This window comes from Pongo abelii, chromosome X (assembly GCF_028885655.2).
Source record: "Pongo abelii isolate AG06213 chromosome X, NHGRI_mPonAbe1-v2.0_pri, whole genome shotgun sequence".
Taxonomy (NCBI): Eukaryota; Metazoa; Chordata; class Mammalia; order Primates; family Hominidae; genus Pongo; species Pongo abelii.
In genome coordinates, this window is record NC_072008.2 from 78760072 (window position 1) to 79048429 (window position 288358).

The 288358-nt window shown below is 40.3% G+C and overlaps 2 protein-coding genes and 4 pseudogenes across 2 annotated transcripts; all 6 read left to right on the forward strand.

Annotated features, from left to right (window-relative positions):
- The first annotated feature begins 1854 nt into the window (after positions 1 to 1854).
- Positions 1855 to 2440, forward strand: LOC112130990 (putative FXYD domain-containing ion transport regulator 8). The gene is made up of 2 exons (XM_024241034.2): positions 1855 to 2007; positions 2292 to 2440. The coding sequence occupies exons 1-2, from the start codon at positions 1855 to 1857 to the stop codon at positions 2424 to 2426; spliced, it is 288 nt and encodes a 95-aa protein (XP_024096802.1). The 3' UTR covers positions 2427 to 2440.
- A 69879-nt stretch (positions 2441 to 72319) lies between these two features.
- On the forward strand, positions 72320 to 211912 carry LOC100442523 (alanyl-tRNA editing protein Aarsd1-like; annotated as a pseudogene).
- Positions 159923 to 161235, forward strand: LOC100442162 (small ribosomal subunit protein uS2B-like). Its single transcript, XM_024240430.3, has one exon. The coding sequence runs from the start codon at positions 160592 to 160594 to the stop codon at positions 161126 to 161128; it is 537 nt and encodes a 178-aa protein (XP_024096198.1). The 5' UTR covers positions 159923 to 160591; the 3' UTR covers positions 161129 to 161235.
- Positions 196013 to 197125, forward strand: LOC100448665 (uncharacterized; annotated as a pseudogene).
- A 32265-nt stretch (positions 211913 to 244177) lies between the features above and the next one.
- Positions 244178 to 246667, forward strand: LOC100442898 (E3 ubiquitin-protein ligase UHRF2-like; annotated as a pseudogene).
- Positions 246668 to 259708: 13041 nt separating this feature from the next.
- Positions 259709 to 270612, forward strand: LOC129047246 (ATP-dependent RNA helicase DDX3Y-like; annotated as a pseudogene).
- The last annotated feature ends 17746 nt before the right edge of the window (positions 270613 to 288358 follow it).

The following is a 288358-nucleotide window of genomic DNA, read 5'->3' on the forward strand; positions in this document are numbered from 1 at the left end:
CCAAGATTCATAAATCAAATATTGGCTGGGCATGGTGGCTCACGCCTGTAATCCCAGCACTTTGGGAGGCCGAGGTGGGTGGATCACCTGAGGTCGGGAGTTCACGACCAGCCTGACATGGAGAAACCCCGTCTCTACTAAAAAATACAAAATTAGCCAGGGTGGTGACGCATGCCTGTAATCCCAGCTACTCGGGAGGCTGAGGCAGGAGAATCGCTTGAACCTGGAAGGCAGAGGTTGTGGTGAGCCGAGATCGCGCCACTGCACTCCAGCCTGGGTGACAAGAGTGAAACTCCGTCTCAAAATAAATAAATAAATAAAATATTACTAGATATAAAGAGACTGTAATACAATAATAGTGGGGAAATTAAACAATCCATTCTCAACATTAGACAGATTATCTAAACAGAATATCAACAAAGAAGCATTGGATTTCAACTGCACTCTATACCAAATTGACCTAACAGATGTTTACAAAACATTCTATCTAGCAACTGCAGAATATATATTATTTTCATCAGCACATAAAACATCCTCTAGGACAGACCATATGGTAGGCCACAAAGCAAGACTCAACAAATTTTTTAAAAATCAAAATCATATTGGGTATCTTCTTAGACCACAATGGAATAAAACTAGAAATCAATACCAGGAGGAACTTTGGAAACTATACAAATACATGTAAATCAAACAAAATGCTCCTGAATAACCATTGCATCAACAAAGAAATTAAGATGAAAATCAGGTTCTGGTTCAAGATGGCTGACTAGAAGCAGCTAGTGGGTACCTCTCTCATGGAGAGGAGTTAGTGAGTAAATACTAACATTTCAAGTGGATCATGTAAGAGAGCATGCTGAAATTCACCAGAGAAACAATAGGAACCATGGAGAACACAGGAGAATGAAGCTAGGCACTGTGCTTAGCCAGGATGGGTGTGGAACCAGGAGAGGCTTCCTAACATGGGAGACAGGTGAGTGAGTGGGAGATTCAAGGGGTTCCACATCTCCAACATGGACCATTACAATCCAAGTCATGGAAGAGCCCCCTTGACTCCCCTCAGGTCTCCAGACTAACACAGGGAGCCACCTGGAGACTGAGCAGAGGTACCACTCAAGCCCATGTGGAACTCAATAGACTTTTGATCCCCAAGCAGCCTTGAGCCAGGTGCTGCTGCCCTGCCAAGGAGGGAGGTCAGGCATTTTCACATGCTCCTAGGACAGATACCATGGCCATGGTAAGAAGGAATGGGTACATGACAAACCATATGGCTCCCACCTCTGCTGCGCCCTGCCAAACAGGGCTTGCCTGCTTTTGGGGCAGAACACCAACAAACTAACCCTGCCCCCACCTTAACCTTGCAGGCACAGTTCAACTCCCAAAGGCCCCCAGCTCCCAGAAGCCATCGAAAGGCCCTCTGTAGCCTCTGCTACTGCTTCCTTAACCCCTGCCACCCACAGGCCAGGGAAGAAATGAGGAGGGAGGAAACTTTGTGCACCCCAGTCATGATGCAGAGGAGTGGTCAGGCTGCACATTGCATGATCCCTCACCTCCATGGCTCCCCACCAGACATGACATGCCTGCTTCAGTGAAAGTCCCCCAGCACAGCACAACTGCCCTGCTCTTGCCTGAACACTGTGGCTATATCTTGGCATTCCTCTGAGGGCCCAAATCCCAGAGGTCACTGTTAGGCCCTTCCAAGTTGCTGCCACTGCTGCCTCTGCTCCTGCTGCCTGCAGGCCAGGGAGGGAATGGGGAGGTGGGACAATATTGAACACCCCTAAGACAGAACCAAGGCTCCTCAGGACAGCATGTCCTCCTAGGATTGTCTTGGAGGGGACCAGCTGTGCAGATACCATGGAGGTGGTACTGATCTTTGTATGCAGCCTGCTCGTCCCTGTGGTCCTGGCCAGTGCAGCTAAGAAGGAGAAGGAAATAGATCCTTTTCATTATAACTACCAGACCCTGAGGATTGGAGGATTGGTGTTTGATGTGGTCCTCTTCCTGGTTGTGAGCCTTTATAGAGTCTTGTTCTGTTGCCCAGGCTGGAGTGCAGTGGCAGGATCTCACACTGCAACCACTGCCTTCTGGGTTCAAGTGATTCTCGTGCCTCAGCCTCCCGAGTAGCTGGGATTACAGGTATGCACCACCATGCCCCGCTAATTTTTGTATTTTTAGAAAAGACAGGGTTTCACCATGTTGGCCAGGCTGGTCTTGAACTCCTGACCTCAAGTGATCTGCCCGCCTCGGCCTCCCAAAGTGCTGGGATTACAGGTGTGAGCCATCGTGCCCAGCTGAGCCGCCATCTTCTAAGTCACAGGTGCAAGTGCAGTTTCAATCAGAAGCCCCAGGATCCAGGAGATGAGGAAGCTCAGGTGGAAAACTTCATCATTGCAAATGCAAAAGAGCCCCAGAAAACAAAAAACTGAAGTGCAGCCCACAGGTAGGCAGCCTCTGGAACTGGAAGGTAGCTGCTTGAACGTTTATATGCAAATGTTGATGCTTAAGAAAACTGGCCACTTTAGCAACAGATATTTTCCCAGGAGAAGGCAAGAACTTGTGCATCTCCTTGTGCCCATCCCTATCCCTTCTAACAACATTCTTCAACCTAATGATGCAACTAACAGTTGCCTCCCTCATGCAGCCTGTGGTCTTGCCCAACTCCTGTTACGTGTCTGTGTATGTGCGTGTTTGTCGACTGTGGTCTTCGTGGCTACTTGTTCATGGATGATATTGTGTTAGTGAACTGTGGAGACTCACTTTTCCAGGCAGGAGCGGAGCCATGTCAGCATTGATCCCTCTCTGCCACCATGAGCCTCCATCATCTCCTGCTTCTAGGAGTCCACTTACTCCCTGAGAGACCAACCCCTTTTGTTGATTTAGGGATGGGTTTGGGTAGGAGCATGGGCAGGAATCTCCAATTATCCTAGGACCTGGGGAGGTTTGCATCACCGTCATTATAATTCCTCATGGACCCTGTTCACTATCTACAAGAAACTCGCTTCCTTATTTCACTCTCACATGAGTCTATCCTGAAGGTCTCTTAGTATTAATAATTGGAGATTCAAAGCAAGGAGCTGGTGAGCCCAGCCATTGCCTTCAGGCAAGCTACTCCCTTTCATGATCATTTTTTTTCCAGGAGGCTTCCACTGAGAAGTCCGCATCAACCCTGCCCTTCTGCAGAGTTCCCAGTGATTTTAGGCTAAGGGCTTCTACTCTATCCCTGGGGAATGTGCCCCTTGCGTATCTTCTCAGCAATAACCCCATGTGCTCTGGGACTGTACCACTCTTCAACCTTCCCTGCTTCTGAGATTTCAATCTACAAGCCAGCTCATCAGGATGCAGACTCCTATCCCTAAAGTTGGGTATCTGGCAGGTGATGGCTGAGGGACCCCTATTCTGTTGGGGCCAACACACTGGGATGGGCAGAGTGAGAGTAGGGGTCCTTTGATTCTCTGCCCATGTTCCCTTGGTCAGACAACAAAGACAAATCCTGCATCCTTTGCTCTGCCTGTCAGTATTCAGAGTTATGAGTGAGGAAGGTTAGAGATCTGGAAGACTCTGTATAGCCCCACTGCAGAGGGAACAGCAAGAGTTCAGAGGTTACAATAAGAACAGTAACTCAAACCAGTTTCTGCCCCTACTGTCCTCCATGTTCCTGTGGAAACCAAACAAACTTCTGCTATGACCATACTGCTGTTCTCTCTATTGTGATCTATCCTCTCAACAGAAAAAAGACATAAAATATTGCTTCCAAAAGAACGACACAACCTGCAGCCACAATGCAAAGGAGCAGGCAGAATACACACAGGTGAACCCATGCTTCCATGGCTCCACGCAAGGTAAGGCTTGCCCGTTTCAGTAACAGGCCCCACATGCACCTGCCCCACCCTTGCCTGAATGCTGTGGCTTTGGGTGAACTCCCAGAGGCTGCCAACTCCCAGAGGCTGCCGATAGGCCCTCCACACCCTCTGCCACTGCTGCTTCTGCCCCTGCTGCCCACAGACCAGGGCAGCAGGCACCTTCATAGGCCCCAACAGTGAAATCCAGAACTGCTTCTGTGGAGGAAAGTGCAAGCAGGCCACATGCTCCACAGCTGCCAGTCTTTACTGCCTCAGAAGAGGGGGCCTGCCCTCCCCAGTGAACGTCTGACAGCACAGCCACCCTGCTCTTGCCAGACCATTTCAACTGCAGCCCAGCCCCCATAAGCCTGTCGTCTCCCTGCCCCTGCCTGAGAGTTCTGCCAGTGACCCAGGGACCAGACTACCATTCTCTATCACATCAAGCACCTGAAATGTGGGCTGACTGACACAGTCCTGGTCCAGCCCCTTTCAGACTCATACATGCCATTCAATGGGCCATGTAGGGACCTGAGAATAGAGGAGTCATCTAGTCTAGTCCACCACTGCTGGCACCTGACCACCCCCACCCCCAGGGTCGGAGGTTGGACCAGCCCAACCAGCCAACATCACCACAACTGACACCCATATACACAGGCCAAATGGCAGAGCCCCTACTCCTTTCTACATGAAGCAGCAGGGTTGCTCCATCAGAGAACAGGCAAGCCATAAACCTGTCTGTATTGAGCTGAGTGAAGAGGTTCCATCCCCAAACCACTCCAGTGGAGAACTGTGAATCAGGTAATTTCCATAGCTCTCAGCTACACTGTGGCCTGGAGATAGAAAACAGTGCATCTGAAAGGAGAGTCATTAGCACCAGGACAGGGGTGTAAAGGAGAAACAGATCACATTCCTGCATATCTAGGGTGTGAAGTCAGTGCAGCTCCCTTACCCCCTGCAGAGACCTGCGTGCATCTCACTAGGAGCTCCCCCAGCCACCCCAGTCAGGGCTGATGCCTTCACTGGTCATTGGGATATTTATGGGCAAGACAGGGCTGGTGCCTTTGCTTGTCATTGGGGTATTTATGGGCAAGCCAAGAGTGATTACATACACAGCAGCTTGTGTGCCCCAGCTGGGTCTTTGTTAGTGCCACTTACTGGCCTGCAGGTCTGACTACACAGCCCAATGTAAAACCTAATAACAAAAGTGCACAACCAAAGGCAAAGAATTTACCCAACATACACTGCAGTTACACTCTCTAGAGGAAATATATATATACATGTGTGTGTATATATATATACTCACATATATGTGTATACACATATGTGTGTATATATATACTCACATATGTGTATACACATATGTGTGTATATGTGTATAGTATATATATGCGTATACACATATAGATGTGTATAGATATACATATAAATGCATACACATCTATATGTGTATAGATATATATATACATGTATACACATATAGATGTGTATAGATATATTTATAAGTGTATACACATCTACATGTGTATAGATATATTTATAAGTGTATACACATCTACATGTGTATAGATATATATGTGTATACACATCTACATGTGTATAGATATATATGTGTATACACATCTACATGTGTATAGATATATATGTGTATACACATCTACATGTGTATAGATATATATGTGTATACACATCTACATGTGTATAGATATATATGTGTATACACATCTACATGTGTATAGATATATATGTGTATACACATCTACATGTGTATAGATATATATGTGTATACACATCTACATGTGTATAGATATATATGTGTATACACATCTACATGTGTATAGATATATATGTGTATACACATCTACATGTGTATAGATATATATGTGTATACACATCTACATGTGTATAGATATATATGTGTATACACATCTACATGTGTATAGATATATATGTGTATACACATCTACATGTGTATAGATATATATGTGTATACACATCTACATGTGTATAGATATATATGTGTATACACATCTACATGTGTATAGATATATATGTGTATACACATCTACATGTGTATAGATATATATGTGTATACACATCTACATGTGTATAGATATATATGTGTATACACATCTACATGTGTATAGATATATATGTGTATACACATCTACATGTGTATAGATATATATGTGTATACACATCTACATGTGTATAGATATATATGTGTATACACATCTACATGTGTATAGATATATATGTGTATACACATCTACATGTGTATAGATATATATATACATGTATACACATCTATATGTGTATAGATATATATATACGTGTATACACATCTATATGTGTATAGATATATTTATACGTGTATACACATCTATATGTGTATAGATATATATGTGTGTATACACATCTATATGTGTATAGATATATATGTGTGTATACACATCTATATGTGTATAGATATATGTGTGTGTATACACATCTATATGTGTATAGATATATGTGTGTGTATACACATCTATATGTGTATAGATATATGTGTGTATAGATATATAGATGTGTATACACATCTGTATGTGTATAGATATATAGCTGTGTATACACATCTGTATGTGTATAGATATATAGATGTGTATACACATCTGTATGTGTATAGATATATAGATGTGTATACACATCTGTATGTGTATAGATATATAGATGTGTATACACATCTGTATGTGTATAGATATATAGATGTGTATACACATCTGTATGTGTATAGATATATAGATGTGTATACACATCTGTATGTGTATAGATATATAGATGTGTATACACATCTGTATGTGTATACACATACAGGACTGTGTCAGTCAGCCCACATTTCAGGTGCTTGATGTGATAGAGAATGGTAGTCTGGTCCCTGGGTCACTGGCAGAACTCTCAGGCAGGGGCAGGGAGACGACAGGCTTATGGGGGCTGGGCTGCAGTTGAAATGGTCTGGCAAGAGCAGGGTGGCTGTGCTGTCAGACTTTCACTGGGGAGGGCAGGCCCCCTCTTCTGAGGCAGTAAAGACTGTCAGCTGTGTATACACATACAGATGTGTATAGATATATATATGTGTATACACATACAGATGTGTATAGATATATATGTGTATACACATACAGATGTGTATAGATATATATGTGTATACACATACAGATGTGTATAGATATATGTGTGTATACACATACAGATGTGTATAGATATATGTGTGTATACACATACAGATGTGTATAGATATATGTGTGTATACACATACAGATGTGTATAGATATATGTGTGTATACACATACAGATGTGTATAGATATATGTGTGTATACACATACAGATGTGTATAGATATATGTGTGTATACACATACAGATGTGTATAGATATATGTGTGTATACACATACAGATGTGTATAGATATATGTGTGTATACACATACAGATGTGTATAGATATATGTGTGTATACACATACAGATGTGTATAGATATATGTGTGTATACACATACAGATGTGTATAGATATATGTGTGTATACACATACAGATGTGTATAGATATATGTGTGTATACACATACAGATGTGTATAGATATATGTGTGTATACACATACAGATGTGTATAGATATATGTGTGTATACACATACAGATGTGTATAGATATATGTGTGTATACACATACAGATGTGTATAGATATATGTGTGTATACACATACAGATGTGTATAGATATATGTGTGTATACACATACAGATGTGTATAGATATATGTGTGTATACACATACAGATGTGTATAGATATATGTGTGTATACACATATAGATGTGTATAGATATATGTGTGTATACACATATAGATGTGTATAGATATATGTGTGTATACACATATATATATGAAAAAAAATCCCACCTGAATGAAAATAAATTCAAAAAGAAGTGGCAGCCTCTCTAGATGAGAAGGAACCAGCATAAGAATTCTGTCACCATGGAAAATCTGAATGTTGTAATGTCACCAAAGGATCACACTAGCTCTCTAGAAACAGTCACTAAGGAAAGTGGAAACTCAAAAATGACAGATAAAGAGATCAAAGCATGGTTTTGCAAGGAAGTTCAATGAGATCCAAGAGAAGGTTGGAAATCAACACAAAGAAATCATGAAAGCAATCCAGAAAATGAAGGAGGATATTAATATCTTTAAAAAAAACAGAACTTCTAAAAATGAAAAATTCATTTAAGGAATTTCAAAATGCAATTGAAAACTTTAACAATAGACTAGACCAAGCAGAAGATGAAGATAGGTCTTTTTTTTTTTTTTTTTTAAATTTTATAGGGATGGGATTTCACAATGTTGCCCAGGCTAGGCATAAACTCCTGGACCCAAGAGATCCTCCTGCCTCAGCCTCCCAAAGTGGTGGCAGTACAGGCATGATCCACCTCACCTGCCAAAGATAGGTCTTTCAAATTAACCCAGTCAGAGAAAAATAAAGAAAAAGTAATTTTATAAAACAAACAAAGCCTTTGAGAAATATGGAATTATGTATAATTCAAGAAAACTTCCTTCACCTTTCTATGGAAGTAGATAGCCAGATACAGGAAATTCAGAGGACACCTATGAAATACTATACAAGGGGAAACATTGGCAAGGCATATAGTTATCTGACTATCCAAGGCCAACACTAAAGAAAAAAATCTTTTTTGTTTTGTTTTGTTTTTGTTTTTTGAGACAGAGTCTTGCTTTGTCACCCAGGCTAGAGTGCAGTGGCACAATCTTGGCTCATTGCAACCTCTCCTTCCTGGGTTCAAGCAATTCTCCTGCCTCAGCCTCCTGAGTAGCTGGGATTACAGGTGCGCACCACCATGCCCAGTTAATTTTTGTATTTTTAGTAGAGATGGGGTTTTGCCATGTTGGCCAGGCTGGTCTCGATCTCTTGACCTCGTGATCTGCCCATCTCAGCCTCCTAAATTTCTGGGATTACAGGCATGAGCCACCATGCCCAGCCCAAGAAAAAATCTTAAAGGCAGCTAGAGAAGAGTCAAATCACCTTAAAGGAAAACCCATCATACCAACAGCCAACTTTTCAGTTGAACTCCTACAAGCCAGAAAACACTGTGGGCCTATTTTTACCCTCCTTAAGGAATAAGAAACAACCAAGAATTTTATATCCTTCCAAACTAAACATCACAAATGAAGGAGAAATCAAGTCTTTCCCAGAAAAGCAAACACTGAAGGAATTTGTCACCTCTAGATTGGTCCTACAAGAAGTGTTCAAAGGAGTTCTAAACATGGAAATGAAAGGATGATACCATCATAAAAGGACACATAACCACAAAGCTCACAGATCTCATAAAACAATTGAAAAATTAAAACTCCAAAACAACTAGCTAACAACACTATGACAAAAACAAAATGTCACATATCGATACTAACCTTAAATGTAAATTCAACCTTAAAGGGTTGAATGCTCCACTTAAAATACACAGAGTGGGCCAGGCACAGTGGCATATATATATACAAAGTGGCAAATTGGATAATAAAACAAGACCTAACTATCTTCTGCCTACAAGAGACCCACTTACTGGCCAAAGATACCTTCAGTCTCTAAGTAAAAAGATGGAAAAAGTAGAATGATTTATAATCCTTTGGGTATATACCCAGTAATGGGATTGCTGGGTGAAATGGTATTTCTAGTTCTGGATCCTTGAGGAATCGCCACGCTGTCTTCCACAATGGTTGAACTAATTTACAGTCCCACCAGCAGTGTAAAAACATTCCTATTTCTCCACATCCTCTCCAGAATCTGTTGTTTCCTGACTTTTTAATGAGCGCCATTCTAACTGGTGTGAGATGGTATCTCATTGTGTTTGATTTGCATTTCTCTAATAAACAGTGATGATGAGCTTTTTTTCATATGTTTGTTGGCTGCATAATGTCTTCTTTTGAGAAGTGTCTGTTCATTTCCTTCGCCCACTTTTTTATGGGATTGTTTTTTTCTTGTAAATTTGTTTAAGTTCTTTGTAGATTCTGGATATTAGCCCTTTGTCAGATGGATAGATTGCAAAAATTTTCTCCCATTCTGTAGGTTGCCTGTTCACTCAGATGATAGTATGCACACATATGTTTATTGCAGCACTGTTCACAATAGCAAAGATTTGGAACCAACCCAAATGCTCATCAATGATAAACTGGATAAAGAAAATGTGGCACATATACACCATGGAATATTATGCAACCATAAAAAAGGATGAGTTCATGTCCTTTGCAGGGACATGGATGAAGCTGGAAACCATCATTTTCAGCAAACTATCACAAGAACAGAAAACCAAACACCGCATGTTCTCACTCATAAGTGGGAGTTGAACAATGAGAACACATGGACACAGGGAGAGGAACATCACACACCAGGGCCTGTTGTGGGGTGAGGGGCTAGGGGAGGGCTAGCATTAGGAGAAATACCTAATGTAGATGATGGGTTGATGGGTGCACCAAACCACCATGGCACGTGTATACCTATGTAACAAACCTGCACATTCTGCCCATGTACCCCAGAACTTAAAGTATAATAAAAAAAAAATTTAGGCTGAGCGTGGTGGCTCACCCCTGTAATCCTAGCACTTTGGGAGGCCGAGGCTGGCAGATCATCTGAGGTCAGGAGTTCAAGACCAGCCTGGTCAACATGGTGAAACCCTGTCTCTACTAAAAATACAAAAATTAGCCAGGTGTGGTGGCACACGCCTGCAATCCTAGCTACTTGGGAGGCTGAGGCAAGAGAAGTTGCTTGAACCTGGGAGGCGGAGGTTGCAGTGAGCCAAGATCGCGCCACTGCACTCCAGTCTGGGCGACAGTGCAAGACTCTGTCTCAAAAAAAAAAAAAAAATTAAAATAAAGAAACAAAAAAACAAAACAAAACAAATAAACAGATGGAAAAAGATATCACACAAATGGAAAAAAAAAAGAAAGCAGGAAAAACCATTCTCATACCAGGTAAAAGAGACTTTAAAACAAGAACAGTAAAAAATAAAAGACAAAGAGAGGCATTATGTAATACTAAAGGTTTCAGCATGGCAAAGAGATTGGACAATTTTAAATATATATTCATCCAATACTGGAGCACCCAGATTCCCAAAGCAAATACTAATAGTCCTAAGAAAACAGATTTATAGGAATAAAATAATAGTGGGGGACATCAACACCTCACTAACATCACTACACAAATCATCAAGGTAGAAAATCAACAAAGAAGGCCAGGTGTGGTGGCTCATGCCTGTAATTTCAGCACTTTGGCAGGCCGAGGTGTGTGCATCACCTGAGGTCCGGAGTTCGAGACCAGCCTGACCAATATGATGAAACCCCGTCACTACTAAAAATACAAAAATTAGCCGGGCATAGTGGCATGTGCCTGTAATCCCAGCTACACGGGAAGCTGAGGCAGGAGAATCGCTTGAACCCAGGAGGCAGAGGTTGCAGTGAGCCGAGATCGTGCCATTGCACTCCAGCCTGGGCAACAAGAGCAAAACTCTGTCTCAAAAAATAAGAAAAAAAAAAAAAAGAAGAAAATCAACAAAGACACTCTGGACATAAACTATAGACCAAATGGACCTAATAGACATTTACAGAACATTTCAGCCAATGACTTCAGAATATACATTCTTCTCATTTGTGCATGTAACATTGTCTAAGATTGACCACATGCCTCATTATAAAGCAAGTCTCAACAAATTCAAATAAATCAGATTTATATCAAGCATCTTCTCAGACCACAGTGGAATAAAATTAAAAACCAATACCAAGAGGAATGTTCAAAATTATGCAAGTACATGGAAACTAAACAACTTTTTTTAGAGTGACTCCTGGATAAACAATAAAAACAAACAAGAAATAAAAAGAAGTTCTTTGAAATGAATGAAAAAATAGAGATACAACATACCAAAACCTCTGCAATGTAGCAAAAGCAGTAATAGGAGGAAAGTTTATAGTATTAAGCACGTACATCTCATGTTCTTTGCAGGGAGATGAATGGAGCTAGAGGCCATTATCCTTAGCAAACTAACACAGGAACAGAAAACAAAATTCTGCATGTTCTCACTTATAAGTGGGAGCTAAATGATCAGAACACATAAACACATAGAGGGGAGCAACACACACTGGGGCCTATCAGAGGGCGAAGGGTGGGAGGAGGGAAAAGTTCAGGAAAAATAACTAATGGGTACTAAGTTTAATACCTGGGTGATGAAATAATCTGTACAACAAACCCCCATAACACAAGTTCAACTATATAACAAATCTGCACATGTACCCCTGAACTTAAAAGTAAAACAAAAACAAAAACATAAAACAATTAGAAAGATCTTATACTAACAATGTGATATTACACCTCAAGGAACCAGAAAAACAAGAACCAATCAAAATCAAAGCTGGCAGAAAATAAATGAAAAAGATCAGAGCAAAACTAAACGAGATTGAAGCCAAAAAAGAATGAATCACAGAATCAATGAAATGAAAGTTTGATTCCTTGAAAGAATTTTAAAAATTGAGAGACCATTAGCTAGGCTAACCATGGAAAAAGGAGAGAAGATTCAAATTAGCAAATTTAGAAATGATAAAGGTGACATTATAACTGGTAGCACAAAAATACAAAAGATCATCAGAAACTACTATGAACACCCCTATGCATACAAACTAGATAACCTAGAGGAAATGGATAAATTCCTGGAAACATACAGACTCCCAAGATTGAACCTGGAAGAAATAGAAATCCTGAACAGACCAATAACAAGTAATGAAATTGAAACAGTAATTAAAAAAAAAACTTCCAAAAACAACATCAAAAGCCCAAGGCCAGATGGATTCACAGCTGAATTTTACCAGACATACAAAGAACACCTGGTACCAATCTTAATGAAATTATATCAACAACTTGAGAAGAGATTCCTTCCTAATTCATTCTATGAATCCAGGGTCACCCTGACACTAAAGCCAGGCAAGGCCACAGTAAAAAAAGAAACCTACAGGCCAGGCGCGGTGGCTCAAGCCTGTAATCCCAGCACTTTGGGAGGCCGAGGCGGGCGGATCACGAGGTCAGGAGATCGAGACCACGGTGAAACCTCGTCTCTAACAAAAATACAAAAAATTAGCCAGGCGCGGTAGCAGGCGCCTGTAGTCACAGCTACTCGGGAGGCTGAGGCAGGAGAATGGCATGAACCCGGGAGGTGGAGCTTGCAGTGAGCCGAGATCGCGCCACTGCCCTCCAGCCTGGGCGACAGAGCGAGACTCCGTTTCAAAAAAAAAAAAAAAAAAAGAAACCTACAGGCCAATACGCATGATAAAGACAGATGCAAAAATCCTCAGAAAATTCAAGCAAACCAAATCCAACAGCACATCAATAAGATAATTCATCATGATCCCGTGGATTTGTTTCAGGGATGCCAGCACTGTTCAACATATGCAAATCACTAAATATGATTCACCACATAATCAGAACTGAGAACAAACACCATATATGATCATCTCAATAGATGTAAAAGAGGATTTGATTCAATATCCCTTCATGATAAAAGTCCACAACAAACTAAGCATTGAAGGAACATACTTCAAAATAATAAGAGCCGTATATGATAAACCCACAGACAATATTATGTTCAATGGGGAAAATTTGAAAGCAATTCCCCCAAGATCTGAAACAAGATGAAGATCTACACTATCACCACTCTTTTTCAACATGGTTCTGTAGGTCCTAGCCAGAGAAATCAGGAAAGAGGAAGAAATAAATGGCATTCAAATTGGAAAAGAGGAAGTCAAAGTATCTCTTTGTTGATGACATTATTTTATACCTATAAATTGACTCCTCTAAAAGACTTCTAGACTTGATGAACTACTTCAATAAATTTGCAGAATACAAAAGTAATGGGCCGGGTGCAGTGGCTCACGCCTGTAATCCCAACACCTTGGGAGGCCAAGGCAGGCAGATCATGAGGTCAAGAGTTCGAGACCAACATAGTGAAACCCCGTCTCTGCTAAGAAGACAAAAAGTAACTGGGCATGGTGGAGCATGCCTGTAATCCCAGCTACTCAGGAGGCTGAAGCAGGAGAATTGATGGAACCTGGGAGGCAGAGGTTGCAGTGAGCCGAGATCAGGCCACTGTACTCCAGCCTTGGTGACAGAGCAAGACTCCATCTGAAAATAAATAAATAAATAAATAACAAAAAGAAACCACCTTAGGCCAGGTGTGGTGGCTCATGCCTGTAATCGCCGCACTTCGAGAGGCCGAGACGGGTGGATCACTTGAGGTCAGGAGTTCGAGACCAGCCTGGCCAACATGATGAAACTCCGCCTCTACTAAAAATACAAAAATTAGCCGAGGGTAGTGGCAGACACCTGTAGTCCCAGCTACTTGGGAAGCTGAGACAGGAGAATCACTTGAATCCTGAAGGTGGAGGTTGTAGTGAGCTGAGATCATACCACTGCACTCCAGCCTGGGTGACAAAGCAGGACTCCATCTAAAAAAAAAAAAAAAAAAAAAAAGTTATGTACAAAAGTTTGTAGCATTTCTATACACCAATAATCTTCAAGCTAAGAATGAAATCAAGAAATCAATCCCATTTAAAATAGCCACAAAAAATAAAATACTGAGGAATACATTTAACTAAAAAGGTGAAGGCTCTCTAAAAAGATAACTAAAAAATCCTAATTAAGAAATTGTAGGCCAGGCACGGTGGCTCACACCTGTAATCCCAGCACTTGGGAGGCCGAGGTGGCAGATCACAAGGTCAGGGGATCAAAACCAACCTGGTTTCACCTAACACGGTGAAACCCCATCTCTACTAAAAATACAAAAAAAAAAAAAAAATTAGCCAGTTGTGGTGGCAGGTGCCTGTAGTCCCAGCTACTCCAGAGGCTGAGGCAGGAGAATGGCGTAAACCTGGGAGGCAGAGCTTGCAGTGAGTGGAGATCGAGCCACCGCATGCCAGCCTGGGCAACAGTGTGAGACTCCATCTCAAAAAAAAAAAAAAGAAAAGAAATTGTAGGCTGGGTGCAGTGGCTCACGCCTGTAATCTCAACACTTTGGGAGGTTGAGCTGGTGGATCACCTGAGGTCAGGAGTTTGAGACCAGCCTGGCCAATGTGGTGAAACCCTGTCTCTACTAAAAACACAAAAATTAGCCAGGCATGGTGGTGGGCACCTGTAATCCCAGCTACTCGAAAGGCTGAGGAAGGAGAATCGCTTGAACCCAGGAGGCAGAGGTTGCAGTGAGCAAAGATCATGCCACTGCACTCCAGCCTGGTCGACAGAATGAGACTCTGTCTTAAAAAAAAAAAAAAAAAAGAAGGAAACTGTAGATGAGAAACAAATGGATAAATATTCGATGTATTGGAAGAATTAATATGATTAAAATGACCATATCTCCCAAAGCAATCTACAGATTCAATGCTATCACCATCAAATTACTAATGTCATTTTCTTCACTGAATTATAAAAAACAATCCTAAAGTTCATATGGAACCAAAAAAGAGGCCAAATAGCCAAAGCAGTTATAAGCAAAATGAACAAATCCAGAAGCATTACATGGCCTGATTTCAAATTATACTACAAAACTACAGAAACTAAAACAGCATGGTAATGGTACCAAAATAGATACATTGATCAAAGGAACAGAGTAGAGTAAACGGAAATAAAGCCACATACCTTCAACCAACTAATATTTGACAAAACTGTCAAACATAAGCAATGTGGAAATAACACCCCATTTAGGCCAGGTGCGGTGGCTCACGCCTGTAATCCCAGCACTTTGGGAGGCCGAGGCAGGTGGATCACAAGGTCAGGAGATCGAGACCATCCTGGCTAACACAGTGAAACCCCGTCTCCACTAAAAATACAAAAAATTCTCCAGGCGTGGTGGTGGGTGCCTGTAGTCCCAGCTACTCTGAAGACTGAGGCAGGAGAATGGCGTGAACCCGGGAGGCAGAGCTTGCAGTGAGCGGAGATTGCACCACTGCACTCCAGCCTGGGCGACAGAGCAAGACTCCATCCCCAAAAAATAAACACCCCATTCAATAAATAGTGCTGGGGAAATTAGCTAGCCATATGCAGAAAAAGTGGATTCCTACCTATCACCATATACAAAAATTAACTTAAAATGGAGTAAAGACCTAAATGTAAGACCTGAAACTGCAAAAATTCTAGAAGAAAACATAGGAAAAACTCTTTGGGACATTGGCCTAGGCAAAAAATTTATGATGAAGGCCCCAAAAGTAAATGTAATAAAATCAAAAATAAACAACTGGGACTTAACTAAAAACCTTCTGCACAACAAAATAATAAACAGAGTAAACAGACAACCTACAAAATAGGAAAAAGTATTTGCAAATTAGGCCTCTGACAATGGAAACATGTCCAGAATCTATAAGAAACTCAAACAACTGAAGAACAAAGAAACAAAGAACCCCAATAAAAACTGGACAATTCACACAAACATATTTCTCAAAAGTGGAACTATGAGTGTCCAAAAAAACATGAAAAAAATGCTCAACATCACTAATCATCAGAGAAATGCAAATTAAAACCACACTGAGATACCATTTTACACCAGGCAGAATAGCTATAGTAAAAAGACAAAGGCCAGGCATGGTGGCTCATGTCTCTAATCCCAGCACTTTGGGAGGCTGAGGCAGGAAGATCACCTAAGGTCAGGAGTTTGAGACCAGCCTGGCCAAAGTGGTGAAACTCTGCCTCTACTAAAAATGTAAAAAATTAGCCCAGTATGGTGGTGGGTGCCTGTAATCCCAGCTACTCAGGAGGCTGAGGCAGGAGAATCACTTGAACCCAGGAGGTGGAGCTTGCAGTGAGCCGAGATAGCACCACTGCACTCCAGCCTGTGCAACAGAGCAAGACTCCATCTCAAAAACAAAAAAAAAAGACAAAAAAAAAAAAAAAAAAAAACAGATGTTGGTGAATATTCAAAGAAAAGGGAATGCTTATACACTGCTAGTGGGAACGTAGATTTATTCAACTGCTATGAAAAACAGTATAAATATATCTCAAGGAACTAAAAATAGAGCTACCATTAAACCCAGCATCCTTATTACTGTATATCTACCCAAAATAAATCATTATATAACAAACACACTGAGGGGTGGCTGGCAAGATGGCCGGATAGAAACAGCTCCAAGCAAGATCAACGCAGAAGACAGGTGATTTCTGCATTTCCAACTGAGGTACCTGGCTCATCTCACTGGAACTGGTTAGACAGTGGGTTCAGCCCATGGAGTATGAGCCGAAGCATGGTGGGGCTTTTCCTCACCTGGGAAGTGCAAGGGGTCGAGGAACTCCCTCTCCTAGCCAAGAAAAGCCTTCAGGGACTGTGCTGTGAGGAACATTGCATTCTGGCCCAGATACTATGCTTTTCCCACGGTCGTTGCAACCCAGAGACCAGGAGATTCCCTCCGGTGCCTATGCCACCAGGGCCCTGGGTTTCAAGCACAAAACTGGGTGGCCATTTCAGAAGACACTGAGCTAGCTTCAGGAGGTTTTTTTCATACCCCAGTGGCATCTGGAATGCCAGCGAGACAGAACCATTCACACCCCTGGAAAGGGGGCTGAAGCCAGGGAGCCAAGTGGTCTAGCTCAGCGGATCCCACCCCCACAGACCCCAGCAAACTAAGATCCATTGGCTTGAAATTATCGCTATCAGCACAGCAGTCTGAAGTCGCCATGAAATGCTCAAGCTTGGTGGGGGGAGGGGCGTCCGCCATTACTGAGGCTTGATTGAGTAGGTGGTTTTCCCCTCATGGTGTAAACAAAGCCACCAGGAAGTTCAAACTGGGCGGAGCCCACCACAGCTCAGCAAAGCCACTATAGCCAGACTGCCTCTCTAGATGCCTCCTCTCTGGGCAGGGCATCTCTGAAAGAAAGACAGCAGCCTCAGTCAGGGGCTTATAGATAAAACTCCCATCTCCCTGGGACAGAGCACCTGGGGGAAGGAGCAGCTCTGGCAGCAGCTTCAGCAGACTTAAATGTTCCTGCCTGCCAGCTCTGAGGAGAGCAGAAAACCTCCCAGCACAGTGCTCAAGCTCTGCTAAAAGACAAACGGCCTGCACCCATACCTCCTGACTGGGACACACCTCCCAGCAAGGGTTGACAAATGCCTCATACAGGAGAGCTCCAGCTGGCATCTAGCAGGTGCCCCTCTGGGACGAAGCTTCTAGAGGAAGAAACAGGAAGCAATCTTTGCTGTACTGCAGCCTCTGCTGGTGATATCCAGGCAAACAGGCTCTGGAGTGGACCTAAGGCAACCTCCAGCAGACCTGTAGCAGAGGGGCCTGAGTGTTAGAAGGAAAACTAACAAACAGAAAGGAATAGCATCAACATCAACAAAAAGGATGTCCACACAGAAACCCCATGTGAAGGTCACCAACATCAAAGGTCAAAGGTGGATAAATCCACAAAGATGAGGAAAAACCAGTGCAAAAAGGCTGAAAATTCCAAAAACTAGAATGCCTCTTCTCCAAAGGATCACAGCTCCTCGCCAGCAAGGGAACAAAACTGGACGGAGAATGAATTTGACAAATTGACAGAAGTAGGCTTCAGAAGGTGGATAATAACAAACTCCTCCGAGCTAAAGGAGCATGTTCTAACCCAATGCAAGGAAGCTAAGAACCTTGAAAAAAGGTTAGAGGAATTGCTAACTAGAATAATCAGTTTAGAGAAGAACATAAATGACCTGATGGAGCTGAAAAACACAGCAAGAGAATTTCGTGAAGCATACACGAATATCAATTGCCGAGTTGATCAAGTGGAAGAAAGGATACCGGAGATTGAAGATCAACTTAATGAAATAAAGTGAGAAGACAAGATTAGAGAAAAAAGAATGAAAAGGAATCAAGAAAGCCTCCAAGAAATATGTGACTATGTGAAAAGACCAAACCTATGTTTGATTGGTGTACCTGAAAGTGACGGGGAGAATGGAACCAAGTTGGAAAACACTCTTTAGGAGAACTTCCCCAACCTAGCAAGACAGGCCAACATTCAAATTCAGGAAATACAGAGAACACCACAAAGATACTCCTCGAGAAGAGCAACCCCAAGACACATAGTTGTCAGATTCACCAAGGTTGAAATGAAGGAAAAAATGTTAAGGGCAGCCAGAGAGAAAGTTCAGGTTATCCACAAAGGGAAGCCCATCAGACTAACAGTAGATCTCTCTGCAGAAACCCTACAAGCCAGAAGAGAGTGGAAGCCAATATTCGACATTCTTAAAGAAAAGAATTTTCAACCCAGAATTTCATATCCAACCAAACTAAGCTTCATAAGCAAAGGAGAAATAAAATTCTTGACAGACAAGCAAATGCTGAGGGATTTTGTCACCACCAGACCTGCCTTACAAGAGCTCCTGAAAGAAGCACTAAACATGGAAAGGAACAACTGGTACCAGCCACTGCAAAAACATACCAAACTGTAAAGACCATTGACACTATGAAGAAACTGCATCAACAGACAGCCAAAATAACCAGCTAGCATCTTAATGACTGCCAAAATTTGCATATAACAATATTAACCTTAAATGTAAATGGGCTAAATGCCCCAATTATAAAAAACAGACTGGCAAATTGGATAGAGTCAAGAACCATCAGTGTGCTGTATTCAGGAGATCTATCTCATGAGCAAAGACACACATAGGCTCAAAATAAAGGGGTAGAGGAGTATTTATCAAGCAAATGGAAAGTAAAAAAAAAAAAAGCAGGGGTTGCAATCCTAGTCTCTGATAAAACAGATATTAAACCAACAAAGATCAAAAATGACAAAGAAGGGCATTACATAATGGTAAAGGGAACAATGGAATAAGAAGAGCTAACAATTGTAAATATATATGCGCCCAATACAGGAGCACCCAGATTCATAAAGCAAGTTCTTAGAGACCTAAAAGGAGACTTAGACTCCCACACAATAATAGTGGGAAACTAACACCCCATTGTCAATATTAGACAGATCAACGAGACAGAAAATTAACAAGGATATTTAGGACTTGAACTCAGCTCTGGACCAAGTGGACCTAACAGACATCTACAGAACTCTCCACCCCAAATCAACAGAGCATACACTCTTCTCAGCACCACATTGCACTTATTCTAAAATTGACCACATAATTGGAAGTAAAATACTCCTTAGCAAATGCAAAAGAAGGGAAATCATAACAGTCTCTCAGAGCACAGTGCAATCAAATTAGAACTTAGGATTAAGAAACTCACTCAAAACCACACAACTACATGGAAACTGGACAACCTGCTCCTGAGCGACTACAGGATAAATAACGAAATTAAGGCAGAAATAAATAAGTTCTTTGAAACCAATGAGAACAAAGACACTATGAGAACAAAGGATCTCTGGGACACAGCTAAAGCAGTGTTTAGAGGGAAATCTGTAGCACTAAATGCCCACAGGAGAAAGCAAGAAAGATCAAAACACCCTAACATCACAATGTAAAGAACTAGAGAAGCAAGAGCAACCAAATTCGAAAGCTGGAAGAAGACAAGAAATAACTAAGATCAGAGCAGAACTGAAGGAGATTGAGACACAAAAAAACCCTTCAAGATATTAATGAATCGCCAGGCATGGTGGCTCATGCCTGTAATCCCAGCACTTTGGGAGTCCAAGGCGGGCAGTTCACAAGGTCTGGAGTTCGAGACCAGCCTGACCAACATGGTGAAACCTTGTCTCTACTAAAATTACAAAAATTAACTGGGCATGGTGGCACGTGCCTGTAGTACCAGCTACTCGGGAGGCTGAGGCAGAAGAACTGCTTGAACCCAGGAAGCAGAGGTTGCAGCGAGCTGAGATTGTGCCACTTCACTCCAGCCTGGGTGACAGAGTGAGACGTTGTCTCAAAAAAAAAAAAAAAAAAAAAAATCAATGATTCCAGGAGCTGGTTATTTGAAAAGATTAACAAAATAGATAGACTGCTAGGCAGACTAATAAAGAAGAAAAGAAAGAAGACTCAAATAGACACAATAAAAAATGATAAAGGGGATATCATCACTGATCCCACAGAAATACCAACTAACATTAGCGAATACTATAAATACCTCTATGCAAATAAACTAGAAACTCTAGAAGAAATAAATTCCTGGACACATACTCTCCCAAAACTAAACCAGGAAAAAGTTGAATTCCTCAATAGACCAATAACAAGTTCTGAAATTGAGGCAGTAATTAGTAGCCTACCACTCATAAAAAGCCTAGGACCAGATGGATTCCCAGCTGAATTCTACCAGAGGTACAAAAAGGAGCTGGTACCATTCCTTCTAAAACTATTCCAAACAATAGAAAAAGAGGGGCTTCTCCCTAATCATTTTATGAGGACAGCATCATCCTGCTACCAAAGCCTGGCAGAGACACAACAAAAAAAGAAAATTTCAGGCCAATAACCCTGATGAACACCGATGCGAAAATCCTCAATAAAATACTGGCAAATCAAATCCAGCAGCACATCAAAAACTTATCCACCATGATCAAGTCAGCTTCATCCCTGGGATGCAAGGATGGTTCAACATATGCAAATCAATAAATGTAATCCATCACATAAACAGAACCAATGACAAAAACCACATGATTATCTCAATAGATGCAGAAAAGGCCTTCGATAAAATTCAACACCCCTTCATGCTAAAAACTCTCAATAAACTAGGTATTGATGGAACGTATCTCAAAATAATAAGAGCTATTTATGACAAAACCACAGCCAATATCATACTGAATGGGAAAAGGCTGGAAGCATTCCCTTTGAAAACTGACACAAGATAATGATGCCCTCTCTTACCACTCCTATTCAACATAGTATTGGAAGTTCTGGCCAGGGCAATCAGGCAAAAGAAAGCAATAAAGGGTATTCAAATAGGAAGAGAGAAAATAAAATTGTCTCTGTTTGCAGATGACATGATTGTCTATTTAGCAAACCCCATCATCTCAGCCCCAAATCTCCTAAAGCTGATAAGCAACTTCAGCAAAGTCTCAGGATACAAATCAATGTACAAAAATCACAAGCATTCCTATACACCAATAATAGACAAACAGAGACCCAATCATGACTAAACTTCCATTCAGAATTACTACAAAGAGAATAAAATACCTAGGAATGCAACTTACAAAGGATGTGAAAGACCTCTTCAAGGAGAACTTTACAATACTGTCTCCATCAAGCTACCATTGACATTCTTCACAGAATTAGAAAAAACTTCTTTAAATTTCATATGAAACCAAAAAAGAGCCCATATAGCCAAGACGATCCTAAACAAAAAGAACAAAGCTGGAGGCATCACACTGCCTAACTTCAAACTATACTACAAGTCTACAGTAACCAAAACAGCATGGTACTGGTACCAAAACAAATGTATAGACCAATGGAACAGAACAGAGGCCTCAGAAATAACGCCACACATCTACAACCATCTGGTCTTTGACAAACCTGACAAAAACAAGCAATGGGGAAAGGATTCCCTATTTAATAATTGGTGTTGGGAAAACTGGCTAGCAATATGCAGAAAACTGAAACTGGACCCTTTCTTTACACCTTATAAAAAATTAACTCAAGATGGATTAAAAACTTAAACTTAAGTCCTAAATCCATAAAAACCCTAGAAGAAAACCTAGGCAATACCATTCAGGACATAGGCACGGGCAAAGTATTCAAGACTGAAACACCAAAAGCAATGGCAACAAAAGGCAAAATTGACAAATGGGATGTAATTAAACCTAAGAGTTTCTGCACAGCAAAAGAAACTATTATCAGAATGAACAGGCAACCTATAGAATGGGAGAAAGTTTTTGCAATCTATCCATCTGAAAAAGGGCTAATATCTAGAATCTACAAGGAACTTAAACAAATTTACAAGAAAAAAACAAACATCCCCATCAAAAAGTGAGCAAAGTATATTAACAAACACTTTTCAAGAGAAGACATTTATGCAACCAACAAACATACGAAAAAAAGCTCATCATCACTGGTCATTAGAGAAATGCAAATCAAAACCACAATGAGATACCATCTCACACCAGTTAGAATAGTGATCATTAAAAACTCAGGAAACAACAGATGCTGGAGAGGATATGGAGAAATAGGAACACTTTTACACTGTTGGTGGGAGTGTAAATTAGTTCAACCATTGTGGAAGACAGTGTGGTAATTCCTCAAGGATCTAGAACCAGAAATACCATTTGACCCAGCAATCCCATTACTGGGTATATACCCAAAGGATTATAAATCATTCTACTATAAAGACACATGCACACGTATATTTATTCCAGCACTGTTCACAATAGCAAAGACTTGGAATCAACCCAAATGCCCATCAGTGATAGACTGGATATAGAAAATGTGGCACATATATGCCATGGAATACTATGCAGCCTTCAAAAAGATGAGTTCATGTCCTTTGCAGGGACATGGATGAAGCTGGAAACCATCATTCTCGGAAAACTAACACAGGAACAGAAAACCAAACACTGCATGTTCTCACTCATAAGTGGGAGTTGAACAATGAGAACACATGGACACAGGGAGAGGAACATCACACACCAGGCCCTGTCAGGGGGTGGGCAGCTAGGGGAGAGATAGCATTAGGAAAAATACCTAATATAGATGACATGTTGATGGGTGTAGCAAACCAACATGGTACGTGTATACCTATGTAACAAACCTGCACGTTCTGCACATGTATCTCAGAACTTAAAGTTTAATAAACTACAGTAATAATAAAACAAAACAGAATCAGACTGGGCACAGTGGCTCACACCTGTAATCCCAGCACTTTGGGAGGCCGAAGCAGGCGAATCACCTGAGGCAAGGAGTTCGAGACCAGCCTGGCCAACATGGTGAAACCCTGTCTCTACTAAAAATACTAAAATTAGTTGGACATGGTGGCGCACCTGTAATCCTGGCTATTCTGTAGGCTGAGGTGAGAGGATTGCTTGAACCTGGAGGCGGAGGTTGCATTGAGCCGAGATCTTGACATTGCACTCCAGCCTGGGCGAGAGAGTGAGACTCCATCTTGATTAAAACATACTCCTTGTATTATATACTTATATTAAAGTATTCTTTTGTAAGTAAAAAAAAACATAGTAATAAGCAAATAGAATGATGCCGGGCATGGTGGCTCATGCCTGTAATTCCAGCACTTTCGGATGCCGAGGCAGGCAGAGCACGAGGTCAGGAATTCGAGACCAGCTTGGCCAACATAGTGAAACCCGGTCTCTGCTAACAAAATACAAAAATTAGTCAGGTGTGGTAGCACGTGCCTGCAGTCCCAGCTACTCAGGAGGCTGAGGAGGGAGGATTGCTTGAACCTGGGAGGCAGAGGTTGCAGTGAGCCAAGACCACACCATTGCACTCCAACCTGGGTGACAGAGTGAGACTCAGATAGAGATATTATCACAAATACAGCAAAATGTTAGTGTAAAATCTAGGAGCTGAGTTTATGGATATTCGCTATAGAGTTTTTATTGACTTTTCTATATGTTTGACCATTTTCATAATAAATGTTGGAGGAAAATAGAAAACACACACACACACACACACACACACACACACACACACCCCTGCTGGGCATGGTGGCTCACGCCTGTAATCCCAGCACTTTGGGAGCCCAAGGTGGGCGAATCACCTGAGATCAGGAGTTCGACCAGCCTGACCAACATGGAGAAACCCCATCTCTACTAAAAATACAAAAAAAAAAAATTAGCAAGGCGTGGTGGCACATTATTGTAATCCCAACTACTCGAGAGGCTGAGGCAAGAGAATCGCTTGAACCTGGGAGGCGGAGGTTGCAGTAAGTTGAGATCATGACATTGCACTCCAGCCTAGGCAACAAGAGTGAAAACTCCATCAAAAAAATTTTTTTTAATTTAAAAAACCCAAAACACCTACACTCACATGTGTATCACAGAACTATTCACAATAGCAAAGTCATAGAAGCAACCTAAGTGTCCATCAATGGTTGACTAGATAAACAAAATGTGGTACATATATGCCATGGAATATTATGCAGCCATAAAAACAATAAATTCATATCTTTTGCAGCAACCTGGTTATACCTGGAGGTATAACCTAAGTGAACTAACTCTGAAGCAGAAAATCAAATATCACATGTACTCAGTTATAAGCAGGAACTAAATGATGAATACACATGGACATAAAGATGGAAATAATAGACACTGGGGGCTCAAAAAAAGGGGAAGAGTGGGAGGGATAAAGATTGAAAGGTTACCTGTTGGATACAATGTTCAATATTTGGGTAATGTGTACACTAGAAGCCCAATCCCCACAATTATGCAATATACCCATGTAACAAATATTGACAGGTACTTGCTGAATCTAAAATTTTTAAAAAGATGAAAATCAAAAAGTTTATTCAAATGAATGAAAATGGAAACACAGGCCAGGCATGGTGGCTCACGCTTGTAATCCCAGCACTTTGGGAGGCCGAGGCGGGTGGATCACGAGGTCAGGAGTTCAAGACCAGCCTGGCCAAGATGGTGAAATCCCATCTCTACTAAAAATAAAAAAATTAACTGGGTGTGGTGGCGGGCGCCTGTAATCCCAGCTACTCGGGAGGCTGAGGCACAAGAACTGCTTGAACTCCAGAGGCGGAGGTTACAGTGAGCCGAGATAGAGCCACTGCACTCCAGCCTGGGTGACAGAGTGAGACTCAGTCTCAACCAAAAAAAAAAGAAAAGAAAAAGAAAAAGACATGAATAGATATTTCTCAAAAGAAGACACACAATCAATGGGTATATGAAAAAATGTTTGGCCAGGTGTGGTGGCTGACGCCTGTAATCCCACCACTTTGGGAGGCCAAGGGGGCGCGGATCACCAGGTCAGGAGTTCGAGACCAGCCTGACCAACATAGCGAAACCCCAATTCTACTAAAAATACAAAAATTAACTGGGTATGGTGGCGTGCACCTGTAATCCCAGCTACTCAGGAGGCTGAGGCAGGAGAATCGCTTGAACCCGGGAAGCAGAGGTTGCAGTGAGCCTAGATTGTGCCACTGCACTCCAGCCTGGGCTACAGAGGGAGACTCTGAGACTCCATCTCAAGAAAAAAAAAGTTTAACATCACTAATTATCTGAGAAATACAAATCAAAACCACAATGTGATATTATCTTATCTTATTCAGAATGGCTATTATGAAAAGGACAAAAAATTTAAAAATGTTGATGAATATGCGGAGAAAAGAAACACTTATACAGTGTTATTGGGAATGTAAACTAGTACAGCCACTGTGAAAAACAGCATGGGGATTTCTCAAAAAATAAAATTTTCATTTGATTCAGCAATCCCACTACTGGGTATTTAACCAAAGGGAAAGAAATCAGTTTATCAAAGAGATACCTGCACTCACATGTTTATTGCAGCACATTATCACAATATTATTTCTTTCAAACCAGGAGCATGGAATGTCTTTTTATTTGTGTGTGTGTGTGTGTGTGTGTGTGTGTACTCTTCAATTTCTTTCATCAGGGTTTTGTAGTTTTCATTGTAAAGTTCTTTCACCTCCTTGGTTGAATTTATTCCTAGCTATTTAATTTTTTAGAGCTACTGTAATGGTATTGCTTTCTTGATTTGCTTTTCAGCTAGTTTGCTATTGATATATGGAAACACTAGTGATTTTTTTTTTTTTTGAGACGGAGTTTCACTCTCTTTGGCCAGGCTAGAGTGCAATGGTGCAATCTCGGCTCACTGCAACCTCCGCCTCCTGGGTTCAAGCGATTCTCCTGCCTTAGCCTCCAAGTAACTGGGATTACAGGTGCCCACCCCCACACCCAGCTATTTTTTTGTATTTTTTAGTAGAGACGAGTTTCACCATGTTTGTCAGGCTGGTCTCAAACTCCTGACCTCAGGTGATCCACCCGTCTCGGCCTCCCAAAGTGCTGGGATCAGAGGTGAGAGCCACTGCACCCTGCCAACACTAGTGATTTTTGTATGTTAATTTTGTATCCTGTTCCTTTACTAAATTTTTAAAATCACTTCTAAGACATTTTTGGTGGAATCTTTCAGTTATTCTAGATATAAGATCATGTAATCTTCAAAGAGAAACAATTCTCATTGCCAATTTGGATGCCCTTTATTTCTTTCTCTTACCTAGTGGCTCTGGCTAGGATTTCAAGCAGTATATTGAATAAAAGTGGTGAAAGTGGACAACCTTTTCTTCTTCCAGTTCTCAGAGGAATGACTTTCATCTTTTCCCCTTCCAGTGTGGTGTTAGCTGTGGGTTTGTCATATACAGTCATTATTTTGAGGCATGTTCTTTCTTTCTTTCTTTCTTTTTTTTTGAGATGGAGTTTCACTCTTGTCCAGGCTGGAGTGCAATGGCGTGATCTCGGCTCACCGCAAACTCTGCCTCCTGGGTTCAAGCGATTGTCCTGCCTCAGCCTCCCGAGTAGCTGGGATTACAGGCATGTGCCACCACACCCGGCTAATTTTGTATTTTTAGTAGAAACAGTTTTCTCCATGCTGATCAGGCTGGGCTCAAACTCCCGACCTCAGGTGATCCGCCTGCCTCGGCCTCCCAAAGTGCTGGGATTACCGGCGTGAGCCACCTCGCCCAGCTGAGGAATGTTCTTTGTATACCTAGTTTATGAAGAGTTCTTATCATGAAGGAATGTTGAATTTTATTAAATGCTTTTTCTGCATCTATTGAGAAAATCATATAGTTTCTGTCCTTTATTCTGTTGATGTGATGTACCATATTTATTGATTTGCTTATGTTGTACCACACAAGATTATAAATTTTGTTATGTGTATTTATCATAATAAAAACTTTTTTTTTTTTGAGACAGTCTTACTCTGTCTCCTAGGCTGGAGTGCAGTGGTGGGATCTCAGCTCACTGCAACCTCCGTCTCCTGAGTTCAAGTGGTTCTCCTGCCTCAGCCTCCCAAGTACCTGGGATTACAGGCACGCTCTACCACACCTGACTAATTTTTGTATTTTTAGTAGAGAGAGGGTTTCACCATGTTGGCCAGGCTGGTATCGAGCTCCTGACCTCAGGTAATCTGCCTGCCTCAGCCTCCCAAAGTGCTGAGATTACAGGTGTGAGCCACTACACCCAGCCTAAAGACAATTTTTAAACCCCACTATACATAGGTGAAAGAACTTTACAGTGAAAACTACAAAAGCTTGAATGAAAGAAATTGAAGAGGACACACACACATACACACACCAATAAATAAATAAATAAACATCCACACTCAGGGTTTGAAAGAAATTTATATATATATATAAATATATATATAACATATATAATATGTATTCTGCATCAGAATAGCATACATCACAAAGGTAGTCAGTATGGAATTTGACCCTTTTTATAAGTTTTTGTCCTTATTACTGGTGTTCCTGTCTCCCACCTCCTATAACTCCAGAGTTTGTGTTTCTTTATTTTTTTCTTTTTGAGATGGAGTCTTGCTCTGTTGCCCAGGCTGGAGTGCAATGGTGCAATCTTGGCTCACCACAACATCCACCTCCTGGGTTCAAGCGATTCTCCTGCCTCAGCCTCCCAAGCAGCTGGAACTACAGGCGTGTGCCACCATGCCTGAATAATTTTTGTATTTTTAGTAGAGACAGGGTTTCAGTATGTTGGCCAGGCTGGTCTAGAACTCCTGACCTTGTGATCCACCTGCTTCAGCCTCCCAAAGTGCTAGGATTACAGGCGTGAGCCACCGTGCCCAGCCAGAGTTTATATTTCATTCCAGTTACATATAGTGAATTTAAATATACACATCTCTAGGATTGGACTCCTGATCATAGGATATTCCAGGACCCCGAAAGCTAGGTCAGGTCTAGACCTAATAGATGTTAAAGTATGCCTCCAGCTGATAGGCAAAATGATTTCCCATGGCTAATTGAGATGCTCAAAGTTCAAAAAGAACCAGGCAGTTATGGTTTTGTGTGGGAGCAGTCATGCACTCTGTTCTCGAAAAATGTAAAAGTATCACAGGACCTCCCTTTCTATAATCAAGCCAATCCAGTTCCTTTTTTGGTGCCAAGATAAACTGTGGCCAAAGCTCCTCCCCCAACCAGTAATTTGAAAAAAGCATTTGACAGAGACTTCTGGTTTTGGTCTTGGAAACTGTATCAGTTCATTTATGTGTTGCTATAAAGAAATACCTGAAGCTGGCCGGACGCGGTGGCTCACGCCTGTAATCCCAGCACTTTGGAAGACAGAGGCAGGCGGATCACGAGGTCAGGAGGTTGAGACCATCCTGGCTAACATGGTGAAACCCCGTCTCTACTAAAAATACAAAAAATTAGCCGGGTGTGGTGGCGGGTGCCCGTAGTCCCAGTTACTCGGGAGGCTGAGGCCGGAGAATGGTGTGAACCTGGGAGGCGGAGCCTGCAGCCTGCAGTGAGCCGAGATGGTGCCACTGCACTCCAGCCTGGGCGACAGAGAGAGATTCCGTCTCAAAAAAAAAAAAAAAAAAGAAATACCTGAAACTGGGTAATTTATAAAGAAAAGAGGTTTGTTTAGCTGTCAGTTCTGCAGGCTGTACATAAAGCATAGTGTCATCATTTGCTCCTGCTGAGGGCCTCAAGAAGCTTACAATCATAGCAAATAGTGAAAGGGAGCCAGTATCACATGGTGAGAGAGGGAGGGGATGGTGTCAGGCTCCTTTAAACAACCAGCTTTCACATGAATTCAGAGTGAGAACTCATTCATTACCATGAGGAAAACACCAAGCCATAAATGAGGACTCCACCCCCATGACCCCAAACATCTTCCACTAGGCCCACCTCCAACATTGGAGGTGATATGGTTTGGCTGTGTCCCCACGCAAATCTCACCTTGAGTTGTAATAATCCCCACGTGTCCTGGGAGAGACACAATGGGAGGTAATTGAATCATGGGGGCAGGTTTTTCCCATGTTGTTCTTATGATAGTGAATAAGTCTCACAAGATCTGATGGTTTTATAAAGGGGAGTTCCCCTGCACATGCTCTCTTGTCTGCCACCATGTGAGATGTGACTTTGCTCCTCATTTGCCTTCTGCCATGATTGTGAGGCCTCCCCAGTCATGTGGAACTATGAGTCAATTATACCTCTTTCCTTTATAAATTACTCAATCTCAGGTATGTCTTTATTAGCAGCATGAAAATGGACTAATACAGTAAATTGATACCAGTAGAGTGGGGTGCTGCTATAAAGATTCCTGAAAATGTGGAAGAGACTTTGGAACTGGAAAACAAGCAGAGGTTGGAACAGTTTGGAGGGCTCAGAAGAAGACAGGAAAATGCGGGAAAGTTTGCAACTTCCTAGAGACTTGGAGGGCTCAATAAACAGAAAGAAGTGGGAAAGTTTGGAACTTCCTAGAGACTTGTTGGATGGCTTTAACCAAAATAGGGACAGTGATATAGACAATAAAGTCCAGGCTGAGGTGGTCTCAGATGGAGATGAAGAATTCATTTGGAACTGGAGTAAAGGCCACTCTTGCTGTGCAAAGAGACTGGCAGTATTTTGCCCTCGCCCTACAGATCTGTGGAATTTTTAACTTGAGAGAGATGATTTAGATTATCTGGCAGGAGAAATGTATAAGCAGCAAAGCATTCAAGAAGAAGCAGCACATAAAAGTTTGGAAAACTTGCAACCTGACAATGCAATAGAAAAGAAAAACCCATTTTCTGGGGAGAAATTCAAGCCTGCTGCAGAAATTTGCATAAATAACAAGGAGCCGAATGCTAATTATGAAGACAATGGGGAAAATGTCTCCAGAGTATGCCAGATACCTTTGCAGTAGCCCCTCCTATCACAGGCTCAGAGGCCTAGGAGAAAAAAAATGGTTTCATGGGCTGGACTCAGGGGCCCCCTGCTGTGTGCATTCTAGAGACTTGTTGCCCCATCCCAGCTGCTCCAGCCATGGCTAAAGGGGGCCAAGGTACAGCTTGGGCTGTGGCTTTGGAGGCTGCAAGCCCCAGGCCTTGGCAGCTTCCATGTGGTGTTGAGCCTGTGGGTGCACAGAAGTCAAGAATTGAGGTTTGGAAACCTCTGCCTAGATTTCAGAGGATGTGTGGAAATGCCTGGATGTCCAGGCAGAAGTTTGCTGCAAGGGTGGGGACCTCATGGAGAACTTCTGCTAGGGCAGAGCAGAAGGAAAATGTGTGGTTGGAGCCCCTATACAGAGTCTCCACTGGGGAACTGCCTAGTGGAGCTGTGAGAAGAGGGCCATCGTCCTCCAGACCTCAAAATGGTAGATCCACCAACAGCTTGCACCATGCATCCAGAAAAGCCACAGACACTCAACACCAACCTGTGAAAGCAGTCAGGAGTGGGGTTGTACCCTGCAAAGCCGCAGAAACTGAGCTGCCCAAGACCATGGTAACCCACCTCTTACATCAGCATGACCTAGACATGAGACATGGAGTCACAATAGATCATTTGGGAGTTTTAAGATTTGACTGCCCCACTGGATTTCAGACTTGCATGAGGCCTGCAGCGCCTTCATTCTGGCCAATTTCTCCCATTCGGAATGGGTGTATTTATCCAATGCCTGTACCCCCCATTGTATCTAGGAAGTAACTAATTTGCTTTTGATTTTACAGGCTCACAGGTGGAAGGGACTTGCCTTGTCTCAGATGAGACTTTGGACTTTGGACTTTTGAGTTAATGCTGAAATGAGTTAAGATAGGAATTCCACTAAACCTATAAATCAATTTGGGGATAATTGACATCTTTACTATGTTGAATTTTCTAATTCATGAATATTGTAAATGTTTCTAATTATTTAGATCTTTTAAAATTTCTTTCATCAGCATTGTTTAATTTTCAGCATATAGGTGCAGTACATGTTAAGTTTATACGTGAGTGTGATTTCATTTTCTTTGGAATGGTTGTAAATATTGTGTTTTTAATTTCGGTATTTACATATTCATTGTCAATATGTAGAAATTCAGTTGATATTTGTATGTTGATTTTGTAGTCTGTGACATTGCTGAACTCATTAATTCTATGAAATTTTTTGGAGATTCTTTGGAATTTTCTGCATAGAAAAGCATGTTGGCTGGCAGCAGTGACTCACCCCTCTAATCCTAACTTCCAGCTTCACCCATATTGCTGCAAATGACATGGTTTTATTCTTTTATATGGCTGCATAGTATTCCATGTTGTATATGTGCATTTTCTTTATCCAATCTACCATTGATGGGCACCTAGGTTGATTCCATGTCTTTACTATTGTGAATAGTGCTGAGATAAACATATGAGTGCAGGTGTCTTTTAGGTAGATGATTTATTTCCTTTGGGTATATACTCATTAATGGATTGCTGGCTCGAATGGTAGTCCTATTTTTTTCTACTTGGAGAAATCTCCAAAATACTTTCCACAGTGGCTAAACTAATTTACATCCCCACCAACTGTATAAGCACTCACTTTCTATACAACCTTTTTACTTTTTAATAATTAATAGCCATTCTGATTTGTGTGAGCTGGTATTTCATTGTGGTTTTGATTTGTATCTCTCTGATGATTAATGATGTTGAACTTTGTTATTTTTTCTTTTTTAGACGGAGTCTTGCCCTGTCACCAGGCTGGAGTGCAGTGGTGCGATCTTGGCTCACTGCAACCTTTGCCTCCTGGGTTCAAGTGATTCTCCTGCCTCAGTCTCCCGAGTAGCAGAGACTACAGGCGTGAGCCACTACACCCTGTTAATTTTTGTATTTTTAGTAGTGATGGGGTTTCACCATGTTGGCCAGGATGGACTGGATCTCTTGACCTCGTGATTCGCCCACCTTGGCCTCTCAAAGTTCTGGCATTACAGGCATGAGCCACCGCGCCTGGCCTGAACTTTTTTTAGTATGTTTGCTGGCCACTTGAATGTATTCTTTTGAGAAAGGTCTGTTCATGTTTTTTGCCCCCATTTTAATGGAGTTGTCTTTTACTTGTTGATTTAAGTTTCTTATAGATCCTGGATATTAGTCCTTTGCCAGAATCATAGTTTGTAAATATTTTATCCCATTTTTTCTGTTTACTCTGTTGGTAATTTATTTTGCTGTGCAGAAGCTCTTTAGTTTAATTAGATCCCACTTGTCAATTTTTGGTTTTATTGCATTTGTTTTTAAGAACCTAGCGATAATTTTTTTTCTTTTTTTTTTTGCCTAGACCAATATCAAAGAGAGTATTTCCTAGGTTTTCTTCCAGGATTTTTATAATTTTAGATCTTGTACTGAAGTATTTAATCTATCTTGAGCTAATTTTCATATATGCTAATAGATAGGGGTCCAGTTTCAATCTTCTGCATATGGCTAGCCAGTTTTTCCAACACCATTTATTGAATAGGGTGTCCTTTCCCCATTGTTTATACATGTTGAGTTTGTCAAAGATCAGTTGGTTGTAGCTATGTGACTTTATTTCTGGGTTCTCTATTATGTTCTATTGGTCCATGTGTCTATTTTTGTACCAGTACCATTCGTTTTTGGTTACTTGTAGTATTGTTTGAAGTTGGGTAGTGTGATCCCTCCGGCTTTATTCTTTTTTTTTTTTTTTTTTTTTTGTGAGACGGAGCCTTGCTCTGTCGCCCAGGCTGAAGTGCAGTGGCATGATCGCGGCTCACTGCAAGCTCTGCCTCCCTCCGGCTTTATTCTTTTTACATAGAATTGGCTTGGCTATTCCAGCTCTTTTTCCGTTCCATATGAATTTTAGAATAGGTTTTTCCTGATTCTGTAAAAACGACATTGGTTATTTGATAGGAATAGTGTTGAATCTCTATATTGCCTTGGGCAGTATGGACATTTCAATGATACTGATCCCTCCAACCCATGAGCATGGAATACTTTTCCAATTGTCTGTGCTGTCTGTGATTATTTTCAGCAGTGTTTTGTAGTTCTTCTCATGGAGATCTTTCACCGCCTTCGTTAGGTGTATTCCTATGTATTGTTGTATATGTGTGTGTGCCTATTGTAAATGGGATTGCATTCTTGATTTGTTTCTGAGCTTAAACATTATTGGTATATAGAAATGCTATAGATTTTTGTACATTGATTTTGTATCCTGAGACTTTGCAGAAGTCATTTATCAGGCCTAGGAGTCTTTGGGGGGAATCTTTACGGTTTTCTAGGTATAGAATTATATCATCAGCAAAGAGATAATTTGAATTTGACTTCCTCTTTTTTTTATTTGGACAACTTATATTTCTTTTTTTTTTTTTTTGAGACGGAGTCTCACTGTCTCCCAGGCTAGAGTGCAGTGGCACGATCTCTGCTCACTGCAAGCTCCACCTCCCGGGTTTATGCCATTCTCCTGTCTCAGCCTCTCAAGTAGCTGGGACAACAGGCGCCTGCCACCACGCCCAGCTAATTTTATGTATTTTTAGTAGAGGCGGGGTTTCACTGTGTTAGCCAGGATGGTCTCCATCTCCTGACCTCGTGATCCACCCCCCTCGGCCTCCCAAAATGCTGGGAATACAGGAGTGAGCCACCACGCCCGGCTGACACCTTTTATTTCTTTCTCTTGCCTGATTCCTCTGGCTAGGACTTCTAGTACTATGTTGAATGGGTGTGGTGAGAGTGTGCATCCTTGTCTTGTTCCAGTTCTTAGAGGTAATGCTTCCAACTTTTGCCTATTCAGCATGATGTTGGCTGTGGGTTTGTCATAGACGGCTCCTATTATTTTGAGATATGGTCTTTTAATGACTGGTTTGTTGAGGGTTTTTATTATTAAGGAATGTTGGATTTTATCAAATGCTTTTTCTGTGTCTGTTGAAAGGATCATATGGTTTTCGTTTTAAATTTTGTTTATGTGGTGAAGCACATTTATTAATTTGCATATGCTGAACCATTCTTGCATCCAAGGAATAAAGCCCACTTGATCATGGTAAATTAACTTTTTGATTTGGTTTGGTAGTATTTTTTGAGGATTTTTGCATCTGTGTTTATTGGGGATATTGGCCTGTAGTTTTCTTCTTTTGTTATGTCTTTGTCAGATTCACGTCTATGCTTTTACATGCAGTGTGCTCCCTTCCATTTCAATCAAAAGACCAATTCAAGTCTTACTTCCTCCTTTTAGCAGTCTCTGATAACCCCATCATAGGTGATTGTTCCTTTCTCTCAACTCTTCTAGCATTTTGACTACTAGGATTCTTACAGTGCTGTATCTTTGAGAGCAGAGGCTATAGCTTATTCTTACATGAATATATCATTGGCTCCAGTCCCAGTGCTTGGCACAGAGCAGACACTCTTTAATAAAGAAATGAATTTTATTCAGCTTTTTTCCCATCTTATTTCTTACCAGAAATACAAATTGTATGAGTTTCAGAAAAATGGCATTTCGGTCAAAGTGACAGGCTCACTAAAAGACAATAATGTCTTTCATTGAAAAGCAGGATATATTTTTTTATTTAATGACTCTTCCTCTGACATCTACTTGTGACAGAAAATGTTAAAATTTAGTACCCAAACACTACCCTACACAGATGCATGCATATACACACATTTACGGGAATTTAGCTGTTATCATGCTAGAGAATGATATTGGGTGGGTTTTTTTTTTTTCGGTACTTTTCTTTGTTTTTGAGACAGGGTCTTACTCTTTCACTTAGACTGGAGTGCAGTGGCACAATCACGGCTCACTGCAGCCTCAACCTCCTGGGCTCAAGCCATCTTCCCACCTCAGCCTCTCAAGTAGCTGGGACTAAAAGTGCACGCCACCCCGCCTGGCTAATTTTTGTAATTTTTGTAGAGATGGGACTTCACCATGTTGCTCAGGCTGGTCTCAAACTCCTGGGCTCAAGCAATCCACCCACCTTAGCTTCCCAAAGTGCTGGGATTGTAGGCATGAGCCACTGTGCCTGGCTAGAAATATTAACATGGTATCTTTTTTTCTCTCTCTCTTTTTCTTTTTTGAGACAGAGTTTCACTGTTGTTGCCCGTGCTGGAGTGCAATGGCGTGATCTCGGCTCACCGCAACCTCTGCCTCCCAGGTTCAAGCAATTCTCTTGCCTTAGCCTTCTGAGTAGCTGGGATTACAGGCATGTGCCACCACGCCCAGCTAATTTTGTATTTTTAGTAGAGGCGGGGTTTCTCCACATTGGTCAGGCTGTTCTTGAACTCCTGACCTCAGGTGATCTGCCCTCCTCAGCCTCCCAAAATGCTGGGATTACAGGCGTGAGCCACCGTGCTTGGCCTTAACATGCTGTCTTGCGCCTAGCTTTCTTCTTCATTTTATCATGAATAGCCCATAGAGTCAAACTGGGTGATGGAGGAAAGAGGTCAGGCAGAGAAAAATAGCTAAGAAACAGAAGCAAGAAAACATAACAGGAGTTGGGGAAACAGAGACAATGTGAATTCTGAACCATTAGACCGTGACATCGAGTTGTATACCAGTTTTGGAGAGGAGGCCACTGGGAACATCTTGAGGAAAAAAAGGGAAAATCAAACCAAATCTCAGAAGCAATGTCATATCTTGATCTTCACAAATAAATGTATAAGATGGAGAGGAGGAAAGAAAACACCTAAAGACTAAGCCACAAGTGGGGTATTTCCTGACATACTGAGCAGTAGGGGGACCCAATCCCACCTTCTCTAAGCTAAAGGCCAATGTGGTCAGATGGGGAGGCATCAGGTGGTATGAAGGGATGGCTTCTTTCAGAGGGTTTTTGCTTCCATAAGAAGTAACAAGAAAGACCACAAAACTACAAATTTAGAAATAATCAAGAAATTTAGTGACACAGGAAGAGGAGGTTTCTTTTTTTTTTTTTTTTTGAGATGGAGTCTTGCTTTGTGGCCCAAGCTGGAGTGCAGTGGCACAATCTCAGCTCACTGCAGCCTCCACATCCCAGGTTCCAGCGATTCTTCTGCTTCAGCCTCCCAGGCAGCTGGGATTACAGGCACGCACCACCACACCCAGCTAATTTTTTTCTTTTGTATTTTTTAGTAGAGATGGGGTTTCATCATGTTGGCCAGGCTGATCTCGAACTCCTGACCTCAGGTGATCCGCCCACCTCAGCCTCCCAAAGTGCTAGGATTACAGGTGTGAGCCACCACACCCGGCTGGAAGAGGAGGTTTCAAGCAAGAAACATCTTTGGCCAGGTGTGGTGGCTCACACCTGTAATCCCAACACTTTGGGAGGCCAAGGTAGGCAGATAACCTAAGGTCAGGAGTTTGAGACCAGCCTGGTCAACATGGAGAAACCCCATCTCTACTGAAAATATAAAAATTAGCCAGGCGTGGTGACAGATGCCTGTAATCCCAGCTACTCGGGAGGCTGAGGCAGGAAGGATCACTTGAACCCAGGAGGAGGAGGTTACAGTGAGCCAAGATCACGCCATTATACTCCAGTCTGGGCGACAGAGTGAGACTCTGTCTCAAGAAAAAGAAAAAAGAAAAATAAATATCTTTTGCTCCCCATTTAGAACCTCTGGCTTTCATTCTCAGTTCTTAGTTTTAATATTGAGGTATCTGGACATCTATATGTGGCTTTGAACTACCATCACACTTCTTGTAGTTTTAGAACCAGTTGTTCTTCCAGGGGCTGGTTTATTGAATTCCTAGGGAATCCGTGAGAAGAGTTACATAGGGAAGGGCCCCCTTCCAAGGTTGCGACTGAGAAAGCCCTCTCTTTCCTTGTATTAGGCACTTGAGACCTTGACAAGAAAACGAGTTTTTGCTGAAGCCAGTGTGACATATATACAGCTAATCCAAAGAGGAGACTGATAGAAACACCTCTTACATATAAAGCCACAGAGGAGGTATCCTAAACTTGGAGATAGATCTGTTCCTCATCCATGGAAAACCAGAGGGAATATAATACACATGATAGAGAGAACAAAGTTTAAGACTCACTATGTTGTGGTATAGGGGTGTGCAATCTTTTGGCTTCCCTGGGCCACATTGGAAGAAGAATTGTCTCGGGCCACACATAAAATACAGTAACACTACTAATGATAGCTGATGTACCAAAAAAAAAAAAAAATCAGAAAAAAATCTCATGATGTTGTAAGAAAGTTTACAAGTTTGTGTTGGGCTACATTCAAAGCTGTCCTGGGCTGCATGTGGCCTGCAGGCCACAAGTTGGACACCTTGTAGTAGAAACCATGCATCAAGGAATCAGGAGACACGTCCAGTTCTACAACTTGCTGCATAACTTTAGCAAACCCCTTCCATGTTATGAAATTCCATTTTCTGGATGAAAGTTGAGGGAGCTCGACACGCAATTTCTAAGAGTCTTCAGAACTGAAATAGCTGTCTGAGTGGGAAAAGGATCCACAATCCATTAACAGCCAGGAAATGGATAAGGTTTTAATGTCCAGTGAAGAAATTGCTGTGGGGGTAGAGTTGGACAGGGCACCTGAGAGAGATATATCTCTCAGGAAAGGAGGGATACAAGAATTCAGCTTAACCTGATTTTTTTGAAGGCTTACTTCTCTCTTTCTACTGGTGCCACCAATACCGTGCCTTTGGTCTAGTCACAGGGTTGGATACCTGGCTATACTTTTGGGATATAAGGGCTAGCTTGATACTTGCCCAAATAGCCTTTAAATAGTTAGCTTTCCCATGTATCTGTCATAGGAAATTCAGTGGATATTGGTGTTGTGATTGGACCACTGCCAAGGTCCAAGAAAGGAAAACTTCATAAGGGAGAGGATTAGCTGAGCCTGGTTGCTGGGAGTCTACCAATAGACTTTTGCCCCTGAGGCTTCTAGCATAGTACCTCTCTTGTCTTTTGGAAGTGCTAACAAATCTTCTGCCGGCTTGCTAAAGTACCAAACTAGAAAATTTGAGGAAAGGCCAGGTGTGGTGGCTCACATCTATAATTCTAGCACTTTGAGAGGCTGAGGAAGGCAGATTGCTTAAGCCCAGGAGTTCGAGACCAGCCTGGGCGACATGGCAAAACCCCATCTCTACAAAATATACAAAAATTAGGCCGGGCGTGGTAGCTCAGGCTTATAACCCCAGCACTTTGGGAGACCAAGGCAGGTGGATCACGAGGTCAGGTGTTCGAGACCAGCCTGGCCAAGACAGTGAAACCCTGTCTCTACTAAAAATACAAAACTTAGCCAGGCGTGGTGGCGGGCACCTGTAATCCTAGCTACTCAGGAGGCTGAGGCAGGAGAATCGCTTGAACCTGGGAGGCAGAGGTTGCAGTGAACTGAGATTGCGCCACTGCACTCCAGCCTGGGCAACAGAGCTAGACCCCATCTCAAAAAAAAAAAAAAATACAAAAATTAGCCAAGTGTGCTGGCACACACCTGTAGTCCCAGCTACTTGGGAGGCTGAGATGAGAGGATCACCTGAGCCTAGATGTCAAGGCAACGGCGAGCCATGATTGCGCCACTGCACTCCAACCTGGGTGACAGAGTAAGACTCTGTCTCAAACCAAAAATAAAAAGAAAATTTAAGGAAAATAATTCTTGGGGCCTATTTAATCACTTCCTAGAAAAAATTATTGACATCACTCCTAGAGTCCCAGGAGAGCAACACTAAATGCAACTTAGTTAAAAGTTTTTCTGTCATAGCCATACACACTATATTCTAAATACACATACATAAGCACATTAGATACATATTCACACACAGTAGGTAGAAACACATACAGAGGAAAAAAAATATATATATATATATATCTCCTATGTCTTTCCTAAACAGCCCTTTCTGACTGAAAAAGTATACTTTTGTTCCATTCAGAGAAAATTTCAGTCACCTAAAAACCTCATAAATGGAGAAAATCTGTCCATAGTAAAACAGCAGTCTGAAGCTCTGTGGGGTAATTATGGCCTTCAGTGCTCTACCAAGTAAAGAAAGCTGTGGCTGTAGCTTTCATACTAGCAGGGATCAACATTCACTGAATCACATATGTCACTGCCAGTTGTGTCATTTCCCATGTAGGCCTAGCTCTTAGTTGTTAGGAAGTCTTGCTGTTGCACCAGTTGCCTGTGTGATGGTTTGCCTAACCCCATCCTCACTCTATCAGAAGGTTTTTTCCTCTAACCTCACATCATTGGGTGGATTTGCTGGTGGAGAGAGGCTCATGGAGATTTGGAGACATCGCTCCTTCCTTAGAAGGTTCAGGGTTGGATGGCTCACCTCTTTTAATGCTGTGACCCAATCGGAAGGACAGATGCAAAGACTGGAAGAAAAGAACTGGAATAAATTGGAGGTATTCCAGGATGGGAAGTGGGGAAAGGGTAGAGGAAAAGCTTAAAGGAGTTTTTATTTCTCCATGTGGGATCTGTTTCCTCCTTTTTTTTTAGACGACGTCTTGCTCTGTCGCCGGGCTGGAGTGCAGTGGTGCGATCTCAGCTCACTGCAACCTCCGCCTCCCAGGTTCAAGCAATTCCCCTGCCTCAGCCTCCTGAGTAGCTGGGATTACAGGCGCATGCCACCATGCCCAGTTAATTGTTGTATTTTTTAGTAGAGCCGGGGTTTCACCATGTTGGCCAGGATGGTCTCGATCTCTTGACTTCATGATCCGCCTGCCTCGGCCTCCCAAAGTGCTGGGATTACAGGCATGAGCCACCATTTCTGGACCTGTCTCCTGCTTTTCGAGGAGAGTAATGGTGTGAAGAGACTCAGCAGCTGCACTCAGCATTATTGGTCTCATATTCTCCAATGGAGTGGTGGGTCTGACCACCAGACTCCTACAACAAGGCACAGACAACAACTTATGCTATCCTTCCCTCTCTTTGACTTCCTTCTGTGGACCTCTTGGAAAGAGGACAGTTTCTTGGGTTGAAGGATTGTCTTGTTTGATCCTAGGTTAACTTTTTTTCCTTCGCAGGACATGCAAGTCTTGGAAAATGATGGTTTTCATAAAAATTTCTTAGCTAAGGCCCAGGAGAAAGCAGAAGGAGAGGGAGGCAGGTGATGGAAGCAGTAGGGAAAGCCACACATCTCCCCTCCATGGGGAGGGGATTCCAGGTGGGTAGAGAGCATGCTGAGTTGCAGTTTTGTTTTCCCCAGGCACCTGAGCCACCTGTTCAATGAATTTGGGGCAGGGGAGAGAACTGTTATTCCATCTCCCAGAACTACTGCCCCTTGGACGAGGTTCAACCACCTAAGTCCTCCTTTCAACCACAAGCCCCTACCTCTCTGTATTTCCTGCACCAATAGTCTACTCATGGGTTCTGGGACCCCACCAACCCCTTCAACCCAACTGGCAGCATTCTTCTCAATGAAATTATTTCACTTTCTCTCTCACAGCCTCTGCCCAGTCAGACCTTCAGTCATTCACCGTGGCTAATTTAGTACCCATCCACTGAGAGACTTGCCCTTGTGGTGGTGGCAGGTGGCCCAAGAGTCCACTGCCCTCTGTCCATCTCCCCCAAACACATACTCCAAGGCAATGCCTCCCTGTCATTCCTACATGGCTTCACCCAAGCACCACAACTTTGATGCTTCTACTGAGTGGGCTATCCAGGAAGGGATACTCTCTAGTAGGCACCAGAAGAAAGCTGATGGAAAACTAGGACATGTCTGAGGTGGATATGGGCCATATGGCTGCAGAAAAAAAGAAGGATAAGGGTCAAAGATCTCCCAAAGTTGCTGTTACCACCACTGCTTCTTTGTTCAAGTGTCATTTTTCCACTTTCACCTCCTGTGAAATCACAATCCCTCTCCCCTGCTTATAGCTATCAGGGATCCAATGCAGTATTGATCATCTCCTCCTGCAAAGGCAGCCATCTTCTCTGACTGATGACTAAGTTGTGAGAAATGTTTTTTGTTTTTTGTTTGTTTGTTTGTTTGTTTGAGATGGAATTTCACTCTTGTCCCCCAGGGTGGAATGCAATGGCGCGATCTTGGCTCACTGCAACCTCCACCTCCCAGGTTCAAGCAATTCTCCTGCCTCAATCTCCTGAATAGCTGGGATTACAGGCATGCACCACCACCATTATTGTATTTTTAGTAGAGACAGGGTTTCACCATGTTGGCCAGGATGGTCTTGAACTGCTGGCCTCAAGTGATCTGCCTGCCTTGGCCTCCCAAAGTGCTAGGATTACAGGCATGAGCCACCGCGCCCTGTGAGAAAAAAAAAATTTTATCCAGTAAAAGCTGACTACTCTGAATTTGAACCAATCCAAAGTTAAGTCAGGTTGTTCCCAGGCCCAGGAATAGGAGAGAGTTCTGGCATGGATTAAAAAAAAATGTACTATTTATACTCCAACTTTCTACCTAAAGTTTAAATAGAGAATGATTCAGTTGAAGGCATTTAGGGATCAGAATCCAAGTCTTCTATTTTTACAGTTTAAGGAAATTGAGGCTCAAAGACATGCTGTCACCTACAGGGCAGGGTATTCAGGATAGGGCACTAGACATGTGGGAAATCAGGGACAGATCAGGTGGTAAAATCCAGTTTTCTTGTTTTCTTATCCAGTATGGTCCTCGTTTCCCTGCTAGGCTCCACTGTAAGTGAAACTTTGCAAAGAATTGGGGAAGGATTATGCTGGAAGGGGGCCAGATTGCCAAGAAAGAGAAAAAAGAGCAATCAAGTCCCTTTTTAGGGTGACCTTTTGGTAAGCGGACAAGTCTTTTGAAGTTCAGTGTCCAGGCTCACTGTTGCTTTATTTTTTTTAAATAAAAATGTCATCTTATGGAGCATGCATTCTCCATAAGATAGTCTCTACAACTCCCTGTTGTCTTCTGTCTGGTGACAACTCATTTATATTATTTCCCTGGCCCCTGGAAGATATTTGATTTGCCAGTAGTGCTATTTGAGGGGAGGAACTAGGCCAGATTCAATACTTCTTTGTTTCCAAAAGGGAAAGGGTGGGGAGAAGACGTTGGTAATTCCCATTCACACACCTCAGGCTATCTTTTAGTGATTGCCTTTCCCAACTTTTGAAGACTATCCTTGACCTTCAGTAAAAGTTTATTTCACCTGGATTTAAATGCATATGTATGGAGAGAGGCTGCTAGGAAAGAGAATGGGAAAGACAGAGAGTGATTTGGTTATTAAGAACTGTCCTGCCGGGCGTGGTGGCTCACGCCTGTAATCCCAGCACTTTGGGAGGCCAAGGTGGGCGGATCACGAGGTCATGAGATCGAGATCATCCTGGCTAACATGGTGAAACCCGGTCTCTACTAAAAATACAAAAAATTAGCCAGGCGTGGGGGCACACACCTGTCCCAGCTGCTCAGGAGGCTGAGGCAGGAGAATCGCTTGAACCCGGGAGGCAGAGGTTGCAGTGAGCCAAGTTCATGCCTCTGCACTCCAGCCTAGGCGACAGAGTGAGACTCCATCTCAAAAAAAAAAAAAAAAAAAAATCTGTCCTTTCTCCTCCAGGAATTCCTGCCTGGGTTTCTTGTTGTAGTGATGGTGATAGCCAAAGGACACACCTACAAACTGAACCACACTGTCTGGCACAATAACAATATGATATTCTAACCATGTGGTACTTTAATTTGGTATTTTACACTTTTTTTTTTTTTTTTTTTGAGACAGAGTGTCACTCTTGTTGCCCAGGCTGGAGTGCAATGGCGTGATCTTGGCTCACTGCAACCTCCACCTCCCGGGTTCAAGCAATTCTCCTGTCTCAGCCTCCCGAGTAGCTGAGATTACAGGCATGCACCACTACACCTGGCTAATGTTGTATTTTTAGTAGAGACGGGTTTTCTCCATGTTGGTCAGGCTGGTGTCGAACACCTGACCTCAGGTGATCCGCTTGCCTCGGCCTCCCAAATTGCTGTGATTACAGGCATGAGCCACCGAGCCAGGCCAAGTATTTTACACTTTTACATATGAGTAAATTGTCTAATTTATCTGAACTATTAAATAACCCTATGATTCAGGTGAAGCAGGGAGGACAAAACATGTCCAGAGAGGTTGTCGAAGATCACAAGTAAACCAATAGCCGATGGAACCCCTGCACTACTCCTAACTTCTAGTCCAATTCTTTTTTTATGCTAAGCTGATTTTTTTTGGAATTGAGTATGACTTATCTTCCCAATGAGATTATGAACTCATGCAGGGCAGGGATCTTGTATTACTGATCTCTCTATCCCCTAAAGCAGCAACCACATTGTCTTGAATGAGGCAATAATTATGGGTGGTTAACTGATTTCCCAAAACATATATTCTCTTTCTGCTCCTAATACTGGACACCGTTGATCTGTAACATTGAAGTGTCTGTGTTTATTTCAATAAGCCTTTGCTGAGTATGAAGATATGTTTTCAGCACACAGTGCTAGGCCCTGATATGTAAATTAAAGTTATAAGTAAGATAGGGTCTCTGTACTCACAGAGCTTAAGGTTTTGTTAGAGATTTCTAAAAGCAAGAGAAATAGTGGTTAAGGGGAAGGCCCTAGGACCCTGTCCTCTCTCTCTTACTTCAAGCATCAGGTTGGATTCATTTCTGCAAGTTACTATGATAACAGGACAAGTTTTAAATTTCTGTTAAAATCATTTTATTTTTAGGAATGAACTGCTTTAAAGCTAGGCTTTGTCCTTCCTAATGGATGGAGTAGGGGTAAGATCAAGAGAAGATGTGGTCCAAACTCTGCAGTCTAGTTTTATTAGGACAACTTGGTCAAATTTACCATGGAAATAGGTTTATTCTTCTGAGGGAAAAATTCAACCCTGTTGTGGCTTTTCTATCCAAAAGAGCTACCTAGAGTGAATATTTTGTGAGCAATGGATACATTCTTCTCTAAGAGGTCCTCAATGTCCTTTACAAAGCCATTTCTCAGCAGTCTTCACTCTCTTTCTTACTCTGATCAGGGTAATTAACCAAGCCTTAACTGAACACTGAACAAGGCTTTGTTATGGGAAATACAGATATTGAAAAATTTAGTCTCTTAAACCTCTTCAGATGTAAGTGGAGAGAAAAGACTAAAGTGAATAAAAACAGCTCCCACACAAATCAGTTGTATTCCAAGGGCAAAATGAATGGTACTTGTAGTAAATGTTACAGTTCAGAGAAGGGGATGATTTGTATGGTCAAGAGAGGTTTCAAGACTAGGATGGGTAAAATTTAAAGGGGTGAAGAAGAATGGGGTGGTGGTGGGGCAGAGAGACAAAGGCAGCCTAGGCAAAGGTAAAGATATACAGAATGAGTTTAGTAGGACACTGTGGGGTTTTGGGTGAAATAGAGACAAAGTAGTGAGAAATGAAGCTGGAGCAGCTACAGGCACACAGAAATGGCTTGACTTCTAGGGTAAAGAGCTTGGACCTTATCCAAGAAGCAATAGGCTGCTATTTGGCATTTATAGCCTCAGCTGAACTTTTACTTCTATATGTTCCAGCTGTCTACTGGGTTATAAACTTTTTGAGCGCAAAAATGGTATACTATATCTTTATAACTCCAGAGTATCTAGCAGTGTAAATGAAAGTACAAGAAATATGAAGGAGTTTGGCAGTTAGATTATGAATTAAATTCCTGATTTTGCTTGTGGTCATATGTAAAATTCAGTGAAACAAAAATAGGCCCCAACATCTACTTGAAAATCCAGGAGAAGAAAAAAACAACTGAAAGCTTGAGCTGAACTTTGACCAACAGAGACAGATGAACATTCCTTTCCTTTACATAAGATGAAGAAAGCCTCTCCAGGAAATGACAAGTGCCCTTGAGGAATTTAAGCTCTGCTCTCAAGGCCCTAACAAAAGATAAGAGAGGTTTTATGTCTTGTTTCCCTGAGACATTTGTGAACTGTTATGTGAAGTCACTTATAGGGCAAGGAGACTTCCTACAGCCTCTGAAATAATATTTTGGACAATCTCTAACTTACAAATGCTTGATTCAAAAATGATACTTCCATAAAATTAACTGCCATGTCTTGCTTTCCTCTCTCTTACTTTCCTCTCCCTTCTCAAAGGCCCCCCAGTAACACTGGCAGTTGAGCTATTCAGGAAAAAAAAACAAAAAACAAAAAAACAATTTTGTAGAAAATCTGTGGGAGAAAGGGACAAAGCTATGATGACCAGAACAGTTTAGGAGACAGGAAGAGGGTAGGTGTATGTTCCCAAATAGTTCTTGCCTGACTATATGATGGCTTTCTGCCCCAAAATATCTTTTCTCACATAGCTTGAATTATTTTCATAACTTTTTAATTCTGCCTGAAGATATACTATATGGAAACACATTGAGATAAATAAGCACTTTATTTTAATGTATACAAACAACATCTAGGAGGACTAGGGCAGTTACCAGACCCTTGCTTATTGGTGTTGCTTTGCCAAATGAGTGCTCATTGCTTAAAGGCAATTAATCAGCTTACTTTTCCTGATGACACAGTGAATATTAGGATATCTGAGAAACTAAGAGTTTCAGTTGTGATAGAAAGGGTACTCCACTCTGGGGGGCTTAGCAGACTTCAATGGTGTAAGTAGACAGAATTCTAAGATGGCCCCATAAGATTATTGAGTCCCTTTTGCATACACACCTTGTTCTGTAGCAGGACGAGCCGCAGACAAAACTCCTCAGACACCGAGTTAAAGAAGGAAGGGGTTTATTCGGCCGGAGGCATCGGCAAGACTCCTGTCTCAAGAGCCGAGCTCCCTGAGTGAGCAATTCCTGTCCCTTTTAAGGGCTCACAACTCTAAGGGGGTGCGCGTGAGAGGGTCGTAATCGATTGAGCAAGCAGCGGGTACGTGACTGGGGGCTGCATGCACTGGTAATTAGATCGGAACAAAACAGGATAGGGATTTTCACAGTGCTTTTCTATACAATGACTGTAATCTATAGATAACACAACTGATTAGGTCAGGGGTCCATCTTTAACTACCAGGCCCAGGGTGTGGCACCGGGCTGTCTACTTGTGGATTTCATTTCTGCCTTTTAGTTTTTACTTTTTCTTTTTTGGAGGCAGAAATTGGGCATAAGACAATATGAGGGGTGGTCTCCTCCCTTAGTTCCAGTTATTCAATCAAATGGTAGTATACGTACTGCTGTGAATGGATTTTTCCAGATGAAATTAAGATGCTAAATCACTTGACTGTGTAATTGGAAGAGTATCCATTGGGGGGGGGGGTCTGCTCTAATCACACAAACTCTTTAAAAGTAGAAAGTTTTCTCCAACTGGTCACAGATGAAGAAGTCAGACACTTGAAGTACTAGTGGGATTTGATGCTTGAGAAATTCTCTATTGCTGGTTTGAAAATGGAGAGGGATAGGTGGAAAGGAATATGGGTAGCCTCTTGGAGATGAAAATGGCCACTAGTTGACAGCTTGCAAGAAAATGGAAACCTCAGACCTACATATGAAAGGCATTGAATTCTGCCAACAACCCGAATGAGCTTGGAAGAAGACCCTGAGACCCAGATCAGAACTGCAACCCTGGCTGACATCTTCATTTCAGCCTTGTGAGACCTCCACAGAGGATCCAGCTAAGCTATGCCAGATTCCTGATCCATAGCAGCTGTGAGCTAATAAATGGCTGTTATTTTAAGCCATTCAGTTTGTATTCTTTTGTTTATGCAACAATAGGAACTAATACAAATGTGATCTCCTGGGATGAGCCTGAGGGTATTGGCATTCAAGGGTCTGGGGAGAAGGGCTCTATAAAGCAATGGGCTACAAAAAGCAAACTTACCTATTTGAATATTTTGCTGATGAACTGGCTCTACCCAAGAAGGTGGAAGGTAACTCTCTTCCTTTTTTCTTCCTGTGTCTCAGCCCATAAACAACAGGACCTTCTAGCACCCAGCACTTAAATCAGGACTGTGTTTCTATGGCTCAGTTTTACATGAGTTAAATAGATTTTCACAATTTGGCTTGAGAATTTAACTATCATGTTGTAATGATTAATTTCATGTGTCAGCTTAACTGGATCAATAGGTCTCCAGATATTTGGTTAGACACATTACTGGAAGTGTCCATGAGGGTGTTTCCAGATTAGATTAGCATTTCAATCAGTAGACAGAGTGAAGCTGATTGCCCTTCCCCATGTGAATAAGCATCATCCAATTGTTGAGGACATGAACAGAACAAGAAGGTGGAATAAGGATGAATTTGCAATCTATGACTGACTGCTTGAGGAGGGACATCAGTCTTCTGCACTCAGAATTACACCATCAACCACCCTTGCCTTCTCAGGCCTTTGGACTAGGATTGACTATACCACTGGTTTTCCTGGGTCTCCAGCTTGCAGATGGCAGATCATAGGACTTCTCAGCCTCCATAATCACATGAACCAATTTCTCTCTGTCAATCTCTCTTTCTCTCTCTCCAAGTCCCATGGTCAGCCAAGTGCAAGCTGGAGACCCAGGAAAACCAGTTGTCTTGGTTCCATTTCTCTGGAGAACCCTGACTACTAAACATGTATATCATTTTCTTCCATGGGAAAATGCATTCTGAGTTCCCAAAAACTTAAAAGCAAGTTTGGAGAACAAAACCTATTTGTTCTGAAAAGACTATATACCTTTTAATAGAATATAAAGCTTTAAACCAATGGAGATATATGTGTGTGTATATATATATACGTATACATATGTGTATATATATACGTATATATAGATATATGTGTATATATGTAGATATATGTATATATAGAGAGACAGATATATGTAGATATATACACACACCCTTTAAAGCTTTATACTCTATTAAAATGTGTGTATATAAGGCCGGGCATGGTGACTCACACCTGTAATCCCAGCACAGCACTTTGGGAGGCCGAGGTGGGAGGATCACCTGAGGTTGGGAGTTTGAGACCAGCCTGACCAACATGGAGAAATCCTGTCTCTACTAAAAATACAAAATTAGCTGGGCATGGTGGTGCATACCTGTAATTCCAGCTACTCGGGAGGCTGAGGCAGGAGAATCACTTGAACCCAGGAGGCGGAGGTTGCGGTGAGCCAAGATCACGCCATTGCCCTCTGGCCTGGGCAACAAGAGCGAAACTCCATCTCAAAAAAAAAAAAAGAAAAAAAAAAAGTGTGTGTGAATATATATAATTGCAGAGTTCCAGTCACCTGAGAGCTGATATTTGGGCGAATGAAGGGGAGAGAAGGAACCAGTCTTTTAGCAAGATCATATAGCACAGTAGTTAATATCATGGATCTAGATCCTGGTTGCCTGTGTTTAAATTCTAGTTCTGTTACTTTCCAGTTATGTGATTTTGGGTAAATTGCTTAACCTCTCAGTGCCTACTGCTTTCCCATTTGTAAAATGGATTAATAGTACAAGTATCTTAAGATAATACCTAGCACACTATATACACAGCTTCCTTAACCCTACTAGCAAATCTAAATCTGTTCATCTCTAAAGCTTGAGTTATTTTAGCATCCAGGTATTTATAATCTTGGAATATTAGAGCCATCCTTAACCTACTGTACACAAAGATTCTCTCATCTAAGGCCAAGTTAGGATGTTTTTATCTAATATAAATCCTATCTGATTCAATAGAAGCCTGATATCTTTATTTGTGGTCACCAAAGAAGAGCAATTCTGTTTGTTTCTTTAAAGTGGAAGAGTGTGTAAATGTTAGGAGAGTGAACCTGAAGATAAGTTTTAAAATTTCAGTCTCAGGGATATGCTTATAACCTAAGTTCAGAGCGTGAAGATGATCTGATTGGGAAGCTAAATACCCAAGTGAAGTTATGTGACTAAATTTAGAATTTGGTTTTCACTCTTTGGTCAAATTTAAATCCAAACCAAATCCAAATAGCATGGCCTGTTTGTGCAGTACTCTGGCATATCAAAAATGAATGGAAAGTCAGGCATGGTGGTGCATGCCTGTAGTCCCAGCTACTCAGGAGATTGTGGTTGGAGGATCACTTGAGCCCAGGAGTTTGAATCCAGCATGGGCAACATATCAAGACCCCATCTCTTAAGAGAAAAAAAAAAGTGGACATCCTTGACACAGATTGGCTTAGTTTTAAGAATAGAAAATGGGCTGGGTGCAGTGGCTCACGCCTGTAATCCCACCACTTTGTGAGGCCAAGGCAGGTGGATCACTTGAGGTCAGGAGTTCGAGACCAGCTTGGCCAACATGGTGAAACCCCATCTCTACTAAAAATACAAAAATTAGCTGGGCATGGTGGTGGGCACCTGTAGACCCAGCTACTCAGGAGGCTGAGGCAGAAGAATGGTGTGAACCTGGGAGGTGGAGCTTGCAGCGAGCCAAGATAGCGCCACTGCACTCTGGCTTAGGCAAAAGAGCGAGACTCCGGCTCAAAAAGAAAAAAAAAAGAACAGAAAATGATGACTTAAAAGGCTACTGAAGAAAATATGTCAGTTTGTTTTGCATTGCTATAAAGGAGTATCAGAGACTGGGTAATTTATAAAGAAAAGAGGTTTATTTGGGTCATGGCTCTGGGGGATGTATAAGAATCATGCCAGCATCTGCTTGGCTTCTGGTGAGGTCTCAGGAAGCTTATGATTATGGCAGAAGGCAAATGGGGAATCAGTGTATCACATGGTGAGAGGGAGCAAGACAGAGGGGAGGAAGTTCCAGACTCTTTTAAACAACCAAATCTTACCTGAAGTCATACAGGAAGAAATCACTCATTACATGGGGAGAGCACCAACCCATTTGTAAGGGATCAACCCCCATGACCAAGCCACTTCCCACTAGGCCTGCCTCCAACATTGGAGATCACATTTCAACATGAGATTTGAACATCCAAACTATATCAGAAGGCACAAGAGATGTTGGAGCAACACATAGCTCTTTCTAGATGTTTTGATGAGTTAAATGCAAAAAATCAGAAATACATGTCTGGGATTTTCCTGAAATGACACAGAGTTATAAAAATTTACACAAAGGCCAGGCATAGTGGCTCATGCCTGTAATCCCAGCACTTCGGGAGGCTGAGGCGGGTGGATCATCTGAGGTCAGGAGTTCAAGACCAGCCTGGCCAACATGGTGAAACCCCATCTCTACTAAAAATACAAAAATTAGCCGGGCGTGGTGGCAGGTGCCTGTAATCCCAGCTACTCTGGAGGCTGAGACAGGAGAATTGCTTGAACCTGGGAGGCAGTGGTTGCAGTGAGCTGAGATCGTGCCACTGCACTCCAGCCTGGGCGACACAGCGAGAGTCCGTCTCAAAAAAAGAAAAAATTTACACAAAACTGCTTGAGGCAGAATAATTTAACAAGCACCAAATGTTTGGGAAATAGTTTGAGACAAACCTTTTTTCAAACCCATACATGTTTATGCTTGGTGTATGTGTTTTGTAGGGTATGAATGTCTTTCTGTGTGTATGTGTGTATGGTAGTTTGTTGGGGTAAATTCTGTAAAATAAAATCATTGAATAATTGTAGTATAATGATCCTGAAGGCATAGAGCTCTTCAGTTCACATTTGAATAGTCTGAGGTTTTTGTTTAGGAGTGAACAAGAATACCATTTATTATTCTATTTTACTGGCAAAAATCCAGAAGCTGGCAAAAAGGAAAATAACTTGTAAAGAAGAACATTAGCACATCCCAATATAATGTGTGTGAATCATTTGGCAAAGGATCTCTTTACTCATGTCTCCTTCATCTTTTTCAATGTTGGCTGCATTTTGGAAATATCTAGGAAAGCAGATTTTGAGGGGTGTGAGGGAGAATATAAAATGAAATTCATCCAGTCACATCTCTTATAGCTCAAGCACTACAAGCCAAATGAGCGTAGACTGACTGGCTCCTCTGTGTGAGGAGCTGCCGGATGTAGTAAAAAGATCATAAAATCTAGATTCTAGTCATAACTACCATTTATTTGAGCCTCAGTTTTCTCATGTGTAAAATGACAATACCAATTTCTGTGCTGCCAAACTTAGAGTTGTGACAATCCAATGAAATCATGGGTGAAAAGATGCTTTGTAAATTGTATAGTGCTGTGCCAATCCCAATACCCTCCCTTCTTTGTGCACTCTGATTTTTAATGTATTTTTTAATTGACAAGTAAAAATTATATAAATTTATGGTATACAACATGATGTTTTGATGTGTGTGTGTGTGTGTGTGTGTACATACACACACACACATTATGGAATGACTAAATCAAGCTATTTAACATACACATTACCTCACATATATCATTATTTGAGATGCAATCACTTGAAATCGACTTTCTTGGCAATTTTCAAGTAAACAATATATTGTTATTACCCACAGTTACTATGATGTACAATAGATCTCTTAAACTTATTCCTTCTGTATAACTCAGATTTTGTGTTCTCTGACTAACATCTCCCTAATACACACCACCTACCCTCTGGGTAGTTATCACCACCTTGCTATACTATATCTGTTTCTATGAGTTTGACTTTTTAGATTTCACATAAACAATATCATGCACTATTTGTCTTTCTGTGCTTGGCTTATTTCACTTGTCTTCCAGGGTCATCCATGTTATGACAAATGACAGCATTTCCTTCTTTTTAAGGCTGAATAGTATACCATTGTGTATATATGCCACATTTTCTTTATCCATTCATCCACTGATGGACACTTAGGTTGATTTCATATCTTGGCTATTGTAAATAATGCTGCAATAAATATGGGAGTGCAGATGTCTCTTCAATATACTGATTTTATATCCTTTGGATATATACTCAGTAGTGGGATTGCTGGATCATATGGTAGTTAATTTAATTTTTTTTTTTTTTTTTGGAGACAGAGTCTTGCTCAGTCGCCCAGGCTGGAGTGCAGTGGCTCGATCTCCGCTCACTGCAAGCTCCACCTCCTGGGTTCACGCCATTCTCCTGCCTCAGCCTCCCGAGTAGCTGGGACTACAGGCGCCGGCCACCATGCCCAGCTAATTTTTTTGTATTTTTTTTAGTAGAGATAGGGTTTCACCGTGTTAGCCAGGATGGTCTCAATTTCCTGACCTCGTGATCCGCCCGCCTCGGCCTCCCAAAGTGCTGGGATTACAGGCATGAGCCACCGTGCCCGGCTGTTAATTTAATTTTTGAGGAACCTCCATACTGTTTTCCATAATGGCTGCACCAGTTTACATTTCCGCCAATAGTGTACAAGGGTCCCCTTTTCTCTGCATCCTTGACAACACTTGTTCTCTTTCATCTGTTTGATAATAGCCATTCTAACAGCTATGAGGTAATATCTCATTGTGGTTTTAATTTGCAGTTCCATGATCATTAGTGTTTTTGAGCTTTTTTTTTTGAGACGGAGTCTCACTCTTTCACCTAGGCTGGAGTGCAGTGGTGTGATCTTGGCTTACAGCAACCTCTGCCTCCCAGGTTCAAGCAATTCTCCTGCCTCCCGAGTAGCTGAGATTACAGGCATGCACCACCATGCCAGGCTAATTTTTTTTTTTTTTTAGTAGAAATGGCATTTCACCATATTGACCAGGCTGGTCTCGAACTCCTGACCTCAAGTGATCTGCCTGCCTCAGCCTCCCAATGTGCTAGTATTACAGGCATTAGCCATTGCACCTGGCCTTGAGCTTTTTTTTATATATCTGCTGACTATTTGTATGTCTTCTTTTGGGAAAGGCCTATTCATGTCCCTTGCCAATTTTTTAATCAGGTTATTTGTTTTCTTATTACTGAATTGAGTTCCTTATATATTTTGAAAATAAATCCCTTATCAGATGTATGGTCAGCAAATATTTTCTCTCATTCCATAGGATGCCTCTTCATTCTGTTGGTTTGTTCCTTTGCTGTGCAAAAGCACTTGTGTAGTTTTGCTTTTGTTGCCTGTGCTTTTGGGTTCATACTCAAAAAAGAATTGCTCAGATCAATTTCATGGAAATTTTCTGCTATTTTTTCTTCTGGTAGTTTTACAGTTTCAGGTCTTATGTTTAAGTCAATCCCATTTTGAGTTTGTTTCTGTATATAACGTGAGATGAAAGTCTAATTGCACTCTTCTGCATGTGGATAACCAGTTTTCAAAGGATCATTTGTTGAAGACGCTGTCCTTTCCCATTGTGTGTTCTTGTTATATTTGCTGAAAATTAAAAACTGTAGGCCAGGCATGGTGGCTCATGCCTGTAATCCCAGCACTTTGGGAGGCCTAGGTGGGCGGATCACCTGAGGTCGGGAGTTAGAGTCCAGCCTGACCAACATGGAGAAACCTTGTCTCTACTAAAAATACAAAATTAGCTGGGCGTGGTGGGGCATGCCTGTAATCCCAGCTACTCGGGAGGCTGAGGCAGGAGAATCGCTTGAACCCCGGAGGCGGAGGTTGCTGTGAGCCAAGATTGCGCCATTGCACTCCAGCCTGAGCAACAAGAGCGAAACTCTGTCTCAGAAAAAAAAAAAAAAAAAATTAAAAACTGTAAATGCGTGAATTTATTCCTGGACTCTTTCTTCTATTCCATTGGTTAATGTGTCTGTTTTTATGTCAGTACTATGTTCTTTTGGTTACTATAGCTTTGCAGTCAATTTTGAGGAAAGGTAGTGTGATGTCTTCAGCTTTGTTCTCTTTTTTTTTTTTTTTTTTTTTTTTAAGACGGAGTTTTGCTCTTGTTGCCCAGGCTGGAGTACAATGGTGTGATCTCGGCTCACTGCAACCTCCACCTCCTGGGTTCAAGCGATTCTCCCTGCCTCAGCCTCCCGAGTAGCTGGGATTAAAGGCATGTGCCACCACGACTGGCTAATTTTGTATTTTTAGTAGAGACGGCGTTTCTCCATGTTGGTCAGGCTGGACTTGAACTCTCGACCTCAGGTGATCCGTCCACCTCGGCCTCCCAAAGTGTTGGGATTACAGGTGTGAGCCACTGTGCCTGGCCCAGCTTTGTTCTTTTAGTTCAAGATTACTTTGTCTATCTATGATCTTTTATGGTTCTATACACATTTGAGGATTTTTTTTTCTATTTTTGTGAAAAATGTCATTGGAATTTTGATAGCAGTTGCATTGAATCTTGAGATTGTTTTAGGTAGTATGGACACATTAAGAATATTAACCCATCCAATTCAGAAACACAAGATTTATTTCCATTTAATTGTGCCTTCAATTTATCTCATCAATTTTTTTTTTTTTTTTTTGAGACAGTCTTGCTCTGTCACCCAGGCTGGAGTGCAGTGGCACGATCTCGACTCACTGCAACCTCCGCCTCTATGGTTCAAGCGGTTCTCTTGCCTTGGCCTCCCGAGTAGCTAGGGTTACAAGCGTGCACCACCACGCCCAGCAAATTTTCTATTTTTAGTAAAGATGAGGTTTCACCATGTTGGCCAGGTTGGTCTTGAACTCCTGACCTCAGGTGATCCACCCGCCTCAGCCTCCCAAAGTGCTGGGATTACAGGCGTGAGCCACCGCGCCTGGCCTCATCAATGTTTTATACTTTTTAGTATAAAAAGTTTTACTTCCTTGGTTAAACTTACTATTATTTATTTTTTGTAACTATTTAAATAGCATTGTTTTCTTGATTTCTTTTATGGGTAGTTCATTGTTAGTGTACAGAAATGCTACCAATGTTTGTTATTTTAATTTTGTATCCTGTAACTTTACTGAATTTGTTTATTAGCTCTAACAGGTCTTTGGTAGATCTTTAAGGTTTTTCATATGTAGGATCATGTCCTCTGCTAACAGAGACAAATTAACTTTCCAATTTGGATGCCTTTTATTGCTTTCTCTTGCCTAATTGCTCTAGCAGAGTTTTACTACTATGTTAAATATAAGCAACAAGAGTGGTAATCCTTGCCTGTTTCTGATCTTAGAGGAAAAGCTTTCGACTTTTCACCATTGATTATTATGTTAGCTGTGGGCTTGCTGAATATGGCCTTTATTGTGTTGAGGTGCATTTTTCCTATACCTAATTTTTTGAGAGTTTTTTTGATAAAAGGAAGTTGAATTTTGGCAAATGCTTTTTCTATATTAATATCTGTTGAGATGATTACCTGGGTTTTGTCTTTTATTCTGGTAGCTTAGTGTGTCACATCTTATAGTTATAACAAGCTATTTAAAATTGGTAAAAATGGCTGGGCGCAGTGGCTCATGCCTGTAATCTCATCACTTTGGGAGGCCAAGGCGGGTGGATCATCTGAGGTTGGGAGTTCAAGACCAGCCTGACAAACATGGAGAAACCCCGTCTCTACTAAAAATACAAAAAATTACCCAGGCGTGGTGGCAGGTGACTGTAATCCCAGCTACTCGGGAGGCTGAGGCGGGAGAATCGCTTGAACCCGGGAGGCGGAGGTTGCAGTGACCCAAGATCACGCCATTGCACTTCAGCCTGGGCGACAAGAGCAAAACTCCGTCTCAAAAATAAATAAATAAATAAATAAAATTGATAAAAACTTAAGTTTGATTACATTAAAAAAACTCAACACTTCTAGTGCTCTCCTAACATTTTATGATTTGATGTTATCATTTACACATTTTTCTATTGTGTATACATTAATAAATTTTTGTAGCTATTATTGTTTTTAATAGATTTGTCTTATAACCTTCATACTAAAGATATAAGTGATTTAAACACAACATTAAAGTATCGAAGTATTCTGAATTTAACTATGCAATTGCTTTCAAAATTTAGTTTTATGTCTTCATGGGTTTTTTTTTGGTTTTTTTGGTTTGTTTTTTGTTTTTTTGAGATGGAGTCTTGCTCTGTTGCCAGAGCTGGAGTGAAGTGGCATGATCTTGGCTCACTACAACATCCGCCTCCCAGGTTCCAGGGATTCTCCTGTCTCAGCCTTCTGAATACCTCTGATTACAGGTGCGCCCCACCATGCCTGGCTAATTTTTGTACTTTTAGTAAAGACAGGGTTTCACCATGTTGACTAGGCTGGTCTCGAACTCCCGACCTCAGGCGATCTGTCCACCTTGGCCTCCCAAAATGCTGGGATTACAGGCGTGAGCCACCTTGCCTGGCCCAGGTGTTTTTACGTTACTAATTAGCATCCTTTTCTTTCGGCTTCAAGAATGGTGTTTTTTTTTTAGACAGAGTCTAGCTCTGTCATTCATGCTAGGGTGCACTGGCATGATCCAGGCTCACTGAAACCTCCGCCTCCCAGGTTCAAGTGATTCTCCTGCCACAGCCTCTCGAGTAGCTGGGATTACAGGCACACACCACCATGCCTGGCTAATTTTTATATTTTTAGTGCAGATGGGGTTTCACCATGCTGGCCAGGCTGGTCTCAAACTCATGAACTCAAGTGATCCACCCGCCTCAGCCTCCCAAAGTGCTGGGATTACAGGTGTGAGCCACCGTGCCCAGCCAAAGAACTTCTTTTAGCATTTCTTCTAAGACAGGTCTGGTGCTGATGAACTTCCTCAGCTTTTGTATGGTAAAGTCTTTACCTCTCCTAGTTTTTTTTAAAGGACAGCTTTACTGAGTAAAGTATTCTTGATTGGCAATATTTCTTTTTCAGTACTTTGAATATATCATCCTCCTCTCTCCTGGCCTCTAAGGTTTCTGCTGAAAAGTCTGTTGCAGCACTGGGCACGGTGGCTCCTGCCTGTAATCACAGCACTTTGGGAGGCCAAGGCGGGCGGATCACCTGAGGTTGGGAGTTCGAGACCAGCCTGACCAACATGGAGAAACCCTGTCTCTACTAAAAATACAAAATTAGTCCGGTGTGGTGGTGCATGCCTGTAATCCCAGCTACTTGGGAGGCTCAGGCAGGAGAATCGCTTGAACCTGGGAGGTCGAGGTTGCAGTGAGCCGAGATAGTGCCATCACACTCATCCTGGGAAACAAGAACGAAACTCCTCAAAAAAAAAAAAAAAGAAAAGTCTGTTGCTAGCTTATGTTTTGTTTTGTTGGTCGGTTTGTTTTGAGACGGAGTTTTGCTCTTGTTGCCCAGGCTGGAGTTCAATGGCACAATCTCAGCTCACCGCAATCTCTGCCTCCCAGGTTCAAGTGATTCTCCTGCCTCAGCCTCCCAAGTAGCTGGGATTACAGGCATGTGCCACCACTCCTGGCTAGTTTTGTATTTTTAGTAGAGACGGGGTTTCTCCATGTGGTCAGGCTGGTCTCAAACTCCCGACTTCAGGTGATCCGCCCACCTTAGCCTCCCAAATTGCTTGGATTATAGGCGTGAGCCACCGGGCCAGGCCATATCCCTTATGTTTTATATGCTTCTTTTCTCTTGTTGCTTTCAGGATCCTCTTTTGTCCTACATTCTTGACAATTTAATTACAATGTGTCTTGGTATAGTCTTGTTTGGATTGAATCTAACTGGGGACTTTTGACCTGCTTGTACTTGGATATTTATATCTTTCCCAAGTTTTCTGTTATTGTTTCTTTTTGTTTTTTAGATGGAATCTCGCTCTGTCGCCCAGGCTGGAGTGCAGTGGCATGATCTCGGCTCGCTGCAACCTCCGCCTCCCGGGTTCAAGCGATTCTCTTGCCTCAACCTCCCGAGTAGCTGGGATTACAGGTGCCCACCACCACGCCTGGTTAATTTTTGTATTTTTAGTAGAGACGGGGTTTCACCATGTTGGCCAGGCTGGTCTGGATCTCCTGACCTCAGGTGATCCATCTGCCTTGGCCTCCCAAAGTGCTGGGATTACAGGTGTGAGCCACCGAGACTGGCCTGCTATTGTTTCTTTAAATAATATTTTGGCCTCTTTGTCTTTCCTTCTCCTTCTTAATTCCTATAATTTGAATATTTGCTCTTTTGATTGTCTCATAAATCCTGTAAGCTTTTTTTCATTCTTTTTCATGGGGATAGCTGGCTGTCTTTGTTTTCTTTGTGTGTATAAGGGGATGAAAGCTACTATCTCCTGCTCTGTCATCGTGGTGATGTCATCTCACATTGTGCACTTTGCATTTACACTTGTGAAGTTTTCTGTCATCCATCTGGATCAAAATGTGAGTAATCCCAGGAAAGCTCATGCTGGGTGGTACCTTGGGTATTCCATTACCCTGCACTTCAAGACTGGGTTGGTTGTTTTTTGTTATTATTTGTAGGGTTTGTGGGAAAAGCAGGTTTAGTCCTGCCTGGGGCTGTTTTTCAATCTACATTGTCATAGCTCGCTCACACCTGTAATCCCAGCAATTCGGGAGGCCGAGGCTGGCAGATCACCTGAGGTCAGGAGCTCGAGACCAGCCTGGCCAAAATGGTGAAACCCTCTCTCTACTAAAAATACAAAAATTAGCCAGGTGTGGTAGCGTGTGCCTGTAATCCCAGCTACTCGGGAGGCTGAGGCAGGAGAACCGCTTGAACCCAGGAGGCGGAGGTTGCAGTGAGCTGAGATTGCACCACTGCACTCCAGCCTGGGAGACAGAGAGAGACTCCATCTCAAAAAAAGAAAAAAAATTGTCACAGTCATCTTCTGACAGAGATACTTAATGATAGTTTTGATGGAAATTTCTAAACAGTAAAATACCTTCCCAAAATAGTGACTGTGGGCCAGGTGCAGTGGCTCACTCCTATAATCCCAGCAATTTGGGAGGCCAAGGCAGGCGGATCACCTGAGGTCAGGAGTTCAAGACCAGCCTGGCCAACATGGCAAAACCCCATCTCTACTAAAAAATAGAAAAATTAGCCAGGTATGGTAGTGGACACCTGTAATCCCAGCTACTCGGGAGGCTGAGGCAGGGAGAATTGCTTGAACCCAGGAGGCGGAGGTTGCAGTGAGCCGAGATCATGCCACTGCACTCCAGCCTGGGTGACAGAGTGAGACTCTGCCTCAAAAAAAAAAAAAAAAAAAGTGACTGTACTTTTAAAAAATGCCTTTATCTCATGTCCTTTATCACAATACTTACACTATACAAAATCAGGTCGTTACTAGTTTATCTCGCCTGACAGACTGTGAATTCATTAGAACCAGGAAATATGCCTGTCCTTTTTATTTGTATTTTTATGTTTTTGAGATGGAGTCTCACTCTGTTGCCCAGGCTGGAGTGCAGTGGTGTAATCTCGGCCCACTGCAACCTCCACCTCCCAGGTTCAAGTGATTCTCCTGCCTCAGCCTCCCAAGTAGCTGGGATGACAGGCACATACCACCACACCTGGCTAATTTTTGTATTTTCAGTAGAGATAGAGTTTCGCCATGTTGGCCAGGCTGGTCTTGAACTCCTGACCTCAGGTGATCCACCCGCCTTGGCCTCCCAAAGTGCTGGGATTACAGGTGTGAGCCACTGCACCAGGGGCCTGTTCTTTTTATTGCTACATCCCTCTATATACCCTAGAGCCAGACACAGAGTAAGCATTCAGTAAATGTTAGATATATCGATCATAAGAAATTCATATTTAGGCTGAGCACGATGGTACACGCCTATAATCCCAGCACTTTGGGAGGCTGAGGCGGGCAGATCGCTTGAGCTCACGAGTTTGAGACCAGCCTGGGCAACATGGCAAAACCCTATCTCTACAAAAAATTACAAAAATTAGCTGAGTGTGGTGGTGTGTACCTGTAGTCCCAGCTACTCAGGAGGCTGAGGTGGGAGGATAGTTTGAGTGTGGGAGGTAGAGGTTGCAGTGAGCCAAGATCATGCCTGGGCAATAGTATAGCCAGACCTTGTCACAAAAAAAAAAAAAAAAAGAAAAAGAAAAGTAAAATCATATTTAAAAGGCAGCATTGAGGCTGGGCGCAGTGGTTCACGCCTGTAATCCCAGCACTTTGGAGGCCAAGGTGAGCAGATCACGTGAGGTCAGGAGTTCGAGACCAGCCTGGCCAATATGGTGAAACCCCGTCTCTATTAAAAATACAAAAATTAGCTGGGTATGGTGGCACACACCTGTAATTCCAGCTAATTGGGAGGCTTAGGCACAAGAATCACTTGAACCTGGGAAACAGAGGCTGCGGTGAGCTGAGATCACACTACTGCACTCCAGCCTGGGCAATAGAGTGAGAGTCTGTCTCCAAAAAAATTAAATAAATAAATAATATAAAATAATATTCCATTGTGTGGATATACTACATTTTGTTTATCCATTCATCAGCTGATGGACATTAGAGTTGTTTCTACTTTTTGGCTATTATAAATAATGCTGTTATGAACAAGTTTCTGTGTGGACCTATGTTTTAATTTCTCTTGGGCATATTCCTATAACTAAAACTGCTGAGTCATATGATAACTCTATGTCTAACTTTTCGAGAAACTGCCAAACTGTTCCTTATTTATGTTCCCACCAGCAGTGTATGAGGGTCTTAAATTCCCCACATTTTGCCAACACTTATTTGTCTGCCTTTTTTATTATAGACCTTCTAATGGACATGAAGTGATAAATGCAATATTTTTAAAAATTTAAAATCAATTCAAAAAGTCCATGAACAAAATATCAAAATTTTAAATAAATACAGGATCTAGCAGTGCTGTGCTTAGCCACATTGGGGCCTGAAGCAAAAAGAAAAATGTGTGTCCGTATGTACATTTCTATTTATTCTGAATGGTAATGAAGGAGACTAACTTTGAAAGTATGTTTTTAATATAAAACTTGATCAAGACATGTTACTATTCCTCCTGAATATGAACAGAAATAAAAAAGGAAATTAAAAATTAGAAATGTACAAATCACCAGATGAGAGCATTAATTATTAAGGAAAAAGCAGATATCAAATAGAAAGTAAGAATAGTAGGCCGGGCATGGTGGCTTACACCTGTAATCTCAGCACTTTGGAAGGCCAAAGTGGGTGGGTCACTTGGGCCCAGGAATTCGAAACCAGCCTGGACAACATGGCAAAACACTATCTCCACAAAAAATACAATAAATTAGCCGAGCATGGTGTCATGCACCTGTAGTCCCAGTTACTCGGGAAGTTGAGGTGGGAGGATCACCTGGGCCTGGAAGGTCGAGGCTGCAGTGAGCCAGATCATGCTATTGTACTTCACCCTGGGAGACAGAGTGAGACACTGTCTCAAAAAAGCAAAAATAAAAACAACAGAAAGTTAGAAGATTATACAAGTCCCAATTTCATGTTTGAAGTGGAACTATGACAAATAAAATACCATTAGAAATTTCATTTTTAGCCAGTAAAAAGTTATTTTCTCTAAATACTTCTGATTTCCAAAGAGTAGCCAATCAATAGCAAATACATGGAAACAACCTAGGTGCCCATCAATAGTGGATTAAATAAAGAAAATGTGGTACATATAGGCCGGGCTCGGTGGCTCACGCCTGGAATCCCAGCACTTTGGGAGGCTGAGGCAGGTGGATCACGAGGTCAGGAGATGGAGACCATCCTGGCCAACATGGTGAAACCCCATCTCTACTAAAAATACAAAAATTAGCCAGGCATGGTGGCGTGCGCCTGTAGTCCCAGCTACTCGGGAGGCTGAGGCAGGAGAATTGTTTGAACCCAGGAGGTGGAGGTTGCAGTGAGCCAAGATTGTGCCACTGCACTCCATCCTGGGCTATGGAGCAAGACTCCGTCTCGGTGAAAAAAAAAAAAAAAAAGAGAATGTGGTAAATATATACCATGGAATACTATGCAACCATAAAAATGAATGAAATCCTGTTCTTTGCAGCAACATAGATGCAGCTGGAGGCCATTATCCTAAGCAAATTAATGCCGAAAGAGAAAATCAAATACTGCATGTTCTCACTTATAGGTGGGAGCTAAACCCTAGATACATACAGACATAAAGATGGGAACAATATACACTGAGGACTCCAAACGGTAGGGAAGAGAGAAGAGGCAAGAGCTGAAAAACTTTCTATTAGGTACTGTGTTCACTATCTGGTGATGGGGTCAATAGAAGCCCACATCTCAGCATCATGCAATATACACACTTGTAACAAACTCACACATGTACCCTCTGAATCTAAAATTAAAATTAAAAAAGGAACCAATGGGGTTGTATGGCACAGCAGAAGAGAGTGATGAAAAGTAGAATGATGAAAGGATAAGCATATTTGCCTGTAGACTTGCTCATTTAACTTAGGTGTGTTTATCTGTACCTGGGACCTTGGGAAGGAGATATAGAAATGCAGTAGAGGCTGTCTTGAGTGTTAAGGACATAGCATGATGAATGTAACACGTGTGTCATGGTCAGTTTTATGTCAACTTGGCTAGGCTACATTCTACAGTTATTCAATGAAACTCTAATCTAGGTCTGGTTGTGAAGGTGGTTTGTTGATGTGATTAAAGGTTATAATCAATCAGTTGACTTTAAGGTAGATTATTCTAGATAATCTAGGTAGGCTGATTCAATAAACTGGAGGCCTTAAGAGCAGAGCTGAGGCTTACTTGAAGAAGAATACATTTTCGCTGAGGATAGAACTTTAGCTCATGCCCAACAGTTCCAGCCTGCCCTATGGATTTTGGACTTGCCTAGCCATTTCCTTGCAATAAATCATGTAAGCCAATTCCTTGTGATAAATCTGTTAATACTTAAAAACAGCAACAAACAACAACAACAACAAAATAACAAAAAGCAGTCAACGACTTGGCTCAAAAAGATTCTGATGACTAAAATCCTGTAAAAATTTCATCCAAAATAGTTTTTTCTTTTTCTTTTTTTTTTTTTTTTTTTGAGATGGAGTTTCGCTCTTGTTGCCCAGGCTGGAGTGCAATGGCGCGATCTCGGCTCACCGCAACCTCCACCTCCCAAATTCAAGCAATTCTCCTGCCTCAGCCTCCCGAGTAGCTGGGATTACATGCATGCACCACCACGCCGGGCTAATTTTGTATTTTTAGTAGAGACGGGGTTTCTCCATGTTGGTCAGGCTGGTCTTGACCTCCCGACCTCAGGTGATCTGCCTGCCTCGGCCTCCCAAAGTGCTGGGATTACAGGTGTGAGCCACTGCACCTGGCCCAAAATAGGTTTTTTTTGAGATGGAGTCTTGTTCTGTCTCACCCAGGCTGGAGTGCAGTGGCTCAATAATCTCAGCTCACTGCAACCTCCGCCTCCTAGGTTCAAGTGATTCTCCTGCCTCAGCCTCCCAAGCAGCTGGGATTATAGGCACCTGCCAACATGCCTGGCTAATTTTTGTATTTATAGTAGAGATGGGCTTTCACCATGTTGGCCAGGCTGGTCTCAAACTCCTGAGCTCAAGTCATCCGCCCACCTCAGCCTTTGAAAGTGTTGAGATTACAGGCATGAGCCACTGCACCTGGCCCCAGAATTTCATCCAAAATAATTTTAAGTATCCTGCAAAATCAGTAATGTGTAATATAAAATCAGCATTGAGTTTGAGTATTCTAAAGCTGGTGCATAAAGTTGCTTTAGTGTAATCTTATTCAAATTTGGAAGTAGTCTTAATATATTTTTAAAACGATATCCTGTGAAAGCAGTTTCCATATGCTAAAAGTAATTAAAAATTAATTTAAGATTGTTCAGTTGGTCAAGAGAAATTGCCAAACATCGATTTCTCTTACTTGAAAACAAGATAAGGAAAGACATAACTTTTGAAATTATTATCGATGAATTTGCTTCCATTAAAAATCAGGAAAGCAGCAAGAGGGAGGTTATTTATGTCTAAGGTATCTTCTGCAAGACAAAAGTGATTTCTCATCATGAAGGTCACAAGGAGGTCATGGAGGCTAGAAAAGTGGAGGATGACACCATTCATAGTGCTCAAAAAAAAAAAAAAAGCTGGCCAGCTGCAGTGACTCACGCTTGTAATACCAGCACTTTGGGAGGCCGAGGTGGGCGGATCACCTGAGGTCAGGAGTTCAAGACCAGCCTGACCAACATGGTGAAACCCTGTCTCTACTAAAAACACAAACAATCAGCCGGGCGTGGTGGTGGGTGCCTGTAACCCCAGCTACGCGGGAGGCTGAAGAAGGAGAATCACTTGAACTTGGGAGGCAGAAGTTGCAGTGAGTGAAGATCGTGCCATTGCACTCCAGCCTGGGCAACAAGAGTGAAACTCTGTCTCAAAAAAAAAAAAAAAAAAAAGGCAAGAATGTTTTGCTCTGATCATTTCTATTCACGTTTGTGCTAGGGGCTCTGTCCAGGGCAATTAGGCAAGAAAAAGAAATAAAAGACATTCAGAATTTTAGGGAAGAAGTAAAACTATATCTACTTTTGTTAAGGAAGAAGTAAAACTATATCTACTTTTACAAGATATAACCTTGCATATAGAAAATCCTAAGGAATCCACAAAAAACTACAGTAGACCCCCCCATATCTATGGGTTTCACATCCACAAATTCAACCAATTGCAGATCAAAAATAAAGCAATATTTAAAAAACCAACAATAAAAATAATATAAATAAAACAAATACCGTATAACAACTATTTACATAGCATTTACATTGTATCAAGTATTGTAAGTAATTTAGAGATGGTTTGAAGCATTCAGAAGGATGTATGTAGATTATATAACCCCATTTTATGTAAGAAAATTAAGCATCTGAGAATTTTGATATCTGTGTGGGGTCCTGGAATCAATTCCCCTTGGATATTGAGGGACAACTATACTAGAACTAGAACTAGAACTAACAAGACACTTAACCAACATTGTACAATACAAAACCAATATACAACAAGCGGTTGTATTTTATAGACTTGCAATAAACAAATCTGAATAAAATTAAGCAAAAAATTCCATTTAAAATAGCATAAAAAATACTTGTACTTAGGAATAAATTAACAAAAGAAGTTCAAAACTTGTACACAGAACATTATTGAAATTTGTACACAAAACGTTATTGAAAAAAGTTTAAGAATATCTACGTATATTGGAAGACCTCCATCGCATGTTCATGAATTTAAGGACTTAATATTGTTATAATGTCAAAGGTCTCCAAATTTATCTATAGACTCAACACAATCCCTACCAAAATCCCAACTTGATTACTACAGACATCGAGAAGCTGATGCTAAAACTCATATGAGACTGCAAGGGTCCAGAGTAGTGAAAATCATCCAGAATAAAGTTGGAGGTTGAAGCATTCATGTTTCTTCTTCTTTTTTTTTTTTTTCGTTTCCAGTGGGGTCAGATACTCATGGTTTTTTATCTTAAAATTTACTTCAAAGCTACAGTAATCAAGACTGTGGGATTGGTATAAAGTTACATTTATAAATATATATAAATCAAAGGAATAGAATTGAGAGTTTAGAAATAAACCCTTACATTTATGGTCAATTATAAACAAAGAAGCAACAGTCTTTTAAACACATGGTGCTGGGAAAACTGGGTATCTATATGCAAAAGAAAGAAGTTAGATTACTATTGCTCATCAGAAACAAAAATTAACTCCCAGGTGCGGTGGCCCATGCCTATAATCCCAGCACTTTGGGAGGCTGAGGTGGGCAGATCGCTTGAGTCCAGGAGTTGAGACCAGCCTGGGTAACATGGTGAAACCCCATCTCTACAAAAAAATACAAAAAAAAACAAAAAAAAAATTAGCCAGACGTAGTGGCGCTGCGCCTGTAATTCCAGATACTTGGGAGGCGAAGGTCGGAGAATTGCGTAACTCTGGGAGGCAGAGATTGCAGTGAGTCAATATTGCGCCATTGCACCCTAGAGGTGATGAGGGTGAAACCCTGTCTCTAAAAAAAAAAGAAAAAAGAAAGAAAGAAAGAAAAAAGGCCGGGCGCAGTGGCTCATGCCTGTAATCCCAGCATTTTGGGAGACCGAGGCGGGCAGATCACCTGAGGTCAGGAGTTTGAGATCAGCCTGGCCAACGTGGTGAAACCCCGCCTCTACTAAAAATACAAAAATTAGAAGGGCGTGGTGGCACGCACCTGTAGTCCCAGGTACTCGGGAGGCTGAGGCAGGAGAATCACTTGAACCCGGGAGGCGGGGGCTGCAGTGAGCCAAGATCTTGCCACTGCACTTCAGCCTGGGTGACACAGCGAGACCCTGTCTCAAAATAAATAAATAAATAAAAATACAAATAAAACAAATAAATAAATAACAAAAACCAAACAAAAACAACCAAAAAAAAAAAAAACAACCTCAAAATGTATCAAAGACCTAAATGTAAATGCTTAAACTATAAATCTCATGTAAGAAAATCTTCATGCCCTTAGGTTAGACAATGTGGCTTTTTTTTTTTTAGTTGTGACATTAAAAACACAAGGTACAAAAGAAAAAGTAAGTTGTACTTAGTGAAAATAAAAAACTTTTGTGCTTTAAGAACGCATCAAGAAACTGAAAAAAACTTACAAAATAGGAGAAAATATTTGCAAATCATATATCTGATAATGTAAAACTCCTACAACTCAATAAATGACCAATAACCTGATTGAAAAATAGGCCAAGTATTTGAATAGACATTTATCCAAAGAGGATATGTAAAAGGCCAATATGCACATAAAAAGATGCTCTACATCATTAGCTATTGGGAAAATGCTCATCAAAAGCATTTGAGATACTACTTCACACCCATTAGGCTGGCCATAGTTAAAATGACAAGTATGGCAACAATGTGGAGAAATCGTAACACTCATATATTGCTGGTAGAAATGTAAAATGATGCAGTGCCTTGGAAGACCCTTTGACAATTCCTCAAGGAGTTCATCATAGAGTTACCATGTTGCCCAGCAGTTGCCTGCCTAGGTATATACCCAAGATATCTGCAAACGTGGGTTGACACAAAAACTTGTGCATAAATGTTCATAGTAGCATTGTTCATTATAGCCAAAAGATGGAAACAATCCAAACATATATCATTTGATGAATGGATAAGCAATATGTTGTATATTTATACAATGGAATATTATTTAGTCATAAAAAGAAATGAAGCACTGGTATATGCTACGACATGCATGAACCTTGAAAATATTGTGCTAAGAAGTCAGGCACAAAAGGTCACCTGTTGATTTCATTTAAATGAAATGTTCAGAAGAAGCAAATCCACAGAGACAAAAAAATGGTGTTTGCTATGGGCTGATTGGGTGAAGAGGTAATGAGTAGTGACTGCTAATGGGTATGGGGTTTCTTTTTCTTTTTTTTTTTGAAATGGAGTCTTGCTCTGTTGCTCAGGTTGGAGTGCAGTGGCAAAATCTCGGCTCACTACAACCTCTGCCTTCTGGGTTCAAGCGATTCTCCTGCCTCAACCTCCCAAGTAGCTGGGACAGGCACCCACCACCACGCCCAGCTAATTTTTGTATTTTTACTAGAGACGGGATTTCACCATATTGGTCAGGCTGGTCTCGAACCCCTGACCTCAGGTGATCCACCCGCCTCAGCCTCCCAAAGTGCTGGGATTACAGGCGTGAACCAACACACTCGGCCGGGTATGGGGTTTCTTATTGTAATGGAAATGTTCTGAAATTAGATAGTAGTGACAGTTACACAAGTCTGTGAATATATCAACAACCACTGACTTGTACTCTTAGAAAGGATGAATTTTATGGTATGTGAATTATAGCTCAGCTTAAAAAGGAGCTTTAGGATTGGTCAACTTTATATATAGTTTAAGTGGTGTGATTTTACATCTCATGATACATCCTTCATTCTAATATACTGCCTTCATTGGCTCACATTACATTTATAAATTCCCTTCTTGTTGTTTTTCCCATCCCCTACATCACTTGGTACAGTGCTTTGCAAAATGTATAACTTTATAAATTATTTTGGGTGTTGAAATGTATATATTAAATACTTTTTCATCCCCTTGAGCCCCTAATAAAAAAAAAATTACCCAACCTTCACATTTTATTTCTCCCTACTAGAAAATAAATTCCCTAATGCTAAGATTCATGGTAGATTCATCTCCATACCCAACTCTACCTTATTTATTTATTTATTTATTATTTATTTATTTATTTTGGCACAGAGTCTCGCTTTGTCACCCAGACTGGAGTGCAATGGCACAATCTTGGCTCACTGCAACCTCTGTCTCCTGGGTTCGAGCAATTCTCTTGCCTCAGCCTTCCGAGTAGCTGGAATTACAGGCGCACACCACCACGCCCGGCTAATTTTTGTATTTTTAGTAGAGACGGGTTTTCACCATGTTGGCCAGGCTGGTCTCGAACTCTTAACCTCAAGTGATCTGCCCCCCTCAGCCTCCCAAAGTGCTGGGATTATGGGCGCGAGCCAGCGTGCCCGGCCCCAACTCTCACTTCTATTTCTACCTTGTACCTAGCACAGTGCCTTGGATAAAGACACGTCTTACGATTCTTTTTCTTTTTTCCCTCTCCGATTTGAATGTAATCTTGAAGATTAACACCGGATTGCATTCATCACCCACTTGTGTAGTCTTATTCTTTACATGTAAGTTCTTAATGAATGAATAAATTCTGTTATATCTGTTCTCCCACATGCCACCACAAATTGTACTTTTTTATTTTCTTTTATTTTATTTTTGAGACGGTTTCGCTCTTGTTCCAACTCATGTTTCAAATGAGTTTGTTCTAGTGTAACTCAGCATCTATCATTTTAGCTGTTAAGACTGTTACTCATTTATTTGTCTTAAATTGTGAATGCAAAGATAACATGAACTATTGTCCCAGGGGTCATTGCCTTTTTAAATTTCTTTGTAAAATTTCCAAATAAGAGCCCTTTCTAAGCAAGTGCCTGCCAAATATGGCTGGATGATGGTAAAATCCCAACTCTTCTTTCACCTATTTGGATTTTATATTCTTTCAGGAGACAGCTTTCTTACCTTTGGAACAATTACTTATGTAAGAGGAAAAGTGGGTTTCCACAGAGAATGAAATAGGTACTGGCTAGTTCAGTAGTCCAGGAAGCTACAAAGATCAGTCTTCAAGAGGAAATATTGTAACCTGGCAACCAAACTCTGTCTCTGGTGTTTTCTGGAGGCATTTTTCTTAAGTTGGAATTGAGGCAGGTAGACTAGGGGAAATGTGAGTGAGTGGAGGCAGGGGCATGAAGCTTGCACCGTGGCTATGAATTAATATAGCTTTTCTGTCCCTGGGTCTCTGGGTCTAGCACTTTTCAGTTAGAAACTTTACCAAATAAAACCAGTGCATCAATTTGTTAAAAAAAAAATTGACTGGCAGCTTTACAAGCCTATTTCTCTGATAATGCTTCCTGCTGATTATTTCTTTATATGTGTATTTAAAAAATTCAGCCAGGCACGGTGGCTCATGCCTGTAATCCCAGCACTTTGGGAGGCTGGGTCGGGTGGATCACCTGAGGTCAGGAGTTCGAGACCATCCTGACCAATACGGTGAAACCTCGTCTCTACTAAAAATACAAAAATTAGCCGGGTGTGGGGGCCTTCGCCTGTAGTCCCAGCTACACGGGAGGCTGAGACAGGAGAATCGCTTGAACCCGAGAAAGGAGAGGCAGAGGTTGCAGTGAGCCGAGATTGCGCCACTGCGCTCCAGGCTGGGTGACAGAGTCAGACTCCGTCTCAAAATAAATAAATAAATAAATAAATAAAGAGTCATTTCCTCCCAAACAGACAAAGTCCCAAGAGTCATCAGAACAAAACTGCAATAGATTTCACTTTTTTTTTTTTTTTTTGAGACAGAGTCTTGCTCTGTCGCCCAGGCCGGAGTGCAGCGGCGCTATCTTGGCTCACTGCAACCTCCGCCTCCTGGATTCAAGCGATTATCTCGCCTCAGCCTCTCGAGTAGCTGGGATTGCAGGTGCCCACCGCCACATCCAGCTAATTTTTGTATTTTCAGTAGAGACGGGGTTTCACCATGTTGGCCAGTCTGGTCTCAAACTCCTGATCTCAGGTGATCTGCCCACCTCGGCCTCCCAAAGTGCTGGGATTACAGGCATGAGCCACCGCGCCCGGCAGGTTTCACTCATTTTTATCCCCCTTTCTACTTACCATTAAATTACTGCAGAGGGATGTTTTGTACCTGCCCCAAAATAAATGCATGGTGTGCTACTGCCAAAAGAAAATATGACAGAATTTACAGTCATATTTGCCTCCTCTGCAACATTCAGACTTGATCCTTCTTTTACCCTACATTGTCTATCTGATTCCCTACTCTTTTAGTATTAGTTCTTTCTTTTTTTTTTTTTTACAACATACAACATGACCTTTATTCTTGCAAAAATGTTCAACTTGAGTCTAATCAAGCCCTTGATTCAAAATTTCAGGTTACTAGTTCTTTCTTAGGAGCTCAACAGTTCCTTTTGCAATTGGTTTTTGGTGCCTGTCCTACAAATTTCCAAGATGTGCTCAAATATGCGTAAACCCTAGGGGATGACACAGTTTAAGCTTAGAGACCTCTCCACCTCTATTACTGACCATTGAACACGTAACTGGTTTTATGTGGTGTTTTACTCCAAAATGTCCATATGTCAATGCCCAGATGTTTTATACAACTGTGTATCATTACCTTCCTTTTGAGGGTGACGATATCAAAATAAAGACAGAAAAAGTAATGATGCAAATGAATAGAATAAGAGGTGTTCTATGTGGGGGTCTCGTAGAAAACCAGAGACAACATTAGTTCATAGAGAGAAACTATAGCTTTGCAAAGAGATTAGGACCTCTAAAGTGTCTTTTCCTTACCGGTGAAGCACAAGCCTTCCCCCAGAAACCTACATCACTCACACATAATGCTTCACAAACAAGTTTTGGCCTTGGTTTTTTCATACTTTTGGGGCTGGTATCCAGCTAGTGTATTTTCCCTCATGGAGCGGGAACAACAGAGATAAAGGTTTTGATAAATATAGAGGCCTCTTAGAAGTGTCAGGACTGAATCTAAAAGAAGAGGGAGGCTGGGTGCGGTGGCTCACGCCTGTAATACCAGCACTTTGGGAGGCTGAGGCGGGTGGATCACTTGAGGTCAGGAGTGCAAGACCAGCCTGGCCATGATGGTGAGACCCCCGTCTCTAGTAAAAATTAGCTGGACATGGTGGCAGATGCCTGTAATCCCAGCTACTTAGGAGGCTGAGGCTGGAGAATCGCTCGAATCCAGGAGGCAGAGGTTGCAGTGAGCCGAGATCACGCCACTGCACTCCAGCCTGGGCGACAGAGCAAGACTCCGTCTCAAAAAATAAAATAAAAATAAATAAAACAAGAGGGAAGATGGAAGGACTTTAAGGCTCAAGAGCAGCATCCCAATTCTTTTTTTTTTGAGACGGAGTCTGGCACGGTCGCCCAGGCTGGAATGCAGTGGCACGATCTCGGCTCACTGCAACCTCCGCCTCCTGGGTTCAAGCGATTCTCCCACCTCAGCCTCCCAAGTAGCTGGGATTACACTGAGATTACAGGCAAGCGCCACCACACCTGGTTACCAACTCTTTTATGAAGACTCTTTTGTTTACAGAATTAAAGGAAGCACCTTGTTCTGAATCCAGTTTTGCCATTGACGGACTCACTGTATGACTAGGCCAAAACCCTCTGGCTTCAGTTTTCCCATTAGTTGGTTGAAGTACATATACCCTCATCTATCGGAACACGGGGCTTAGTAAAGTGAAAAGAAGTAGGTTCTAGCTCATTCTAGCACTTTTGGAAAATTGGGTCACCTCTTTGGGCCTTAATTTCGTCATCTATAAAACTGGAAAAAATCAGTCCTCAGCTTACCTGATGTTGCAATGACTTAGTGAGATAACAGAAGTGAATGACAGCTTTGTCTATCATACTTGTGAGGTAAAGTTAATGAGAGTGAGAGATCTGGAAATAGGGAAGAAAGAAAGGAGTCGAGGCAAAGCTGAAAGAAATTTGGGTTGGGAAAGGAAAAAAGAAATGAAGAGAAAGAAAAAGGAAAAGGGAATTTCAAAAGAGATGAAGGCTGTGAGAGGAAGTGCAACAGGTCAGGAAACTGGGGGAGGGTCCACGGCAACGGCTGGGGCACGTTGCCGGCGGAGGCATTTAGGTAGTGCACGGCGGCTGGGCGCCGGACCTGTTTGGCTGTGACGCCCACCCCCGGCTTTTATCCGCCTATGCCCTAGAGCTAGTGGAAGACCTAAGATGGCGGCGTTTGCGCGGGGTGTAACCACTGCGTCCTTACGGGGGTTGCAAGGCGTCCGAAGTATGAGTCCACTAACAAAAGTCCAGAAACTCGCCAGTTAATAGTATTGTGGTGAGTGATGAGCCTCACGTTGGCTAGAGAAGTGGCCGTTAGCGAGGCTACACACTTTGGGATCGCGTGGCCTGAGTCGGGGGAGTAACCGGCCTGTATTCCATTTTTCTCTCTCCAGTCTCTTCAAAATATCGGAAAATAATTTCTTTCTCGCTGATCGCCTAACTTCTACTGACGAGGCTAGGAAGTTGCAGAAGCTAGCTCCTAGGAGAGATATATGGGTCGTTCTTTCCTTTTTCCTTATTTAAATGGGTTTTTATTGACACCATGTCGCGCCAAAATGGATTCCATCTCCTCAGAGCTTTCCTAGGAACAGCCTAACCTCTTGGGCCTAACTTTATTTTTTTTTGTTCTGCCTTTCATGTCCAAACTTTTTAGTTTTAATTAATTTGTTTGTAACGTATTCATTATGCACTAGATTAAACAATTTTTTTCTGTGCCCACTATACCCCAAATGTGGAGTTTTGGGCAAAAACTTAACATTTGTTCTTGAAGCATCTCGGGGGGGGGGGGGGGGTGGGGTGTGTGTGTGTGTGTGTGTGTGTGTGTGTGTGTGTGTGTGTGTATATATACAGATAATCTTTGGGGGGCTTACATCTCAGAGGTAGGTGTGTGTGTGTGTGTGTGTGTGTACAGGTAATCTTTGGGGGACTTACATTGCCAGGTTGATTACTCACTAAGAAAAGAGCTAGATTTCCTGTTTTCAAATCTGTTGGCGAAATTAAATTTATGTTAAGCATAGCATGTTTACTATATATATGGGGAAGACAGTTAAGAGTGACATCTAATATGTTGTTAAATGCTTATGTGGTTAAAGTAAATTTCATGCATTACCGCGGAGTATGAATTGCTGCAACCTTTTAGAAAAGAATCTGGCAATATTTAGGGAAATAAAAAATACAGATATCACTTGAACAAAAACTGGAATTCAAAAGTCTGTCTTTTAAGAATCTATCCTACAGAAATAAAAGTACCAGTATATAATGACGCATGAACAAGGATACTTTTGTACTATTTTGTTCTTGTGACAACTGGAAACAAGCTGTGTATCCATCAATAGGAGAATGAGTAAATTTTGGTACATAAATATTATGGAATATTTTGACTTTTGACCTAGAGGATCTTATGATGGATGGTTATGTGAGAAAAGTAAGTTGCGGAATAGTCTAGTATGAGTCCATTTTTTTTTTTTTTTGATGGAGGGGGTGATGAAGGAATGCAAGATTAACTTCTTTATCTTTTGGAGGGGACTTTAAATATATTATGAAATACTTAAGACATATACGAATATATAAGGAATAATACAGTGAACCTCTCTTCTCACCACCCAACATAAAAAAAATCAAACATTAACGTGACAGTTGAAGTTCTCTGTGTACCCATCCCTGATTGCATCTCTCTTTTCTCTCATCCCCAGAGGTAACCGTTATTAAACTTAGTGATTTTTACCATGCATTTCTTAAACTTCTGTGACATAGCAACTTCTAGCATGGATTATTTTTTGTAAATATTGAAGATGAATTTTTTTAAAAAGTCAGTGAAAGAAAGCAAGTGTCTGACTTTTTTTTTTTGAGATGAAGTCTTGCTCTGTTGCCCAGGCTAGAGTGTAGTGGCGCAATCTTGGCTCACTGCAACCTCCACCACCCGAGTTCAAGCGATTCTCCTGCCTCAGCCTCCGGAGTAGCTGGGATTGCAGGCGCCTGCCACTGTGCCTGGCTAATTTTAACTTAATTTTAATTTATTTTATATATATATAGAGAGAGAGCGGGAGAGAGACAGACAGACATGGAGTCTCGCTCTGTCACCCAGGCAGGAGTGTAGTGGCTCGATCTCGGTTCACTGTAACTTCTGCCTCCTGGGTTCAAGTGATTCTCATGCCTCAGCATCCAGAGTAGCCGAGATTACAGGCACTCCTTGCCACGCCCGGCTAATTTTTGTATTTTTAGTAGAGCCTAAAAATTTATATTGGCCAGGCTGGTCTCAAACCCCTGACCTCAGGTAATCTGCCTGCCTTGGCCTCCAAAGTGTTGGGATTACAGGCATGAGCCACTGTGCCCGGCCTTATCTGACTATTACTGTAACAGTGGCCAATAAAAATTCCTTCTTTTCTTTTTTTTTTTTTCCCTTGAGCCTAGAAATTTCTTAATTGAGGGGAGAATCTAGCAAGCAGTTGAGTCAAAGGGTGTAGATTATACCGTAGTGGTAAAGAAAGTAAGCAGCTGGCAGTGAAAGCAATCTCAAGCAAATAATGAATGTTCCATGAACAAGATGCCTGAATTGAAAAACAGAACAAAACCAACTAACCAAACAAAAAACAATCCGTGGATCCTAACTCAAATCCAAGGTGATTTGAACCTGCACTTGTAATTAGACAAAATCTATGAACTTCAGTTGCCTTGGAGGCATCTGAGGGAAATGAGGTTGCATGTAGATGAATCGGTTGTTTCTGACATCATGTTAGTGTGATTACATTTAGCTGCTGTGTGCAAAACATTTTAGCAATCATTTAGGTCCAGGACGTGGAATTTATTAGTGGAACAACCCTGTAAACAGCGGTTAGAACATTAATAATTTTATTTTATTTATGTTTTATTTATTTTTTGAGACGGAGTTTCACTCTTGTTGCCCAGGTTGGAGTGCAATGGTGTGATCTTGGCTCACTGCAACCTCCGCCTCCTGGATTCAAGCTGTTCCCCTGCCTCAGCCTGCTGAGTAGCTGGGATTACAGGCATGTGCCACCGCACCCAGCTAATTTTGTATTTTTTAGTAGAGATGGGGTTTCTCCATGTTGGTCAGGCTGGTCTTGAACTCCTGACCTCAGGTGATCCGCCCACCTCGGCCTCCCAGAGTGCTGGGATTGCAGGCATGAGCCACCGCGCCCAGCCAGAACATTAGTTTTAAACTTCCTAACCCTTGGGAGAAGGCAAAACACTTGATGAAATCTACATAAAGACTAAAACATTTTACCAATTTTGCGTTGTTTGTTTGAAATTGCATTGACGACTGGTATGTTAATTTTGTATATATTTTTATGAGAACAATGTTGGACATCATTTAATTTTTGTTAGGTTTTTTTAAATTGATTAGTGATTGGTTCATTTGCAGGAACTGACTTAGTATTCAAGGATACAAATTGTTAAGAGAATATGTTACAGAGAAAAACTTGACAAGCTAGACTTAGATTTTTGTCATTAAAGATAATTTGTGGGATGTGATTTTTATAAGGAGTTACATTAAATAGAATGTCTTACACAGATTTAAGAGGTTAATATAAAATTAAGAGGAAGAGTTCTTATAAAATATTCTTGAGGTATGATAAAATTATACTTGTGGAGTATATCTTTGAATAACATTTAAAAGCAAACTGATACTTTCCAGGTAAAATAATTATCAACATAACTTTTTAAAAATAATTCATAGTACCTCAGGTTATTTCTATGTTTGACACATTAACTTAAAAGAAAAAAGGAAAATGGTGATTAGTTAATGCCATACACACTGGACAGAAAAGAAACTTAGCTCTTATGGATTCCTCTCCTTATTTTGCAGCAGGGTAAATGTAACTTTTCTTATGTAGCTAGATACTGTCTTCCAGTGCTGTTGATGTTGTACTGTTTTAGCAATGAAGAGATTGATACGGGCTGATTGGGGGCTAGGGAAAGTGAAGCAGCAGAACCAGAACAGAGTGGACATTTAAAGGGTACTAATAAGTAAATAATTATGTGAAGTAGCATACTAGCCGAAATGCATAACTCAAAGATAATCGGGAAGCGTATTATCTTTTCTTTTTTTTTTTTTGAGACGAAGTCTCGCTCTGTGGCCCAGGCTGGAGTGCAGTGGCGCGATCTTGGCTCACTGCAAGCTCCGCCTCCCGGGTTCACGCCATTCTCCTGCCTCAGCCTCCCGAGTAGCTGGGACTACAGGCGCCCGCCACCACGCCCAGCTAATTTTTTTGTATTTTCAGTAGAGACGGGGTTTCAGCGTGTTAGCCAGGATGGTCTCAATCTCCTGACCTCGTGATCCGCCCGCCTCGGTCTCCCAAAGTGCTGGGATTACAGGCTTGAGCCACCGCGCCCGGCCGGGAAGTGTATTTTCTGAAACATAACCTAAGAAAGTATAAATGCTGCCTTGTGCCTATAATCCTGGTGACAAGAGCAAGACTTCGTCTCAAAAAAAAAAAAGTATAAAAGCTCCTTAAAGGATGTTTCAAAATAATGAATAATATTAATTTCTATTTTGTATATTCACAAGTGTTCTTTCTAGAATAATTATTTGCTTAATAGAGTGGATGTTTAGTTGGTGAGAAATGAATTAATAGGTTAGTGATTTATTTGTATTATCTGTTATGAAAAATTTTAGACATTCACATGAAAGTAGAGAGAATAACATAAATGAATTTCCGTAGATGGATCACTTAGATTTAGCAACCGTTATGATTTTGCCTTACTTGCCTTTTCCCCGAAAATACTGTAAAGTAAATTACAGTCATCATGACATTTTCTTCTAAATAAGTCAGTATAAACATATAATAAACAAGGACCTTTTTCTATATAGTCACAATGCCATCACTATACATAGTAGGATTAACAGTAATTCCATAATTTTTTTTTTTTTTTTTTTTGAGACGAAGTCTTGCTCTTGTCACCCAGGCTGGAGTGCAATGGTGCGATCTCGGCTCACTGCAACCTTGACCTCCCGGGTTCAAGTGATTCTCCTGCTTCAGCCTCCCGAGTAGCTGGGATTACAGGGGCCTGCCACCATGCCTGGCTAATTTTTGTGTTTTTGGTAGAGACGGGGTTTCACCATGTTAGCCAGGCTGGTCTCGAACTCCTAATCTCAGGTGATCCATCTGCCTCGGCCTCCCAAAGTGCTGGGATTACAGGCGTGAGCCACCACGCCCGGCCGTTCCTTAATGTTTAACACCCAGTGCATATTCAGATTTTCCCAGTTGTCCGCAGGATGTCTTTTATAGCTGCTTTCTTCAAACCAGGATCTGTTCAGAGACCACACATTGCATTTGATTTTTATGTCTTTTGAGCCTTTTAAAATTTAGAGCAGTTCCCTATAACCCCTTCTTTTGTTTGTTTTATGAAATTGGCTTGTTGAACTTCACAAAACACGAGTTGGGGTCATGCCAACTGTACTGTTAGTGATTAGTTTACATATAGGGAAAATAATTTGTGAATGTTGGTCCATTCACTCTGCCAGCTCTACCATGGCAGCATTTCCAGTACCAGGAAAGCAAACCAGGGGATCTAGAACTGAGCATTAAGAACTCTCCCCTATCCAGTGAAAGAGATAAGAATGCCAGTTGTGAGAAAATTGAAGGGGAAACGGAGAATGTCAGTGTATTGAACTTTTTTTTTTTTATCCATTTGAAAGGTATTTTTTTTTGGGTGAACTATTTGTTAATATTCTTGGTCCTGTAAAAAAAAAAAAATGGTGTTTGGACTTTTTCTTATTGTAGATACTCTTTATAAATTAAGGAAATTCACCTTTTTTTGTTATAATGTTGCAGAGTTTTTTTTTTTGAGATGGAGTCTTGCTCTGTCACCAGGCTGGAGTGCAGTGGCACGATCTCGGCTCACTGCAAACCTCCGCCTCCCAGGTTCAAGCGATTCTCCTGCCTCAGCCTCCCGTGTAGCTGGGACTACAGGCGTGTGGTACCATGCCCAGCTAATTTTTGTATTTTTAGTAGAGACGGGGTTTTACCATGTTGGCCAGGATGGTCTCGATCTCTTGACCTTTTGATCCGCCCGCCTTGGCCTCCGAAAGTGGTGAGATTACAGGCGTGAGCCACTGCACCCGGCCTGCAGATATTTTTTTCAGTTAGCTACTTTTCTTTTCACTTTATAGTATTTTTTTACTTAATTGCGGCACAATACACATTAGTGTTTTAGCCATTTTAAAGTATACAATTTAGTGGCATTTCATACATTCACAGTGTTGTGCATCCATCACTGCTATCTAGTTCCAACAGATTTTAATCACTTCTAAAAGAAACCCTGTACTCATTCCCTTTGCCCGCTATCCCATGGCTACTAATTTGCTTTCTGTTTATGGATTTGCCTGTTCTGAATATTGTATACAAGTGGGATCATATACAGTAGACCCTTGAGGAATGGGGGGGGCGGTTAGGGGCACCAACCCCTTATACAGTCAAATCTGCATAAAATTTTTAATTCCACCAAAACTTAACTAATAGCCTACTGTTGACTGGAAGCCTTACCAATAACATAGTCAATTAACACATACTTTCTATGGTAATTTATTATCTACTATATTCTTGCAATTAGAGAAGAAAATGTTATTAAAAATCAGAAGGAAGAGAGAGTATATTTACGATTCATTAAGTGGAAGTGGATCATCATGAAGGTCTTCATCCTTGTTGTCTTCATGTTGAGTAGGCTGAGGAAGAGGAGGGGTTGGTCTTGCTGTCTAGGGAGTGGTAGAGGTGGAAAAGATGGAGGAGGCAGGAGAGGCAGGCACACCTGGTGTAACTTCTACTGAAAAAAAATACATAAAAGTGGACCCACGCAGTTCAAACCCATGTTCAGGGGTCAGCTGTAATACGTGATCTCTTGTGTCTGGCGTCTTTCATTTAGCATAACATCTTCAACATTCATCCATACTGTAGCATATAATTTGTACTTAATTCCTTTTTATAATTGAATAATCTATATATGAATGTACCACCTTTTGTTCATCAGTTGATGAATGTATTTACATGCATTTAAATAACATTTTTTTTTTGGTTTTTTTTTTTTTTTTTGAGACGGATTCTCGCCCAGGCTGGAGTGCAGTGGCGCGATCTCGGCTCACTGCGACCTCCGCCTCCTGAGTTCAAGCGATTCTTCTGCCTCAGCCTCCCGAGTAGCTGGGATTACAGGCACACACCACCATGCCCGGCTAATTTTTTTTGTATTTTTAGTAGAGACGGGGTTTCACCATGTTGGTCAGGCTGGTCTGGAACTCCTGACCTCGTGATCCGCCCTCCTCGGCCTCGCAAAGTGCTGGGATTATAGTCGTTAGCCACCGCACCCAGCCAAGAAAATGTATTTAAAGAAAATATGGGGCTGGGCATGGTGGCTAACACCTATACTTCCAGCAGTGTAGGAGGCCGAGGCCGGCAGAATGGTTAAGCCCAGGAGTTTGAGACCAACCTAGGCAGCATGATGAAACCCCATCTCTCCAAAAAATACAAAAATTAACTGGGTATAATGGCGTGCACCTGTAGTCCCAGCTACTTGGGAGGCTGAAGTGGGAGGATCGCTTGAGCCTGAGAGGTAGAGGTTGCAGTGAACTGAAATCATGCCACTGCACTCCAGCCTGGGCAACCGGGTGAGGGTCTATCTCAAAAAAAGAAAAAAGTAAGACAATGTGGTATAAATTGGGGATGGTGAAGGGACATAAAGAAAAGTTAGTTTCTACACTGGACTTGAATTAATAAAATGTTGACAGCCGTAAAATGTAATAAGTAATGTATATATATAATGTGAAGCAACCACTAAAAATGCCATGCATATATGCAAAAACTCTAGAGAGGAATCAATTTTCTAAAATGTTCAGCTAACTCACAGAAAGGCAGATAAAAACAGACAAACGGAAAACAGAACAAAGGAAAAATAAACGCAGACTTAAACCCTAACATATGAACAATTACATTAGATTTAAATCATTTAAATGTACCATTTAAAAGATAAGAGATTGTCAGAGTGGCAATGACGTAACTGTGTTAATATGAGACTTACTTCAAATATGACTATATAGGCTGGGTGTGGTGGCTCACACCTGTAATCCTGGCACTTTGGGAGGCCGAGGTGGGTGGATCACCTGAGGTCAGGAGTTCAAGACCAGCATGGCCAACATGGCAAAACCCCATTTCTACTAAAAATACAAAAAATTAGCGGCGTGGTGGCACACACCTGTAGTCCCAGCTACTCAAGAGGCTGAGGCAGGAGAATCACTTGAACCTGGGAGGCGGAGGTTGCAGTGAGCCGAGATCGTGCCACTGCACTCCAGCCTGGGAGAGAGAGTGAGACTCCATCTCAAAAAGCAAACAAAAAAAACCCCCAAATATGACTGTATAGGCAGATTGAAAGTAAAAGGATGGGCAAAGATATACCATGCAAACTTTAATCAAATGAAAGCAGTACTGGCTATGTTAGATAAAGTAGGCTTCAGACAAATTACTATAGACGAAAGAGGGATGTTTTATAATGAAATTCACCAAGAAGACATGGCAGTTCTAAAGCACCTGTATCAAACAATAGAGCTACAAAATATGTGAAGCAAAAACTGCTAGAACTGAAAGTAGAAATAAACAGGTCCATAATTATAGTTGGAGAGTTCAGCAGCTTTCTCACAACAACTGGCAGAACAATTAGAAAATCAGCAAGTACACAGTTCAGCAGTGTAATAAACCAACAAGATCTAATTGCCATTTATAGAATGCTCAACAACTGTAGAATTATTACATTTTGAATATATATATTGTGTGTGTGTGTGTGTGTATATATATATATATATATATATACACTTTGAGACAGTCTTGCTCTTGTCACCCAGGCTAGAGTGCAGTGGCGTGATCTCGGCTCACTGCAACCTCCGCCTCCTGGGTTCAAGCGATTCTCCTGCCTCAGCCTCCCAAGGAACTGGGATTACAGGCGCCCGCTACCACGCCCGGCTAATTTTTGTATTTTCAGTAGAGACGGGGTTTCACCATGTTGGCCAGGCTGGTCTCGAACTCCTGACCTTGGGGGATCCGCCCGCCTCAGCCTCCCAAAGTGCTGGGATTACAGATGTGAGCCACCGTGCCTGGCTGACCCCAAATACTTTTACAAAGTATTAACACATTGATTCCAGCAATATATGAAAAAAATTGATAGACCATGACCAAGTTGGAATTTTTAGAGTTATATAAGATTGGTTCAGCAATTGAAAATCAATCTTACGGATATGTAAGATGGGTTCAGCATTTGAAAATCAGTCAATATAATGTATTATATCAACAGTCTGAAAAACAATCATAATTGATTATATTGATGCAGAAAAAAACATATGACAGAGTCAAATACCTATTCTTGATAATGATTTTCAGAAAATGAGGAATAGGTATCTATAAAAAACCTGTAGCTGATATTATACATAATGGTGAAAAACTGACTCTTACCCCTAAGATCAGGAAAAAGCAAAGGATGTCCATTCTTACCTTGCTTATTCAACATAGTAATAGAAATTAAAGCCACTGTAGTGAGGTAAGAACAAGAAATAAAAGACATCCCAATTGGAAAGAAACACATTTGTCCGTATATGCAGATGGCATGATTGTCTATGTAGAAAATCTCAAGGAATCTAAAAAACAACCCCCAAATTTCTAGAACTAACGAGTTAGTAACACCACAGGCTAAAAGATCTACACACAAAAATGAATGAATCATGTTTCTTTTTTTTTTTTTGAGATGGAGTCTCGTTCTGTGGCCAGGCTGGAGTGCAGTGGCATGATCTCGGCTCACTGCAATCTCTGCCTCCTGGGTTCAAGTGATTCCCCTGCCTCAGCTTCCTGAGTAGCTGGGAATACAGGCATGCACCACCATGCCCGGCTAATTTTTTGTGTTTTAGTAAAGACGGGGTTTCACCATGTTGGCCAGGCAGGTCTTGATCTCCTGACCTCATGATCTGCCTGCCTTGGCCTCCCAAAGTGCTGGGATTACAGGTATGAGCCACTGTGCCCGGCATGAATCACATTTCTATATACTAGCAATTTAATATGTGGAAACGGAAATTATATACAAAGTACCATTTACAAGCACTGCAAAGAAACACAACATTTAGACATAAGTAAACATGTACAGGACTTGTATTTTGTAAATTACAAAATGCTGGTGAAAGAAACTCAGGAAGTCTTATATAATTGAAAAGACTTATCATGTTCATGACTTGGGAAACTCAACATAGTAATGATGTCAGTTCTCCACAAATTGATAGGTTTAATGGAATTTCTATTTAAATCCTAGTATGTTTTTGTAGATATAGAAAAGCTTATTTTAAAATGTATGTGGAAAGGCACAGGCCTTAAAATAGCTAAAACCATCTTGAAAAAGAGTACATTGGTAGAATCATTAACTTGACATTAATGCCTAGTATATTCCTATATTAAGACAGTGTTGTATTGGTGGAGGGATGGACACATAAATCAGTGTAACATAATTGAGAACTGAGAAATGGACATATACAATTAGGCCCAACTGAATTTTGACAAACGTGGAATAGCAGTTCAGTAGTGAAAGAAAGCCTTTTTAACAATGGTTCTTGACCAATTGTCCATCTATAGGCAAAAAGATGAACCTGAGTCTCATATCTAATACAAAAATGTACTCAAAATGAATTAGAGACTTAAATGTAAAACTTAAAACTATAAAACTTTTAGAAGAAAACATAGGAAATCTTCAGTTTGTGCTAGGCAAGGAGTTCTTACACTTAATGTGCTTAAAAGGATGATCTGTAAAAGGAAAAATTGATGAATTAAATTTTATTGAAGTTAGAAACTCTTGTTCTGCTAAAGACTCTGTTAAGAGAATGAAGAGAAGCTACAGAGTAGGATAATTTATTTGTAAACCACATATCTTGCAAATTAATTGTATTTAGAATACATAAACTCTGGAAACTCAGTAAAAAAGCAACCATTCCAATTAGAACATGAGCAAAAGAAGAGATTATTTCATGGAAGAAGTTACACAGATGGCAAATAAAAGGATGTTTAACATTATTAGCCATTTTGGAAATGCACATTAAAATCACAACAGAAATCACTGTACACTTATCAAATAGTCATAACACCAAGTATTGGTTAGGATGAAGAGAATCTGGATTACTTATCCACTGCTGATTGGAATGTAAAATGGCATAGCCACTCTGGGAAACTGTTTGGTAGTTTCTTATTAAAATAAACCTGCAGGCCAGGTGAGGTGGCTCACTCCTGTAATCCCAGCACTTTGGGAGGCAGAGGCGGGCTGATCACCTGGAGGTCAGGAGTTTGAGACCAGCCTGACCAACATGAAGAAACCCCATCTCTACTGAGAATACAAAAATTGGCCGGGCGCAGTGGCTCACGCCTGTAATCCCAGCACTTTGGGAGGCCGAGGTGGGCGGATCACGAGGTCAGGAGATCAAGACCAACCTGGCTAGGATGATGAAACCCCGTCTCTACTAAAAATACAAAAAATAAGCCGGGCATGGTGGTGGGTGCCTGTAGTCCCAGCTACTCAGGAGGCTGAGGCAGGAGAATGGCGTGAACCCGGGAGGCGGAATTTGCGGTGAGCAGAGATCGCGCCACTGCACTCCAGCCTGGGCGACAGAGCAAGACTCCGTCTCAAAAAAAACAAAACAAAAATTAGCTGGGCGTGGTGGCGCATGCCTGTAATCTCAGCTACTCGGGAGGCTGAGGCAGGAGAATTGCTTGAACCTGGGAAGCGGATGTTGCGGTGAGCCGAGATTGTGCCATTGCACTCCAGCCAGGGCAACGAGCGAAACTCTGTCTCAAAAAAACAAAAACCAAAACAACCACAAACCTGCAACTACCATATGACCCAGCATTTTCATTCTTGAGTGTTTATCCCAGAGAAGTGAAAACTTATGTTTATGCAAAAATTTGTATATGAATGTTCATGGCATCTTTGTTCATGATAGTAACAACACAGAAGTGCCCAGATGTCCTTTAATGGGTGAATGGCTAAACAAGTGGTGGTGCTTTCATAACATAATACCACATAGGAATGAAAAAGCTGATGCACAAAACAACCTGGATGAATTCCCAGAGAATTATGCTGATTGAAAAAAGCCAATCTCTGACATATAGTTACATACTGTATTATACTATTTACATAATATTCTTTTTGTTTCTTTTTTTTTTGAGGTGGAGTCTCACTCTGTCGCCAAGGCTGGAGTGCAGTGGCACGATCTCGGCTCACTGCATCCTCCACCTCCTGGGTACAAGCGATTCTCTGCCTCAGCCTCCCGAGTAGCTGGGTTTACAGGCGCCAGCCACCATGCCCGGCTAATTTTTGTTTTAGCGATTCTCCTGCCTCAGCCTCCCGAGTAGCTGGGACTACAGGTGTGCGCCACCATGCCCGTTTAATTTTTGTATTTTTAGTAGAGACGGGGTTTTACTATGTTGGCCAGGCTGGTCTTGAACTCCTGACCTCCTGATCTGCCCACCTTGGCCTCCCAAAGTGCTGGGATTACAGGCGTGAGCCACCGTGCCCGGCCTGATACCTTGTTTTCTACAAGAATGTTAGGTTAACTGATAGGGAAGTTGTCATTGAGTAGACATCAGATAATGTTTTTGGGATAGGGCAATAAGCCATAAGGTGGGGGCAGATCTAGGGGAACATCTAGCTGAGGTGGTGGCCAATAGTTTTCTTTTTTTTTGAGAAGAAGTCTCACTCTGTTGCCCAAGCTGGAGTGCAGTGGCATGATCTCGGCTCACTGCAACCTCCACCTCCCGGGTTCAAGCGACTCTCCTGCCTGAGGTTCCCGAGTAGCTGGGATTACAGGTGCCCGCCACCATGCCCGGCTAATTTGTGTATTGTTAGTAGAGATGAGGTTTCACTATGTTGGCGAGGCTGGTCTTGAACTCCTGACCTTGTGATCCACCCGCCTTGGCCTCCCAAAGTGCTGGGACAAGCGTGAGCCACCGCCCCCGGCCAACAGTTTTCAATATGTGGACCTTTCAAGGGATCTGCAAAGTGAAAGCTGTTCTTCTTAATACTAAGTTGTTTTTACTGTATTGACATCTTTACTGATGGTGTTGAAGCAGTGGAAAATAAACATTTTACCTGAATACAAATGAAGGTAGTGGCACCAAATTGTATCAGTAGTCATTGTATTCTTCACCCCACACCTGTAGTTTTTCTAAAAAAAAAGTCAGTTTCTTTTAAGAATGTCGTTGATGAGGGTGGGGCACTGTGGCTTATGCCTGTAGTCCTCCCTACTTCGTAGGCTGAGGTGGGAGTCTGAGGCGGGAGGATTCCTTGAGTCCAGGAGTTCGAGGCTAAGAGTGACCTGTGGTCGTGCCACTGCACTCCAGCCTAGGTGACAGAGTAAGACTGTCTCAAAAAATGTCTTTGATGAGCAGTAAAGTTACTAGTTTTATTAAATATGGACCCTTGAGTACGTGTCTTCTTAATGTGGTGTGATGAAAAGGGAAGTATGCGTGAAGCAGTTCTGCAAACTGAATTTTAAATTATCTTGAGGAAAATCACCTGTAACCTTGTCAGCAAGCTGTACTGCTCACTTTTTAAAATTTACAACATTACACTTAGAAGAATAACTAATAGACAAGCTACAGTTTTTTACACTTGGGTATTGACCAGATATGTTTTTCTAAATAAATGGGCTTATCCTTTCAAGGAAAACAACTGATAGTACTTGTTGCCTATTTTAAATTAGCTTTCAAACAAAATTTAGAATTTTTGTATACTTGTATCTACCTCTGTGAACTCGATAGCTTCCCAATACTTAAAGACTTTTCTGTTAACATGAGATTTTAAAGAAAGTGGTTTTTAAATATTGCTTAATGAAATATGTCAACATTTGAAACATCTGCATTGCTCAGTGAAACAATATTTTGTAAATGATCCATGTAGGATGTTAAAAATCATGCAGGGCTGGGCGTGGTGGCTCACGCCTGTAATCCCAGCACTTTGGGAGGCCGAGGCAGGTGAATCACCTGAGGTCAGGAGTTTGAGACCAGCCTGGCCAACATGGTGAAACCCTGGCTCTACTAAAAATACGAACAATTAGCCAGGCATGGTGGCAGGCACCTATAATCCCAGCTACTCGGGAGGCTGAGGCAGGAGAATTGCTTGAACCCGGGAGGTGGAGGTTGCAGTGAGCCGAGATCACGCCACTGCACTCCAGCCTGGGTGACAGAGCGAGACTCCATCTCAAAAAGAAAAAAAAACACAAAACAAAACAAAACAGAAAACCAAGGAGTATGACTGCTGGTTCGTATGGTAAGAGTATATTTAGTTTTGTGAGAAACCACAAAACTGTCTTCCAAAATTGCTGTACTGTTGATGCATTCCCACCAGCCATGAATGAGAGTTCCTGTTGCTCCACACTCTCAACAGCATTTGGTGTTACCAGTGTTTTGGATTTTCACCATTCTAATAGGTGTGCAATGGCACTGTTTAATTTGCAACTCCCTAATGACATACGAAGTTGAGCATGTTTTCATGTTCTTATTTACCATCTGTATATGTTCTCTGGCGAGATTTCTGTTGAGATCTTTTGTCCATTTTAAAAATTGGGTTATTTATTGAGTTTTAAGTGCTGTCCATATGTTTTAGGTAACAGTCCTTTATCAGTTATGTGTTTTGCATATTTTTTTTTGACTTATCGTTTCATATTTTAACGGTGTCTTTTGTGGAGTAATTTTTTTTTAATTTTAATAACATTTAGCTTGTCAATGATTTCTTTTATGGATTATGCTTTTGGTATTGTATCTAGAAAGTAATTGCCATACCCAGTGATGTCTAGATTTTCTCAAATGTTGGAGTTCTATTTACAGTTTTGCGTTTTACATTTAGGTCTGGCATCCATTTTGAATTAATATTTGTGAAGGGTGTAAAGTTTGTATTAGATTCATTTTTTGGCATTTGGATATTCAGCTATTCCAACACTATTTGTTGCTCCATTGTATTGCCTTTACTTCTTAACGATTAGTTGAGTATATTTATGTCCCTATCTGGGCTCTTTATTCTGTTCCATTGATCCATTGATCCATTCCTTCACCAATTTCACACTGTCTGGATTACCATAGCTTTTTATTAAGTCTTGAAGTCAAGCAGTGACTATTCTTTTTTTTTTTTTTTGAGACTGAGTCTCGCTCTGTTGCCCAGGCTGAAGTGCAGTGGCACAATCCTGGCTCACCGCAACTTCCGCCTCCCTGGTTCAGGCGATTCTCCTGCCTCAGCCTCCCAAGTAGCTGGGATTACAGGCACATACCACCACGCCCAACTAATTTTTGTATTTTTAGTAGAGACGGGCTTTTACCATGTTGGCCAGGCTAGCCTCGAACTCCTGACCTCAAGTGATCTGCCCGTCTTGGCCTCCCAAAGTGCTGGGATTACAGGCGTGAGCCACTGTGCCTGGTGCAGTGACTTTATTATTTCCCCTTCAATATTGTGATGGGTATTTGAGTCTTTTGGCTCTCTATATAAAATTCATAATCAGTTTGCTGATATCCACAAATATGCTGGGAGTTTGGAATTGCATGAAATCTATAGATGAAGTTGGGAAGAAGTGACATCTTGACAGTATTGTCTTTGTATCCACAAACATAGAATATCTCTCCATTTGTGTAATTTTTTTTTCTTTCATTAGACTTTTGTAGTTTTTTTTTTCATATAGATCTTGTATATATTTTGGTAGATTTATACCTAAATATTTCATTTTTGGGGCCGCTAGTGTATATGCTATTTTGTTTTTAATTCCAAATTCCACCTGTTCATCGCTGGTATATTGGGAAGCAATTCGCTACTCTGTGTGTGTGTGTGTGTGTGTGTGTGTGTGTGTGTGTAATTCCAAATTCCACCTGTTCATCGCTGGTATATTGGGAAGCAATTCGCTACTCTGTGTGTGTGTGTGTGTGTGTGTTGTGTGTGTGTGTGTATTTTTATATATATATTTTTTGAGACGGAGTTTCACTCTTGTTGCCCAGGCTGGAGTGCAATGGCGCGATCTCGGCTCCCCACAACCTCCGCCTCCCAGGTCAAGCGATTCTTCTGCCTCAGCCTCCCTAGTAGCTGGGGTTACAGGCATGTGCCACCATGCCTGGCTAATTTTGTATTTTTAGTAGAGACAGGGTTTTTCCATGTTGGTCAGGCTGGTCCCGAACTCCCGACCTCAGGTGATCCGCCCGCCTCGGCCTCCCAAAGTGCTGGGATTACAGGCATGAGCCACCCTGCCTGGCCTTGCTACAGTATATGAACCTTGGTTTTTTTTGGTTGTTTTGGAATGTCTACATAGATGATCATGTTATCTGTGAACAAAGACAGTGTGAGTTCTTCCTTCCCAATGTGTGTACCTTTTATTTCCTTTTTTTTTGTCCTATTTCATTAGGTAGGACTTCCAGTACAATATTGGAAAGGAGTGGTGAGAGGAGACATGCTTGCCTTGTTCTTGATCTTAATGGAAAGGTGTTCAGTTTCTTACTTTTTTTTTTGAGATGGAGTCTCACTCTTGTTATCCAGGCTGGAGTGCAATGGCACGGTCTTGGCTCACTGCAACCTCTGCCTCCCGGGTTCAAGCGATTCTCTTGCCTTAGCCTCCCTAGTAGCTGGGATTACAGGTGCCTGCCACCACACCCAGCTCATTTTTAAATTTTTAATAGAGACGGGGTTTCACTATGTTGGCCAGACTTGTCTCGAACTCCTGACCTCAGGTGATCTGCCCGCCTCTGCCTCTCAAAGTGCTGGGATTACAGGCGTGAGCCACCGCGCCCAGCCAGTTTCTTACCTTTAAGTATGATGTTAGTTGTTAAGTTCTTTATAAAGTTGAGGAAGTTCCCCTCTATTCCAAGTTTTCTGAGTTGTTTTTACTATGAATGGGAGTTGGGTTTTTTGAAATGCTTTTTCTCCATCCATTTAAATGATCATGTGATTTTTCTTCTTTAGCCTGCTGATATTATGGATTACATTAGTAGATTTTCAAATGTTGAACCAGTCTTGTATACCTGATATAAACCCCACTCGTTCATAGTGTATATTATTTTCTCCTTCTCTGTGAGTTTTGGCACCTTGTTTCTTTCAAGGTATTGGTCTATTTGGTCTATTTTACCTTTTTTAGTGGTTGCCCTAGAGCTTGAAATATGTATTTACAAGTCCATTTTGAAGTAACACTGCATTACTTCATTGATAGTGCAAGTACTTTTTAATAACAAAATAGTTCTAATTCCTCTTTTTTCTCCCTTGTGTCTTTGCTATCATTCATTTCATATATACATAAACTATAATCATTGAATATATTGTTAGTATTCTTATTTTGAACAAACAACTGATTAATTAAGAATAAAATAATAAAAGTTTTTATAATATCTTCACTTATTCCTTTTCTGATCAAGAAGAAATTCTTCTTCCTTTCTTTATGTAGATCCCAGTTTCTGAGCTATATAGTTTTCCTTTTCCCTGAAGAACTTTTTTTGAAAAACATTTCTGATAAGCTAGATCTACTTACAACAAAGTCCTTCATTTTTTTTTGTCTGAGAAAGAGTATTTCTCCTTTAGTTTTGAAGGATGATTTTGCAGGTACAGAATTCTAGGGTTTTTTTTCTTCCTCTCTCTCTAAAAACTCTTAAGTAGTTCAGTCTTCTTGCTTGCATGTTTTCTGAGAAGTCAGATATAATTATCTTTACTCCTCTATGGTAAGGTGTTTTTTTCTCCACTAGGTGGTTTCTTTGAAGATTTTTTTCTATATCTTTGATTTTCTGCAGGCTGAGTAGGATATGCCTAGGTGTAGTTTTGTTTGTTTGTTTTGGCATTTATATTGTTTGGTGTTCTCTTAGCTTCCTGAATTTGTAGTTTGGTGTCTGACATTAATTTGGGGAAAATTCTCCATCATTATTGCTTCAAATACTACTTCTTTTCCATTTTTTCTCCTCTTTCTGTTATTCCAGTTACATGCATGTTACACCTTTTATGGTTGTTGCACAGTTCTTCAATATTCTGTTCTTTTTTTTTTTTTTTTTTTGGGACGGGGTCTCACTCTGTTGCCCAGGCTGGAGTGCAGTGGCACGATCTCAGCTCACTGCAACCTCTGCCTACCAGGTTCAAGCAGTTCTCTGCCTCAGCCTCCTGAGTAGCTGGGATTACAGGCGCCTGCCACCACTGCCAGCTAATTTGTGTATTTTTAGTAGAGACGTGGTTTTACCATCTTGGCCAGGCTGGTCTTGAACTCCTGACCTTGTGATCTACCTGCCACGACCTCCCAAAGTGGTGGGATTACAGGCGTGAGCCACCGCGCCTGGCCTGTTGTTGTTGTTGTTCTTTTTTTTTTTAGTCTTATTTCTCTTTGATTTTTAGTTTTGAGAGTTTTTATTGACATATCCTCAAGTTCAGAGATTCTTTTCCTCAGCCGCGTCCAATGTACAGAGTCTATCAAAGTCATTCTTCATTGCTGTTGTAGTGTTTTAGATCTTTAGCATTTGTTTTTTATTTTTTCTGCATCTCTGCTTATATTACACATGTATTTTTGCATATTGTCTACTTTTTTCCTTAGAGCCCTTAGTATGTTTATCAAATCGGAGTTATTTTAAATTTCCAGTATGATAATTTCAACACCCATGACATATCTGTCTGGTACTGATGCTTGCTATTTCTCTTCAAGCAATGTTTTTTACTTTTTAAAATGCCTTGTAATTTTTTTTTTTTTTTGAAAGCCAGACATGATGTATTGAGTGAAAGGAACTCTGGTACACAGGCCTTTAGTGATGTGGTGGTAAGATGTATGGTAAGTGGAAATGTTCTGTATACCTATGATTAATTCTTAGTCTTTTAGTGAGCCTGTGCTCCTGGGCTGCGAACTTTGCAACTGCTTCTCAGTCTTTTCTATCCCCCACTTATACGGGATATGATGGCTAGAGGGGGCTGAGTTGGGTAGTTCCTTTACCCCAAGAGAAAGGCTAGAGGGGCAGGTAATGGGTATTTCCCTTTCTCCAGGTCAGTTAGGCTCTAATTAAGTAGTTTATCTTGAGTGGAGGCCTTGATATGAACAGAATGCTGTCATGTATTTCAAAATGGTTGTATGTTCTTCCCCTGCTGGAAGTGAGACAGGAAAAGTTCCCTTGTTCCCCTCGCAGGGCACACGATGAGGGTGAGGATTGCTTCTTCAGTGCCTGCTGGCTCAAACCTCTAGGTGGAGCATGCAGCCAGGCAGGCTGCGGGGCTCTGACCCCACGGCAGTGTCTAGGGTTGAATTTTATTTTTGTTTTTTGAGATGGAGACTCCTTCTGTTGCCCAGGCTGGAGTGTAGTGGTGCGATCTCGGCTCATTGCAACCCCCGCCTCCCGGGTTCAGGCAATTCTCCTGCTCAGCCTCCCAAGTAGCTGGGATTACAGGCGTGTGCCACCACGTCTGGCTAATTTTTGTATTTTTAGTAGAGACAGGCTATCACCATGTTGGTCAGGCTGGCCTTGAACTCCTGACCTCGTGATCCGCCTGCCCCAGCCTCCCAAAGTGCTGGGATTACAGGCATGAGCCACTGCACCCGGCCCTCTAGGAGTGAATGTTTACAGCTGAAGCCCCAGTGGGCATTTGTTACAGAGTGCTCTTTTAGTTTAGCCGTCCATAGGTGGCTTGTGTTAGTCAGCTCAGTTAAACCCCCTGCCTTATGGCAAGGACAGAGAACTTTCTGTATCCTGGGGTTCTTGCCTTGTTGTACCGGAAGAATCGGATTACACGTGGGCTTGAGTGCAAGGTTTTATTGAGTGGAAGTAGCTCCAGCAGATGGGGTTGCCAGAAGAGATATGGTTTTCCCCTGGCGTCAGGCTGCTTGGTTGCCCAGGCTCTCCTCCGACTGCCTAGGCCAAACTCCACGTCATTCAGCCGGTCATTTGATGGCCTGCCAGCGTCTGTTGGTGTGTTCTTCCACTGGCATCCTCCCCTCGACGTCCTCTTGACGTCCAGCCGCTTGTGTCTTCTTCTGCTGCTGTGTTCCTTTCAACGTCCAGCTGCTTGTGTCTCTGCCTGCTAGGGTCTTGGGGTTTTTTTGTTTGTTTGTTTGTTTGAGATGGAGCCTTGCTCTGTCATCCAGGCTGGAGTGCAGTGGTGCGATCTCGGCTTACCACAACCTCCACCTCCCGGGTTCAAGTGATTCTCCTGCCTCAGCCTCTTGAGTAGCTGGAATTACAGGCACCTGCCACTAGGCCTGGCTAATTTTTTTTTTTTTTTGTATTTTTAGTAGAGTCAGGGTTTCACCATGTTGGCCAGGCTGGTCTTGAACTCCTGACCTCAGGTGTTCACCCGCCTCGGCCTCCCAAAGTACTGGGATTACAGGCGTGAGCCATTGCGCCTGGCACATTACTTCTTTAAGTGTGGTTTTCTTTAGTTCTCTGAACATGTTTGTATTAGCTTCCTTGATGTCGTTGTCTGCTGTGTTTGAGATCTGTGCTTTTGCGTTGGCGAGCCCCAGCGCAAGGGTAGTTTCAGTGATTTGCAAGGACCCACAGGACTGGCGTATAATTGTACTCATGGATATGAGTTATTGCTGTGAAAGGATACAAAGCAAAATCAGCGAAGGGAAAAGATGCCTGGGGCTAAAGTTTGTTAGAGCCAGGTGCAAGCCTCCAAGTGTTCTCTTCCAAGTGTGGTCACACAGGACATACCTCATTTCTCCAGGAATACATTCTGAGAACACATATGAAGTGTTGTCTACTAGGGAAGCTCATTAGAGGCTCAGTGACCATAGCTTTTATTGGGGGCTGGTCATGCAGGGACCCTTTGCCTAGCACATAGCAAAATTCCAGACTTGCGGAAGGAAAGCAGGTGTTCAGCACAAACCCCATTGTTTATACAGTTTAGCCACAGTGAGCCATTCTTATCAGGGAATAGTGGCAACTCTCTTGAAATCCAGGTTCTCAGATGCCAGCCAAGGGCCATCCTTGAAGGCAGGCGTTTTTAAGTATACCAGTCTTGGGCCTCAGCTGTAAACTCTACACCGCCTTCTCAAGGCATTTTTCTGTTACTTGCTTTTTGGTTTCTTATATGAATCTCACTTTGTTTTTTAATATCTCATACTTTTTGCTGAAACCTACAAATTTTAGATAATATATTGCAGTGATTTCTGGATACTGCCACCCCCTCCTCTACTCTGGGGCTCGTTGGTATTGTTTACTTCTTTGTTTAGTTATTTGCCAGAATTTATAGTGTTTTTTTGTTGTTGTTGTTGTTTTTTTTTTTTGAGATGGAGTTTTTGCTTTGTTGCCCAGGCTGGAGTGCAATGGCACGATCTCGGCTCACTGCAACCTCTGCCTCCTGGGTTCAAGCGATTCTCCTGCCTCAGCCTCCCGAGCAGCTGGGATTAGAGGCGCCCGCCACCATGCCTGGCTAATTTTTGTATTTTTAGTAGAGAGGAGGTTTCACCGTGTTGGCCAGGTTGGATTCGAACTCTTGACCTCAGGTGATCCACCCGCCTCAGTCTCCCAAAGTGCTAGGATTACAGGTGTGAGCCACCGCGCCCGGCTGTGTTGTGTTTTTTAACCTACAGTGTACATCCTTTGGTGTCCCTCTTTAGTGGGACAGCTTTGGGCATAAGCATAGTCACTGTGGAATGACTGGTTTTAGCAGGGCTGTCTTTCACAGTGTCTTTTTCTAATTTCTCTGTTAATCTGTCAGCCTCTGTTATCTCACCTAATCATTAGTTTGCACTAATTTCAGACTGATTACTCTATTGGTTTTGACCATGTCCAGGGGCACAAATTGCCTAACTATGTGATCCAAATTTGGGCCCTTTTGTAGAGATAGTATTTGAGCCCAACCTTTGAGGTTGGCTCAGAGCCCAGGTAGGCTCTATTTGTCTTTTTCTCTGGTTCTCTCTGGCTGCCTTCTAGCTGGTGTTTCTATAGCTTGTTGCTCTCAAGTAGTTACTAATCTTCTCTTAATAGCTTACCACCCAAATCTCTATTGTTATTGGGAACATCCTTAGGCTTTTTTTTCTCCCCATTGTGTTCCAAATTAAGTCATTTATTTTGGGGATACCTTCAGAACTCTGTTATTACAGCCTGCCTTTCCCCTCGGGCAAAACCTCTGCATTGCTGCTCTGGAGCTGAGGGCAAGGAAACTGTCTCAGTTTTCCCTGTGACGCAAGCAAGGTGTTTGGCAGGGGAAGATGGCCTCTGGTTTTCCTAAATGTCACCCTAAGGTTAAGTCTTCCCTTTGTGCTATGTCTCAGAGAATGTTTCCACATTATTCTTTCTCACTAGTGGTCGTCTTGGTGTTGCTATACGACATTTTTAGCCTGGTCACTGGTTGGCAGGAGTGTGCCCTATCTGTTGTTTTATTAATTAAGGCTTAGTTTTAGGCACCAGTGTCCTTGGGTCTCGTGGTTGTGTTATACTCAGTACTCCTGCCTCTTCCTCCTGCTGTAATTTTGGACCCATTGTGTATTTCTGCTCTTTCTTCATAGCTAATTTTTTTTTTCTCTCTGTTTCATTCTCCCAGGGTCAGAGTTTTTACAACTATCCTAATGGCCACAGTGTGTGTTGCCCTTCCTCCTACTGAGTAAGGACTTTGTTTTGTAGATGGAGTAGGATCTGAACAGATTTCTTTAACCCTCCCAAAACAGATTTTGTTCCCCTCTCCCAGGTGTGTACCTTAAGGGTAATTTCTCAAGACTGTCGTCAATCTTTTGTGTGATCTCTTGAATGGGTTCGTGGAGAAAATATCTGAATAGTCTGCAGACCTCGCAATTCTGTGCTGCCCTGCCCTGGGCTTCATACTCACTTGCCAGTTAACACTTCCCCTTCGCCAATTGACCAACCATTTTAGTTGATCTCTTACTGATGTCTGGTTGCATCTACTTTCACAGGTAAGCCAGGGGGTGTGTCTCATCATTCCTTTGGGGCACCTCAACTTAGATTTTGGCTGGTTGGCCCAGGGTAAGACTCCTGTCTCTGGGGCATTCAAGGAAAGTTGTGAACTTCTTTCCTATTCTCCTACCCTCTTTATTTGTAAGGGTGAAAGTGATGCTCTCTCTAGCTCTCTACCTACCAGAACCAGATGATGTTTTCTAGTCTAGTCTGGCACTGTCTTTCACTTACTGTGAAGCCCCATTATATTTACTGTGATTTTCTTCATATTGTTGGATTTATATCTCTAATTAAAAAAAATGATTTGGTTTGGAATGGTTTTTTCATAATGCAATCCAAAGTATCATAGTCCCCATGGTTTCTTAGTCTTTCCCTGTTTCTCATGACCTTGACAGATTTAAAAAGTGTACTGGTTAGATATTTGGTAGAATATTTCTCAATTTGGATTTGTCTGATATAGTCTCATGATTAAATGATATTATGGATTTTGGGGAAGAATACCACACAGATATACCGTTCTCATAGCTTCATATCAGGATATATACGTATATATGTATACACATATATGTATAGATATATACGTATATATGTATACACATATATGTATACATATATACACATATATACATATACGTATATATGTATACACATATGTATACATATATACACATGTATACACATACACATATGTATACACATACATGTATACACATACACATATATGTATACACATACGTGTATACACATACACATATATGTATACACATACGTGTATACAATACACATATATGTATACACATACGTGTATACAATACACATATATGTATACACATACGTGTATACATATACATATATGTATACATAATATATACATATATACACACATATGTATACATACATATATATACACACACACACACACACACGATTTTAGCATTACTTATTACTGAGGATGTTACTCTTAATCACTTAGTTCAGGTTGCCTGGTTTCTCCACCGTAAAGTTACTGTTCTTCTGTTTCCATCCTCTATGCTTTGGAAGTGAGTTACTAAATTTAGTCCACATTTAAGGGAAGCAGAATTAACCTCCATATCTGGAGGGGTATCTACCTGTATATATGTATTTATTTTGGGGAAATTTTCTCTAAGGAAGATTTTTTTTTCTCTCCCTTATTTATTCGGTCATCTGTTTCTATCATTCTAGATTCGTGAATAATTACTAATTTGTTAATTATACATAATCCCATATCTTTTTTTTGGAGCTATTGCTTACTTTCTGGTACAAGGTAGTATAGGCTTATCTTGTATTCTCCCTGCACCAGCCTTACTTTTAGCCATTTTAATAAGGAGCCCGGGTACTTTTTATAGAAAAATACATTTAGAAACCATGGTCTGAGCACTGAGTGCCCTTTTAGTTACTGAGGTAGCACTGATTCTGTACCTCCTAAACAGAAAGCTAGAAAATGTATGTATACATAGTAATGTTTGTATCTATTTAATTATTTTTACATACACATGTATGTAGCTGTGTCCATTAAAGTAAACATGAATGTACAGTGATATCTGACCTTATCTGAGATTAGCTCTCATACTTGCTTATTTTATTTATATATTTATTTTTTGAGACTGAGTCTCGCTCTGTTGCCCAGGCTGGAGTGCAGTGGCATGATCTCGGCTCACTGCAACCTCTGCCTCCCGGGTTCAAGTGACTCTTCTGCTTCAGCCTCCTGAGTAGCTGGGATTACAGGTGCCCACCACCACACCCAGCTAATTTTTTTTTTTTTTTTTTTTTTTTTTTTTTGAGACAGAATCTTGCTCCGTCGCCCAGGCGGGAAGTGCAGTGGTGCAATCTCAGCTCACTGCAACCTCCGCCTCCTGGGTTCAAGCGATTCTCCTGCTTCAGTGTCCCGAGTAGCTGGGATTACAGGCATGCGCCACGACGCAAGAAAATCACTTGAACACAGGAGGTGGAAGTTGCAGTGAGCCAAGATTGCACCACTGCACTCCAGCCTGGGTGACTGAGCAAGACTCTGTCTCCAAAAAAAAAAAAAAAAAAAAAACAGTCTGGGTGCTGTGGCTCACGCCTGTAATCCCAGCACTTTGGGAGGCCGAGGCGGGCAGATCATGAGGTCAGGAGATCAAGACCAGCCTGGCCAACGTGGTGAAACCTCGTCTCTACTAAAAATACAAAAAATTAGCCAGGCATAGTGGTGCGCGCCTGTAATCCCAGCTACTTGAGAGGCTGAGGCAGGAGAATCGCTTGGTATCCAGGAGGCGGAGGTTGCAGTGAGCAGAGATCGCACCACTGCACTCCAGCCTGGGTGACAGAACAAGACTTAGTCTCAAAAAAAAAAAAAACAAAAAAACTTCTTTCTCTAATAGTAAGAAAACTGAGTCCTGTTATCTATATTTACTTGTTTGTTCTACTTTACTATACATTTAAAGTGGTTTTATAACTGCCTAAGTTCCTGTAAAAAGTTTATCAACTAGCATTAATATTGTACCTTTATTACAGTTTCTAAAAATGCTCAAGTGTTTTCTTACCTAATTCCTTGTGGGTGTCATATAGTTTATCTTTTTACCTTTAGGTCCATGATCCATTTTAATTAATATTTGAATGAGTGAGGTAATATGTTGTCACTTTTTTTGGTATGTGGTCCTCTAGTTGTTTCAGCACCTTTTGTTAAAGAGATCGCAGGCCATGCACGGTAGCTCACGCCTGCAGTCCCAGCACTTTGGGAGGCCGAGGTGGGCGGATCACAAGGTCAGGAGTTCGAGACCAGCTTGGCCAATATGGTGAAATCCCGTCTCTACTAGAAATACAAAAATCAGCCGAGTGTGGTGGCAGGCGCCTGTAGTCCCAGTTACTCGGGAGTTTGAGGCAGGAGAATCACTTGAACTCAGGAGGCGGAGGTTGAAGTTAGTCGAGATGGTGCCACTGCACTCCAGCCTGGGTGACAGAGCGAGACTTGGTCTCAAAAAGAGATTATCTTTTCTATATTGTATGGTTTTTGCATTTGTGTTGAAAATAACTAGATTTGCATGGTATTTTTCTGGACTGCTTATTCTTTTCCATTGATATTTGTATTTATTGTTTCTCCAATACCACATGGTATTACTAAGTATTTATTTTAAGTCTATAAATGAGGTAGTATGAGCTTTCAACCTTTTTTATTTTTCATGATTGTTTTCGCTATTCTAATTTCTTTGCTTTTTAATTTAAATTTTTGAATAAATTTGGCAATAGCTACAAGAAGATGTTGCTAAAATTTTGGTTGGTATGTTATTGAATCTATTAGATGAAATTGGAGAGCATTTGTACCTCACTGAGTCTCCTGATTCATGAACCTAGTATTTCCTATTTATCCAGATCTTTTTTCATTTATTTCATCAATGTTTTGTAGTTTTCAGCATATAAATCCTGACATATTTTGTTAGATTTAACAAATGATGTAAGAACTTCATTTTGGGGGTGCTGTGATTAAAATTGTATTGTTTGTATTTTTTTCATTTCAAATTCCAGTTATTTATAGCTGCTGTATGTGAACATGATTGATTTTTGTTTATTGGCCTTGTGTTCTGCAGTCTTGTTCGACTCACCTTTTTTGTTCTAAGAGGTTTTTTGTTTTTTTGTTTTTGTTTTTTGAGATGGAGTCTCGTGCTGTCACCCAGGCTGGAGTGCAGTGGCACGATCTCTGCTCGCTGCATCCTCCGCCTCCCGAGTTCAAGCGATTCTCTGGCCTCAGCCTCCCAAGTAGCTGAGAGTACAGGCGCCCGCCACCACGCTCAGCTATTTTTTTGTATTTTTAGTAGAGACAGGGTCTCACTATGTTGGCCAGGCTGGTCTTGAACTCCTGACCTTGTGATCCGCCCCCCTCGGTCTCCCAAAGTGTGCTGGATTACAGGCGTGAACCACCATGCCCAGCCTAAAAGGTTTTTTTAAATATAGATTATTTGATATTTTCCAGACACACTGTTGTTTTCTGCAAGTAAGAGTCTTTTTTTATTTCTTCCTTTGCAATATATGTGCCCTATGATTGTTTTTCTGGCTTTATAGGCCTTCTAATACAATGTTGAATAGGGCAGAGTGGGAGGGCATACTTTACTAGTAGTTTTCCACTCTGCATGTTACCTGTAGGTCTTTCATAGATGCCCTTTATTAGGTTAAGCACCTCTATTCTATTTTTAGTTTTCTGAGAGTTTTTATTGTGAAAATATGTTGAATTTGCCAAATGCATTTTCCTGTATTGACATGATTGTGCAGTCTTCATTAAATTATTGATACTGAAATTTATTTATTGATTTTTTTTTTAAATGTTGAACCAACTTTGCACTCCTTGTATGAAACCCAGCTGATTGTGATGTATTATCTTTTTTTTTTTTTTTTGAGACGGAGTCTTGCTCTGTCGCCCAGGCTGGAGTGCAGTGGCACGATCTTGCTCACTGCAAGCTCCGCCTCCTGGGTTCACGCCATTCTCCTGCCTCAGCCTCCCGAGTAGCTGGGACTACAGGCGCCCGCCACCATGCCCGGCTAATTATTTTTTGTATTTTTAGTGAGATGGGGTTTCACCATGTTAGCCAGGATGGTCTCGATCTCCTGACCTCGTGATCCGCCCGCCTTGGCCTCCCAAAGTGCTGGGATTACAGGCATGAGCCACCGCGCCTGGCCTATCATTTTTGTATATTGCTGGATTTGATTTGTAAATATTTTGTTGACAAGTTTTTATTTATGCCCATTAGATTGACTTGTAGTTTCCTATTTAAATTTTTTTTAAACACTGTGTATATTATATATTTGGGGCACAGTGTGATATTTTGATATATGTTTATATTATGGAATGATTGAATCAGCCTAATTAAATCCATTACCTCACATACTTACCAGTTTTTTAATGGTGAAAACAATTAAAATCTAATCTATTAGCAATTATGAAAAATGCAGTACATTATTATTTATTATACTCACCATTGTGTGCAATAGATCAACATCTCCCCTTTCCCTGTCCACCTCACTTTTCTGGTCACTGGTAACCACTATTCTACTCTATGTCTACGAGTTTGACTTTTTTAGATTCTACATATGAGTGAGATCTTGTGGTATTTGTCTTTTGGTGCCTGGCTTTTTTCACTCACATGATGTCCTCCAGGTTTATCCATGTTGTCACAAATAACAGGATTTCCTTCTTTTTTAAGGCTGAATAGTATTCTGTTACATACGTATATCATATTTTCTTTATTCATTTATCTGATGATGGACACGTAAGTTGATTCTATGTCTTAGCTATTGTAAATAATGATGTAATGAACACAAGAGTGCAGATATCTCTTTGACATACTGATTTCAGTTCCTTTGGATATGTACCCAAAAGGGAGATTGCTGAATTATATGTAAATTTATTTTTAGTTTTCTGAGGAACCTGTACTGTTTTCCATAATGGCTATATTAATTGACATTCTTCACCAACTGCACAAGGATTCCCTTTTGTGTACGCACCCTCACCAACACTTAACATCTTTTGTGTTTTTGGTAATAGCCATGCTAGCAGGTATGAGGTGATACTTCATTGTGGTTTTAATTTGCAAGTGATAATGAACAGTTTTTCATATGTCCATTGACCATTTGTATGTTTTCTTTTGAGAAATGTTTGTTTAGGTCCCTTGCCCATTTTTAAATTGGATTCTTGGTTTTCTTGCTATTGAATTGTTGGAGTTCCATATATTTTGAATATTAGCTCATTATTTCATATGTGATTTGCAAATATTTTATCCCAGTTTGTGGGTTGTTGCTTTACTCAATTAATTGTTTCCTTTACTGTGTAGTTAACTTTTTAGTTTGATGCAATCCCATTTTAAATTAAAATTTTTGCTTTAGTTGTCTGTGCTTTTGGAGGTCATATTTATGAAATCTTTGCACAGACCAATGTTGTGGAGCATTTTCCCTATGTTTTTTTCTAGTAGTTTTACAGTTTCTGGTCTAATGTCTTTAATTCATTTTGAGTTCTTTTCTGTATATGGTATGAGACAAAGGTCTGATTTGATTCTTCTATATATGGATATACAACTTTCCCAACACCATTTACTGAAGAGGCTGTCGTTTCTCCTTTGTACGTTCTTGGTACCTTTGTCAAAAGCCACTTTAACGTAAATGTCTGGGTTTATTTGTAATTCTCATTTGTTGTAATGTTTTTCTCTGCTTTTGTGATCAGGGTAATGCTAGCCTCGTAATTGGAATATGTTTTCTCCCCTTCTATTTAATGAACTAATTGTATAGAATTGATATTGTTTCTTCCTTGATTGTTTGGTAGAATCCACCATTGAAACCACGTAGGCCTACAGTTTTCATCTTTAGGAGGTTTGTAACTTTCAATTTAACTTATTTACTAGAAATAGAGCTATTCAGGTTTTCTTGGCAAATTTTGGTAGTCTGTGTCTTTCACATAATCATTCCATTTCATGTAACTTAGCAAATTCATAGGCATAGAATTGTATTCCTTCATTATCCTCTTAATGTCTTTGGCATCATTTTATGGTACTGATGATTTTTATCTTCTCTATTTCTGTGAGCCTGGCTAGAGGTTGTTCAGTTTTGTCAGTGTTGTCAAATAATCAGCTTTTTGTTTTTTTTGAGACAGAGTCTTGCTCTTGTCGCCCAGGCTGGAGTGCAATGGCACGATCTCGGCTCACGGCAACCTCCACTTCCTGGGTTCAAGCGATTCTTCTGCCTCAGCCTCCGGAGTAGCTGGGATTACAGGCACCCGCCACCACGCCCGGCTAATTTTTGTATTTTTAGTAGAGATGGGTTTTCGCCATGTTGGCCAGGCTGGTCTCGAACTCCTGACCTCAGGTGATCCACCTGCCTTGGCCTCCCAAAGTGCTGGGATTACAGTCATGAGCCACCGTGCCCAGCCTCAGCTTTTGGTTTTATTGATTTCTTTCTTTTGTACATTTCTGTTTTTTTCGTTTTTTGTTTTGGATTCCTGCTCTCAATGTTTATTATTCCCTTTCTTCATCTTGCTTTATATTTACTTTGCTCTTCTTTCTCTGGTTCCTTTGACACAAACTTTGGTTACTGACTTTAGATATTTATTATTTTTTAATGTATATATTAAATGCTATAAACTTCCTTGTTAACACTGCTTTGTCTGCATCCTATATGTTTTGATATATTGTATTTATATTATTATTTAGTTCAATCCATGTTTTAATTTCTCATGAGACTTTGTTTGTTACCTATGTGTTATTTGAAAGTTTCTTGTCTCATATTCAATTGTTTGAGGGAATTTTCCAGAGCTTTTTTTTGTTTTGTTTTTCATTTCTAATGTGTTTGGTCTCAGGATACACCTTGTATTTTTTTCTATGTTTAAATAATTAATTGAGTTTTGTTTAATAGGCCAAAACATGATCTGTCTTTGTGAATGCTACGTATAATTGAGAAGAATATGTATTCTGTTGTTGCTTAAAGTGTTCTATCATTATATGAAGTTGTTTGATAGTAATATTAAGGCCTTCCATATCATTTCTGATTTTTTACTTGTTTTATTAATTTCTTAGAGAGCAGTGTTCAAATCTCAAACTAATTTTGGATATGCCTACTTATTTTTTCATATCTCATTTATTGTCTTATTCATTTTGAAAACCTTTGATTAAGTGCATATACCTATAAGATTATTATGTGTTCTTGGGGAAATAACTGTCTTTTCATGAGGTTTCTCTTTATCCTTTGATAATCTTTCCTGTTCTGATGTCTATTTTGTTTCATATTAATAAATATTTTCAACCTATTTCTTTGGTTAGTGTTTTATGCTGTATCTTTCTCCACCCTTGTACTTTTAATCATTGTATGCCTTTATAGTTTGTGTATGTATGTATTTCACAGTAAGTAGGTGGGTGGTTGGGTTTTTAGGTAGGTAAGTAGGCTAAATAGATAGGTGAGTTGGCTTGTGTTTTATTCCATGTGACAGTGTTCATCCTTTTACTGGTGGTGTTTAGACCATTACAATGAAAAAAAAAAACTTTATTTGGGCAAAACTTATATAATTTACTCATTTTCAGGGTACAATTAAATTATTTTTAGTAAATTTAGTGAGTTCTGCAACTAACATCATTATTCCAGTTTTGTAATGTTTTTACCACCCCAGTAACATTTTTCATACCACTTTACAGTTAATCTTTGTTCACATCCTCACCCCCAGGCAAACACTAATCTACTTTCATCTATGTTGATTTGCCCTTTCTGGACCTTCCATACAATTAGAATCATATAACATATAGTATTTTATGTCTCAGTTCTTTTACATGGGTTAATTATTTTGAGGTTTGTCTATGTTATTATATGTATCAGCCTTTCATTTAGTTTATTTGTAAATAATATTCAATTGTATCAATATGTCTCATTTTCTTTCTCCATTAAACACTTGATGGGAATTTAAGTAGTTTCTGTGTTTTGGCAATTATCAATTATGCTTCTATTGACATTCATGTGGAAATATTTAAGCGGACATGCTTTCATTTCTCTTATGTAGAATTTTTTGGATAATATGGTAATTTGACTTTTTAAGAATCTGGCAAACTCTTTTCCAAAGAGTTTGGAATGTACTACATTACATTCCTATCAGCAATATATGAGGGTTAGTGATTTTCTACATATTTGTCTACATTTATTACTGTCTTTCTTTTATTAAAACCATTTTTGTGAAAGTAAAATGATCTCATTGTGGTTTTATTGCATTTCCTTAATGACTAATGGAGTAGGAAATATTTCATGTTCTTATTAGCCATTCTTCTTTGGTGAAATGTGTATTTAAATCTTTTGCATAATTTTTAAATCTGGCAATAGAAGTTGTCCAAATTTGTACTTTTGGCTGTTCAGGGTCTTTTGCATTTTTATGTGAATTTTAGAATAAACTTGTTAATTTCTGAAAAAAGCCTGCTGTTGTTTTGATAGGGAATGTAATGAATCTATATAGATTAGTTTTGGGAGAATTACCATCTTAGCTATAATAATGCATCTTTTTTTTTTTTTTTTTTTTTTCTTCTTCTGAGATGGATTCTTGCTCTGTTACCCAGGCTGGAGTACAGTGGCACGATCTTGGCTCACTGCAAATCCCACCTCCCGGGTTCAAGCAATTTCTCCTGCTTCAGCCTCCCGAGTAGCTGGGATTACAGGGTGCCCATCACTGCGCCCAGCTCATTTTTTTGTATTTTTAGTGGAGACAGAGTTTTACCATGTTGGCCAGGCTGGTCTTGAACTCCTATCCTCATGATCCACCCGCCTCGGCCTCCCAAAGTGCTGGGATTACAGGCGTGAGCCACTGTGCCCAGCCAATAACGCATCTTAAGCATGAAATATCTCTCCATTTATTTTGGTCTTTTAAAATTTTCTTCAACAACATTGTGTAGCTTTCTTTATACAGATCTTGCAGGTGTTTTGTTGAGTTATTCCTAAAGATTTAGTCTTTTTGGTGCTATTTTGTATGGAATTGATTTCTTAATTTCATTTTTGGATCGTTCATTGCTAGTATGAAAACAGAACAATTTGTTATTTTATATAGGTTTTTTTTTTTATTTTTAGATGGAGTTTTTGCTCTTGTTGCCCAGGCTGGAGTGCAGTGGTGGATCTCGGCTCACTGCAACCTCTGTCTTCTGGGTTCAAGCAATTCTCCTGCCTTCTGAGTAGCTAGTATTACAGGCGCCCACCACCACACCTGGCTAATTTTTTTGTATTTTTAGTAGAGATGGGGTTTCATCATTTTGGCCAGGCTGGTCTTGAACTGCTGACCTCAGGTGATCCACCCGCCTCAGCCTTCCAAAGTGCTGGGATTACAGGTGTGAGCCACCGCGCCCAGCCTATAGGTTTGTATTCTACAGCCAACTCTTCTCAGAGGAAGTATAGATAGATATGTATACTAACCCATGTATAGCTACATATTTATACACGTTTTTATATGTAACTATCGATTTTTTTTAAGTTAAATGTGAGTTCATACTGGTATTTCTAACTAATCCATTACCACATGGTTAATTCTAGTCATATCTCCTTGTTTGTCTATCCTCACTCTCTCACCCCAATAGGAAAGAGCCTGGCTCCTAACATTTACCACTCATTTACATAATTGTACTATCCCATTATACAGGTATAACTGTTTCAGAATTGTTGATTTTTACCCATACTGAAAACAACTCTATCAACTGAAATATAATGCTTATGTATAGCTTCTTTTGCATTTAGTCTTACAGACACCACTTGTTAATGGTGAGAGACCGGACATACTGCTCAGATCAGGAACAATGCAAAGATGTCCTCTCTCACCACTCCTAATACAAGAAAAGGAAATATAGACTGGAAGGGAAAAAATAAATCTTTATTTGTAGATTATAAGATTGTCTACGTAGACGTTTTTAGAGCATCTCCAGAAACCTAGAACTAATAAATGGGAGTAAGGACACAAGGTATTACAGTTATTTTTCATTTTCTGTTAGTTTTGGCATCTCATATTTGCGTCTGGTTTTCAAGATTGCATTCTTTTCAGATGGTATTTTTTTCTTTGTTTTTGTATACATTAATAATGTTGAGAGTCAAACATTATATAAAGTAGTAGATACTGAGGTCTATATATGTATTTTTTTTGCGATAAGCACGCCTTTCCTTCATCTAGGCTATTAGCGTGGAGGTTTTTGTGAAATTAGTCAGGAGTTGGTCTGGGATTGAAATTTGTTGTTACCATGGTTACTCTGTGTATCAGAAACTTCAAACCCTATAATGATACCTTGTTTTTGTGTCCTTGTTTGGCTTGGGTTTTCACCTTTTCACTCTTCTCTGGAGAAGGCCTGTGGTTTTCAGCTTTCCCCTGTGCATTACCCTAATTTTACTTGATGTTTTAGTCTGTGGTTGGGGCGAAAAAGAGGCATGTTCTCTAATGTTCTAATTTAAACTCAGTCTTAAGTAGGCACTGTGAATCTGGGTCTTGTGGGTGTGGCTGTCATAAGTCTTTCTTTTCCAGAGTCAATGCCTAGTATTTATTCCCATTCCTCCCCTATGGCTAAAGCTTTATGTGTTCCTTACTTCCTTACCCAGTCCCTGTTGCTTCCACTCCAGGGTGTCCCTGCAAATTGCTCTAAGGTTTTTGCTTCTTAGGCGAGATAGGAGACGGGCCTCTGGGAAATTTTGGTCTGCTTTATATTCCCTTACTCAATGCTTCATGATCTTTTCTGTAAATGAAGAACTTTTTTTGGTGGGGCGTGGTGGTTCGCGCCTGCAATCCCATCAAGGCGGGCGGATCACCTGAGGTCAGGAGTTCGAGACCAGCCTGACCAACATGGAGAAACCCTGTCTCTACTTAAAATACAAAATTAGCTGGGTGTGGTGGTGCATGCCTGTAATCCCAGCTACTCGGAAGGCTGAGGCAGGAGAATCACTTGAACCCGGGAGGTGGAGGTTGCGGTGAGCCAAGATCGCGCCATTGCACTCCAGCCTGGGCAACAAGAGCGAAACTTTTTTTTTTTTTTTTTTTTTTTTTTAAAGAAAGGTAGATTGGGGCAGATTTTCAGCCATAGCTGCTACTCCTTTCCCCCAGATAGTACCAAAGGGGTCTTTCTCTGTGATCTCTGATCTTTCCTGTGGCTACCTATTGATAACAGCTGCAGGTGGCTGCAACCCCACCCCCATATTTGAAACCTGAGGGGATTCCTATTCTCAGGCTAGCCCACACTTGGCCTTTAGCAATTTATTGTAATTTCTAGTTAAATCTTTCTACCTGCTTTTATATTGATTTTCATGGCATTTGTCCCAGTAATCGAATGCTCAGATTCTGTTTTCCCCTGCAGGCACCTACCATTTTTTTAGATTTCTGTATTTTTTTTTTCCTGTAACTTCAGTTCTTTGATAAGGTCAAGAAAATCATAACTTTGCTTTTGTCAAGCCTTTTCTAAGTGAGGTAGTGATGTTTCTAGTGCCCTATATATTTGAGATTTGTTGTCTTTGTTATTTTTGTTTATTTCTGTTTCTTATTTTTTCTTCTGTATCATTTTAATGTTTTTTAGTATTTTATTTTATTTATTATTATTTTTTTGAGATGGAGTTTCGCTCTTGTCGCCCAGGCTGGAATGCAGTGGTGTGATCCCAGCTCACTGCAACCTCCGCCTCCTGGGTTCAAGTGATTCTCCTGCCTCAGACTCCCAAGTAGCTGGGGTTACAGGTGCCCGTCACTATGCCTGGCTCATTATTTTTATTTTCAGTAGAGACGGGGTTTCACCATGTTGGTCAGCTTGTCTTGAACTCCTGACCTCAGATGATCCGCCTGCCTTGGCCTCCCAAAGTGCTGGGATTACAGGCGTGAGCCACTGTGCCCAGTCTTTAGTATTCCATTTTAATTATCTTTATTTATTTATTTATTTTGAGACAGAGTCTCGCTCTGTCGCTCAGGCTGGAGTGCAAATGGCACGATCTCAGCTCACTGCAACCCCCACCTCCTGGGTTCAAGCAGTTCTTCTGCCTCAGGCTCATGAGTAGCTGAGACTAACTACAGGTGCATGCCACCACGCCCAGCTAATTTTTGTTCAGTAGAGGCAGGGTTTTGCTGTGTTGGCCAGGGTAGTCTTGAACTCCTGACCTCAGGTAATCTGCCTGCCTCGGCCTCCCAAAGTGCTGGGATTATAGGCATGAGCCACCGTGCCTGGCCTTAATTATCTTTTATACATTCGAATTGTCTCATAAATACATATCTAACAATCATCTAACAGTTTATGTAGATTCAGAGTTTTACCACTTCAGGTAAAAAACATAGAAGCCTTACATCCATATAAAGCTCTTTATACTCCCTCACTGATTCTTTAAATAGTTGCCATGTGTTTTACATTTGCATTGTGTTTCTGCTTTCAAGAGTCATACATATTTTAAAGAACTTAAGAGGAGAAAAATAGTCTTTTATGTTTACTCAGTAATTTACCACTTCTTTTTTTTTTTTTTTTTAAACCAGTTCTTTGTTCTTCTTTCATTTTTAAAGATCTAAGCTTTCCCTGGGTATCATTTCCCTTCAGACTAAAGAACTCCGTTTATCATTTAATCAGCACTCTGCTTGAGGTGAATTGTCTTAATTTCCCTTCATCTAGGAATGTGTTCATCTCACCTTCATTCCTGAAGGACATTTTCAATCACTGGATATAGAATTGTTAATTGATGGGATTTTTTTCTTGTTGCTCTTTAAAGTTATTTTTCTACTACTGTCCTTCATGGTTTCTGATAAAAAATTTGCCGTCGTTTGAATCATGCTTCCTCATATGTAATGTGCTGTTTTTTTAATAGCTGCTTTCAAATTTTTTCCTTTGTCTTTGATTTTCAGCGGTTTACAGTATTTCTGCGTGTGTCTTTTCAGTTTATATTGTTTGGTTTTGCTGAAGTTGTTAAATATGTAGATTTATCTTTTATCAAATTGGGAAGTTTTTGGCTGTTATTTCTACAAACTTTTCTGCATGATTTTTTTTTCTCATTCTGAGACTATGATTACATGTATATTAGACATTGTGATATTGTTCCAAAGGTCCTGAGGTGCTGTTTGTTCTGTTTCAATCTATTTTTTATTTATTTATTTTATTTTACTTATTTTATTATTTTTTTTGAGACGGAGTCTTGCTCTGTCACCCAGGCTGGAGTGCAGTGGCGTGATCTCGGCTTACTGCAAGCTCTGCCTCTCGGGTTCACGCCATTCTCCTGCCTCAGCCTCCCAAGTAGCTGGGACTACAGGCGCCCACCACCACGCCCGGCTATTTTTTTTTTTGTATTTTTAGTAGAGACGAGGTTTCACCGTGTTAGCCAGGATGGTCTCAATCTCCTGACCTCGTGATCCGCCCTCCTCGGCCTCCCAAAGTGCTGGGATTATAGGCTTGAGCCACCGTGCCCGGCACAATCTATTTTTTAATTCTATTTTTCAGATTAGGTAATTTCTGTTGATCTGTCTTCAAATTCTGTTTCATGTTCCTGCCTGCATTCTGTTATTGAGATCTCCAGTGGGTATTTTTTATTGTGAATGTTGTATGTTTTCATTAAAAAAACTCAATTTGGTTCTTGCTTTAAGTGTTATTAAGGTATAATATCATACCATAAAATTATCTATTGTAAGTGTACAATTCACCTAGTTTTAGTAAACTTATAGCTTGAAGTTGTCATCATAATCCAGTTTTAGAACATTTCATTATTTCCAAAAGTTTCCTCAAGTCACTTCTACTCCCATCCCAGGCTACCGTGATATCCTCTGTCTGTAAGTTTACCCTTTCTAGACATTTCATGTAAATGAAATCGTACGATATTTATTCCGTTGAGTCTGACCTCCATTTATTAAAATGTTTCTGAGATTTATTCATGTGGTAGCATTAATAAGTATTTCATTCCTTTTTAGAGCTGAATGTTGTTCAGTTTTATTAATGTCACATTTCGTTTCTCCATGCAGCACTTGACTGAAAGTTGGATTGTTTCCTTTTTTTTTTTTTTTTTTGGGGGGGGGGCTATTATGATGAATAAACATTGCTGTGAACATTAATGTAAATGTCCTAGTATATTTTCATTTCTATTCTGTAGATTCTTTGGAATAGAATAGCTGGGTTGTACAGCAAGTATTTATTCAGCTTTTAAAGAAACTACCAAACTGATTTCCAATGTGGATATACTATTTTACATTTTCACCAGCAATGTATGAGTTAACATTTCTCCACATCATCACTTGTTATTACCTGATTATAGCCATTCTAACTGGTGTGAAGTAGTATCTCATTATGATTTTGTTTTGCATTTTCTTAAACTGTAATGAGATTGAGCATCTTTTCATTTGCTTATTGGTCATTTGTATGTCTTTGATGAAATATCTATTTAAATCTTTTCTCCATTTAAAGTTATTATTGCATTGTAAGAGTTCTTTATATATATTTTGTACTCAAGTGTTTTATCAGATATATGATTTACATATTTTTTCTCAGTCTGTAGCTTGTCTTTTTATTTTCTTAATGGTGTCATTTGAAGTGCTAAAATTTTTAATTTTCGTGAAGTCCATTACATCAGTTATTTTCTGTGTCTCATCTTTCATAAGTTTTATACTCTGTTTATTAGTTTTAAAGTAAGTTTTAAAGTTGGGAAACTTTAAAAGAGTTTCCCAACTCTTTTAGGTGTGAAAGATCTCCTACTTTGTTGTTTTTCAAAATTATTTCAGGTGATCCACATTCTTTGCATTTAAAATGAGCTTGCAATTTTCTGCCAAAAAAAAGCCTTCTGGGATTTTGATAGGGATTGCATTGAATTTATAGATCAACCTGATGAGTCGTGCCTTCATAATTATATATTGCATTGTCAAATCCATGAACAAGGATTTTCATATGTTTTCATCCATTTATATATCTACTTCAATTTCTCCATGCAATATTTTGCAGTTTTTAATGTATAAATCTTTCTCTTCTTTTGTTAAATTTATTCTTAAGTATTTTACTCTTTTTGATGCTATTCAGAATAGAGTTCTCTTAATTTCAGTTTATTGCTAGTATATAGATATATAGTTGATTTTAATCTTGTATCCGATTACTTCCTTAAACTTTGTTATAGTAGTTTTACTGTGGAATTCTTAGGTTAAGAATAAGGATTCCATAATAGAACTACAAATAGGATCGTTTCATATGCAAATAAGGACAATTTTATTTCTTCTCCAGTCTCATTGTCTTTAATTTTTTTTCCTTATTTACTGCCTAGAACTCCTAGTACAGCGTTGACTAGAAGTGGTGAGAAAGCTGGCACAGTGGCTCATGCAAGTAATCCCAGCGCTTTGGGAGGCCATAGCGGGTGGATCGCTTGAGTCCAGGAGTTCAAGACTACCCTGGGCAACATGGTGAAACCCTGTCTCTACAAAAAAAAAATTATATAGTAGCCAGGCATGGTGGCATGCGCCTGTAGTCCCAGCTGCCAGGGAGGCTGAGGTGGGAGGATTACTTGAGCCTGGGAAGTCAAGGCTGCAGTGAGCCATGATTGTGCCACTGCACTCCAGCCTGGGCAACAAAGACCCCGTCTCAAAGAAAAACAAACAACTCCCCCCGCCCCCACACACACAAAAGGAGTGGTGAGAATGGGAATCTATGTCTTATTCCCATCTTCTGGAGAAAGTAAAGCATTAAGTCTTTCTCCATTAAGTATGACGTTAGTTATGGGTTTTTGTTATTGTTGTCTTATAGGTTTCTTTTGTTAGATTAAGTAAGTTCTTTTTCATTCTTACTTTTAGGAGAGTTTTAAAGCCTTGAATGGGTTTTCAGTTTAGTCAAATGCTATTTTTATGTCCATCGAGGTGATAATATATATATTTTAAATGTAATATATTGAACTGCATTGATTGAATTTTGAGTTATAAAACAGGCCTACGTTTTATGATAAACCCTACTTTCTCATGATATGATTTACCCAATTTGCATATTGTTGGATTAGATTTCCTAATATTTTGTTAAGAATTGTTTCATTTGAGTCAACTTAGATAGGTACCCAAATGGTTGGCTAGATAAAATGTGGTATATTTATATCATGGAATACTATACAGCCATAAAAAATGAAACCATGTCCTTTGCAGCAACATGGATATAGCTGGAGACCTTTATCCTAAGCATATTAATGCAGGAACAGAAAAGCAAATACCCCATGTTATCCCTTATTCATGAGAACTAAACATGAGTACACATGTTCACATAAATGTCTAATGTGAACAATAGACACCAGGGCCTACTCAAGAGAGGGGGTGGTGGAAGGAGGGTGAGGATCAAAAAACTACCTATTGGGTACTATGCTCACTACCTGGGTGATTAAATAATTTGTACACCAAATCCCAGTGACACAGAATTTACCCATGTAACAAAACTGCACATGAATACCTTGAAACCAAAATAAAAGTTTAAAAAAAAAAAAAACCATCCATGGATTGTTGCATTTATCTTCATGAGGAAGATTGGAATGTGATTTCCTTTTCTTATAATGTCTTTGTGAGGTTTTAGTATCAGAGTGTTTGTGGCCACATTAAAATGAGTAGGACAGTAAGTAATACCTCTTTAGTTTTCTGTAATGATTTTTTTAGAATCCATATTTTATTTTATTTTATTTTTTTGAGACGGAGTCTTGCTTTGTTGCCCAAGCTGGTGTGCAGTGGCGTGATCTCGGCTCACTGCAACCTCTGCCTCCTCGTTTCAAGTGATTCTCCCTGCCTCAGTCTCCCAAGTAGCTGGGATTGCTGGTGCACGCCACCACATCCGGCTAATTTTTTTTGTATTTTTAGTAGAGACGGGGTTTCACCATGTTGGCCAGGCTGGTCTCGAACTCCTGACCTCAGATCATCTGCCTGCCTCGACCTCCCAAAGTGCTGGGATTACAGGCATGAGCCACTGCATCCGGCCTGGAATCCATATTTTTTAATCCTTGAATGTTTTGGTAGAATTCACTTGTGAATTTATCAGTGAAACAACTTGGCCTATTGTTTCCCTTATGGAAGTTTTAAAATTACTAATTCTGTGTCATTAATGGATATATGAATATTCAGGTTATATATATATTTGTTGTTGTGTTGTGTTGTTTTGTTTTGTTTTTTGAGATGAAGTCTCGTTCTTGTCCCCCAGGCTGGAGTGCAGTGGCGCCATCTCGGCTCACTGCAACCTCCGCCTCCTGGGTTCAAGCGATTCTCCTGCCTCAGCCTCCCAAGTAGCTGGGATTACAGGTGCCTGCCACCACGCCCGACTGATTTCTTTTTTTTTTTTTTTTTTTTTTGAGACAGTCTCACTCTGTTGCCCAGACTGGAGTGTGCTGTGCAATGGTGTGATCGCGGCTCACTGCAACCTCCGCCTCCGGGGTTCAAGTGATTCTTGAGTCTCAGCCTCCCAAGTACCTGGGACTATAGGTGCACACCACCACACCCGGCTAATTTTTGTATTTTTAGTAGCCACACTGTTTCACCATGTTAGCCAGGCTGGTCTCAAACTCCTAACTTCAGGTGATCAGCCCACCTCAGCTTTCCAAAGTGTTGGGATTATACGCCTGAGCCACTGCACCCGGCCAGGTTATATATTTTTTGAATGAGCTTTGGTAGTTTGTATCTTTTTTTTTTTTGAGACAGGGTCTCACTCTCTGGCTCAGACTGGAGTGCAGTGGCATGATCTCAGCTCACCCGCACCCTCTACCTGGAGCGATCTCGGCTTACCGGCACCCTCCACTTCCCAGGCTCAAATGATTCTCCTACCTCAGCCTCTGGAGTACCTGGGATTACAGGTGCACGCCATTACCACCCAGCTAATTTTTGTATTTTTAGTAGAGACAGAGTTTTGCTAGGTTGACCAGGCTGGTCTTGAACTCCTGACCTCAAGTGATCCACCCGCCTCGGCCTCCCAAAGTGCCGGGATTACAGGTGTGAGCCACCACACCCAGCCTCTATATTCTTTGGTAGTTTGTATCTTTTAAGGAATTAAAAGATAAAAGGAAGATAAGAAAAGATACTAAGGAAGTTATTTCATCGATTTTTGGTTTGGTGTTTATTATTTTCTTATTTTCTGCTTGCTTTTTGTTTAATTTGTTCTTTTTCTAGTTTCTTAACTCCAAGTCACTGAATTGAGGTTTTTCTTTTTCAAATTGGCATTTTGTGCTATTTTTTTCTGCATACATTTTTTGGTGTCACCCTACATATTCTGACATTTTCATTTTGATTCTGTTCAATATACTTTCTGATTTTCCTCTTGATTTCTTTTTGGTCCTGGAATGTGCTATTTAGTTTACATATATTTAGGGATATTTCAGAGATATTTCTGTGATTGTTACCTATTTTAATTCTCATATGGTCAAAGAATATACTTTGTATGAACTGCATTTTTTAAAAATTGGTTCAAGATTGTTTTATGACCCAGAATGTGGTATGTCTTGGTAAATGTTCAGTGTGTTCTTTAAAAAATGTGTGTTCTGCCATTGTTGACTGAAGAGTTATAAAATATCAGCTAGGTCAAGTAAGTCATTTGAGTTTTCAAGTCTTTTATATCCTTAGTGATTTTTCTATCCACTTCTATCATTTATGGAGAAAGATATATTGAAGTCTTTCTAATTGTGAATTAGTCTGTTTTTCCTTGAAATTCTATTAATTCTTGCTTAATTTATTTTGAAGCTCTGCATAGACTTTTAACACTGTTAAGTCTATCTTAACTTCTTTGTCATTATGAAATGGTCTTCATCGGTGGTAGTATTCTTTGGTCAGAAATCTGCTTTGTCTGCCCAAGGGGTCTTTGGTCTGCAGGAAATTAACTCATGAAGGAAAGAAAACTTGGAAAAATAATTTAAAAATGATTGTTTTTTAAACATAAATCATTTTTAAATTATTGATTCCAAGTGATTGTTGATAATAAATTTGTTCAGGCTGTGTTAATACTTGCATCTTTTTTTTTTTTTTTTTTGAGACAGAGTTTCGCTCTTATTGCCCAGGCTGGAGTGCAGTGGCGCATCTCGGCTCACTGCAGCCTCCGCCTCCCGGCCTCAAGTGATTCTCCTGCCTCAGCCTCCTGAGTAGCAGGGATTACAGGCATGTGCCACCACACCTGGCTAATTTTGTGTTTTTAGTAGAGATGGGGTTTCTCCATGTTGGTCAGGCTGGTCTCAAACTTCCGACCTCAGGTGATCCACCCACCTCGGCCTCCCAAAGTGCTGGGATTACAGGTAGGAGCCACCGTGCCCGGCCATTGCATCAATTTTTTAGTAATAGATGATGTAGGTGAGTGCTAAAACTGTGAAGACTTAGAACATTTTAATATTTCTGAAAATTAACTTTTTTCAGTTTTGAAAATTACAGCTTCCAAATAAAATGCTGAATTTTTAAAAACAAAATTAAATATATAAAGTTTAAAGATAAAAAGTTTTATGATAAAATATGCCACAAACAGAATTCGAAAGATACCTAACTTGCTTTGTGTATAAAAGGTAAATAAAGGCTTGGCTGGGCATGGTGGCTCACAGGAGGCTGAGACAATCACTTGAGCTCAGGAGTTTGAGACTAGCCTGGGTAACATGGAGAAACCCAATCTCGACCAAAAATACAAAAATTAGCTGGGCATGGTAGTGTGCGTCTGTAGGCCCAGCTCCTCAGGAGGCTGAGGCAGGAGGATCCCTTGAGTCCAGGAGGTGGAGGTTGCTGTGAGCTGAGATCGCACCATTTCCAGCCTGGGTGACAGAGTAAAACCCTGTTCCAAAAAAAGGTGTAAAGGCTTTCTATTTATGCCATTTCAAGGAATTAGTAAGAAAAATCGTAGATTAATGGGTAAAATAAATGAATAGTTAATTCAATGGCAGTGCTTATCCAATCAATAAAAGACATAAAAATGATACTGAAGTAAAGGCAAATTTGTAGTATTAGTACAAGATCCTTTCTCATCTACTTTATTGGGATAAAATTAACTGGATACAACTACTGTTGGCAGTGATGGGGAAAGGTTACTTTTATATATTGCTTGTGGAACTGTGAATTCTCACTTTCTTTTTTGGAGAGGTAGTGCTTTCGCCTCATTCAGGGAGCTCCTGCTTTAAGCACCTCTTCATGCTTTGAGGCCACATTTGTTACTCTGACTTTACAACAGTGGCTTTGAGTTCTGCCCTGTTTCTGGTACCTGAGGAATTTCTTCTCATCCTTCTGGTATTTCTTATGTATTTTTATTGTTTTGTTTTGTTTTATTCAGCATTTCTACTTTCTGTTGCTTTGGGTGAGGTTTTCTATAGCACTTAAGTTCACCATAATGACTGGAGCACATCACAATTTTTTTTTATAACCAGACAAATTGTCCTGCAGATATTAAGGAGACTGGCAGATGTTATCACATATAAAATAACTATTGGAATTAACATCTATAAGCCCTTCTTGATCAAGGTATTTAACAGTCAATTATAGTTAACTAAGAAGTAAACGAAAATAACACTGGAATAGAAGAAATGTGACAGTGGGCTGGTGCTATTCATTGAATCCATGTAAGTATTGAACTAGAAGAGCAACTGAGGGAGTTAAGATTGCACAATAAAATGTTTTTCTGAAAGATGTAGGAATAATTATTGAGCGCTAATCTTATTCTTCATGGTATGGTGCCAATACTTACTCTAAAGTTACTATGTGGTAAAACATTTTATATATATATTATATGTGTATAATATATATAATTTATGCATATAAATATATTTATATTTTATTCAATTATTTTTATTTTATTTTATATGTAAATATATATTCATTTATATACATAAATACAAAATGTTTTACCCTATTTTTTATTAAAAAGTTTTTTCAATGGTCCTTTTTTAGGTAGTTATATTTCTTGTGAAATAACATTCATCTGAACATTAGTAACTCCTTCACTGTGATTTTGCTCTCATTTTCCTGTCTTTATAGCAAGTAAAATTAAATGGAGTAATTTGAAATAAATTATATAATAAATGGCCTTAAAATAACCCCATTTTAAAATATTGAGGTATAATTTACATACATTAAAATGCATCATAGGTGTTCCATTTGACAAAATAGGTCACATTTTCTTTACTCCTGAAAGTTTCCTTGTGTTCTTTTCCAGTCAGTTCCCCTCTTCCCAGTAGCCACTTTGTGGTATAATCCCAGGTTCCCAGGTTAATGAAATTATTTCCAACTATGTTTTTAATACATTCACATTTTTCTTGCTAAATTATATGCCAAAAAATGTCCAATAAATGTTAAGCTTTTTAGGATGATGGCAGTTTGGGTAGTTCATTGCTTTCTTATTTATACTTTTCTATATTGTGTGGTTTTTTTTTTTTTTTTTTTTTTTTTGAGACAAGGTCTTGCTCTGTCACGCAGGTTGGAGTGCAGTGGCATAATCATAGCCCACTGCAGCCTCAACCTCCCAGGCTCAAGAAATCTTACCACCTCAGCCCCCCAAGTAGCTGAGACCACCGGCACTTGCTACCACATCTGGCTGATTTTGTGTTTTTTTGTAGAGACAGGGTTTTGCCATGTTTCCCAGGCTTGTCTCAGGGACTCCTGGGCTCAAGCAGTCTGCCAGCTTTAGCCTGCCAAAGTGCTGGGATTACAGGTGTGAGCCATCATGCCTGGCCTTTTCTGTATTATTTGATTTTTTATTTTAGGTAGTAAGTCTTAGGTTAAAAAAATCAAAACCTGATTATTAATTAAATAAGAAAAGAATATTTTTTAAAAAGGCAAATGCTTCAAAGCAAAACTGTCTTCCATCCTAGGATAGGTATGAACCAGAAAAGAGCAGTTTCAAAGAGAAAAAGGGTATGAAGTTTTTCTTAGATTAGTGCTTGTCATACTTTTGAGAGCTGATGATACCAATCCCTGAAATAGAGTAAGGAAAATTGAAAAAAATAAAAAAAGAGCTTTGTAGTTATATGGAGTTGGTACCTTTCTGTTTGTTATTATATATGAAATATTGTAAATTTCTGGCACCACCAATCATAACATTTAAGTGTATTCCAGAGCTGAATATAAATTATTCTATTTTTCAAGTTAATATATAGTGTTGTCAGTATATGTTGAATGAAATTGCCCCTTAAGTTTTCATTTACATCTTATATTTATCTGGTTTTACTAATTAATTTATTCTACATTTTTACTGGGTGTAGCCTCAGTAAAAACCCTAATGTGGGTAGGCACTGAAATTGTTATTTGAATAACACATCCCTGTTTGCAGTGCGATATGAAGGTAGGCACTGAAATTGTTATTTGAATAACACATCCCTGTTTGCAGTGCGATATGAAGAAGGGGAATAGAGGTTCAAAAAAAACAGAGAAAGCAAATAGAAAATAAGTAAATGGGAATCTTAAGCAACTATATTGTTAATGGGCTAAACACTTCAATTAAAAGTCAAGAGATTATCAGAATGGATTAAAAAGCAAGACCCGTTTATATGCTATCAACATGAAATTTACTTAAAATGTAAAGGTACAGGCTGGGCACGGTGGCTCACGCCTGTAATCCTAGCACTTTGGGAGGCTGAGGTGGGTGGATCACCTGAGGTCAGGAGTTGGAGACCAGCCTGGCCAACATGGCAAAACCCCATCTCTACTAAAAATACAAAAAATCGCCGGGCATGGTGGCGGGTGCCTGTAATCCTAGCTACTTGGGAGGCTGAAGCAGGAGAATTGCTTGAACCCGAGGGACAGAGGCTGCAGTGAGCCAAGATCACGCCACTTTACTCCAGCCTTGGCGAAAGAGTGAAAATCCGTCTCAAAAAAAAAAAGAAACCCTTGAAGGTACAGATAAGCTGGGGGTGAGGTAGTGCTATTAATACATACAAAATAGACCATAAAGACAGAGTATTATCAGAAATAAAGAGGGATTTTTCATAATGTTAAAAGTATCAATTCATCAGAAAGCGGTAGCAATCATAAATTTATATATGGTTATAAAAAATTTATATTTTTATTAAAAATATATAAAGCGGCTGGGCACAGTGTCTCACGCCTGAAATCCCAGCACTTTGGGAGGCTGAGGTGGGTGGATCACCTGAGGTCAGGAGTTCGAGACCAGCCTGGCCAACATGGTGAAACCCGGTCTCTACTAAAAATACAAAAGTTAGCAGAGTGTGGTGGTGGGCGCCTATAATCCTAGCTACTTGGGAGGCCGAGGCAGGAGAATCGCCTGAACCTGGGGGACGGAGGTTGCAGTGAGCTGAGATTGCCCCACTTCACTTCAGCCTGGGCGAAATGGTGAAACTCTATCTCAAAAAAAAAAAAAAAAAAAAAAAAGAGAAAAAAATGTATATATAGCAATAATTGACAAAATTAAGAGGTAAAAGATACTTTTACAATTAGTGCTGAAGATTTTTACCACCCTACTGTGACCAATTGATAGAATTTCTAGCAAAAAAACAAAATTAGTAAAGACATAGATGATCTGAGGAATACTACAAACCACCTCAATATAATTGATAAGTATTGAACACTACTTCCCCAAATTGTGAAGAAGATATTCTTATCAATTGTACATCATATATTCAACATAGACCAAATGGTGGACCATGAAATATGCCTTGATAAATTTTTTGTGTGTGTCTTGATAAATTTATTTATTTCTTCAGACAGTCTCTCTTGCTCTGTCACCCAGGCTGGAGTGCAATGGCGCCATCTTGGCTTACTGCAACCTCCGCCTCCTGGGTTCAAGCTATTCTCCATGCCTCAGCCTCCTGAGTAGCTGGTATTACAGGTGCATGCTACCATGCCTGGCTAATTTTTGTATTTTTAGTAGAGACAGGGTTTCACCATGTTGGCCAGGCTGGTCTCAAACTCCAGACCTCAGGTGATCCTCCCACTTCAGCCTCCCAAAGTGCTGGGATTACAGATGTGAGCCACCATGCCCAGCTGATAAATTTAAAATGATTGAAATTTATATATGTTCTGTCACCACAACGGAAGTAAAATTAAAATAGAAATTATTAAAATATCTAGGAATGATCCAAATATTTGGAAATTAGACAACACAAATTTAAATGATCATGAGTCAAAGGGAAATCACAATTAGAAGACATTTTTAACCGAATGGTAATAATAATATAACATGTCAAAATTCATGGAATGTAGCTAAAGCAGTGCTTGGAGGGCAAATTATAGTTTAAATGCTTTTATTATAAAGGAAGAAAAGTCTAAATGTCAGTAACCAAAGTTTCTACCTTAGCAAGCTAGAAAAAGAACAGCAAAGTAAACCTAGAGTAGGTACAAGTAAGGAAACAATAGAGTAGGAATCAATGATGTGGAAAACAAACAGATAATAGAGAAACTTTAAAAAGCCAAAATCTGGTTCTTTGGTAAGATCAACAACAGTAATAAACCCTTATCTTCAGTGAACAAGGAATTGACAATGCGACATGTTGCAATAGTAAAGGAATAAAGTACATAGTGTGGAACAGAGAGAAAGGCTCATTTTGAATTTGGTTTTCAAAGGTGATTTCAGAGAGGTGGTCAAATTTGTGTTTGGCTTTCAAGAATTAGTGTAAATTTTTCTTGATACAGATTGGGAAAAAGAATATTCTGAAAGAAAATAAGAGGAAAATAATTTTATTTTTCAGGCTTATGGCATATTTAGAACCGTAGTTTTATTTTTTTGAGACAGAGTCTTGCTGGAGTCCATTGGTGCAATCTCGGCTCACTGTAACCTCTGCCTACTGGTTCAAGCAGTTCTGGTGCCTGAGCCTCCCAAGTAGCTGAGATTACAGGCATGTGCCACCACCAGCCCCAGCTAATTTTTTAATTTTTAGTAGAGATGGATATCTTCATGTTGGCCAGGCTGGTCTCGAACTCCAAGTCTCAAGTGATCCACACGCCTTGACCCCCCAAAGTGCTAGGATTACTGGCGCGACCCACAGCACCCGGCCTAGAATGGTATATTGACTTTATCTGTGACATATGGGTTATGTTAGGTGGAGAGCAGTACGTGATGCAATAGGAAAAGCAGTTTGAGTCTAGAGTGTACAGAACCTAGAGTACCTTCCTTGATAACTTGGACTTTATTCTGTGTAAAATAGCAAGCTTAGCGTCTAAAGTTTTTAAAGGAGTTTTTTAAATGAAATATTTCAAACAGAAAATACATAGAATGACATACTGAACACTTATTACCACTACCCTGCTTTAACAAATCTTATACCTTACTATATTTGTTTCAGATTTTAAGAAATTAATACATCATAGATACAATTGAAGTTTTGTACCTTTCCATCTCATACCACCATGAAGTCCTATTCTGAAGTCATATATCCTTACCATGCATTTTAAAAATACTTTTACTGTATAGCTATATACTAATAAAAAGTGGCATTCTCTATGTTATTAAAGTTTTTTAAAAATGCTATCTATATTTTACTTATTCTGCAACTTGTTTTTCTCACTTATTATTTTTGACTTATGGGATATTCCAGAAGTTTGGACTGGTGTAACCACAGTAGTTATTTACAGCCAGTGTCCTTTCTTCTTTCTTTTTAAAGTTAACCAGGATACCTTTATTAAATATATCCAGGATAAATATTTCCTAAAACAAATATTTGGTAAATATGGCAAACTTATTCTTTGGCAAATTAGCTTTTAGCACGTTGGACTGCTTTCCATCCCTATTAGGAGTATTATAAGGATTAAATGAAGTATTACCAAAAAAAAAGTACTTAGCAAAATTCTCAATAAACATTGGTTATAATCCCTCCAACATTCAGACTTAAGTTCTGCCCATTCTCTTTCCTCAGTATTCTTTATTCCTGTCTATACAACCATTGTCCTTTTGTAGGCCTTCACTACCTTAATGTGGACTATTGCAATAGTCACTTGATTGGTCTCTTGGCTTGTTCCCCTCCAGTCTTATTGTCTACACTACTACAAGGGTGATCTGTTTACCACATAAATTTTGAATTATCATCTACAGTAGTAAAACAGTTTTCATGGCATACAAGCTTCATAATTTAGTCTAGATATTCAGCTTGATCTCTTTTCACCTCTTTTCCATTTATCTTCTAGCACCACTGCAGTGCTTGTAGTTCCTTAAATATGCTATTCTTTTTGAAAAAGCAGCAAATCTCTGTGCAGTTGCCTTTCTAACTGGAATATCTTCCCCCTTCTTGTGTTCTCACAAAATTCTTATTCATCTTTCAAGTTCTAGCTCAAATGCCACTTCCTTGTAAAGGTTTTCCTGATTCCTTAAGCAGATTTGGGTTACGTTTCTAGGGTTCCGCTGCTCTTTGTACATGCTTCTATTATAATGCTTATATAAGTTATTGTAGTTTTTTAATTTTGTCTGTCATTCTAATAGACTGTAATCTCCTTGCAGGAGGAGATCTGTCTTTTCATCATTTATATAATAATGACTATTGTACCTAGAATATAAGTCATTGACATTTGTTGAATTAAAAAAATTCAGAAATCTATTTATAGCCCTCTCTACTGCCTTCCCACGACACCTCCATTTTACAGATCTTTAAGCTGAAGCCCAATGAAATGAAGCTATTTAGTGAGAACTCATGCCTCCTAACTCCAGATCTATTACTTTTATTCCTGTATTGTAGAGAATATTCTGCTTAGCATCTGTATACTAGTTATTTATATTATAAGAAACAGATAGTCTTGTCAGTATTCTTCCTTTCATCTCTAGGGAATAGGTAGAAAGGTATAGTGATTTTATGAGATTCGTGTTTTTTTTCCCTGTTTCATTCATTCAGATGCTTTTATTTGTTTTCTGGCAAATTCAGCAAAATTCAAGGTTTTCTTCATGTCATCCCTTTTCTTTACCCTCACAGAACTCAGGTAGGATCGAATGTATGATGCATTTAGTCCAGTTGTCCTCAACCAGGGGTGGTTTTTGCCCCCTAGAGGGCTTTTGGCAAGATGTTTAGAGACAGTTTTTTAAATTGATACATAATATTTATCCATATTTATGGGACACGTGATATTTTGATACATACATACCATGTGTAATTGGTTTATCTGTCACCTGAAACATTTATCATTTCTTTGTATTGGTAACATTCTACATCTTTTAGCTATTTTGAAATATACTTTCTGTGGGTGCTTCCTAAGCACCCTTACTTATAACCACAGTACATTTGTCAACCTCATAAATTTACACTGATATAATACTTTTGTCTAAAAACTACCTTCCATGTTTTATAAAAATGTTTTCTTAATAGCATTTTTAACCTCTTTAATACTGGATCCAGTCTAGAAGCAGGTATTACATTTGGTTGTCATGTGTTTTTAGCTTTCTGTCATCTATAGTGTTTCCACAGCCTTGTAAAACTGTAGTACACTCTCCCAACCAGACTATTCACACTGTTACAGTCTAGATACAGAATGCTTTCATGATAAGGTAGTGAGACATTTTAAGATCTATTCCCCCTGGATTTGGCATTCATTGATTACCCCTTTCCTTGCTCATTCTTTACCATGGTTACTTTGCAACTCTAGTACCCCTGCTAGATTTACTAGTCAGGCCTTAGCAAAATACTGTAAGCACAAGACCTCCCTTCTCCCTTATTTGTTTAGTACCATGAGGGACTCATATTCCTACCCTTTTTTTTTTGAGATGGAGTTCACTCTTGTTGCCCAGGCTGGAATGCAATGGCATGACCTTGGCTCACTGCAACCTCTGCCTCCCCAGTTCAAGTGGTTCTCCTGCCTCAGCCTCCCGAGTAGCTGGGATTAGAGGCATGCGCCACCACACCTGGCTAATTTTTATTTTTAGTAGAGACGGGGTTTCTCCATGTTGGTCAGGCTGGTCTTGTAGGAGAAATAGACTTCACTAAAATATTACAGCCAATTAGTAAAAATAAGACAGTAAATAGTAACACCTTGTCCTGGAGTGATGGTAGCCAGTATTGCTACCATGTATTACTGACAATGTTTAATTTTCAGCAACAAAAATAATTGAGAGGTAAAGAGAAGTAAGAAAACATGACCTTATGGGGAAGAAGACTAGCAAAACATCTCAACTTTGAAGGCCTAAGATGTATTACTAAGCAGACAAATATTTCAAATTGGACATTATAAATATCTTAAAAGAACTAGAGGACACCATACCTCAGGAGGCAATGATATAATTACAATAATTTTGCAACTAGAGAATATAAATAAATAGGTAAGAATTATAGAAAAGAACCATATGGAAATCTGGAGTTGTAAAGTATAATAACAAAAATTACAATTCATTAGAGAGGTTTAATACTAGATTTTAACTGGTAGAATAAACAATCATTGAATTTGAAGATAGATTGATAGAAATCACCCAGTTTAAAAAATACGGAATAAAGAAGTAAGTAAAATGCAGTTTCAGAGAAATGCCAGAAGCCATTGAGAATACCAACATATGTGCAGTAGTAGTGCCAGAGCATGAGGATAACAAGCTGAGAGAAAAAATATTTAAAGAAATAATACCTGAAAATTTTCTATATTATGAAAAAAATTAAACATCCAAGAAGTGTAAAGAATTTGAAGTATAATAATTGCAAATATATTCCCCCTTAGACACATCAAAGTAAAATTGTGAAAGTAAAAAAAAATCTTGGAAGCATGAAGAGAATAATGGCTGATGTACAAGGAAACTCTAATAATACAGTAATAATTAAGGCCACAGTGGAGGTGTATGACATATTAATAGTGTAGAAGAAGAAGTAAATTTAAAATTTTACCTGAAGTACGACTGACATTCTTAAATCAAGGTAAAGACATTGCTAGATAAACAAAAACTGGGAATGTGTTCTTGGCGGACCCATCTTGTAAGAAAAGCTAATTTTTGAGAATGAAGAATACTGACCCCAAACTGTAATTGAAATTCCTATGAAAAATCAGAGTACCAGTCATAATTATGTAATAATTATAGAGGCTAGTATAAATGCATATTTTTTATGTATTAGCTGGCATATATGCCTATACACTGTATACTTATAAATATTCATATATGTGTATTGTGTGCAGCATTTCCATATTTGTATTTGTGAGCTTATATAGAAATGAGATCTATTTAATATCACAAAGGATGTGGTTGAGAACAAAACTGTTGTAATAAGGAAATTATTCTTTTTTTTTTTTTTTGAGACAGTTTCGTTCTTATTGCCCGGGCTGGAGTGCAATGGCACGATCTGGGCTCACCGCAACTTCCGCCTCTCAGGTTCAAGTGATTCTCCTGCCTCAGCCTCCCAAGTAGCTGGGATTACAGGCATGAGCCACCACACCTGGCTAATTTTTTGTATTTTTAGTAGAGACAGGGTTTCTCCATGTTGGTCAGGCTGGTCTCAAACTCCCGACCTCAGGTGATCTGCCCGCCTGGGCCTCCCAAAATGTTGGGATTACAGGCGTGAGCCACCACACCTGGCCAGGAAATAATTCTTGATGGTAACTCATATCCACAGGGGTAATATAAAAGAACCAGAAATAATAAGGATAATAAAATGCTAACAAAAAATTATCTTACCATTCTTCTCTGACCTGATTATATAAAATTATATAACTAAGTATATAATTTTGAGGATTTTATTGTATTATAATAATGGCTCAAAAGGGAGGAGAAGTTACAGAGATATATAGAGGTATAATGATTTTTCCTTTTTTTTTTTTTTTGAGGTGGAGTCTTGCTCTGTTGCCCAGGCTGGGGTGCAGTGGTGTGATCTCAGCTCACTGCAATCTCCACCTCCCGGGTTCAAGCGATTCTCCTGTCTCAGCCTCCTGAGTAGCTGAAATTACAGGCACGTACCACCAGGCCCAGCTAATTTTTGTATTTTTAGTAGAAATGGGGTTTCACCTTTTGGCCAGGCTGGTCTTGAACTCCTGACCTCAAGTGATCCACCCGCCTTGGCCTCCCAAAGTGCTGGGATTACAGGCATGAGCCACTGCGCCCAGCCCATACAGAGGTAATATTTCTATATTATACTCATATTAGTATAAATATGAAGTAGAGTCCTTTAGGACATGTAAGAAAAGTCCTAGAGAGATGCCAGTGACATAATAGAATTGGAGGTGCCTCATATACACCATGGAATACTATGCAGCCATAAAAAAGGGTGAGTTCATGTCCTTTGTAGGGACATGGATGAAGCTGGAAACCATCATTCTCAGCAAACTATCGCAAGGACAAGAAACCAAACACCGCATGTTCTCACTCATAGGTGGGAATTGAACAATGAGAACACTTGGACACAGGGTGGAGAACATCACACACCAGGGCCTGTCGTGGGGTGGGGGGCTAGGTGAGGGATAGCATTAGGAGATATACCTAATGTAAATGATGAGTTAATGGGTGCACCACACCAACATGGCACATGTATACATATGTAACAAACCTGCACGTTGTGCACATGTATCCTAGAACTTAAAGTATAATTAAAAAAAAAAAAAAAGAATTGGAGGTGCCTGTTTTGTCCCTCCTTTCATGGATACACCAAGTAAGTACATGCATGTGGATCAATTCTATCCAAGAGAAAGCCAAAATGTAGTTGAAGGATGCTCACACACTGGATGATTGAGAAAATATCTGCAACAAAATGGGAAGGATAAACTGAGGTATACTGATGGTTAAACCTCACCTTGAGCACAGGCTGGTACAATTTGGAAAGAATCCTTAACTCCCACCCTCTTCCTGAGGGGTGACGGGTTGATTGATAGCACACATATAGTGTCCCAGTTCTTACATTCTCTACCAGAAGGCTTGGCCCTTAAATCCCATTATATGAGGAGCACAAGGACTTGGCACTAGAGTAGTTCCTTGAAGAACAGTAGAATGGGTGGGGGCTTGAACTGCAGGAGCACTGCCAACAGCTGTATCTCCTGGGATCAGTATACCCTCTAGCTTCTCACTGGAAACAGTTTGGCTGCACATTTCTAGCAGCTTCTTGTGTTTTTGTCTTCTATCATGCCTGCACCTAGGAGCCCATGTAGCAAATGAAGCATAAACCTCCTCAAGCGTTAATGGGAGGGATGGCACTCCCTATGTCTTCCCTAGATTGCTCTAGTGATTAATCCAGGTCTATAGTTTCCCTTGAAAGAGATTTGAGGCCTCAGTGAGCAAAAATGGAAGGGTCAAAACCCACCATGCCTTCTTCCCAGCTTTCTCCAGATATGTATAACCTTGTAATCTCTCCCTGGAAGGAGACTGGGAGACAGACCTCTCTTATCCTATATGCGAAGAACTGTATGTACTTCACCTGCCTTCTTATGTACCAGTCTTGTTCCAGCAACATATTGGCCTGGAGATTCTGTGTGGAGTGAGTTTGTGAGACTTCAAGAAGCCTTAAAGGGAGATGAATGTTCTTTGCAATTTCTTCTTCAGATTGCTCCAGCAATAAGTCCAGGCTTCCAAATCCTTACTGGCAGGAGGTTGTGTGACTTCACTGTGCCTTATTGTGAGATTGGGTACTTCCCATGTTTTCCTACTTGGCTTGCTCTGGTGATGAATTCGTTTCTGCAGACTTTCCCTGGGAGTAATTAGTACACATACTGACTGCCCCATATTTTACATCCCTCATTCAAGGTACTGGCTCCTGTATCACCCAGCTCTGGAGTTGAAAGAGCTCTTCATTCCTGAGTCTCCTGTACCACTGAGAATAGGTAGTTTTCCTCCTCTCCTCTACTCTCCTCTCCTCTACTTTCCTCTCCTCTCCTCTCCTCTCACCTTCCCTCCCCCCTCCCCTCCCCTCCCCTCTTTCTTCTCCTCTCCCCTCCCCTCCCCCTTTTTTCTTTTCTCTTTTCTTTTCTTTTTTTGACGGAGTTTCACTCCTGTTGCCCAGGCTGGAGTGCAGTGGCGCAATCTTGGCTCACTGCAACCTCCACCTCCCGGGTTCAAGCGATTCTCCTGCCTCAGCCTCCTGAATAGCTGAGATTACAAGCATGCACCACCACGCCCGTCTAATTTTGTATTTTCACTAGAGACGGAGTTTCTCCATGTTGGTCAGGCTGGTCTCGAACTCCAGACCTCAGGTGATCCACCCGCCTCAGCCTCCCAAAGTGCTGGGATTACAGGCATAAGCCACCACGTCCAGCGAGAATAGGTGATTTTCAAACTTGGAAACATTCAGAAGTTATCTCCTCAGTTTCAGATTGAGTAGTCTCAAAGAGATTACAGGCATCTACCACAAATTCTCTACTTGGTGTGGTGCAAAATCAGTATGATGTAAACTTTGTCTCTCAGTTTCTTCAAAGGAAAGAAGGAACTGGAACACACATATAACACTAACCCTTCCAGCTGCATTATGAGGGACCAGTACCTGTCTCAAGGCAAAATTATGACTTAGTTCATCCTCACCTCTGGAGGCCAGTAAAAGTGGGTTATAGAAGAACAAAGAGGCATCTAGATCTTTCACTGGGTTATTTGGAGAGAAATCTCTCTTACCCAAGGCCAGTTTAACAAGACTAGTAGAGGAGATTATCTTATCTAATTCACAGAAATCAACACATTGAGTCAAGAAAAATGAAACACGGAAACAGATTCTAAATAAAAGAAGATAAGTCTTCAGAAACCAATCCTAATGAAATGAAGATATGTGATTAACCTGACAGGAAATTAAAAACAGCAACCATAAAGAGGCTCACTGAGGTCATGGGAGCAATGCATGAACAAACTGAGAATTTTCATAAAGAAATAAAAGATAACAAAAAGTATAAAGTTGAAGAACACAATAACTGGACTCAAAAATTTAATGTGTCCAACAGCAGAATTGATGAAGCAGAAGAAAGGACTATCAAACTTGTAGATAGGCCATTGGAAATCATGTAATGTGAGGAGAAAAAAGAAAAAAGATTGAAGATAGTTTGAGACTTTTGGGACATCCTCAAAGGGGAATAATTTATACGTTACCAGATGGAGAAGATAGAGGGAAAAGGACAGAAAACATATTTGAAGAAATGATGTCAGAAAACCTCATAATTCTGGCAAGGAAATAGAAATTTAGATCTAAGAATCTCGAACATCAGGTATGATGAATCCAAGGAGACTCACACCAAAACATATTGTAATTAAATAAAGGTAAAAGACAATCTTCAAAGCAGCAGGGGAATAGTCTCTTCTTACATACAAAATGATCCATGGAAGACTGTCAGCAGACTTCACCAGAAAACTTTCATGCCAGAAGGCAGTCGTGATATGTAGAAAAAGCTGAAAGGAAAACACTGCCATCTAGGAATACTATCTCCAGCTATCCTGTGTTTCAAAAATTAAGGAGAAATATAAAGTTATCAAACAAAAGATGTGGGAGTTTACCACCACTAGACCTGCACAGGAAGAATTGCTAAAGGGAGTCCTTCAAGCTGTAGTAAAAGTGTGCTAATTAGAAACATGAAAACACGTGAGTATAAAACTCACTGATAAAAGTAAGTACATAGTTGGCTGGGTGCGGTGGCTCACGCCTATAATCCTAGCAGTTTGGGAGGCCGAGGCAGTCACATCACCTGTGGTCAGGAGTTCGAGACCAGCCTGGCCAACATGGCACAACATCATCTTTACTAAAAATAGAAAAATTAGCCGGGCGTGGTGGTATGCGCCTGTAATCCCAGCTACTCTGGAGGCTGAGGCAGGAGAATCGCTTGAACCTGGGAGGCGGAGGCTGCAGTGAGCCAAGATGGCACCACTGCACTCCAGCCTGGGTGACAGAGCGAGACTCCATCTCAAAACAAAACAAAAAAAGTACACAGTCAAACTGAGAATATGCTAATACTATAATGGTGGTGTGAAAACAAATTAGGTATTTATCATAAAAGTTAAGACAAAAAATTAACTTGTAGCAACAATAAATTATACAAATTATAAAATGATATAAATTGTGTCATCAGGAACACAATGTGGGGTTGAAAGTAAAAGCATAGCATTTGAGTAATTGATCTAATTTTAGTTGTATTAATTTAAAATAGTCTCATAAGTGTAAGAGACTTTGTGTAAGGTTCATGGTAACCACAACGTTTGCAAAAAACCCTTAGTAGATATGCAAAATATAAAAAGGAAAACATTGAATCACATAAAAAAACAGCAAGAGAGGGAGAGAAAAGCAAAGAATTTGTAATGAACCAGAAAACAAATTGCAAAATGACAGCAGAAATTCTTTACCTGTCAATAAGTGCTTTGAATGTAAATAGATTAAATTCTCTAATCAAAGTACATAAAGTGGGTGAATGGATTTTGAAAAGTCCCATCTATATGTTGCCTACAAGACAGTTCATTTTTAAGGATACATATAAATTGAAAGTGAAAGGATGGACAGATATGCCATGTAAATGGAAACTAACAGAGAGCAGAGGCAGATCTCTTAATATTTACATCAAATGAAATAGAATTAAAGTAAAAATTTTTAAGCAGAGACAGGGTCATTATGTAATGATAAAGTGGTCTGTTCATCCATGGGGTCTAAAAGTCATAAATGTATATGCACTCAACATTACAGCGCCTAAATATATAAAGCCAATATTAAAAGCTTTGAAGGAAAATATAAAATGTAATACAATAATTGAGGGGACTTCAGCACACCTCTTTAAGCAATGGTGAGATCATTCAGACAGAACATCAATAAGGAGACATCAGACTTAAACCACAATTGAAAACCAAAGTTGCCCATATGGACCTAAAAGACATTTATGCAGTCTTCCGTTCAACAGCAGTGGAATACATATTTTTCAAAAGTGCACACAGAATATTCTCCAGAGTAAATCATATGTTAGGTCACAAAAGAAGTCTTAAGAAATTTTAAAAGATTGAAGTAATATTGAATATCTTTTCTGACCATAATGGTATGAAACTAGAAATCAGTTATAGGAGGAATTTTAGAATATTCACAAGCACATGGAAATTAAATAACATATTATCAATCAGTGGTTCAAGGAAGAAATTAAGTTATTTTCAGAAAAACAAAAATGGAAACACAAAATACCAAAACTTATAATATGCAAGAAAAGCAGTTCCTAAAGGGAAGTTTTAGCAATAAATGTCTAGAAGTACAAAGAAGAAATAGCTCAAACAATTTAATGGTATACCTAAGAGAACTAAAAGAACATAACAAAGATTATAGTATAAATAAGTGAGACTAGAAAAATAATAGAAAATACCAACAAAACTGAGGGGATATTTTGATAAACAAAAAAATAAGCAATGAACAATAAAATAAATAAAAAGACAGTCCAATAGTGAGTAAGAAGGCTGAATCAATAATTAAAAGTTTCTCATAAAAGAAAACCAGGAACTTATAGATTCCCTTCTGAATTCTACCAGACATTTAACCCTTTTCCTGTTTGCCCCAAACTCGCTGGTGGCCCTTGTGGCTGCAGCATTTCCCTGAGATAACTTTGCTACGAAATATCTTGCTTTCATTATTTTCGTATTGCTCTAGTATATTGACTTTGGAAGCAAAACACATCTTTCTATTTATAGCATTCTGTCTTTAGTAGTGGTATTTCCATTTACAAAGTATAGTAACTTTCAATCACTGAAAATGTCAAATTCTAGAAAACGTATTCCTGTGTATGATGTTAATATTCTTGAACAGTTATTGTCCAAAGATGCATTGATTTTCTTCAGAAATAGACAATTCAGATGACTGTGATGTTCTGTTTAGAAATAACTCCAAGAACAGTTTTTGCATTTTATTTTCACATTGAAAATCAGTCAGATTTGCGTCAGCCTCAAAGCGCATGTTTATGTAAAATATTTAAGTCCTGGCAGTGAGCCGCCCTTTTTTTTCCCTAAATGGGAAAAGAGTTAAAGAAAAGTTAATATCAATCCTTTTCTTTTTTTTTTTTTTTAATATCAATCCTTTTCATACTCTTTATAAAAAAAGTTGAAGAGGAGGGAATAAGTTCCAATCACACTTTATGAGGCCAACGTTGACCTGATACCAAAGTCAGATGAACGTACTAAAAGAATACAAAATTACAGGCCAATATCCTTGATGAACATAGATGCAGAAACCCCCAACAAAATACCAGCAAACTGAATTCAACAACAAATTTTAAAGATCATTTTCCCATATTCACTTGGGGAGATAATCTTTTGCATTTAAGGATGGTTAAACATACATAAATCAATAAATTTGATAGATCACATTAAAATAAACATCAAAAACTACATGTCTCAATACTTCCAGAAAAAGAATTGACAATATTTAACCTTTTTTTTTTTTTTTTTTTTTTGGAGACAGAGTCTTGCTCTGTCACCCAGGTTGGAGTGCGGTGGCACTATCTTGGCTCACTGCAACCTCTGCCTCCCGGGTTCTTCTGCCTCAGCCTCCCGAGCAGCTGGGATTACAGGCACCTGCCACCATGCCTAGGTAGCTTGTATTTTTAGTTGAGACAGGGTTTCACCATGTTGGCTAGGCTGGTCTTGAACCCCTAACCTCAGGTGATCCACCCTCCTCGACCTCCCAAAGTGCTGGGATTATAGGCGTGAGCCACAGTGCCCGGCCCAATACTTAACATCTTTGCATGATAAAAACCTGAACAAGTTAGGTATAAAAGGAAGATGTCTCAACACATTAAAAGCCTTATATGACCGGCCCAGAGCTGAAATCTTAACACTGAAGAGTTGAAGGCTTTTTCTCTAAGATCGGGAACAAGATATGGATGCCAGTTTTTTTCCTTCTATTCAGTGTTGTACTGGAAGTCATAGCAAGAGCATTTAGGCAAGAGAAATAAAAGACATCTAAGTAGGAAAAGAAGAAAAAACTTGTCTCTCCTGATTATCTTATAGCTAGAAAACCTTAAAGACTCCGTTAAAAAAAAAAAACAAAAAACTATAGAACTAATAAAATGAATTCCATAAAGTGCTACGTACAAAATTGACAATTAAGTCTGTAGCATTTCTATACACTAACAACAATCTATCCAAAAAAGTAATCAAGAAACTAATCACATTTACACTATTTACTAAGTAAACAAACTTATGAATCAATTTAACCAAGTAGGTTAAAGATCTGTAGTGAAAACATTGATGAAACGAATTGAAGATTACAAAAATAGAAATTTTTCTTTGTACATGGATTGGGAAATTTATATTGTTATATTTTCATACTGCCAAAAGAAACATACAGATTCTGTGTAATCAATATTTCAATGTTTATTTTTTATTTTTTTTACAGAAATACAAAAAAATTCTAAAACTTGTATGGAACTACAAAAGACATTAAATAATTAAAGTAATCTTGAGCAACAAGGACACAGCTGGAGGCATCACTCTACCTGATTTTGTAATCCATTATCAAAAAACTGTGGTACCAGCATAAAAACAGATTCACTGACCAGTGGAACAGGATAGCCCAGACATAACTCATGCATTTTCATCCAATTGATTTTTGACAAAAGTGGCACACAGAATGGGGAGAGGATAGATAAATAAATAAATTGTTTTGAGATATCTGTATATCTATATGTGAAATTGGACCATTTTCTCATAGCATATAGAAAAATCAACTCAAAATGGATTAAAGCCTGAAGTGTTGCCTTTGAAACTGTAAAACTACTAGTAGAAAATATAGGGGAAAAACTCTATGATGTTGTTCTGGGCAGTGATTTCTTGGATACATCCTTAAAAGTATGGGCAGCAAAAGCAGCCAGACAACTATCAGGGAACCTGCACCGATAGTCACGTAGGTTCTTTTCTATTTTCCGTAAGTGTCGGCCGGGTTGAGAAATAAAGGGACAGAGTACAAAAGAGAGAAATTTTAAAGCTGGGTATCCGGGGGAGACATCACATGTCGGTAGGTTCCGTGATGCCCCCTGAGCCGTAAAACCAGTAAGTTTTTCTTGGGGATTTTCAAAGGGGATGGAGTATACGAATAGGGTGTGGGTCACAGAGATCATGCGCTTCAGAAGGTAATAGAATACCACAAGGCAAATGGAGGCAGGGTGAGATCACAGGACTGGGGTGAAATTAAAATTGCTAATGAGGTTTTGGGCACCATTGTCATTGATAACATCTTATCAGGAGACAGGGTTTGAGAGCAACCGGTCTGACCAAAATTTATTAGGTGGGAATTTCCTCGTCCTAATAAGCCTGGGAGCGCTATGGGAGACTGGGGCTTATTTCATCCCTACAGTCTTGACCATAGAAGACGGCCACACCCAAGGGGGCCATTTTAGAGGCCCACCCTCAGGGGCACAGTCTCTTTCTCAGGGATGTTCCTTGCTGAGAAAAAAGAATTCAGCGATATTTCTCCCATTTGCTTTTGAAAGAAGAGAAATATGGCTCTGTTCCGCCCAGCTCACTGGCGGTCAGAGTTTAAGGTTATCTCTCTTGTTCCCTGAACATTGCTGTTATCCTGTTCTTTTTTCAAGGTACCCATATTTCATATTGTTTAAACACACATGCTCTACAATTTGTGCAGTTAACACAATTATCACAGGGTCCTGAGGCGACATACATCCTCCTCGGTTTACGAGATGACAGGATTAAGAGATTAAAGACAGACATAGGAAATCACGAGGGTATTGATTGGGGAAGTGATAAGTGTCCATGAAATCTTCACAATTTATGTTTAGAGATTGCAGTAAAGACAGGCATAAAAAATTATAAAAGTATTAATTTGGGGAACTAATAAATGTCCATGAAATCTTCACAATCCACGTTCTTCCACCATGGCTTCAGCCAGTCCCTCCGTTTGGGGTCCCTGACTTCCCGCAACAGACAACTTGAGTTGCATCAAACTAAAAAGCATCTGCACTGCAAAGGGTACAGTTAACAGAGTGAAGACACGGGTTTTGAGAAACCATTTTCAAATCATATATCTGATAGGGGGCTAATATCCAAAATGTATTAAGAAACCCAAGCTCAATAGCAAGAAAACAACTGTCTTTAAAAGGGGGAAAAGGACCTCAACTTACATTTTTCAGAGGAAGACATGAGTGGCCAATTGATACATGAAAAAAATGCTCAACATCTCTAATCATTAGTGAGTTGCAAATCAAAACTGCAAGATATTACCTTACACCTTTTAGAATGGCTATTATTAAAAGGATGAAAGACAGGTGCTGGCAAGGATGTGGATAAAAGGAAGCCCCAACATTCTGTTAGTGGGAATGTAAATTAGTATAACCATTTTAGGAAACTATATGGTGGTTCCTTAAGAAACTAAAAGTACAATTACTATATGATCTAGCAATCTCTACTTAGGTATATATCCAAAGGAATTGAAGCAGTATGTTGAAGAGCTCTTGCACTCCCTTATTTTGAAATTATTTACAAAGCTAATATATGGAAAGGACTTAAGTTTTCATAACAGATGAATGGACATAGAAGATGTGTTGTATATACATATTGGAATATTTTTTATCCTTGGAAAATAAGGAAAATTGTCATTTGTGACAACACGGATGAATCTGTAGTATACTATGCTAAGTGTTATAAGACAGGCACAGAGAGGCAAATACTACATTATATTTGTATGTGGAATCTAAGAAAGGCTAACTCATACAAGTAGAAAGTTGGATGTTATGGTTTCCAGGATGTGGGTGTTGGAGAGATGGGCAAAGGCAAGATGTTGGTCAAAGAGTACCTATTTTCTGTTAGGAGGAATAAGTAAGTTTTAGACATCTATTTCACAGCATGGTGACCATTGTCACTGAATGTATATTTTAAAATTGTTATAAGTAGATATTAAAGTCACAACAAAAGTAGGTGAAGTTATGGATATGTTAATGTGCTTGATTTAGTTATTACACTATGTATACATACAAAAAATCACATTGTTCCCTAGAATTATATACAATTATTACTTGTCAATTATAAAAAAAAAAAGCCCTACTGCAACCACTAAAAAGGATTTTCATATAATAGAGGGAAAAATCATTAAAGATAATACATTACTTAAGAAAATATTAACTTATAAAAAGTAGTATAGGAGGAATTCTGTAAAAGAAGATAGACGTAGAATTTTAAAATGTATAATGGAAAATTTAAATCCAGCTATACTGATGGATCAAGCCATCCAAACCAGTCTGATTGACCAAGTGGATATTTAAAAAACAATCAAACTATAAGGTGTCTGTTGTACGCAGCTTATAAAATACAAAAGTGTTGAAAGAAATAGGATGGAAATAGAAATATCCAAGTAGCAACCACAAAAAAACTGGAATGTCTTCACTAACATCATACAAAACAAACCAAATGAAGGTTAAAAATATTGAAATTATACAAAATATGTTCTATGACTAAAGTTTAATGAAATTAGAAATAACACAGAGATAGGAACTATACATATTTGTGCAAATTTAAAAAGTTATGCTGAGTGTGGTGGCTCACACCTGTAATCCCAGCACTTTGGGAGGCCAAGGAGGGTGGATCACTTGAAGTCAGGAGTTTGAGACCAGCCTGGCCAACATGGTGAAACCCTGTCTTTACTAAAAATACAGAAAATTAGCCAGGCGAGCTGGTGTGCGCCTGTAGTCCCAGCTACTCGGGTGGCTGAGGCACTAGAATCACTTGAGCCTAGGAGGCAGAGGTGACAGTAAGCCGAAATCACACCACTGCACTGCAGCCTGGGTGACAAAGACTGTCAAAAAAAAAAAAAAAAAAAAAAGTTACATAACCAACAAGTCAAAGGAGAATTTATAAGGAAATCAGAAAATACTTTGAGGTGAATGAAAATACAGAAACAACATATCAAATTCTGTGAGATGTGTGAAAGCAATGCTTAACAGTGAAATTAATAGCTATGAACATTGTAATGAAATGAGAAGTACTTCAAATTACTAACCTAACTTTCCAACTTTAGAAAATACAGTAAAAAAAGAACAAATTACAATCAAAGCAGAAAGGACATAAAGTTTAGTGTGGAAATAGAGAATTAAAAATAATTGAGAAACAGCACTTCGTTGACTTATTTATAAAATACAGCTTTACTAAAATGAGAAATGTAAAAAGTGATGTTCCTAATGACCTTATTCCATACAAAGGATTAATATTTTAACAATATCTTTGTGGAAGTAGGCAAATTCCTAGAAAGACACTGACTACCACAACTCATTCAAGAACAAATGAAGACAATAAATTGGTAATTTAAAAACTCTCACCCCTGCCCCTGACACACATGTAAATCCCCAGTTCAAATGGATTCTTTTGTATATTATACCAAACACATGAAAATTACCAATTTGATGAAAATATTTTAAAAACTTGGAAGAGCATGTAATATTTTTTACTGGTTCTATGATGCTGTTGTTATCTAGATACCAAAGTGAAACATCATACACAGGGAAAACTGTGATAATATCGCTTATGAGTGCATCTGCGAAATTTCCTAGTAAATTTTGGCAAACCAAATACAGTAACATATAAATAGGAATGTACACCAGTACCCAGTACAGTCTATCCCTGGAATGCAATGTTATTTCATCAGCTGGAAATGATTAGTGCAACAGACTGAAGGAAGAAAACAACATGGTCATCTCAATAGATTGTGGACAGCTGGGAGTGGAGGCTCATGCCTGTAATCCTAATACTTCTACCAACAGTGTATATGCATTCCTTTTTCTCTGTAACCTCACCAGAATCTGTTTTTTGTTTGTTTGTTTTTGACTTGGTAATAGCCATGGGCTGGGCACAGTGACTCATGCCTGTAATCCTAGCACTTTGGGAGGCTGAGGTGGGCGGATCACTTGAGGTCAGGAGTTTGAGCCCAGCCTGGCCAACATGGTGAAACCCCATCTCTACTAAAAATATAAAAATTACCTGTGCATGGTGGCAGCTGCCTGTAATCCCAGCTACTCGGGAGGCTGAGGCAGTAGAATCACTTGAACCCAGGAGGTGGAGGTTGCAGTGAGCGGAGATTGTGCCACTGCACTCTAGCCTGGCTGACACAGCAAGACTATGTTTAAAAAAACAAGAGAGAAAAAAAAATAGAAGATGGAAAAAGTATTTGGTAAACTAAGAAGTAAACCACGACCTAGTAAAGGGCATATTTTAAGAATTCACAACTAGAACCTGGTACCGTGGCTGTAATCCCAGCACTTGGGGAAGCCAAAGCAGGATTACTTGAGGCCAGAAGTCTGAGATCAGCCTAGGCAATATAAGGATACTCTGTATCTTTAAAAAAAAAAAAAAAAAAAAAAAAAAAAAATCCAGATGTGATGACACATGCCTGTAGGCCTAGCTACTTGGGAAGCTGAGGTTCATGTTTACAATGAGCTATGATCATGCCACTGTACTCCTGACTGAACAACAGAGTGAGACCCTATCTCTAAAAAGCAAAGCAAAACAAAACAAAACCCCAAAACTGTCAAAACTAACGTTACACTTACTATTTAAAGAATGCTTTCTCTGTAAGATGAGGAGCAAGGACAGGATAAAACACTCTTGCCAGTTCTGTTCAACAGTGTACTGGAAGTATCTGTGACATTAATTGCATTGCATATGGAAGGAAATAAAAATTTTTAAATAGGAAGCAGCAAAACCTTTTGCAGATGACATGGTTTTGTACATACACAACCCCAGTGGAGCCAATAAATTTGGATTCCAATAACAAGATCATCTCAGCAAGTTTTTGTGATTTAAGATTACAATCCAAAAATCAGTTGTATTTCTATATATTATTAAAGAAGTCAAAAGTGAAATCATTGAAACATTTTTATTTACAATATTAAGGCAAAATACTGTGGGATAAAGTGAAATTCAGCATGAACTGTGAATAACACAAGTTGTCAGAGGAGTTGAGTAATATCTAAATATGTGGAAAGACATCTCATATTTGTGGATTAGAAGATTTAAGCATCGCCAGGTGCGGTGGCTCACACCTGTAATCCCAGCACTTTGCGAGGCTGAGGTGGGCGGATCACAATGTCGGGAGTTCGAGACCAGCCTGGCCAATATGGTGAAACCCCGTCTCTACTAAAAATACAAAAAAATTAGGCGGGCGTGGTGGCGCACGCCTGTAATCCCAATCCCTGTAGGCTGAGGCAGGAGAATCGCTTGATCCCAGGAGGCGGAGGGTGCAGTGAGCCAAGATCGGGCCACTGCACTCCAGCCTGGGCAACAGAGCTAGGCTCCCTCTCAAAAAAAAAAAAAAAAAAAAAAGCATCAAAAGGGTAGTTCATTAATGGAAATAAATTGAAAAAGGGAAGGACATCAAAGTTTAATGCTTCTACTTTGCATAATAACCATAAATAGTATGAAAATACAAACTATATTCATGGAAAATGTTTTCTTTTTATTTTTTTTGAGACAGAGTTTCGCTCTTGTTTCCCAGGCTGGAGTGCAATGGCATGATCTTGGCTCACCGCAACCTCTGCCTCCCGGGTTCAAGCGATTCTGCTGCCTCAACCTCCCAAGTAGATGGGATTACAGGCTTGCACCACTACACCCGCCTAAGTTTTTTGTTATTTGTAATAGAGATGAGGTTTCTCCATGTTGGTCAGGCTGGTCTCGAATTCCCGACCTCAGGTAATCTGCTCGCCTCGGCCTCCCAAAGTACTGGGATTATAGGTGTAAGCCACTGTGCCTGGCCCTTTGTTTTCAAATCTCATATCCAACATTGGACTTATGGCTAGAATATTTACATAATTCTCAAAAGATAGTATTAAAAATCCAAAGCTTTAAATTAGAAAATGGGCAAAAGTCATGAAAGAACATTCTCCTGAAGACAGGGAAATGTCAATAAGGACATGATGGAAATTAATACTATGATGAGATATTACAGAAGATTTGTTTTTCTTTGAGGCGGAGTCTGCCTCTGTCGCCGAGTCTGGAGTGCAGTGGCACGATCTCAGCTCACTGCAACCTCCACCTCCAGGGTTTCAGCGATTCTCCTGCCTCAGCTTCCCAAGTAGCTGGGATTACAGGCGCCCGCAACCACGCCCGGCTAATTTTTTTTTTCTTTTTGTATTTTTAGTAGAGACAGGGTTTCTCCATGTTGGCCAAGCTGGTCTCGAACTCCTGACCGCAGGTGATCTACCTGCCTCAGCCTCCCAAAGTGCTGGAATTAGAGGTATGAGCCACCACACCCGGCCTACAGCAGATTTATTTCAGTAGCTGAAATAGTTAAAACATAATTATTCCAAAGGCTGAGAAGCATGCAGAAAAAATTGAATCTTTATTGCTGATGGGAATATAAAACTGTACCACATTGGAAAATAATTTGGCGATTTCTTTTAAAGCTAAACACACACATACAGTTAGGCTTAGCAATTGCTGTCATGGGCTATTTCATAGAAATGCAAATTTATGTGTAGACCAAACCTGCACTTGACTGTTCACAGAAATTTTATTTGTAATAGTCAGAACATGGAAACAACTCACATGTTATTCACCAGGTAAAAACAGTTAAATAAGTCTGTTATTTCCGTATTGTGTAATACAACTCAAAAATTAAAAGGAATAAACTACTACTATACAAATAAGCCTTTGATGATTCTCAATTCTGAAGGAAAAACCCATTTCAAGTTGTAACATAATGCTTATCTTTATGTATCTTAATGTGATGAAGTTAAATAGTTTGGAGAACATTGTTTGTATTCATCTGTTAGGGATGGTAGAAGTTAGGGTCATATGTGATTATAAGACTAGTGGAAGGGATACGTTTTTAATGATGGATGAGTTCTGCATTCTGATTCATGCAGTGGTTACAAAAATGTATACATGTGATAAAATGTCATGTAAATGTGCACATTTCACCAATGACAATGTGCTGGTTGTGATACTGTACAATGTTAATGGAAAATATCACCACTGGGGAAAATTGAGTGAGTGGTATGTGTAAACGGTACTGTATTTGCAGCATTTTGTGAGTCTTTATTTTTTTTTATTTATTTTTTTTAGGAAGTTCAAAATTTTTATGTTTGTGTTTTTATTTTTATTTATTTATTTTTTATTTTTTTTAAAGTATTTATTGATCATTCTTGGGTGTTTCTTGGAGGGAGGGGGATGTGGCAGGGTCATAGGATAATAGTGGCGAGAAGGTCAGCAGATAAACACATATGAACAAAGGTCTCTGGTTTTCCTAGGCAGAGGTCCCTGCGGCCTTCTGCAGTGTTTGTGTCCCTGGTTACTTGAGATTAGGGAGTGGTGATGACTCTTAAGGAGCATGCTGCCTTCAAGCATCTGTTTAACAAAGCACATCTTCCACCGCCCTTAATCCATTTAACCCTGAGTTGACACAGCACATGTTTCAGAGAGCACGGGACTGGGGGCAAGGCCATAGATCAACAGCATCCCAAGGCAGAAGAATTTCTCCTAGTACAGAACAAAATGGAGTCTCCTATGCCTACTTCTTTCTACACAGACACAGTAACAATCTGATCTCTCTTTCTTTTCCCCAAATTTCCCCCTTTTCTTCTCAACAAAACAGCCATCGTCATCGTGGCCTGTTCTCGATGGTCGCTGTCTCTTCGGAGCTGTTGGGTACACCTCCCAGATGGGGCGGCCGGGCAGAGGCGCTCCTCACATCCCAGACGATGGGTGCTTCCTCACATCCCAGACGATGGGCGGCCGGGCAGAGGCGCTCCCCACTTCCCAGACGGGGCGGCCAGGTAGAGGCACTCCTCACTTTCCAGACGCGGCAGCCGGGCAGAGGCGCTCCTCACTTCCTCCCAGACGGGGTGGTGGCCGGTCAGAGGCGCTCCTCACCTCCCAGATGGGGTGGCCAGGCAGAGGCGCTCCTCACTTCCCAGACGGGGTGGCTGGGCCTAGGCGCTCCTCACATCCCAGACGGGGCGGCTGGGCAGAGGCGCTCCTCACATCCCAGACGATGGGCGGCCAGGCGGAGACGCTCCTCACTTCCTAGACGGGGTGGCGGCCGGGCAGAGGCTGTAATCTTAGCACTTTGGGAGGCCAAGGCAGGCGGCTGGGAGGTGGAGGTTGTAACGAGCCGAGAGCACGCCACTGCACTCCAGCCTGGGCAGCATTGAGCATTGAGTGAGCGAGCCTCCGTCTGCAATCCCAGCACCTCGGGAGGCCGAGGCGGGCAGATCACTCGAGGCCAGGAGCTGGAGACCAGCCCGGTCAACATGGCGAAACCCCGTTTCCACCAAAAATACAAAAACCAGTCTGGCGCGGCGGTGCGCGCCTGCAATCCCAGGCACTTGGCAGGCCGAGGCAGGAGAATCACAGGAGCCTGAGGCAGGGAGGTTGCAGCAAGCTGAGATCACGGCAGTACAGTCCAGCCTCGGCCACAGAGGGAGACCGAAGAAAGAAATAGAGGGAGACTGAAGAAAGAAGGAGAGGGAGACCGAAGAAAGAAGGGGGGGAGAGGGAGAGGGAGAGCGTGAGTCTTTATGTTAACATAATATGTAAATATGTAAAGCACCTAGAAGAATGGTTTTAATACAGGAGAGTAACAGCTTATAAGCAAGAGAAAGAAAAATGATAAATAACGTGAACACTTACCAAAGGAAGGGTGGAACAGAGAAATAAAGGACAGGGAAAATTATCTGGGATGATTCCTAAATTCCAATATTTGGATGGAACTATACAGAATTTTAATATATCTGGAAAATAAACTGAAAATATTAACGGATCCACAGATACTGAAGACTTAACCTTTTTTCTCATTATTCATTAAAACGAGTGAAATGTTATAGGGAATTCTTCAAATTGATAGAAGCAGCTCATGCATAACAAAAACATGAATGTATAAAACTGACTGGTAAAAGGTAAGTAACTCAAATTCACAGTAATGATATACTGTAATGGTGGTGTACAAATAATGTATATCTTTATTGTTAAGGTTAATACACAAAACTTTTTAAATGAGATGGCTGTTGCTATGTTGCTCAGGCTGGTCTGAAACTTCTGGGCTCAAGCAATTTTCCCTCCTCAGCCTTCTGATTAGATGGTATTATGGGCACCTGCCATGATGTCCATCTACAAAACTATTAATAATTACAACAATTTGTTTAGCCATATGTGATATAAATGTATGTAAGGTGTGACATCAAGAACATAATGGGTCACCAAAATCTCAGAGTAAAAACACTCTGGTTTTACTCACCCCCATAGAACCTCAGTAATATATCCAGCACCAATATTATCACAAGTTATATCCCAGAACTGAAATCTGAGGCTGAGACATTTCCTGAGACTACAGAGAAGTGAAAAACTTGGAGCAGATGATAAAAGGCTTCTTCTGTATTTATGAGACTCCTATGTGCCTGCCATCATGTGTGGAAAATTTTATTGACATTCACCAGTTCAACATGGGATAAATGTGAGATTTTGGCACACAGACAGCTTCTTCACCATCTTGGCTTCTCTTGTTGAAAAGCTATTAATAGCTTAACACATGGGAAATATTGTGTGTGCTTGTAGAAAGAAAATCCCATGATGGCAGTGAAAGACAATTGGGCCAGTTGAGATTCACAACTCCAGCCTGAAAAATAATTTTTTTTACGTCAGACAACATAGATGCCAAGTCAGAGTGGCTGTTCAGCAGCACTATAATATAGTAGGCAGGTTCATAGTTCTTTGCACAAATGCCTATCCCACCTTCCTGCAGAACCAGAGGGTTGACTTTGGGACCCCTATATGGGATGGGCAATGCTCCAAATGTTTGTGAGAGCTGAGTCAAATCTAAAACAGGCAGCACTCACAGATTAAGTAGTCTTGACAAGTAACTACAAATAATATCTAAGAAAATATACTCTAGGAAGACTAAAAGAAGCTAGACAGCTGAGACTGGAATAAATATGTAATTGTTCAATGTGAAGCTATAGGCATACGTCTACAAGAAACAGCAGCAAGCCAGTAACCATGACTACCCTGAACAAAGAAAGCATGGAGCCAGTTGCCAACCCTAATGAGATGGTAATGTTTGAACTCTAGAATCGAGAATTCATAAATGCAATTTTAAGGAAATGTAGCAGAACCCAAGATAATGCAGAAAAGAAATCCAAGAATGTATTAGAAACTTGAAGAGATTGAAATAATACACCAAACAAATATTGCAAATGAGAAATAATTGTTTCAACTGAAATAATTATTAGAGGATGTCATTAGCAGAATGGATCAAGCATAAGAAAAATAGTGATCTTAAAGATGATAGGGTATTGGAGAATCTGTAGAGATTAGAGAAATAGAAAAGGCCTAGAGACTACCTACAGGATATAGAGAATAACATCCAAACAGCAAATTAAATAATCATTACAAATAGTAGTTTTGGAATAGCAAGGGCAGTAAAGCTTATTCAATGAAATAACAGAATACATTCCAAATGTAGAGGAAAGTACAACTATTCAGGTACAACAATGTTAAAGACCAAATAGATTCAGTTTAAATAAGAATACCCCAAAGTGTATATATGTATACAATCTCAAAAACATACTACAAAGAGAAAGGACACTGAAAACAGCAAGAGAAAAGCAAATAACATATACTTCCAATTTGTTTCTTAACAGACTTCTGATCAGAAATTGTACATATCAGGAGGGAGTGAAGTGACATAAAGTGCTAAAGGAAAAAAGTTAACCAACAACACTGTACCCACAAAAGATTTCCTTGAAAGATTGAGAGATAACATCGTTTACAGAAAGAAAAGAAAACATGGTGAGAATTCATCACTAGACTCGTCATTCAAGAAATGCTAAGTTCTTTATCCTGAAGAAAATTATGCTAACGTCCAAAGAGAAAAAGTTTGACGTTACAAAACTCAGTGGCCAATGCAAATACATAGGCAAATTCAGAATAAATTAATAGGCTTGTTTCGTGTAAGCCTCTTATATCCGTAATACGAGGAGTAAGATGCAAGTCTGTGAAAAGTAACTATAGCAGCATCATAAAATATAGCCAATATAAAAATAGACATGAGAAAGTCAAAATGTGGGGGAATTGAATTAAAGCATAAAATTGATTGGCTGTTTATATTCCTTATGATGAAAATTATTATCGGTTTAAAAATACCTTTATCTATGAGATACTACCAAAGACACTTAACCACTAAATGGGAGAAGGAAGAAAGAAAGAATTTGGAAAACGACAAAAAAGTACCAATCAAAATGTCAATAGTGATTTCTTACCTATCAATAATAATATTGATAGGTATTATCTAGGATCCCCCTAAAAAGAACAGAGAGTGGCTCAATGGATATTTTAAAAAATCGGCTGGGCGCGGTGTCTTACGCCTGTAATCCCAGCACTTTGGGAGGCCGAGGCAGGCGGATAACCTGAGGTCAGGAGACTAGCCTGACCAATATGATGAAACCACGTCTCTACTAAAAATACAAAAAAATTAGCTGGGCTTGGTGGCATGTGCATGTAATCTCAGCTACTCGGGAGGCTGAGATAGGAGAACCGCTTGAACCCCGGAGGCAGAGGTTGCAGTGAGCCAAGATCACGCCGTTGCACTTCAGCCTGGGCAACGAGCGAAATTCTGTCTCAAAATAATAATAATCAGTCCCAACTATATGCTGCATGTAAAAAATTAACTTACATAACATATACACATTGACTAAAAGTGAAGGGATGCAAAAAGGTTTCAAATGGAAACCAATAAATAGCAGCTGTATTTGTATCAGATAACAGAAAATTTTCACTAATATTTATTAAGTGAAAAGGTGTGAATAGAGACAAAAAAGTATTATGTAGTAAATACTTATGAAGGGTCAATTCAGGAAGAGGGTATAAAAATCATAAATATGTATGCATCCTGCAGCAGAACACCAAAATATATAAAGCAAACTGTAAGCGACCTAAAGCGAGAGAAACTGCAATACAGTAATAGTAGGGGACTTTAGTAACCCTTCCTCAACTCTTGTCAACTGAGTACACAGAGGCTTATTCCAAGGGGAAAGAAATAGAAGACAGTGGGATAATTTGCCTAGTAACCCAGGCAGTTCTACCCTTGTATTCCCCAAGTCCACCAGTGCTGTATGTGGGAGGCTTTAAGCCTGACTGTGTTCCTGGTCCTAGGGCGCCCTCTAGTGATGAAATGGTTGCAGTGTCCACATTCTTAGATAAAACAACACAATCAAATTTAATTTTTGGGACGCCCTGTGAAGAAGGGCAGCTACGAAGTAGCAGACTACAAAGATTGGAATAAATACCTAACTCTTAAATGCCTGGACACTGGAGAACTTCCACAAGCATAAGACCATCCAGGAGACATGACATCTCCAAAAGGACTATGGGATCTAGTTTTGGAGCGATGTAGTTACGCTGCCTTTCATACAGGAAACTCAAAATAGCTTGCAACTATGATCTCAAATATACAAAGGAAATAGCCACTGACCGACCCTAATGAGATGGTGATGTGTGTGATGTCAGGGTAAGAATTCAGGAGAAACGTTTTGGGAAAATAGCAAACACCATGATAATGCAGGAAAGCAATTAAGTAATTTATTAAAGAAATGTAACAAATACTGAAACAATAGATAACCAAACTGAAATACTGGAACTGAGAAATAATGACTGAATGGACAAATGCACCAGAAGGTCTCAACAGCAGCACTGATCCAGCAGAACAAGAATCAGTATTATTAAAGACAGGCTATATGAAAATGCACAGTGAGTGCAGAAAGAAGCAAAAAGAACAAAAAAGTATAAAGCATGCCTACAAGGTGAAGAAAATAATCTTGAAAGCACAAACCTCAGTTACCATTCTTAAAGAGGGAGAGTTTGGAGTTGAAAGTTTAGAGAAGTAGGCCAGGCATGGTGGCTCACGCCTGTAATCCCAGCACTTTGGGTGGCCGAGGTGGGTGGATCACCTGAGGTTGGGAGTTCCAGACGAGCCTGCCCAACATGGTGAAACCCCATCTCTACTAAAAATACAAAAGTTAGCTGGGCGTGGTGGCTCACGCCTGTAGTCCCAGCTACTTGGGAGGCTGAGGCACGAAAATTGCTTGAACCAGGGAGGCAGAGGTTGCAGTGAGCTATGTATGTGTATATCCAGATGTGATTACCCAGGTAGAAGACAGTAAAAAACAAAAACAAGCAGATTCAACCAAAATAAGGCTTTGTCAAGGAATGTAACAATCAAATGTTCAGAGGTAGAGAAAAATTTAAATGGTCCTAAAAGCTGCAAGAAAACAGAAGCAAATAATGTATAAATGAGCTCTGATACATCCGGTAGTGAAGAGTTTACAGGCTAGGAGGGAGTATGATGACATATTTAGTGCTGAAGGAAATAACCTGCCAAATCAGAATATCAAATTCAGCAAAATATTCTTCAAACCTGAAAAATAAATACTTCACCAGACACACAACAGCTGAGGAATTTTTGTCAACATCAGACCTGTCTTACATGAAATGCTGGAAAGAGTAATTCAGTCTGAAAGGACATTAATGAGCAAAAAGAAAACATCTGAATGCTTAAAACTCATAGAAAAAGGAGGTACACGAATATAGAATAATACTGTGATTGTGGTGTGTAAACACATATTTTTAGTAGGAAGACCAAAAGGTAATTCTATTAAAATTCTAACTACAAAAATATTAGAGATAGATAAACATAACAAAGATAAGATCATAGCATGTAGGGTGGAGATTAAGTGTGGAGTTCTTTGGTTTTCTCTTTGCTTGTCATTTCTTGTGACTACAGATACCTTGTCATTAACTTAAAATTATTGGTTGTATGATGTTTTTTGCAACCCGCATGACAACAACCATGCAAAAACCTCAGAAAATAAAAGCAAGGAATTAAAATATACTATCAGAAAAAAATTACTTAATGGAATACAGGGAGGAAAGAAGAATGGAAGAGAGGACCAACTAAGCAAAATTTGAAAGAATGGAAAAGGAGCAAACACTTTCAGTTTCATTCTACAAGGCCAGTGTTTCCCCGATAACTAAAGGAAAAGGTCTAAAAACCCCCAAACAACAATAAACCCCAGAAGGCAAATATGTCTGATTCACAGAGATGGAACAATCCAGAAGAAAATGCTAGTAAACTGTATTCAAGAACACACTAAAAATATAATTCATACTTATCAAGGTGGATTAATCTTAGGAATGCATGGATTGTTCAAGCTATGCAAATCAATTAGTTTTATGTCATATAACAAAGTCAGCAACCATAATGTTGTAATGGATGTCCAAAAAGTATTTTATAAATTTAATATTTTATTAAAAATTATCTCAAAATTGGGTATAGAGTTAAGATATCTCAACAGACTGGCAGTTGAACTTACACTGTCCTTGTGAGCAAGGAAAACTGACAAGCATACTGCTAGATTTGGAAGACGTTAAAAATGCCCATGTTCAGCACTTTAGTTCACCATGTTACTGGGAGTTCTAGTTAGAGCAAGTATAAAAGAGAAACAAATAAGGGCATTCATATTAGACAGAGAGAATTATAAATATCCCAATAGATACAAATAAAATATATAGGAAGAAACTTAACCAATCAAGTAAAATGTATCTACAAGGAAAACTATGAGTCATTGATAGAAATTGAAGAGGACACTAGTAAATGAAAAGATACTGCATGTTCATTTAGTCGGAGAAGTTATATTGTTAAAAACCCATACTACATATAGCAATCTATAGTTTCAAAATGCCAGTGTTATTTTTTCACAGAAATAGGAAAAGACAGAATAGACACAGTAATCCTGAGCCAAAAGAACAAAGCTGGAGTCATCACATTACCTGACTTAAAATTATATGACAATGTAACACTAACCAAAAGTGAATGTGACTTGCATACATATACATAAACCAATGTAACATCTACAAACCAGAAATCCATGTATTGAAACTAAACTTGGCCTATCAGAGAGCTCCAATAGACCAGGCTCCACAGGTTGAGTGCTGCCAGCACAAATGTATTTATAGGTGTTTGTAATCCCGCTCCTGCTGGGCCATCACTCGTGCAATCGTGTGCATGAACAACGGTAACCTCGCCCCTTGTTTGTTGTTACTAGTGCGAATGGGCACCAGCAACTCCACACCTACCATTCTGCCCCAAGTGCAAATGTGCACATGGGTGGCAGCAACTAGCCTCCTCCAGGGCCTCATATTTGCAGCCAGTGGCATGAGTTCTAGCATGGACGATGTTAAACGCTCCTCTTCCAGTGTCCCTCCCCATCTGACACATGTACACACTTCCATGCTGTTGAGGCCATTGGCACGAGCAAGTGAGCCTGGATCCCACTGCCACCAACCCAATGAAATACTATGGCTGCCACCCCCTATTTGAATACTGTGGGCAGTGTAACAGGAAAACATCAGCCCCTCCAGTTCGGCATGTTTCTAACCTTGAGGGACCAGAGAACACAGCCTCCTTTCTTGACCCTGCTTCCCCAGAGTTAGAGCATGCAGCCCAGGAATCCTGAGGTGAGCCTTGGCCCCCTAAAATCTTCCAGAAATAAAGCCAGTCAACTGAACCCACTTTACACCTCAATCAAAACCCAAGGGCATTGAAGAAGATTAAAGAAAAACGTCATACAAAGCACAGCATCTTCAAAGATTGAAAGAATATTAGTCCACATACATGATAAAGAAGTACTGCAAGAACTCTGGCAGTTGGAAAAGCCATAGTGTCTTCTAACTTCCAAAGGGCCACGCTAGCTTTCTGGGAGACGTTCTTAACCAGGCTGAGATGGGTTAAATGACATAGGGTAAAGCATATGGGTATGAGTGAAGATCATTGAGATTCAGGAGAAAGTTGAAACCTAGTCTAAGGAATTTAAGGAACACAATAAAACAATATAGATGTTGAAAACTGAAATGGCCATTTTAAAATCTGATAGAGCTGAAAAGCACACTACATAATTATATAATGTAATTGGGAGTAGTAACAGAATAGATGAAGCTAAGGAGAATCTCAGAGCTCTAAGACTATTTACTTGAATTAGCTGTCAGACAAATATTTTAAAAAATTTAAAAACTAAACAAAATCTCTATGAAATATGGCATTCAAACCTATGAGTCACTGACATTCCTGAAAGAGGCAAAGAAAGCAAGCAACTTTTTAGTTTATTGTCCATCAGTTTTTCCGCAACCTTGCTAGAGAGGCCAAAATTCAAATTCAGAAAATTCTGAGAATACTGCAAAATACTGTCCCCCAGACAGTTATCAGATTGAAATGAAAGAAAATGTCCAAAACAACTGTAGAGAAGGGCCAGGTAAATTACAAAGGGAAGCCCATCAGGCTAACAGCATACCTTTCAGCAGAATCCCTAGAAGCTAGAAGATATGAATACCTATATTCGGCGTTTTTAATATGAAGTGATTCCAGCCAGTAATTTCATATTCAGCCAAATTAAGCTTTATAGGTGAAGGAGAAATAAGATCCTTCACAGGCAAAGGAGTGCCAAGGCATTTCGTTACCACCAGACCTGCCTTACCAGAGGTCCTTAACTGAGTACTCAATATGGAAAGGAATGACCATTATTGGCCACCAAAAAAACACATTTAAGTACACAGACCACTGACACTATAAACCAAATGCACAATTAACCAGCAACCAGCTAATAGTAATACAGAATCAAATATACACATATCAGTGTTAAGTTTGAAATTAAATAGACTACTGTCCTAATAAATGATAAAAAGAGGCAAGTTGGATAAAAAAGACCAAACTGTATGCTGTCTTCCTGAAACCCATTTCAGAAGTAATGGCACCCATTGACTCAAGGTAAAGGGATGGAGAAAATTCTACCAAGCAAACAGAAAAAAGGAGGAGGGACAGATTGCTATTCTAACTTCACAGAAAATAGACTTTAAAACAGCAATTATCAATAAGGACAGAGAAAGATATCGTAAAGGGTTCAACTCAACAAGAGCTAACTATATATGCACTGAGCACAGGATCATGCACATTCATAAAAGAAGTTCCTACATACCTATGAAGAGACTTAGATAAGCAGACAATAAGAGTGGGAAACTTCACCACCCCATTGACACTATTAGATCACTGAGGCTGAACGCTAACAGATATTTTAGTCCTGTACTTGACACTTGACCAAATGGACCTATCAGACATCCATATTAATGTCCACCCAAAACCACCAAGTACACATTCTTATCTGCACACGGCACATACTCTGTAGTTGACTACACAGTGGGTCATAAAGCAATCCTCACCAAATTCAAATAACAGCAAAATCATACTAAGCAGATCTTTGGGCCAGAGCACAATAAGAATAGAAATCAACACAAAGAAGATTACTCAACACTATACAATTACATGGAAATTAAGCAACTTGATCCTTAATTATGTTGGTATAAATAATGAAGTTAAAGCAGAAATGGACAAGTTCAATATCTCAATTTAACAAGCTAATATAACAAACAGAGGAATTAGAAAACGAGTAAACTAATTCCAAAGCTAGCAGCAGACAAGAAATAACTAACCAGTTTTGAAATTGAATCAGTAATAAAAACCCTACCAACCGTACCTGGACCTGATGGATTTATGGCTGAATACAACCAGATATGTAAGAAAGAGCTGGTGAAATTCCTACTTAAGGTATTCCAAAATATCAAGGAGGAAGGACTCCTGCCTTAATCATTTTATGAAGCCAGCATGATCCTGATACCAAAACTTGGCAGAGACACAACACAAACTTGAGACGAATATCCTTGATGAACTTAAAAGGAAAAATTCTCAAGAAAATACCAGCAAACCTAATCCAGTTGCATATCAGAAAGCAAATTCCCCATGATTAAGGAGGCTATATTTGTGTGATGCAAGGTTGGTACAACATACAGAACTTAGGAAAAAAATGTGATTTATCACATAAGCAGAGCTAAAACCATGATCATCTCTATAGATGCAGAAACTATTTATTTAACATTACTTCATGTTATGAACCCTCATCAAATTAGGCATTGAAGAAACATATCTCAAAATAATGACCCATCTGTTACAAACTCACAGCCAACTTCATAATCAATTGGCAAAAGTTGGAAGCATTCCTTTTATGACCAGAGCAAGTCAAGGATGCTCAGTGTCACCACACCTATTCAACATACTAGTGGAAGTTCTACCTAGAGCAATCAGTTAATAGAAAAGGCATCCAAATAGGAAAAGAAGTAAAACTATCTCTGCAGACAACATGATTTTATACATAGAAAACCTCAAAGCCCCAAAGCTCCTAGATTAGATACAAAACTTCAACAAAGTTTCAGTATAAAAAGTCAGTCTGTAACTTAGCATTTCTCTACAACACCAACATCAAAGCTCAGAATTGAATCAGGAATGCAAACCCATTCACAATAGCCACAAAAAGCATAAACCACCCAGGAATACATTTAACCAGGAAGGTGAAAGATCACTATAAGGAGAATTACAAAACACTACTGAAGGACATCATATGACACAAATAGGAAGAAATGACATTGTTAAAATGGCCATAATCCCCAAAGCAATTTATACATTAATTGCTATTCAAACTACCAATGACATTCTTTTCAGAATTAATAAAACCTTTAAAAATTCATATGGAGTGAAAAAGTCCTAATAGCCAAGGCAATTCTAGACAAAAAACAAACTTGGAAGCATAACATTACCTGAATTTGAAAGTATTCTACAAGATTACAGTAACCATAACAGCATGGTACTGGTATAAAAATAGACATTGAGGCCAATGGAGCAAAATATAGAACACAAAGCTGTACACCAACAGCCATCTGCTTCTCAACAAAGTTGACAAAACAAACAATGAAGACAGGACTTCATGTTCAATAAATGGTGCTGGCATAACTGACTAGTTATATATTCAAGGTTGACACTGGACCCCTTCCTTACATTACATATAATGACTCAATATAGATTAAGGGCTTAAATGTAAAATATAATGCCATAAAAATGCTAAAATATAACTTAGGAAATACCATGCTGAACATAGGTTCTGAATGATGAAGACTCTAAATGCAATTACAGCAAAAACAAAAATTGACAAATAGAACCTAGTTAAACTATAGAAATTCTGCACAGCAAGAGAATCTATTCATGGTGAACACAATGTACAGAATGGGAGAAATATCTGCAAATTATGCATCTGACAAAGTTCTAATATCAAGAATTTATAAGCTACTTAAATTCATGGGGAGAAAACCACATTGAAAATATTAAAAAGTCCATAGACATTTTTTCAAAGGAAGACATGCATACAGCTAGGAGTCATATGACAAAATGCTCAACATCACTAATCCATAGAGAAATGCTAATTAAAACCACAATGCAATTCTGTCTTACACCAACCAGAATGGCTATTACTAAAAAGCCAAAAATAGTATGTTGTCAAATCTACAGATAAAAGGGAATGCTTATGGATTGCTCGTTGAATTGTAAATTATTTCATCCGTTGTGGATAGCAGCTTGGTGATTTTGCCAATAACAAGAACAAGAACATCAAACAGAAATACCATTTGATGCAGGAATCCCATTATTGGTTTTATACCAAAAGGAGTATAGATTTTAGGACCATAAAGACACATGAATGTGCATGTCAATTGGAGCACTCTTCATAATAGTGAAGATATGAAGTGAAGCTTAACACCCACTGATGGCTGACCATATGAAGAAAACATACATATACACCACGGTACACTACAACGTCACAAAAAAGAATGAAATTATGTCCTTTGCACCAACATGGTTGTTGAACTATTTTGAAAATATGTGGCAGCAATGTCAAATCATCAGAAGGAAAGGAATGATATGATTTTGTAAATGGGCAAATAGAGTAGCCATTTCTCCAAAGAATATACAAACATGACCAAGAAGTAACTGAAAAAAAAAAAAAAACCCAAGTCAAAACCACAATGTGAGATTCTCTCACTGCAATTAAAATAGCTATTATCAAAAGGACAAATAATGCTGTCAAGCAAGAAGGCAAAAGGGATCTCTGATAACACTGTTGGGGGAGTCTTACTCTGTATTCCAGGCTGGAGTGCAGTGGCATGATCTCGGTTCACTACAGCTTTTGCCTTCCAGATCCAAGCAATTTTCCTGCCCCAGCCTCCCAAGTAGCTGGGATTACAGGCATATGCCACCACACCTAGCTAATTTTTGTATTTTTAGTAGAGGCAGAGTTTCACCATGTTGGCCAGGCTGGTCTCCAACTCCTGACCTCAGGTGATCCACCCGCCTCAGCCTCCCAAAGTGCCGGGATTACAGGTGTGAGCCACCATGCCCAGCCAGTATTCACGGTTTTCTAAAACAATTAGTTGATAAAACTACCATACTATTCAGCATTTCTTCCATGGGCTACATCCAAAAGAAGGGATGTAAATATATTGAAGAGATAGCTGCACTGATATGTTTATGGCAGTATTTACAATCACTAGTATATAGAATCACCCTGTGTGTCCATCAGTTGATGAATGGATAAAGAAAGTGTGGTATGTATACACAATAGAATGAATATTTAGTCATACTTAAGAATGACATCCTGTCACTTGCAACTACATGTATGGAACAGTAAAACATAATAAGTAAAATAAGCCAGGCATGGAAAGAGTGTGTATTCTCACTCATTTGTGGTAGGTACAAAGAACCTATGGATTTAGAGGGTGGAATGATGGTTATCAGTAATGGGTTGATGTGTTAGGAAAAGGAAATAAGGAGGGTATGGTTAAGGAGTACAAAATGCCTTTTGAAAGTAGGAATAAGATCTGTTTTGTGGGAGAACAATAGGACAGCTATAGTAAATAATTATTGTATATTTGAAAATAATTACAGGAGTAGAAGTTGATTGTTCCTAACACAGAGAAATGATAAATGCTCGAGGTAATGTGTATCTCCATTACCTTGTTTTGATTGTTGCACATGACACACTTGTATTGCAATATCATGTGTCCTATATATATATACACATATATACAACTATCATGTACCAATAATATTTAAGCATATGTGATTTTTATAAACAAGTGAACTAGTTAGGGTAGATAAATCCAAAATAAAAACAAGCATAAATCCATATATAACAAGTCTACAGCTAATATAATGAACAATTGAAATTCCTTCCTCTAATATCTGGAACAGAATACGATGCCCACTTTCACCACTTTTATTCCATATAACATTCTATCCAGAGCTATTAGGCAACTGAAAGAAATAATGGGCATCCAAATGAAGAGAAGTTAAATAATATTGCTGCAGGATTCTAAGGAGGAATACAGAAATCTGTAGCATTTACATTTGCCAACAGTGAAAAATCTGAAAAAGAACTCAAGAAAGCAATCTCATTTGGAATCTCTACAAAAAAATCAAACAGTCAAACTTTTCAAGTCATGAAACATCCCTACAAGGTATTGGAGGAACCAGCCCCCAGTATTTCAATGTAGGTTCTTTTCTATTTTTCCTAAGTGTCGGCCAGTCTGAGAAAGGGAAAGAGTACAAAAGAGAGAAATTTTAAAGCTGGGTGTCCGGGGAAGACATCACATGTCGGCAGGTTCTGCGATGCCCCCTGAGCCACAAAACCAGCAAGTTTTTATTAGCGATTTTCAAAGGGGAGAGAGTGTACAAATAGGGTGTGGATCACAGAGATCACATGCTTCAAAGGCAATAAAATATCACAAGGCAAATGGGCAGGGCAAGGTCACAAGGCCAGGGCGAAACTAGAATTGCTGATGAAGTTTCATGTCCCACTGTGCATGCATTGTCATTGATAAACATCTTAACAGGAAACAGAGTTCAAGAGCAGAGAACCCATCTGACTAGAATTCGCCAGGCTGGAATTTCCTAATCCTAGCAAGCCTGGGGGTGCTGCAGGAGACCAGGGCATGTTTCATCCCCATCTACAACTGCATAAGGCAGACACTCCCAGAGCGGCCATTTTAGAGGCCTCCCCCTGGGAATGCATTCTTTTCCCAGGGCTGTTAATTAATATTCCTTACTGGGGAAAGAATTCAGTGATATTTCTCTTACCCATTTTCGGCAATGAGAGAAATATGACTCTGTCCCGCCCGGCTCCCAGGCAGTCAAACCTAATGGTTATCTCCCTTGTTCCCCGAACATCGCTGTTATCCTGTTCTTTTTTTCAAGGTGCCCAGATTTCATATTGTTCAAACACACATGCTTTACAAACAATGTGTGCAGTTAACGCAATCATCACAGGGTCCTGAGGCGACATACATCCTCAGCTTATGAAGACGACGGGATTAAGAGATTAAAGACAGGCATAGGAAATTATAAGAGTATTGATTGGGGAAGTGATAAATGTCCATGAAATCTTCACAATTTATATTTAGAGATTGCAGTAAAGACAGGTGTAAGAAATTATAAAAGTATTAATTTGGGGAACTAACAAATGCCCATGAAATCTTTACAATTTATGTTCTTCTCCCATGGCTTCAGCAGGTCCCTCCATTTGGGGTCCCTGACTTCCCGCAACAAAAAGGAAAACATTGATAATGGAAACTGAATAGGACACAATGAAATGGGAAATTATTCATAACTAAAATATCATTACTCCCTAAAGCAGTATGCAGATTCATTCTTTTTGTATCAAAAATCAATGATATTCCTCATAGAAATAGAAAAAGAATTCATAAAATTCATGAGACCACAGGAGATACTGAGTATCAAAAGTAATCCTGAGGAAAAAGCAAAGATGAAGACTTCATACTACTTCAAAAGATACTACAATGTCATTGTAACACAATGTGATGATATTGGCATGATATACACGTAGATCAGTGGGAAGAAATCAAGAACCCAGTGATAAATCCAGACATTTACAAAAAATTCATGTTTAAAAATCACCATAAATATACATTGTGGAAAGGACAGTGCTTTCAATGAAAGTTGCTGGGAAAACTTGGTAATCATATGCAGAAGAATGAATCTTACCATATGTAAAAATTAATATGGGTTAAGTGCTTATGTCTGAAACTATAAAAAATGGTAGATAAAATCTTTGTATAAATGCTTCTGGATATTTGTCTAGGCAAAGATTTTTTTGGTAAGCTCTGAAAAGCAGAGGCAACGAAAGCAAAAATAGACATAAGTTCATACATCTAGCTAAAATGCTTTTGCACAATGGAGGTAACAAAATAGTGAAACCAAAATTATAATGGGAAAAAAACTGATAACTATGTTTTTTACAGGGATGAGAATATATATTCACATCATCAGAAGGCAAGCAAATAATCTGATTTTAAAGGATAGATTAAAAGAAGGCATAAGTTGCCAAGAGGTATATGTAAAAATTTTCATCGTCACTAATCATCACAGAAGTGCAATTTTAAGCCACAATGGAAAGTTGTGCAATTAAAACAAATACATAAAAGACAAATAACAGATGGTGGTGAGCATGCATACAATTGGTTATGCTCATTTACTGTTTCTGAGAATGTAAATTTGTATAGCCATTCTTGAAAACAGTATTGTGTTGTCTCATAAAACAAATGATGTAACCACTATACTGTGTCAATTCCACTGTTCAGTGTTTATCACAATGAAAGGTGTCAGTATATTAGGGGGATATTTTCATCCATCTTCTTATTGCAGCTCTATTCACAATAGCTTTTGAATTAACCCGAAAGTTCATCAAGGGGTGCATGAAAAATGGCAATATTATATATATGCACTATTGAAAATTGTTCATTAAAAGGAACAAAATCATATCACTTTCAGTAACATGACTGGAATTGGAGGTCATTATGGTAAGTGAAAGAAGCCAAGCACAAAAAAATAAACACCGCGTGTTCTCACGTATATGTTAAAATACAAAACAGTTGATCTGATTGGTGTGCAGAGTTGATTGCTGGTTACTGAATGATCTTCTATTCAAGGGAGGAAGACAATTTTGACTAATGAGTACAAAAACAAGTAGAATAAATAAGTCCTAATATTTGATAGTACAGTAAGGTGACAACAGTAAACAGTATTTCATGTTATTGTTTAAGGTTGCTGAAATAGAGGAATTATAATGTTCCTAACATAAAAAGAGACTAATGTTTGGGGTGGTGCATGTTTCAACTACCCTAGTTCAATTACTACTGACTGTATGCATGTATCAAAATACCACATGTACCCTCTAAAATGTAAAACTTTTATGTATCCAGGTGAATATTCAAAATTCAGAGATTAGTGTAAAAATGTTACAGCTTATTTTTCTATCAAAATTGTTATTAAAATGGCTTATCAGATGTTTTTGTTGTCTCATGGAACCACCAAATATCTATAGTAGATACACAAAAAATAAAAAGTAAGACATTTTAAAACACCACAAGATAAAAATAATTACAAGATAGTGGGAGAATAAAAAAATGAAGGAAGGATCTAGTAATAAACAAGAAAGAAATTTACAAACTTATTTCTTTAAATATTAACAATATTTTGAATGTAAATGGAATAAATTCTTCATTCAAAATAGAGTAGCAGAATGGATATTATAAAATACTGCCTATAAGACACTCACTTCACTTGTAAGGACACATGGACTGAAAGTAATGGGATGAAAAACTATTGTATAGAAATTGAAAGCAAACGAGTATCAGTAGCTAAACTTATTCCATCAAACTATACATGAAGCCAGAAACCATAAAATTTGGGAAATAAGTTTATTACATAATGGTAAAATGGGTTAATTCAGCAAGAGGTTATAGTAATTGTAAATACATATACACCCAAAACAGAAGTGCCCAATCACATAAAACAAATGCAATAAGTTCTGAGTGGACAGATAGATTGCCATACAATAATAATAGGGGACTTAAGTACTGAAGTTTCAGCAATGGGCAGATCATCTGGATCTGACTTACACTACATCTGGCTTACACTACACTTCATGCCAAATAAAGCAAACTGACATATACAGAATACTTCGTCTAACAGCGGCACAATCTACATTCTTCTCTACAGAAGATGGATCTTTGTGTAGGCCTTATGTTAGGAATCAAGACTAGTTTTAATAATATAGAAATTATACCACATTTTTAAGCACATTGCATGAACCTAGGAACTATTAGTAGAATGAACATTAGAATGTTCACGAACACATAGAAATTAAACAATATGCTTTTGAATAATGAATGGGTGAATCATTAAATCCAAATGGAAGTTAAAAAATATTTTGACAAATGAAAGATGAAACACAAGACACCAATATTTGTGATACCAGAAAAGTAATTAAAAAATAACCTTGTGTTACACCTGAAGCAACTATTAATATAATGGGAAGAACAAACAGTCCAAATTTTACAGAAGGAAGCATGTAATAAAGAGCAGCGTAGAATAAATGAAAAAACTTGTACTCATACAACGTATGCAAATCCAGTCATGAGAAAGAATATCTGAAGAGACCAATAACAAGTAAATTGTATCCATAATAAAAATCTCCTATCAAATATATGCCCATAGTGCTTCACTGCTAATTTCTGTCAAACCTAATTCCACTTTATATTAAGAGGATTATTCGCCATGTTCAAATGGGATTTGTCCCTCTGAGGCAAGGATGTTCTAAATAGTCTTATAAAGGAGGAGGGACACCACCATTCGATCATCTCAACAGATTTAAAAATAAAAGTTTTATAGAATTTGATATAATAAAAGCTGTCAACCAATTAGGCATAGAAGGAATGTATCTTTATACCATATAGGCAGTAAATGAAATACCCACAACTAACATCATAATCAATGAAGGAAACATGAAATATTTTCTTCGGAGGTAAAGAAGAAAATTATGCCCACTCTCAGCACCTCATTCAACCTAGTTCAGGATGTTCTAGCCAGTACAGTTAGGCAAGAGAAGGAAATTAAAGGCATTCAGATTGGAAAAGAGGGAGGCAAATTGGGCTTGTGTGGAGATGACCTGAACTTATGTGTAGAAAATACACTCTCCCAGCCGGACGCGGTGGCTCATGCCTGTAATCCCAGCACTTTGGGAGGTCAAGGCGGGTGGATCATGAGGTCAGGAGATCGAGACCATCCTGGCTAACACGGTGAAACCCCGTCTCTACTAAAAAAAAAAACAAAAAAATAAATTAGCCGGGCATGGTTGCAGGCACCTGTAGTCCCAGCTACTCAGGAGGCTGAGGCAGAAGAATGGCGTGAACCTGGGAGGCAGAGCTTGCAGTGAGCTGAGATCGTGCCACTGCACTCCAGCCTGGGCGACAGAGCAAGACTCTGTCTCAAAAAAAAAAAAAAAAAAAGAAAGAAAGAAAATACACTCTTCCCTTAAAACCTTTTGGAAGTGATAAAGAAATTCAGTAAAATTGCATAATACACAACAGACATACAAAAACCTATAGCATTTCTATATCCCACCGGTGGGTAATTTCAAAAAGAAAACAAGAAATGAGTGTCATTGACAATAGCTTACAAAAGTACCAAGGAAGAGATCTGAACAAGCCAAAGATTTCTGTAATGAAAACTCTTTAAAAAATAATTCATTTTGTAATAAAAGCAGTGAAGGAAGAAATTGATGACACAAATGAGTAGAAATATATTTTATATTTATGGGTTAGAATAATTTATATCTTAAAATATATATACTACTCAAAGCAATTTATTGATCTCTGCATCCCTATTAAATTTCTGATATTATGTTAGTTTTGCCTATAAACAGAAGAAAATAATTCTAAAATTTGTATGGAGCAACAAAAATCTTAAATGAAAAAATATTAAAGAAAATGAAGAGATCCAGGGTAATTGAAATATCTGGCTTTAATACAGACTACAAAATTATAGTAACCAGAAAAGCATTGTCTGGCATAAGGCAGACACAGACACAACTGGAGCAGAGTAGAAAGGAAATAAACTAAAGCTCTTAAACATAACTGATTTTTTACAAACTTGCCAGGAGCACACTTCAGTGAAAATAAAACATTTACCGTGTAAATGGTACAGGGACAATTTGATAATTACATGCAAAAGAATTAGAAGTCTACATCTAAAAATACACAAAAATTAACTCCAAATTAAATAAATAATTAAATGTAAAATTGGAAACTATGAAACTTCTTGAAGAAAATGGGAGAAATGATTCATGATATTTTGCTGGGCAAGGATTTAGAAATGAGACCTGAACTTTTCAGGGAATAAAAGGAAAAATAACCAAATGAGAGTACATCAAAGTTTAAAGCTTTTGCACAGCAAAAGAGTATTAAGAGTGAGGAGTCAATTTACAGTATCGGAGAAAATATCAATTTACAGTATTGGAGAAAATATTTGCAAACAGTACATGTGACAAAGAGTTAAGAAGATACAACTAACGTAATTCAATAGCAAGAAAAAAGTAATATGAATTTTAAAAAATTGGCAAAAATTGCTGACTGCTTCACTCCTGGAACCTTCACTAACCAGATCCAGGCAGCCTTCTGGGAGCCACGGCTTGTGGTTACTGACCCCAGGGCTGACCACCAGCCTCTCACGGAGGCATCTTATGTTAACCTACTTACCATTGCTCTGTGTAACACAGATTCTCCTCTGCGCTATGTGGACATTGCCATCCCATGCAACAACAAGGGAGCTCACTCAGTGGGTTTGATGTGGTGGATGCTGGCTCAGGAAGTTCTGTGCATGCGTGGCGCCATTTCCCGTGAACACCCTTGGGAGGTCATGCCTGATCTCTACTTCTACAGAGATCCTGAAGAGATTGAAAAAGAAGAGCAGGCTGCTGCTGAAAAGGCAGTGACCAAGGAGGAATTTCAGGGTGAATGGACTGCTCCAGCTCCTGAGTTCACTGCTACTCAGCCTGAGCCTGCCACGGAAGCCTGGTCTGCAGCTCCAACTACTCAGGCCACTGAATGGGTAGGAGCAACCACTGAATGGTCTTAAGCTGTTCTTGCATGGGCTCTTAAGCAACATGGAAAAATGGTTGATGGAAAATAAACGTCAGTTTCTAAAAGTTGTGAAAAAAAAAAAAAATTGGCAAAAGACCTGAATAGACATTTTTGAAGGGAATAAATACAAATGACCAACATGTACATGAAAAAATGCCCAGTATCACTAACATTCTGGAAAACACAAATCCAAATCCACAAGAAAATACCACTTCCAGTTAGAATTGCTAATCAAAAAGACAAAAGTTACACTATTGGTGAGGGAGTGGACAAATCAGGATATTTACACACTGTTGCTGTGATTGTTAATTAGTGTAGCCAATGTGGAAAATAGTTGGGAGGTTTCTTAAAAATTATAAACAGAACTAATGCATGATCCCAGAATCCTCCTATCAAGCATACACCCAAAGATAATAAGATATCTGTACTGCCATATTTATTTTAGTAGTATTTACAGTGGCTAGGATATGGGATTAACCTAAGTGTCCCACAGTGGGTAACAGTCAAAGAAAATGTTATATATTTATATACAAAGTACAATACTTTCCAGCCATAAAAAATAATGAAATCCTGTAATTTGCAATAACATGAATAAATTTTGAAGGCAGCATTTTAACCATAATAAGCTAGATACTGAATGACTAATGCTGTATTATCTTACTCATATGGATACTAAGAAAATAAAAATTTGATATCCTAAAGTCAGAGAGTAGAACTGTGGTTATAATAGACAGGGGAGGGGCCTTTGATTTGGCCCATTAGGTACAAAGTGACAATTAGAGAAGACGAGTAAATTATTCTGTTCTTTCACACACTATCATGACTATGGTTAAATGTAAAATACTGTATATTTCAAAAGAGAATAGACACTTTTCAACGTTTTCACCACAAAGAAATGATAACTGCATGTGATTGGATTAATATGCAACCTAAATATATACGAAAACATCACACTGAATTCAATAAATACATGCAATTATAATTTTGAGATAATTAATGAAAAAGAAAATTTTAAAAATTATGACAAGCAGAGGCCAATATCTATGATGAGCATAGACACGCAAATCCTCTACAACAAACAAGCAACCTGAATTCAACAGTGCATTTTAAACATTTTATTTTTCATAATCAAGTGGTATTCATCCCAGTGATGCAAAAATGATTGTATATATGGAAATTAATGTTATGCATTACACTAACAGAACAAAGGATTAAAACTATATGATCATCTCAGTCAATATCATAAAAGCATTTGAGAATATTTATAATTTTTTCATGGTAACAATTCAAACATTTAGGCACAGAATTGGGTCTCCCTATTCCCTGAGACAGAACCACATTGAAAATAGGACAAACAGTAACCCTGAAATGGCCTCTAACAATGATTAAACTTAGTGAGGAAGGAATGTTGAAGACTGAGTGGCTGAAATCTAGGCCACTAGGTGCAATAAATCCCATGATTTTAAAACCTAGAGCTAACATGTTATTCAGAGGGGAAAACATAAAAGCTTTTCCTCGAATAAAAAACACATCACAAATGCCCAATCTCATCACTTGCATTCAACATAGTACTGGAAGTTTTCACCACAGCAACAAGTCAAGAAAATAAAAAGCATTTAACTTGGAATGAGTTATTTTTTATTTATTTATTTATTTTTTTACAGATGACATGATCGTATGTACAGAAAACTCTTAAGAATTTCACCAAAAACAGGTCTACAAAAGGAATTAAATATCATTGGAGGAGACAAATGCAACAAAAACAAATTAGTAATGTTTCTATAATCAAACAGCAAGCTATCTGACACAAATCAAGAAAACAATCCCATTTACAATATCTAACAAAAAATAAAATATTTAGAATTAAATTACCCAAGGAATTGTAATGCCTACACAATACATATTAAAAATTTTTACTTTTATTGCATGTGGCTTTATTATGTTTCTCAGATATCATGGTGGGTTTTTTTTTAAACCCACCCATGTGGCAACCCTCCATCCAGCAAGTCAGTTGGTGCCATTTTTTCCAGCAGCACTGTGTTGACTTTGTGTCTCTATACCACATTTTGTTAATTTTCCACTTTATTATTGTTAGGTATAGTAAGTGAACTTTCTTCAGAATTCTTATTACCATTTTTATTGTGATATTGAACTATGAATCTCGCTTATGTAAAATCATGAACTTAATCAGCAAATGTTGTGTTTCTTCTGACTGCTTTTCTGATGAGTTGTTACCTCATCTTGTTTCTCCACCTAGGGCCTCCCTATTGCCTGAGACAGAAACATATTGAATATACGAGACACAGTAATCCTGAAATGGCCTCTAATTGTTTAAGTGGTAGGAAGACTTGCACTTTCTTCACCTTATATCAAAATCTCAAAATGATTAAACTTAGTGAGGAAGGCACGTGGCAGGCTGAGCGGCTGAAGTCTAGGCCTCTTGCACCAAATAGCAAAGTTGTGAAAGCAAAGGAAAAGTTCTTGAAAAAAATTAAAAGTGTTACTTCACTAAATACATAAATATTGAGAAAGCCAAACAGCCTTATTGCTGATATGGAGAATATTTTAGTGATTCATATGGAAGATCAAACAAGTTATAACATACCATCAAGCCAACGCCTAATCCAGAGCAAGGCCCTATGTCTTTTCAATTCTCTGGAAATGGAGTGCCAGTGGGTTTTTTTTTTTAATTGTTATACTTTAAGTTCTAGGGTACATGTACACAACGTGCAGGTTTGTTACATACGTATACATGTGCCATGTTGGTGTGCTGCACCGATTAACTCGTCACTTACATTAGGTATATCTCCTAATGCCAACCCTCCCCCTCCCCCCACCCCACAACAGGCCCCAGTGTGTGATGTTCCCCTTCCTGTGTCCAAGTGTTCTCATTGTTCAATTCCCACCTATGAGTGAGAACATGCGGTGTTTGTTTTTTTGTCCTTGTGATAGTTTGCTGAGAATGATGGTTTCCAGCTTCATCCATGTCCCTACAAAGGACATGAACTCATCATTTTTTATGGCTGCATAGTATTCCATGGTGTATGTGTGCCACATTTTCTTAATCTAGTTCATCACTGATGGACATTTGGGTTGGTTCCAAGTCTTTGCTATTGTGAATAGTGCCATAAAAAAACATACGTGTGCATGTGTCTTTATAGCAGCATGATTTATAATCCTTTGGGTACATACCCAGTAAGGGGATGGCTGGGTTAAATGGTATTTCTACTTCTAGATCCCTGAGGAATCACCACACTGACTTCCACAATGGTTGAACTAGTTTACAGTCCCACCAACAGTGTAAAAGTGTTCCTATTTCTCCACATCCTCTCCAGCACCTGTTGTTTCCTGACTTTTTAATGATCGCCATTCTAACTGGTGTGAGATGGTATCTCATTGTGGTTTTGATTTGCATTTCTCTGATGGCCAGTGATGATGAGCATTTTTTCATATGTCTGTTGGCTGCATAAAAGTCTTCTTTTAAGAAGTGTCTGTTCATATCTTTTGCCCACTTTTTGATGGGGTTGTTTGTTTTTTTCTTGTAAATTGGTTTGAGTTCTTTGTAGATTCTGGATATTAGCCCTTTGTCAGAGGAGCAGATTGCAAACATTTTCTCCCATTCTGTAGGTTGCCTGTTCACTCTGATGGTAGTTTCTTTTGCTGTGCAGAAGCTCTTGAGTTTAATTAGATCCCATTTGTCAATTTTGGCTTTTGTTGCCATTGCTTTTGGTGTTTTAGACATGAAGTCATTGCCCATGCCTATGTCCTGAATGGTATTGCATAGGATTTCTTCTAGGGTTTTTATGGTTTTAGGTCTAACATTTAAGTCTTTAATCCATCTTGGATTAATTTTTGTAGAAGGTGTAAGGAAGGGATCCAGTTTCAGCTTTCTACATCTGGCTAGCCAGTTTTCCCAGCACCATTTATTAAATAGGGAATCCTTTCCACATTTCTTGTTTTTTATCAGGTTTGTCAAAGATCAGATGGCTGTAGATGTGTGGTATTATTTCTGAGGGCTCCGTTCTGTTCCATTGGTCTGGATCTCTGCTTTGGTACCAGTACCATGCTGTTTTGGTTACTGTAGCCTTGTAGTATAGTTTGAAATCCAGTAGCATGATGCCTCCAGCTTTGTTCTTTTGGCTTAGGATTGACTTGGCAATGTGAGTCCTTTTTTGGTTCCATATGAACGTTAAAGTAGTTTTTTCCAATTCTGTGAAGAAAGTCATTGGTAGCTTGATGGGGATGGCATTGAATCTATAAATTACCTTGGGCAGTATGGCCATTTTCACAATATTGATTCTTCCTATCCATTTGCACAGATAGGATCAATTTGCATGTTCTTCCATTTGTTTGTATCCTCTTTTCTTTCATTGAGCAGTGGTTTGTAGTTCTTGTTGAAGAGGTCCTTCACATCCCTTGTAAGTTGGATTCCTAGGTATTTTATTCTCTTTGAAGCAATTGTGAATGGGAGTTCACTCATGATTTGGCTGTTTGTCTGTTACTGGTGTGTAAGAATGCTTGTGATTTTTGCACATTGATTTTGTATCCTGAGACTTTGCTGAAGTTGCTTATCAGCTTTAGGAGATTTTGGGCTGAGACAATGGGGTTTTCTAGATATACAATCATGTCATCTGCAAACAGGGACAATTTGACTTCCTCTTTTCCTAATTGAATACCCTTCATTTCTTTCTCCTGGCTGATTGCCCTGGCCAGAACTTCCAACACTATGTTGAATAGGAGTGGTGAGAGAGGGCATCCCTGTCTTGTGCCCATTTTCAAAGGGAATGCTTCCAGCTTTTGCCCATTCAGTATGATATTGACTGTGGGTTTGTCATAAATAGCTCTTATTATTTTGAGATATGTCCCATCAATACCTAATTTATTGAGAGTTTTTAGCATGAAGAGTTGTTGAATTTTCTCAAAGGCCTTTTCTGCATCTATTGAGATAATCATGTGGTTTTTGTTCTTGGTTCTGTTTATATGCTGGATTACGTTTACTGATTTGCGTATGTTGAACCAGCCTTGTATCCCAGGGATGAAGCCCACTTGATTATGTTGGATAAGCTTTCTTATATGCTGCTGGATTCAGTTTGCCAGTATTTTATTGGGGATTTTTGCATTGATGTTCATCAGAGACATTGGTCTAAAATTCTCTTTTTTCTGTTGTGTCTCTGCCAGGCTTTGGTATCAGGGTGATACTGTCCTCATAAAATGAGTTAGGGAGGATTCCCTCTTTTTCTATTGATTGGAATAATTTCAGAGGGAATGGTACAAACTCTGCCTTGTACCTCTGGTAGAATTTGGCTGTAAATCCGTCTGGTCCTGGACTTTTTTTGGTTGATAAGCTATTAATTATTGCCTCAATTTCAGAGCCTGTTATTGGTGTATTCAGAGATTCAACTTCTTCCTGGTTTAGTCTTGGGAGGGTATATGTGTTGAGGAATTTATCCATTTCTTCTAGATTTTCTAGTTTATTTGTGTAGAGGTGTTTATAGTATTCTCTGATGGTAGTTTGTATTTCTGTGGGATCGGTGGTGATATCCCCTTTATCATTTTTTATTGCATCTATTTGATTCTTCTCTCTTTTCTTTTCTTCTTTATTACTCTTGCTAGTGGTCTATCCATTTTGTTGATCTTTTTCAAAAAACCAGCTCCTGGATTCATTGATTTCTTTGAAGGGTTTTTTGTGTCTCTATCTCCTTCAGTTCTGCTCTGATCTTAGTTATTTCTTGCCTTCTACTGGCTTTTGAATGTGTTTGCTCTTGCTTCTCTAGTTCTTTTAATTGTGATGTTAGGGTGTCAATTTTAGATCTTTCCTGCTTTCTCTTGTGGGCATTTAGTGCTATAAATTTCCCTGTACACACTGCTTTGAATGTGTCCCAGATATTCTGGTATGTTGTGTCTTTCTTCTCATTGGTTTCCAAGAACATCTTTATTTCTGCCTTCATTTCGTTATGTACCCAGTAGTCTTTCAGGAGCAGGTTTTTCAGTTTCCATGTAGTTGAATGGGTTTGAGTAAGTTTCTTAATCCTGAGTTCTAATTTGATTACACTGTAGTCTGAGAGACAGTTTGTTATAATTTCTGTTCTTTTACCTTTGCTGAGGAGTGCTTTACTTCCAACTATGTGGTCGATTTAGGAATAAGTGTGATGTGGTGCTGAGAAGAATGTATATTCTGTTGATTTGGGGTGGAGAGTTCTGTAGATGTCTATTAGGTCTGCTTGGTGCAGAGCTGAGTTCAATTCCTGGATATCCTTGTTAACTTTCTGTCTCATTGATCTTTCTAATGTTGACTGTGGGGTGTTAAAGTCTCCCATTATTATTGTGTGGGAGTCTAAGTCTCTTTGTAGGTATCTAAGGACTTGCTTCATGAATCTGGGTGCTCCTGTATTGGGTGCATATATATTTAGGATAGTTACCTCTTCTTGTTGAATTGATCCCTTTACCATTATGTAATGGCCTTCTTTGTCTCTTTTGATCTTTGTTGGTTTAAAGTCTGTTTTATCAGAGACTAGGATTGCAACCCCTGCCTTTTTTTGTTTTCCTTTTGCTTGGTAGATCTCCCTCCATCCCTTTATTTTGAGCCTATGTGTATCTCTGCATGTGAGATGGGTTTCCTGAATACAGCACACTGATGGGTCTTGACTCTTTATCCAATTTGCCAGTCTGTGCCTTTTAATTGGGAGCATTTAGCCCATTTACATTTAAGGTTAATATTGTTATGTGTGAATTTGATCCTGTCATTATGATGTTAGCTGGTTATTTTGCTCGTTAGTTGATGCAGTTTCTTCCTAGCCTCGATGGTCTTTTCAATTGGCATGATTTTGCAGTGGCTGGTACCGGTTGTTCCTTTCCATGTTTAGTGCTTCCTTCAGGAGCTCTTTTAGGGCAGGCCTGGTGGTGACAAAATCTCTCAGCATTTCCTTGTCTGTAAAGTATTTTATTTCTCCTTCACTTATGAAGCTTAGTTTGGCTGGATATGAAATTCTGGGTTGAAAATTCTTTTCTTTAAGAATGTTGAATATTGGCCTCCACTCTCTTCTGGCTTGTAGAGTTTCTGCCGAGAGATCAACTGTTAGTCTGATGGGCTTCCCTTTGTGGGTATCCCGACCTTTCTCTCTGGCTGCCCTGAAGACTTTTTCCTTCATTTCAACTTTGGTGAGTCTGACAATTATGTGTCTTGGAGTTGCTCTTCTCGAGGAGTATCTTTGTGGAGTTCTCTGTATTTCCTGAATTTGAATGTTGGCCTCCCTTCCTAGGTTTGGGAAGTTCTCCTGGATAATACCCTGCAGAGTGTTTTCCAACTTGGTTCCATTCTCCCCGTCACTTTCAGGTACACCAATCAGACGTAGATTTGGTCTTTTCACATAGTCCCATATTTCTTGGTGGCTTTGTTCATTTCTTTTTATTCTTTTTTCTCTAAATTTCTCATTTCATTTCATTCATGTGATCTTCAATCCCTGATACCCTTTCTTCCAGTTGATCGAATCAGCTACTGAAGCTTGTGCATTTGTCATGTAGTTCTCGTGCCATGGTTTTCAGCTCCATCAGGTCCTTTAAGGACTTCTCTCCACTGGTTATTCTAGTTAGCCATTCATCTAATCTTTTTTCAAGGTTTTTAACTTCTTTTCAATGGGTTCGAACTTCCTGCTTTAGCTCAGAGAAGTTTGATTGTCTGAAGCCTTCTTCTCTCAATTCATCAAGGTCATTCTCCCTCCAGCTTTGTTCCATTGATGGTGAGGAGGTGCATTCCTTTGGAGGGGGAGAGGTGCTCTGATTTTTAGAATTTTCCGTTTTTCTGCTCTGCTTTTTCCCCATCTTTGTGGTTTTATCTACCTTTGGTCTTTGATGATAGTGACGTACAGATGGGGTTTTTGTGTGCATGTCCTTTCTGTTTGTTAGTTTTCCTTCTAACAGTCAGGACACTTAGCTGCAGGTCTGTTGGAGTTTGCTGGAGGTCCACCCCAGACCCTGTTTGCCTGGGTATCAGCAGCAGTGGCTGCAGAACAGCAAATATTGCTGAACAGAAAATGTTGCTGCCTGATCATTCCTCTGGAAGTTTCATCTCAGAGGGGTACCTGGCTGTGTGAGGTGTCAGTCTGCTCCTGCTGGGGGGGTTCCTCCCAGTTAGGCTATTCGGGGGTCAGGGACCCACTTGAGGAGGTAGTCTGTCCATTTTCAGATTTCAAACTCTGTGCTGGGAGAACGACCACTCTCTTCAAAGCTGTCAGACAGGGACATTTAAGTCTTCAGAGGTTTCTGCTGCCTTTTGTTCGGCTATGCCCTGCTCCCAGAGGTGGAGTCTACAGAGGCAGGGAGGCCTCCTTGAGCTGCGGTGGGCTCCATCCAGTTCGAGCTTCCCAGCTACTTTGTTTACCTACTCAAGCCTCGGCAATGGTGGGCGCCCCTCCCCCAGCCTCGCTGCCGCCTTGCAGTTCGATCTCAGACTGCTGTGCTAGGAATGAGTGAGGATCCGTGGGCGTGGGACCCTCTGATCCAGGCGTGGGATATAATCTCCTGGTGTGCTGTTTCCTAAGACCATTGGAAAAGTGCAGTATTACGGTGGCAGTGACCTGATTTTCCAGGTGCTGTCAGTCACACCTTTGCTTGGCTAGGAAAGGGAATTCCCTGATCCCTTGCGCTTCCTGGGTGAGGCAATGCCTTGCCCTGCTTTGGCTCTTGCTCAGTGCACTGCACCCACTTTCCTGCACCCACTCTCCAACAAGCCACAGTGAGATGAACCCGGTACCTCAGTTGTAAATGCAGAAACCACGACCATCTTCTGCATCGCTCATGCTGGGAGCTGTAGACTGGAGCTGTTCCTATTTGGCCATCTTCTTCTTCTTTTTTTTTTTTTTTTTTTAAGAGATTTAATTGGTTCATGGTTCCACAGGTTATACAGGAAGCATCCCTGGGGATGCCTCAGGAAACTTTCAATCATGGTAGAAGGGGAAGCAAGCACATCTTACATGGCTGGAGCAGGACGAAGAGAGTGAAGTGGGAGGTGCTACACACTTTTAAACAATCAGATCTCGTGAGAACTTGCTATCATGAGAACAGCTAGGGGGAAATGTGCTTCCATGATCCAATTACCTCCCAGCAGGCCCCTCCCGCAACATTGGGGATTACAATTTGACATGATATTTGGGTGGAGACACAAATCCAAACCACATCACCATCTCAAATTAACTTCTGTCTATGGTATAAGGTAGGAGACAACATTGTTATTTTCCATACTGATGTCTAGTTGTTCAGCACCATTTGTTAAAAAGACTTTCTTTTCCCATTGGATTGCTTTGGCACCTTTGTCTGTACATTAATTAATCATACAAGGATGGATCTGTTTTGGTTTCTGTTCTTCTTTTTTTTAATACTTTAAGTTCTGGGGTGCATGTGCAGAATGTGCAGGTTTGTTACATAGGTATACATGTGCCATGGTGGTTTGCTGCACCTATCAACCTGTCATCTACATTAGGTATTTCTCTTAATGCTATCCCACCTCTAGTGCCCCACCTCTCTAACAGGCCCTGGTGTGTGATGTTCCACTCCCTGTGTCCATGTGTTCTCATTGTTCAACTCCCATTTATGAGTGAGAACATGCAGTGTTTGTTTGGTTTTCTGTTCTTGTTAGTTTGCTAAGAATGATGGTTTCTAGCTTCATCCATGTCCCTGCAAAGGACATGAATTCATCCTTTTTTATGGCTGCATAGTATTCCATGGTGGATATGTGCAACAATTTCTTTATCCAGTCTATCATTGATGGGCATTTGGGTTGGCTCCAAGTCTTTGCTATTGTGAATAGAGCCACAATGAACATACGTGTGCATGTGTCTTTATAGTAGAATGACTTATAATCCTTTGGGTATATACTCAGTAATGGGATTGCTGGGTCAAATGGTATTTCTAATTCTAGATCCTTGAGGAATCACCACACTATCTTCCATAATGGTTGAACTAATTTACACTCCCACCAACAGTGTAAAAGTGTTCCTATTTCTCCACAGCCTCTCCAGCATCTGTTGTTTCCTGACTTTTTAATGATTGCCATTCTAACTGGTGTGAGATGGTATCTCATTGTGGTTTCAATTTGCATTTCCCTAATGACAAGTGATGATGAGCTTTTTTTCATGTTTGTTGGCTGTGTAAATGTCTTCTTTTGAGAAGTGCCTGTTCATATCCTTTGCCAACTTTTTGATGGGGTTGTTCCTTTTTTTCTTGTAAATTTCTTTCAGTTCTTTGTAGATTCTGGATATTAGCCCTTTGTCAGATGGATAGATTGCAAAAATTTTCTCCCATTCTGTGGGTTGCCTGTTCACTCTGATGATAGTTTCTTTTCCTGTGCAGAAGCTCTTTAGTTTAATTAGATCCTATTTGTCAATTTTGGCTTTTGTTGCTTTAGTCCTGAAGTCTTTGCCCATGCCTATGTCCTGAATGGTATTGCCTAGGTTTTCTTCTAGGGATTTTAGCGTTTTAGGTCTTCTGTTTCAGTCTTTAATCCATATTAATTTTTGTATAAGGTGTAAGGAAAGGGTCCAGTTTCAGTTTTCTGCATATGGCTAGCCAGCTTTCCCAATACCATTTATTAAATATGGAATCCTTTCCCCATTGCTTGTTTTTGTCAAGTTTGTCAAAGATCAGATGGTTGTAGATGTGTGGTTATTTCTGAGGCCTCTGTTATGTTCCATTGGTCTATATCTCTGTTTTGGTACCAGTACCATGCTGTTTTGGTTACTGTAGACTTGTAGTATAGTTTAAAGTCAGGAAGTGTGATGCCTCCAGCTTTATTCTTTTTTTTTTTAGGATTGTCTTGGCTATATGGGCTCTTTTCTGGTTCCATATGAAATTTAAAGTAATTTTTTCTAATTCTGTTAAGAAAGTACATGGTAGCTTGATGGGGACAGCATTGAATCTATAAATTACTTTGGTCAGTATGGCCATTTTCATAATATTGATTCTTCTTATCCAGGAGCATGGAATGTTTTTCCGTTTATTTGTGTCCTCTCTTATTTCCTTGAGCAGTGGTTTGTAGTTCTCTTTGAAGAGGTCCTTCACCTCCCTGGTAAGTTGTATTCCTAGGTATGTTATTCTTTTTGTAGCAATTGTGAATGTGGGTTCACTCACGATTTGGCTCTCTGCTTGCCTGTTATTGGTTTGTAGGAATGATTGTGATTTTTGTACATTGATTTTGTATCCTGAGACTTTGCTGAAGTTGCTTATCAGCTTAAGGAGATTTCGGGCTGATACAATGGGGTTTTCTAAATATACAGTCATGTCATCTGCAAACAGAGACAATGTGATGTCCTCTCTTCCTATTTGAATATCATTTATTTCTTTCTCTTGCCTTATTTCCCTGGCCAGAATTTCCAATACTATGTTGAATAGGAGTGGTGAGAGAGGGCATCCTTTTCTTGTGCTGGTTTTCAAAGGGTATGCTTCCAGTTTTTGCTCATTCAGTATGATATTGGCTGTGGGTTTTTCATAAATAGCTCTTATTATTTTGAGATAGGGTCCACCAATACCTAGTTTATTGAGAGTTTTTAGCATGAAGGGGTGTTGAATTTTGTTGAAGGCCTTTTCTGCATCTATTGAGATAATCATGTGGTCTTTGTCATTGCTTCTGTTTATGTGATGCATTATGCTTATTGATTTGCCTATGTTGAACCAGACTTGCATCCCAGGGATGAAGCCGACTTGATCATGGTAGATAAGCTTTTTGATGTGCTGCTGTATTTGGTTGGCCACTATTTTATCGAGGATTTTCGCATCAATGTTCATCAGGGATATTGGCCTGAAATTTTCTTTTTTTGTTGTGTCTCTGCCAGGTTTTGGTATCGGGATGATGCTGGCCTCATAAAATGAGTTAGGGAGGAGTCTCTCTTTTTTTGTTGTTTGGAATAGTTTCAGAAGGAATGCATGTGTCCAGGAATTTATCCATTTCTACTGGATTTTCTAGTTTATTTGTATAGAGGTGTTTATAGTATTATCTGATTGTAATTTGTATTCTTGTGGGATCAGTGGTGATATCATTTTATCATTTTTTATTGCATCTATTTGATTCTTCTCTCTCTTCTTGTTTATTAGTTTGGCTAGCAGTCTATTTATTTTGTTGATCTTTTCAAAAAACCAGCTCCTGGATTCACTGATTTTTTTTTTTTAAGTTTTTTACTGTCTCTATCTCCTTCAGTTCTGCTCTGATCTTAGTTATTTCTTGTCTTCTGCTAGCTGTTGAATTTGTTCACTCTTGCTTCTCTAGTTTTTTAAATTGTAATTTTAGGGTGTCAATTTTAGATCTTTCCTGCTTTCTCTTGTTGGCATTTGGTGCTATAAATTTCCCTCTTAACACTGCTTTAGCTGTGTCCCAGAGATTCTGGTACGTTGTGTCTTTGTTCTCATTGGTTTCAAAGAATATCTTTATTTTTCTGCCTTAATTTCATTACTCACCCAGTAGTCATTCAGGAGCAGGTTGTTCAATTTCCATGTAGTTTTGTGGTTTTGAGTGAATTTCTTAATCCTGAGTTCTAATTTGATTGCACTGTGGTCTGAGAGACTGTTATGATTTCCATTCTTTTGCATTTGCTGAGGAGTGTTTTACTTCCAGTTATGTGGTCAATTTTAGAATAAGTGCCATGTGATGCTGAGAAAAATGTATATTCTGTTGATTTTTGGTTGAGGGTTCTGTAGATGTCTATTAGTTCTGCTTGGTCCAGAGCTGAGTTGAAGTCCTGAATATTCTTGTTAATTTTCTCTCTCATTGATCTGTCTAATATTGACAGTGGGGTGTGAAAGTCTCCCACTATTGTGTGGGAATCTAAGTCTCTTTGTAGGTCTCTAGGAATTTGCTTTATTAATCTGGGTGCTCCTGTATTGAATGCATATATATTTAGGAGTTACCTCTTCTTGCTGCATTGATCCCTTTACCATTATGTAATGCCCTTTTTTGTCTCTTTTGATCTTTGTTGGCTTAAAGTCTTTTTTATCAGGGACTGGGATTGCAACCCCTGCCTTTTTTTTTTTTTTTGCTTTCCATTTGCTTGGTAAATATTCCTCCATCCCTTTATTTTGAGCCTATGTGCATCTTTGCACATGAGATGGGTCTCCTGAATACAGCACACCGACGGGTCTTGACTGTTTATCCAATTTGCCAGTCTGTGTCTTTTAATTGGGGTATTTAGCCTGTTTATATTTAAGGTTAGTATTGTGTGTGAATTTGATCCTCTCTTTATGATGCTAGCTGGTTATTTTCCACATTAGTTGATGCAGTTTCTTCATAGTATCGATGGCCTTTACAATTTGGTATGTTTTTGCAGTGGCTGGTACCCGTTGTTCCTTTTTATGTGTAGTGCTTTTTTCAGGAGTTCTTGTAAGGCAGGCCTGGTGGAGACAAAATGTCAGAATTTGCTTCTGTAAATGATTTTATTTCTTCACTTATGAAGCTTAGTTTGGCTGGATATGAAATTCTGAGTTGAAAATTCTTTTTTTACAGAATGTTGAATATTGGCCCCCCACTCTCTTCTAGCTTGTAGGGTTTCTGCAGAGAGATTTGCTGTTAGTCTGATGGGCTTCCCTTTGTGGGTAAGTCGAACTTTCTCTCTGGTTGCCCTTAACATTTTTTCCTTCATTTCAACCTTGGTGAATCTGACAATTATGTGTCTTGGAGTTGCCCTTCTTGAAGAGTATCTTTGTGGTGTCCTGTATATTTCCCCAATTTGAATATTGGTCTGTCTTGCTAGGTTGGGGGAATTCTCCTGGATAATATCCTGAAGAGTGTTTTCCAAATTGGTTCCATTCTCCACGTCACTTTTAGGGACCCCAATCAATCATAGATTTGGGCTTTTCACATAGTCCCATATTTCTTGGAGGCTTTGTTCATGCCTTTTCATTCTTTTTTTCTCTAATCTTGTCTTCTCACTTTATTTCATTAAGTTGACCTTCAATCTCTGGTATCCCTTCTACTGCTTGAAGGAGAATCTCTCTGCAGAAACTCTACAATCAATTCATCTATTGACATTTGTGTATGCTTCATGAAGTTTTCGTGCTGTGTTTTTTGGCTCCATCAGGTCATTTATGTTCTTCTCTAAACTCGTTATTCTAGTTAGCAATTCCTCTAACCTTTTCTCAAGGTTCTTAGTTTCACTGCATTGTGTTAGAACATGCTCCTTTAGCTTAGAGGAGTTTGTTATTACCCACGTTCTGAAGCCTACTTCTGTCAATTTGTTAAACTCATTCTCCGTCCAGTTTTGTTCCCTTGCTGGCGAGGAGTTGTGATCCTTTGGAGGAGAAGAGGTGTTCTGGTTTTTGGAATTTTCAGCCTTTTGCACTGGTTTTTCCTCATCATCATGGATTTATCTACCTTTGGTCTTTGACGTTGGTGACCTTTGGATGGGGTTTTTGTGTGGAAGTCCTTTTTGTTGATGTTGATGCTATTCCTTTCTGTTTGTTAGTTTTCCTTCTAACAGTCATGCCACTCAGCTGCAGGTCTGCTGCAGTTTGCTGGAGGGCCACTCCAGACCCTATTTGCCTGGGTATCACCAGTGGAGGCTGCAGAACTGCAAAGATTGCTGCCTGTTTCTTCCTTTGGAAGCTTCATCCCAGAGGGGCACCTGCCAGATGCCAGCTGGAGCCCTCTTGTATGAGGTGTCTGTTAACCCCTTCTGGGAGGTGTCTCCTAGTCAGGAGGCACAGGGGTCAGGGACCCACTTGAGGAGGCCATCTTTCCCTTAGCAGAGCTCGAGCACTGTGCTGGGAGATTTTCTGCTATTTTCAGAGCCGGTAGGTGGGAATGTTTAAGTCTGCTGAAGCTGCACCCACAGCTGCCCCTTTCCCCAGGTGCTCTGTCCCAGGGAGCTGGGAGTTTTTTCTATAAACACCTGACTGGGGCTGCTGCCTTTCTTTCAGAGATGCCCTGCCCAGAGAGGAGGAATCTAGAGAGGCAGTCTGGCTACAGTTTTTGCCGAACTGTGGTGGGCTCTGCCCAGTTTGAACTTCCTGGCAGCTTTGTTTACACTGACAGCAGAAAACTGCCTAACCAAGCCTCAGTATCAGCAGATGCCTCTACCCCCACCAAGCTTGTGTGTCCCAGGTCAACTTCAGACTGCTGTGCTGGTAGCGAGAATTTCAAGCCCATGGAACTTAGCTTGATGCGCCTTGTTGGGGTGGGATCCACTGAGCTAGACCACTTGGCTCCCTGGCTTCAGCCCCCTTTCTAGGGGGAGTCAACAGTTCTGTCTTGCTGGTGTTCCAGGTGCCACTGGGGTATGAAAAGAAACTGCAGCTATCTCAGTGTCTGCCCAAACAGCCACCCAATTTTGTGCTTGAAGCCCAGGGCCCTGGTAGCATAGGCACCTGAGGGAATCTCCTGATCTGTGGGTTGCAAAGACCATGGGAAAAGCATAGTATCTGGGCTGGACTGCACCATTTTTCACGGCACAGTCCCTCACAGCTTCCCTTGGCTAGGGAAGGGAGTCCCTTGACCCCTTGTGTTTCCTGGGTGAGGCAACACCCCACCCTGCTCAGCTGGCCCTTCGTGGGCTGCACCCACTGTCTAACCAATCCCAATGAGATGAGCTGGGTACCTCAGTTGGAAATGCAGAAATCATCCTCCTTCTGTGATGAGCTCACTGGGATCTTCAGACCACAGCTGTTATTATTCAGCCACCTTGCCTGCCACCCCCTAAAGCTTTTTATTATTTTCCCATTTCTCAGGTTGTCCACTGAATTTTTTATCTTGTTTCTTGCAGCAATAAAGAGCCACAATGTTGAATTTACCTAATTGTTTGCCACCAACTAATTGTTTTTGACAGTGAGTTAGGTGAGAAGCATTTTTGTAGAGATCCAAATCAAGTCAGGTGACTCTGAGGACAGCAAAACTGCCAGTTTACCATGCTGTGATACTGAGTGTTGGGGGATGGGGTGGTGAATGGGAACAGTTGTAAGTTAAAATGCCAAGGGCCAGGCTGGGCGCAGTGGCTCATGCCTGTAATCCCAGCACTTTGGGAGGCCAAGGTGGGTGGATCATGAGGTCAGGAGATTGAGACCATCCTGGCTAACATGGTGAAACCCCATCTCTACTAAAAATACAAAAAATTAGCCGGGCGTGGTGGTGGGTGCCTGTAGTCCCAGCTACTCGGGAGGCTGAGGCAGGAGACTGGAGTAAACCTGGGAGGCAGAGCTTGCAGCGAGCCGAGATCCAGCCACTGCACTCCAGCCTGGGCGACAGAGCGAGACTCAATCTCAAAAAAAAAAAAAAAAAAAAAAGCCAAGGGCCCCACCATTTTCACCAAGGTTTGTTTTTTGTTGAATAAATGCTTTTTAATTTGTTGTATGTTTTTGATTAGTTTCAACACATCTGAAATCGTGTTTTATATCATCAATATTGGTCACCTGTTTGGGAAAAAGTTTTTGCTAATTTCTTTACCATTTGGTGTGAACTGCCTCAAAAATAGATATTTTAACTGAATTAAAATGAATCCACAATATGTGAACATTTATGAGATGTTTACTAAACTGATGCTTATAAAACTTATAGCTTTATATGTTTATATTATAAAAGAAAAAAATTGAAATCAATGATATGTCTCCACCATATGGAACTACAGAAATAAAAGCAAATTAAATCCAAGGCAAAAAGAAGAAAGAAAATAACAAAGATGATAGCAGAAGTAATTTAAATTCAAAATAAAAAAATTATTGAAAACAAAATATGCTTTCATAAAATGATAAATTAATGGCCAAGCGTGGTGGCTCATGCCTGTAATCCCAGCACTTTGGGAGGCTGAGGTGGGCGGATCACAAAGTCAGGAGATCAAGACCACCCTCACCAACATAGTGAAACCCCATCTCTACTAAAAATACAAACATTAGCTGGGCGTGGTGGCACATGCCTGTAATCCCAGCTACTTGAGAGGCTGAGGCAGGAGAATTGCTTGAACCAGGGAGCCGGGGGCTGCAGTGAGCTGAGATCACGCCACTGCACCACAGCCTGGCCACAGAGCAAGACTCTGTCTTGGGCCAGGCGCAGTGGCTCACACCTGTAATCCCAACACTTTGGGAGGCCAAGGTGAGAGGATCACGAGGTCAGGAGATCAAGACCATCCTGGCTAACATGGTGAAACCCCGTCTCTACTAAAAATACAAAACTTAGCCAGGCATGGTGGTGGGCACCTGTAATCCTAGCTACTCAGGAGGCTGAGGCAGGAGAATCACTTGAACCTGGGAGGCAGAGGTTGCAGTGAGCCGAGATTGCACCACTGCACTCCAGCCTGGGCAACAGAGCTAGACCCCATCTCAAAAAAAAAAAATACAAAAATTAGCCAAGTGTGCTGGCACACACCTGTAGTCCCAGCTACTTGGGAGGCTGAGATGAGAGGATCACCTGAGCCTAGATGTCAAGGCGATGGCGAGCCATGATTGCGCCACTGCACTCCAACCTGGGTGACAGAGTAAGACTCTGTCTCAAACCAAAAATAAAAAGAAAATTTGAGAAAAATAATTCTTGGGGCCTATTTAATCACTTCCTAGAAAAAATTGTTGACATCACTCCTAGAGTCCCAGGAGAGCAACACTAAATGCAACTTAGTTAAAAATTTTTCTGTCATAGCCATACACACTATATTCTAAATACACACACATAAGCACATTAGATACATATTCACACACAGTAGGTAGAAACACATACAGAGGAAAAAAAAAATATATATATATCCTATGTCTTTCCTAGACAGCCCTTTCTGACTAAAAAAGTATACTTTTGTGCCATTCAGAGAAAATTTCAGTCACCTAAAAACCTCATAAATGGAGAAAATCTGTCTATAGTAAAACAGCAGTCTGAAGCTCTGTGGGGTAATTACGGCCTCCAGGGCTCTACCAAGTAAAGAAAGCTGTGGCTGTAGCTTTCATACTCGGGAGGCTGAGGCAGGAGAATGGCATGAACCCGGGAGGTGGAGCTTGCAGTGAGTCGAGATGGTGCCACTGCACTCCAGCCTGGATGACAGAGCAAGAGCAAGACTCTGTCTCAAAAAAAAAAAAAAAAAAAAAAGAAAAAGAAAAAGAAAAGACTCTGTCTCAAAAATAAATAAAATAAATAAATAAATAAATAAAACAAGCAAGACTTACAGTGAAAAAAACCATACAGATTGGAAAGGAAGGAAAAATACTGTCTCTATTCACAGATGATGTGACTATTTATGTAAAATATTCCCAAAGAATATACAAAAATTTCTATTAAAATTAATGAATTTAGCAAGATTGCAGTATTAAAGGTCAATGTACAAAAATTAGTTGTAAAGGAGGCCAGGCTCTCTCACAAAATCTAATGATACGTGCCACATCCAAGGTTCTGAAGAGCAAACAGACCACAGGTTTACCTCCACTACATCTCATCAGAACAACGCTTGCTGGCATGGGAAGCCAGCCCAGCCACCCCACCCCTGCCTGAGCTTTTGGGCTAGTAACAGCTCTGCATTTCCCTGGGACAGAGCTCCCAGAGGTAAAAGACAGGCCCCTATTTTTGCCACATTGCAGCTCCCACCCCTACTGCCCTTAGGCTTGGCAGAGAGCGAAATGCTTAAAGACTATTGCAGGCCTCCAGCACAGCATAGCTTTCTTACAGAAAAGAAGCCATATTGTTTTCCACATGGGCCCCTGCCTCTGCTACTTGTCACTGGTCAGGATCTCCCAATCTGGGACCCCAGCACAGCCACCCTAGCCCCACCTGAACTCTATCCCAGCATTTCCCTGGGATTGAGCTCCTAGAGGTAAAGGACAGGCCTGCCATTTTTGCTGCTTTGCAGCTCTTACCCCTACTGCCCTCAGGCACAGTAGGAAGTAAAGAGCTTAAGAATGATCATGGGCCTCCAGCACAGCACAACTGCCTTATGGAAAGGTAACCAGGCTGCTTTCCATATGAGTCCCTGCCCCTGCCATTCCTCACTGGTCAGGGTCTCTTGACCTGGGCCCCCAGTAAAGCTGCCCTGCCCCTGCCTGAACACTTGTTGGTGGTGGCTGTCTGTTTTTTTGAGGAGAAAATCCCAGAGTCAACCCACAGCCCCTCTGCCATTGCAGCTACAGCAGTACCGCCCTTCCTGTCCTCAAGCTGGGAAAGAAACAAAGGGCCTGTTCACTTCACTGGCACCTCCAGTATGCTGCAGCTGCCATATGGTGAGGGGTCAAATTTCTCTTCCCTGTGAGCCCCCACCACCTACTTTTCACCAGGAGGGCCCCCCAGCAAGGGACTGCAGTGCAACCACTCCACCCCTGGCTGAACATTTCCATTGGCAGTGGCTCTGCATTTCTCTGGGGTGCAGCTCCCAGAGGCAACTGAAAGCCCCTCTGCTACTGCCACAGCAGTGGTACTGCCTTTGCTGCCCTTGGATTGGGGAAGGTGTCAAGACTGAGGGTTCTACTCACACCTACACCACAGTATAGCTGCCCTATGAAGAAGAAGCCAGTCTCTCTTCCACTCAAGCCACACACCCACTGTGTTCATCACCAGGCATGGCCCCCTGGCTTGGACCTGCAACACAGCTGCCCCACACCTGGCTGATTGATCCAGTCAGCAGTGACTTTGCATTTCTCTGGGTTGGAGCCTCAAGAAACAAGTGAACGGTTCTCTGCCATTGTCATTGTCAAGGCCCCACCACTGCTGCCCCCAAATGGAAAGGGAACAGAAAGCCTGAGCATGCCCCATGGCTGTGGTGTGCAGCCTGATGGTGCCAAGGTGAGATCTGAAGCCAGCAATGAAGTGGGATAGGAGCCCACACTCTCAGAGCACTTAGAAGAAGCATGGCTGCAACTGTGAAGGAATACAGGGGAGCTGTGTGGCTGAGCAAGAGCCTACCTACTACCCATTACACTTAAGCACCATCTACAAGTTCGCAGCCCAAACTTCAACACCAAAAATTCTTTCCTAATATATCCGCCCTGCAAAATCAAGGTGAAAAATTCAGTCACAAATAAAGACCCTGAACAAAGCCTTGACTCTCTGAAAACATACAAAAATGTCATCAACTGACTATACCCAAGTTATCCCATATTTATAGAAGTGTAAGCCCTCACAGATGAGGAAGAACCAGCCCAAGAACCTTTGCAACTCTAAAAGCCAGAGTGTCTCCTTACCACAAAATGACTGCACTAGTTTCCCAGCAATAGTACATAACTAGGCTTAAATGGCTGAAATGACAGACATAAAATTCAGAATCTGGATGGCAATAAAGACCATCAAAATTTGGAGAAAGTTGAAACACATTCTAAGGAATCTAAGGAATACAGTAAAATAATTCAATACATGAAAGACAAAATAGGCATTTTATGAAATGAGCCGTACTGACCTGATAGAGCTGAAAAACTTACTACAAAAATTTCATGACACAATGGGAAGAATTAACTGCAGAATAGATCAAGCTGAGGAATCTCAGAGCTCAAAGACTGGTTCTTCAAATTAACTGAGTCAGGCAAAAATAAGAAAACAATAACTTAAAAAATGAACAAAACCTCCAAGAAATATGGAATTATGTATAGAGACCAAACCTATGACTCTTTGACATCCCTAAAAGAAAGGGAGAGAGAGCAAGCAAATGGGAAAACATATTTGAGGATATCATCCATGAAAAGTTTCCCAACCTTGCTAGAGAGGTCAACATTCAAATTCCAGAAATTCAGGTGGCCTCTGCAATATACTATACAAGACAACCATCCCCAAGACACATAATGATCAAACTCACCAAGGTCAATGCCAAAGAATAAATATTAAAGGCAACTAGAGAGAAGGGGGGTCACCTAAAAAGGGACCCTCATCAGGCTAACAGTGAACATTTCAGCAGAAATCCTACATTCTAGAAGAGATTGGGGACCTATATTGAGCATCCTTCAAGAAAAGAAATACGGGCCAGGCGTGGTAGCTCAAGCCTGTAATCCCAGCACTTTGGGAGGCCAAGGTGGGCAGATCACGAGGTCAGGAGATCGAGACCATCCTGGCTAACATGGTGAAACCCCGTCTGTACTAAAAAAATACAAAAAAATTAGCTGGGTGTGGTGGCAGTTGCCTGTAGTCCCAGCTACTCGGGAGGCTGAGGCAGGAGAATGGCGTGAACCTGGGAGGCGGAGGTTGCAGTGAGCCAAGATCGGGCCACTGCACTCCAGTCAGGGCAACAGAGCAAGACTCTGTCTCAAAAAAAAAAAAAAAAAAAAAAAAAAAAGAAAAGAAATCCAACTAAGAATTTCATATCCAGCCAAACTAAGCTTTTTAAGCAAAGGAGAAATAAAATCCTTTCCATCCAAGCAAACGCTAAGGGAATTTGTGATCAACAGGCCTGCCTTACAAAAGGTCCTTAATGTAGTACTAAACATAGAAAGAAAAGACCATTACTAACCACCACCAAAACACACTCAAGTGCATAGACCGTCAACACTATAAACCAAGTACACAATCAAGTCTACCTAACAGCCAGCTAACAACATAATGACAGGATCGAATCTACACATATCAATATCGACCTTGAACATAAATGGGTTAAACATCCGCACTTAAAAGGCACAGAGTGGAAAGTTAGATAAAGAAGTAAGACCCAACTGTATGCTGTCTTCAAGATACCCATCTTACACAAAAGGATATTTATAGGCTGAAAGTAAGGGGATGGAGAAAGGTCTATCAAGCAAATGGAAAACAAAAAAGGGCAGAGCTTGCCGTTCTTATATCAGGCAAAAGTGACATTAAATGAACAATGATCAAAAAGGACAAAGAAGGGCATTACATAATGATAAAAAGTTCAATTCAACAACAAGATGTAACTAAATATATATGCACCCAACACTGCAGCATCTAGATTGATTAAACAAGTTCTTAGAGACTTACAAAGAGACTTAGATAACCACTTAATAATAGTGGGATACTTCAACACCCCATTGACAATAGTGGACAGATCATCAAGGGACAATACTAACTAGGATATTCCAGACCTAAATTTGATGCTTGATCAAATGGACCTAACAGACATCTACAGAACACTGCACCCAACAAAATTAGATATACATTCTTTTCATCTGTACATGGCACATATTCTAAAATTGACCACTTGCTCAGCCATAAGGCAATTGCTAAGAAATTTTTTTAAAAAGCCGAAATCATAGCAACCATACTGTTAGACCACAGTGCAATAAAAATAGAAATCAAAACCAAGAAGTTCTTTCAAATCATACAATTACATGGAAATTAAGCAGTATGCTCGTGAATGACTTTTGGGTAAACAATGAAATTAAGGCAGGAATCAAGACATTTTTGAAGCTAATGACAACAAAGATACAACATACCATAATCTCTGGGACCCAGCTAAAGCAGTGTTAAGAGGAAAGCTTATAGTACTAAACACCCACATCAAAAGGTTAGAAAGATCTCAAATTAACAACCTAACATCACACCTAGAGGAACTAGAAAAATAAAAACAAACCAATCCCAAAGCTAGAAGAAGACATGGAATAACCAAAATCAGAGCTGAGCTGAATGAAATAGAGATGAGAAAAACCATACAAAAAAAAAAAAATCAATGAACTAAACCTTGGTTCTTTAAAAGACTAAATAAGATTGGTAGACTACTAGCTAAACTAATAAAGAAAAAAAGATGATAAAGATAAATAAATGAAAAAGGGGACATTACCACTGACTCCACAGAAATACAAAAATCCCTCAGAGATTATTACAACACCTCTCCAGATATGAACTAGAAAACCTAGAAGAAATGGATAAATTCTCAGACACATACAACATCCCAACATTGAATGAGTAAGAAATTGAAATCATGACCAGACAAATAATGAGTTCTGAAATTGAATCAGAAATAAAAAGTCTACCAACCAGAAGATGCCCTGGACCAGACTGATTCACAGCTGAATTCTTCCAGATGTATAAATAAGAGCTGGTACTGATCTTCCTGAAACTATTTCAAAAAATTGAGGAGAACAGACTCCTCCTTAACATATTCCACGAGACTAGTATCATTCTGATACCAAAAGTTGGCAGAGACACAGTGAAAAAAAAATTCATACCAATACCCCTGATGAACACAGATATAAAATCTATTAACAAAATGCAAACAAACCAAATCCAGCAGCACATCAAAAAGCTAATCCACTATGCTCAAGTCAAATCTATTCCTGCAATGCAAGGTTGGTTCAACATATGCAAGTCAATAATTGTGATTTGTCACATAAACAACTAACAACAAAAACCACATGATCATCTCAAAAGATGCAGAAAAGTGTTTTGATAAAATTCAACATCCCTTCATGTTAAAAACCTTCAACAAACTATGCATCAAAAGTACATACCTCAAAATAATAAGAGCCATCTATGACAAACCCACAGCCAACATCATACTAAATGGGCAAAAGCTGGAAGCATTCCCATTGAGAACCAGAACAAGATAAGGATGCCCACTCTCACCACTCCTATTTAACATAGTACTGGAAGTCCTAGCCAGAGCAATCAGGCAAAAGAAAGAAATAAAAGGCATCCAAACGGGAAGTGAGAAAGTAAAACTGTCTCCCTTCACAGATGATATGATACCATACCTGCAAAACCCCATAGTCTCTGCCCAAAGCCTCCCAGATCTGATAAGCAATTTCAGCAAAGTTTCAGGATACAAAATCAATGTACAAAAATCAGTAGTGCTTTAGACACCGGTAATGTCTAAGCTGAGAGCCAAATCTAGAATGCAATCCTGCTTACAATCTCCACAAAAATAAAATACCTAGGAAGACAGCTAAAAAGGGAGACAAAAAATCTCTACAAGAATTACCAAACAGTACTGAAGGAAATCAAAGAAACAAAAACATGGAAAAACATTCCATGCTCACAGATAGGAAAAAATCAATGTTGTTAAAATGTTCATACTGCATAAAGCAATTTACAGATTCAATACTATTCATATCAAACTACCAATGATATTTATCAAAGAATTATAAAAATACATTGTAAAATTCATTTGGAACTAAAAATGAGCTCAACTAGCAAAACCAATTCTACTCTGATTTGTATGGGTGTCGATCTCTGTGTTTATCTTCCTTGCAGTTTATTGATCCTATTAGATGTATGTAGATGAATGTTTTCATCAAATTTGGGAGGATTTCAGCCATTATTTAAATTAAATACTTTTTCTGCTCATTTTCTTCTTTCTGGTAGTTCCATTATGTGTATGTTAGTGCACTTAATGGTGGCCCATCTTTCTTTGAGTTTCTTTTCGTTTTTGTTTATGTTTTTCACTCTGCTCTGCAGATTGCATAATCTCTATTAATCTATTTCCAAGTTCACTGATTCTTTCTTCTGACAAATCAAATCTACTCTTGAGTGGCTCTTGCTCCTCACCCACTGTTGGAACATACATATCTTGAAGAACTCCCCATTTCCCAATGGCCCTCTGAGGCATGCTGCCCTCTTCTCTCAAATATCTGTAAGTAATAAAAACTGCTTGTTATTTCATATATCCTTTTTTTTGTGCTGCCTCTTCTGTGTCTCACCTGACCATCACACCTGAATCTAATTCTCCTCCTAGTTAGAGCTTTCCTAGAGAGTGGCTATCTTGGTAGGAATAAACTGGACACAGATCAGAGAAGAGCCACTAGGGCATCTTCCAGTATAAACATGTTTCTTATCAGAAGGACACCTGATCATGGTCAAGTGGGTTGGACACTTAGGCATTAGGCTGTCCTCCAGGATAAAGAGGTATCCCATAAAAGGTACATTGTAAACATCCAGGACAACCTCCCCTGGAGTCTTGTCAGGGCAGGGCTAGGATTTGTGGCCACTCTCCAGAGAGAGACCCCAAAATCAAATTTTATATATATATGTGTGTGTGTGTGTGTGCATGTGTGTGTGTATGTGTATATATATATATACTTGTATATATATAGCAATTGGTGCATCAAGCAGAGTGGTCATGACCACGAGGGACACAACAAAATGCCTTTAGACTGCTTTTGGCTTGTTAGCTGGCCCTTTCACCTGGCTAACACCATTTGAGAAGTCTCCATGGCTTGCTGATGTGTGTCTGTGTTGCTGCATACTACTGCTTATTGTCTTTATTAACTACCGCCAAAACTCCCCTCCCTAAATTGAGTGCATCCTAGAAAGTCAGAGTTCTCCCCAAGAACCAACAATCACCTGCCTTATTACAGCAAGAGAGGCAACTATGATCGCTATCACTCTCCTGAATGGGAACTACTAGTCACAGTTAAGTTGACTGTATTCTGAAGGCCTTGCCTAGATTCGAATGGCTTATTACTGAGAGGTTAAAGGGAGTAACCTGTGCTAAGGGGCTGTCAGGAAGATACTGGGCCAGTGTAAGCCTTAGCAGATGGCAAGAGGAAGATGTACTCTGACTACCCACTGAATTGGTGAGGCAATATCTGGGGCTAGATTTCCCATTATGACAAGAGGGGTGCCTACTTCACTGGGGAGATGACAGCATCTCACTGGCAGCAGTGGCACTGTGATCTACAATCGATATGTTTCTGTCTTCTCTTCCTTCTGTCACTCTTGATCCCCTTACCCTCTGTGTTTTGGTTTAACTCCATTGTGTGTGATGACAAAGAACTTAATGATTCAAATTAAAAGGCCAGAACATTTCTTTGCCAACTCTCCCATAATCTCTGAGGAGGTTAGCAAACTATTAAAGAAACAGGGCTTGGGGCCTTGCCAAGTGATCCTGCCACTGTTGCACTAGTGGAGGCTGATCCAAATCCAGATGATGTTGATTGGGATGCCTTGGAGAGCAAGGCAGCTACCTACAACAGGACCAATGAAAACCACAAATGGAGGCCACTGGTCACAACTGGAGCCACTTGGAACCACCAGGAGCTTGTTAGGTAAACATCCAAAAAGAGAGAGAAAAGAGAATGTTTTTAGCCACCTAGAAATACAAGCCATTCTAAAGATTTTACTTAAAAGAAAAGAATGGTGGAGGCTCATTGTCCTGTTGTTGGAGGTTGTCCCAGGGAAAGGTTACTGCCTGGAGACACCAGGTCCCTTCCCCCTCCCTGTATTCCTCTAATAAACCAGATACAGAAACTATGAACCACAGTGTCAGGAGGCTAAAAACCTAAAACAAAACAAAACACAATAAGGAAAAAATACCGCTGCTTTCAGTGGCTTCAAGTTCAAGGAAAAAAACAAAGAGGAACTTCAACTTTAAGAATTGAGGAAAATCAGCTCTAGCAAGCAAAATACTAGCCCTAGATTACTTATCGATGTATAAATAAACCCCTAATAAAAGGGGATAAAATAAAAGATACATAATAAATTATATATACATATTTTGATATCAATGTATGATAAATTGTGTATATGTGTATATATGATATGTAACTAAAAGCAAAATTCCACGCTTTGATTCAATTAGAAATTCAAAATTTATATAACAAAAAGGTTTAGACAAGGCATGGCGGTTTACACCTATAATCCCAGCACATTAGGAGGCCGAGGTGGGAGGATTGAAGCCAGCCTGAGCAACATAAGCAAGATCCCATCTCTACAAAAAATTTAAAAATTAGCTGGGTGTGGTGGCCCGTGCCTGTAGTCCCAGCTATTTGGAAGGCTGACACGGGAGGATTGCTTGAGTCCAGGAGTCTGAGGCTGCAGTGAGCTAGGATCATGCCACTGCACTCCAGCCTGGGCAACAGAGTGAGACCCTGTCTAAAAAAAAAAATGTTTAAAAAGGGTGCTGATTGGTTTTTGTGCCTCTACAACATAGATTATAACTTAACAACTGATAGAACGCACCAAAATTGAAAAAAATCTATGGATTTAATCAATACTGGGGCTCAAATTATACCTGGGCACCTCAATAAATTTAAACATTGTGCCCCCTATATTCTTAAAATGGTAACTAAATATAATAGAGAAAAATAGATATGCCTTAATTTGTTGCCTTGCCTAAATTTCTCATAGTCATAGTACCCAATGCTGTAACATATACCATACTGGAATTAAATGCTCTGACACAACAAATAATGAATTAAAGTCAAAGCAAATCTTTGGCTGTTAAAAACTGGCTTGATGGAATGGGATTCCATGAACACCCAGTTAAAAGACTTCATATGGCCCAATGTAAGCTAAAATGAGGGCTGCAAAGCTTAAAACTTATTACATGAAACCCAATTAATAAAGAAGTGATTACTCTCAATGCTTCTCCATTTAGCAGACCATTTTGACATTTGATTGCTCTTATATCTGAAATAAATAAATTTAAAAAGGGGTTCTCAAGATGGCTTACTACCACCTTAATGATGTGGTCCCATCCATCAAGGCTCCCTATGCAATATGTGAAATTATTAATATTATTGATTCTATTCTGTCAACAATCAGTAAATATTTTGTTCTTATAGATTGGCTAATATGTTCTGTTTAATGCCTGTTTCAACAGTCTCTCAGTTGCAGTTTGCTTCCACCTCCGAAAGGGACACAATACACTTTTTCTAGGTTACTGATGGGGTACCATAATAGCTTTTTTTTTTTTTTTTTTTTTTTTTTTGAGACAGGGTCTCACTCTGTCGCCCAGGCTGGAGTGTGATGGTGCGATTTCAGCTCACTGCAACCTCCGCTTCCTGGGTTCAAGCGATTCTCATGTCTCAGCCTCTGAGTAGCCAGGATTACAGGTGTGTGCCACCACACCCAGCTAATTTTTGTATTTTTAGTAGATATGGGGTTTCACCATGTTGACCAGGCTGGTCTCGAACCCCTGACCTCAGATGATCCACCCGCCTTGGCCTCCCAAAATGCTGGGATTACAGGTGTGAGCCACCGTGCCCAGCCCACGATAGCTTTTTTATCACATGCAATCTTTGGAGATAAGACCCTAATGGCATGTATCTTTCTCCAGGAATAAAGGTCTGATATTACATGAATGACATCCTCTTTCAAGGAGATTCATCTGACACACTCACTAAGTACATATAAGTCCAGTATCTTTTTGACTCATAAATTAAAATTGACATCACTCCTATTAGTGCTTTCAAAAAACCTCATTCACAGCAACTTTTTCACGCCTTCTGGAGTCTGTGGACCACTCCTGATGGCCATTAGTTGCTCCAGGGCTTCTAATGCAACATATGGCCCCTCTTGGCCTTGTGCTATACACCATTAAAACAACAAATACCTGCCTACATACTGGGCACATTTGGAAATAGAAGATCTCATAGACCTTGAGCCTGTGACCCTCCATACCCAGCTGCTCATTATGCTTTGGGTCATGGAAGCAGCACCCCACAAGCTCAGCCTGGCTATGAAGGAAGACCTCGTTAAAACAGGGTGGAGCCAAACTTGGGTGGAGCCCATCTTAGGATAGGGCCCAAGAAACAACACACTTAGCCAAACCTCAGGCAGTCATCTTAGCATTGGATGCCCTGATCAACAAATGGTCCTGGCCAGGAATAGCTCACACCTGTAATCCAAGTGCTTTAGGGGACAGAGGTGAAAGGATCACTTGAGGCCAAGAATTCGAGAGAAGTCTGGGCAACATAGTGAGACCCTGTCTCTACAAAAATAATAAAAATAAAAAAAATTAGCCAGTCATGGTGCCGCATACCGGTAGTCCTAGCTACTCAGGAGGCTGAGGCAGAGATCACTTGAGCCCAGGAGTTCGAGGTTACAGTGAGCTATGATCATGCCATTGTACTCCAGCCTGGGCTGGAGACTCTGTCTCAAAAAAAAAAAAAAAAAAAAAATTAAAAACAGAATTACTATATGGTCCAGTAATTCCACTTCTCAGTGTATATTCCAAGGAAGTGAAGGCAGGGACTCAAGCAGATATTTGCACACCCATGTTCATAGCAACATTATTCACAATACACAAAAGATGGTGGCAACCCAGTGTACATTAATTGATTAATAAATAAACAAGATGTTGTATATAAATACAATGGAATATTATTCAGCCTTAAAGAGGGAGAAAATTTTGACACATGGATGAAACTTGAGGACATTAGGCTAAGTGAAATATACCAATAATAAAAAGATAAATACTGTATACAGTTATATGAGGTACCTAGAGTAAATTCATACAAACAAAAAGTAGAGGGGTGGTTTCTAGAGGCTGAAAGGAGGGGGAAATGGGAGTCTTGTTTATTGGGTATAGGGTTTCAATTTTGCAAAAGATTGGTTGTACCACAATGGAAATGAACTTACAACTACTGAACTGGAAACTTAAAAATGGTTTTAAGATAGTAAGTTTTATATTATGTATATTTTACCACAATGTAAAAAACCTAATTAATAAAGAGGTGATTATCTCCACTGCTTCTTGATTTGACAGCTGAATTTTCTTGTTATTAACAAGAAAATTAAAAATACATTTATTTGGCATAGATACATAGATACACAAATACACCTGATGGCATCTCAGGATGGATTATTACAATCTGTGGTCTCATCCATTAAGGCCCCCAAACACCCAATATTACAAAAATTACTGATTCTATCCAATCAACAACTGATAAATATTTTGCTATTACGTATTTGGCTAATATGTTCTGTTCAGTGCCTATTTCAACAGCATCTCACCACAGTTTGCCTTCATCTCCAAAGGAACACAACACTCTTCTTCAGGCTACCCATGGGGTACCTAAACAGCTTTGCCATTGCACACAATCTTTGCAGATGAGAGCCTAACTACTTTCACCTTTTACCAGGATCACAGGTATAACATCATCCTCCAAGGAGATTCATTTGATATATTCATTTAGAATCTACAAGTCCAACATCTTTTAGTCCTTTTTGAGTTCTGATGGCAACACATTCCTCATTTACAAATAGAAATAGGCTGCTCCACAATGGAAGTGTCTGAGTTAGTTTTATCGGATCTTTCTAGAGGGAAGGGTTACATCAGGGCATATATAGGAGAGGTTTTTCTAGTGTTTGTGCAGTGGCTCAACATGCTTCTTCATACATTGTATGTAGCATTAGCATTTTAAATCACCCTTGGGCATGATTTTTAGCATTAAAAATGAGGAAGAGTTAACTATAGGTTGGAGTTTAAGTCTATCTGCACATGCAGGTACTCCAGGGAAGTCTCTAGACCCCTGAAACAGAAACTTGCGATAATTATTTCTTGGGTTTTTTGTTACTGACTGGTTGAGGGTCACATAAGCTAGATCTTGAGTGAGAGGTTTTTATCCTTTTTCTCCAGACCATATTAAAACAGGAAACCAACCAGCCTGCCTGTCTCAAGAAGGAAGGTACCAGACTCTTTTTAACAACGAGCTGTGGTGGGAAATAATTGAACAAGAATTTACTCACACCCAAGGGAGGTAATCCACACGCCACCCACTAAGCCTCACCTCTAACATTGAGGATCAAATTTCACCATGTGATTAGGATGGGACAAACATCCGAACTATAGCAGTCTCATATATAATGTGTTTTTAAGTACATGGAGGTTACATATATATGAAATCTAGGAGAGGTTACTACTATCTGTACCTCTCTAAAAATTAATGGAGATCATTATTTTCCCCAGAAGGACCTGTCATGTATCAGTCAACTCCTTGACTCCCTAGAGAGGGGATCACTCACTCTACTGTGCCCTCTCCTTCTCCACCTCCAGCTTTACATCCTGCCCTTCTTCTCCAATCACTACCATAGCAATCACCCTTTCCCCTTGGTCACACAAAAATACTACTAATATCTACATATACTTTACTAACTTATCAGTTCATAACCTGCCTGCAGCAACATAACTGTTTGACTCTTCACTTTGACCCAAGAAATACACCAAGATATTACTGTTTATATATATGTATATATGTGTGTATCTATATCTGTCATACACACATTTATATGTGTATATGTGATATATATACACATACATATGTATATATAAATAAATATATAATCATACATATATATAAACTTTAATACACTTTACAACTCCAACAAGATATTGTTAGAGATCTCAGAAATTTCAGATCTACTTTTTTTGGTTAATGCCATATAAATGAGAAACTTAATCATGGTCCAGCCTATAAAGACTCTTATATTTAATACTTCTACTTGCATTCCTTTCTTTTGATTCCCATTATAAAATGTTTTCTATGCCGTTTGGGATAACATATGTCCTACCATATAGTCTCTATCATCATCCCAATATGTTTTTAATATGATATCAAAGTATCACAGGGCCAATTGTATTCAATTGTATTAACCATGTCTTTAATTTTCTATATTCTGATGCTTTGACATCTTGAGGCAGTGCTGACCTTGGAGGGATTGCTCCTCCCAGGATTAGCCAATTTCTAGAGACAGTAAACAACTGGATTATGAAAGTGTCTTTCATATGCAAACCAACCACTCCAGAGTCCATATCCTCAATCACCTCCTTTATTGGCTTCTCAGGCACAGGGCCACTATTTACCTGCCCAAATCACCCCCGGGTCAGGTATCAGACAACTAGGAAAAGCTCCTTAAGCTGTAGAGCCTGCTAAAATTATTCAAACTAGCTAATTCTAAACCTGCTTACTTTATTTGCCTATTCCTTCCCTCAGAAACCACAATAAAGGCTCTTGCCCACATTCTTGCCTCACCCTCTGCCTCCTGACTGACACTGGTGCTTTCCTGGGTGACCCCCGACGGTGTGGCATGCCTCTTCTTGTGATCTGTGAGTATAACAATCTTTTCAATGGCAGGGATTTCCTGATTTGTTGGTCTTACCTACTTAAATAATAATAAAAGCCATATTTTAAAACACCACCCCAAACAGACAAAAGCTCTGTGGGGTAATTTATTTGGGAACTGATCCCAAGAGTAGAAATGAAGTATATAGGAGTATTTTAAAAAGGAAGGAAAGCCAGTACAAGGAATAATTCCAAATTTTAGTTACCATACAACTGATAACAGGTATATAATCTTGGGGACCTTCTGAGTTGCATTATGAAATATATCTCAGAACTGTCTAGTTGAAGGACAATAAGAGGGAAGGATTTAGCCAACATCTCCCATTCCCTTATTAGTCAAGATAATCCCACGTGACTTAATTCTGCCACACATCCTATTTGCACATGTCTGACTGCCCACTGGTCTGTAATTTGCCCAGTGATTTGGCATCAGAGAAGCTCCTGTGCAAGAAGCAAGATATACACTGCATTGGGCCAATGCAAGGCCTTGTCAGATTACGCTTGCATAGAACTGGTCACCACAGCAGTGACTCGATTAAAAGAAGACATGATTTGACATGCACACAAGCTGTACCCAAAGCACCTTACGTGTACTTGTTTTGCATTTTGTTAATATATCTCTTAAGCCTCTTTAACTCTCTAAGTTCCCCCTCGTTCTCTTATTTTTCTTATTCTTTGCAAATTATTCGTTGAAGAAATATAGTCAATTATTGTTTAGACTTTTCCAGAGTCTGGATTTTGCTGATTGAGTTTCAATGATGTCATTTAACATGTTCCCCTGGCTCTATGTTTCTTACAAAATATAAGCTAGGCATGGTGACACACACCTGTAGTCCAAGCTACTCAGGATGCAAAAGCAAAAAAATTTCTTTAGACCAGGAGTTCAAGGCTGCAGTATGCTATGATCACACCTGTGAACAGTCACTGTGCTCCATAAAAAAAATTTAAAAGTACAGATGCTTTGTTTAACTTGAGGTACAGTTTGTATAGGAAGTCAAAATAAATGCTTCTCTCTTTACCTTTTTGAAAATCAGCTTTCCAAACAATGTATTGATCTCTATCATCTTCCAAAGGACATTTATTAATTTGCAAGGGCTGTCATAACAAAGTACCACAGACTGGGTAGCTTTAAACAACAGAAATTTATTTTCTCACAGTTATGGAGGCTAGAAGCCTGAAATCAAGTTGTCAGCAGAGTTAGTTCCTCCTGAGGGGCCATCAGGGAAGAATTTTCAGGTTTAGAGATGGCCATCTTCTCCCTGTGCCTTCACACTGTCTGCACTCTGTTCCTCAAAACTCTACCAGCACCTACATATTACCCAATTCAAAAGGCACTTCTATATTTTTAAAGCAGCACCCCACATTTCAGCACCAAAATCTTATATAAATGTCATCTAAATCAAATATGAGTGACTTGAGGTATGATTCATCCTGAGGCAAAATTCCTCTCCATCTGAACACCAGTAAAACCAGACAGGTTATCTGCTTTAAAAATACAATAGTAGAACAGACATAGGATAGAAATTACTATTTCAAAGAGAAAAAATGAGAAAAAAAAGGATCATGGATTGCAAGCAAATTCAAACCCGAACAGGGAAAATTCCATTAGATTTTAAGGCTCAAGAATAAATTTCTTTGGCTCAGTGTTCTGTCCTCTGAGCCCACCCAGGTGGTGGCCAAGCCTTCTCAGCTCTGGAAAGCAGCCCTACTCACCTCAGCCCTAGAAAACAGACCCACACCCTCTGGCACTCACAAGCAGATGCCTGGCTAGATGAAATCTGGAGGATACAGCCACATTCCCTAGGCCTGTGCCTCTGGGCCCAAGGGAGAAGTGACAGTCCTGCTGACCTCTGATCTACCTTTGGGTTATTCTTCTCTTTTCTTGAAGGATAAGACATGTTTACAGCTGGATAGCTCTATTGGCCCATTCTGTAGAATTCCAGAAGTCCAACAGCCTTCCTTCATTTTATCCCATCTCTGTCCCCTTCAGTCCAAGCTAGCAGCATTTCTGCTGGTACAAAATTCTCAAAACCCTTTTGGGCCTCCTGTGCAATTCAAAGGGGGTACAAAATCAGATGAGAGTCATCGACATATATTTCCTAGACAACTGCCTGTCTATTCCTGGATTCTGCCGAGCTGTTCATTGGATCTATGAATTGCACATGTAATATCTTTAGTAAATTGTTTTCCAGCCATGTCCTTGATGTTCTCTCCAGAACACACTTTCTAAGTTTTGCAATATGAATAGGATGAGAATTTCCCAAATCTTCAAGTCTGGTTCCTTTTTACTTAACAATTCATTCCTCAAATTAATTCTCTTCTCTCACATTTTACTATAAAGCAGCAAAAAGAAGCCAGGTCAGGTCTTTGACACTTGGCTTAGAAATCTCCTCAGCTAAATATCCATTCATTACTTACAAATTCTACTTTCCACCAAACACTAGAACACAATTTGTCCAAGTTCTTTGCTACTTTATAACAAGAATAACCTTTCCTCCCGTTTCCAATAACATGTTCCTCATTTCTGTTTGGGACCGCACCAGAACCTTAAACATTCATATTTTTACCATATGACGTTCATGATGATATATATACTCCATAAGACGACAGAAGCTTTCTGTCTTTACAGCTCTTCTCTTTTCTTTCTGAGCCTTCACCAAAATCATTTTAATGTCCATATTTCTACCAATAGTCACTTCAAAGGAATCAAGGCTTCTACTAACATGCTTCTCATTTTATTTTAATTACCATTTCAAAAATCCTAACTTTAATTATTGTCACATTCAGGTTTTGAGGGTTAGGACTTCAACATTTGGACTCTTTTTTAGAGACAGAGTTTCAGTATGTTGCTCAGGCTAGTGTGTAGTGGCTATTCACTGGCATGATTATAACTCACTACAGCCTTGAACCTCTGGACTTTATCCTCCTGCTTCAGCCTTTTGAGTAGCTGGGACTATAGGCATGTACCACTGAGCCAAACTTCAACATGTGAATGTTTTTGGGAGACACAATTCAACCAACAGGAACATTACTTTTTTTGCAAATATCAATATGAAATCTTTGTGTGAGACATATTTTATGTTTACAGTTCATTGCAGTTATGATTTTTATTGATGCTCAGATTGTCCCACATTTGGCCTGTGAGATTTTCATCAAATTGACTTCTGAGTCTCTTTGACATGACCCAGTGGTCTTTGATGCCTTTTTTTTTTTTTTTTTTGAGATGGAGTCTTAACTCTGTCGCTAGGCTGGAGTGCAGTGGTGCAATCTCGGCTCACTACAACCTCCGCCTCCCGAGTTCAAGCGATTCTCCTGCCCCAGCCTCCCAAGTAGCTAGGATTACAGGTACCTGCCACCATGCCCGGCTAATTTTTGTACTTTTAGTAGAGATGGGGTTTCTCCATGTTGGCCAGGCTGGTCTCGAACTCCTAACCTCAAGTGATCTGCCTGCCTTGGCCTCCCAAAGCGCTGGGATTACAGGCATGAGCCACCACGCCCCGCCTGATACTTTCCTTGTATTATTTTTTAAAAAATTTTGTGGGGGGAGATTTGCTTTCCTTTTCTCTGAAAGGGGAGGAAATCGAAACTGAGTGGCTCATGATGGAAAGAGGGGAAGTCCAGGGGTGCAGGAGGCCCCTGGGTGAAGGCAGAGGCTAACATGGGGTTTGGAGCTATGGGTGGCCATCAGCCTGACCATCTTTGTGCTGTCTGTCATCACTATCATCATTTGCTTCACCTGCTCCTGCTGCTGCCTGTACAAGATGTGCCGCCAACCACGTCCGGTTGTCACCAGCATCACGTTCACCACTGTGGTGCACGCCCCTTACACTCAGCCTCCAAGTGTGCCGCCCAGCTACCCTGGATCGAGCTACCAGGGCTACTACCCCATGCTCCCCCAGCCAGGGATGCCAGCAGCACCCTACCCAACACAGTACCCACCACCTTACTCGGCCCAGCCCATGGGCCCGCCGGCCTACCACGAGACCCTGGCTGGAGGAGCAACCGCGCCATACCCCAGGAGCCAGCCTCCTTACAACCTGGCCTACATATGTGCCCCGAAGGCGGCTCCCGGAGCGGAGCGTGCCCCGGCCTCTCCGGCTGCCACTAGGTTACGTTGTGTGTGTGAGTGGTGTGCAGGCACGGTTCCTTACGCCCCGTGCGTGCTGTGTGTGTCCTGCCTGTATATGTGGCTTCCTTTGATGCTGATGAGGTGGGGAACGATCCTTGCCAGAGTGGGCTGGGACCAGACTTTCTTCTCTTCCTCACCTGAAATTATGCTTCCTAAAATCTCAAGCCAAACTCAAAGAAAGGGGTGTGGAGCACCCTGTGAGGTAGCCCCTGAGAGGTGGGGGGTCTCCATGGCACATCTGGAGTTCTTTTCCAGCTTACCCTAGGGTGACCAAGTGTGGCCTGTCACACCAGGATGGTGCAGCTTTCTGTGAGTATGATACAGATGTGTCCTGGTTTTGGCAACGTAGCCAGCTGCTGCTTAAGGGCATGGTTTGTCCCCAGAGTTGGGGGTACCCTTTGCAGAGCCAGGGACATGATGCAAGTGAAGCTTGGGATCTGACCAAGTTGGGCTTTGATCCTTTGGGCAGATGTCCCATTGCTCCCTGGAGCCTGTGTCATGCCCATTGGGGGTCAGGCAGCCTCCTGATGCCAGAACACCTCAGGCAGAGCCCTGCTTACCTGATAGCTATCTACCTGGACTGTTCCTGTCCCTGCATCCTCCCTAGGACCACCTGGAGGGCCACACACACAGCCTAGCTACCCACAGGGCGCTCTCCTGCCCTTGCTGGCCCTGCCCTTCCCACAGGTGAACAGGGTGCTCTGTCCACCAGCACACTCAGGTCTCCTCCCTGCAGTGTTTTCATTTTATTTTAACCAAACATTTTGCCTGTTTTCTGTTTTAAAATGTGATAGTTGATGTGAGACTGAAACCCCTGGGTTGTGGAGGGAAATTGGCCAGGAGAAGAGGGAAAACCTGGCAACTGTGAGTCCCTGCTTCCCCTGACACCAGCCTCATGGAATATGCAACTCCTGTACCCCAGTCCAGTGTGTTCTGGCAGCAGGAACACCTGGGCCAAGGGGCCATCTGGACCAAAGGTGGGGTGTGGGGTCCTGGATGGCAGACATGAATACCTCGGTGTTCCCTGTCTCTCAGTTATTGTTTCACCAGAGCTGTCTCAGCTTCGTATCTGTTGTGTTTCTGAGAGTCTAGGGTCTGCACCCTTGTTTATAATAAATGCAATAGTTTGGAAAAAAATTGTGGGCACATAGTAGAGGTATGTATTTATTGGGTACATGAGATGTGATACAGGCATGCAATGTGAAATAAGCACATCATGGAGAATGAAATATCCATCCCCTCAAGCATTTATCCTTTGAGTTACAAACAATCCAATCACACTCTTTAAGTTGTTTTAAAATGTACAATTAAGTTATTATTGACTATAGTCACCCTGTTGTGCTATCAAATAGTAGTTCTTATTCATTCTTTCTAATTATTACTTGTACCCCTAAAACATCCCCACCTCCCCCACATGCCCCCAATACCCTTCCCAGCCTCTGGTAACCATTCTTCTACTCTTTATCTCCACGAGTTCAATTGTTTTGATTTTTAGATCCCACAAGTAAATGAGAACATGAAATGTTTGTTTTTCTGTGCCTGGCTTATTTCACTTAATGTAATGATCTACAGTTCCATCCATGTTGTTGCAAATGACTGGATCTCATTCTTTTTTATGGATGAATAGTACTCCATTGTGTATATGTACCACATGTTCTTTACCCATTCATCTGTTGAACACTTACGTTGCTTCCAAATCTTAGCTCTTGTAAACACTGCTGCAACAAACATAGGCACGCAGATATCTCTTTGATATACTGATTTTCTTTCTTTTGGGTATATACCAAGCACAGGGATTTCTCGATCATATGGTAGTTCAATATTTTTTGTCTTCTTAGGAACCTGAAAACTGTTCTCCATAGAGGTTGTACTAATTCACATTCCCACCAATGTACACATCCTAGCCAGCACATGTACACAATGTACACATCCTAGCCAGCACATAGCCAGCAGATGGCCACAATATACACATCCTAGCCAGCATTTGTTATTACCTGGCTTATGCATATAAGCCATTTTAACTGGGTGAGATGATCTCATTGTAGTTTTGATTTGCATTTCTCTAATGATCAATGATGTTGAGCACATTTTCATATGCCTCTCTGCAATATGTATGTCTTCTCTTGAGAAATGCCTATTCAAATATTTTGCCCATTTTTGACTGGAATTACTAGATTTTCTCCAGTAGAGTTCTTTGAGCTCCTCATAAATCCTGGTTATGAATCCGTTGTCAGATGGGTAGTTTGCAAATATTTTCTCCCATTCTTTGGGGTGTCTATTCACTTGGTTGATAGTATCTTTTGCTGTGCAGAAGCTTTTAAACTTGACGTAATCCCATTTGTCCATTTTTGCTTTGGTTGCTTGTGCTTGTGGAGTAAAGACTGTGTTTTCCCCAGTGCATATTCTTGGCACTTTTGTCACAAATGGGTTCACTGTTTGTGTGTGGATTTGTTTCTGTGTTGTCTATACTGTTCCATTGGTCTGTGTGTCTGCTTTTACGCCAGTACCATGCTGTTTTGGTTACAAAGCTCTGTAGTATTATTTAAAGTCAGGTAATGTGATTCCTCCAGTTTTGTTCTTTTTGCTTAGGATAGCTTTGGCTATTCTGGGTCTTTGTGGTTCTGTATAAATTTTAGGATCCTATTTCTGTGAAGAATGTCATTGGTATTTTTATAGGGATTGCACTGAATCTGTAGATTGCTTTGGGTAGTATGGACATTTTAACAATATTGATTCTTCCAATCCATGAACATGGAATATTTTTTCATTTTTGGTGATCTCATCAATTTCATTCATCAGTGTTTTATAGTTTTCATTATAGAGATATTTAACTTCTTTGGTTAATTCCTAGGTATTTAATTTTATGTGTGGCTATTGTAAATGAGATTACTTTTTAATATCTTTTTCAGATTGTTCACTTTTGGCATATAGAAACACTACTGATGCCTCAGAGATGGCCATGATGGTGTTCTGGTGTCAGCAGAATAGCAATGCCTGGGAGTCCACCACCACCATAATCTCCTGTGATCCCACAGAGCTGCAGACAGAAGGGAGCAATGACAAGAAATAAGTGCTGAGCAGTTTTCACATGGTGCTGGAAGACAGGCTGCTTTTCCCTGAGGACAGAAGACAGCCTGATGACGGTGGTACAATGACATCTCTGTGCTGGGAGTGACCCGCTCGGGGGCCCAGGCTGATCATTTCACACAGACACCCCTGGATCCTGGAAGCCAAGTCCTGGTCTGGGTAGACTGGGAGTGGAGGTTTGACCACATGTAGCAGCATTAAGGGCAGCATCTCATCACAGCAGTTGCTGATTATCTATTTGAGTTAAAGACAACATCATGGGAGTTAGGGAGATTTCGGAGTGTGATGCTGGAAAGCCCCTCTGTGAATGCAGAGAAAATAAATGCCACTGAAAAGAGTGTCAATAAAAATATCAGAGATCAGCTGCTCAACAAAGTATGAGAACTGAGCCTGAATGATTCTGAGGCGGAGCAGGTGAGAGGCTGGGGCCTGCCAGATGATCATGCTGGGCCCATTGGAATTGTTACCATCAAGGGTGTTGATTCCAACATGTGCTGTGGGATCCCCATGAGCAATCTCCGTGACTTTCCAGTCATTAAGATTCTAGGCACTGAGAAGAGGAAAAGGAATAAAATCAAACTGATATTTCAGTCTGGGAACCAGATGCTGAAATGGATGAAGAGAAGTCATGAAACTGAAAAAGCACTGAATCACTCTGCTTAAGTGTGGAGCAGAGGATCACATGGAAGCAGTGAAAAAGCTCCAGAATGTGGCCGGGCGTAGTGGCTTGTGCCTGTGATCCCAGCACTTTGGGAAGCCAAGGCGGGCAGATCACGAGGTCAGGAGATCGAGACCATCCTGGCTAACACAGTGAAACCCTGTCTCTACTAAAAATATAAAAAATTAGCCGGGCGTGTGGCGGGCGCCTGTAGTCCTAGCTACTTGGGAGGCTGAGGCAGGAGAATGGCGTGAACCCAGGAGGTGGAATTTGCAGTGAGCTGAGATCACGCCACTGCACTCCAGCCTGGGCGACAGAGCAAGACTCTGTCTCAAAATAAATAAATAAATAAAATAAAATAAAATAAAAAAGAAAAAGTTCCAGAACTCTACCAAGCTCCTGCAGAAGAACAACCTGAATCTGCTCAGAGACTCAGCTGTGCACATTGCCCATAGCCTCAGGACCAACCCAGACTCAGGGGATGTGGTCATATTACACAGGAAGGAGGGTGATTCATAGTTCATGAATATCGTTGCCAATGAGATTGGGTCAGAAGATTCCTTCCTGTTCTTAACCATGGGTGATGAGAAAGGTGCTGGGCTCTTTTTACTGGCAGGGCCACCTGAGACCATGGAGACCCTGGGGCCCAGGGTGGATGAGGTCCTAGAAGGCAAAGGAGCAGGGAAGAAAGGCTGCTTTCAGGGCAAAGTCACCAACATGAGCCAGCAGGCAGAGGTGCTATCACTTCTCCAGAACTACATCAGCACACAGAGTGCTAGGAAGTGAGGGCTCAGGGTGCTCACCTCCTCTTACCACAGAAGGAGTCTTTTGGATAATTAAATAGATTGACTTGAAAAAAAGAAGTGCTACTGTTTTTTGTATGTTAATTTTCTATCCTGTAATTTTACTGAATTTGTTTATCAATTCTAATAGTTTTTGGTGAAGTCTAGGTTTTTCCAACTATAAGATCATGTCATCTGCAAACAAGGATAATTTGACTCCTTCCTTTCAAATTTGGAAGCCCTTTACATCTTTGTCTTGACTCATTGCTCTTCCTAGGACTTCCAGTACTATGGTGAATAACAGTGGCGATAGTGGGCATCCTGGTTGTGTTCCAGATCTTAGAGGAAAGGCATTCGTTTTTCACCATTCAGTATGATACAAGCTGTGGGTCTGCTGCATATGGCTTTTATGATGTTGAGGTATGTTCTTTCTATTCCCAGCTTTTTGAGAGTTTTTATCATGAAGGGATGTTGAATTTTATCAAATGCTTTTTCAGCATCCATTGAAATGATCCTAAGGTTTTTATCCTTCATTCTGTTGATATTGATGTATCACATTGATTTGTGTATGTTGAACCACCTTGTGTCTCAGGAATAAATCTTACTTGTTCATGATGAACAACCTTTCTAATGTATTGTTGAATTCAGTTTGCTAGTATTTTGTTGAGGATTTTTGTATTAATATCCATCAGAGATATTGGACTATATTTTCCTTCCTTCCAGAGAGGTTGAGTAGGATTGATATTAGTTCTTTAAATGTTTGGTGGAATTCAGCAATTAAGCCATAGGGTCCCAGGCTTTTTTTTTTTCTTTCTTTTTTTTTTTTTTTTTTAACCTGGGAGACTTTTTATTATGACTTCAATCTCATCATTTGTTATTGGTCTGCTGAGGTTTTGGATTTCTACCAGTTCAATCTTGGTAGGTTGTATGTGTCTAGGAATTTGTCCGTTTCTTCTAGATTTTCCAACTTATTGGCATATAGTTGTTCTCCTTGTATTCAATATGAAAATAAATTCTAGCCGTGAAATCAGCCATTTGATGAACAGGCCCTCATTCCTTTGGGGAGAAGAGATAGTTAGGGATCCCAATCTGGGTCTCTAAGGGTGCTCATTCCTACTGGATTGGTAATTATTTCAAGAAATTTTTTAGGGAATACTTTTTTTATTTTACTTTAAGTTCTGGGATACATGTGCTGAATGTGCAGGTTTGTTACATAGGTATACATGTGCCATGGTGATTTGCTGCACCTATCAACCCATCACCTAGGTTTTAAGCCCTGCCTGCATTAGGTATTTGTCCTAATGCTGTCCCTCCCCTTTCCCTCCACCCACTGACAAACCCTGGTGTGTGATGTTCCCCTCTCTGTGTCCATGCGTTCTCATTGTTCAACTCCCACTTATGAGTGAGAACATGTGGTGTTTGGTCTTCTGTTCCTGTGTTACTTTGCTGAGGATGGTGGTTTCTAGCTTTATTTATGTTCCTGTAAAGGACATGAACTCATCTTTTTTTATGGCTGCATAGTATTCCGTGTTGTATATGAACCATATTTTTGTTACCCAGTCTATCATTGATGGGCATTTGGGTTGGTTCCAAGTCTTTGCTATTGTGAACAGTGCTGCAATAAACATACGTGTGCATGTGTCTTTATAGTAGAATGATTTATAATCCTTTGGGTATATACCCAGTAATGGGATTGGTGGATCCAATGGTATTTCTGGTACTAGATCCTTGAGGAATCGCCACGCAGTCTTCCATAATGTTTGAACTAATTTGCACTCCCACCAGGATTGTAAAATTGTTCCTATTTCTCCGCATCCTTGCCAGCATCTGTTGCTTCCAGACTTTTTAATGATCACCACTCTAGCTGGCATGAAATGGTATCTCATTTTCTAATTTTGATTGCATTTCTCTAATGAACAGTGATGATGAGCTTTTTTTCATATGTTTGTTTGCTACATAAATGCCTTCTTTTGAGAAGTGTCTGTTCATATCCTTCACCCACTTTTTCATGGGGTTGTTTTTTTCTTGTAAATTTGTTTAAGTTCCTTGTAGATTCTAGATATTAGACCTTTGTCAGCTGGATAGATTGCAAAAAGTTTCTCCCATTCTGTAGGTTGCCTGTTCACTCTGATGATATTTTCTTTTGCTGTGCAGAAGCTCTTTAGTTTAATTAGATTGCATTTGTCAATTTTGGCTTTTGTTGCCATTGCTTTTGGTGTTTTAGTCATGAAGTCTTTGCCCATGCCTATGTCCTGAATGGTATTGCCTAGGTTTTCTTCTAGGGTTTTTATAGTTTTAGGTTTTACATTTAAGTCTTTATCTTGAGTTAATTTTTGTATAAGGTGTAAGGAAGGGGTCCAGTTTCAGTTTTCTGCATATGGGTAGCCAGTTTTCCCAGCACCACTTATTAAATAGGGAATCTTTTCCCCATTGCTTGTTTTTGTCAGGTTTGTCAAAGGTCAGATCATTGTAGATGTGTGGTGTTATTTCTGAGGCCACTGTTCTGTTCCATTGGTCTATATATCTGTTTTGGTACCAGTACCATGCTGTTTTGGTTACTGTAGCCTTGTAGTATAGTTTGAAGTCAGGTAGCGTGAGGCCTCCAGCTTTGTTCTTTTTTCTTAGGATTGTCTTGGCTATATGGGATCTCTTTTGGTTCCAAATGAAATTTAAAGTAGCTTTTTCTAATTATGTGAAGAAAGTCAATGGTAGCTTGATGGGAATAGCATTGAATCAATAAATTACTTTGGGCAGTATGGCCATTTTCACGATATTGATTATGCCTATCCATGACCATGGAAAGTTTTTCCATTTTTTTCTGTCCTCTCTTATTTCCTGAGCAGTGGTTTGTAGTTCCCCTTAAGAGGTCCTTCATGTCCCTTGCAAATTGTATTCCTAGGTATTTTATTTTCTTTGTAGCAATTGTGAATGGGAGTTCACTCATGATTTGGCTCTCTGCTTGACTATTATTTTTGTATAGGAATGCTTGTGATTTCTGCACATTGATTTTGTATCCTGAGACTTCGCTGAAATTGTTTATCAGCTTAAGGAGTTTTTGGGCTGAGACGATGGGGTTTTCTAAATATACAATCATGTTGTCTTCAAGCAGAGACAATGTGACTTCCTCACTTCCTATTTGAATACCCTTTATTTCTTTCTGTTGCCTGATTGCTCTGGCCAGAACTTCAACACTATGTTGAATAGGAGTGGTGAGAGAGAGCATCCTTGTCTTGTGCCGGTTTTCAAAGAGAATGCTTCCAGCTTTTGCCCATTTAGTATGATATTGGCTATGGGTTTGTCATAAATAGCTCTTATTATTTTGAGATACATTCCATGAATACCTAGTTTATTGAGAGTTTTTAGCATAAAAGAGTGTTGAATTTATTGAAGGCCTTTTCTGCATCTACTGAGATAATCATGTGGTTTTTGTCATTGGTTCTTTTTATGTGATGGATTACATTTATTGATTTGCATATGTTGAACCATCCTTGCATCCCAGGGATGAAGCTGACTTGATCATGGTGGATAAGCTTTTTGATGTGCTGCTGGATTAGGTTTGCCAGTATTTTGAGGATTTTTGCATTGCTGTTCTTCAGGGATATTGGCCTGAAATTTTCTTTTTTTGTTGTGTCTCTGTCAGGTTTTGGTATCAGGATGATGCTGGCCTCATAAAATGAGTTAAGGAGGAGTCCTTCTTTTCTATTGTTTGGAATAGTTTCAGAGGGAATGGTACCATCTCCTGTTTGTACTTCTTGTAGAATTTGGCTGTGAATCAGTCTGGTCATGGGCTCTTTTTTGTTGGTAGGCTAATAATTACTGCCTAAATTTCAGAACTTGTTAATGGTCTATTCAGAGATTTGACATCTTCCTGGTTTGGTCTTGGAAGGGGTTACGTGTCCAGAAATTTATCCATTTCTTCTAGATTTTCTAGTTTACTTGCATAGAGGTGTTTATAGTATCCCCTGATGGTAGTTTATATATCTGTATGATCAGTGGTGATATCCCTTTTATCATTTTTTATTGTATCTCTTTGATTATTCTCTCTTTTCTTCTTTATTGTTCTGGCAAGCAGTCTATCTATTTTGTTAATCTTTTCATAAAACCAGCTCCTGGATTCATTGATTTTTTGAAGGGCTTTTCATATCTCTATGTCTTTCATTTCTGCTCTGATCTTAGTTATTTCTTGTCTTCTGATAGCTTTTGAATTTGTTTGCTCTTGCTTCTCTAGTTCTTTTAATTGTGATGTTATGCTGTCGATTTTAGATTTTTCCCTCTTTCCCACTTTTAGATCTTTCCCACTTTCCCAATTTCTGATGTGGGCATTTAGTGCTATAAATTTCCTTCTAAATACTGCTTTAGCTGTGTTTCAGAGATTCTAGTACATTGTCCTTTGTTGTCATTGGTTTCAAAGAGCTTTGTTATTTCTGCCTTAATTTTGTTAGTCACCCAGTAGTTATTCTGGAGAAGGTTGTTCAGTTTCCATGTAGTTGTGTGGTTTTGAGTGAGTTTCTTAATTCTGAGTTCTAATTGATTGCACTGTGGTCTGGGAGGGTACGTGTTATGATTTCCATTCCTTTGCATTTGCTGAGGAGTGTTTTACTTCTAATTATGTTGTCAATTTTAGAACAAGTGCTATGTGGTGTTGAGAAGAATATATATTGTTGATTTGGGGTGGAGAGTTCTGTAGATATCTATGAGATCCACTTGGTCCAGAGCTGAGTTCACATCCTGAATATCCTTGTTAATTTTCTGTCTTGTTGATCTCTCTATTATTGACAGTGGGGTGTTAAAGTCTCCCACTATTATTGTGTGGGAGTCTACATCTCTTTGTAGGTCTCTAAGAAGTTTTTTTTATGAATCTGGGTGCTCCTGTTTGGGTGCATATATATTTAGGATAGTTAGCTCTTCTCTTTGCATTGATCCCTTTACCATTATGTAATGCTCTTCTTTGTCTTTTTTAAATCTTTGTTGGCTTAAAGCCTGTTTTATCAGAGACTAGGATTGCAAAACCTGCTTTTCTTTGCTGTCCATTTCCTTGGTAAATATTCCTCCATCCCTTTATTTTGAGCCTATGTGTGTCTTTGAATGTGAGATGGGTCTTCTGGATACAGGATACTGGATACACTGATGGGTCTTGACTCTTTATTTACCTTGCCAGTCTGTGTCTTTTAATTGGGGCATTTAGTTTGTTTACATTTAAGGTTAATATTGTTATGTGTGAATTTGATCCTGTCATTATGATGCTAGCTGGTTATTTTGCACATTAGTTGATGCAGTTTCTTCATAGTGTCGTTGGTCTTTATAATGTGGTGTGTTTGCAGTGGCTGGTACTGGTTTTTTCTTTCCATATTTAGTGCTTCCTTCAGGAGCTCTTGTAAGGCAGGCCTGCTGCTGACAAAATCCCATAGCATTTGCTTGTCTGTAAAGGATTTTATTTCTCCTTCACTCGTGAAACTTAGTTTGGCTGGATATGAAATTCTGGATTGAAAATTCTTTTCTTTAAGAATGTTGAATATTGGCCCTCACTCTCTTCTGGCTTGTAGGGTTTCTGCAGCGAGATCTGCTATTAGTCTGATGGGCTTCCCTTTGTAGGTAACCTGACCTTTCTCTCTGGCTGTGCTTAACATTTTTTTCTTCATTTCAACCTTGGAGAATCTGAAGATTATGTGTCTTGGAGTTGCTCTTCTCAGCGAGTATCTTTGTGATGTTCTCTGTATTTCCTGAATTTGAATCTTGGCCTGTCTTGCTAGGTTGGGGAAGTTCTCCTGGATAATATCCTGAAGTCTGTTTTCCAACTTGGTTCCATTCTTCCTGTCACTTTCAGGGACCCCAATCAACCGTAGATTTGGCCTTTTCACATAGTCCCATATTTCTTGGAGGCTTTGTTTGTTCTGTTTCAATCTTTCTTCTCTAATCTTGTCTTCATGCCTCATTTCAGTAAGTTGATGTTCAATCTCTGATATCCTTTCTGTCACTTATCAATTTGGCTGTTGATTCTTGTATATGCTTCACAAAGTTCTCGTGCTGTGTTTTTCAGCTTCATCAGGTCATTTACGTTTTTCTCTAAACTGGTTATTCTAGTTAGCATTTCCTGTAACCTTTGTCAAGGTTCTTAGCTTCCTTGCATTGGGTTAAAACATATTCCTTTAGGTCAGAGGAGTTTGTTATTATCCACCTTCTGTAGCCTACTTCTGTCAATTTGTCAAGCTCATTCCCTGTCCAGTTTTTTGCCCTTGCTGGAGAGGATTTGTGATCATTTGAAGGAGAAGGGGCATTCTGCTTTTTGGAATTTTCAGCATTTTTGTGCTGGCTTTTCCTCATCTTCAGGGATTTATCTACCTTTGATCTTTGAGGATGATGACCTTTGGATGGGATTTCTGTGTGGGGGTTCTTTTTGTTGATGTTGATGTCATTGGTTTCTGTTTGTTAGTTTTCCTCCTAACAGTCAAGCCCCTTTCTTCAGGTCTGCTACAGTTTGCTGGAGATCCACTCTATACTCAATTTGCCTGGGTATCACCAGCAGAGGCTGCAGAACAGCAAAGATTGCTGCCTAGTCCTTCCTCTGAAAGCTTCATCCCAGTGCGGCACTGGCCTGATGCCAGCCAGAGCTCTCTTTTATGAGGTGTTTCTCAACCCCTGTTGGGACGTGTCTCCCAGTCAGGAGGCATGGGGGTCAGGGACCCACTTGAAGAGGCAGTCTGTCCCTTAGCAGAACTCAAGTGCTGTGCTGGGAGAACCCTCCTTGTCAGGATTTGCTGCTGTCTTCAGAGCCGGCAGGCAGAAACATTTAAGTTCACTGAAGCTGTGCCCACAGCCACCCCTTCTCCCAAGTGCTCTGTTTCAGGGAGATGGGAGTTTTATTTATAGCCCTGACTGGGGCTGCTGCCTTTCTTTCAGAGATGCCCTGCCCAGTGAAGAGGAATCTAGAGGAGCAGTCTGGCCACAGCCACTTTGTCATGCTGTGTTGAGTTCTACCTAGTCCTTAGCACTGTGAGGGGTAAATCACCTACTCTAGCCTAAGTAATGGTGGACGCCCCTTCCCCCACCAAGCTCAATCATCTCAGGTCGACTTCAGACTGCTGTGCTGGCAGCAAGAATTTCAAGCCAGTGGTTCTTAGCTTGCTGGGCTCTGTGGGAGTGAGACCTGCTGAGCGAGACCACTTGTCTCCCTGGCTTCAGCCCCCTTTCCAGGGGAGTTAATGGGTCTGTCTTGCTGGGGTTCCAGGCACCACTAGGGTATGAAAAACAAACAAACAAACAAACTCCTACAGCTAGCTTGGTGTCTGCCCAAACAGCCACCCAGTTTTGTGCTTGAAACCCAGGGCCCTGGTGGTGTAGGCACATGAGGGAATCTCCTGGTCTGTGAATTGCAAAAACTGTGGGAAAAACATAGTATCTAGGCTGGATAGCACAGTCCCTCATGGTTTCCCTTGGCTGGGAAAGGGAGGCTACCCTGTTCCTTGCACTTCCTGGGTGAGGTGACGCCCCATCCTGCTTCTGCTAACCCTCCATGGGCTGCACCCACTGCCTAACCTGTCCCAATGAAATGAACAGGGTACCTCAGTTGAAAATGCAGAAATTATCTGCCTTCTGCATTGGTCTCACTGGGAGCTGAAGACTGGAGCTGTAACTATTCAGTCATATTGCCAGCAGCCCCCGTGAATACATTTATATGTGATGACAATATACATCATGATATTATACTGATTGCATAGCCTCATTGATGTTACTTTTGTATCTCCTTTCTCTTAAATTGAAAATTCAAATTTTATTGATATTAACAATGTTGCACATTTCCATTATCCAAACACATGCACATATACACACACCACAAAATTAAACACTTTAGTGTTTTTACATTTGTTTCATTTTTGTTTTGGTAGCTCTTTTTGTACTTAGGATATGTCTTGTTAAAAATGTATAGTCAAATGACAAATTACTATGTTTTAAAGTCATTCAAAGAGCTTTCTGAGTGGTTAAGCCATCAACCTGTCACATGGTTAAATTCAATTATTTCATTTTTCTTTCTTTTGAGTTTTAGAGATTTTTAAAAAAAAAATAGTTTTGTTTTACAATTATATACACTATTTCATAGTTACCATATCAAATTCATAAAACAGGCATGGTCAGAAAAATCAAGATTTAATCAACTATCCACCCTCATTTGTTCTCTTTTCTTAGATGACAAGATACTACTGAAACAACCAACCAAACAAACAAATGCCCAGTCAAGAAAAAGCCATATTCAAAATCGTAGGCAATTTCATGGTGTTTTTACTCACCCTTGCTCCACCACTTCACTGGCACAAAGCAAAATGGTCAGAAGAAAGAGGCCCAATCCCTGGTCCCCTCCATTAAAATGGAAAAAGCAGAGTGCTAATTGTAAAGTTATTGCCTGTGTCCAAGGGACTGGTATGTGTCTTACCTGTCTTGGAGCTCAGAGAGATAGCAGTGCATAGTTTGAATATTAGGCTGAAAGATGAAGAAGGGAGTGGCAGGTGCAGCAGCATGCGATACTGAAGAAGTATTACAGAGTCACACATGACTGGTAGCAATAGATTGTGGGTAGAGGAATATAAGGGCATACCTAAGGCTCAGAGAAGAACCTCGGGTGACACTGTTTTAAATATTAATAATCTCAGGTAAACTGGGGGGAAATACAGCACACATACAGAAGCCCAGACAGAACTCATACCCACAAAAGACCAGGGAAGCCCTTAAGCGTTGACTCCTGACTGATCTCAAAGCTCAACAACCCCCTAGTTAGTAAAGGCCTCCATAGCAGTCTTCAAAGACTGGGATGGATGTTATTTTTAATGTTCCATTTCCAACAAAAGATGACAAAGAATATAAAGAAATAGGGGAAGATGGCCATTCAAATGAATAAATTAAATTTCTAGACACAGTCTCTGATGGAAGACATTCAACAGACTTATTAGACAGAAACTTTAAAACAACTGTCTTACATATATTCAAAAAGCCAAAGGAAAATGGAAACAACTAAAGGAAGCCTGGAAAACATTTTATGAACAAAATGAGAATATAAACAAAAAGATACAAACTATATAAAAAATTCTGGAGCTGAAAAATACAATAAAAGAATTGAAAAATTCACTAGAGATATTTATCAGCAGACTCAAACAGGGAGAAAAAAGAATTAGTGAGTTTCAGCATAGGTCATTTGAAATCATTGAGTCAGAATAAAAAAGAAAAGAAATGGAAGAAAGTGAAGAGGGCCTAAAGGGATTTATAAGACATAATTGAGTGGACTAATATACACATTGTATGAGTTCCAGAAGAAGAAGACAGAAAAGGGAAAGATTATTTGAAGAAATATGGCTGAAAGTTTACCAAATCTGAGGAAAGATATGAATGTACGAATTCAAGAAGCTCAATGAACTCCAAGTAGGATAAACCAGAAATACACCTAGACACTTTATAGTCAAGCTGTTAAAAGCAAAAACAATGAGAAAATCCTGAAAGCACCAAGAGAAAAGTGACTCATCACATTCAAGGGATTCTCTAATATCAGCAGATTACTCAGCAGAAACCTTACAGTCCAGAAGACAGTGGGATGACATTCTTAAAGTATTAAAAGAAAAAATATGTCTAATGAGAATTCTACAACCATCAACACTATACTTTAAAAATGAAAATGAGGTAGAAACTAAGACATTCCCAGATAAATAAAAGCTGAGGGAATTCATTATCATTAGAACTGCTCTATGAGAAATGCAAAGAAAGTCCTTCAAGTTAAAATAAAAAGATACTTGACAGTAACACAAAGCTATATGACAGTAAAAGGTCTCAGGTAAAGATGTCCATATAGATACATAACCAAATATTATTGTAATATTGTAATTTGTAATTTTATAATTAATATTGTAATTTTGGTTTATAACTTCGCTTTTAATTTTTGACAGGATTTATAAGACGTTTGAAGTTTTTCCTCTTTTTTGATATAGGCACTTATAAATACAAACCTCCTTCTTAGTACTGCTTTTGCTATATCCCATGGGTTTTTGTATATTGGGTATTCATTATCATTTGTTTCAAGAAATTTTTCAATTTCCTTCTTAATTTCTTCATTGACCTGCTGGTAATTTGGGAGCATATTATTTAATTTCCATGCATTTGTGTAGTTTCCAAAATCTCTCTTGTTACTGATTTTCAGTTTTATTTCCTTTCTATTCTACTCTGGTACTGAGTTCAATGCCTCACAACTGTGTTCTCCCTCCCCCAGTGCCCAGAGATGTTCTCTGTACCATGCTGCACTGCCACAGGGTGGGGGAGGGAGTGGAGTCGGTGACTCCAGTCAGGTCTGTTTTTTGCTATCTTTTCAGTGCCTCTTTCAGCAATATGAAGTTAAAACCAGGTACTATGAGTGCTCACTCGATTTTTGGTTCTTATGAAGGTGTTTTTTTCTGTGTAGATTGTTGTTAAATTGGTGTCCTTGTAGGTGAAATGATCAGTGGAGCCTTTATTCTGCCATCTTGCTCCACCTTACAAAAAACAAAAATAAAATTTTTAAAGAAGGAAAATCTACAATCAATATTCTAAGCTGTTAAGAATATGAAAACAGGCTGGGCACAGTGGCTTATGCCTGTAATCCTAGCACTTTGGGAGGTTGAGGTGAGTAGATCACCTGAGGTCAGGAGTTTGAGACCAGCCTGGCCAACATGGTGAAACACCATCTCTACTAAAAATACAAAAATTAGCCAGGCATGGTGGTGCATGCCTGTAATCCCAGCTACCCAGGAGGCTGAGGCAGGAGAATTGCTGGAACCCGGGAGGCAGAGGCTTCAGTGAGCCGAGATCAAGCCACTGTACTCTAGTCTGGGTCACAGAGTGAGACTTCATCTCAAAAAAAAAAAAAAAGTAAAGAAAATATAGCATCACACCAAACACAAAATAAGTAGGAGGAAGAAAAAGAACAAAAAATAAATGAGTAAAATTGAAAACACAAATATATAGAAAAAATACTTAAAACTAATCTTGATTCTTGGAGAAGATCAACAAAATTGATAAAAGTTCATGATGAATAAGGAAAAAAGAGACAAGACACAAATTATCAAAATCAGGAATGAAAATGGGAACAATATCAAAGAACCCATAGATATTAGAAGATTTATAAAAGAATATTATGAAAATCTTTATACCAACAAATAATAAAACTCAGATAAAATGTACAAATTCTGACAAAGACATAAATTACCAATTGTTTCTAAAAAATAGACAATATGAATAGGCCTCGGTCAAATAAAAAGTTGAACTTCAAACTTAAAAGCTTCTCACAATGAAAGCCCAGGCCTACGTGGCATCTCTGGTGGAATCTATTATTTAAAAGAAATACCTAATGCTAGATGACGAGTTGGTGGGTGCAGCGCACCAGCATGGCACATGTATACATATGTAACTTACCTGCACATTGTGCACATGTACCATAAAACCTAAAGTATAATAATAATAATAATAATAAAGAAAAATAAATAAAAATAAAAGAAATACAGTGTACTCATCACCCAGATAGTGTACATTGTACCCATTAGGTAGTATTTAATCCCTCACCTCACTCTCAACCATCCCACCTTCTGTAGTCTCCAACGTCTGTTATTCCACTCTGTATGTCCACATGTACACATTGTTTAGCTCCCAGTTTTAAGTGAGAACATGTGGATTTTGACTTTCTGTTTCCGAGTCATTTCACTTAGGATAATGCCTCCAGTTCTAGCTGTACTGCTGTAAAACACATGATTTTATTCTTTTTTGTATGGTTGAGTAGTATTCCATAGTGTGTGTATGTATGTGTGTGTATATGTATATATGTATATGGCATTTTAAATCCAATCATCCCAATTAGAGTGGCTATTATTTAAAAGTCAAAAAACAACAGATATTATTGATGCTCAAATTGTACTATATTTGTCTGGTGGAAGCCTCTTGAAGTTGGCTCTTGAGTTCCCTTGAAACCCCGACATTATCACCACATAATATATCCATGTAACACAACTGCACTTGTACCCCTAAATCTAGAAAAATAAAATAATAATAAAGGCAATGGATGGAAACATAGTAACTATGTTTGAATCTATGAGTTCATAATAACATTTTAAAAACAAATAATCCCGTTTAAAAGTGAGCAAAGGACATAGTAGACATTTGTCAAAAGAAGATATACAGATGGCCAACAAACATATTAAAAAAATGCTTAACATCACTAATCATTGGAGAAATTAAAATTAAAACCACAATAAGATACCACCTTGCTCCTGCAAGAATGGCCATTATGAATAAGTCAAAAAAACTAGATGTCGACATGGATGTGGTGAAAAGAGAACACTTATACAGTGCTGGTAGGAATGTAAATTAGTACAACCTCTATGGAAAACAGTATGGAGATTTTTTAAAGAGCTAACAGTAGATCTACCATCTGATCCAGACATCCCATTACTCGGTATCTACCCAAATGAAAAGAAGTCTTTATATGAAAAAGACACTTGCACATGTATGTTTATAGCAGCACCATTCACAATTGCAAAGATGTGGAAGCAACCTAAGTGCTCAATGACTAATGAGTGGATCGAGAAAATAAGGTATGCATACACCATGAAATACTACCCAGCCATGAAAATGAATAAAATAATGTCTTTTGCAGCAACTTGGATGGAACTGGAGGGTATTATTCTAAGTGAAGTAACACAGGAGTAGAAAACCAAAAAGTGTATGTTCTCACTTATAAATGAGAGCTAAGCTATGAGTATGCAAAGCATACAGAGTAATATAACGGACCTCAGAGATTCAGAAAGGGAAGGTTGGGAGGGGGACTAGAGAAAAAAAACTACACATTAGTTACAATGTACACTACTCACACAAGTGCGCTAAAATCTCAGGATTCACCACTATATAATTCATCCATGTAACAAAAACCACTTGTACCCCAAAAGGTATTGATATAATTAATAAATAACATTTTTAAAAACTCAAAAAAAGAAATATAATCATATTGAAATAATAAAATTAGAAGAAACATTTGTCACCTCATTTTATTTATTTATTTTTTTATTTTATAATTTCAACTTTTATTTTAGATTCAAGGGGTACATGTGCAGGTTTGTTACATGGGTATATTATGTGATGCTGAGGTTTGGGGTGTAAATGATCCCATCACCCATGTAGTGAGCATAGTATCCACTATGTTGTTTTTCAGCCCTTGCCCTCCTCATTTTCTTCCACCAAGTAGTCCCCAGTGTCTATTGTTTCCATCTTTATGTCTATGCGTACCCAATACTTAGCTTCCACTTATAAGTGAGAACACATGGTATTTGGTTTTCTGGTCCTGCATTAATTGGCTTAGGATAATGGCCTCTAGCTGCATTCGTGTTGCTGCAAAGGACATGATTTGATTCATTTTATGGCTGCCTAGTATTCCATGGTGTATATGTACCACATCTTCTTTATCCAATCCACCACTGATGGGCACCTGTATTGATTCCATGTCTGCTATTGTGAATAGTGCTGCAATGAACATACAAGTGCGTGTGTCTTTCTGGTACAATAATTTTTTTTGTTTCTGTGTGTACCCTGTAATGGGATTGGTGGGTTGAATGGTGGTTCTAGTTTAAGTTATTTGTGTCACCTCATTTTATAAGGTCTATATTACTCTGATAATACTATCAAAGACATAACAAAAAGATAAAATTATAAAACAATATTTGTAATACATTTTAAGAAATCTTAATAAAATATCAGCAAATAAAATTTAGAAGTGTATAAAACATTTCTGTATTGTAAAAAAGGAGTCTTTTGCAGGAATGCGAAGTTGACTTAACAAACAAAAAAATTGATGTAATATACTGCAATAGAATACAATGCAAAAACCACATCAACTTCTTTGTAGATGAAGAAAAATCATTTGACAAAAATCTAATTCTCAGTCATGATGAAAATTCTCAAAAACAAGGAATAGAAGAAAGCATTCTTACACTGGTAAAATCATCTATTAAACAACCACCATTAAAATCACACTTAATGGTGAAAGTCTAAGAAATTTCTCCATAAGATTAGTAAAAGAAAAGATGTTTACTCTTGCCATTTATGGTCAACTGAAAGTTTCAGCCAAGACAGTCATGCCAAAAAAGAGAAACTAAAGGCATACAGACTGGAAAAAGAAGTAAAATTGTATTTATTCTCATGTGACAGAATATCATATGTTTTTTTAAAACAAAACAAAAAAAATCCCAAGATTCTGTTGGACAAGTGGTTGTTGAAAAAAGTATCCCAAGGAACTTACCAAAAAACTACTAGAACTACCAAAACTAATAAGCAAGTTTAACAAGGTCACAGAAACCCATGATTAACACACAAAAATAGATTGTATCATTATATAATAGCAATGAACAAGTCAAAAAATATTAAGAAAAAATTCCATTCACAATAACATCAGAATAATGTAATTTTTAGAAATAAATTAAAGCAAAAGTTCAACACCTGAACACTAAAACTGACAAACATTGATGAAATAAAGTAAATTATATATATAAAATGCACATGGATTGGAAGATTCAACATCAAGAAAACAACTTTTTTCTAAAATTGATGTATAAATTTAATGTAGTCTATATAATAATCTCAGCAGATATTTCTGGGTTTACAAAGACATGGGTAAATGCATAGTCACCTACCTCCCAAAATTTCTTCTCCAAGGTATATGAAATAACACAGGGAAAAGTTAAATCCTAAGCCAAAATATACTCCAACATAACTTGAAGACAAAAAATGCCAAAACTGCAAATAATTGTGAATAATGATAAGTAAATTATCAAATCAAAGTATATGATCTTGCTTACCTTCACCCCATTCCTGCCCTCATGAAGGATTTGTGGCAAGCAAAGGAAAATCATGAAAAACTGTAGAGAACACAGAAGAGGGAGGCCAATAAGGGGGCTATAGGTCACCTGGATTAACTGCCAAAAGGATTGTCCAACACAATTCTGAAAATACTGGAAGACTATCTGGGAAGATCAGAACTTTGACTATAGGGGTGATATTTTAAAGGATGTGTGCCTTTAAAAGATGATTTAAAGAAGTAGAAGCACATTAAAAGGCACAATAAGCCAGCACCCTTCAAAATGTATAGGTTCTGGATAATGACAAAAGATGCCAAAGGAAAAGGGAAGAATCCTACAGCAACTGGGTGGTGAAAAGTAGAAAAAGGAAAAGGGGGAAAATAAGGCTTCTGCGAAAAAAAAAAATAGAACCATAAAACTGGAGGATTTACATATTGCCCCCCCCACCCACCCAGCCTTGCCCCAAATTTAGGATTCTGTGAGAGAAAACAGAGCTATAAAACTGGAGAATTTACAACCCCTTACACTATTATAGCAAACAAAGAAACAAAACCCTGAACATGTATCTGGACTGTGCTGTATTGACAGATAATTTCACGCTTCAACTCCAAATCCTCTCAAACATGACAATACCACAAAAATGAACAAAAGGAAGCTCAGCAAGTCCATACAAAAATATTGCAAAATATCAGGTAATAAAATTTTACCCATATCAAATGAAATGTTCCGTAATAAACAAACATGGAACAAAGAAACGGTAAGTTAACAGTTCATAAATAAGTACACTCAAACAAGCACTTGAGAGTATAAAAAACACTACCTTGCATCAGAAATTAGAAAACTAAACTCAGATATAAACAAAATAAACATGAAAAAGAGTTTACTGAACTTACAAAGCATATCTCATAAGCAAAGACTATGTTGAAAGATGCCCAAGAGGTAATAAACTCAAGTGAGTAATGGCAGTAAAAATAACAAATGAAAACACTGAAGTTTGGTTCAAGACAGCCAATAGATGCAGCTAGAATATGCCTCCTTGGAGAAGAACCAAAATAGCAAGTAGGTATTCACACTTCAAATAGATAATCTAAGAGAGAACATTGGGATTCAAGGGAGAAATGACAGGAAGCACTGAAAGCAAAGGAGAGGGAATCTAGGCAGCCTGCTCAGCCAGAATGGGCTGGGACCTGGAAGAGGCACGCAAACATGAGGAAGGGGTAAGTGGGAGTCCCCCAGGGCTCCATATTCCCAATACAGACTAATCATAATCCTAGTTACAGGAGAACTACTTGACCCATGCAGACCTCGAGACTAATATAAGGAGATTCCTAGAGATTGTGCAAAGGCATTTCTCCAAAGAGATAACTAAGTCCCAAAGGCTTCTGAGCCCCAAGCAGCTGCAGCTTGGTGCCATTCTGAGAGTTAAGCCCCCAAGGGACTGTGTGCTGTCCTGGGGTTGATGCCATTGCTGCTGCCCCAGGCCAAGGAGGGAAAGGAGAGGGCAAGCATTTTTACTCATTGCAAACACAAATTCCACCACTGCTGCTGCAAGCTGCTATGGGACCAAAGCACAAGCAAACCACACTCCCCACTGTTGTCCACCTACGCTGCTCCTGCTGAGAAGGGCCTCACCCTCCCTGATCACAGGCCCACAGCTAGCACCATTATGAGAGCCTAAACTCAAAAGGGCTGCATCCTGCCCTGAGTCCTGGGCTGCTGCTGCTGCTGCTTCCACTGCTGGGCCAAGGAGGAAAAGCGGGGAGGCCAGCCACTTTCACATGATGCAAGGACAAATTCCACCACCATTGCTGTGGGCTGCTGTGAGACCAAAGCACAAACAAACCACACTCCCCACAGCTACCTGCCTACACTGCTCCAGCTGGAAAGGACTATGCCCTTCCTGATTGCAGGCCCAGAGCCAGCACCATTCTGAGAGCCTCTACTCCAAAAGGCTGTGTTCTGCTCTGGGGCTGGGGCTGACAATGCCACTGCAGCTACCAGGCCAAATTGGGAGAGGGAAGACTGGGCACTTTCACATACTATGAGGATAAATTCCACCAATGCTACTGTGGGATGCTGTGGGATCAAAATGCAAGGAAACCATGCATCCCACAGCTACCTCCCTACATTGATCTCACTAAGAATAGCCTCACCCTCCCCAGTGGAAGGCCCACAATGCAACCACTGCTGCCTACACCTGAGTATCCTTCTGGCAGCCGGGGGACCACCCTGTTCCTACCAGTCAAAGTCAGCACTTGAATGGACTACTTGGGAGCCTGAGAACAAGTCCACTCATCCAGTCCTTACTTACCAGTATTCAAGCATGCTATCAGGGACATGGAAACCACCCAGCCAAGTTCACCAACATTGGTACCTGAACACCCATCCTGGTGTATAAAGTTGGGCCAAAAAAACCTACCAATACCATCACAGCTGACACCTACCCACATGTACCACCAATGGGCCCGGTGACTAATCCACCCAACCTGTCACAGCCACTGCCAACATCATCATAAACTACTTGGGTTCCAATAGGTTGCTCCACCATCACTACTGCCATTGTGCACATCACACCCACCCTCCAGAGACTCAAGAAGCCACCAACATGCCCAGATTATTATTGCTACTACCAGCAAATGAGCAAGCCACTTAGAGGACCAGGAATCAGCCCACCTTAACTTACATACATAGACGCCAGCATATGCCACCCTGAGGCCCAAATACAGGCATGTTCAACCCACCACTGACACTACTGGCACCTGAAGACTGGCCCAGCAGGCATACTAGAACTTCACCACAGCCTCCATTAATAACTGTACCCTAAGCCACTGAGGTCATCACAAATACTACTAACACTGTTTATAACTGAAAATAATGGCTATTACTAAAAAGACAAAAAATAACAGATATTGGTGGGGACGTGGAGAAAAGGGAATACACTGATGGTGAGAATGTAAACTATTATAGCCACTATGGAAAACAATATGGAGATTTCTTTAAAAACTAAAAATAGAATTACCATTCAATTCAGCAATCTCACTACTGGTCATCCAGCCAAAGGAAAAAAAAAAAATCAATATATCAAATGGATACCCGCTCTCACATTTTTACTGCAGCACTATTCACAATGGTGAAGATATGTAATCAACTGCAGTGTCCATTAATTGTGAATGGATAAAGAAAAAATAGACACACACACACACACACACATACACACAAGGAAATACTAATTGGCCATAAAAAAGAATAAAATCATGTCATTTGCTGAAACATGGATGGAACTAAAGGACTTTATCTTAAGGTAAATAAGCCAGGCACAAAAAGACAAATATCACATGTTCTCACATATTTGGGACCTAATCAAGTCTCCAGATGAGTACTCAGCCCTGGGCAACACCTTAATTGCAGCCTATGAGAACTAGTCAGAGGATCCACCTAAGCCAGCCCCACACTGCTGAGTCACAACAGCTGGGAGATAATGAATGTATGTATGTTGTTTTAAGCTGCTAAATTTGTGGTACTTTGTTATGCAGCAACAGATAATTGATACAAAATGAGTTACAAGATAACCAGGATAATTAACTTAGCAGGATCAGCTCTGAAACATATTTTTGTAAAAGTAATATTATTGGGGGCAGGGCCAAGATGGCTAACTAGAGGCAACTAGTGTGCACCACTTTCATGGAGAGAAGAAAAAGTGGTGAGTAAATACTAGATCTTCAACTGAAACATCCAGGAAGACAAAGAAACAACTCAACCCACAGAGAATGGAGAGGAGCGAGACAAGATGACTGCCCACCTGGGAGTAGCATCGAGCTAGGGGAGGTTTTCTCAGCACAGGGAAATGGTGAGTGAGTGCAAGTCCCTGGAGATCCATACTTTTTCCACAGACCTTTGCAACCTTCATGAGCCCTCATGAGCCCACCCCACTGGGGCCTTTACACTGATATGCAGAGCTACATGGAGTCTGGGCAGCACCACTGTTCAGGTACACGTGAAGTCCCAGGCACCTTGGATCCCCGGGCATCCTGGTATTGGTGGCTGCATTTCCAGCAATGGAGTAAGTCAGCCTCCCTCGTGTGCCCTTAGGAAATGCGCAAAATACATGGAGCTGAACAGCGAGAGCCTGCAGGCTTTGCCTCTGCTGCACCTCAGAGGATAAAGCCCACTGATCCGGGACTCCAGCCACCCACTGCTAGAGCTCTCAGGCCAGTAGCAGCTCTGAACTCTGGGATGGAGCACCCACAGGGAGAGGCAAGCCATCATTTTTGCTGTCTTGCAACCCTCACTGCTGTTGCCTTCAGGCTCTGGAGACCGTGTGGTGGCTAGGGACTGTCACAGATCCTGAGCAAAATGCAGCCACCCCACAGAAAAACAGACAGACTATTAGTGCACAGATCCTTGATCCTGCTTCTCTTCACTGGGCAGGACCTTCTGACTGGGGACTCCAGCCACCCCGTCAGGGCTCTCAGGCTAGCAGCAACTCTGCACTTCCCTGGGACAGAGCTCCCACAGGGAGAAGCAGGCCACCATTTTTGCTGTCTCACAGTCCTCATCATTGTTCCCTTCAGGCTCCAGGGAGTGAGCAGTGACTAGAGACTGATGCATATCACCAGCTGATACAGCCACTCCACAGAAAAAGTGGCAAGGCTATTTTCTACATGGGTCCCCAATCCTGCTTCTCCTTACTAGGCAGGGCCTTCCAACCTGGGACTGCAGAACATCTACCCTGCTCCCACATGAATACTTTGGTTAAAGGCAGTCCTTCAGTTCTCTGAGGAGAAAATCCCAGAAACAACCCACAACTCCTCCACCATTGCAGCTGCACTGGTACCACCCTAACAGCCCTAGGGTGGGGAAGGAACAGAGGACCTAGTCACTATGTTGGAACCTCCAGAACACCACAGCCACCACACAAAGAGGGAGCCAGTACCTCTTCCCTGTGAGCCCCTACCCCCTACTCTTTAGGGTCCCTGGATCAGGACCACAGATGAGCCACCCCACCCACAGCTGACCATACCCACTGGTAGTGGCTCTAAGTTTCCCTGGAGAGGAGTCCCAGAGGCAACCAAACTAAGTTTCACGAGTGAAAGAAAAATAAGATGCTTATCAGACAAGTAAATGCTAAGGAAATTTGTTACCAATGGATCTGCCTTTCAAGAGGTCCTAAAAGGAGTGTGAAATATGGAAAGGAAAAACCATTAGAAGCCATGCCACAACAAAAACACACTTAAGTACAGAGACCAATGACATTATAAAGCACTGCACAAACAAGTCTGCATAATAACCAGCTAACAACATAGTGAAAGGAACAAATCTGCACACATTAATACTAACATTGAATGAAAATGGGCTAAATGCCCCAATTAAAAGGCACAGAGTGGCAAGCTGAATAAATAAAGAATAAAGAAGCACAATCCAATGGCATGCTGTGACCAAGAGACCCATCTCACATGCAATGACACAAATAGGCACAAAATAAAGGGATGGAGAAAAATCTACCAAGCAAACAGCAAATAGAAAAAAAGTAGGAGTTGCTATCCTAATTTCAGACAAAACAGACTTTACACCAATAAAGATCAAAAAAGAAAAAGAAGAGCATTGTATACTGATAAAGGATTCAATTGAACAAGAAATCTAACTATCCTAAATATATATGCCCCCAACACAGGAGCACCCAGATTCATAAGGCAAGTTCTTAGAGACCCACAAAGAGACTTAGATGACCACACAATAATACTAGAAGACTTCAACACCCCACTGACAGTATTAGACAGATCATCAAAGCAGAAAATTAATAAAGATATTCAGGACCTGAACTCAATATTTGACCAAATGGACCTAATAGACATCTACGGAAGTTTCCACCCAAAACAAAAGAATATACATCCTTCTCATTGCCACAGGGCACATACTCTAAAATTGACAGGACAATCAAACATAAAACAATGCAAAGCATATTCAAAAAACAAAAACAAAAACAAAATCATACCACTGGGTGGTGCAGGGCAGTGGTGCCCTGGGCCTGGCCAATGAAACCATTCAGTCCTCCTAGGCCTCTGGGCCCTTGATGGGAAGGGCTGCATTAAAGATCTCCAAAATGCCATTGAGGCCTTTTTTCTATTGTCTTGGCTATCAGCACCTGGATTCCTTTTAGTCAGGCAAATCTCTCTAGCAAGTGCTTGCTCTGCAGCCTGCTTGGATTCCTCTCCCCAAAAATCATTTTCTTTAATTGCCACATGGCTACCCTGCAAATTTTCCAACTTTAACACTCTGCTTTATCTTTAAATATACATTCCCAACTTAAGTCATTTATTTGCTCTTGCATCTCGGTATACGCTGTTAGGAGTAGCCATGCCACTTATTGAATACTTTGCTGCTTAGAAATTTCCTCCATCAGATATCCTAGTTTGTCACTCTTAAGTTTAAGCTTCCACAGATCTCCAGGGCATGGACACAATATAGCCAAGTTCTTTGCTAAGGTATAACAAGGGTGACCTTTGCTCCAGTTCCCAATAAATTCCTTATTTCAATATAAGGCCTCATCAGCCTGGACTTCACTGTCTATATCACTATAAGCATTTTGGTCACAACCATTTAACCAGTCTCTAACAAGTTCCAAACTTTCCCTCATCTTCCTGTCTTCTTCTGAGGCCTCCAAACTCTTCAAATCTCTGCCTGTTACCCAGTTCCAAAGCCTATTCCATATTTTTATAGCAATGTCCCATTCCTCAAAACCAATTTTCTGTGTTAGGCCGTTATTGAATTGCTATAAAGAAATATCTGAGACTGGGTAATGTGTAAAGAAAAGAGATTTAATTGACTCACAGTTCTGCAGGCTGTACATGAAGCATGGTGCCAGCATTTGCTTGGCTTCTTGTGAGGAGTTGGGCTTCTTACAATCATGGCAAAAAGCAAAGCAGGGGTAGGCACGTCACATGGTAAAAGCAGGAGCAAAGGGTGGGGAAGGTGCCACACACTTTTCCTTTTTTTTTTTTTTTTTTTTGAGATGGAGTTTCACTCTTGTTGCCGAGGTTGGAGTGCAGTGGTGTAATCATGGCTCACTGCAACCTCCACCTCCTGGTTTCAAGTGATTCTGTTGCCTCAGCCTCCCAAGTAGCTGGGATTACAGGCATGCACCACCACACCTGGCTACTTTTGGATTCTTAGTAGAGACAGGGTTTCTCCATGTTAGTCAGGCTGGTCTCAAACTCCCAACCTCAGGTGATCCACCCACCTTGGCCTCCCAAAGTGCTGAGATTACAGGTGTGAGTCCTGTGCCACATACTTTTAAACAACTATATCTTATGAAGGGTGACTCACTATCATGAGGACAGCTCCAAGCCAATGGTGCTAAACCATTTAAGAGAAATCCATTCCCATGATCCATTGACTTGGGGATTACATTTCAACATGCTTTGGTGAGGACAAATATCCAAACTATATCATTCACAAATACAGTCATACAACACATAATGATGTTTTGGTCAACAATGAGCTGCATATACAATGGCAGTCACATAAGATTGTAATGCAGCCATAAAATTCCTATCACTTTTTGATGTTGTAGCTGTTATAATGACATAGATCAACACATTACCACACATTACCTTTTCTATGTTTAGAAACACAACACCATTGTTACAGTTAGCTACAGTATTCAATACAGTAACATGCTGTATAGGTTTGTAGCCTAGGAGTAATAGGCTATACAATACAGCCTAAAAGTACAGTAAGCTATACCATCTAGGTTTGTATAACACACTCTATGATGTTTGCACGATGATGAGATCACCTAATAACATATTTCTCAGAATATACTCCCATCATAAATGGTCAAATGCTTACATATGAAAATTCAACAACATACTTTTGAACAACCAATAGGTCAAAGAGATAATTTTAAGAAAAATTTAAAACATCTCGAGACAAAGGAAAATGGAAATACAAAATACAAAACTTATGTGACCAGCAAAAGCAGTTCTAAGACAGAAGTTTATAGCAGTAACTTCTACATCAAAAAAGAAAAAAGATTACAAATAAACAACCTAATGTTACACCTCAAGGAACTAGAAAAGAACAACCTAAGTCCAAAGTTAGTAGAAGTAAAGGAATAATAAAGAACAGAGCAGAAATAAATGGAACAGTAGAATAAAATAGAAACAATTAATGAAAATAAAAGTTGTTTTGTTAAAAAAATCACAAATCTTTAGCAAGACTAGCCATGAAAAAAATGAAACTGGACACAAATAAATAAAATTATAAATTGAAGGCCAGGCACAGTGGCTCATGCCTGTAATCCCAGCACTATGGGAAGCTGAGGTGGGCAGATGATGAGGTCAGGTGTTTAAGACCAGCCTGGCCAACACGGTGAAACAATGTCTCTACTAAAAATACAAAAAAATCAGCCAGGTGTGATGGTGTGCACCTGTAATCCCAGCTGCTTGGGAGGCAGAGGCAGGAGAATCACTTGAACCTGGGAGGCAGAGGATGCAGTGAGCTGAGATCACACCACTGCACTCCAGCCTGGGCGATGGAGCAAGACTGTCTCTAAAATAAAATTACAAATTAAAAAGAAGGCATTACAACTAATGCCACAGAAATACAAAGGATCATAAGACAATGCTGTGAAAAATTATATTCCAACAATTGGATAACCTAGAAGAAATGAATAAATTCCTAGAAACATACAACCTACCAAGATAGAATCATGCAAATATAGCAAATATGGACCAATCAATAATGAGCAAGGAAATTAAATCAGTAATAAAAACCCAACAATGAAAACACCAGAATAAGATGGCTTCAATAGTGAACTCTATCAAATATTTGGAGAATAATTAATGCCAACACTTCTCAAACTCTCCAAAAAAAAAAAAAAACTGAAGAAGAGAGAACAGGTCCAAACTCATTTTATGAGGCCGGCAGTACCCTAATACCAAAGGCAGATATGGTCACCATAAGAATAGAAAGTTGGTCGGGCAGCCAAGATGGCCGAATAGGAACAGCTCCAGTCTACAACTCCCAGCATGAGCGATGCAGAAGACGGGTGATTTCTGCATTTCCATCTGAGGTACAGGGTTCATCTCACTAGGGAGTGCCAGACAGTGGGTGCAGGACAGTGGGTGCAGCGCACCGTGCACGAGCCAAAGCAGGGCGAGGCATTGCCTCACATGGGAAGTGCAAGGGGTCAGGGAGTTCCCTTTCCTAGTGAAAGAAAGGGGTGACAGACGGCACCTGGAAAATTGGGTCACTCCCACACTAATACTGCGCTTTTCTGACGGGCTTAAAAAACGGTGCACCAGGAGATTATATCCCACACGTGGCTCAGAGGGTGCTACACCCATGGAGTCTCGCTGATTGCTAGCACAGCAGTCTGAGATCAAACTGCAAGGCAGCAGCAAGGCTGGGGATGGGGTGCCCACCATTGCCCAGGCTTGCTTAGGTAAACAAAGCAGCCGGGAAGCTCAAACTAGGTGGAGCCCACCACAGATCAAGGAGGCCTGCCTGCCTCTGTAAGCTCCACCTCTGGGGGCAGAGCACAGACAAACAAAAAGACAGCAGTAACCTCTGCAGACTTAAATGTCCCTGTCTGACAGCTTTGAAGAGAGTAGTGATTCTCCCAGCACATAGCTAGAGATCTGAGAACGGGCAGACTGCCTCCTCAAGTGGGTCCCTGACCCCTGACCCTCGAGCAGCCTAACTGGGAGGCACCCCCCAGTAGGGGCAGACTGACAACTCACATGGCCGGGTACTCCTCTGAGACAAAACTTCCAGAGGAACGATCAGAAAGCAGCATTCGTGGTTCACGAAAATCTGCCGTTCTACAGCCACCGCTACTGGTACCCAGGCAAGCAGGGTCTGGAGTGGACCCCTAGAAAACTCCAACAGACCTGCAGCTGAGGGTCCTGTCTGTTAGAAGGAAAACTAACAAACAGAAAGGACACCCACGCCAAAAACCCATCTGTACATCAACATCATCAAAGACCAAAAGTAGATAAAACCACAAAGATGGAGAAAAAACAGAGCAGAAAAACTGGAAATTCTAAAAAGTAGAGCGCCTCTCCTCCTCCAAAGGAATGCAGTTCCTCACCAGCAACAGAACAAAGCTGGACGGAGAATGACTTTGACGAGTTGAGAGAAGAAGGCTTCAGATGATCAAACTACTCCGAGCTACAGGAGGAAATTCAAACCAAAGGCAAAGAAGTTAAAAACTTTGAAAAAAATTTAGACGAATGTATAACTAGAATAACCAATAAAGAGAAGTGCTTAAAGGAGCTGATGGAGCTGAAAGCCAACGCTTGAGAACTATGGGAAGAATGCAGAAGCCTCAGGAGCTGATGTGATCAACTGGAAGAAAGCGTATCAGTGATGGAAGATGAAATGAATGAAATGAAGAGAGAAGGGAAGTTGAGAGAAAAAAGAATAAAAAGAAAAGAACAAAGCCTCCAAGAAATATGGGACTATGTGAAAAGACCAAATCTACATCTGATTGGTGTACCTGAAAGTGACGGGGAGAATGGAACCAAGTTGGAAAACACTCTGCAGGATATTATCCAGGAGAACTTCCCCAATCTAGCAAGGAAGGCCAACATTCAGATTCAGGAAATACAGAGAACACCACAAAGATACTCCTCAAGAAGAGCAACTCCAAGACACATAATTGTCAGATTCACCAAAGTTGAAATGAAGGAAAAAATGTTAAGGGCAGCCAGAGAGAAAGGTCGGGTTACTCACAAAGGGAAGCCCATCAGACTAACAGCTGATCTCTTGGCAGAAACTCTATAAGCCATAAGACAGTGGGGGCCAATATTCAACAATCTTAAAGAAAAGAATTTTCAACACAGAATTTCATATCCAGCCAAACTAAGCTTCATAAGTGAAGGAGAAATAAAATCCTTCACAGACAAGCAAATGCTGAGAGATTTTCTCACCACCAGGCCTGCCCTAAAAGAGCTCCTGAAGGAAGCACTAAACATGGAAAGGAACAACTGGTACCAGCCACTGCAAAATCATGCCAATTGAAAAGACCATCGAGGCTAGGAAGAAACTGCATCAACTAAAGAGCAAAATAACCAGCTAACATCATAATGACAGGATCAAATTCACACATAACAATATTAACGTTAAATGTAAATGGACTAAATGCTCCAATTAAAAGACAGACTGGCAAATTGGATAAAGAGTCAAGACCCATCAGTGTGCTGTATTCAGGAAACCCATCTCACATGCAGACACACACATAGGCTCAAAATAAAAGGATGGAGGAAGATCTACCAAGCAAATGGAAAACAAAAAAAGGCAGGAGTTGCAATCCTAGTCTCGGATAAAAGAGACTTTAAACCAACAAAGATCAAAAGAGACAAAGAAGGCCATTACATAATGGTAAAGGGATCAATTCAACAAGAAGAGCTAACTATCCTAAATAAATATGCACCCAATACAGGAGCACCCAGATTCATAAAGCAAGTCCTGAGTGACCTACAAAGAGACTTAGACTCCCACACAATAATAATGGGAGACTTTAACACCCCACTGTCAACATTAGAGAGATCAACGAGACAGAAAGTTAACAAGGATACCCAGGAATTGAACTCAGCTCTGCACCAAGCAGACCTAATAGACATCTACACAACTCTCCACCCCAAATCAACAGAATATACGTTGTTTTCAGCACCACACCACACCTATTCCAAAATTGACCACATAGTTGGAAGTAAAGCTCCTCTCAGCAAATGTAAAAGAACAGAAATTATAACAAACTCTCCTTCTCCCTCTCCCTCCCCCTCCCCCTCCCCTTCCCTCTCCCTTTTCTTCGGTCTCCCTCTCCTTCTTTTCTCGGTCTCCCTCTGTTGCCGAAGCTGGACTGTACTGCCGTGATCTCGGCTCGCTGCAACCTCCCTGCCTCGCGCTCCTGTGATTCTCCTGCCTTGGTCTGCCGAGTGCCTGGGATTGCAGGCGCGCGCTGCCACACCTGACTGGCTTTTGTATTTTTGGTGGAGATGGGGTTTCACCGTGTTAACCAGGCTGGTCTCCAGCTCCTGGCCTCGAGTGATCTGCCCGCCTCGGCCTCCCGAGGAGCTGGGATTGCAGAAGGAGTCTCGCTCACTCAATGTTGCTCAGGCTGGAGTGCAGTGGCGTCATCTTGGCTCGCTACAACCTCCACCTCCCAGCCGCCTGCCTTGGCCCCTAAAGTGCTAAGATTACAGCCTCTGCTCCACCGCCACCCCGTCTAGGAAGTGAGGAGCATCTCTGCCTGGCCGCCCATTGTATGGGATATGAGGAGCCCCTCTGCCTGGCCACCCCGTCTGGGAAGTGAGGAGCGCCTCTGCCCGGCCGCCATCCCGTATAGGAAGTGAGGAGCATCTCTGCCCAGCCGGCCATCGTCTGGGATGTGAGGAGCGCCTCTGCCCAGCCGCCCCGTCTGGGAAGTGAGGAGCGCCTCTGCCCGGCTGCCCTATCTGGGAGATGAGGAGCACCTCTGCCCGGTTGCCCCGTCTGAGAGGTGAGGAGCGCCTCCGCCTGGCCGCCACCCCGTCTGGGAGGAAGTGAGGAGCGCCTCTGCCCAGCTGCCCCATCTAGGAAGTGAGGAGCTCCTCTGCCCGGCCGCCCCGTCTGGGAGGTGAGGAATGCCTCTGCCCGGCCGCCCCCTCTGGGAAGTGAGGAGCACGTCTGCCTGGCCACCCCATCTGGGAGGTGAGGAGAGCCTCTGCCCGGCCACCCATCATCTGGGAAGTGAGGAGCGCCTCTGCCCGGCCGCCCCCTCTGGGAAGTGAGGAGTGCCTCTGCCCGGCTGCCCCGTCTGGGAAGTGAGGAGCACCTTTGCCTGGCCGCCCCGTCTGGGAGGTGAGGAGAGCCTCTGCCCGGCTGCCACCCCGTCTGGGAGGAAGTGAGGAGAGCCTCTGCCCAGCTGCCCCCTCTGGGAAGTGAGGAGCGCTTCTACCCGGCCGCCCCATCTGGGAAGTGAGGAGCGCCTTGGCCCGGCGGCCCCCTCTGGGAAGTGAGGAGCGCCTCTGACCGGCCGCCCCGTCTGGGAGGTGAGGAGCGCCTCTGCCTGGCTGCCACCCCATCTGGGAGGAAGTGAGGAGTGCCTCTGCCTGGCCGCCCTGTCTGAGAGGTGAGGAGCGTCTCTGCCCTGCCGCCCCCTCTGGGAAGTGAGGAGCACCTCTGCCCGGTCGCCCCATCTGGGAAGTGAGGAGCGCCTCTACCCAGACGCCCCGTCTGGGAAGTGAGGAGCGCCTCTGCCCGGCCGCCCCGTCTGGGAAGTGAGGAGCGCCTCTGCCCAGCCGCCCCATCTGGGAAGTGAGGAGGACCTCTGCCCAGCCGCCCCGTCTGGGAAGTAAGGAGCACCACTGCCCAGCCGCCCCATCTGGGAGATGAGGAGCGCCTCTGCCCGGCCGCCCCGTCTGGGAGGTGAGGAGCGCCTCTACCCAGCTGCCCATCATCTGGGATGTGAGGAGCGCCTCTGCCCGACCGCCCTGTCTGGGAAGCGAGGCGCGCCTCTGCCCGGCCGCCCCGTCTGGGAGGAGAAATTCTGCCTTGGGATGCTGTTGATCTATGGCCTTTACCCCAGCCCCCTGCTCTCTGAAACATGTGCTGTGTCAACTCAGGGTTAAATGGATTAAGGGTGGTGCAAGATGTGCTTTGTTAAACAGATGTTTGAAGGCAGCATGCTCTTTAAGAGGCATCACCACTCCCTAATCTCAAGTACCCAGGGACACAAACACTGCAGAAGGCCGCAGGGACCTCTGCCTAGGAAAACCAGAGACCTTTGTTCATGTGTTTATCTCCTGATCTTCTCTCCACTATTATCCTATGACCCTGCCATAACCCCCTCTCTGAGAAACACCCAAGAATGATCAATAAATACTTAATAAAAAAAAAACAAACTGTCTCTCAGACCACAGTGCAATCAAACTAGAACTCAGGATTAAGAAACTCACTCAAAACCGCTCAACTACATGGAAACTAAACAATCTGCTCCTGAATGACTACTGGGTACATAACGAAATGAAGGCAGAATTAAAGATGTTCTTTGAAACCAACAAGAAGACACAACATAACAGAATCTCTGGGACACATTCAAAGCAGTGTGTAGAGGGAAATTTATAGCACTAAATGCCCACAAGAGAAAGCAGGAAAGCTCCAAAATTGACATCCTAACATCACAATTAAAAGAACTACACAAGCAAGAGCAAACACATTCAAGAGCTAGCAGAAGGCAAGAAATAACTAAAATCAGAGCAGAAATGAAGGAAATAGAGACACAAAAAACGTTCAAAAAATTAATGAATCCAGGAGCTGGTTTTTTGAAAGGATCAACAAAACTGATAGACCGCTAGCAACACCAATAAAGAAAAAAAGGGAGAAGAATCAAATAGATGTAATAAAAAATGATAAAGGGGATATCACCACCGATCCCACAGAAATACAAACTACCATCAGAGAATACTACAAACACCTCTACACAAATAAACTAGAAAATCTAGAAGAAATGGATAAATTCCTCAACACATACACCCTCCCAAGACTAAACCAGGAAGAAGTTGAATCTCTGAATACACCAATAACAGGCTCTGAAATTGTGGCAATAATCAATAGCTTATCAATCAAAAAGAGTCCAGGACCAGATGGGTTCACAGCAGAATTCTACCAGAGGTACAAGGAGGAACTGGTACCATTCCTTATGAAACTATTCCAATCAATAGAAAAAGAGGGAATCCTCCCTAAATCATTTTATGAGGCCAGCATCATCCTGATACCAAAGCCGGGCAGAGACACAACCAAAAAAGAGAATTTTAGACCAATATCCTTGATGAACATCGATGCAAAAATCCTCAATAAAATACTGGCAAACTGAATCCAGCAGCACATCAAAAAGCTTATCCACCATGATCAAGTGGGCTTCATCCCTGGGATGCAAGGCTGGTTCAACATACACAAATCAATAAATGCAATCCAGCATATAAACAGAACCAAAGACAAAAACCACATGATTATCTCAATAGATGCAGTAAAGGCCTTTGACAAAATTCAACAACGCTTCATGCTAAAAACTCTCAATAAATTATGTATTGATGGGATGTATCTCAAAATAATAAGAGCTATCTATGACAAACCCACAGCCAATATCATACTGAATGGGCAAAAACTGGAAGCATTCCCTTTGAAAACGGGCACAAGACAGGGATGCCCTCTCTCACCACTCCTATTCAACATAGTGTTGGAAGTTCTGGCCAGGGCAATTAGGCAGGAGAAGGAAATAAAGGGTATTCAATTAGGAAAAGAGGAAGTCAAATTGTCCCTGTTTGCAAATGACATGATTGTATATCTAGAAAACCCCATTGTGTCAGCCCAAAATCTCCTTAAGTTGATAAGCAACTTCAGCAAAGTCTCAGGATACAAAGTCAATGTACAAAAATCACAAGCATTCTTATACACCAATAACAGACAAACAGAGAGCCAAATCATCAGTGAACTCCCATTCACAATTGCTTCAAAGAGAATAAAATACCTAGGAATCCAACTTACAAGGGATGTGAAGGACCTCTTCAAGGAGAACTACAAACCACTGCTCAATGAAATGAGAGAGGATACAAACAAATGGAAGAACATTCCATGCTCATGAGTAGGAAAAATCAATATCATGAAAATGGCCATACTGCCCAACGTAATTAATAGATTCAATGCCATCCCCATCAAGCTACCAATGACTTTCTTCACAGAATTGGAAAAAACTACTTTAAAGTTCATATGGAGCCAAAAAAGAGCCCGCATCGCCAAGTCAATCCTAAGCCAAAAGAACAAAGTTGGAGGCATCACGTTACCTGACTTCAAACTATACTACAAGGCTACAGTAACCAAAACAGCATGGTACTGGTACCAAAACAGAGATATAGATCAATGGAACAGAACAGAGCCGTCAGAAATAATGCTGCATATCTACAAGTATCTGATCTTTGACAAACCTGACAAAAACAAGAAATGGGGAAAGGATTCCCTATTTAATAAATGGTGCTGGGAAAACTGGCTAGCCAGATGTAGAAAGCTGAAACTGGATCCCTTCCTTACATGTTATACAAAAATTAATTCAAGATGGATCAAAGACTTACATGTTAGACCTAAAACCATAAAAACCCTAGAAGAAAACCTAGGCATTACCATTCAGGACATAGGCATGGGCAAGGACTTCATGTCTGAAACACCAAAAGCAATGGCAACAAAAGCCAAAATTGACAAATGGGATCTAATTAAACTAAAGAGCTTCTGCACAGCAAAAGAAACTACCATCAGACTGAACAGGCAACCTACAAAATAGGAGAAAATTTTTGCAACCTACTCATCTGACAAAGGGCTAATATCCAGAATCTACAATGAACTCAGAGAAATTTACAAGAAAAAAACAAACAACCCCATCAAAAAGTGGGTGAAGGACATGAACAGACACTTCTCAAAAGAAGACATTTATGCAGCCAAAAGACACATGAAAAAATGCTCATCATCACTGGCCATCAGATACATGCAAATCAAAACCACAATGAGATACCATCTCACACCAGTTAGAATGGCAATCATTAAAAAGTCTGGAAACAAGAGGTGCTGGAGAGGATGTGGAGAAATAGGAACACTTTTACACTGTTGGTGGGACTGTAAACTAGTTCAACCATTGTGGAAGTTGGTGTGGCGATTCCTCAGGGATCTAGAAGTAGAAATACCATTGGACCCAGCCATCCCATTACTGGGTATACACCCAAAGGATTATAAATCATGCTGCTATAAAGACACATGCACATGTATGTTTCTTGCGGCACTATTCACAATAGCAAAGACCTGGAACCAACCCAAATGTCCAAAAATGATAGACTGGATTAAGAAAATGTGGCACATATACACCATGGAATACTATGCAGCTATAAAAAATGATGAGTTCATGTCCTTTGCAGGGACATGGATGAAATTGGAAATCATCATTCTCAGTAAACTATTGCAAGGACAAAAAACCAAACACCGCATGTTCTCACTCATAGGTGGGAATTGAACAATGAGAACACATGGACGCAGGAAGGGGAACATCACACACTGGGGACTGTTGTGGGGTGGAGGAGGGGGGAGGGATAGCATTAGGAGAAATACCTAATGCTAAATGACGAGTTAATTGGTGTAGCACACCAGCATGGCACATGTATACATATGTAACTAACCTGCACATTGTGCACATGTACCCTAAAACTTAAAGTATAATAATAATAAAATAAAAATAAATAATAAAAAAATAGAAAGTTACACGCGTATATCTCTGATGAACATAGATGCAAAAATCTTCAACCTAATACTAGCAAGCTAAATTCAACTGCATATTTAAAAGATCATATACCACAATCAACTGGGATTTATTGTTGGGATGCAGTGAAAGTTTAACATGGACAAATCAATAAATGCAATACACCAAATTAACAGAATAAAGTATACAATTATATCATCTCCATAGATGCAGAAAAAGCATTTGACAAAATCCAACTTCTTTCATGATTAAAATTCAACAAATTTGGTATAAAAGCACTGTACCTCAACATAATAAAGGTCATCTGTGACAAGCCCACAGCTAGCATTATACTCAATGGTGAAAAGTTGAGTGCTTTTTCTCTAAGACCAGAAGAAAGACAAAGATACCCACTCTCACCATTTCTGTTCATCATAGTACTGAAAAGTCTAGCCAGAGCAATTAGAGAAATAAAAGAAACAGAAGACAAAAAGGGAGTGATATTACCAAGATGGCAGAATAGAATAGAAGCAATCTGTCTTCACTCACCTCCAAAGAAAGCAAAACAAACAAATAAACAAACAAAAACAAACAAACAATATCTAGCATCAAGATTTCAACCAGAAATATCTATTACTAAAATCTGATGCTGGGATTTCCCCAGGAACACAGAGAAGTAAAAAGAACTTCAAGTGGACACTAAGAGGAATGGACTCTCCCCAAATCTGCTGGGTACTGTGCATAAACAATTCCCCCTGGACTCACAGTTTCTACACTAGAAAATGTTAGACTGAGGCAGACAGTCAGCTTCCACACCATCTTTTACTCTCACAAGAAAACTGTTTCTGTCTCAACCCACAAAAATATTGTAAGGCCTATAGGGATGAAAAATTTTGAGGGAAGCTGGAGACAAAGAAGGGAGATGTGACTAGCAACCCCAACCTGGAAAATTTTGCTCTTTATCTGAACCAAAAGGGATGCCAAATAAGAGTGGCTTTCAACAGCACCGTGCTGGAGGAGGCATGCATCATGTGTACTTTGAGCAAGAACTTCTAGCCAGCCTTCCCACACAACCAGGGTATTTCCTTTGGAAACCCCTTTATCTTGGATGGGCAGTGCTCCAAACGTAACCAAGAATTGAGGTAATCCCGGGATTAAGGTTCTATCTAGTGCCAAAAAGGAGGCAATTATCTAGGATTAAAGGTGCTCAACAGGCAAACTTCAAAGAATTTCTGAACAAACACACCATAGAAATACCAAAGCAAGCCAGCCAGCAGACTGGAATAAATCACTAATCTTTCATAGATAAAAGTGTAGAAAAACTAAAAGCAAACATAAAATCATAGCTTTCCCAAATGGAAAAAGCAAGGAACCATTGATTGACCCTAGTGAGATGGCAATGTGTGAGCTTTTATTAATTTATTTACTTATTTTTTAAAATTTTATTATTATTATACTTTAAGTTTTAGGGTACATGTGCACAACGTGCAGGTTTGTTACATATGTATACACGTGCCATGTTGGTGTGCTGTACCCATTAACTTTTCATTTAGCATTAGGTATATCGCCTAATGCTATCCCTACCCCCTACCCCCACCCCACAACAGTCCCTGGTGTGTGATGTTCCCCTTCCTGTGTCCATGTGTTCTCATTGTTCAATTCCCACCTATGAGTGAGAACATGCGGTGTTTGGTTTTTTTGTCCTTGTAATAGTTTGCTGAGAATGATGGTTTCCAGCTTCATCCATGTCCCTACAAAAGACATGAACTCATCATTTTTTATGGCTGCATAGTATTCCATGGTGTATGGCCATTTTCACAATATTGATTCTTCCTACCCATGAGCATGGAATGTTCTTCCATTCATTTGTATCCTCTTCTATTTCATTGAGCAGTGGTTTGTAGTTCTCCTTGAAGAGGTCCTTCACATCCCTTGTAAGTTGGATTCCTAGGTATTTTATTCTCTTTGAAGCAATTGTGAATGGGAATTCACTCATGATTTGGCTGTTTGTCTGTTATTGGTGTATAAGAATGCTTGTAATTTTTGCACATTGATTTTGCATCCTGAGACTTTGCTGAAGTTGCTTATCAGCTTAAGGAGATTTTGGGCTGACACAATGGGGTTTTCTAGATATACAATAATGTCATCTGCAAACAGGGACAATTTGACTTCCTCTTTTCCTAATTGAATGCCCTTTATTTCCTTCTCCTGCCTAATTGCCCTGGCCAGAACTTCCAACACTATGTTGAATAGGAGTGGTGAGAGAGGGCATCCCTGTCTTCTGCCAGTTTCCAAAAACTGCTTCCAGTTTTTGCCCATTCAGTATGATATTGGCTGTGGGTTTGTCATAGATAGCTCTTATTATTTTGAGATACATCCCATCAATACCTAATTTATTGAGTTTTTGGCATGAAGCGTTGTTGAATTTTGTCAAAGGCCTTTTCTGCATCTATTGAGATAATCATGTGGTTTTTGTCTTTGGTTCTGTTTATATGCTGGATTACATTTATTGATTTGTGTATGTTGAACCAGCCTTGCATCCCAGGGATGAAGCCCACTTGATCATGGTGGATAAGCTTTTTGATGTGCTGCTGGATTCAGTTTGCCAGTATTTTATTGAGGATTTTTGCATCGATGTTCATCAAGGATATTGGTCTAAAATTCTCTTTTTTGGTTGTGTCTCTGCCCGGCTTTGGTATCAGGATGATGCTGGCCTCATAAAATGATTTAGGGAGGATTCCCTCTTTTTCTATTGATTGGAATAGTTTCATAAGGAATGGTACCAGCTCCTCCTATTACCTGTGGTAGAATTCTGCTGTGAATCCATCTGGTCCTGGACTTTTTTTGGTTGGTAAGCTATTAGTTATTGCCTCAATTTCAGAGCCTGTTATTGGTCTATTCAGAGATTCAACTTCTTCCTGGTTTAGTCTTGGGAGGGTGTATGTGTCGAGGAATTTATCCATTTCTTCTAGATTTTCTAGTTTATTTGTGTAGAGGTGTTTATAGTATTCTCTGATGGTAGTTTGTATTTCTGTGGGATCAGTGGTGATATCCTCTTTATCATTTTTTATTGCATCTATTTGATTCTTCTCTCTTTTCTTCTTTATTAGTCTTGCTAAAAGTCTATCAATTTTGTTGATCTTTTCAAAAAACTGGCTCCTGGATTCATTGATTTTTTTGAAGGGTTTTTTGTCTCTATTTCCTTCAGTTCTGCTCTGATTTTAGTTATTTCTTGCCTTCTGCTAGCTTTTGAATGTGTTTGCTCTTGCTTCTCTAGTTCTTTTAATTGTAATGTTAGGTTGTCAATTTTAGATCTTTCCTCCTTTCTCTTGTGGGCATTTAGTGCTATAAATTTCCCTCTACACACTGCTTTGAATATGTCCTAGAGATTCTGGTATGTAGTGTCTTTGTTCTCATTGGTATCAAAGAACATCTTTATTTCTGCCTTCATTTCGTTATGTACCCAGTAGTCATTCAGGAGCAGGTTGTTCAGTTTCCAAGTAGTTGAGTGGTTTTGAGTGTTTCTTAATCCTGAGTTCTAGTTTGATTGCACTGTGGTCTGAGAGACAGTTTGTCATAATTTCTGTTCTTTCACATTTGCTGAGGAGAGCTTTACTTCCAAGTATGTGGTCAATTTTGGAATAGGTGTGGTGTGGTGCTGAAAAGAATGTATATTCTGTTGATTTGGGGTGGAGAGTTCTGTAGATGTCTATTAGGTCTGATTGGTGCAGAGCTGAGTTCAATTCCTGGATATCCTTGTTAACTTTCTGTCTCATTGATCTGTCTAATGTTGACAGTGGGGTGTTAAAGTCTCCCATTACTGTATGGGAGTCTAAGTCTCTTTTTATGTCACTCAGGAGTTGCTTTATGAACCTGGGTGCTCCTGTATTGGGTGCATATATATTTTGGATAGTTAGCTCTTCTTGTTGAATTGATCCCTTTACCATTATGTAATGGCCTTCTTTATCTCTTTTGATCTTTGTTGGTTTAAAGTCTGTTTTATCAGAGACTAGGATTGCAACTCCTGCCTTTTTTTGTTTTCTATTTGCTTGGTAGATCTTCCTCCATCCCTTTATTTTGAGTTTATGTGTGTCTCTGTATGTGAGATGGGTTTCCTGAATACAGCACACTGATGGGTCTTGACTCTTTATCCAATTTGCCAGTCTGTGCCTTTTAATTGGGAGCATTTAGCCCATTTACATTTAAGGTTAATATTGTTATGTGTAAATTTGATCCTGTCATTATGAGGTTAGCTGGTTATTTTGCTCGTTAGTTGATGCAGTTTCTTCCTAGCCTCGATGGTCTTTACAATTGGCATGTTTTTGCAGTGGCTGGTACCGGTTGTTCTTTTCCGTGTTTAGTGCCTCCTTCAGGAGCTCTTTTAGGGCAGGCCTGGTGGTGACAAAACCTCTCAGCATTTGCTTGTCTGTAAAGGATTTTATTTCTCCTTCACTTATGAAGCTTAGTTTGGCTGGATATGAAATTCTGGGTTGAGAATTCTTTTCTTTAAGAATATTGAATATTGGCCCCCACTCTCTTCTGGCTTGTAGAATTCCTGCCGAGAGATCCGCTGTTAGTCTGATGGGCTTTCCTTTGTGGGTAACCCGACCTTTCTCTCTGGCTGCCCTTAACATTTTTTCCTTCATTTCAACTTTGGTGAATCTAACAATTATGTGTCTTGGAGTTGCTCTTCTTGAGGAGTATCTTTGTGGTGTTCTCTGTATTTCCTGAATTTGAATGTTGGTCTGCCTTGCTAGATTGGGGAAGTTCTCCTAGATAATATCCCGTGGAGTGTTTTCCAACTTGGTTCCATTCTCCCCGTCACTTTCAGGTACACCAATCAGACGTAGATTTGGTCTTTTCACATAGTCCCATATTTCTTGGAGGCTTTGTTCTTTTCTTTTTATTCTTTTTTCTCTAAACTTCTCACTTCATTTCATTCATTTCGTCTTCCATTGCTGATACCCTTTCTTCCAGTTGATTGCATTGGCTACAGAGGCTTGTGCATTCGTCATGTAGTTCTCGTGCCATGGTTTTCAGCTCCATCAGGTGCTTTAAGGACTTCTCTGCATTCATTATTCTAGTTGGCCATTCATGTAATTTTTTTTCAAGGTTTTTAACTTCTTTGCCATTGGTTCAAACTTCCTCCTTTAGCTCAGAGTAGTTTGATCTTCTAAAGCCTTCTTCTCTCAACTCGTCAAAGTCATTCTCCGTCCAGCTTTGTTCCATTGCTGGTGAGGAGCTGCGTTCCTTTGAAGGAGGAGGGGCCCTCTAATTTTTAGAGTTTCTGGTTTTTCTTCTCTGTTTTTTTCCCCATCTTTGTGGTTTTATCTACTTTTGGTCTTTGATGATGGTGACGTACAGATGGGGTTTTGGTGTGGATGTCCTTTCTATTTGTTAGTTTTCCTTCTAACAGTCAGGACCCTTAGTTGCAGGTCTGTTGGAGTTTGCTGGATTTCCACTCCAGACCCTGTTTGCCTGGGTATCAGCAGCGGTGGCTGCAGAACAGCAGATATTGGTGAACTGCAAATGCTGCTGCGTGATCATTCCTCTCGAAGTTTTGTCTTAGAGGAGCATCCAGCCATGTGAGGTGTCAGTCTGCCCCTATTGGGGGTTACCTCCCAGATAGGCTACTCGGGGGTCAGAGACCCACTTGAGGAGGCAGTCTGCCCATTCTCAGATCTCAAGCTGCGTGCTGGGAGAACCACTACTCTCTTCAAAGCTGTCAGACAGGGACATTTAAGACTGCAGAGGTTACTGCTGCCTTTTGTTTGTCTGTGCCCTGCCCCTAGAGGTGGAGCCTACAGCGGCAGGCAGGCCTCCTTGATCTGTGGTGGGCTCCACACAGTTCGAGCTTCCTGGCCACTTTGTTTACCTACTCAAGCTTCGGCAATGGTGCGCGCCCCTCCCCCAGCCTCGCTGCCACCTTGCAGTTTGATCTCAGACTGCTGTGCTAGCAATGAGCGAGGCTCCATGGGTGTAGGACCCTGCAAGCCTGGTGTGGGATATAATCTCCTGGTGTGTCATTTGTTAAGCCTGTTGGAAAAGCGCAGTATTAGGGTGGGAGTGACCCGATTTTCCAGGTGCCGTCTGTCACCACTTTCTTTGACTAGGAAAGGGAATTCCCTGATCCCTTGCATTTTCTGGGTGAGGTGATGCCTCACCCTGCTTTGGCTTATGCATGGTGTGCTGCACCCACTGTCCTGCACCCACTGTCTGGCACTCCCTAGTGAGATGAACCTGGTACCTCAGTTGTAAATGCAGAAAACACCCGTCTTCTACGTCGCTCACGCTGGGAGCTGTAGACTGGAGCTGTTCCTATTTGGCCATCTTGGCTCCACCCCCCTGTGTAAGCTTTTAGATGAACAATTCAAAACAGCACATCTAAGGAAACTAAACAAACTCAAAGATAAAACAGTAAGTAATTCAAATGCCCAGCAATGATAGACTGGATACAGAAAATGTGGCACATATACACCATGGAATACTATGCAGCCATAAAAAAGGATGAGTTCATGTACTTTGCACGGACATGGATGAAGCTGGAAACCATCATTCTTGGCAAAGCAACACAGGAACAGAAAACCGAACACTGCACATTCTCACTCATAAATGGGAGTTGAACAACGAGAACACATGAACACAGGGAGGGGAACATCACAGACCGCAGCCTGTCAGGGGTGTGGAGTTAGGGAGTGGGATAGCATTAAGAGAAATACCTAATGTAGATGATGGGTTGATGGGTGCAGCAAACCACCATGATACCTATGTAACAAATCTGCATGTTCTGCACTTGTATCCCAGAACTTAACTTATAATTTTAAAAATAAAGAAAAGAACAGTAACATGCAAAACAAAACACTCAAAGATAAAAAATTCACTGGAAAATGTAAATACTAGATGTAGATTGAGACAATAAAAAGCCAAAATGTGGTAAGGATGAAGTTAGAGTACAGAGTTGATTTTAGTTTTCCTTTGTTTGCTTCTATTTTGTCTGTAATTAAAATTAAGTTCTCATCTGTTTAAAATAACTTGCTACATCCATAAGACATTTTTTAAGTACTATGGTAACCACAAAGCAGAAACTTGCCATAGATACACTAAAAAATAAAAAGGAAAAAATTAAAACATACCACCAGGTAAAATAACTTTTCCTGAATGGGAAACAGTAAGAAAGAGAGAGTTACAATACAACCAGAAAACAAGGAACAAGCTGGTATTAGTAGGACTTTACATATCAAAAATAACTTTGAATGTAAATGGACTAAATTCTCCAATAAAAGACAGAGTGGCCTAACAGCTAGAGAAACAAGACTCAATGATATGCTGCTTATAGGAAACTCACTTCACCTAAAAAGACACATAAAGACTGAAAATGAAGTGATGGAAACAGATATTCCATTCATATGGAAACCAAAAAGGAACATGAGTAGCTGTACTTAGATAAAAGAGACTTCAAGTCAAAAACTATAAATAGAAACCAAGAAGGTTAAATGATAAATAAATCAATTCAACAAGAGGATATATCAATTGTAAATATATATACAGCTAACACTGGAGCACCCAATTGTATAAAACAAACAATAAATTTAAAGGGAGAAATACAACAAAATAATAATAGGAGACATTAACAGCCCAATCTCAGTAACGGACAGTTCATCCAGTTGGTAAATAAACAAACGTCAAAGTTAGCATTCTCTTGAAACAAATGAAAATGGAAACACAACATAGCAAAATCTATGGAATACAGCAAAAGCAGTAGTACTAAAAGGGAAGTTTAGAGCAATAAATGCCTACATCAAAAGAGTGAAGAGATTTCAAATAAAAAACCTAACAATGCACCTAAAGAACTAGAAAAGCGAGAATAAACTAAACTCAAAATTAGTAGAAGACACGATAAAGATCAGAGCAGAAATAAATTAAATTGATACTAAAACAAAAAATTAAAGAAACTACAAGTAGGCTTTTTGAAAAAATAAACACAATTGACAAACATTCAGAAGGGCTAACCAGAACTTTACTGTTCTAAGAATACCTCAAACTGGGACTTGTATGTTCCTTACATTATTTGGTCACCAAAAAGAGATAGGCAGAGCTAATGATACTGACTCCATCATGCTGACAAGGAAACCATGGTTTAGAGGAATCAAGGGGCCTTTAAAAGAAATCACAGATTTTTTTTTCCAAGATGGCATATTAGAGGCTTTTAGCATGCTTTAGCCACTTGGAAATAGCAAAATAGTGCATAAAGATAAACCCTGTGAGCTTTAATTCAAGAAGGAAAATAGGAATCTACTAGAATTGTGAAGGACACACAAGATCCAACAGAGGAGAACATGGGCAAACAGCCTCCATGATGGTGTCCAGCTGATAAAAGTGAGTGAAGCCTGAGTATGTGAAAGAGGAAGAGAGCTGCCCTCCGTGACTCACCTTTCCAATGGGGACCTGAGCAACCCAGGCCTACTGAGCATACTGTTTCTCCCAAGCCCTGGTGCTAACTTGGAGACAGGTTTGGAGATGCTGTGAGGGAAAGACACCAGGAAAAGCTGCCGACATTTTCTTAGACCCTGTACTAAGAACAGGATGCCATTTTTAATCTGGGTACATACAAAGTCATCCATTCTTTGGTGATGCAGCTGCATGGTCATGCAGGCCTTTTAGTCTCAGGCCAGAGATTGGAACATCTGCTCTGGAGTGGGGTACAGGCCTCCAAAGCCAGAACTGAGGAAAGTGCCTCAGCAGTAGGCACTGGAATGGTGCTCTCCCCTGTGGCAGCCTTAGGAGAGGAGGAGAGCTGCTACAGCTGTGGTTTCTCCTGGGCAATAAGACTTGCAGCTAGGCCCAGGTTGGCAACTTGGAACTGGTCTGCATGTGTTACTGCTGGGTGCCCCAGCCTACTCCTCTGAGATTATGGTACAACAGGACTCTCTCTGCCCCACCCTCAAGAAGAAATCCAGGTATTTGTAGCACCGACTTGCCTGGATCAGCAGTCTGAGCTTTCCCACCCTTCATGGACATAGACATAGATCATGGTGCAGTAGGGCCCTCTAAGCTCCATACACAGGCAGATCTCCAAGTATTTGGAGAATCTCCTTGTCTGGATCAGTAGCTTCAGCTGCCACACTCTTCTTGTGCATAGATTGTGGTACAGTGGAATCCTCTAAGCTCCACACATAGGCAGATCTCCAGGCATTTGGAGTACCTGCTCACCTGGACTAGCAGCCTGAGTTGCTCCACACTTCCTGTGCAGAGATCATAGTACAGGGGGCTCTCTCCAATTCATGCCCAGGCAGATCTCCAGGCATTTGGAACACATGTTCACCTGGTTCAGCAGCCTGAGCCACCCTATTCTTCCTGGGCATAAATCATGGTGAAGTAAGACTCTCTCCATTCCACACATAAGTAGATCTCTAGGCATTCAGAGCACCTGCTCACCTGGATCAGCAACCTGACCCACCCCACACTTTCTGTGCAGAGATCCTGGTGCAGGGACGCCCCCCTCTGCTCCACGCCAAGGTATATCTCCAGGCATTCAAGGATCTTCTTGTCAAGATTGGTAGCCTGAGTTGCCCCATCCTTTCTGTGCAGAGATCCACGTGCAGGGAGGCCCTCTTTGCCTCACACCCAGGCACATCTCCAGGCATTCAAAAGTATGTGCTTGCCTGGTTCAGCAGCCTGAGTCACTCCACCCCTGCTGTGCAGAGATCTTGGTGGAGCAGAGGCCTCTCTGCTCCACCCTGAGGCAGATCTCCAGGAATCTGAAGTATCCACACTTCTGGATTAAGAATTTAGGTCAGCACCCATCCTCATCCAGAGAACTTGGGTCTGAGGTTTCCCAGCTCCACACCCAGGCACAGCTCTAAGTGCTTGGTGGCCACTCACTAGATTCTCCCTCAGTACTGGTGCTTCTGCCTGCCGTTAGGAGACCTTTAGGCAGACCTTCCCAGTCAAGCCCCACCTATATTGGTCCCCATCCCCCTGGGGCTGAGCAGAGAACTTAGACCACTGAGCACTCCATGAATCAGCCCATTGCCTGAGGGAACAGAGAACTTCTTTCAGTAAATAAGGATGAAGTATATACTCATCCATGTTGACCACAGCTGGCTCTTGCCGTAAGCAACATGTTCTGGCTTGTAGGTTGAACTGTACAGCCCAATATAGAACCTGATGGCAGAGTGCATAAGGCTATAAAAGAAAAGCCAAAAGACCTTACCCAGCATTTTCTACAGTCACACCCCCTAGGGAGGCGGAAAAAGAGAAAGGAAAAGAATAAAAAATATCAGTGGGTAAAAAAGAAAAAAAAAATCCTACCTGAACAAAAAATAATTATAAAAATTAGAGGTTCAAGCGTCTCTGGGTGAGAAAGAACCAGTGTAAAATTGCTGGCACCAGAGATCTGGTTGGCACCCTGAGCTCTATGAGAGAGATTCAGCTCTATAAGTAAACACTCCGCAAGGCAGAAGCATGGCCTCTTCCTGTTTTTGAGGCGGTGGCTGCAGCAGCGACTCGGAGTGGTTCCCGTTATCTCTCAGCTCGTCGGCCTGGCAAGCGGGCTGAGAGTCGCCACCGTCTGTCAGGCCCGGCGTCAGTCCGGGTCGGTACAGTGCGTGGGCTCGCCCGCCTGCCGCGGAGGGCCGTAGCCGCAGGGGAAGCGTCCTAGACCGGGCGGGGCGCGGCGCCTTGAGCTCAGCGGGAGACAAATGGGACCGGCTCCTCTCCCAACGCCAAGATGTGGATCCAGGTTCCCATCATCGACGGCTCCAAGACGTGCACCACTGAGGACGTGTCTCACAAAGCCACGATTGAGGAGCTGCGCGAGCAGGTGTGGGTGCTGTTCGACGTGCGGTCCGAGTGCCAGCACCTCTTCTACCGGGGCAAGCAGTTTGAAAATGGATATACCTTATTTGACTAGGATGTTGGACTGAATGATATAATTCAGCTGCCAGTTTGCCCAGATCCTAATCATCTTCCTGGAACATCTACACAGATTGAGGCTAAACCCTGTTCTGATAGTCCACCTAAAGCAAAGAAAGCTCCAAGGGTGGGACCTTCCAGTCAGCCACCTACATCAGCTCGTGCCCATCTTATTGATCCTAGCTTCGGACTATATAAGGTATATGAATTGGTGGATGCCACAGATGTTGGCCTTGGTGCTTGGTTTCAAGCACACATAGATAGTGTTACTACAGCTTCTGATGGACAGTCACGTGGCAAAACTCCACTGAAGAATGGCAGTTCTTATAAAAGGACTAATGGAAATATAAATCATAAATCAAAGAGAACATAAATAAATTGGACAATGTACTCTCTACATCTAATTCAGACTCTGTCGCTGCTGATGAAGACGTTATTTACCATATCCAGTATGATGAATACCCAGAAAGTGGTACTCTAGAAATGAATGTCAAGAACCTCAGACCACAAGCTAGAACCATTTTGAAATGAAAAGAACTAAATGTTGGTGATGTGGTAATGGTTAATTATAATGTAGAAAGTCCTAGACAAAGAGGATTCTGTTTGATGCAGAAATTACCACATTGAAGGCAATCTCCAGGACCAAAAACGAACTTCGTGTGAAAATTTTCCTGGGTGTGCGGGGGTTCTGAAGGGGCATTAAATGAGTGCAAGATAATATCTGTAGATGAAATCTTCAAGACTGAGAAACGTGGAGCCTATCCTCTTCCGTTTGCAGATGTAAAGTTTTTAAGGAGAAATAACCCTGAATGTGACCTGTGTGGTGGAGACCCAGATAAGAAATGCCATTCTTGCTTCTTTCATGTATATGGTGGGAAACATGAACCCAACATGCAGCTTCTATGTGATGAATGTAATGTGGCTTATCATATTTACTGCTTGAATACACCTTTGGATAAAGTCCCAGAAGAGGAATACTGGTATTGTTCTTCCTGTAAAACTGATTCCAGTTAGGTTGTAAAGGCTGGTGAAAGACTCGAGATAAGCGAAAAGAAAGCAAAGATGCCATCCGCTAGTATGAAAGCCAGAGAGACTGATGCAGGAGAATGGCTTGTGTTGGTCATATGACAGAATGCACTATTGTCTCTTCTAATCATTATGGACCTATTCCTGTTGGATCAACTTGGAGATTTAGAGTTCAGGTGAGTGAAGTATGTGTTCACAGACCTCATGTTGGTGGACTTCATGGTCGAAGTAATGATGGAGTTTATTCTCTTGTCTTGGCTGGTGGATTTGTGGATAAAGTTGACCGAGGTGATGAGTTCTTGTACACTGGAAGTGGCAGTAAAAAGCTTGCTGGTAATAAAAGAATTGGCACACCTTCAGCTGATCAAACATTAACAAACACGAACAGGGCATTGGCCCTAAACTGTGATGCTACATTGGGTGATAAAATTGGAGAAGAGTCTCGGAATTGGAGAGCTGGTAAGCCAGTCAGAGTGATATGCAGTTTTAAAGGGAGGAAGATCAGCAAATATGCTCCTGAAGAAGGCAACAGATATGATGGCATTTATAAGGTAGTGAAATACTGGCCAGAGATTTCATCAAGCCATGGATTCTTGATTTGGCGCTATCTTTTAAGAAGAGATGATGTTAAACCTGCTCCTTGGACCTCTGAAGGAATAGAATGGTCAAGGAGATTATGTCTACATTTACAGCATCCAGCAGGTTACCCTTCAGATAAAGAAAGGAAGAAGACTAAAGGACAGTCAAAGAAGCAGGCCAGTGGAACCACAAAAAGGCCGATTTCAGATGTCTAAGTGCCTCCAAAGTATACAAAGCATCAGATTCAGCAGGAGCAATTGAGGCTTTTCAACTTACTCCTCAACAGCAACATCTCATCAGAGAAGACTGTCAAAATCAGAAGCTGTGGGATGAAGTGCTTGCATATCTTGTGGAAGGACCAAATTTTCTGAAAAAATTGGAACAATCTTTTATGTGTGTTTGCTGCCAGAAGCTAGTTTACCAGCCTGTGACAACTGAGTGCTTCCACAATGTCTGTAAAGATTGCCTACAGTGCTCCTTTAAGGCACAGGTTTTCTCCTGCCCTGCTTGCTGGCATGATCTTGGCCAGAATTACATCATAATTCCCCATGAGATTCTGCAGACTCTACTAGACATTTCTTCCCTGGCTACAGCAAAGGATGATGATCTGTGTTGTTCATGGTGGGTGTTTGGACAATAAAGAATCTAAAATGGGTGGGGAGGGTGGAATGGTGTACAGTATCTCTCATGTTCTGAAGCAGCTAATTCTCTTTCCCACATAGCCATCATCTTGTGTGTGTAGTAAGAGGCCCATTTCTCAACTGTCTTTTAAATATCTAAAGGTAGTTCCTGTAACAACTAGTTTTAATGAGTAAAAAGTCAAAGCCCCAGCTCTAGATGATATCCAAGTTATGATTTATTTTGCAACTACCTCAGGACAGAAAAGATTCATGGAGATTTAAAAAATCATTGAATAACCAGTTAAATGAAATTTTAGCTACACACTGCCTCCCAAATATTAATTGTTCCTGGTTCATGTAATTTGATTTTACAGAAAAGGAAATGACACTTGAGATCCTTGGAATGAACACAGCTTCTATAGTGTGTATATACTTTAACTTCTCTTCTTCCATTACAATGTGTGTGTTGCAAGGACAGGTTCATTTTTTTGACCACTTTGTGAACTCCACTGTGCTTTTTTCTGGTGTTTTATGCAAGTTGACTACTAATGGCTAATGAGAACAATAATGAATGTATTGTTGCTGCATTAGTGTACTGTGGTATGTTTTTGCACTTGAAAGGTATTCATATGTTCTAATTGTAAATGTTCATGAAAATCCACTTCTGCACTCGTCGAACTGCTTTTAATGTCTCCACAGTGGTTTTACATCTGCAGAGTTTTGACCTTTGAGAGGATTTGAAATTGCTTTATATTGTGATCCTAAATTTTATATTTACTATATTCCCTAAAATATACCTTAGTAAATATTTTATGATCAGAAAAAAAATGCTGGCACCATGAAAAATCTGAATGCAGTGATGAAACCAAAGAACTTCACTAGCTCTTCAGCAATGGTCCCTACCAAAACGGACACTCAGAAATGACAGATAAAGAATTCAAAGTATGGATTGCAAAGAAACTCAATGAAATCTAAGACAAAGTTGAAAATCAACACAAAGAAACTTCTAAAGCAGTCCAGAAAAATGAAGGAAGAGATAAATATCTCATAAAAAAAGCAATCTGATGCAAAGGCATAAGAATGATACAATGGACTTTGGGGACTTGGGGGGAAGGGTGGGAGAGGGGCAAGGGATAAAAGACTACAAATAGAGTGTGTTGTATACTGCTTGGGAGATGAGTGCACCAAAATCTCACAAAGCACCACCAAAGAATTTACACATGTAATCAAATACCACCTGTACTCCAGTAACCTATAGAGAGACTAAAAAAAATCTCAAATCAATTATCTAACATCAAAACCTTAGCTAAACTGAAACTCTAGTTTTGATAAACTAACCTCTAGTTTCTAGAGGAACTAAAAAAACAAGAACAAACTATCTCCAAAGCTAGCAGAAGAAAAGAAATAACTAAAATCAGAGCAGAATTGAAGGGAATTGAGATCCAAAAATTCATACAAAAGATCAACAAAACCAAAAGTTTCCTCTTTAAAAGGATAAACACCATTAGCTAGACTAACAAAGGAAAAAGAAAGAAGATTCAAATAACCACAATCAGAAATGACAAGGCTGGCATTATAACCTACCCCACAGAAATATAAAAGATACTCAGAAACTATGAACACCTCTATGCACACAACCTAGAAAACCTAGAGGAAATAAATAAATTCCTGAAGACACAAAATCTCCCAAGACTGAATCAGGAAGAAATTGAAATCCTGAACAGACCAATATCAAGTTCTCAAATTGAATCAGTAATTAAAAAAACCTACTAACCAAAAAAAGCCCTGAACCAGATGGACTCACAGCCAAATTCCACCAGACATACAGAGAAGAGCTGGTACCAATTCTACTGAAACTATTCCAAAATATAGAATAGGAAGGACTCTTCCCTAACTAATTCTCTGAAGGCAGCATTACCCTGAAACCAAAATCTGGCAAAGACACAATGAAAAAAAGAAAACTACAGGCCAATATCCCTGGATGAATATAAACATAGAAATCCTTAGAAAAATGCTTGCAAACCAAATCCAACAGCATGGCAAAAAGCTAATTCATTATGATCAAATAGGATTCATTCATTGGATGAAAGATTGGTTTGAGATATGCAAATCAATAAACATGATATTTGCATCAATAGAATTACAGACAAAAGCACATGATCTTCTAAATAGAAACAGAAAAAGCATTTGATAATATTCTACATCCCTTCATGATAAAAACATGCAGCAAACTAAGCATGGAAGAAACATACCTCAACATAATAAAGGCATATATGACAAGTCCACAGCTATCATTATACCAAATGGGGAAAAGCTGAAAGTCTTTTTTCTATAAATTGGAATTAGATAAGGATGCGCACTTTCAGCACTCCTATTCAACACAGTGCTGGAAGTCCTAGCCAAAGTAATCAGGCAAGAGAAAGAAATAAAAGTCATACAAATTGGAAAAGAGGAAGTCAAATTGTCCATCTTTGCAGATTACATGATCTTATATTTATACAAATTTAAAGACTCCACCAAAAACTCTTAGATCTGATAATAAGTATAGTAACATTTCTAGATACAAAATCAACCTACATAAGTCAGTAGCATTTTGACACACCAACAACAATCTAGTTGAAAAAAAAATCAAGAAAACAACTTGACTTGCAATAGATGAAAAAAAAATACCTAGGAATAAATTTAACCAAGAAGATGAATGACCTCTACAAGACAAACTAAAAAACACTGGTAAAAGAAATTAAACAGGATACAAATGGAAAGATATCCTATGCTCATGAATCAAAAAGTAATTATAGATTCAATGCAATCCCTATCAAAATATGAGTGACATTTTTTCACAGAAATAGAGAAAAGGAATTCTAAAATTTGTATGAAACCAAAAAAGATCTCAAATGGCCAAAGCGATCCTGAATTAAAAGAACAAAGCTGGAGGCATCATGCTACCGGACTTAAAATATATTACAAGGCTTACAATATATTACAATATATTAACCAAAACAGCATGGTATTGGTATAAAAACAAACACATCTACCAAAGAAACAAAAAAGAGAACTCAGAAATAAACTCAAATATTTACAGCCAACTGATTTTTGTCAAAGGTGTCAAGAACATACATTGAGTAAATAACACTCTCTTCAATAAGTGATGCTGAAGAAACTAAATGTCCACAGCAAAAGAATGAAACTAAACTACTCTCTCTCATCATATACAAAAATCAACTCAAAATGAATTAAAGACTTAAATGAAAGACCCCAAACTATAGAAATACTAGAAGAAAACCTAGAAGAAACACTTCAGATATTTGTCTAGGCAAATATTTTATTACTAAGACCTCAAAAGCACAGGTAACAAAAATAAAAATAGATAAATGGGACTATATTAAACTAAAAAGCTTCAGCACAGCAAAGGAAACAATCAACAGAGTGAACAGACAACCTGTTGAATGGGAGAAAATATTTGCAAACTATTGATCTGACAAGGGGCTAACATTCAAAATATACAAGGAACCTAAATAACTCAACAGCAAACAAAACAAAACAAAACAAAACAAAAACAAATAATCCCATTAAGAAGTGGGCAAAGGATTTTGACATTTCTTGAAAGAAGACATACAAATGGCCAACGGGTATATGAGAAAAATGCTCAACATCAATAATCATCAGGAACATGCAAATTAAAAGCATAATAAGACATCATCTCACCTTAATTAGAATAGCTATTATCAAGGCTGGGAGCAGTGGCTCACGTCTATAATCTCAGCACTTTGGGAGGCCGAGGTGGGCGGATCACCTGAGGTCGGTACTTCGAGACCAGCCTGACCAACATGGAGAAACCCCGTCTCTACTAAAACTACAAAAAATTAGCCGGGCGTGGTGATGTATGCCTGTAATCCCAGCTACTCGGAAGGCTGAGGCAGGAGAATTGCTTGAACCTGGGAGGTGGAGGTTGTGGTAAGCCAAGATTGCACCATTGCACTCCAGTCTGGGCAACAAGAGTGAAACTCAGTCTCAAAAAAAAAAAAATAGCTATTATCAGAAAGACAAAAATTAGCAATGCTGGCAAGGATGATGAGTAAAGGGAACTCTTATACACTGTTGGTAGGAGTGTAAAGTAGTACAGCCATTATGGAAAACAATATGCAGACTTCTCAAAAAACTAAAACTACCATATGATACAGCAATTCAAGTACTGGGTATTTATCCAAAGGAAAGGAAATCAGTATATCAAATAACTATTTGTACTTCCATGTTTATTGTGGCACCACTCACAATAGCCAATGTATGGAATCAACTTATGTATTCATCAATGGATGAATGGATAAAGAAAATGTGGTACATATACACAGTGAAATATTATTCATCTCTCTAAAAGAATAAAATTATTATTTTCAGCAACTTGGAATAAGAGGTCACTATATTGAGTGAAATAAGTTAGGCACAGAAAGACAAATAGCATATGTTCTCATTCATATGTAGGAGCTAAAAAAAAAAAAAGGATCTCATGGAGGTAGAGAGTTGACTAATGGCTTCCAGAGCCAGGCAAGCATAGGGGGAGGGAGCAGTGAAGAAAGGTTGGTTAATAAGTACAAAAATACAATTAAATAGAAGAAATAAGATATAGCATTCAATAGTACAGTAGGGTGACTCTAGTTAACAATAATTTATTGTACAGTTCAAAATAGCTAGAAAAGAAGAATTAGAATATTTTCAACTGTAAAAAAAAGATAAATATTTGAGGCCATGGATATACCAATCACCCTCATTTAATCATTACACACTTTTGCATGTATCAAAATATCACATGTACCTCCCAAATACTACAACTATTATGTATCAATTAGAAAAAATATAGCCAAATAGGAAAGGAAAGTAAAATTGCTCTGTTTGAAGATGTCAGGTCTTATATATAAAAACACTAAAGACTCCACGAAAAACTTTTAGAATTAACAACAAATTTAATACAGATACAGGATATAAAATCAACATTCAAAAATTAGAATTGCCTATACACTGACAACAAACTATCAGAAAAATAAATAAAACCATCCCACTTAAAATAGCATCAAAATCAATATTAAAAGGCTAGGAATAAATTTAATCAAGAGGGCAAACAATTTGCATAATGAAAAGCATAAAACATTCATTAATGAAAGAAATGGAAGAACTCACAAATAAATGGAAACATATTCCATGATCATGGATCAGAAAAATTAATATTGTTAAAATGTCCATACTACCCAAAGCAACCTGCAGATTAAATGTAATCTCTATCAAAATCTGAGTGACATTTTTTACAGAAATAGAAAAAACAATCCTAAAATGTATATGGAATTATAAAGATCCCAAATAGCTAATGCATATTGAGAAAGAACAGCAAAGGTGGAGGCATTGCACTTACTGATTTTAAACTATTTTACAAAGCTATAGAAATCCAAACAATGTAGCACAGGCATAAAAACAGATACCTACACCAATGCAACAGAACTGAAAGCCCAGAAATAGACTAACCATATCAACTAATATCTGAGTTAAGTTTAAGTTTCTAGGAATACACAATAAGAAAAGGATAGTCTCTTCAATAAATGGTTTAAGGACAGCTGGATATACACATGCAAAACTAAAATAAAACAGGATCCCTATTTTACATTCCTCACAAAAATTAACTTGGAATGGATTAAAGGCTTAAACATAAGACTTAAAACTATGAAACTACTGGAATCAAACATGGGGGGAACCTTCATGGCATTAATTTTGGCAATAATTCTTTGGATATGACACCAAAAGCACAAGCAACAAGAACACAAATAAATGAGAATACATCAAACTCTAAAAGATTCTGCACAGCAAGGGAAACATTCAAAAAAATGAAAAGACTACTGACAGAATAGAAGAGGATATTTTCAAACCTTATATCTAATAAGGGGTTAATATGCTCATAACATATGTAACTCCTACAACTCAATGGCAAAAAAAAAAAATCAATAATCTGATTTTTAAATGGTCAAATTACCTCAATAGACATTTTCTAAGGAAGACATACAAATGGCCAACAGGTATATGAAAAGGTACTCAACAACCCTATTCATCAGGAAAATGCAAATCAAAACCATAATGAGCTATTGCCTCACACCTGTCAGGATAGTTTTTATTAAAAAGACAAGATATAACTATTTTTGGCAAAATCTGAATAAAATGGAATTCTTGTGCATTGTTGATTGGAACATAAACTGGCACAACCATTAAGGAAAACAGTATGGAGCTTTCTAAAAAAAATGAAAATAGAACTACCATATTAACCAGCAATCCCACTTCTGGGTATATATTTATTAGACAAAATCAGTAGCTCAAAGGGATATCTGCATTCCCATGTTTATTGCAGCATTATTCACAATAGCCAAGACAAGGAAACAACCTGTGTCTGTTGACAGTAATTGTTACAATTACTTATCCATTCATCTGTCAACAGACATTTAGATTGTTTCCATGTTTTGGCTATATATACAAAATGGGATATTAATCAGCCATAAACAAGAATGAAATCCTGCCATTTGTGACAACATGGATGAGTCTCGAGGGCATTATGCTAGGTGAGAGATGTCAGACAGGGAAAGACAAATACGGTATGATCTCACTTATATTTGTAATCTAAAATAATGGAACTCAGAGAAACAGTGTAGAACGGTGATTACTAGGGGCTGGGTGTGGGGGAAATTGGGAGATGTCGGTCAAAGGGCACATACTTCTAGTTATAAGATGAATAAATTCTGGAGATCAAATGTACAGTATGGTAACTATACTTAACAATATTGTACTGTACCCTTGAAATGTGCTAAGAAAGTAGTCCTTAAATGTTCATACCACACACACAAAAATATGTTAACTGAGTGAGGTGATAGAATGGTAACTAACTTGGGTGCAGAAATCATCTCACAACATATACATATATCTAATCATCAAATTGAAACCTTAAATTTACACAATTTCATTTGTCAATTATATCTCAATAAAGTTCAAAAAATATATTTCATATACTATGGAGACTATTTCAATATTGTGTGTGTGTGTATATATATATATTTTATATAATATGTGTGCATGTGTATATATATATATAAAAGAATAAAACCAGGCATGAACAGTGATAAAACTAATATACAGATATTATATATTGTGGCAAAGTGGAAATAATGCACTAAGATGGGAAAAAGAAGAAAGTAGGAAAAGCTCTTTGTGTTAGAGGCAATAAATAGGCATTAAAAGTTTAAAAAAAGAAACAGACAAAATTGCTAAAGTTTAAATGAGAAAACAGAGTACTAAGGCATTAAGAAAGGCATAAATACAAAATTAATCATTAGGACAAAAAGAAAAACCTTCCAAATATGAAAATGTATATTTTTAAAAAACACAGGCTACAGCTTTCATAGAGGCAAACATAGCAAATACATCAAATTAGTCATAGTATAAAATAACAGATTTGTATCTAAATCTACAAGTCATATCAATAAATGTAAATAGGCTTAACTTTCTAAAATACAAAACTCTACAACTTGACTTATAAAATAAGATCCAATCATATATTATATGCAAGAAACATATGTGAAAGAAGTGTTTTAGAAGGCTAAAAATACAGTAATGAACAAGAAAACAGTAGACAAATTGAAGCAAAATGAAAGTAGTAATAGTTACCCAATATCAGACAAAGTAGAATTCAAGCCCAAAGGCATTAATCATAACAAATATCAATCTTAAATGCTATAAGCCACAATTAACAATCAAGGTATATAACTTATGAATGTCTATGCATCACAAACAGCAACCACCTTGATAAAGTAAAACCTAATGAGTCAATAATATAGATAGAATATGTTAATAATTGGAGACTTTAATACATCACTCTCAGTTCATGACAGATCAATTAGGGGAAAAAATGACTAAGGAGAGAAAAGAGATAGACAACATAATCCTTAGGGTAAATGTTAGGGATATATATTAAACTATACATGCTCCTAATAGAGAATATTTGCATGAGTATTAGAGTAGTATATGGGCTCATGATCCATTTACAAATATTGATCAATTGATCACCAAAATAATCTGCAATTTTATAAAATATAAATATTATAAACAATACAGGTGATAATGCAATAAAACAAGATATTACTAACAAAAACAAAACAAAAACACCCAGAAAGATTCTTCCACCTGGAAATTTAAAACATCCCATTAAACAAGTCTAGTGTGTGCAAGGGGAAATGCAAACTACAATGACAGAAGTTAATAAATTATAATAACAAAAAACCCACTACATATCAGCATCTATGGGGTGTATGTAAAGCAGTGCTCAGAGGAAAATTCATTGAACTAAACACTTTAACCAATAAAAAAGCAAAGATTAAAAATGTATTAATTAAATTCCAAGCATCAAAAACTGAATAAAAGGACAATAAAGTAAATCAAAATAAGCAAAGGGAAATAATAATAAAAGCAGAAATCAGTAAGGTAGGAGACCTTTAAAATAAATTAATTAAACTAATGAACAAAATTCCTGGTTTGTTGAAAAGATTAAGAAAACTGACAAATCACTAGATAATTTGTTCAGGAGAAGTAGGAGAATGCACTAACAAACTAAGAAATATTCAGGAGGAAATAACTATTGAAACAAAAAAAAATAAAATTACAATATTTTTTAGACCTCTATGCAAATAAATTTGAAAGCCTGGAGAAAATAAATAATCTTTTAATAAAATACAGACTGCCGAAATTGAATCCATTAGTTAAAATGTTTAAACAGAACAATTTCATAGAAGAAATAAAGTTATTAAGAAACTAGTTCATAAAAAAAAGCAACAGGTGCAGTTGTTTCACAGGAGACTTCTACCAAAACATCAAACTTCTTCTTGAAAAAGCAGAAAAATATTGTAACTCCTTTCATGTACCAAGTATAACACATACTTAAGCTAGATAAGGACAGTATTAAAACAATTGTAGACCAATGTCAGTCAGAAAAGTCAATGCAAAAAAACTAAATAAGATACTTGTAAACAGAATCTAACAAGATGTGAAGAAAATAATACATCATTAGCAAATTGGATTTATAGCAAAATTTCAAGGTAGGTTTAATATTAGGAAATTCATTTATATCATAAACAATATTAATAGATCTAAGAGGAAAATCATTACTATTTCCACAGATACGGCAAAAGCCATTGGAAAAAACGCCCATCCATGTTAAAAGTAAAAAGACATCCAAGATAATAAGAAATAAGCGATATTTTTAACATAATAAAATACTCATACCTTAGTCCTAAATCCAGTGTCTAAATGAATGGAGAAATACTAAAAGCATTTCCAATAAGATCAAGACAAAAATGCCCACTATTTCTGCTCTAATTTAACATTATATTAGAGGTATTATTCAAATGCAATCAGGGAAGACAGAAGAAATACAGATATAAATGTGGTAAATAATAATAGTATATCTGGAAAATTTCAAAGACTCAATGATAAAACTAATTCAGATAATAATTCAACGCAGTGAATAAGTAGAACAAAACATTAAATTTAAAATTTATGCCTTTATTTCACAAAAAAGTGAATATACTTAACAGTACTGAACTCTACACTTAAAAATGAATAAAATGATAAATTTTATGTTATGTGCTTTTTACCACAATAAAAAAATCTATGTATTCATATCAAAAATAATAAAAGTGGGATATAATAGTAGAGAATAAAGATGGCTGACTAGAAGCAGGTAGTGCGCTCTGCTCTCATGAAGAAGAAACAGAATGGCTAGTAAACACTAGTTCTTCAAATGGATCATCCACGAGAACATATTGGGACTCGTAACAGAAGCAACGGGACCCACGGAGAACAGACAGGAGTGAAGCAGAGCAGCCGCCCACCTGGAACTGGCGCAGAGGCAGTGGAAGCTCACTACCACAGGGAAAGGGTGAGTGAGGGAGAGCCCCAGGGACCCACAATTCCTCCATTGACCTTTGCAATCCTAGGAATGGGAGATCCTTCCAAACCTCCAGGCCTCCAGACTGACACAAAGAGACACCTGGAGTCTGGGCAGAGCCATCACTCGTCATGTGAAGCCCCAAGGACCTTGGATCACTGAGCACCCAGGCACCAGCTTGCATAGACCTGCCAACAAGTAAGGAGGGGCTCTTTCACATGCCACTAGGATAGAGATTGCATCCACAATGATGAGGAGCAGATGGACTGCAGGCCCCATCTCTGCAGCTCCTCACCTGACAGGGCCTCCCAAATGGGGCCTGCAACACAGCCATTCCACCATCTCCTGAGCACTCGGGCCAGTCTTGGCTCAGCATTTCTCTGGGGTGAGCTCCCAGAAGAAACTCACAGGCCTTCTTCCATTGCTGCGGCCAGGGTACCCCCCTTGCTGCCCACAGGCTAGGGAGGGAACAAAGAGCCTGATTGCTTTCACTGACACCTCCAGCACATAGCACCTGTGCATCTACCCTATGTAGAAAGAGGACAGACTTATTTACACAAGAACCATCTCTCGCCCTGCTCTTCAGCAAGCAGGCTCCCCTTGCCCTTAACTGCTTGGGCCCCACACTGCTGGGGCCCATAGGGTAGCTGCCCAGCCCAGACATGATCACTCTGATCAGCTGTGGCTCTGCAGTTTTCTGGGGTGGAGCTCCCTGAGGCAACTGACAGGTGTGGTTGCCAGCCACCACAGTCCCCACCCTTACTGCCTCCAGGCAGGGGAGGAAACAAAAAGCCTGAGCCCTTATGCAAGCCTCCAGCATACCAGCAGCTGCCCTGCAGAGGCAGCCAGAATGCTTCCTGCATGACCCACCACCACCAGGGCACCCTCCCAAATGGGGTTTGATGCCTTCTGGCTTCCAGTGTACCTACTCAATCCCTACATGACTATTTCATCTGTGGCCCAGAGCCCTACTAAAATCCTTACCCCCACAATCCTGTGATCTTCCCTTAGGCTCTCACTGCCTAAGTGCTCTGCCTAACCCTACCTAAGTTCAGCCAGTGACCCAGGGACAAGCCTGCCCCTTACCATCATGACCAGCACCTGAGGAACCCCACCCCCCATCCCAACCTAGCTCCATCAGGACTCATACATGATGTTCAGCCAGCAGTCTAGGGGCTGGGGAGTTAGAGAACTACCTACCCCATTCAAATTCTGCTGACATCTGACCACTTCCCTCAGAGCCTGAGGTCCAACTGACACAACAAGCTGATATCGCCATAACCAACACACAGGCCCAAAGGCAGACTCACCCCCCTTTTACACAAAGAAGTAACGATATCACATTGGAGAACAGGGAAGCTGTGAAGCTATTTGTATTAATTAGGCTGAGTGATGAAGTTCTGCCCCAAAACCACTCCCATGGAGAGTCACGAATTAAGTAGTCCCCGAGGCTCTCAACCACACTGTGGTCCAGAGATAGACTACAGTGTGTGACTCATCTAAGAGTCATGAGCCCTGGAACCGGGTTGTGATAAGGCAACAGTTCATATTCTTGTCTCTCTAGGGCAAGGGGCTTGTGCAGCACCCCACAGTCCCACACAAAAACTTCAGCACATTTCATTAGGAGCTCCTCCTACTCCTAGCCACCTCCATTAGGGCTGGTGTCTGCACGTGACATAGGAGTATTTGAGGGTAAGCCAGAAGTTCCAGCTCTGCCTAGCTGTGTCCCCCTACCCCCACAGAACGGGAAGCACATGTCACAGAGAACTTCATGCTTCAGCGCATTAGCTGAAACAACACAGAGCACCTCACAGTAAACAAAGATCAGTTACATATCCATCTAGTACATATCCATCCAGCTAGTTGTACAACCACTAGCTCTGAACCATAAAACCACTGAAAAAAGAAAAACTTCAGCTGAATTATATTTTTAAAAGTTTAATTTAGCAATGAACAATTTGTGAATTGGGCAGCCCCTAGAATCACAGCGGATTCACAAAGACTCCAGTGCAGCCACATAGTGGAAGATTTATAGACAAAAAAAGGGACATGACATACAGAAATTGGAAGTGAGGTACAGAACAGCTGGATTGGTTACAGCTCGATGTATGCCTTCTTTGAACATAGTTTGAACACTCAGTAGTATATGAATGGTTAAAGTATGGCCGCTGGGATTGGCTAAGACTTAGCTATTGTTACAAGTGCATACTACTAAGTTACGTTTTCAATTTTATCTGCCTATTAAGCTAGGTTACAGTTCATTCACAAGGACTCAAATATAGAAGTACAGAGTCCTTCTCAGGCCATATTTAGTTTGCTTTAACACCATATACCAGCATGTAGGTTGAACTACACAGCCCAATATGAAACCTGCTGACAGAATTATGTAGCAATATGGAAGTAAAGCCAAAAGACCCTCTCCAGCACACTCTATAGTCACATCCTCTGTCAAGGAGGAGAAAGGGAAAGAAAAAAAAAAAACAATAATATACAGATTGAAAGGGGGGGAATTGTATCTACAGGAAAATAATTACAAAAATTAGAAATGCCAGTTATCTCCAAAGGAGAAAGAACCCACACAAGAATTCTGGCACCATAAAAAATGTGAATGTTGTGTCACCACCAGAAGATCATACTAGCTCTCCAACAATGGCCCCCAACTAAAATGGAAACTCAGAAATGTCAGCTAAAGAATTCAAACCATGGATTGCAAGAAAACTCAAAGATGTGCAAGACGAGATTGAAAATCAACAAAAAGAAACTACTAACATGATCCAGGAAATGAGGAAGAGATAAGCACCTTAAAAAGAAATCAATCAGAGCTTCTGGAATTGAAAAACTTACTTAAAGAATATCAAAATACAATTGAAAGATTTATCAATAGACTAGACTAGACCAAGCAGAAGAAAGAATTTCAGAGCTTTATGACTGGCCATTTGAGCTAACCCAGTGGGGTGGGGGTGGGGGGAAATAAAGAAATAATTTTAAAAAATGAACAAACTAGGATATTTGGTCTCATACTTATGGTGGACGACCTTGATTTTCCACTTCTCTTCAGGGATGAGTCATGTGGTGGTAGAAAATGCCCTCGACCTGGAGGAGCAGTTTGCTCATCTGGACCTGAACTCCTCTGATAAACAGAGTGGAGGAGGAAGTACAGCAAGCCAAGAGTGCTATATATCCCCTCACTTAAGGAACAGAGAAGGATCTAAAGGATTCCATGATAAAGACAGTTCAGGTTGGAGTTGTAGCAAAAATAAGGATGCATATAGCAGTTTTGGGTCTCGAGATTCAAGAGGAAAGCCTGGTTATTTCAGTGATTGTGGAAGTGGATCAAGGGGAAGATTTGATGATCCTGGATGGAGTGACTATGATGGTATTGGCAGTCATGGTGACAGAACTGGCTTTGGCAAATTTGAATGGAGTGGACACAGTCATTGGTGTGACAAGTCAGATAAAGATTATAGGTCAAAACCACTTCCACCAAGTGAATGCTCGGAGCAGGTACTCTTTTCTGGAGGAAACACTGGGATTAACTTTGAGAAATATGATGATATACCAATAGAGGCAACCAGCAGTAACTGTCCTCCACATATTGAAAATTTCAGCAACGTTGACATGGGAGAAATTATCATGGGGAACGTTGAGCTTGTTATGCGTGTCTGTATAAGAGACCACTTGAGCAGGCTTAGTGTGAGCAACAAGGCTGTTTATTCACTTGGGTGCAAGTGGGCTGAATCTGAGAAAGGAGTCAGCAGAGGGTGGTGGGATTATCATTGGTTCTTATAGGTTTGGGATAGGCAGTGGAGTCAGGAGCAATTTTTTGCGGGCAGGGGATGGATGTTACAAAGTACATTCACAGGGGCGGGGGGAATGTTACAAAGTACATTTGCAAGGGTGGGGAGGGTGTATTGTCACAAGGGCGGGGAGGAATGTTACAAAGTACATTCACAAGGATGGGGAATATCACAAAGTACATTATCACAAGGGCAGGGGAATGTCACGATGGCTTGACCATGGTGCAGCCAGCTCAGAGGACCTTATATTCCCATCTTTTTATGTTAATAATGAAGAAATAAAACAAGAAAGAGTAATGAAAACTTGGGGTGAAAATTTTGGGGGCGGTATGGAGGGGTGATGGGCGATGTTTCTCAGGGCTGCTTCAAGTGGGATTAGGGGTGGCGTGGGAACCTAAAGTGGGAGAGATTAGACTGAAGTAAGATTTTGGGGTAAGGGGTGATATTGTGGGGTTGTTAAAAGCAGCACTTTTCATATAGAGTGATTAGTGATAACCTGGATGCAGTTTTGTAGGAATTGAGAAATTAACTGGAAGACACAAGGCCCGAATAAGAGATGGAGGAAGATAGGTATTACAGGACTAATGATTGGAAGAAGCTAGGATACCCAGTTAGAGAGTGACCAGGTGGGTCCAGCATAATTAGTTGCCTGACTAGTGAGTTTTTGAGCTCTGTCTTTGAGTTTTTTGATGTTACCATATGCCAGGACAGATTGATTTAAGTAAAAACAACACTCTTCATTAAGAAATATACAGAGTCCTCCTTTTTCAGCAGTGAGTAAATTGAGGCCTTGGCGGTTCTGCAGGACAACTGCAGCTAAAGAGTCAACCTGGGCTTGGAGGACAGATAAAGCTTGTGATATATCTGTAATGCTAGCAGAGAAGTCATTAGAGAGGCCGCAGAATGTTGTAACAGAGGTTGAGATGCCTGCTATTCCAGTTCCAAGTGCAAGAGTGGAGGCAGAAAGTCCTAGACCCACAAGCAAAGGGATTAGTGAGATGACTCTTTTTTGTCATGTTGGTGTCATGAGGGGGACAGGCAGTTGTTCATTCCCATCTACAAACTGGATTTTGGTAGTAAGGAAGACTAGAGTACATGTGCCCATCTAGCTGGCAGGTAGGCACACGTAGGTGGAAGAGCCACATAAAAAGAAGAGACCTTGTGTCAGGCAGAACTAGAAATGTAAAGTGAAAAGGTGAGAGGGTGTACTGAAAGAGGAGTCCTGCACCCCATATCCTAGAGATCCAGCAAGGACAGCAGCTGCTACAGGTTGTAATGGGGATTGATGGTGCAAATGTGTAGATGAGAGGTTTGGGTCTCATGGTATATGAGAAAGAGCATAGTGTCTATGAGTAACCTTTCACTGCTATTGATGGGGCTGGGTATAAGCAGGCAAGAGGAGGGGTCAGGAGGAGAGTCAGACGAGCACGGGGAGGGTAGCCAAGGATGGAGTGAGATGCAGGGTAGGTGTCTTCCTAAACAATAGTGACTGCCAATGTTTTTTAGTTTGTCAATAATGATAGAGGGCTTATCAGTAATGTGAAGTTGGAATGCTCCCATCTGTTTGGTAATGTGTGTGGCTGGGTTGTGGAGATAAAGAGTAAAGGAACATTTGGACGGTGGAAGGTTGCCTAAAGGGATTCCAGCAGGCTGTCAGGAAATGCAAAAAGGAGCGGCAACAGGGATAGTTGTTTGTGTGGTTAGGGGTCCAAATTTGGGGGGAGGAGTGGAATTGACATAAGGAGAAAGGTACCATAAGTAGATGCGGAGAAGTGTGGCAGCTTGTTGGTGCAAAATGTCTGGGGAGTTCTCACCAAATCTGTCTAGAAAGTAAAGAAGTTCCTCAGGAGAGTAAAGATGAGGTAAAGGAGGTTCGGAGGTGCAGAGAGACAGGAGAGGTAGCCCAATCAGCCTGTAGAGCGGGGACAGCTGTGTAAGAGCAGGAAGAAAGGGAAACAGCCAACAATTCTTTGCTAGAGAAGGATTGGAGGCAGTGAGGAGAGAGTGGGTGAGATTGATAGTATGCTGGAGGTAACTAGGGAGAGGTAGAGAGTGACTGGAGAATGGGGGCAAGGATAAAAGTAGAAAAGTAAAAAAAAAAAAAAAAAAAAAAAAGACTTTATCAGGATAGAGGAATTGGAGTGTACCTTGCCACTGAAGATCTTCTATCCACTCCCAGAGAGAGTTAAGGGTGGCGGTTTGAGGTAAAACCAGGATATATCAGTTATGATGGTTTGGAGGAAAAGTGTAAACTGGCAGTGTTAACAAGGGCAGGGCATTTACGAGTAGTTGAGTGCGGTGAATAGCAGTATGACTAGACAGAAGATAGTAGGGATGACAAGTTTTTGGGGCACAGTCCAAGTAGTGGGGGTGACTGTGTAAAGCCCTGTTGCAAAAAGTAGGGTAAGGATGAATAGACCTAATAGAATGAAGGGATATATTAGGCTCATAAGTGTTATTACTGTTCTTCAGAAATGCAAGTGAGTTTAAGGGAAGCAGGGGAGAGTACTTGCGATTTCCAGGAGGAAGAGGAGAGATCAGGCTGGCTGTCTGGCGGACACAGCTTTATTCTGGAATGGTGAACCCAATACGGAGGGTCCTGCAGGCAGACAGCAGTAGGGGTACTATAGATGACTAAGCAGGGTCCAGTCCATCAAGGTTTGAGGGGTCATATTCTTAACAAGAACTGATCGTCCAACTAGGGTGTCTTCATATTGCTGGGAATCTGGAGTAGGCAAGAAAAGATTAGCAGCCTGGCGAATTTCCTGTCTAGCCTGCTGGAGGACCAGAAGATAGTCGCCTAGAGGGCTGATGTCTGGCACGAGGTTGGGGCCCAGCAAGAAGGTACATCCGTATGAAAGTTCAAATGGACTATATCCTGTAGCTTCTTGAGGATAGGCTCTAATTCTAAGGAGGGCAAATGGTAAAAGTGCTGTCCAGTCTTTTTAAAGTTGGAGGCTGAGCTTGGTGAGGTGTGTTTTTAAAAGACCATTAGTTCTTTCTCCCTTTCCCAAAGATGAAGGATGGTAGGAGGTATGAAGGTTCCACTGGATGCCAAGAGCCTGGGAGACTGCTTGAGTGACCTGACTAATGAAGGCCGGTCCATTATCAGACTATATAGAGGTCAGAAGGCCAAACTGAGGAATTATGTCTGACAGAAGGGAAGAAACGACTGTGGTGGCCTTCTCAGACCCTGTGGAAAAGGCCTCTACCCATCCAGTGAATGTATCTACCCAAACCAAAAGGTACCTTAATTTTTGACTTGGGGCATATGGGTAAAGTCAGTCTGCCAGTCCTGGGAGGGGGCAAATCCTCTAGCTTGATGTGTAGGAAAGGGAGGGGGCCTGAGATATCCCTGAGGGGTGGTAGAGTAGCAGATGGAACACTGAGAAGTAATTTCCTTGAGGATGGATTTCCATGATGGAAATGAAATGAGAGGTCCTAAGAGATGTGCCATTGGCTTGTAACCCACATGAAAGAGGTTCTGAAAGGATGATAAGATAGAATGAGCCTGTGAGGCAGGAAGGAGGAATTTTCCTTGATCCAAGAACCATTTGCCTTGAGTAGGAAGGGATTAATAGGTAATAGTTTCAGCGGGAGAATAGGTGGGAGTGATAGATGAGAAGGAAGAAAACTGGCCATGAGGGACAGATGTGGGAATACTAGCTGCTTCTTTTGCTGCATTATCAGCATAAGCATTGCCTCAAGCAATGAGATCTGGTGACCTCTGATGCCCCTTGCAGTGAAAGACTTCAGCTTCTTTGGGCAGTAAAGCAGACTTAAGGAGGATTTTTATTAAGGCAGTTGATGATGGAGGACTCTTGTGTCATGAGAAAACCTCTTTCTGCCCATATAACAGCATGGTGATGTAGGATGTGGAAGGCATACTTGGAATCAGTGTAGATATTGACACGTAGTCCTTTTGCAAGGGTGTGGGCCTAGTTTAAAGCAATGAGTTTGGCTTGTTGAGAGGTAGTGGAAGGGGGCAAGGCAGCAGCTTCAATGACAGATGTGGAAGACACTACAGCATAGCCTGCCCTTGCTGGTGACTGATGATTGGGCCTTGAAGAACTACCATCAATAAAACAAGTGTGGTCTGGATTAGGAACAGGAAAGAGGGAAATATGGGGAAATGGGGAGGATGCCACATGGATTAGAGAGATACAATAATGAGGTTCAGGTTTGGTGCTAGGTATAAGGTGAGAGGACGGGTTGAAGTCTGTGCCAGGAACAATGGTAACTGTGGGAGTTTCAATGAATAGTGAGTAGAGTTGGAGGAGTTAGGGGGTGGAAAGTATATACACCAAGTATGAGTAGGAAAATAGATGTTGAAAGTTATGAGCACTGTAGAGAGTAACTGGGGCATGGTTTGTGATCTTGAGGTCCTCTAGAAGTATTGAAGCGGCAGCTGCTGCTGCACGTAGACATGAGGGCCAGCCTAGAACCGTGAGGTTAAGTTGTTTGGATAGGAAGGCTACAGGTCATGGGCCTGGATCCTGTGTAAAAACTCTGACCGTACAGCCTTGTATTTCAGCTATATGTAAGAAGAAGGATTGGGACGAGTTAGGGAGTGCTAATGTGGGGACTGTTTCTAGGGTTGTCTTTAAGGAACAAAAAGAAGAGTGGGGAAAGGACTTAGGTCTATGGGGTCAGTCAGGTTTCCCTTTGTGAGTTTATATAGTGGTTTAGTTAGGATGCCAAAACCTGGTATCCAAAGGCGAAAGTATGCAACCATGCCTAGGAAGGAAAGGAGTTGTTGCTTTGTAGAAGGGGTTGGGGTTTTTGGAGATTAGCTGTACACAGTTAGCAGCGAGAGCACATGTGTTTTGATGAAGGACTCTGCCAAGATAGGTAATGGATGGGGAAGAAATTTGGGCTTTAGAGGGGGATATATGACACCCCTTTGAGAATATATGTTGAAGAAGCAGGAGGGTATCTTTTTGGGAAGATTCACAAGAGGGGCTGCAGGCCAGGCGTGGTGGCTCACGCCTGTAATCCCAGCACTTTGGGAGGCCGAGACAGGCGGATCACAAGGTCAGGAGATCGAGACCATCGTGGCTAACATGGTGAAACCCTGTCTCTACTAAAAATACAAAAAAAAAGTAGCTGGGCGTGGCGGCAGGCGCCTGTAGTCCCAGCTACTCGGGAGGCTGAGGCAGGAGAATGGCCTGAACCTGGGAGGCGGAGCTTGCAGTGAGCCGAGATCTTGCCACTGCACTCCAGCCTGGGCAACAGAGCAAGACTCCGTCTCAAAAAAATAAATACATAAGAGGGGCTGCAGAGGAGAAGGTCATCCATATATTGAATAAGGTGAGAAACAGATGGACAGAAAGAAAGTAGATCATGAGAAACAACTTGACTAAAGTAATGGGGGCTGTCTCTGAAACCTTGTGGCAGTACAGTCCAGGTGAGTTGCTGAGATTGGTGGGTGTCAGGGTCCGTCCATGTGAAAGCGAAAAGAGGTTAGGATGAGGCGTGCAAAGGAATAGTGAAGAAAGCATCTTTGAGGTCAAGGATAGAATAATGAGTTGTGGAGGGAGGTATTGAGGATAGGAGAGTTTATGGGTTTGGCACCACAGTATGGACAGGTAAGACAATTTGGTTAATAAGGTGAAGATCCTGAACCAACCTGTAAGATTTGTCCAGTTTCCGGACTGGTAGGATAAGGGAGTTGTAAGGAGAATTTGTAGGCTTTAAAAAGCCATGCCGTAACAGGTGAGTGATAACAGGCTTTAGTCCTCTTAAAGCCTGTTGTGGGATGGGGTACTGGCACTGAGCAGGGTATGAGTGATTAGGTTTTAATGGGATGGTAAGGGGTACCTGATCAGTCACCAAGGAGGGAGTAGAGGTATCCCATACTTGTGGATTAGGGTAGGGAGACATGAGAGGAGGAGTCAAAGGAGGCCTTGAATCAGGTAAAAGGGCAGTAATCAGGTATGGCTGTAGTCCAGGGATAGTCAGGGAAGCAAGGGAAGCAGAAAATTTAGTTAAAATGTCTCGGCCTAATAAGGGAACTGGGCAGGTGTGGATAACTAAAAAAGAGTGCATAAAAGACTGTTATCCAAGTTGGCACCAGAGTTGGGGAGTTTTAAGGGGTCTAGAAGCCTGGCTGTCAATACCCACAACAGTTACGGGGGCAAGGGAAACAGGCCCTTGAAAAGAAGGTAATGTGGAGGGGGTAGCCTCCGTATCGATTAAACAGGATATGGACTTACTATCCACTGTAAGAGTTACCCAAAGCTCGGCATCCGTGATGGTCCAGGGGGCTTCTGAGGCGATCAGGCAGTGTCAACCTTCAGCCGCTAAGCCGAGGAGATCTGGGAAGGAGTCAGCCAAGGAATGTTGGGTTTGAGCTCCAGGAGCTTTAGGAGTGGCAGCGATGTGAGTCAGACAGTCTGACTTCCAGTGGGGGCCCACACAGACAGGGCCCGGCTTAGGAGGAATCCTGGGCTGCTGGCACTCCGAGGCCCAGTGGCCAGGCTTTTTGCATTTGAAGCAAGGTCCACAGGGAGGTTTTGAAGGAGCCCCTGAGAGCTGTGGCTTGGATGTTCTGAAGCTTTTATATGCTTGAGACGTGGTTGTGGGTTGTCTTACAGTGGAGGCAAGTAGCTATAACTCAGAGATACATTGCCGCTTGGCGGCTTCTTCTCTGTTATTGAACACCTTGAAGGTGAGGTGGATTAAATCCTATTGCGGGGTTTGAGGGCCAGAATCCAACTTTTGGAGTTTTTTTCTAATGTCAGGAGTGGATTGGGTCATAAAATGCATGTTAAGGATAAGGCGGCCTTCTGGCCCCTCTGGGTCCAAGGCTGTAAAGCATCTAAGGGTAGCTGCTAAGTGGGCCATGAACTGGGCCGGGTTTTCATCTTTACCTTGGGTAGTTTCCTTTAGCTTATCATAATTAACAGCTTTGTATGCTGCCTTTTTGAGCCCCTAGACTAGGCAGGAGACCATGTAATCTCACCTAGCTATACCTGGGGAGCCTGTGTGGTATTGCCAACGGGGATCCTCTCGAGGAACTGCCCTGGTGCCCTCTTGGAGGCCTGGCTTATGAAGCCAGCAGTTGTCTGCATAGGACTGGGCTAGAGAATAAACTCTTTCTCACTTATCTGGGGAGAGGGTAGAGGTCAGGATGACATTTCAGTCACTCCAGGTTAAATTGAAGGACTCAATTAGATATTGGAATTCCTGTATATATTTATTGGGGTCTGATGAGAAAGACCCTAAATGCTGGCTGATTTGGGAAAGGTCTGATAGAGAAAAAGGCACATGTACCCTGACTATGCCTTCAGCTCCAGCCACCTCTCTAAGAGGAAATTGTTGGGCAGGTGGGGGAGAGCTAGTCACGGAATGAAACTGTAAGCCAGACCAGGTGTGAGGAGGGAAGGTAATAGAAGGGTTATAGGGTGGGGGAGCGGAGGCTATGGAAGAATTAGGACCTGATTCAGCCTGGCAAGGAGCAGCCGGGGGAGAAGAGAGGTAAGAGGGGTCAGTGGAAAAGGAGGATTCAGAGGACTGTGAGTTTGGGGTGGAGACAAGAGGAGTGGACGGGAGAGAAAGAAGGAAAATCTGGGACAAGTGGCATTGGGAGCAGAGACTAGGGAGGGAATGAATTGTAAAAAAATGCCTGGACATAAGGCACCCTGGAACATTTGCCCATTTTTCGACAAAAATTATCTAGGTCTTGTAGGATAGACAAATCAAAAGTGCCATTCTCTGGCCACTTGGAACTATTGTCAAGTTTGTACTGGGGCCAAGCAGTATTACAGAAGAAAATCAGATGTTTAGGTTTTAGGTCAGGTGTTAGTCGAAGGGGTTTTAGGTTTTTAAGAACACAGTCTAAGGGGGTTGCCCATAGTGGCAGAAGGTTGCCCACAGTGGAGAAGGTAAGTTTAAAGAGGAAGGTAGAGACACGGAGAAATGGAGGTGGCAGCTACAGCCTTCCAGTAGGCGTCCCTGACTGAGTCCTGGGCTGTAATGTGGGTGAGCAGCCAAAGCAGGCATCCCCACAATTGACCTGCCACCAAGGGAATGTGGGTGAATGATCAAGACAGGTGTCCCCACGGTGATCAGACACCAAGGGAAGACTGTCTTCCCAAGTCCGTGATCAACATCGGAGTTTTTGAATGCACAGATAAAGTGTGTCTCCTTTTTGTCTCTACCAGGAAGGGAGAGAAACTGAAATTGAAAGGAGAGAGATTGAAAGGAGGCGATAGAGGTTAGGTAGAGAGCGAAAACACCGCTTACCCGAGTGCGAATAACTGCTTACCAATTTGAAATTGGTGAGATGGTCCTTGGGCTGGCTGGTCTGATGACCTGAGGTCATAGGTGGATCTCCTCACAGAGGGAGTGTGAAGACAGGGGACCAGTCTCCTGAAGGAGTTCCCCTGTCCCGGGTCTTCAGCACCAAATACTATGTGTTTCCATATAAGAGACCACCTGAGCAGGCTTAGTGTGAGCAACAAGGCTGTTTATTCACTTGGGAGCACGTGGGCTGAATCCAAGAAAGGAGTCAGCAAAGGGTGGTGGGATTATCATTTATTCTTATAGGTTTGGGATAGACGGTGGAGTCAGAAGCAATTTTTTGCAGGCAGGGGACGGATGTTACAAATACATTAACAAGGGCGGGGAGGGTGTATTGTCACAAGGGTGGGGAGGAATGTTACAAACTACCTTCATAAGGACGGGGAATATCACAAAGTACATTATCACAAGGGCGGGGGAATGTCACGATGGCTTGACCATGGTGCGGCCAGCTCAGAGGACCTTACAGAGCTTACTTACTATACTCATCCTACTCCACTGCAAAACATGCCATTCCTATTATTAGGGGAAAAAAAGAGACTTAATGGCTTGTGCCCAAGCAGGGTCTGGGAAAACTGCAGCATTTCTTTTACTCGTACTGAGTCAGACATATATAGATGGTCCAAGAAAAGCTTTGAAGGCTGTGAAGGAAAATGGAACATATGGATGCCATGAACAATACTCAATCTCCTGGGTTTTAGCCTCAACAAGAGAATTGGCTGTACAGATATGAGGAAGCCAGAAAATTTTCATACCAGTCTAGAGTTCATCCTTGTGTAGTTTATGGTGATGCTGATATTGGTCAGCAAATTCAGGTCTTAGAACATGGATGCCACTTGTTAGTAGCCACGCCAGGACACCTAGTGGATTTGATGGAAAGAGGAACGATTGGATTAGACTTCTGCAAATACTTAGTGTTGGATGAAGCTGATGGAATGTTGGATATGGGATTTGGACCTCAGATACATCTTATACTTGAACAAGATACTATGCCACTGAAGGGCATTCATCACATCATGATGTTTAGTGCTACTTTTCCTAACGAAATATAGATGCTTGCTCGTGACTTTTTGGATGAATATATCTTTTTTGGCTGTAGGCAGAGTAGGCTCTACCTCTGAGAATATCACACAGGAAGTAGTTTGGGTGGAAGAGCCAGATAAACGGTCATTTCTGCTTGATCTCTTAAATGCACCAGGGAAGGATTCACTGACTTTAGTGTTTGTGGAGACCAAAAAGGGAGCAGATTCTCTGGAGAATTTCTTATACCATGAAGTATATCCTTGTACTAGTATTCATGGAGACCAATCACAGAGAGATCGAGAAGGAGGCCCTTCATCCGTTTTGCTTGGGGAAAAATCCCAATTCTAGTGGCTACAGCTGTGGCAGCATGAAGACTAGACATTTCAAATGTGAAACATGCTTCAATTTTGATTTGCCAAATGATATTGAAGAATATGTGCCTTGTATTGGCTGTACAGGCTGTGTGGGAATCCAGGGCCTTGCCACCTCATTCTTTAATGAAAGAAATATGAATATTACAAAGGATTTGTTGGATATTCTTACAGAAGCTAAACAAGAAGTGCCTGCTTGGTTGGAAAATAAAGCTTATAAACACCACTACAAGGGTGCTATTCGTGCATGATCTAAAAGATTCAGCGGAGGATTTGGTGCCAGAGACTATTGACAAAGTAGTGGTTCCAGCAGTTCTGGCTTCAGTAGTAGTCATACAAGCAGCAGCTGCAGTGGTGGAGGTGGTCATGGCAGCAGCAGCAGATGTGGTGGAGGTAGCTATGGAGGCTTCTACAACAGTGATGGATGTGGAGGAAATTATAATTCTTGTTATAAGAGTTATTAAGAGCTGGAGGCGGTGGCTCACGCCTGTAATCCCAGCACTTTGGGAGGCTGAGGCAGGCGGATCACGAGGTCAGGAGTTCGAGACCAGTCTGGCCAACATAGTGAAACCCCGTCTCTACTAAAAATACACAAAAAATTAGCCAGGCGTGGTGGTGTGCACCTGTAATCCCAGCTACTTGGGAGGCTGAGGCAGGAGAATCACATGAACCCAGGAGGCGGAAGTTGCAGTGAGCCAAGATCGTGCCACTGCACTCCAGCCTGGGTGAGGCAGAATGAGACTCTGTCTCAAAAAAAAAAAAAAAAGAGTTATTAATAAATTATTTTAGGCAGATAAGAAAAGGGGTCCTTGAGAAGTTTTTTTTTCTTCTAGAGCAACTCCAGAAACGTTTCTTGTCTAGCAGGAAAGCCCTGTCTCTTAGAGCTGGGCCAGCAAGCTTTGATATGCAAATACCAGCCATTAGAAACTGGGCCCACCCAAACACGGCAATTCCTGCAGTCTTATTCTTGCCCTGGCCTCCACATGTGCCTGGCAACATGGCCACCCCCCCATATCCACACATGTGTAAAACATCATGGTGCCCTGCATTTGCATATTAAAAGGCTAGGGTGGGAGGGCCAGTTTTTTCTCAGGCTACGTGAATGACATGCTTAGTCAAACCAATCCCCTGAGCCCTATCCAAATTAGACACCACCTCCTCCAGCCTCCTCATATAAGCAGCCATTTTTCTATCACACTTGGGGTTTTTCTCTTTATTCGAATCCCCCTGCCTTCTGTCTCTGTACGAGGAAGCTGTTTTCTTCTTCCTTCCTTCTTTCTTGCCTATTAAACTCTCTGCTCCTTAAAACGACTCCACGTGTGTCTGTGTCATTTTATCTATATTGACACAAGACTAAGGACCCTGGTGTTCCTCCAGTCATCGGAGCCATATCATTTTGATCCATTGGCCAGGAAACTGAGGTACAGCCTTTGTTGGAGCGGTAAGTATGGGAGCGAGCTTAAAATCTGTTCCATCATTCACAAGGTGCTCTTGGCCTCTATATTAAACTAAAATCAAATAGATAAACCCAAACTACTTTCTGTGTGATATTCTCAGATGTAGAGCCTACTCTGCCTACAGCCAAAAAGATACATTCATCCAAAAAGTCATGAGTAAGCATCTGTATTTCCTTAGGAACAGGCATGCATCAGCCTAGTACATACACTTAGCATTGGCTGCAGTACTAAAGACTCAGATGTGAGGCTTGCTGGTGAGAACATGGAGAACCCCCCAATACCCATGAGTACTGGGAATGTTGGCCATGTTTTGAACTAGTTTCTTTCCATCGCGTGAGGCTGGGAAAAGTTCTGAGGTAACTGAGAATTTCTGGCCAGGGGACATACTGGCATGATTCAAAGGCCTCTGGACCAGACCCAGCCTCCAATAGCCTGTTCTGGGTGTTGGCAGAGAACCCTCAACTATTCCGTTGCAAAACTCTTCTTCCTTCTCTATCTGTGGCGTCTTACTCTTTCTCTGATTGAAATGTGCAGGGATTTTTACAGCCCAGGAAAGAAATTCTGTTAGGCAAGAAAGGAAAATGCCTCTAGAAACAGTTTTCCCCATTCCTCTGCAGTGAAGTTGCTCGCTACCACGTCTCTGGCAAGCACATAGTATTTCTAAGCTAACACCGCCACCTAGTGGAAATAGGAATCCTCTACATGAGACACATTTTTTTCCTTTTTCTTTCACGGTAACACTGCAGCTTCTTTTTATACCATTAAAAATCAGTCTCTATGCTTCTTCTGGAAATGGGAAGTTTCCGCCTTTGGCAGTTAGGAGTAAGATGTCTTCCGCAGCCAGATTTTAGTCCCAATATTGTCCTATCAGTAGAAAAATGGCCATTCGGGTCCTACGTTCTTTTAAGGCACCTATTATGTCTCTGATTAAAACACTACTTAATTAGTAAAGGACTTTTAAATTCAGAAGTTAACCAGAACCATTTTTTTAAGGGTAAGTGCTTTAGCATGGGCTGTAATAGCAGGCAATCTAGCACATTGCCTCCACTAAAGGAGCCTTGCCCAAAAGTGAGTCTCTTCAGAGATCCGTTTTTCAGAGAGCCAGGCAAATCACACAGGTTTTAGAAAGTCAAAGGGAAATCACACAAGGCGGATAAGCTAAGGCTGCATGGGTAAGCGTGGTTAGCCCCATCACTTAGCTCATCCAGTTCCACGGCTTGGAGGACCATGCCTACAACCATGGGGGGCATATTTAACATGGTGCCAGGATCTAGAAACCAGGGAGGGGAGACACTTGGAGGATGCTTGCTGTCTTCTCCTCCACTCTGGGTCATACAGAAAGGAAGGAGACTAAGAGGAAGCTTCTATTCTCACTTCTTTTCCTAAATGGGTGTTAGAAACAAAATGCTTGTTCCTTGGTTCTGCAAGGAAAAATCAGCATTCAGACAAAAAGTTTTCTCAGCAAGGCAATTTTACTTTCTGCAGAAACGGAACTGGTCATCAGCAATCTTGCCATGAGAGCACAGTGAAGAAAGAAAGGCAATAATATTTATCCCTTATGCATTAGGTCCTTACTGCTGTGTACTATTTCCATTGGTTGGAGTTGGACCTCACAGTCTAAGCTAAACCCGATTGGCTAACAACTTAAAACTTTCCTAAATAGGTAAAGGCAATGGAGAACAAAAGGAAAACAGGAAGTTGCTTGAGAAAGGGTTAGAAAAGTAATAACATTTCCAAATAAGGAAGGGGCATAGGCTGTGAGCTGGGACATGCCTGAGCATGTCCAGAACAAATATCTTGGTTAAAGTACAAGGACATAGAATGTACTTATTTCCTTATACCTAACAGCTACATAGGATAGGGCTTAACAAAGAGTTATTAGCACAAAGGCAAGGAGGCTTGAAGGAAGGTAGTCTTTAAAGGAAACAATTATTTTTAACATGTATTATTTATTCTTTAACAAGGGAAACCTTGAAGAGAAACTTTTTACTTTCCACAATTTCCCCCTCTTGGTTTTACAGTTCTTCCTCTTATAGTTATTCCTCTTTAAAATTTTTAACATGTTTTGGCTTAGCTGTTCTGCCTGAGTCTCAAAAAGAAAAAGCTTCTCTGAGTAAGGTACAGGAGAGTTAAGGGAGGCTTTAGTAAGAGCTGTTTTTATTAACCTTTCCACCAACTCTCAGACGCATGGTATAACACAACACCTAACAAGAAGTATACTTATTACAATTGCTAAAGAGGTAAGAATTGAGGCTATGGTCTCTTTCCATTGGCTGAACCACCCTTCTAGGCATTTTGAAACAGGGTTATTAATTCCAGAATTTTTAGCTAGTTCTTCAGATAAAGCAGTAACACTTTGTAGGGCCTTTATTATGCTTACATTAGGAGCAGTGTTGTTTGGGATGAAGGTACAACATTGTGTTTTAATCATAACAGAAACACTACCTTTTTCAGCTAATATCATATCTAAAGCCATTCTGTTTTCCCAGGCCATTTGGCTAGTGGACCCTAACTGTTCCACTATTCCTTTGACAGCATTTTTAGTGTAATTAATAAATCGTTGTTGATTATAATAAATACAGTTTATCCAATCTACATTTTTATTAATGTTATCTATGGGAGGATAGATTCAAACCCTGCAGCTATTTGGTCCCTAGCTTTAAATTTATCTGGTACACCTTGTGGAATGCCAACTGCATCTAAATAGACATGGAGGTCGAAAGACCCATAAGGGGCTTCTTTTGTTTTATAATGTCATGGTATTTTCTTTTTCTGGTTGATGAAATGGCAGGGTAAAAGGGATAGCCAATTGAACTAGAACACAAGTACCGCTCCAATTATTTGGCAGAGTGTCCAGTAAAGGTCCTCCACAATACCACCATACATCTGCTCAGGGATGAATAAGGACAGACTGATGGGTCAGCTCTTGGAAGTGCCTGACCTTACTGCATCCTATTAAGTCTGCAAGGAACACCAAATTTCCCCCTTGTCGTTGGAGACACGAGGTAAAATTGGTCTTGGAAGATGGAGGCTGGATGGCCCTTGGGGGCTGACCCGCAGGGTGGTGTACTTCAGGAAACAGTAGAGAGAGAGTTTGGCATAGTTCATCATCCCAGACTGTAGGATTTTGAAAAAAGAGCTACCATGCAGCCCATGTCTTGTTGATTAGAGGACCATCCGAGTGGAAAGGGAACAACGTGGGCCTCTGGCCTACCATGTGCACAAGCGTAACAGTTGCTCTTATTTAGAGTGTGGATGGAATATTTAATCGATTTTAGCCAGGCATTTGCATCCTGATATCCTGTCTCAATTGCTATGGTTTGCCTTAGGTTTTTTACTTTTATTACAGAGACTTTGGTTTTGTCATTGTGTCTGGGAGGAGTGACTGATATAGAGGTTGAAGGGGCAATAAAATGTATTTTAAAAAATTCTTCTAGGATCCTTTCCTGAAATGTCAGCTCCCATACCATAAATACGACTTAATGAAGGGGAAGAGTTTTGAGATGTTGCAATAGTAATAGTAAGCTGTATAGGATTACATTGGTTATATTGACAGCTAAAAGGAGTAATTCTTTTGGCGAAATGGATATGTGGTTTTAAGGACTGACAAAGTCTGTCTTAGAGGGACAAGAGTCTGCTTCCCACCAATTAATTCAGTTACTATTCTCTGTATTACTAGTAGCCTTACAGGAACTTATTATGTCTTTTTAATCTGAGGAAGTCCAAGAGGGACAGAGATTTTTTTTTGAAGTAGTAAGCTGTCTTGGTTATGTAAATCTTTAAAAAGTATAACAATATAGGCATTAAAAGTAATAACTTGAGGTGAGTTAGATCTAGTTACGTTAATAATAAGATGGGGAGTAGTTAAAGGGAAGAAAAGAAAAAATAAAAGATAGATAGATACATAAAACTTTTCTTAACTTTAATTTGGTAGGGTTCCCCCCCGGGACTATGGCCCATGACTCTGGAGGGGATGGTGCTTTCTTGACTTGGGTAGGATGGGTCCAACCTCTTTCTGCACTAGGTAAGGTCCTTCCCAGGCTGGTTTGAGCTTCTCCTTCTTTCCATCGTTTGATGAGGACGTGGTCCCCAGGCTGGTGATGGTGTACCAGAAATTCTAGGGGTGGTGTGTGTGCTAGAAGACCTCTGGTTTTAACAGAAGAAAAGGTAGAGGACAGACCAAATATATAATTTTTAAGAAATTGATCTTTTGTTTCAAAGGTAGGAAAGTCAGCAGTGGAGTGTAAATAAGGCAATTCGTAGAGTATCTCATAACGAGAAAGACCAATGTTTTTCTGCAGGGCAGTTCGGATTCAGGCAGTGAAATGAGTTCCATTGTCTGAATCAACATTTTCTATTAGTCCTAACCTAGGTACTATATTTATAATTAATGCTTTAACTACATTACTAGTGGTTGCACTTGAAAAAGGGATGGCCTCTACCCAATGAGTAAGGCGATCCACTATTACTAATAAATACTTCAGATGACTAATTGGAGGCATCTCTGTGTAATTAATGTGGATACTTTGGAATGGCCTTAAGCCTGGATTCCTTTTCCCCGAGGGATAATCTTTTTATAGCTTTTCTATTAGTTTTTTTTTTACATACTAAGCAACTATTTGTAACCTGTTTGGCTGAGGTATAAATTTTTATACACCCATAAACTCTGAGAACTGCATCACACATGGCCTGGGGCCCGCAATGGGTCCCTGAATGTAGCTGGGATAAGATTTTCCTCATAAGGGGTTTGGATGACATTTCTCTCTGGTCTAGTAATACCCAGTTTCCTTCTGAATTCTCTTTAGCACCTATTTTTATTAGATTTTAGAGCAAAGAAAGGCAAACACCATTTTATATTTGACAATGCTTCCTGTATGATTTTTATACCAGATAGGCAAAATTTCACCTTTATATTAGTGTGCTATTAATGTTAAACTTAATTTTAATAAAACCTTGTAGACATATTTATCCAATTTTAATGCCTGACCATAAGCTAAGATTTTTATAGACTCTTTTTAACCCTTTATAATATTTGTTAAAGAGCAAGTTAGTGCTTTAAGAAAAACCTATTGTGCTTTTATTTTAATTTCTAGATTACAGAAAAACTGCAGGATACCCTTTTAGCTTTAGCCAATACGTTTCAAAACTTGCTTAAATTTTCAAAACAAAAAAAAAGTTTAACCTTTTAATGTAGGTAAACATTCACATTCTTTTATTTTTTTTTAATTTTATTTTTCGACACAGAGTCTTGCTCTGTCACCCAGGCTGGAGTGCAGTGGTGTGAGCTCGGCTCACTGCAACCTTTGCCTCCTGGGTTCAAGCAATTCTCCTGCCTCAGCCTTTTGAGTAGCTGGGATTACAGGCATGTGCCACCACGCCTGGCTAATTTTTGTATTTTTAGTAGAGATGGGGTTTCACTACATTGGTCAGGCTGGTCTCGAACTCCTGACCTCATGATCTGCCCATCATGGCTTCCAAAGTGCTGGGATTTCAGGCATGAGCCACCATGCCTGGCCAAAAATTCACATTCTTATGCCTTCTTATAATCCTTTTACTAAAAGTATATTTTACTTTTCTTACATACGTTGCATATGAACTGTTTCTTCAATAGTTTTACATTCAGAAGGCCTAATTACTTTTAAATAATACAACATTTCTTGCATACATTCCCTTTTAAAACATTTTTCACGACTTTCACAGACAATCTTTGACATGACTCAAATGTCTGACTTGTTGTAAACATCCCTTTCTTTAAATAACCAGTAAATTTAAGAATTTACCATATAAGATTCTTTTTTTTTTTTTTGAGGTATAAAGTGGGAAATCAGGGGTCTCACAGCCTTCAGAGCTGAGAGCCCTGAACAGAGATTTACCCACATATTTATTAACAAGCCAGTCATTAGCATTGTTTCTACACATATTCAATTAACTAAAAGTATCCCTTATGGGAAACGAAGGGATGCGCCGAAATAAAGGTATTGGTCTGGCTAGTTATCTGCAGTAGGAACATGCCCTTAAGGCACAGATCATTCATGCTATTATTTGTGGTTTAAGAACGCCTTTAAGTGGTTTTCCACCCTGGGCAGGCCGGGTGTTCCTTGCCCTCATTCCGGTAAACCAACAACTTTCCAGCATGGGCATTATGGCCATCATGAACATGTCACAGCAATGCAGAGATTTTGTTTATGGCCAGTTTTGGGGCCAGTTAATGGCCAGATTATGGGGGGCCTGTTTCCAACAGTGGTGGGCATAAATGTAATCATTGTATGATTTAAACTTTATGTTTTAAATTCTTCTTAAAAAAAAAAGTGTCACTGGGGATAAAGAGTATTAAATGCTGCTGAAAGATTCAGCAACATAGGGACAGATTTAGCAGGAGGAGGTTGTTTCCTTTGTGAGGGTACTTATTTCACCACGTAACAATGAATTGAAAAGTAAACCAGAGGTGAAACAAAAAAAGAAATAGTATGTTTAGACAACACTTGGAAGAAATTAACAGTTATGAAGTAGAAAGAAGTCAGTCTAAAAATGGAAAGAAATGTGTATTTAAAGGAAGTATTTTACTTTTTTATTTTGATGTTTTGCCTGGAGGTTTTTTTTTTTCCATTTTTGGGGAGTGTTAGTTTACTGTCATTTTAAGAAGGAAAGAGGTGACTGTTTCAGCTGTGATGGGGAAGTATCAGTAGAGAGGCAGAAGAATCAGAGGAGTGGAGGGGCTATTTCAAGGATTTTGGAATTAGATGGATGTGAATAAGGAACCAAAACAAAAGGAGGCAAAAAAGGGTTTTCTCTGAATCTCGTGAAACTAGTTTGAACCCCTTCCCCAACCCTCACCAAAATTATATAAACGAAGACCCTATAAAGCCTGTATCTGTATGTATGGTAAGGTATTAAATTGGAACAAAAATGTGCAAACCTCTTGAACATATAAAATAAAGCTTCTCAAACTCCAACAAGCCTGGAAATCTTTTTTCATAAATTCTCCCCCTCTTTTTTTAATGTCAAAGATGATAACTGTCCTTTTCCAAAGCAGTATTGGAGTGTTACAGGGAGATATACAGGGCTTAAGAAGCCTATCATGGAGAAGACCTTTAATTATTAATTATAGGTTTTAAATTTACCCTGGCTTTTAAAGGAATAGGCTACATTGCTTTCTCTTTACTATTTGTATCTCTCTCTGCCTCTCTTTGACTCTTTCTCTCTCTCTCCCCAACTTCCTTTTACACTATCTTTCTCCCCAGTCTCACCTTCTGTGTCTCTCTCTGATCTCTGTCTCTTCCATTCTCTCTCTTACTCATTCTCTCCCTCTATCTCTCTCTCCAATCGTTCTGTTTCTGTCCAAATCTTTTATTGCCAGACTCACAGGGTCTTTTCCTTAAGTCTCTGTCTCATTCTCTCTCTCTCTCTCTCTGTCTGTCATCCCGTTTTCCTCTCTCCCTCACACTCAGTCTTTTCCTCTTTTTCTCTCTCTCTCTCTGGCTCTCCACATCTGCTGTTTCCTCCCCTTTCTCTTTCCGATTTCCCTTCTCACTTTCTCCCTTCCTCCCTCACATGGTGTTCAGGTTTCTAGGCTCCCATAGCATTTCTATGTATCATGCCTCTTTCTTCCCCTGAGAAGAGAGGAAAGAGAAGTTCTGAATATCCTTTTTATCCCTTACCTCACCTGCGGTATTTCCTATATTTGGGGTGAGGCTTAATTTCCCTTTACTGGAAAATTTTCACCTTCCCTACTACCGGAGGTTTGTGTGAGGTTCAATCCCCACCTAATGGGGATTTCTCACCTGTTTTTAACTTCCAAGACACCTCGACCAAGGAACACTTTACTTCCCCCACCCTGCCCGTGGCTTCTCTTATCTTGGTATGTCCCAACCAAGGAATACTTTACCGCCCTGGCAGCTTCTCTTTCCTTTCCTTGGTCCCAACCAAGGAATACTTCACCACCCCCCACGGTCTTTTTTTTTTTTTTTTTAACCTTGGTCTCGACCACCAAGGAAATACTTTACAGGCTCCCCTGGTATTTCCTTTCTTGGTCTGTGCATAGAGTTGCCTGATCGCCGTGGTATGTGAGGATCCTTTAGGTCACTGGCCAGATTCTTTCCACATTGCTGAGTGTCCGGGTTTATTTGTCACACCAGGTAGGTGTCGATTCCTTACCCTTGAGGCCACAACAATGAGGCAGCAGGGTGCCTCCTCATGAGAGAGGACCAGAGACCACCCCCGAAGGAGAATGAACTCCCATACGGGCCACCACATTTGTTACAAACAAAATACTTGTTCCTTGGTGCCATAAGAAAAAAAAAATCCTCATTCTAACAAAAAGTTTTCACAATAAGGCAATTTTACTTTTTGCAGAAAGGGTGTTGCTCATCAGCAATCTTGTCACAAGAGCACAATGAACAAAGAAAGGCAGGAATATTTATCCCTTATGCATTGGGTCATTACTGCTGTGTCCTATTTCCGTTGATTGGAGTTGGACCTCACAGTCTAAGCTAAACCCGATTGGCTAACAACTTAAAACTTTCCTAAATAGGTAAAGGCAATGGAGAACAAAAGGAAAACAGGAAGTTGCTTGAGAAAGGATTTAGAAAAGTAATAACATTTCCAAATAAGGAAGGGGCATAGGCTGAGAGCTGGGACATGCCTGAGCATGTCCAGAACAAATATCTTGGTTAAAGTACAAGGACATAAAATATACTTATTCCCTTATATCTAACAGCTACACAGCATAAGGCTTAACAAAGAGTTATTAGCACAAAGGCAAGGAGGCTTGAACAAAGTTAGTCTTTAAAGAAAATGATAATTTTTAACATTTATTATTTATTATTTAACAAGAAGGGAAACTTTGAAGAGAAACTTTTCACTTTTCACAATGGGTAATAAATTATCTTCAGCTTACACCCCTCTGGAGTGCACTCTGAAACACTGGAACTTCCTTAACCTTAGAACTTTAAAGAAAAAGCAACTCTTTTTTTTTTTTTTTTTTTGCTGCACAAGGGCATGGCATTTCTACTAAATCTTTTCAAGCACTGTAAAATCAACCCAGCTCTTTTAGCAATCATATCAGGCAGGCCCAGGGAACATAATTCCCCCAAATTAGAGAAGTAAGTTCCAGGGGCACCATCTGAGGATTCTCTTATTTGGGGACCTTTCAAGTTCCCTTCTTATTGCAGAACCTTAGGCAAGTAAAGGGAGACTTAGGCTGATTTTCTGACAACCCTGATAGGTATATAGAAGCTTTCTAAAATTTAACTCAAGTATTTGACCTCTCATGGAGGAATGTTATACTGCTCCTATGCCAAACCCTAACTGCAGCTAAAACAGGCAGCTCTGCAAGCAGAACAGAATTTTGGAGATGAGCAATGTGTTTCCTATAGTAGGCCAAAAGGGAAAAGAGAAAATAGGGAGGGCAAAGGAATAAGGGAAACATCACTCCCAATAGGAAGAGAGGCAATACCTCTTAACAACCCTAATTGGAATTCCTTTCTATGGTGTTTTTCCTTCTTTTGTAGTTTAAAATGGCTTCTTTCTCTTTTATAATGTTCTTCCAACCTAGGAAAAGTTAATTTTCCAAACCTTAAAATGCTTGGCTTAGAGTTGAGCAAGGGGGAAGGGAGCCCAGAAGCCTGACATGCTGGCAAAAGGGTAAAAATTTCTTGCAAGTTGGGCTTTTGGCTACTTTCTCCCTGTGAAAACCGGTAAAAGGGATGAAAGAATCATCGTTGGGGAGGTGGTTCCAAGATGGCCGAATAGGAACAGCTCCAGTCTACAGCTCCCAGCATGAGCGACACAGAAGACAGGTGATTTCTGCATTTCCAACTGAGGTACTGGGTTCATCTCACTGGGGCTTGTCGGATAGTGGGTGCAGGACAGTGGTGCAGCACACCGAGCATGAGCCGAAGCAGGGCAAGGCATCACCTCACCTGGGAAGCGCAAGGGATCAGGGAATTCCCTTTCCCAGCCAAGCAAAGCTGTGACAGATGGCACCTGGAAAATCGGGTCACTCCCACCCTAATACTGCGCTATTCCAATCGTCTTAGCAAACAGCACACCAGGACATAATATCCCGCACCAGGCTCAGAGGGTCCCACACCCACGGAGCCTCGTTCATTGCTAGCACAGCAGTCTGAGATCCAACTGCAAGGCGGCAGCGAGGCTGGGGTAGGGGCGCTCAACATTGCTGAGGCTTGAGTAGGTAAACAAAGCAGCCAGGAAGATCAAACTGGGTGCAGCCCACCGCAGCTCAAGGAGGCCTGCCTGCCTCTGTAGACTCCACCTCTAGGGGCAGGGCATAGCCAAACAACAGGCAGCAGAAACGTCTGAGACTGCAATGTCCCTGTCTGACAGCTTTGAAGAGAGTAGTGGTTCTCCCAGCACAGAGTTTGAGATCTGAGAATGGACAGACTGCCTCCTCATGTGGGTCCCTGACCCCCGAGTAGCCTAACTGGGAGGCATCCCCCCAGTAGGGGCAGACTAACACCTCACACAGCCAGATACCCCTCTGAGACAAAACTTCCAGAGGAATGATCAGGCAGCAACATTTGCTGTTCAGCAATATTCGCTGTTCTGCAGCCTCTGCTGCTGATACCCAGGCAAACAGGGTCTGGAGTGGACCTCCAGGAAACTCCAACAGACCTGCAACTGAGGGTCCTGACTGTTAGAAGGAAAACTAACAAATAGAAAGGACATCCACACCAAAACCCCATCTGTACGTCACCATCATCAAAGACCAAAGGTAGATAAAACCACAAAGATGGGGAAAAAACAGAGCAGAAAAACTGAAAATTCTAAAAATCAGAGTGCCTCTCCTCCTCCAAAGGAATACAGCTCTTCATCAGCAACAGAATAAAGCTGGAGGGAGAATGACTTTAACAAGTTGAGAGAAGGCTTCACACGATCAAACTTCTCCAAGCTAAAGGAGGAAGTTTGAACCCATCACAAAGAAGTTAAAAACCTTGAAAAAAAGATTAAACGAAAGGCTAACTAGAATGACCAATGCAGAGAAGTCCTTAAGGTACCTGATGGAGCTGAAAACCATGGCACAAGAACTACGTGATGAATGCACAAGCTTCAGTAGCTGATTCGATCAACTGGAAGAAAGGGTATCAGTGAGTGAAGATCAAATGATTAAACGAAGCAAGAGAAGTTTAGAGAAAAAAGAATAAAAAGAAATGAACAAAGCCTCCAAGAAATATGGGACTATGTGAAAAGACCAAATCTACGTCTCATTGGTGTACCTGAAAGTGACAGGCAGAATGGAACCAAGCTACAAAACACTCTGCAGCATATTATCCAGGAGAACTTCCCCAAACTAGCAAGGCAGGCCAACATTAAAATTCAGGAAATACAGAGAATGCCACAAAGATACTCCTTGAGAAGAGCAATTCCAAGACACATAATTGTCAGATTCACCAAAGGTGAAATGAAGGAAAATATGTTAAGGGCAGCCAGAGAGAAAGGTCGGGTTACCCACAAAGGGAAGCCCATCAGACTAACAGCTGATCTTTCGGCAGGAACTCTACAAGCCAGAAGAGAGTGGGGGCCAATATTCAACATTCTTAAAGAAAAGAATTTTCAACCCAGAATTTCATATCCAGGCAAATTAAGCTTCATAAGTGAAGGAGAAATAAAATCCTTCACAGACAAGCAAATGCTGAGAGATTTTGTCACCACTAGGCCTGCCCTAAAAGAGCTCCTGAAGGAAGCACTAAACATGGAAAGGAACAACCAGTACCAGCCACTGCAAAAACATGCCAGATTGTAAAGACCATCGAGGCTAGGAAGAAACTGCATCAACTAACGAGCAAAATAACCAGCTAACATCATAATGACAGGATCACATTTTGACATAACAATATTAACCTTAGATGTAAATGGGCTAAATGCTCCAATTAAAAGACACAGACTGGCAAGTTGCATAAACAGTCAAGACCCATCAGTGTGCTGTATTCAGGAAACCCATCTCACATGCAGAGACACATATAGGCTCAAAATAAAGGGATGGAGGAAGATCTACCAAGCAAATGGAAAACAAAAAAAGGCAGGGGTTGCAATCACAGTCTCTGATAAAACAGACTTTAAACCAATAAAGATCAAAAGAGACAAACAAGGACATTACATAATGGTAAAGGAATCAATTGAACAAGAAGAGCTACCTATCCCAAATATATATGCACCCAATACAAGAGCATCCAGATTCATAAAGCAAGTCCTTAGAGACCCACAAAGAGACATAGACTCCCACACAATAATAATGGGAGATTTTAACACCCCACTGTCAACATTAGACAGATCAACCAGACAGAAAGTTAACAAAGATATCCAGGAATTGAACTCAGCTCTGCACCAAGCAGACCTAATAGATATCTACAGAACTCTCCACCCCAAATCAACACAATATACATTCTTCTCAGCACCACACCGCACTTATTCCAAAATTGACCACATAGTTGGAAGCAAAGCACTCCTCAGCAAATGTAAAAGAACAGAAATTATAACTGTAGCAAACTGTCTCTCACACCACAGTGCAATCAAACTAGAACTCAGAATTGAGAAACTCACTCAAAACCACTCAACTACATGGAAACTGAACAACCTGCTCCTGAATGACTACTGGGTACATAACAAAATGAAGGCAGAAATAAAGATGTTCTTTGAAACCAACGAGAACCAGCACATAACATACCAGAATCTCTGGGAAACATTTAAAGCAGTGTGTAGAGGGAAATTTATAGCACTAAATGCCCACAAGAGAAAGCAGGAAAGATCTCAAATTGACACCCTAACATCACAATTAAAAGAACTAGAGAAGCAAGAGCAAACACATTCAAAAGCTAGCAGAAGGCAAGAAATAACTAAGATCAGAGCAGAACTGAAGGAGATAGAGACACAAAAACCCTTCAAAAAATCAATGAATCCAGGAGCTGGTTTTTTGAAATGATCAACAAAATTGATAGACCGCTGGCAAGACTAATAAAGAAGAAAAGAGAGAAGAATCAAATAGATGCAATAAAAAAAGATAAAGGGGATATCACCACCGATCCCACAGAAATACAAACTACCATCAGAGAATACTATAAACACCTCTACGCAAATAAACTAGAAAATCTAGAAGAAATGGATAAATTCCTGGAAATTGCCTGAAATTCAGGCAATAATTAACAGCTTACCAATCAAAAAAAGTCCAGGACCAGACGGATTACAGCCGAATTCTATGAGAGGTACAAGGAGGAGCTGGTTTCATTCCTTCTGAAACTATTCCAATCAATAGAAAAAGAGGGAATCCTCCCTAACTCATTTTATGAGGCCAGCATCATCCTGATACCAAAGCCTTGCAGAGACACAACAAAAAAGGAGAATTTTAGACCAATATCCCTGATGAACATCAATGCAAACATCCTCAATAAAACACTGGCAAAACCGAATCCAGTAGCAAATCAAAAAGCTTATCCACCATGATCAAGTGGGCTTCATCCCTGGGATGCAAGGCTGGTTCAACATACGAAAATCAATAAACATAATTCAGCATATAAACAGAACCAAAGACAAAAACCACATGATTATCTCAATAGATGCAGAAAAGGCTTTTGACAAAATTCAACAACTCTTCATGTGAAAAACTCTCAATAAATTAGGTATTCATGGGACATATCTCAAATAATAAGAGCTATTTATGACAAACCCACGGCCAATATCATACTGAATGGGCAAAAACTGGAAGCATTCCCTTTGAAAACTGGCACAAGACAGGGATGCCCTCTCTCACCACTCCTATTCAACATAGTGTTGGAAGTTCTGGCCAGGGTAATCAGGCAGGAGAAAGAAATAAAGGACATTCAGTTAGGAAAAGAGGAAGTCAAATTGTCCCTGTTTGAAGATGACATGATTGTATATCTAGAAAACCCCATTGTCTCAGCCCCAAATCTCCTTAACCTCATAAGCAACTTCAGCAAAGTCTCAGGATATGAAATCAATGTGCAAAAATCACAAGCATTCCTATACACCAATAATCGACAAACAGAGAGCCAAATCATGAGTGAGCTCCCATTCACAATTGCTTCAAAGAGAATAAAATACCTAGGAATCCAACTTACAAGGGATGTGAAGGACCTCTTCAAGGAGAATTACAAACCCCTGCTCAACGAAATAAAAGAGGATATAAACAAATGGAAGAACATTCCATGCTCATGGATAGGAAGAATGAATATTGTGAAAATGGCCATACTGCCCAAGGTAATTTATAGATTCAATGCCATCCCCATTAAGCTACCAATGATTTTCCTCACAGAATTGGAAAAAACTACTTTAAAGTTCATATGGAACCAAAAAAGAGCCTGCATCACCAAGTCAATCCTAAGCCAAATGAACAAAGCTGGAGGCATCACGTTACCTGACTTCAAACTATACTACAAGGCTACAGTAACCAAAACAGCATGGTACTGGTACCAAAACAGAGATATAGACCAATGGTACAGAACAGAGCCCTCAGAAATAATACCACACATCTACAACTATCTGATCTTTGACAAACCTGAGAAAAACAAGAAATGGGGAAAGGATTCCCTATGTAATAAATGGTGCTGGGAAAACTGGCTAGCCAGATGTAGAAAGCTGAAACTGGATTCCATTCCTTACACCTTATACAAAAATTAATTCAAGATGGATTAAAGACTTAAATGTTAGACCTAAAACCATAAAAACCCTAGAAGAAAACCTAGGCAATATACCATTCAGGACATAGGCATGGGCAAGCACTTCATGTCTAAAATACCAAAAGCAATGACAGCAAAGGCCAAAACTGACAAATGGGATCTAATTAAACTAAAGAGCTTCTGCACAGCTAAAGAAACTACCATCAGACTGAACAGGCAACCTACAGAATGGGAGAAAATTTTTGCAATCTACTCATCTGACAAAGGGCTAATATCCAGAATCTACAATGAACTCAAACAAATTTACAAGAAGAAAACAAACAACCCCATCAAGTGGGTGAAGGATATGAACAGACACTTCTCAAAAGAAGACATTTATGCAGCCAAAAGACACATGAAAAAATGCTCATCATCACTGGCCATCAGAGAAATGCAAATCAAAACCACAATGAGATAAGATCTCACACCAGTTAGAACGGCGATCATTAAAATGTCAGGAAAAACAGGTGCTAGAGAGGATGTGGAGAAATAGGAACACTTTTACACTTTTGGTGGGACTGTAAACTAGTTCAACCATTGTGGAAGTCAGTGTGGTGATTCCTCAGGGATCTAGAATTAGAAATACTATTTGACCCAGCCATCCCATTACTGGGTATATACCCAAAGGATTATAAATCATGCTGCTATAAAGACACATGCACACGTATGTTTATTGTGGCACTATTCACAATAGCAAAGACTTGGAACCAACCCAAATGTCCGACAATGATAGACTGGATTAAGAAAATGTAGCACATACATACTGTGGAATACTATACAGCCATAAAAAATGAAGAGTTCATGTCCTTTGTAGGGACATGGATAAAGCTGGAAACCATCATTCTCAGCAAACTATCACAAGGACAAATAAACAAACACCACATGTTGTCATTCATAGGTCAGAACTGAACAGTGAGAACACTTGGACACAGGAAGGGGAACACCACACACTGGCGACTGTTGTGGGGTGGGGGGAGGAGGGCGGGATAGCATTAGGAGATATACCTAATGCAAATGACAAGTTAATGGATGCAGCCCACCAACATGGCACATGTATACATATGTAACAAACTTGCACATTGTGCACATGTACCCTAGAACTTAAAGTATAATAAAAAAAAATTTAAAAAAATAATTGTTTATATTCTCTGTCAATTTATTATCAATGGAGAAGGATTTGTATAGTTGGTCCTAAGCTGTAGACAATCTGGTGTGCTTTGAAGGTCTTTCTGTATGGTTCCGTCAAAAAAAAAAAAGGGTATCTTAGGATGCAGGCCCAGGACCCCCTAAGCCTGCTGTTCGAGCCAGCCCAACAAAATGGCCAGTAACAAACTTGGTTACAGGCCTCTATCTTATTTCATGTCCTTGGGAACATGACCTGTAACCACGTGGCAATGCTTTGTTTTAGTCTCTGCCATTTTACAATGGTGGCCATTTTCTTGTGCTAAGTCAGTTCCACAAAATCAGATAAGCCAGTTTGTCAATCTGGGTGGTACCAGCTAATCCATTAAGGGCAGGGCTTACAAAATATCTTAAGCACTGATCTTGAGAGTAGTTTAGGGAGGGTCAAAATCTTGTAGTCTCCAACTGCATGACTCCTAAACCACGGTTTCTAATCCTGTGACTAGTTTCTTAGTCTGGTCCCCAGGCAAGAGGGAAGTATATCCTAAAAAGGGGCTCTTACTGTCTTTGTTTTAGACTATAAACTGTAAACCAGGCTTCTCCCAAAGTTGGTTCAGCCTATGCCCAGGGATGGGCAAGGACAGCTTGGGGGTTGAAAATGAAATGGAGTTGTTTGGGTCAGATCTCTTTCACTGTTTCTGTCAAAATTTTATTTTGTTTTGTTTTGTTTTTGAGATGGAGTCTTGCTCTGTCACCCAAGCTGGAGTGCAGTGACGTGATCTCGGCTCACTACAAGCTCTGCCTCCCGGGTTCATGCCATTCTCCTGCCTCAGCCTCCAGAGTAGCTGGGACTAAAGGCGCCCACCACCATGCCCAGCTAATTCTTGTATTTTTGGTAGAGACGGGGTTTCACCATGTTGGCCAGGATGGTCTCGATCTCCTGACCTCG

What these genes read in the sequence shown, in the direction of transcription:
- LOC112130990 (XM_024241034.2), top strand. Translation starts at nt 1,855, where the DNA reads ATGGAGGTGGTACTGATCTTTGTATGCAGCCTGCTCGTCCCTGTGGTC. An exon ending in ATGTGGTCCTCTTCCTGGTT is followed by an intron (nt 2,008 to 2,291) that starts GTGAGCCTTTAT and finishes CATCGTGCCCAG; the next exon opens with CTGAGCCGCCATCTTCTAAG.
- LOC100442162 (XM_024240430.3), top strand. Translation starts at nt 160,592, where the DNA reads ATGAATTTTAAAAAATTGGCAAAAATTGCTGACTGCTTCACTCCTGGA.